At 44.8% G+C, this 288358-nt stretch overlaps 1 protein-coding gene across 1 annotated transcript; it reads left to right on the forward strand.

Annotated features, from left to right (window-relative positions):
* Positions 1–21173: 21173 nt before the first annotated feature.
* Positions 21174–230745, forward strand: NIM1K (NIM1 serine/threonine protein kinase). The gene is made up of 4 exons (XM_078677291.1): positions 21174–21203; positions 106999–108153; positions 189670–189938; positions 229024–230745. Exons 2-4 carry the CDS (start codon positions 107853–107855, stop codon positions 229771–229773), a joined length of 1320 nt encoding a protein of 439 aa, XP_078533417.1. The 5' UTR covers positions 21174–21203; positions 106999–107852; the 3' UTR covers positions 229774–230745.
* The last annotated feature ends 57613 nt before the right edge of the window (positions 230746–288358 follow it).

Genomic DNA, 288358 nt, shown 5'->3' on the forward strand with positions numbered 1-288358 from the left:
CTTTAGAAAAGATGGGGTTTCTCCAGGTCTAGGCTGTGTTAGAGCGGTTTCCAATTGGATACACAAATCCATGAGTTCTTTGGAAGTTTTCATCTTGAGGTCACTCATATTGTATAGAAAACCAAATAACCTTGCAATTTCATTTAACTGTGTGAATCGCTCTTTTACAGAACTAATTGCAGTGTCCAATATTGCAAAATAGTAATTTACTCTGAATTTCTCTTTGGGGTCAGCGATGGGTTCATCTTCTGATTCGTAAGCGTACAATTTCCTTTTCCTCCTTCTTTTCTCTGGCTGAAAAATTGGCTCAATATTGATTTCTTCAGCTAGCTCTCGAGCATCAACCAAAACTCTCTCAAATTCCATGTCACTCCTCATGTTTTTTAAAAACTCCTCTGTACTTTTAAGCACATTTACTGTTTTCTCAAGAGTAAAGTGCTTCTCCTGCATCAGTTTACTGGTCAAATTGATTTGAAATAATATACTGTGCCATGTTACAACTGCAACAACAAACTTAAATGAAGATATACTGTTTAGAAGACCTTCAGCTTCAACCTTAGTCATGGTACCAGAAGAGCCTTTGAAAGTTGAATCTTCAGTAATTGCAAACAACGCATCATATACATGCGGTAACTGGTACCTGATGGGAGTTAAGGCATCGATCCTGCTTGACCACAGAGTATCACTCAGAGGTTTTATAGTCAAAGATGGTATATGCCGTTTCAGTATATCCCATCGACGTGTTGACGCAGCAAAGAATACATACAATCGTTGTATAACATCAAAAAAGGCTGTTGCTTCAATGCAACATGAAGCAGCGTCATTTACCACAATGTTCAGTGTGTGGGAACTGCAGGGGACATAGAAGGCACACGGGTTAATATCCAGAATTTTCTTCTGCAGACCTATTTCCTTGCCCTTCATATTGCTCCCGTTATCATAACCCTGACCTCGTATGTCTTCAATTGCCAATGAGAAGCTTTTGAGCTGATCTCTCAGAACATGACTCATTGATTCACCTGTCGTTTCGGTTAGTGGTACAAATCCCAAACAGTGTTCTTTTATTTGCACGAGGCTGCTTTCTTGGAATTCTTCATCAGAAGACTGAAATGGCTCTGTTCCTGAAGATTGCACGATGTCCACAAATCTAATGATCATGGTCATTTGTTCCGTGCAGCTGATATCTGGGGTGCAATCAAGAATGATAGAAAAATACTTTGCCTTCTTAACCAATGAAATGATTTTGTCTTTGATACCGTTTGATAGCACCTGGATCAGTTCGTTTTGAATAATGTTGCCTAAATAGTGAGCATGTCTTCTACCCTTATTTTGTATTCCCCTGAGATGTTCATTCATAATAGGATCAAACATGGCGAGCAATTCCACAATTTTAAGAAAATTGCCATTGTCATGAGCATAAAGTTTATCACTGCTGCCACGGAAAGCCAAATTTTGTGCACCTAAGACTCGTACAAGACATATTACACGCTCTAAGATCTGATGCCAGTACTTTTCTTCTTCTTTAAGGTTTTTTGTCTTAACACTATCTATAGTTGCGTCTTGTTTTAGACTTGTATACAGGCCCTTCCAGTTATGGAAGTTGGTTATATGTTCAACACTCTTTTCGTGTGAAGACAGAATTGCTGATATATTATGCCAATCGTTGCATCCATTCTGAGTGAGACTTGTACTTGAATTTCCACCAAATACATTACAGCAAAACCAGAAAACTTTATTGGTTGATACAGAATACTGGAGGTATTCACGGTAAACAACTTCTCCATTTGGAAGTTTTCTTTTATAATGTACAGCTGAAAATTTCCTTTTTTTCCTCATCTAAAGGAAATTATTTGCTCACTTGTTTTGGCCCATTTTCAACTAAAAGAGTTCTCAAATTGTCTCCACTTATTGGTAAGTGTTCCCAGGAAGCAGGATCTGAATAATCTATTTTAATGCTTTCTTCTGTTACTGTCTGGCGTTTACTTTGATCACCATCTTCAGTGTCAAGGTTATCCTTTGCAGTATCCACTATAACTTCTTCTTGTTCTTGGCTGTTAACTTCTATGGCCTTGTCTGGTAGGCCTATATCGTCATCTTTTTCTGAGGTTGAAGTTGATGCCCCAACAATTTCAAGAGAACTCTTTGGAAAACGTAGACATTTTTCAATAGACCCTTCCAATTTGGATAGTTGTATTTCTCTATCGGCTTTTCTTTTTCTGTACTGAGCACCTGAGAGTTTTTTCCTGTCTGCCATTTTTGATCCTTTCTAAATTCTACCTAAAAAAATATAGGGCAATAATAAGTCGGAATATTGTATAGATTCAAAATGCATAATACACTTGTAAAAAAACAATACCTCATTTAATATCCAGAATGCTCTTTTTCCTTGTACATATGCCCTTGGTAATAAAACTCTGGAGGATAATGTATTTGTTGGAGGGATCCATGTTGTGTCTAGTCCCAGTTTTTCATTTATAGATAATGGCCAAGTTAAGGGGCCATCAGACCTCCTTTTGATCAAGTGGCCTGGAACCACACACTTAAATGTAAATGAAACGGAGGTAAACAAAAGTGCACAGCATGTTAGCTTTTCACAGGTACCTAAGAGAGTCATGCTTTTCACTTTTTTCCAGTCCCTTTATGCAAGTGCATGAACTGTAAAAACGTCAGATGTGTTTGTCTGTCACAGTATTTACGCACACTTTAATTAGCACTAGTGTATTTCTTTTACAGCACTACTCAACCCAATGCAGGGTGTCAGAGTGCTTTACATAACATACACATTGAAAATAAATTGTGCAAGTGTGTCAATCAATGTACAAGATGTGTTCAGTGAGGGCTAAAAGATGTAGCGTCACATAACCTACAATAGCTCACTGTGGTATATTAAAAGGCTTACTAATTATGAACAGCAAGTAATGGTGTTCAAAGCAGTAGCCCACTTACCTGGGCTACATTAAAAAAAAGATTCTGTCATCTGCACATTACATGATGTGCTTTGAATGAGACACTCTAACCTTCTACTACTCAGATCTGGGACTACACAAAATTGAGATCTCTCTCCAACAAATACTTTAACATAAGGGGGTAGATATGATGAGTATTACAACACGCTATGTTCCATTTCTTTTATTGAGAAGGGCAACTTAGCCAGTGTTTGTGTTTCTTTGCGCTAAACTAAAGGACAGCCAGAAAACCCCATCACTAATGAGTAAAGATGAAGCTTGCCTGCTGCAGTGCTGCAAAATGGCTGGGCCTCACTGTCCTCCATATATTGCAGTATTATACCTCTATGTTTACTTTGTACGCTTTTGCAACCTGCACACATGTCACTTTTTCCTCCTGTAATGCACCGTTTGATACCTATTGTATTTTGTTGGCTCACGATTGTCACTTTTGCCTCATGTAATGTAACGTTTGCTTTTGTAATTTGTTCACTTGTAATGTTCTCATGTATCAGTTCTGTTCCTATTGTGAAGCACTCTGACACCTTCGGGTAAAGTCCAGGCCTGGTAAAGTCCGCCCTATACAAAAACGCATACATAAAGTAAGGGGTCCTCTGCTCTTAAGTTCTGCACTGTGCACACAATTTTATGATGCATTGCATACATCTAGATGATGAAAGAAATATACAATATTATATGGTATATTCTCAGGCCGGGCCCTGTATATTCTGATAATTTAAACCCGGTGCTGACGTAGAAACCCGTACCAGCGCAGAGTACAGCACACTCTCTTCGTGCTTGTGCTTCCAGACCAGCCCCGCCCGCGCCACCACCATCCAAACCGTCCTCACTCAGAGTCTCGGGCACAGGGCGTCACGGTCACCTCACCCCTCACAGTGCTGTCTGCCTGCCTGTCCTGCTACCCTACCACCAGCTCCTGCTCAGCTCAGTGACAGTGTGTGTTTTTGCGCCACACCACTCTCCAGCCAACCGTGAGGACGGGCTCGGCCCGGAGATAACAGATAATGATGAATGAAGAATGATTCACCTGACCTCACCCGTCACCCGGGGGCCGCCCGCCTCCGCCTCATTTACAACATTAGGCCTGACACAGACAGAGGAACAGAGAGAACAAACCCAAGTCAGTGCAGCCTGAAAGAGACTGCCTTTGGTCTGTCCAGTTTGCCACGTGAAGAGGAAAGCCTCAGAGTAGTTAAGAATGTGGTGCTACGTGTTTTCCGAGGTTGTCTGGGGATTTTAAAAGCTACTACAATGGCTGCTTATTTTCAGGCCATGTCCTGATATAGACGGCAATAACGTCATTACAGCTGGAGGTCTAGAGCTCACTAACATATTATCTAACCATCCACTGAGTCTAGGTGTGAAAGCAGTGACTGGAAAAAACGTGACAGATGCTACTTTATGACACCACCAGAAGGCACCCAAAATTACATTATTGCTGCGAGAAAGGGAGCATACATGCGATAAAATGTAATTTTGCCTGCGGCCTCCGAAAGTCTTTGCACTATCTGACTGCAACTGGAGATAAATCCTGCGAATCGAGCACACTTAAAGTCACTGTTGCCCAGAAAGAACTCCAGCACTGACTATAAAAATATCCACTGTCCCTTCACCTACACATCTCCTTATTGCCACCTTGGAGCCCCTCCAGAGAAAAGATTTTTCAAAGCCAGGCCCAAATGACATCTCTCCGTTTGGTCAGTGATGAACAACATTATCATTATTACACATATTAACATGATGATTCATTAAACTCATGCAAATGCATCCGATTAGGATCCGAAATATTTATATATTTTTATATTTATTTTCGCAGCCAGGCCCAGCGGCCTTCTGACTGACTCACTCACCGGCGGTGCGTGCACTGTCTCTGATTGACTGCTCAAGTCACTCACGAGTCACAACCTCACCTGCTGCTGCCTGCTGCTGCTGTGAGGTACGTACGACGACCCTGACGACCACCGGCCAGGCCCAGGCCTCAGGCCTGACCACGGCTAAGCTGTTTTGGCTCGAGCGAGCCTCGTTGTGGTGCTGCTGTGCTGGGGAGAGCGGGCCGGCGCCGGCGGGAGACGTTGTCGGGACCGGTCCGGAGACTCCGTGTGGCACTGGTAGGTGGCAGCTTCAGACCAGGGTAATTAATTATTACAATTATTATTATGGGCAAAGGCCGGGGCCCGGGGGGAGGCGGGAGCAGCGCGCAAGGCCGACACACACAGTCCGTCCCGTCCCCCGCGCGCGCCGAGAGAGAAGGTGGCACTGTGCGCCGTGCTGGCGTCACCGTCACTGGCCTGCCCTCCCTGGCCGAAGCACTGCTCGTGGATTGGCCAAGATTTGTTCCCCAGGGCCATCATTGGTAGCGCTATCCCAGCGCTACAAGATTGACGGCCCTGGGGACCCACTGAGGACCTGCACACACCCCGCTCTTCTACACACACACGCCATAATTAATAATAATTCTTATCTAGGGGTGTGCGCCGCTCGGCCGGGCTAACTAACCTGACGCAACACAACAACAACAAGCATCAGCAAATGCAAACGTTACATCAGCAGGCCTGGTGGTGGCCAGAGGTGCGCTTTCGCTTCACTTTGCACTGAGTCCAGACAGACTCCCAACAAAATGCCGCCCTCAACATTTTGCCGCCCTAGGCGGCCGCCTAGTCCTGCCTAATGGCAGAAACGGCCCTGCTGAGGAGCAACCTCTGTGAGGGCCATACACTCTCTTTGTTCTGATAATTATTTAATTGTGGTCACTGAGATGTTGAACCTTTCCTAAAAATGGTCTGTTGGTCAAACCAAGTTGGAACCACCAGAGTAAGGAAAAGCACTGCTGGTTAGGTTAATACATGCGTACTCACAAACATTTGCCCAGGGGCCACAAAGTACAGACTGTGGTGTGACCGAGTGCCCCACTGATGCCAGCAAGGTGGTAAATGGGGGTCTGGGTGTGTCAGGGATTGTGTAAGGAAGTCTAAAAACATGTTAAATAAACGGCCAAGCATTATTTGGGGGGGATTCTTCGGTCAAGAGAGAGGATGTGCCTAATAGCTAGAGCACCCACCTGAATCTGGGGAACTAGGTTCAAGTCTCGGGAGTGACGCATGTGATTGTGGGCAAATCACTTAATCTCCCTATGCCTAACAAAATGAATGTGTCCGTCTATAATGCAACTGGTGCTCATGTAAAGCGTTCTGATACCTTCCAGTTTTGCCTTATATAAAACTCCCCAGAAATATATATATTACTTTGTTGTGTTATATGTATTTGTAAAGCACACTATCACCAGAGAGGTGTCCTGGCGCCTTCAATAAATGTCATTTAATTAAGAAATATAATCATATATATTCAACTGAAAAAAGTTTTCAAGTATGTATTGTAATGAAAGATGATGTGTAGTCTGGGTCTTGTAGTTACGCCAAGTATATTTATTCTTAAGTTATAGAAAGATAGTAAGTTCATTAAGTTCCTCTTAAGTTGTCCTTTAAGTTGCCCCACCAGGAGCAGCCTCCTGGCTGCTCAGCCCTCCAGATCAACTGACACTCCTGTGGAAAAGTAAATTTTGCCATGTTCTGTGTCCCTACGTGTTCCCCATCTTATGTTATATGTGCATGATTAATATGCATATGTATTCCCTTATGATCGATTAAAGACGCAATTCTAGTTGTGTCCAACTCTAGTATGCCAGTTTCCAGTTCTCGTGAAAGCTACGAGTATTAGGCCTATGTAAACCTATGTTGCCACGTTTCACAGTGTGCACGATTAATTCAGTAAAAGTCCCCGTTTCTAGGCCTCAAAAGGGCCCGGACTCAGATTCAGCTCCTGTCTCCTGAACCCTCGCTGAGGAGCGATACAGCCCCCACCTGTATCCCTGACTCTTCACTTACTTCCTGCCTCACAGTGCCCGGCTCGGCCTGGCTCTGCCTGCCAGTCTGCCAAGAGTATGTTATGATTCTAGTTATCAGTCCAGCCCTCCTTCTCTGCATTCCTAAGCTACTGAATCGCATCAATAGTTTCAGTCATCGTCTAGCCTTTACGTCTCCATGTAAGAGAAATACTGTATTAATGGTCATTTAATATTCCTCAACACGCACTACATGTAGAATAATGCATGCACCAGTCTTAGAGTCTGTTAGCCTTTGCCCTGATAACTTTTGGATTCTATCAACATGTTCTCTAAACATCAGATACTAGATAGTGTTTAGGTACATGTCGCTCTGACACTCCAGACTTTCGTCTCCTCTTCTAGTGCAGAAGTCATAGCCCCCAGCTTCTCCTAGTAACACGTCATTGCCAGCTTGCGCGCACCACTAGGTTAGAGGTCCCGGCTCCTTAGGTAGCCCCCTCCATGTTTCCGCCCCATTTATGACATCTTCTGTTACGTTTACATCACATGTCTATGTACACGCCTCTTGTTACACCTACTTTCTGCCTTATCTTTCGCGACTGCTACAAACTCCGCCCACTGCTACGCCTACTGTATTAACTGTAATGCAATTGTTTAACTATAAATATTGTGCACTGTTATTAAAAGTTACCCCTTATGCTCCCAGATCCTGCTCCCCGGCAGCTGCCATCCCATTCCCATGCAGGTTGTCCTGTTCCTGTCCTTTATGCCTGATTAAAACCTGCAAACTCCAGCTACCTCGAATCTTGACTCTTATTTATTGAGCTATCTGTTATTGTATATCTAGTCAAAAATAGAACAGGTATTTAATTATTTATTTACCACATAATGGCGCCCGAACAGGTACTTGCCCTTTCCCCACGCTCCGGAGAAGCCACGCAGGCCCCCTGATCCTCTGCAGCCGTGACGGAACCATACCGTGCACGTGCAGATATTTCTGCTTCAAGTATCCCTCAGGCCCACGGAGGAGACGGAGGTTGCGGTCCAGCATCCAGACGAGGCGGTGGAGGAACGCGGCGAGTCCCGACCAGAGCCCAAGCCGAGAGTCCAAGGTCCGAGGTATCCGGAGGCCCACCCGTAACAGAAGTCCGAAGTTCGTCCGTCCGTCGTCGTAGCAGTCCAGTCCAGTCCGAGGCCTTCCGTTCTTACTGCCCGGTGAGTACCGTTGCTGGGGTAGTATCTAGACAGGGTCAATTAATTTGTCTCTGGTCCGTGGGTTTGGGTACGCAGATCCAACACGAAGTGTCCACTTAGGTGGATGCGGGTCCTGACGTGTCTCTTTATGGGACCGGTAAGTTTCGTACTGTTTTAGCAGTGCATCTAGTCCTTCTAGTTTCTGTTCTAAGTCAAGTTCTGTTCTCGAGAAATTCATGTATTCTGTTTTCAGTACTCCAGGTAGTATTTTGTCCGAACTGTTATTTTAAATGTTCTTCAATGTGTTTTCAATGTCGTGGTATGAATGTGTTGTTTTTCAGTAATCATTGTGTTCATTGTGTATTGTATTGTGTCTAGACTCCAGTTCAGCCATGCCTCTGTTCTCCAAGTTACGTCAGTTAAAAACTAGAAAAGGTCTGTTAGAAGAAGCAGTTCCTGTCCCGCCTAGGGACAGTCCAGGTCATTTTATGTATCAAAAGCATGGCATAAGTGCCATATTGTATTTAGATTTATGGGTGGAGTACACCAAACAGTTAGAGGAAAAGTATAGATGGCCCGTATCAGGTACGTGGGATGCAGAGTGCATCATGCGAGTAGAAGAAGCATTATGGAAAAAGAAAGCCAGACAGTCCCAGAAAGATGCCATCGAGTTATGGCGCAAAGAATCTCATAGAAGAACAGAGAAAGAAATCAGAAAGTCAGAATTAAGTAGAGAATCCTTAGAAAGAGCCCAAGAAAGGGAATTAATCGAAGTAGGTGAACGAGTTAAAGCCGAACAGTCAGACCGACAGAGAAATGCCCTCATTAAGGGTATGTATCCTCTTCTTGCCGAGGGCTTGCCAAAAGCAACCCCGGAAGCACCATGTAATTTCCCGCCGCCATTAGTTCCGATTAAGCTACGTCACAAACCGACCGCAGCTGATATTTTTCTCTCGTCCTATTTGGACAACACAGTCCCAGAGTATGCGAATCCTGCTCCGCCAGCTCCTGTAAATAATGTAATTCCTGTTCTTCCAGCCACCGGGGCACCTGTTACAGCACCTGTTACGGTACCCCCGGTCCAGCCCGTAGTACAAGTTCCCGCTACTTCGGTCACTCTGCCAGCACGAAGAGTATCAGTCGACGATTCCAGTTTAGGAGCCGCGGGAGGAGGTCCTCCAGGTACCCCGCCGCCAATCAAACGTGTAGCGTTAGTCGAGTTATATGAACGTGCGTTACAGCGTACGCCCAAATACCAGTCCGTTGCAGATATCAGACGAGCTCTTACTGAATGCCGTTATGATCCAGTCCCAGGCGATGATAATATGGTTATATATTCATTGCGCGTAAGACGGGTGACCGAGTATTTGGACACCCTACCGAATATGAAAGAAGATCTAGACAGAATATATCGTTTTATCCGTACAGGAGACGATCCAGAAAGTATTGGCGAAATCATGTCTCTAAGGAAAGCTGAGACCCAGCTCATGCTATTAAAATTTCTAATCAATTGTTTAGTAAGGGAACAAGATTGTCCGACTAAAGATCCGACCGAAATGAAAGTCCTGACAAGGTGGAGTGATAATATAGCTGAGGGTAGACACAGGACACTCAGTAGTATAGAAAGTATGTACAAGAAAATTCGTAAGGAAATAATAAGGTTACACGACAATCGTAAAGCAGCACAAGTAAGTGAGAAAGAAGACAACTCTTCTACTGAAGAGGTAGACGACGAGAATCCCACTAGAATAGCGTATGTAGGTAGAATTAGACTTCCCGACCGACATTCACGTCTAGAACACAAGAAAACTGTTCCTCTTCCAGCACCAGAACAAGGTTCTCTAGAGCAAGTATTTCAAGCTACCGATCACATTCTGAAATCACGAATCGGTTATAGTGAACTTAGTACCATGCATGAACAAGAACTAGCCCGATCAGCAGTCCGATGGGCTACTGATTCTACCACTTTTTCAGACGAAATAGTGGCACAAATGTTTCTGAAACTGCCCCCAGCCGAGCAGCGACTGGTGGGTATGTATATGATCCAGCACCTCATTACATTGTATGAGGGTCAGCATTCCGATCCAGGTCCGTTACATGATGTCCTGAACGAGTTACTCCAGTATAAATGGAAAGGTTTAGGTACAGATTTAATTAGTACCATTCTAGAACAGCGCCACAAATATCGAACGTTTCTGAATCCGCATTTTGTTCACGTCTCACCCCCAGAAAGTAAACCATTTTACATAGATAGACAGCATCCGTTACGAGAAGTACACCCAGTTAGGACAGCGGGTGGTGAAATGCAACGAGTATTTGTTTACACCCCGATTACCAAGATGGAACTCTTAGAGATGAAGAAGTTAATTCCCTGTCACGACAAAGATCCAGCAGGGTTCCATCGAGAATTAAAAGACATGCTCCGTATGGGAGAATACACGTATCCAGATATTATTAAAATGCTAAAGGTCCTGTTGCCCGCAGGGGTATATGAGAAACTCAAGGAAAAAGAATGGGAGGTGGGAGAGAAAAAGATCGATTGGGCAGTTCTAGAAGCTGAAGATAAGATACGAGTACCAGGTACCGGTCTTGGAGATAAATGTAAAGAATTACCAGAGTTATTGATTCAGGTTTTGCCTAGGTTATTAGCCACGAAAAAGGAAGACTGGGATGCAATCTCAGCATGCAAACAGAAACAGGATGAAGATACTAGTGATTTTTATTCTAGATTCGAGAAATGCTTTATCATCAACAGTGGTTTGAAGACAGGTAGTGAGTCATACCCTCATCTTTTTGTTACTAAACTAGTCGAGAATTCAAGCCCACAAGTTAAGAATCGAGTTTTGAAAGTCGAAAGTACTTGGCAAGCTAGTACCCCGTCACAGATGCTCCAGATGCTCCAGTATCACCAGAATAGAATAAGGGAAGAACAAGAACACGAAAGGAGACGTATGAAAGACACGAAAATGAAAGTACTAGTTGCCCAATCTGTTCCACAAGACAGTCAGAAGAGGGGTCCGAATCAAGCCAGTCATCCTGCAGCTCCCGTTAAAGGGACATGCAATTATTGTAAACAGCCAGGTCATTTTATAAACGAGTGTGCAGTTCTGAAACATAACATAGCAACTGGTAAAACTAAAGAAAGACCACGCCCGCCTAGACCAGAGCAAGTCTCACAGACTTCTCAGTCACCACAGAATGCACAACAGACAGTTCCAGCACCGCAGCCTATCGCTGCAACACAGCATGTTACACAGCAGATGTACCAGTATGCCCAGTCAGAGTATCCAGAGTATCAACCGTATTCATGAAACAGCCTAGAGAGGGAGGTAGGCTTGCCTCTCATCGAGATACCTGTAGATCAAGAGGGTCCCTATGTTCATAGTCAAGTATTAGGGAAAGACAGAAAGTTTCTGATTGATACAGGGGCAAGTAGGACTACTATCAGTCATGACGAGGTTCCAGGGGCTCCGCTCTCAGGCTCTAGAAATGTTTCCCTTGGATTTTCAGGAAATGCCTATTGTAAACGAGATATCAAAGCCAGTTACTCTAGAAGTCGGTCCATTGTCCCGAACTACTGATTTATTACTTACGAAATCATGTCCAGAAAATTTGTTAGGTATTAAGACATTGAAGGAATTAGGTGCAGTAATATGTTGCTCCCCAGAGGGAGTTCGTTTGTTTTTGCGTGACTTCAAAGGTCACTATGTATTACGTGATTTTGATCCAAGATTGTCTAATGTACCGCAGCATTTATGGGCGCAAGGTCCAACTGATGTAGGTTTCATGCAAATCACACCCCATCGTGTGACCCTCAAGCAAGGTGTAGTCTTGCCACGAATCAGACAGTACAGATTGCCACCTGAGGCTGTAGCAGCCTTATCCAAAATTATTGACGAACTCATTGCTCAAGGAGTGGTTGTAGAAACTGACTCCAATGTATGTAATTCTCCTATCATTCCAGTCATGAAACGTACTGATCCAAATGCACCTCCAGTATATCGATTAGTGATTGACCTTCGAGAACTTAATAAATGTATCATACCCCAGTATCCAGTAGTCCCAGATATTTCATCCCTATTGACAGCTATTGATTCTGAAGCTACATTTTTTACTGTAATAGACCTCAAGAATGCATTTTTCAGTGTTCCCATTCATCCAGACAGCCAGTACCTTTTCGGTTTTTGTTTAAATGGAAGGAGCTATAAATTCACACGAGCTCCTCAAGGTTTCACAGAAAGTCCTAGTATTTACAGTCAAGCACTTAAAAGACAACTAGACAATATTCACATGCCCACTGACACTGCCCTGCTCCAGTATGTCGATGATCTACTGATCACAGCCCGTTCTGAACGTGACTGCGAGCGTGCGTCACTTACAGTCCTGTATTTCCTAGCCGAGATGGGGCACAAGGTGTCCCCTTCGAAGCTACAATTCTGTGTCCAGCAAGTGATCTACTTAGGCCACTTACTGTCCAAGTGGGGTAGGCAGTTGACACCAGACCGTATCCAGTTAATAGCGAGTCTTCCACAACCCAAGACACAGAAGGAGGTACGTGCTTTTATTGGCCTCACTTCTTACTGCAGACAATGGATTCCTCAGTATGCATTTCTAGCTAAGCCACTGATACAGTTAACGACACAGGAGGCAGCCGTATCGACTGTCCTCCCTTGGACATCTGAACATACAGTTAGTTTTAATGAGTTAAAGAAAGCTTTATGCCAAGCACCTGTTCTAGCTACACCGAACTACAGTAAGCCTTTTACACTTTTTGTCACAGAACGTAATGGTACTGCATTATCTGTTCTCACACAAGATCAAGCCGGACAATACAAGCCTTGTGCTTATTTTTCAAGCACGTTAGATCCAGTAGCCCAGGCTCTGCCTGCGTGCCTCAAGTCAGTTGCAGCCACAGCACTAGCTATCAGACAAAGTGATTCCATAGTATTAGGACACTCCCTGACAGTACAAGTTCCACACTCCGTGGAAGTTCTTTTAAACCGAACACAGACTCAGCACTTGACAATTGCACGTTTAACAGGTTATGAATTGACACTGTTCCAGCCACACATAGAAATCAGACGCTGCAACGTTCTAAATCCTGCTACACTGTTACCGTCAGTTACTTCAAATCCTGCCACACATGACTGTGTGGAAGTAGTTAACACCATGACAAAGCCAAGACAAGACCTGACAGATATTCCATTACCAGATCCCGACCTGACACTTTATGTGGATGGTTCATGTATGAGAACAAGTACAGGAGAACTAGTAGCCGCGTATGCAGTGACTACTGAGACTGAAGTTATAGAGACACACCGTATTGACACTCTGTCCGCTCAAGCAGCAGAGCTAGTTGCTCTGACCCGAGCCTGCATACGTGCCAAAAACCTGAAAGTTAACATTTACACAGATTCACGTTATGCATTCGGAGTCGTACACGACTTTGGAGTGCTCTGGCAGGAGAGAGGTTTCATGACTTCTCATGGAACCAAGATTCAGCATGGTCTCCTTATTCAAGCTCTGTTAGATGCAATACATTTACCGACATCTATCGCTATTATGAAGTGCAAGGCACATACGAAAGTTACTGATATCATTTCTCAAGGTAACGATCTAGCAGATCGAACAGCCAAGTTTACAGCCCAGACTCCAGACATTCCAGTTAACGCAACACTGACACACACTCCAGATCCGACTACATGTATGACAGTTAAGGACCCCACTCAAGATGTCATAGATATCCAGTCACATGCTACTCCCGAGGAAATCAAGAAATGGTCCGAACAGGGAGGGGTCCAGACAGATCAGGGATGGTTGACGAAGGGAAAAGCCACATGGTTTCTCCCCGACTCTATGGTTCAAGTCATTATTAATACCGCACATAGTCCTGCACATTTAGGAGAAAAAGCCATGTTAGACAGTATCCAGAACATTTGGTTCAACAAGCATTTACGAGCTGCAGCCAAGCAGAAAGTCCGTACTTGTATGATATGTTGTCAATTCAATCCAGGTAAAAGTGTCCCGGTGGAACAAGGTGGATTCCAACCTCCTGACCACCCTTTTGAAGTCCTCCAGATGGATTATATTCAGATGGAGCGATGTCGAGGTTTCAAGTATGTCCTCGTAGTTGTATGCGCTTTGTCCAGGTGGACAGAAGCATATCCAGTCCCAGATTATACAGCCGCGACCACTGCCAAGCAGTTGGTTCGTGAATTCTTCCCCCGCTATGGACTCCCTAGGGTCGTGTATTCTGATAACGGCCAGCCATTTTCATCCGAACTCATGAAGCACGTTTCCCTTTTGTTAGGGTACCAGTGGAAGTTCCATTGTGTACGCCATCCAGAAGCAGCCGGTCTCGTAGAGAGACATAATCAAACCTTGAAAACCCGTATTGCCAAGATCTGTCAAGAAAAAGGTGTAGACTGGTTAGTTGCCCTGCCAGTTGCTTTGTTTTATATGCGCATGGTCGCACACTCCAGATCAGGTCTGTCCCCTTATGAGGTCGTATTCGGCCGCCCCCCGAATATGTGGGGTACACCTAGACCCCGAAGTATTACAGATGTTTCCAGTAATATGCTGACAGATTACCTAGCTTCCTTGATGTCTGCCCTACACTCTTGTCGTTCACAGGTCGCCGCTGCATTTCCAGACAATACCGAGGTGAAACCGCATGAAATCGTTCCAGGATGTTTTGTCCTTGTGAGGAATTTTGATCGTTCAAGTCTGCTGGAGCCCCGCTGGAAGCAACCTCAACTAGTCCTTCTGACCACCCGTACGGCCGTGAAGTTGGAGGGCCGTAAGGGTTGGGTCCATCTGTCTCATGTCAAGAAATTTCACGGACTCAGAAACAAGACTTTTAATGACATTTCTACAGACATTTCCATTTCAAAGGACTACCTGAAACCAGACTCTAAATTAGACATTCATTCAAATCCAGAACTAAAAGTTCCTCTGTTAGAGAAAACTCCGCAGCAGGAGTATAAATCGAAACTCCGGTCTAGTAAAATAAGTCAGCCAGTTTAATTGTCTAAGTCCCCCTCGGGTGAAACGGTTAGACAGGTATCTGACATGTATGAGATAGACCCCCATAGTGAGAGAGTTAGTCAAAACTCTATCCGATGTATCGTTTTTCTAAGTTTTCTATTGTTTCTAAGTTTGATGATTACCTGCACAAGTTATGCATTGCATTTATGTTTTCCAAGTTCACATGTAAATAAGTTTTCTAATGCTACAGTAGAGCACACGTTTAGTGATCTGCCTCCTCACGAGTTATCCTATCGTCTTGCTATGCGCAATAACACATTCATCAGAATGTTACATTATTCACACCAGACCAGCAATGCTACCAATTGTTGGGTGTGTGGTCGACTCCCCCCTTTCCAGACACCGAAGGGAGTTCTGCCACTCTTTCCTTATCCGTTTTCACATAATGGTTCGTGTGGAGCATGGTCCACGTTAACGTCATCTTCAAATGATATGTCCCTTCTGAATAGAACATGTTTTCCAGACAAGCAAGGTCTCCCCCATAGAACAGGGTTAGATCTAGAAAATGAAGTTTATAATTTAGGTAACTATCCTTCGAATTTCATGGTCCTGAATGTTCAGTCTGATACTACTCCAGACTTACCTGCTATTTCAGTACTACCAGTCAAAGGCGAGTTATGTGTCCGAAAGAATGGTTCCGCACATGTAGGACATAGTGATTGTACTACTACTGTCGAGTATAGTGACAGTGGGAAATCTATTTTCAAAGCCTCACGTCATTCTTATTTTGTTTGTGGTCAGACCGCATATGTTCGTCTGCCCCTCGATTGGGATGGAACCTGTTACATTGCCTTCCTACTGCCACCAGTTTTTCTAGCCCCATCTGATTATCATAGAAACACACATCTAGTACACATTAGACATAGAAGGGAGATCGAGTCCCCAATTGTCGATCAAACTGAAACTGCTCTAGAACAGTATACAGATTTCAATAAAGGTTTCTTCTTTTTTATAGGACCTATCCAGAATAGTAAGTTAATACGTAGGTTAACCAGAACCCTTGAAGCAGTAGTGAATGAGACTACTTCTGCTCTAGGTAATTTAACCGAAGAGCAATCTGCTATGAGATTTGTCGTGCTCCAAAATCGTCTCGTTCTTGACGTCATACTGGCCGATAGAGGAGGAGCATGTAGAGTCATCGGATCTAGTTGCTGCATTTTCATTCCTAATAACGCGCCGTCTGTTTATTCAGCTATAACCAGACTTCATAAAATTGCCCATCAGTTACACCAGAATCCAGGCACCTGGACATGGTCCGGTTAGCTCTGGGATATCATATCTGCCTGGGGATGGAAAGTATTGTCATTTCTAGGTATTGCAGTAATGATCATATTCAGTTGCTGCCTCTGTATACAATGTGGCCCTGCGATTTGCGGCATTTGTGCTACATCCTGTATTCCTAGTCCTAAGTCCCGTTCCAAGACAATTCGAGACGAGCAAATGATACTGTATGAAATGATAGATGGTATCATGAATATTGATGTTTCCTGATGGAAACGTAGTGACAAGGAGGGAATGTGGAAAAGTAAATTTTGCCATGTTCCGTGTCCCTACGTGTTCCCCATCTTATGTTATATGTGCATGATTAATATGCATATGTATTCCCTTATGATCGATTAAAGACGCAATTCTAGTTGTGTCCAACTCTAGTATGCCAGTTTCCAGTTCTCGTGAAAGCTACGAGTATTAGGCCTATGTAAACCTATGTTGCCACGTTTCACAGTGTGCACGATTAATTCAGTAAAAGTCCCCGTTTCTAGGCCTCAAAAGGGCCCGGACTCAGATTCAGCTCCTGTCTCCTAAACCCTCGCTGAGGAGCGATACAGCCCCCACCTGTATCCCTGACCCTTCACTTACTTCCTGCCTCACAGTGCCCGGCTCGGCCTGGCTCTGCCTGCCAGTCTGCCAAGAGTATGTAATGATTCTAGTTATCAGTCCAGCCCTCCTTCTCTGCATTCCTAAGCTACTGAATCGCATCAATAGTTTCAGTCATCGTCTAGCCTTTACGTCTCCATGTAAGAGAAATACTGTATTAATGGTCATTTAATATTCCTCAACACGCACTACATGTAGAATAATGCATGCACCAGTCTTAGTGTCTGTTAGCCTTTGCCCTGATAACTTTTGGATTCTATCAACATGTTCTCTAAACATCAGATACTAGATAGTGTTTAGGTACATGTCGCTCTGACACTCCAGACTTTCGTCTCCTCTTCTAGTGCAGAAGTCATAGCCCCCAGCTTCTCCTAGTAACACGTCATTGCCAGCTTGCGCGCACCACTAGGTTAGAGGTCCCGGCTCCTTAGGTAGCCCCCTCCATGTTTCCGCCCCATTTATGACATCTTCTGTTACGTTTACATCACATGTCTATGTACACGCCTCTTGTTACACCTACTTTCTGCCTTATCTTTCGCGACTGCTACAAACTCCGCCCACTGCTACGCCTACTGTATTAACTGTAATGCAATTGTTTAACTATAAATATTGTGCACTGTTATTAAAAGTTACCCCTTATGCTCCCAGATCCTGCTCCCCGGCAGCTGCCATCCCATTCCCATGCAGGTTGTCCTGTTCCTGTCCTTTATGCCTGATTAAAACCTGCAAACTCCAGCTACCTCGAATCTTGACTCTTATTTATTGAGCTATCTGTTATTGTATATCTAGTCAAAAATAGAACAGGTATTTAATTATTTATTTACCACACTCCACTCAAACAAACACACACCAACATTCTACATGACCTCATCACAAGCTGAGCAGGTAGGCAGAGAACTACTGAAAGGAGAGTGCAGCAGGTAAAGGAAGATTACAACACATCTCCCCCATTATAATATGAAAAATAATTAGAAAGTGTGAAGCTGTTAGACACACGTTAGAGCACAGGAGGATGCATTGAAAGCAGAGAAAAGATAAGGGACATTACCTCCGATTGTTATGAAGACCATAACAGACAAATGTAAGGAAGTAGTGTAGTGGAACAACAAAAGAGAGAGGAAAGATGCATGAAATAAAACATGCCATCTACCCCTTTTATAACACCATGAATTAAAACATACTACACATCCTACCCCTTTACTCAATATTGTATAGAGATGGTAAAACACACAATTGATAGTAAAAAAAAAACATGTAATATACCCTACTCTCTGATAAAATAAGGAAAACAAGGAATGCAAGTCAAAATTTTTCAATTAAAAAAAAATTACATACTGTGTTTCCATGAACAACACACCACACGGTGTACCTAAACGCCACATGACAGAGCCAACACCCATAAAGAAAAAACTATGGGTAACTGTAAATCCAAAACTAACCAAATAAGATTATTTAGAACTCAAGGCAAACATATGATGGGTCACCCTGCCAACTGCAAATCCAAAACACTGACCCATGAACACTTCGAAACAAAGGCAAGCACACCGCGAGCCACGCCAATCCAAAAGCAACTCACCCTGGGCACTCCTTCACCCAAAGGAAAACAAATTTTGGGTATAACTAATCCCAAAATAGACAAAAAAATTTGGGAAAACATACCCAAAGGAAAACAAATTATGGAAAACGCCATGCCCATGGCAAACATCTGATAGGTTTCTTTAAACCTAAGGTAAACAGATTTTGGGAAACTAAACCCACGGAAAACAAAATATGGATAACTATAACCCACGACAAACTAAAATTAGGGATATCTTATAACCCATGACACACACGTACAACTGTGAAAAGGAACACACCAGGCAAGAGAAATACCACACACATTTACCAACCACCACACCAGAAAACAAGAGACAAAAACTACAAATGACCAGCAAAAATAATAAAGTCTCATGTTCCGGTGAGCTGTCTCAAGTAAGGAATGTTGTAAATACGGGAAGATTCGCGACGTCTTCCATAAAAACAACACCATTCTGATAATGCCCCACATAACATAAAAACAAGCATACAACTGTTACATGCCCCTTAAACAATGTTGTGAAAACCAAAATGTAAACATCACAAGGTAGATAGTAACACAACAAACTAAAACAATAAACGTGGTCACCGTGGTCAAGATAGATGAGCGATACCTCACCCGAAAGTCCAATCCAAGTAAAAGAATGAGCGATACCTCACCGGAAAGTCCAGTCCATGTGAAGATGAGCGATACCTCATCCGAAAGTCTAAAACTTCGCCCAAAAGTCTAATTAAAGTAATCATTCATCCATAGTCCAGTTGGTGCAGGTTAAATCCAGAGTTCATGCAAGGGACATGATAGACGTCGTGAACCAAACCGGAAAACAAAAACATTGCGATCTCCATACTTCAATGCTAAACGTCATGGTTCTCAGCACAATAAAAGGATTCTTCCCAATGTGCCAAAATGGCTGCCACAACGTCGTTCAGCGTCGCTTTCTAAAGGAAATTGGGCACGCTTAGGCGCTGAAAATAACGCCGACGTGACGGAGGTAGCCTTCTCAAATCAAACGTCACAAGGGTCAAAGGAGACCTTCATTAACACCACGAAGAATTCCAAAGACGTCATCATTCCAGGCATGCAGGTGAACTGGAAAGAGCTCCAAGGACCAACCGTCACTCACAAGAAAAACGGTGAGTCAGCTAGCACAGAAAGAAACACTGGCTCGATTTTTAAAGTTAAAAGTTTCTTTAGCTGGCAAAACACGCTGCAAACGCGTCTCTTCTACAGTCAAGACACGCTTTCACTTTCACAAAACATCAGCTGTGTGTGAACCTTTCAAATCAGACTAGATCTGCTGCATATTTACTCTTTCTGTACACGATGTTGCGCTTTTCCACTCTGCCTCAAAGGTCAGCTTTTCCACACAATGAATATCAGGAAATGTCACACGCTGTTATGTAGAATTAATCTTTAGGTTAGCAGGCAAACCGATCACAAATGGGAACACTCACCCAAGTTCAACAAGCACGGGCACATCCACGTTGGGGCCGACCGGTCTATGGTCACTGGTGGGGCATGTGGACAGCCAGTTTGCTTCTCTAACGTGCACTTCTTCAGTTTCTTATGGACAGACAGTTGGCTTCTTTTGCTTGCTCTTCTTCAGTTTCGTATTGACAGTCAGTTAGCTTCTTTTTGCACTCCTTCAGTTCCATATGTATACGCCAATTCAATGTAGATCACGTAAGTTCTCCAACTCGTCGCCAGTATTGTAATGAAAGATGATGTGTAGTCTGGGTCTTGTAGTTACGCCAAGTATATTTATTCTTAAGTTATAGAAAGATAGTAAGTTCATTAAGTGCCTCTTAAGTTGTCCTTTAAGTTGCCCCTCAGCCCTCCAGATCAACTGACACTCCACTCAAACAAACACACACCAACATTCTACATGACCTCATCACAAGCTGAGCAGGTAGGCAGAGAACTACTGAAAGGAGAGTGCAGCAGGTAAAGGAAGATTACAACAGTATGTATCACATTTTTGATGACCTTTTTCGATTTACATCTTTTGGTGGCTCTGAGAGTCAAGCCAGACCCCTGGCTCACCACGTCCTACTAATTTAGTGTCTCCTGTGCCCCTGGTCGAAATCACCCCGTGCACCCTTCTTTCCTTCGTAGCTGCCAAGAGGAGGGTTTGCAAGGGCAGCTGAGGGGACGGGGTGAGGTGGGGGGGGATGTTCTCCGTGCCCGCTACTGTAGCTTCTTATTTATGGCCGGCCTGTTCCCTCCTCGGAGGCTCTTTTCTTTGACTTACAGTAGCAGATTAATTAAGCAGCTCAGCGACGCATCGTGTAATTCTCGGAAGAGCAGCTCAGGGGGCTGTGAGCCGGCCATGCATGGCAGCCCTCGCAGGGTGCGCGTAAGTGGCCGAGCTGCGCGGGCAGCGCGCGGGCACATGCACACGCGCACAGCCTGCGTACTCGCTCATTCATTAGGACGGCAGCTCTTGCCTGCAGGAGGAGAGAGGGCAGCCGCTAATTAAAACCCCCGCTCGGCTCCTCTTTTCTGCGGAAGGATTTTCTGTGACAGGTGGGTGTGCTTTATTTGTATACTGCGGAGGCAGAAGTCACGACGCGGGAAAATCCCTGCTCGCGCCTTGAACATTTATGTACCTTGCACTGCAGATATGGAGAGCTTTTTATTTTGCTGGCTGATGAAGGCACAGTAAGAAGAAGAAGGTATTTTTCCAGCATCTGCACCTTGCGAGGTAAGTGGATTGATTCTGTGTTGTTGCATTTTAGAACTATCCCCCAAATATTTACCAGAATTAGTGTCGGGTGCTCTCTGCAAAGCAGCTCTTCTGCCTGCAGGCGCGTTTCTGGCTTGAATACACTCGTCCCGCATCTTTGGTGCTGCAGGCTTGAAGCAAAACCTTTGGTGTTCGAGGGGGTGTATGGTGCACTCACAGGAGGACACTAACGCGCCACGGGTATACAAACCCACACCTCCATATGTTATAACTGTATTGTGTTACATTTATACAAACAGATATATCTGTATATATCCAGATGGGCAGAGCATAAAACGGTTTTTATTACCACTGTTGAGCGTGGGGACGTGATTCGCAAGAGATGAAGGTTTTGATTGGGTCATTTACTCCTCCCCTCCCTAAGCAATAGTAATGCATAATAATATATTGCTCTTAGCGGATCTGCGTGTATGGTTTATGCCAGGCTGTTTTTCATCTACAGTATTACAGTCATAAAGAAAGGTGTTTAAGGGGTTAGATCGATGCAGTGAGATACACTCAGAAACACTAGGCCTTGTGAGCATGGTTTCAGCTGCTTTCTTCTGTAAAGTGATTCTGGAATGAATTCTGGGAGGCATTATTCCGTGTTTTTTTCAGGTCGGTGAAACACTGTAGTGGTAATAACAATTCTGCACAGTAGTAATGTGTTTATTTGTGTTTACTATTACACTAGATCAAAATAACATATTATTAAAGCACGTTTATTTTCACCACATGTACAGCTATGCCTGTCTTCAACTACCTATAAAGCTAGACAGATAGACAGACAGATATATAGATATTTCTGGGTTCTATGTTTTTAATTCAGAGTTTTTCTACCATACCATTTCTTGATGAATGCTCTAGTTGACCAGATAACCGGGTTCCTATTGGATTCAGTTCTTTCCTAGTAGCTAGGCTGTAACTCATCGATGAGTTATCATAGATGACATTGTGGTTACAGCTCGATGATAACGTCACTAAACCTAACAGTTGGAGAAGAACAATGTCTATTGGGTTTAGTTGGTACTTGTGTATAATAGATGGACCCCAGTGTTTTTAGGTGTTTTACTTGAGCCACTAGGTTTGGTGCATGGGCTAAGTTGATGGCCATGAATCCAAGAATCTTTTGTTTTCAATACTGGCTTTGGCTCCTGAGCAAGACAAATCACATGATTTTGTTAAAATGACTTACCTTCCTGCAAATGAAATTGTATATGTGTACATGTGTAAAATAAAATTAACCCAGAACTGCATGTTGTGCTGTTTGCAATAGGTATAATTACATGCTCCCACCAGTAGCCCATTACCTTGTGGTTTCTGTTATCTTGATTTCATAGGCCAGCAAGTACAAAAGTGTACTGTATACCACACCACAGATATTCTCTGGAGCTCTGGCTGATCTAGCTCCTGTACATAAAATAAACGTGATCACTAGAAGCCCGATTTGACTGGCTAACTGCAATTTCCACCAAGGCTTCTGGCTACAACATTCTCTGTGTATTGTGGGCACTTAGGATTGAATCCTGACACCTCCATTTGATCATATTGTATGACCGTGGGCTCTCCAAATGGGCATTCTAACCTCAGCTCATTTGTCTCTTAAAATCGAGTTTAAAGTTAGTTACTGAATCGACTGACTGCATAAATTAATTGTGTGAGGACTCAAGGCAGGCCTATTCAGACCTTACAGTGCAGGGGCTGGGTAATGGCAAGGGTGGTACGCTCCAGGTACGCTTCAGGTAACCTCTGCTCTCCTCGGTCTCTTTGTGTTGCTCTTAGGTGGCCTGATGGCAAGATTATTTTGCGGCTCCTCTCTCACCAAATTTTTGGAGGGAATTGCAGTTTTGTGTTGCACCATTGTAAGCACACTATTTGTAATAATTTTAACTCTTCCAGGTAAATGTATGGAATGTGACCACTAAATTGTTTTAAAAGTGATGCAGTAGATTACAGAGGTATAAAGTTCACAGCACTCTCGATATAGTACAATTTCTCTTAAAAGTGGTTTTAAGCTTGCGCTCCCTGTTATCCAGTAATTCTGTTTTGAAGGCTTAAATAAATTGGGTGAATATAACCAACTAGTTGGGTTGTGAAGCAGGGCCAAAGGCTTAGATCTGATTTGACTTGGTGAAAATGAGATTAGAAAGATAAATTAGTTAATTATATTTGTTTGATGTAAAAGAAATGATAATAGGAACTCCTCCCTCTGTTCGTTGAATTAAGCTCATCCTTTCATCCTTGTGTCGCTTCTTTTGTTTCCCTAACAAGCCAGGTAGTTCAAAGCTATCTCCCCACACCTGCACACCTCCAGATCCAATTAGAAAATCATGTCGCAGAACATCTGCAAATTTATGCCGGGCATATATAAACCAAACTGAAATCCAGTCATTCATGTTTTGTGACGCGCTTTTGTACGACGAAAGGCTACGAATGATTGATACTCTTTCCTCGTTACATGCGTTTTTTTGGTCGCAATTATGCATGGACACAGCTGTAGAAAATGGGATGTACAAAATTAAAAAACAATATGGAAAGTGTAGACTGTACTAAAGGGGCCACTATATGTGCAGGGCCGTTTTAGAGGTTGGCGTTTTGTGAATAAATTACAATTATTTAAGTACACTTGTACAGGCATGGAATTGTAAGTCAATGGCAGCTTAAACTAAGCATTAAACATTGCCCCTGTCCTATGGTAGGATGTTCTTCTCAGAGGGCTTTTCCAAGTAGCATGCTACTCTTCTCCCTTCCCGGAAGACAAAACAGAAAGGAATGAATGATTGGCGAAAGTTAAATGTTTACAAACAAATCCACATTGAAGCAGTTTTAAACAGTTATCTACATATGGAGACTGTCAATAGGAAATGTAAATTTTTGTCAGAGCTAAGACAGAATTTGAATGAATTTTACTCATTACATTTGATAATCCTCTTTCCACAATGGGTTCTTGTGCAGTCTCCTACTTTTAAATCCATTATTACTACAACATTCTCAATTCTCTTGGAGTCTGATCATCCAAATGATCTAGCACATACTTTAGGTAGTTTCACTACCTTCTTCTGATTCCACACATTCCCATCACCCAACAGCAGAATGAATTTATCTACCCTAACCACTTTTAAAAGTTGGGAAAATTGGATAACTCCGTTTCTGTACTGTTATGTTATGTTATGTTAAATGGTTTTTTGTAGAGCGCACGGCTACTCAAAAAGAGTGTCCCAGCGCTTTTAATTGAAGAAGGCTGCAGTAAACTAACATAACACATTAAAAGAGAAAAAGACACCAAAGAAAAAAAAAGACAGCAGACAAAAAAGGCCTACTGGACAAACAGCCAGGTCTTAAGGTCCTTTCTAAAGGCTAATAAGCCAGTGGATCCCCGGAGGGACAGGGGCAAAGAATTCCATAATTGGGGCGCCAGTAATCCAAAGGAGCGACCTCCCAGACGTGCTCTCTTCACTCGTGGGACAGTAGCCAGAAATAAGGATTCTGACCTCAGAGAGCGAGCTGGTTGGTAGAAAGTCAGTCTCCTCTGGAGATACTTCGCTCCCAACGCATGAAGGGCCTTATATGCCAAAGTCAGAGCCTTGAAGGCGATCCGCTTACGGATTGGGAGCCAGTGCAGGGTCTGGAGCAAACCCGCAGCACTGGTACGCCTGTTCACTCCGTAGATCGCTCTTGCCGCAGCATTCTGTACAACCTGTAGCCGCTGTAACAGGTACTCTGGCAGGCCCAGGTATAAAATGTTCGAATAATCCAACCTGGAGCCAATCAGGGCCTGTACAGTCAGCTTCCGGTGCTCCTCCGATAACAGGGGAAGAAACCTCCGCAGCATCCTGAGGAGGCCAAAACACATGCCCGACACCCCCAAAATCTGGGCTTTCATTGTCAGCCCCGTGTCCATCTTAACACCCAAGTTTTTAGCTATTTGGGATGAACACGTAGGGGGGAACATGTCGATAGGCCACCATGCCTGCCAGTCTGGCTCCGTGTCGCACCCAAAGAAGAGTATCTCGGACTTGTCGGAATTGCACTTGAGGCTGTGCAGTTGGAACCATTGAAACACAGCCCCAAGGCAATCCCGGATACTCTCCCCCTCGAAGTCTCCTCCTCTCTTACACGAGAAGAGGAGCTGGGTATCGTCGGCATAAGATACGATCCGGGCCCCAAGCGACTCCGCCAATGCCGCCAAAGGGGTCATAAAGATATTAAAGAGGGTCGGGCTCAAAATAGAGCCCTGAGGGACCCCGACTCCCAGTGGAGGCATCACGGCGGAATCTGGTGAGGCCCAGACCGTTTGCCGGCGGCCGGCTAGAAAGGAAGAAAACCAGCTGAGCACCGTTCCCCGAAGTCCTATCTCATAGAGTCTTGTGAGAAGACCATCATGGGGAACGGTGTCAAAGGCCGCCGACAAATCCAACATCACCAGCATGGCTTTACCCCCGGAATCCAAGATCTCCTTGATTGTTTCGGAGACCTCGAGGAGCGCGGTCTCCGTGCTAAGATTAGGGCGAAAACCTGACTGGGTGGCATGCAGAATCTCGTTCGCCTCTAGAAAATTGGAAAGCACCGTCTGCACGTGCTTTTCAACAATTTTCGAAAGGGCCGGCAGCAGAGAGATTGGCCGATAGTTAACAGGGGCCTTAGGGTCCAGACCAGGCTTCTTGAGCAGCGGGATGACCATTGCCTGCTTCCAAGCCTGCGGGACCACTCCCTGGCTCAATGAAAGATTTAGCAGCGGATTGACCAAAGGATTGATCACATCAGCCAGTTTCGCCAGTATCTTAGCAGGGCAAGGATCCAGGGGCGAGCCAGACTTCAAGTTGCCCATGAGTGCTAAAGAGGCGGGCTCCGATATAGATGGAAAAACGCCCAGTATCAGACCTGGCAAGGCCGGAGGCGGTCGAATGGCCTCAGTGGCAGTTCGCTCTGCGGATGTAGCCGATGGGAAAGAGGCCTGTATAAGTTGGATCTTGCTCGTAAAAAAACCAGCAAGATCCGCCGCCCAGGAGTCGGAGGGCCTCTCCTCAACGATGTTTATCCGTGGAGATGTAAATTCCCTGACTATAGAGAAAATCTCCTTGCAGGAGTTGGAGGCAGCTTCTATCCTCCCTGCCAGGTAGGCTTTCTTACCTAGGCGAATCTCCCGGTGATACTCCTTAACCATGTTCTTAAAAGTCACCTTAGCCACCTCATCATAATTAACCCGCCAAGCTCTTTCGGCTACCTTACACTGCTGCCGCTTAGCCGACAGTGCAACGGTAAACCAGGGGGCGGAGACTCGTTTAGGAGTACGACGAGGGGCTAGTTCCGGGGCAAGATCGTTAAGCCTGTCAGTCAGCCATACCTGCAGGGACTCCAAGTCCTTCGTCAGGTCTCCCGAGAGAGGGCAAGGATGATCCAGGGCAGCCTGAGCCAGCATCTCAGGGGTCACTCGATGATATGCCCTATGGGTTTGACCATGCTGCAATGGGGCGGCCACAGTCAGTTTAACAGTGCCACAGATGGGAAATTTAGCCAGCCGATGGTCTGACCATAGAACCGGGATAATCTCTAACCCCTCAAGAGGGGAGGTCGAGAAAACCTGGTCTAAAGTGTGCCCCTTGTCGTGCGTCGGCCCATGCAAATAGGGATGCAATCCCAAAGGTGCCGTGGCCTCTATGATTTTAATAGCGGCCGCATCTAGCGGATCGTCCATCCGGAAGTTAAAATCCCGGCCAGAATGCAGTGTTCTGCTTTCAAGGCCAAACTCAGTAACACGGAATCAAGATCTTCAAAAAACATTCCGTGAGGGCCTGGAGGTCTGTAGACCAATAGCCCCTTTACTGATTGCTGCGGGGCCAGAGAGATGGAAAAAGCAAGGGCCTCCGAGCCACGAATATCCTCCACTGGCAGGATAGTACAAGCCAGATCTTTCCTCACCACCAGTGCCACTCCGCCGCCCCTTCCCACCGCTCTGTCCTTCCTGAAGACATTGTAATCAGGCGGGACAGCCATGGCAACGTCCGGATTCGACGACTCTCCCCACCATGTCTCAGTAAGCATGAGGCATAGAGGTTTGGCCGTGTCCAGTAGCTCAAAGATATCTTGAGCGTGTCTGCATGCTGATCTGGTGTTAAGTAGCATGCAGGGATATCGCACACTGGCGCTGGAATTGCCAGCTACTACTACTCTGACTTAGTAACCAATTTCAAACCTAATCTTTGACTTTTCTAAACAACCATTACCATTTACATTCAGCTTGTCTCTCCCCCATTTCTACGTTCTTTACCTTTGTCAATTCGTAAGGTAACTTGCTGGTGTTACAATGTAGTGTGATCTAATAAGACCACAATCATTTTTCATCTTTCCAATTGCTTCTTTCACAAATTACTAACTTTAATCTTTCCATGAGAACTGAGCGCTATCTTTCAACCAGCCTGTTATAGTCTGAGTAATAAACTGATGATGTAAAATGTTTAATACTCCTACATAGATACTGTAGCATACTTTGGAGACAAACCACACATCATTATCAGTTAGATGAATTTCAGGGAGACCTTTTCTGACAAACACTTAACCTGAAATTCCATCCCCTCCGAAGTGGTAACCTATTTGTATATTTATGCTCTAGCCAACAGGAAATATTATCTACGACCACAATGACATTAACCAAGGTCAGTAGCGGCCCGTATAGGGCATGCTGCCGGGCGCTTACGTGGGACGGGGGAGGGGCAGGACGGGTGGAAGTAAACACCAGAATACGGATGAATGCAGGTAAGTAGACATATAAATCAATAAAACAAATTTCATTGCGCAAGCTGCATCGCGTTTTATTGATTTAAATCTCTACTTACCTGCATTCATCCATATTCCGGTGTTCCCCCCCCACCCTGCACCTCCCCCCCACGTCACCGCCCGGCAGCATGCCCTATACAAGCCACTACTGACCAAGGTACAATATGGTCCTAAGGCTATCTTTCTCCAAGAAGCTTCTGTCTTTGACCAGAGGATAGCTCACCATTTCTTTAGACTTGTCACTCAATGCCCAAAGAATAGAGTTCTTGATTTTTTTCTTCCACCTTCTGATTCATCCCCGACCACCAGAAAAGTTCACATTCATCTTTTGATGGCACTTATACCAATATGGTCTTAATGGACCATCATCAAAAGTTTGTTCGTATGTTCATCTGGTACAACTTACAATTCCTACCTGACCACAATACCACACTCACATGGCAGTTCTCATAATTTCTAATTGCATTTTTCAATTTTTCCCTGGAGATGCTTCCCATTGTCACCTCTTATACACTTGCTTCCGCAAACCCATCCTCACCCCCCCCCCCATCCTTCTCATGAATCATTTCATTTTCCACTGGCAACCTTGATATGCAGTCTGCTAACACATTTTTTTTGCCAGGCATATATACTACTCTAAAGCAATTCTCTTTCATCATCAAAGACAACAAATAAGCTGCCCATTTATTTGCGGAACTCCCCATCTCTTTCAGAGTTTTGAAATTCCCTGAAAACCTGGCTATTGAGCTAATCAGCTGAACCGTACCAGTGCCTGGCTACCATCATGGGTGGCAAGAAGCGCTCTACAAATCTAATGATTGGTTGATTGATTGATCCTCAACATCCATCTTAAAATTAAAGCATCTTCACTGGTAACCATTAAAAACAAAGGACTATGATATTTCATGATAATATATCCTGATCCTCACAGGTATTTTCTAAACTATTTCATTCCCCACCATCAAGCTAGTGCTTCATTTTCTATGGTGGAATATTTTCTTTCTGCTTCAGTAAAATCCTTAAATGTCTTGATGCATATTCAATGGTAACGTATATCCGTTCTTAAGTTGCCACAGAACCACAGCCAGATATACATTGCTGTCATCTGTGCTCATTATGCCTGTGTTGCCTCTATGAAATAATTTCAATGCATGGATCATTAACTTTGCAAACTCACCTTTACACTCCTCTCTTCACACAAATTTAATTTTTTCATTTGATTTCTTGTGACTTTGGTTTTATCTGCAAACATGGCATTAAAATGTGAACAACATTCACCTAAACCATAAAACAAATGAAGAGGATCTTTGGGTTTTGGTGATGAAGCCTTTTCAATAGTTCTTTCCAGATTAATTATAGGAGAATTAACATTTTTATTGAGTCACTGACCAGGGCAATCCCCCCCATCAACTTCATTGTTACACTCTTTATTGTTAAATTATGTTCCTTAAAATCTCCATGACAGGATTTAAAGCTTCCTCGTGTTTATTCTTGTTTGCACTGAAAATGCCATCCTGAAAATAGATATTGGACTCCCTTCTGCAGCTGGTGTATTGCTCTTTAAAACACACCTGCTGCCAAAGCAAGTCTAAACAACATATATTTGAACCTGTAATCTCCCTCTAGTGTAATAAATGAAGTATGCGGTTTAGACTATGGATATTAAGCAATCTAAGACAGGCTGATGAGAAATTGTTGTGAAAGTTTCTTCCCCTTTGATTGTTCTCAGCCTCTTATCTGTTGTTAGGACGGAAAAGCCCCTAGCAAATAACAGACGTACACCCCTGTCCTAAGTGCCTCAGTTGCAAAGATATCTGGATCCCCGATGCTGATTTTTTTTATTTAGTCATGGTAGAACACAGATCATACTTGTGTGCCATGACATAGGCCTATCTCACAGATTGTGGTTTTAACAGGCCTTTTCACCTGTGCCACCGGAGTGAGGTGTACAGGCCAATTCATGTAAAGTTCAGCTGCTATGTTCTTAACTCTCCCTTGGCCTGCATCAAAAAGTATGTAGCTCTGTGCAACATGTGTGTGGCATGGAAAAAAATAGGAGGGCCCCTGAGTCAGGATAGTAGGGAGAGCAGGGTAAATACAATAGCTAACAAAAAGAACAGTCTCCCCAATAGCTACTTTCAAAAAGGTAGTATATGCATAAATACACATGTCCCATAGACAAGTAGTTTTAAAGGTTTGTTATATTTTCTAATACATGAACACATTAATATAAATAACATATAAGTATCACGTATAGAATGAAGTTATCATAAAAGCCACAATAGTGTACATCAATTGTTATGAAGCCCCATAACCATGATGAAAGAGACCATAAAGAATGTGCATATACATATAAAAACAACAAAGCAGAATATTGTGGCATACATAGAATATACAATACATGTAGATTACAAATACTCAAGAAAGGCACATTGCTTGTGTACTTTTAATCTACATGTATTGTATATTCTATGTATGTCACTGTTGGACTTGGGCCTTTTTGGCAGCTTCACCCCTAGACTTTTTGCCTTTAGCCTCTGGCATAGTAGTAGTGATTTTAGGCCTCTGCGCACTTTAACACTGTGGCCCAGTTTAAAGTGCGTGCGCACTCTGAGTGTGTGTGGTGAGAGTGGCCTGCCCTCCCATAGGAATGCATGGGGGATATGTGTGCCCATGGTAATTCCTGATATGAGGGCAGTGCAGGGTCAAGTTTAGTATGTGCAAACTCGTGAGAATAAATGCTGTTTAATGGTGTGCACAGATTTATTGTGTCTAATGGAGAAGTGCCACTTTTAGAAGTTGGCATTTTTGTGTTCTGTGAGATGTGAATTGCCTGTCTGGCTTGTGAGTGACAGGGGCTGGCTGGTGTGGTTGGCTCCAGTAGCCAGGGTGAGTCTGCCCGGTGGTGAATTGGGAGATCTGCATGTAGATGGGAGGGAGGAGTTGCACCCGGGACCTGAATAGGGCTGTGCCTTCCCTCCACAATGCTGGCTCCACCTCCTGTGGTGCGTCTGATGTCCCTGGCCTGTCTTGTGAAAGGGAGAGAGGAGCTGGGCAAAACAAAGTGCTCCTGAACCAGTGTATCTGGTTCTGTGCTTGCCTGCACCTTTGAGACAAAGGATTTAGCTGTATAAGAAGGGGCTGTGACCCCATGTAAAATGTCTTGCTCTTGGATCCTAATTTCTGCAGGGCGTGCTGCTACTGGGGCCCAGGAGGACTTGCCAGGAGGGCTGCCTCCCTGGGCCCAGCTATGCCCTGGAACCTTTTGCTGGACTTCTTATAGCCCTTGGCTCTGCCTTGTCCTTTCCCGCCTTGGAGGAAATTTTTGCTGGGACCCTTTTGCCCCAGTTGCTCTTGGAGACTGGGTGTTTTTTCCCTTAGCGCCTGGGAGCGCTTTATCTTAATTTGCCCCTTATATTGAGGGAGCCTACCCCTCATTGCCGCATTTATCATTGCAGCGCGGGTGCCCACCCCGCTTATTTTTAATTAAATGAACAGGTGTCCACCCTGCGCCTCCGCGTGCATTTTTAATTAGTGCTCGGGAGCCCACCCCGCGACTTTGTTTTATTAGTTGAGCGGGTGCCCACTCCTCTTCTATATTTCTACTTCTGAGGGAGCCTACCCCTCATTTACCCCGAGGAGAAATCACCGCTGCGGCCCGAGTCGCGGCGAAAATGGAAGTCATGCCACCAGGTGCCTGACGGCGGGCGGTACTTCCGGTTTTAAGGAGGAAGTCCCGCGCACGCCCGGCAGCCTGGGGAAAGTCGCCTGAAGCCGCCCGGAGGAAGAACGATGGCACCTGCCTGCGCGGGGCTCCCATGACTGAGGGAGAGCCCAGCAGGCACCACTGAGTGATGCTTAAAGGCGGAGGGGGCTCGAGGCACATTGGCAGTGCCTGCCCCCACCGCGTGTGCAGAGGAGACCTCCCCCGCAGTCGAGAGAGAGCCCGGTGAGTGGGATGGCTGAGGGGAGGTGAGAGCAAGGGCAAGGCACCAGTGCCGGTGCCTATCTTCTGAGCGGCCCCGCCTGACAGCGGGCCGCTGCAACAGGGGCATATTTGTTGAAAGGGCCCCAGTAGGGGTCCAGAAGGCACCGTGGTGCTGGGTCCATAGTTCTGTCTCCAGCTGCCCAGATGACTAGAGGGCAGCTGCCACATGGGCCCTAATGATTTACAGAGCGAGAGGGAGCCCGTGTTCTAGAGGTGGCCATTTCCTGAGGGGGCATATGATTGTTTTGAGAGCCTAGGCGGCTCCAACGTGTTGAGGGCAAGTTCTGTTGCTTTATGGGAATCATTACCCTAAAAGCCTGTGTGTGGCTCCACCAGGTGCATCTTTATTTACAGCGCCAGTGCGCTTCACAGTGTTTGAGTGCATTATTTACTTTCAGAGCCCCGTGTGGCTCCAACGTTTAGCGCATTTTTGTTAAAAGGGCCATTCAGACCACAAGCCTCATTTGACCATTTACAGCAGCCCAGCAAGTAGTGGGCAGCTGCATCGTTTAGGTTTTTCCTTCTTTAGGGGACATGGTTAAGCCAGGAGTGAGACGCACTCCTTTGCCCCCATCTTTGCCTGCATAGCTGCGCAGTACTGAGTGTCAGCTGCTACGTTTAGGCTTTCATTTAAGATTCACAGCTGCCCAGCAAGTAGTGGGCAGCTGCAACGTTTAGGTTTGCACCAAGTGCGCACCCTTGACTGTCGCTGCATTGGCAGCAGCCCTGACTTTTGGACAGAGGGCATTTGAGCCCCTTAGAGATGGCCAGTTGGCCCTGGGGACTATTAGATTTATAGGGTGCCAGGCCCTAGTGTGATTTTTGTAGGTGCTAGGAAATGTAATGTTTATGGTATGTTTTATGCACCTTGATTTATGCTTATAGATGTGCTTCTATGCTTATTAGGTTTTACCTACTGTCCTATGTTTTATTTAATTTTCTACTGTGGTCTAGGTTTGATTTATTCCCTACTTCAGGTTATGTTAATTTTACTTCCTAATGCAAGTTATGTTTAGGAGATTATGGTCTACTATATTTAGATTTATGAGGTTGGCGCAGAATAGATTCTCGCCTTATGTGACACTGTGCATGATATGATTTATGTTACAGGTTGACGCTGAGTATAGTGTTTGCCAGTGATTACTGGCTGTGTTTTAAGTACCTGATATATTCTTACTTTTACTATTCTTTACCAAGTTATGATTCTGACAGTGGCCCTGTCATGTGTAAATAATCCCCTGTAAATATTGCCCGTGCCAGTTGGCACAGTGTATATTGTATGATTACCATCTAGTGTGTTTTATGATAATACATAGGCTATTTTTATATCTAACCTTGTGTGGAGTGCCTAGTATGTTGTTACTGTGTGTTTTGTGCAAATGCTTTACTCATCGCCTCCGGGATAAGCCTAACTGCTCGTGCCAAGCTACCAAGGGGGTGAGCGGGGTTATCTTTGGCGTGTAACTCCCTTTCCCTGACTAGAGTGGTGGTCTCTGCCTGGCTTTGGCGCAAGCCTTAGCCAACCAGAGATCCTCATTTCTAGAAGTCACTATATTCTGCTTTGTTGTTTTTTATGTATTGACTCACTGTTCCATGTCTGTGTACTGTTTTGGATTTTGTATATGCAGATTTTTTATGTGCATATACAAGGAGGGCCCAGTTATTGTGAATTTTTGGGAGGGTGTAGAAATGTGGGTTGGTGTTTCTCTTCTCATGGAGTCTCCCTTTTGTTTGCTAATACACACTTTTAATTCCACTTCTTCAACCATAGAGGCAGTTTCTACCCTCAGTGCCGGAGTGGGATCTCGTTCCAGGACTATGTAATTTTGTCCATCACCTAATAGTCTTTGAAGTTCAGTTCTATGTGCAGTGGTTGTGTGTAGAACAATGACTCTACCTTTATCAGCAGGTTTTATTATGATCTCTGTGTCATTTTGTAATTCAGTAGATGGGACCCGTTCTGTATTGCTTACGTTTTGGAATTTTCTTAGTGTGTTTGGGTCAGCTTTTCTATTTCTGAGTATATTGCCTTTTTAAAAGTCAATAATTCTGCTGAGGTGGTGTGAGTAGGAGGATAGTATGTGGATTTTTTCCGTAGCCTTGTTGTGGAGGTCTCCTCTGTATGATCTTGGTCTCCGAAATAGGCTTTTAATCGCAACTTGAGAAAAAGCCCTGCTAATTCACAGTGTAAGTGAAATTTATCAAATGCTGGTATTGGCAACAAAACCCAGATCTTAATTGAGTGCGTGAATTTGGGTCGGTGTGAGAATGTGTGGCATAGTAACAAGGCAGCAGAAGAGGTTTTACAGAAATCGGGCAGAATTACAGAAGATACTCTTCACTTAGATGAGGATACTGGTTCCCAAGAAGAGCCCAACATACGGGGTCAAGAACCAGCTGAACACCTGATTGAGGGTGAAGAACTATGCTTTAATATCACACTGAAAGATACCATGAAAAAGATGAACATTTAATTGTGGAGGCCCAATAAAATCAGTGATCATACTGCATGCACATTTGTTTAAGAAGCAGGTTATATTGTATATGCAAAAAATCAACTGAATTGTTTTAAAAAAAGCAACACAATTCAGGACTTCTGGGTTGTAACCAGCGCTCATTGTGACATACTATTTATCTTCCAGAGAGAGTTCTGTATATAATATACTTGGGTTACTGCTAAGACGGACTGGCAGACCATGCAACTAGCATATATGGCTCACTGAGACAGTGGTCCAATATTCGTTCCCAGCATGGGTGCCAGCTTAAACACCGGATAAAAACCACAAGCAGAACCAGATTACAGGCATCAACTAGACAAGGTAGCCTTTTTCACCATATCAGACCCTACATCAAACATGCCCACACAAAAAAAGGTAATAGTGGGTATGGTTTGCTTTGCTGTTTTTTAAAGGCTTTGGGTTTCTTGGGTAGAGAGTAGAGATTTTCACTTGAGGTCCTTGTCTTTGCATATTTGTGTGTTAGCAGAATGAACAAACTGTATCCCGTGGATGTGCTGTGCTAATGCCGGCATTTGTATCCAGCTAATTTTATTCACGCCCATTATCACCAACAACTATGGAAGATAACTTTCCCTTATAAAAGGAAGGAGTTGCATGGACTACAATGTGCATCATAATTTGACCACAAAGCCTGTAGAACAATCACATAGGAAGTGAATTTAAGGCTAGAGGACTTGTGTGCTTAATGCTCATTAGTGTAATCCACATGCCTGAGCTGCTTATGAAGTGTTACCGCAGGCAACATGAGCAGTAGGAAAAACTATAATAGTTCAGCAAACAAGCTTTCGGATGTTCTCTTGGTTTTTTAGGTCGTGGCTAGATCGAAGAGACGTGTTGTGTTCAAACTGTGAGCTTCAGATCTCATATAAGCTTCCCATTTCTCACACCATCATCGGTCTCAAGTCCTTGTCCTACTTTGTCCATGGTATGAATGTAACACAAAACAAGCACCCAGTAATTCTAAATAATCTAACCCTTTTCTAGGAAAAAAGCATAAACCCTTACCCACCAGGGTTACCCTTTTGTGACATGCTTTATCATTGGGTACATCCCGATCTGCTGTGAAACGGGGCATGCTGCGACTTACTGATTACGCAGGACCACTTTGAGTGACTATGCAATGACTAAAGAAGATGAATTTGGATGGAGGAGTGTGCAGGGAGATGGTGAAGTCTTTTTAAAAATGCCTGGCCAGTAACTCTCCTTTGATACCCCTCCACGGTAGGATTGACCTCCCTGTCACACAAAAGGGGGGGCTGCCGCCAGCTCCTCCAGAAACTCTCCATCCAGACCTGGGGCCAGCTCTATGTCAATGGAACATTATGCACCAGTGAGGAATTCTTTGGCACCTCCCTTCCCACTCCCCTGGAGTGTTATTTCTACATTAGGCTGCAACAGGATGTAAAGGCCATCAACATGTGCTTCCCGCAGGAACCCCCCATTATGACACCGCTACATGCCCTCCTACAGCAAACCAGCCCCACACACGTTGTGTCGCTTCTATACCTCATTACTCAAAAAGACAGTACGCACAGCCCTCCCTTAGCTGAATCCTGCTGGGAAGAAGAGCTCAGCTCCCCCCTTACTGATGACCAGTGGTCCTTCTGCTGCCGTCACACTGGTAACATCTCTGCAAGTAGTAGGCTGCGCTGAATTGACTACAAATACATTCACCGCCTTTATTACACGCCTACACGGCTGAGGCACCTCCGCGACACTGACCGTTGTGACCACTGCGGCTGTGTAGGAGCAGACTTTCGACACTTAGCTTGGGACAGCCCTCCCATCCGATGCTACTGGTCGGAAGTGTTGGCGGCGCTTGATCGGATGACTGGACTACATATACCCAATGCTCCCGTGATTACGCTGCTAGGTTACACTGAGGCGCTGGCCGTTTCAGTGCGAAGATACATCTCTTTGGCGCTCCTTCTCGGTAAGAGGCGAATCGTCTGCAGATGGGGTAGAGGGAGAGCTCCCAAATTCAACGACTGGCCGCAAGATCTTATATATCACATATTCAACAGAGCCGCCACTGCCATCGCTCCCAAACTAGGATGGACCATCAACGCTTCCTTTAGGTCTGGCATCTTCCCAGACGACTGGAATCAGGCGGAGATTAAACCCCTCCTCAAGAAACAATTGGCCGACCCAACGGACCTGAAAAACTACCAGCCCATCTCTTTCCTCCCCTTCGCTGCCAAAGTCACAGAGAGACTCTTAAACAATCAACTAACTGTCTACATCGAAGGGAACTCCATCCTGGACTCCTCCCTGTCCGGATTCTGTAGCAACGACAGCACCGAGAACGCCCTCCTCACCGCCACCTTACGACATCCGCATGCTACTCGACCAGGGACACACCGCTGGTCTCATCCTCCTAGACCTCTCCGCAGCCTTAGACACAGTTTCACATCGCACTCTCACAGCCAGACTTCACGGAGCGGGGATACAAGGAACCACCATCTATTGAATACAATCATTCCTCTCCAGCCAAAGACAGAGGATCAGACTCCCTCCCTTCCTCTCCCAACCCACCGATACCATCTGCGGAGTTCCCCAAGGATCATTGCTCAGCCCCTTGCTCGTCAACATCTACATGGCCCCCCTCGCCGCCATCGCCAGACACCATGGGCTCAGCATTGTATCCTATGCTGACGACACCCAGCTCATCCTCTCACTCACGAAGAAGCCCGAAGACACCAGACTCTGTTTCCAGGAAGGAATGAAGAATGTGGCAGCCTGGATGAAAGTCAGCTGTTTGAAGCTTGACTCTGAGAAGACCGAGGTCCTCATTCTCAGACCCTGCACCTCCGCCTGGGACAACACCTGGTGGCCCACCTCCCTCTGGAGCCCGCTCACCCCCACAGACCACACACAAAACCTCAGCCTCATCTTCGACTCCTTGCTCTCCATGAACTGTCAGATCAAAGCCGTCGCCTCCACCAGTTTCAACTGCCTACGTATCCTCCGAAAGATTTTCAATTGAATCCCCCCCGACTGCAGGAAAACCGCCACCCACGCACTCATACTCAACAACATTGGACCCAAATACCTCAACAAAAGATTATCCTTCCACGCACCCAAGAGGAGCCTCTGAACCGCAGACCTTGCCCTGACAGAGGTCCCCCACATCTGCAGAAACAGAACAGGCGGAAAAGCCTTCTCCCACATCCCAGCCAAGACCTGGAATGAGCTCCTTGTGAACATCAGACGCTCTCCAACCCTGCACACGTTCAGGAAGGACCTCAAGACCTGGCTCTTCAACTGATCCGGAGCTGCCGCCTCCCAATCCCCAGCGCCTTGAGACCCTCACGGGTGAGTAGCGCGCTATATAAAACCCTGATTGATTGATTGATGTAGTGCCAAGACCAATTACACATTTATGCGGAGCTCTTGCCGCCTTCCTCCCGCCCGTGCGACATATGGTCACCCCTCCAGACATATCTCCTGGAGCAGACTGCCACCGACGACGTAGACGCCGAACCTCGGCCTGGGAACGAAGCACCTAACACATGAGATGTGACTTGTAACATGTAAGGCCTCAATCTGACTGGGGGACAAGATCTAGGGGAACAGAATAACTTGGGATTGTGTACGTTTCACTCATGGTGCTCACAGTGCTTTCTGTCTGTCTGAAAGGTCAACTTGTAATGTCAATGATACTAAGTGCAAAAAACAAGAACAATGGAGAAAGGAGGAACAAATACTACGCTCTTTAAAAATAGGAGACTACTAATTCACCCATTTTATGCCAAATGTGCATTATGAAATTAATCAAACATTCTGTACTTCATCACTCATACACGGGGATATGATTACACATTTTTATTTTTTGTAATCAGCATAAATTATTTTTCTCTTATTTCTTATTTTCTTTTTTTCTCTTACAAAACAAGAAGTGTTTAGCCAACGCTTAATACATCATACAACACTATATACATATCTATATACACACCTATGTACAACAGAAAGCAACACAAACAATTTTGACAAAAATGAAAAACAAAACAAAAAAACTAAATAGTTTTTCACCCTCAAAGAACAAATGTAGCAACAGCTAAGTGCCCTCCTATTAACTCTAGGGGGTGCACTAGGAGGTAGTCCATATAAAGCTCCTCCGTATGGAAACTGTCGACACGGTCGCGTTTCGGCCTTCCAATAGGTCTGGCCTCTTCAGGACAGGGCGATAAACAACAAGCAAGCTCAATCCGGCAGGGGCAGGAGAACAATAATTTAGGGTACAATCACTATTTCTTATGACTCCCTGGCAGGGGTGCGTCTTCATTCACATCCAAATTAGTCTCTTCTACAAGCTGTCAACTTTCCAAGGGTCACTCCGCTGTACGTGATGTTCCTTTACTCTACAACACACGGGGCCGCCATCGTGGTCGGGAAATACTGGGATATCTATATACACACCTATGTACAACAGAAAGCAACACAAACAATTTTGACAAAAATGAAAAACAAAACAAAAAAACGAAATAGTTTTTCATCCTCAAAGAACAAATGTAGCAACAGCTAAGTGCCCTCCTATTAACTCTAGGGGGTGCACTAGGAGGTAGTCCGACACCACTGGTTCAGTGCACAGATTTGCAGAACCTAAATCCAAAAGTGTGTCACAAGGCATTAATCTCCAAAATTAATTTTCATATAAAGACTCCTCTGTATGGAAACTGTCGACGCGGTCGCGTTTCGGCCTCCCAATAGGTCTGGCCTCTTCAGGACAGGGCGATAAACAACCTAAAAATACATATAATACAATATAAAGGTCTAGATTTGGAGATCCGATCATACACTCTGTGCCTTCAAGCCCACCAAAACCGATCCGTCTCCTGCACCCATTGTGCTCAGGGAATTAAACAAAAAGCGTGGTGTGTCCGGAACGAAACAAAAACACAGCAGATCAAGAAAAAAAGAGAATGTGACATTCAGAGGTTCCACCCTAGGTCAAGACCGGCTCTCACAGTAAAGCAAAAATAAAATAACCAGATAACCCAATCACCAGTTCTACATGCTTGTAGAAAGACACAGACCACACACAAGGTGAAAGGAAACACCCAAAAATAAATAAAGCAATTCATTGCTACATCAATGGCATGCAGAATCATATATACCCATGTAGTCCGGGTCCTGTCACTTACAAGCAAGTTCAATCCGGCAGCGGCAGGAGAACAATCATTTAGGGTACAATCACTATTTCTGAGGGACAAAGTAAACAGGCTCGTGAGTACTAGCACAGACACCTAATAGTCCTTATCTAACCCCCCCTTGGCTAGAGTTTCCATATGCATACACATGAACCCTGCTCGGAGTCTCCTACCTTATGACTCCCTGGCAGGTGTGCGTTTTAATTCACATCCAAATTAGTCTCTTCTACAAGCTGTCAACTTTGCAAGGGTCACTACAAACAAATAGCATAAAAACGCGCCATAAGTGCCAGTCTCGTATGGCCACCGTGGGAAAACAAGGTTACACCACATCTAGGCTGGAAATTAAAGCGTATCACCGCGCTTACTTTACCTCCGCTGTACGTGATGTTCCTTTACTCTACAACACACGGGGCCGCCATCGTGGTCGGGAAAAACTGGACACACACACACGCCCGAACTTCCTCTATAGCGAGCTGACTACGTCGCGTCCCACGTGACCGCAGCGTTAAACCAAAAACATAGAAAGCGGACAAAAGCACCAAACTGCTAGTAGTGCTCAAAACGGAATGCAGGCAACAAAAGTACCGACTCTGTCTCAGGTGTCTATGTCTGGATCCAAGGTAGGGGGTTGCAACACTAACCTATGCTAAAGTGTAGCGTCTCTACTTATTTGTGCATACATTATCAACAAAAAAAAACGCAAAAATTATATATCACAAGTTACTTTCCAAAAGAATTCCTCACCTGTGAGCATACAAAATGATACTAAGTGGTCATGTTTATCTCTTAATGCTTGTATTTTATGCTCAAAACTCAATAAAGAAATTTAAAAAAAAAGAAAATAAATACCTTGCTAGTAGGATTGGTCTTTTTCACTCTGAAGGTGCTCACTATTGAAACCGGGTGAAAATATGCATTGGAAGCTCAAAAAAGCCCACATGGGGGAATGTTGAACTCTTCCATATTTATTTCCACAGAACTTGACACATGATTGCAAGACAGGTGGTATAAGTATATACACCTTTTATCAGCATGCATTAACATTTTTGTCTACTATATGACATTAGGAGTGGAACCAGGCAATTACAATAGTAGTGATTTCCCTAGGTCCTGAAGAATAGCCAGTAGGGGTATGGCTAGAAACATGTCGACCTTTTAGGAATTAAGAACATTACCCCTTCTTTCCTAATAAATTCCCCCCTGCTTTTAACTATACTGACTAGAGGTCAGAATAAAAAAACAATCGTACTAGCCAGGTATTTTTAAAAAGACTTTCCCATCCACCCCACCACTCCTCCCTCCAAATTCATCTTCTTTTGTCATTGCATAGTCACTCAAAGAGTCCTGCGTAATCCGTAGGTCGCAGCACGCCCGGTTCTGCAGCGGAACAGATGGACCCAATGATGAAGCATGCCACCAAGTTGTAACCCTGGTGGGGGAGGGTTTTAAAAAAAATCTTATGTTTTTTCCTAGGAAAGGGTTAGAGTCTTCAGAATTGCTTGGTGCTTGTTTTGCATTATAAATCTGTTTTGGAGGATGCACTCAGCTCATTCCTCTCACTCCCTCTTTATATTTTGTTACATGACATGAATGTGTCATGCTTCTTCCTGTTTTTGGCCCTTCCCCAGAGCATAGACCAAGCACTTGTGTCCATCCACTGCGCCACTGCTCCTGTTTTAGGAGCTACTTTTTTCTTTGTATTGGTGCACTCCATAGAAATGTTTGTGTTTCATTCGCTCCGTGTCCTGTGTGTTTTTTTAACTGAAGTTTTATATAGTGCGAACACGACCTGAAGTTATTATTGGAGCGCTTTACATGACCACCAGTTACTTTACACAAGGACACATCAAAGCACCCTTCTAAGTCTATATGGACACATATGGTTATCATATCAGAGCAGGCCAAGGGATACATAGAACTTACCCTGGTTTATTGCTTGTTTTTTTAAATGCAGTTTTATATGGTGCAAACACCACCCAGAGATATTATTGAAGCGCTTTACATGAGCAGCAGTTACTTTACACAAGGACGCTTTCATTTTTGTAGGCACAGCGAGATTAAGAGATTTGCCCAGGATCACAGGGTTTGAGTCAATGCCGAGACTTGTACCTGGTTTCCCAGCTCCATAGTCAGCAGCACTGGCCATAATGCCATCCCTCTCCTCCTTTTGCTTAGAAGTGGCCTGAACCTCCGACAGCAAGTGCCTTTTATGGGTCCATTAAACACCTCTGTTCATGCTCGCAGCATTTAGAAGAAGGAGGAAACAGAAAATATTGAGATTATTAGTCCTGGCCCCTTGATATACCACCATAAAAAATGTTTGTATTTTTTATTTGTATTTTTGTATTGGTCGAGTAGTAATTTAGCTTGGGTAAACATTGCTAATTCTGGCCAAATTATTATGGATGGCATTTGTAAAAATGGGGGGGATGTGTTGCAGTGATTATGTAATATTTCAGGAAACATGAGATCCCTATATACTTCATTTTGGTGTCAAAACATAGGTTTTGGGAGTCAATTAGTCATATAAAGACAGCAGATAACTCATCAGAGCAATTCTTCTGCTATTTTCCAAAGTGGCGGCTCTATAATGATGTGTTTTAACCATCATACTGGTAACCAATTGTAATATTTATTTTTTCAGGTTTTCTGTTGATTCAAATTGGGAAACATGAGCAAAGTAGGTGGTAGCAAAGGATCTTTACCTCCTGAGTGTTGCTAACTACAAAATCTGAGTACTTCAACAAAGAAAATTTGCCTTATGCCAAACTAATCCAAAACAAAGACCTAACATCAACTGCGGCTGGGCAGAAAAGCGTTTGAGATGCTGCAGAAATATAGCAAAATAAAGTTCACAAAAGATTGAACCTGATGGGTGAAGAGGATCAAATATTTTTTTCATGTAACAACAAGTGCTACTACAAGTTGTATACAAAGGAAAAAAGCCTGAAAAAAAATCATCAAAAATAGCGGACACAGGTGAATTACAACAAGAATCCACATTTTCTGAGAAATGTCTCAAAGGGCAGACATGTTTTTATTTGAAACTCGTTTCTTCCAACATGGAGTTTTCAGCCAAGTAGCTTTTGTAAACTGCAAGGTGAATGTATTTGTAGCGGATTTGTATGCCCACCCGAACTGCATGCGTGCATACATTCGAAAAAATGAATGAACAATATAACCACCAGCCTTCAGTTAAGTTTGCACTCTTTGAAAAAGCAAATTAAGTTTTAAAGTCACTCTTGAGTTCTGGCTACGGGTTCACACTCAGTGAGATCCGAGAAATAATGGTCAACATCGATGTAACTGTATTGATCGATAATAATGAAATTAAGATTGTTCTGGTAAAATGTACAATGACAGAATTCGTTTTTATCAGTCTAACAAAAAGAATGAGCCACTTATGGTGTTCTCAGCTGATTTGACTTGTTGCCAAAATAAGATCACAGGATGCAGTAAATTTATCAAGAACCATTTTAAGAAGCGCCCTGGAAGATTCAGATTTTAGGTTTAATGACAAATTTTGTGATGCCCCGGAGCTCCACAAATCATGGGAGACAACAAGAAGGCCTGATGTTACCGTAACATTTTTACATCATTGTTTAATATCAGCAAAGCAAAACTGTTACAAACTAAAGCTCTTGAGTTCAGAACAGATGCCAACAACATTGATGATAGCTTTAAAGACATAAGCGAAGAAGTAGAGGACAATTCCATAAACCGACCGGTTTATGCTGTACAAATGTACTGTCTTTTCCAAATCATGTTTGATTAATTACATCACGGCAAAAACAAGACTCCGCTACACATGATGACTGCCCTCGCAGTCTATGGCAAGTGCAAAAGTATAGAGCTAATTACCAGCATGAATACGATCGGTGTATCAACAAGTTATAATTACATTGTACGGAGGAGTAACTTGTTAGCAGCTCCTGCTGTAAAATCTTGTGAATCCGACAGCACCCAACTTTGAAGTCACTTTACTAGGAAAGGATTTACAATTGCTTCTCTTGATTATTTTGATTTTGAAGACAGCTCTTCTTTGTATGGAACATCCAGAACACATGATACTGCCATGGTGCCTTTTCAAGACTGTACCAATGAAGTAGCTGCTGGAGAACAAGCTTTTTCAACTGTATATATAAACAAACGCAGCTGTAAAATTATTTCTCAACTGCCTTGCCAACATGTTGCAAAATCACTACAAGCCATCAACATGTCCCAGTCTACCAGAAAGTGTCAACGTGTCCTAAAGACATGGATCTTCTTCTACTGATGCTGCAGTCAGCAAAGCTGATCTAACTGAATTTATCATATTGCTTATTCGGTGCAGCCTGAAGGATGACAAAAAGCCAGGACCTCTGTGGGTTGGAATTCATGCTCTTACCGTCCCACTGAATAAGGTTGAGTTTTTGCCAGTAATACCATCTCCAGTCCCAAAATATGCAACAGTATACTCAGCTCTAAAAAAAGTTCCAACATTTGTGTTCTCAGCTTGAAGACCAGCCAATCCTGTCAATTTTCTGCGATCAAGATGTTTTCCATATTGTAGCAGAAATTTTTATGAGCAATCCATTAGAATTTGATGATCTTTATACAACGATAGGCGTTTTGCACATGACAAAAGTTGCGTTGTGGTGTGCAGGAAGTTATTTCAGTGGATGTGGCATAGACAATAAACTTATCGAGGCTGAAATCTTTGGAAGCAAAACATTCCAGTTAGTATTGAGTGGAACTCATTATGTTCATTTGTTCCAAGGTATGCTCATCATATCTGAGGCTATAGAAACATTGCGTTGGAATGCTTTCTCGAACAAGAATGGCAAATTAGGTTTTGCATATCTTATCTCAGAAGTGAACAAGGCCCAGGGTGCACTTCATTCAAAAGACATAATGCAAAGACAGGAAATGTTCAATACACTCAGTTCAAAATCAGAACACCGGAAAGCCAAGTTCGTAGAGTGTGTCAAAGAATGTGAAGAAAAATCAGAACTTTGCAAGTAGGGGAAATGTTTTACACATGTTATCTCTGGTGAAAAACTTGGTATATGGTCATTGGGAGCTGCACATAAAGACTGTGGAGTCACTGATTGCTGTGTGTTTCGCGAATTTTATTGCATATACTTCCTGAGATATGGGTCCTGGTATTTGGAAAGAGTGAAGAAGCTACAGGTGGAAAAACCATACCTTTACAGAAAATGCATCCAAAGACATTTTGTGGTGAAAGACAGAGAGGTCAGGTTCAGTGCGATGGCTCCATATATGAAACTGGAACATACGATCCTAAGATCACAGAAAAGCTCCAAGGGAATTGTTGGTTAGACACGTAAAAGTGAATATGTTGCTCAATGGCAGCTAGTTTACAACAAAGTCCTTTCTATTTGAAGTGTTTTCAGACAGATGACAAATTTCAAAATTAATAGACCATTGTGAAACTCTTCCTCACCATGAAATTGTGGGAAAGAGAGAACATTTTAATGAAAATGTGACAGCCTTCTACATTTCATGCAGCATCAAGGAAACCCCTTTGAAATGACTGAGCCTGTGCCACTACACAACTTTGTGACCAAACAATATGTGGATAATGATATAAAGACACGTCTACTAGAAGCAGGAGAGATTTTTATTGAAAGAGAAAAAGCTGTTTGACATAATCACTGAAGCTAAACTTCCACACTTGAATTGCCATAGGAAGAGTTTTGTCCAACCAGCCACTACAAAACAGTTTACAAAAAAACAACTTTCGCAAGCACATAGAGAGATGGGATGTAGCAAAAGAAAGGTGGTGAATTTATCAAGGACATTCTTTCACTTAACCTTCCAACAAAAGCATTATTTGATGGAGATGCTGCAACCAAACCAGTGAAGCACTGACTCATACAAGAGCTTGAAAAAAACTTTTAATCTGAAGAATTTCAATTCGATAATGTGTTCTCATTGAAGACTTCTGTTGTTGTGGACTATATGTCACAATTGTGAATGTTCAAGTTTTCATTCATATAAAATTTCGGAGAAGTCGTTCAGACTGTTCTACAGATGTCAAAGTCAGTGTGTACCTTTCAAGGACTGCACATTGTCTTTGACAGTTATCTTGAACTATCTGCCAAAGAATGTGAGTGAATCAGATGAATGTCTACAAGTGGAACAATTGACCTTGCCTTCATAAAAAATTCAACACCTATACCTGTGCAATTGGATACATTCTGATCATCAACGTCGAGCAAGATGAACTTAGAGATGTTTACTCACCAAAACATTGCTGATGCTTCAGTGAACACTGAATTTCCAATTAATGCAAGTGGAATGATTGCCAATGAGGAGTTGTTGCCTGCAGAGATACATTCAAAAGGTACAGGCCATATTGTTCAAGAACGTTAACAGCAAATTGGAAGAAGCTGACCTTCATATTGTGCCACATGTTGAGTGGACTATTCGAAATAGTTCCAATCGAGTCATTGTACTGTCACATTACACAGATATTGTGCTACTTAGATTCATTGCAGTGTTCATAAGTCAAGGATTGTTAGAGTTATGAATACTTTATAAAACAGACGAGGAAAGACACTTATTACCACTTCATATTCTGTTCAAGAAACTTGACCCATAGATGCCAATTCTTCTTATCAAGGCACATATTCTTACGGGTGATGACACTATGAGCAGAATTGGTACAAAGCTTGGAGCTTAAACTGCTGAACCTGTGAAGCATCTAAAAGGATTTGCTGAGACAGAAGAAGAATGTGACTTTAAAGACGTAGAAAAGTACCTTGTGCGTGTATGGAAAACGGGTTTTGACTGTCACATATTTGACGATCTTCGGTACAGTGATTTCAAGAGATCAGTTCCGCTAAGTGACCTTATACCGACGTCATATTCTGTATGTGGACACATTAAAAGTGACTTCTACTTGGTAAGAGGATGTGTAAATGTTTTGGATCATGCATATGTAGAGAAAGATCTGTGTGAATTTGGTTGGGAAGATATTGATGGGGTTCTAAAATCTTTACCCATAGAACTTACTATTACATGTGCTTGTAAAACCAGTGCTACAAAAAGATGTCCCTGTCGATATACTCTTCTCAAACGTTCAACATTCCGCAGATGTATCACAAGCGATTGCCAAAACAAATAAATGAAGTGTACTATGAAAATGTGTCTAAAACAGGAGTGATCAACATACATTTTTTTCATAATCAGATCATAAACATTGTTTGGTGCATACATAAAAGGACTAAAAACATTTTTATATGTTTCATTTCTATATTTTTCTCTTCCTCCTCTATTATAGCCGCCATTTTGGAGAAGGTTTGCTTTGAGGAGTTATTTTCTGTCTCTATAAGACCACTTGACACCCAAAACCTAAGTTTTGACACCAAAATGAAGTATATAGGTCTCATGGTTCCTGAGATACTATATTATCACTACAACACATCGGCCCTTTTTAAAAAAATGTCGTCTAGAAAAATTTGAACTGGATCATTAATGTCTACCCAAACTAAATTACTTCTCTAATAATTCAAATATACAAAATGAAAATCTCTGGACAACAATTATTTTTACGGAGGTATATCATGGGGCGGGGTTTTATGTAGTTAGGCCAGAATCATGATGTGCTTGAGGGGAGGCTCCTTATTAAAAATATCTTTGTTGCACACCCCACGTATTCAGCATTTTATTCACCCTTAAAGATATTGTGCCAAGCTGGAACAAGTAACAGAACTGTTCCCATGGCCTCCATCAGGTTACATATTTTTTTCCCCAGCAAGTGCATCAACCCGCCAGGCTATGTTGTTCCTTATGGTACGAAGGTAAAGTTGATCTGAGGCAGTAGAGCTTCGGCATTGATTGCACTTCCTGGATACCAAATACAGAATGTGCACTCATGGCAGCGTAGGGCAGGGCTGCCGTAACACAGTTTGCACAAAACAGAAAAAAAAAGAGGCAAACCCAGAAAACGAGGATAAATCATAGCTTCCCTGCTTAAATTATGTGCTCCTGGGGCTACGCGGGTAAAAGACATTAACATTAACAAAGCCATGGGATCGCTGAGACCTATTGGCTTTGCTAGTGCTTGTCTTTCTATATGGAAGCAGTTCGGGACCCCTTGCGGGTCCACAAAGGCTTCTCAGGAGGTCTGTGACTAATTAGAAAGTAAAATGTAATTAACAGATTAATAAAGTGTATATAAATAAAGAAGTAAATTGTACCACTGAAATTTTAAAACATTCAATTATTGTGAAGACTTTGAAATTGGAGGCTACAAATGAAGTTAATATCCTCTGACTGAATTTTAGGAGCAGTGCTAGTGCATCAAAGAGAATATATAATATGCACGATAAATACCATCAAATGAATTTAGAAAACCACCAACCTTCCTTTTAAAATAAAATTTGATTTTTAAAATTTGTGTGTGAATTAAAACAAATATTTAATAATTTGCGTATGTGTTTGATGAATGCTTGTTTCCGTATTTTTATGTATTGTTTTGCGGTTTAAATTATCAATAATGCATATGCCAGGATCCCTTGCTTTCAGAAATGACTCTATGGAGGTCCCTGGATTCCAATAATAATTTAGTGAAGGTCCCCATATTCCAGTGTTTATTAAGTGGAGGTCCAGAGAAGTCAAAAGGTTATGAACCGCTGATTTAGACAACTGATTTTAGGATCGATCTCACAAATTCTTATATCTGATTTCTCCTCAAGTTATTGCTCTTTTCCTCTGGTAATACGGCTTGCTATCAGTGTGCATGTTTATGCTCTCGATTAGCCTGGTTATCACTGGGTAAACATTACATACCTACTAAAGTTTGACATACTCTTTCAGAACATACTACAGATCAGCATTCATGCCCTGCCCGGTCACCCATGTGGGTCAAAAAACAATTAGAAAGCACCAGTGAGATATGAGCTGGTGAATGGAAAGGAAGAAAGGCAGAGAGTGGACATCAAAAGGGACAAGAAAAAAGTAGATGAGAGGGAGTAGGGGCACAGGAGCACCGAGTGGGAGGGAGAAGGGACAGGAACGTTCCAAACAAAATGAGCACCATGTGTGGCAGATATGACATGGCCACAGGACCAGGAGATAGGTGAAAGGGCATGGAGGTGGAATGGAGAGAGAATGAAAAGAACAGAAGGGGGAAAAGCTGACTTCCAGGAGTGAAGATAGAGGAGTGAACGTTGAAAGGAGAGTGCACTGGAGAAAGAGAGAGGAAGGATTTGGATGAAGAAGCTGGAGATAGAGGCTCAGCGTAACGTTGGCACAGGATGGAAAGACGTGAAGAGGAAAGGGTTGTCTGTTGAGAGAAACTCGAGTGGAAAGGGGGACTGGAGAGAATGAAAGGGGTAGGTCATTGGATGCGGAAACAAGATGGCTGTGCAGTTAGCAAAATAGAAATAAAGCTGACACTGGAAACAAAGCTAACAGCTAATGAGCGCTGACCTATTACCACACTTTAGCAATATACTTGAAGGCATACTCAGCCGTTATTTAACATTATATCTAGCCAATGGCAAGAGAAGGCTAAGAGCCTGAATTAGGTTTCCCAGTTTTATGGTATTTATTCTTGCTATTTCTGCCTGTATTTATCCATATTTATGTTTTGCTAAATCTATCTGTATTTATCAATATTTATTTTGGGTTATGTGAAAAAAAAAGCTGAAACCAGTTCATCTCTATTCATATTTACCGAATGAATGTACTGTCATCCTTGAATGCCTGACATGTTTCAATGATGTGAACACCCACAGATTATAAATCAATGCACTCTTGAGAAAACATGCACATATTAGTATTAGCCTATTCACATCTACAGCTATTCAAGCTTCATTGGAAATCATCTCTCTTCTATCCCCTTTACTAGTCAATCTGCACTTAAATAAAAACACTATTCAGCATCTAACAGAGCAAGCCAAGCTCAGGTCCATTGTGATAAATCATAATTACTGAGACTTGACAGACAACTGTTTTATCAAAGGTACCCAGTATAAACAAATAAGCTGAAACGTTTCCATTAACATTCGCTCAGTCAATATCTTTGATTAGAAGTTGAAAATAAAAAAAGTTTCACAAAAAATAACAATTCCAGAGCCCACAGACATGAACACATTGTCATCAGCTAATGGAACATAACCCTCATGTCCTGTCAGTCACCCTGTGCCCAGGGCCTACCAGAAGCTATCCGCAATCAGAGGAACAACTGGGTGTGCACCCCATAATACAGCATACAGTGATATCCTGTATGCCGTAATACCAATTCCAATTTCAAAGCTTTATTCGACATCAGTCATAAAAGCATTTCCACCCTAACACTGTACAATAAATACTAAGTCTAAAATACACAGAATTTAAGATAAGTAATAAACAAAAATCCGTCGAATGCAATAAGCTATTATAACATTATTAAGAACAACCTTGACACTTACTCACAAGTCAAAGCATTAAAATCATGGTAACCGAGATACCTCACGGCATTTTTCCTAGTAGAGTGCGTGTTCGAATCACCCAGGCCCAGGCCAAAAACTTTGCAACAGCAATTACGAACAGTGGAGAACAATCAGTTTCCAGAATTCTGAGTGCTGTAGCTTGACTACGCGTCCCCAAGCTTAGGCAAACGGGTCTTATCCATTTGTGCCGTGGGTTGGCATATAAAGGGCAACAAAACAGTACATGGGACACATGCTCAACTTGATCTTTACAATGGTAACAATGCTCGTCCCAGGATGTAGACCATTTCTTTTTAAACACATTTACTGGGAGTGATCCAACTCTAAATTGAAAGTACAGCTTCCTGTCGTGCGGCTTCTCAATCAAGTCCCAGTACGCTTCACACGAGGGAGACATTTTTAGGTCCAGGAAGCGTCTCGTCAGCGAAGAGTTAGTCCCATTGGTAAAAGTTCTAAAGTTCACCATCTCCCAGTACATTTGTTTCAGCCTGATCTTTGAGGGGAAACAGGACACATCAGTATTACCCCATAGGTGGTCTAGTTTTAACTGTGTCAGTACCCCCCGTAATTCTTTCAACCAGACAATTTTATGAAAGCGGTCAAGTAGAACAATGTCTGTCAATGCTGAGGCATAGTGGGCTAACTCTGGGGTCACCATTAGACGTCTCCAATACAGCAGTGGACGCAACCTCGCTAAGTCCGCAATGTTTTTCCTACCAAGGTCTAATTTCAAAGGAACAGTAGGCGTACTTTGCAGCACCCCTACCAGCCCCCGAAAAAACTTGTTTTCTGCTGTAGTCAGGTTTGCTAGGTTACAGAAACCCCATAGCTCTGAACCATATAAACTAGCACTAATAACTTTCATGTGATAGATCTCAAGAACACAATTTACTGGTTTAGTAAGAGAAGCTCTATGTTATAATGATAATGCTCCTGCTAGTTGGCTAAACTTTAATACAGCAGTATCTATGTGCGTGTTCCATTTCAAGTTCCCCTGTAGTGTTATTCCAAGGTAGGTGAAGGCATCTACCTGCTCGAGGGGGGTACCTTTAAAGGTAATAACGCCTTTAAACAACGAGCGGCGGTTCATATACATAAACTTTGTCTTACTGGTGTTCAGTTCTAAACCTCGAGAATCACAGAACTCACCAAATGCGTTGACCGCCTTTTGGAGACCGCTTGGTGTACGCGATAATATAAGCATGTCGTCCGCAAACATTAGGACGGGAACATGCGAACCGGCTATTATGGGGGCATCAGAAGGGGACCTCTTCACGAATTCTACTATACCATTTATATATATCGAGAACAGTGTTGGCGCTGGAACGCAACCTTGCCTCACCCCAAGTTCTACGGGGAAGGGCTCGGTTACTTCTCCCTGTGAGCCCCATCTAATTTTGGCGTAATTATTTTCATGCAGTCGTACAAGGAGAGTGAGAAGTTCTTGGCTTATCCCTGCATCAGCTAGGACCCTCCATAGCTTGTCCCTGGGGACCAAGTCAAAAGCTGACTTTAGGTCCACAAAGACAGCATATAGAGGGCCATTATTTAAGGTGACGTTCCTCCAGTACAGGGCAATGAAGTAAAAGACCTGGTCGATGGAACTTGTCAGGGGACGGAACCCCGCTTGGTATGGTGACAAGATGTTATTTTCCTCTATCCATACTTGGAGCTTATTCTGCACCATTCGACCCATCAGTTTCTGAGCTGAATCTATGAGACTGATGGGTCTATAGTTGCTGGGGAGGGATTTGTCACCTTTTTTGTACACTGGGATGATTTCCGCACCTTTCCAGGACAAAGGTACTTCACCACCCATCGCCACTGCGTTGGCAAGCCAAGCAAAATATGTACACCATGTATTCCGATCACTTGGGTAGACATCTGCTGGTATACCGTCCATGCCTGGCGCTCTTTCCCTCGTTACACAGTCAAGGGCAACACTTACATCTTTTTCATTAAACACATGATATTTGTAAAAAACAGTTGGTGGCAGAGTAATACAAGCTTGCGGCTGATTGCGAGCATATTGAGGTTCGAAGAATTCTATCCAGTTATTAATGGCAACATGGTTTTGAGGGGGGGCAGCCAACCCTCCCCTATCCCACTTTACCGTGGACCAGAATAACTTCGAATCTTTGGCCGCGCATGCAGTTTTAAGCTCACCCCATAATTCCTCGTCCCATAGCCTCTTCGCCTGCTTTAGCGTGCGTCTATAGGTGTCCCTGGCTTTCCTGACTGTATCGGCGTTCCCCGATTGAAGCTCTCTACTAAGGTTCTGGCGTGCCAGTCTACAGCTTTTACCGTACCATCCCTGCCTGCTTTGGTGTTTTTTGCCCTTATTGTGGCCTACTGGTTTTAGGAAAAATGTTTGCAGTCTACAAAAGAGTTTTTGGTGAGCCTCCATCAAAATGTCTCGGAAGTTAGAGTTACTTGTGAGTAGTTTTATGTTATTTACTTCCTCTCCTACTACTCTCTTGAGTTCATCTAACTTCCCCTCATCCTCTACTAGCTTCCCCCATTTTAGTTGCCGCTGATTGTTTGTACATACTAGGTCCAAGGTCACCCTCTCTTCCTCTGAGCTTACCCCCCTTTCCTCTAAATAGGACTTGAAGGCCATACACAGCGGGTTATGATCGCTTTCCATTCTTTTTACTACGGTCATATCAATCAATTTGCTCCAGACCCTGGTATCTACCAGAAAATAGTCTACTCTACTGGATGCCCGACCGTTATCAAATGTGCAGTTCCCTACACGGTCTGAGGATGTGCGACCATTTGCGGCTCTAAGGCCTCTAGCTAGACAGAGGCTCTTCACTTGAATGGCCACCGTACTCCATCTTTTAACTGCAGCTATCTCAAGCTGGGGGATTACCCATTTCCTGTCCTCTTCCTCGGCTAAGAATTTATCCTCTTGACCCAGGGGTTCAAAAGTAGTATTTAAGTCCCCCCCAACAATAATAGATTGTTCTAGGGGCAATAATTCTAGCTCCTGTTCGAGGACCGTTATTACGTCTGAGGTCTTTCCCCCTCTGACCCCCCTAGCATATATATTAAAAAGGGCTAGCTCTTCACCATTGTCCCATCTAATATTAACTGATAGTATGTCCCCGGTAGGAAGGGATCTTTGCTGGATTGTGCAATTCAGCGACTGGCGAACCCAAATCAGCAAACCTCCTGATGGGCGGCCTTTGCCATTTATCACTGCAGAAATAAAGAAGTTAAGGTACCCCACCCGATATACAGGGCTTTGCGACCATGTTTCTTGGAATAATATAATATCATGTAAGTTGATAAAAGCATGCCATTCAGGGGATGTTACTTTATTCGCTATCCCAGCAAGATTCCAAGAAATAAAGGTCAATGTTGATTTAGCTGTGGTGGGCCCTGACTGGCCAAGTCTTGAAAGGTTGCTTATATTTATGTTCTGCTGTGTAGTTTCTGTTGCTAAAAATGTTGAAGAAATGCCAAGGGCATCATCTAGGTGAGACTCGGGTAATGGCTCACTGCTATTACACCGGACTAAACTACTATACCACTCCAAGGTATCGGGCCCCCCATCCCTTTTATTACTATTGGGAGCTACCTTGCGGTTGGCTACCTGGGTCGGGGCTAATGAACCCTCCTTATTAGCGCTGCCATTATCTGTTTTCACAACATGAGAGTCTCCTATCATATTATCTTGATATTCGAGTCAATCGCACTCGTTTAGGTTAGACAATGCTGCATATCTATTTTCTAAGTTTACACCCCAGTCACAACTTTGGACACCCCCACCCCCACCCCCGCCCCTTCTGTTAGCCACTGTAGTCCATTTGGTCCTCAAAACACTTGGTTTGGCAATAAAGCCTATTCTGTTATAAAAGAAGTCAAGTGTGAGAGGGATGATTTCTGCTGTTCTGCGTTGAGGGGGCAGAAGATTAGGTAGAATATCGGGCAATACTTCTGGTCCTTTAAAGTTAAGTACCACACAGTCACCTTCAAATCTTTTAGGGCTACTGCCTATCCATTTCACTCTTCTGGCAGCTAGTAATTCCTCTGAGAGTTTATGTTTACCCCAGTGGGTGATGTACATGTTATTAGTTAGCCAGTATAGAGCTTTACTTAACCCTTTGCATGCTGATGACGGAACCGCTCCGTCATCAGCTGCGGGTGCGCTGTGCTGATGACGGAGCGGTTCCGTCATGGCCCGCTCGCCGCTCATGCGCGGCGCGAATTCCGCGCCTGCGCTGAGCATTCTATTGAGCGGGGCGGGCCATGACGGAACCGCTCCGTCACAAGCACAGCCCAACCGACGCTGATGACGGAGCGGTTCCGTCACCAGCATGCGCCCGCCGCATTTCCGCCCCGCCCCCTTAGCACTGCGGCGGAATAGCCGCCGCAGTGAAGAGGTTAAGAGTGATTGGGGGGACTCTGTCTGGCCAAGCTTCAGGGTTGGTACATTAGCTAGGACCAGGATCAGTGGGGATGCTTCTACAATTAACTCCATTGGGCATGGTTCAGGAAAAGAATCTTCTCTAGACCCGTTGATTATCAGCGGATCTGGTGTGCGATGGATATTTGCTGCTAAGCATGTGGTGGGGATAAGTGGGTGAGTCGGAATTTTGTCCACCACCTGGTTAGGTATTTCCCCCATGTTTTCATTTGTCTTCAACAGAAGGCCCTCAAGCTTGTGAACTTTGTCAGTAAGTTGGTCAATCTTAGATAACAATGGCTTGATTATACCCCTCATTTTTTGATCAAACATTCCCATGAGTTTCTTAATGTTGGCCTCATCCCATAACATACTGCCCTCATCCTCAACCCCTACATCCTCTGTACCATTTTTCCTAGGTGGAGTTGCTGGTCTTTTTCTGCTGGAGCGTAACCCGCCACGCTTAGGTTGTCCCTTTGTGGCCCCTCTAGTCACCCTAGGCGCAGGAACAGGCGCAGGTTTAGGCGAGCTATCCTCCACTATTTCTAGGTCCAGGTCTACGGCATCATGATCAACCTCATCTATTTTGCTCAATGTAGCAGGTGAGGATGCATTGTGAGCGGGGCTCTCAGTACTAATCTGGGAAAACACCCCTGTTTCACTGGAGTCTTCTAGTCCCTGTAAATTAACTCGGGTGATTCGGTTGAGATATTAGTAGGTGTTGGACTCAAACCCAGGGAAGACCTTCTATCATCGACCACTTGAAATAGATAGTTATCCATGGTGTTTGAAGGAGCAGTACATTGCTTTTGTTTAGACATACCTGTAACAACACTCAACAATCACAGTGACCCGAAATAAATACCAAGCCTATTGTCCAGAAGCCACTACTTGCATGTACTATGAGATCTCCCCTTATATCCGTTTATAAGGGCTATGGTACTTTGTAGTTATCACAAAGAGTTGAAATCACTCACAAAGATAAATGGACAGCATTCCTGGTCCAGTCTAGTCTCTGCCAGTCGCGGACTGTCGCAGACTGTCCCGCCCTTGTCCCGGGCTTCTCCCGGTCGCTCCCGCGCAGCGGGACTGGTCGAACCAATTTGTAGGTCTATGGGTAAAGGGGAGGGGCAGGCAGGGAGAGCAGCCCTGGTGCTGTTAATCCGGGCGGCGGCGCTTCTGGGAAAGGTAGTCCCAGACCCGCGCTCGCACTCTGCTCGCAGCCCTGCTTGTCCAGCGACCCACCTCCCAATTAGCAGGCAAAAGTCCGTAGATATCAGCAGGCAACCCAGCAAAGCGGGACCCGCGAAGCGGGTTCCGCGAGAAGTAGGCAAGGTTCACAGTGACACACAACCCGGCGTGCTCCAAGGATTTTCAGCAAAGCGTCCCAAAGATAGTCCAACGGCTGGGGGTTTTAAAACTGATGGGGAGGGGCAGGCAGGGAAAGCAGCCCAGGTGCTGTTAATCCGGGCGGCGGCGCTTCTGGGAAAGGTAGTCCCAGACCCGCGCTCGCACTCTGCTCGCAGCCCTGCTTGTCCAGCGACCCACCTCCCAATTAGCAGGCAAAAGTCTGTAGATATCAGCAAGCAACCCAGCGAAGCGGGACCCGCGAAGCGGGTTCCGCGAGAAGTAGGCAAGGTTCACAGTGACACACAACCCGGCGTGCTCCAAGGATTTTCAGCAAAGCGTCCCCGTAATACAGCATACAGGATATCACACACATTTGTGACAGAGTATCTTATTCTCCAAACTCTAACTCTAAATCAGGCCCTAAATCGAATCCATTTTATCTCTATCTCTAATGTAGCCTTACAGCCCGCCGTAGCGGGCTAAACCACCTATTAACGGCCCGCTCCAACGTTAAAGGTCCGAGCCGAAGGCGAGGGCCTTTATCAACGGAGCGTGACTTTAATAGCCGGTATAGCCCTGCTACGATGGGCTATAAGGCTATTAGAACATTCTGCCACTAGAGGACAGAATGTTCTAACAAATAAAACAAAGGCCTCTCTGAGCTCAATGGGATTTAAATCCCCTCCAGCTCCAAGAGGTCTTTGTAAAACATTGGAATGTTGCTCTGCGGGCCAATACCGCCCCGTAGAAGCACGGAGCACTCCGTTGTCCTCAATGGAGTGCTCCACATTTCAATGTTCTAATTATGTATTACGTTTTTTGGAAACAATATTGTTCTGGTAGTCAGCTGATGCTGTCTTTAAACCAAACCAAAAAGGTGTCTTTGATTAGTCACAAGCAGGCGATTGTGACAGCTAATGAGCTAATTAAGAAAGACCAGTGTGTGTTTATAACATACTGATCACCACCAGGGATTTCCTTTACCTTTGGTGTTGTTAGACCTGCTCTGTGACTCATGTTATTCCCTTGATCTATAGGTTTTACATTTCATGATGCGCTGAATTGCTGCCATACTTTTGAGTCGTTTTTCTCCCACCCTCACCCACATTGTAGGAGCCCATATTAGTGAGTGGGGAGCTGTGCACAGGGTATACAGATTCTTGTGACACTATTTTGGTTGAGCTTTGAGTGGTGTTTTACTATAAGGTAGGCATTGGAATAATAGTCCCTCCTCTGTTCTTTCCCTGAAGTCTAGCCGCTTGTGTTTAGTGTGGTCGGCAGGGGGAAACAAGTAGCGCAGCTGGATTGCCATGGGCTCCAATACAAATCAGCAAAATGGGACCCACCCCGGTTGTCGACTGCAGTGCCACAAATACCCCCACTGAGGCTTTGCATCTGAGCTAACATATTATCTGACTGATTGCACGATGACAACACTAACCTCACATAACTGTGGAAGCTGATCCGGTAATCTCCTCCACAGAAGTCCTGTAGCATAGAGATTGCATCTTTTCCTCTATTGTTATGTACTTTAAGAATGATGTAACGGAATTCCCTGCCCCAAACTCATCTAATATAGTTGAGAATTTACATTGAACGTACCGAATGGGGAAACTAAAAAATTATATTGGTCGTACAGTTTCATTGGTTTGTAGCGCAGCCTCTCCAGGAACTTTCCATGGTCAGACTCCTGACAGATTCTTTAGGTTACACTGTCTGATATGTTTTCCATCATATTAAAAGAATTTGTTCATGGCACAGAAGTACAACAATTGGGATGTCAAAACTACTGAAATATATTCTGAAATGTTTGTTATTAGCTTTTAAAATGTGTGTTAGAAACAACCTCATACCCTACAGCCTTTAATTTCACACTTCTACAGCAGGTCAGACAGTTAACTTTACAAAATCCTGAACCTCTGCAGTTAGAGAAGGAAAAGTAATTGTAAACTGACTTCTGACCTCTGTCCCTGTACACAGAGCAAATGTGACAAGGTAAAAACAAGATTTAAAGGCATCTTTATTGCTCCTTCACTTTCTGACTTGAACAGAACACCAGTTTCTTTGTCTGCTTACCACAATGTGCGAGTAGGTCCTAAATATAGCTCAACCTGATCAAATCTGACTCCCCATAGCCAGTGGGTGAGTAGATTTTTCAAGACCTGAAACTGGCCACAATATGTGCAGGACTCAGGCTCATTTGGCAGTCTGAAGATATGAATTTAGTAATGACTCAGCTTATCAATGAGTGAGCGGACCTGGTGAATCTTTGCTCATTGGAGGTGTCTGGGCCTACTGCTGTAACATCGAGCTTTACCTATTTAGCCTTGGCATTAAGGATATGTTTTCGAGGTCTATACAGAATAAAGCAAGACACAGTAAGTCATGGTTTGACCGGTCTGCCAATGTTAAGTTGCTCTGGGTCCTAAAGCAATCTCTCAGGGATCAGGAGGCAATTAGTGCATAAGAAAAGCTTACAACCTGGCCCTTAAAAAAGTAAATCAGAGCTTAGGGATGAGAATTGGAAAAACTTGTAGCTGCCTGCCAGTCTAAGGAAACCAAGGGCATTGTGGAAGGCAGCCCGTGTGGGTTTCGCCCCAGGAGTCTTCCCAGACAAAGTGAGTACCCATATTGGCCCCGAAAGCTGGATCCAGCACACCTACTTCTGAGGAAGGACTGCTAGATGCCCTGTTACTCCTTAGTATTAACTTTTCTGTGGATGGGGTGTCCAAAGTCATCCTTAATAGCACTTCTAAAAAGGTTCCTGGATTGGACGGGATACCCATGGATATATTCAAGGTAAACTCAGGGTTGTGGCCACCTCTACACACTAATGTCATTAACTCTGCTTGCAAGACTGGTGTCCCTCACTCTTGGTGTAAGTACATAATTGTCCCAGTCTTTAAAAAAGGGAATATGCATGACCCCAAGGGCTACCGCCCAGTCTCACTTCTTGACTCTGTTACTAAAATAATTGGGTAAATTATACTGGAGCGTTTGCTTCTGTGGACTTCTGAGAGAAATATCATCTCCCCAGCACAATCTGGATTCAGGAAAGGCCTTGGTACCATTGAACAGTGTCTAAATCTCTATCTTCTTGTTTCCAAATACAAGTTTGCCAAGGGTAGCTCTCTAGAGCCTGTGTCCATGGACCTAACAAGCGCCTTTGACTCTTCTAAATTGTGGGACATTTTAACTTCCATGGGCCTTGAGGCAGACATGGTTGCTTTTTTATGACACCTTCACTGGGATCTAATGACAATAGAGAGTGCTCTCCCATATTTTTGGTCAACCAGGGTGTGCGCCGGTGCTGCGTCCTTGCCCTGATATTATTTTTATTATACACAAATGATCTAGAGCATGGGTACTCACAAACGTTCGCTCAGGGGCCAAATTTACAGTGTGGTTTGTGGCCGAGGGCCGCACCGTTGGGGGAGGGGTCAGTGAGAGAGGGGGGCGGGGCTAGAGCAAAAAAAATAAACTGACCATAAGGTTGAACACAGGCCCCTTAAGCGGACGCCTTCGTCCACTAAGCCACCAGACCCAGCATACACACATATCTCTCTCTCTCTCTCTCTCTCTCTCTCTCTCTCCCTCTCTTTCACTCTCTCTCTCTTTCTCTGTCTCCCTCCCTCTCTCTCTCCCTCCCTCTCTCTCTCTCTCTATCTCTCCCTCCCTCTCTCCCTCTATCTCTCCCTCCCTCTCTCTCTCTCCGTCTCCTTCTGTCTCACTCACTCTGTCTCCCGCTCTCTCTCTGTCTCCCTCCCTTGATCTGTCTCCCTCCCTCTATCTCCCTCCCTCTGTCTGTCTGTCGCCCTCCTCCCTCTGTCTGTCTCCCTCCGTCTGTCTCCCTCCGTCTGTCTGTCTGTCTATCTCCCTCTGTATATCTCCCTCTGTCTATCTCCCTCTGTCTGTCTCCCTCTGTCTGTCTCCCTCTGTCTGTCTCCCTCTGTCTGTCTCCCTCTGTCTGTCTCCCTCCCTCTGTCTCCCTCTCTCTCTTTCTGTCTAGGCGAGGTGTAATCATTCTATTAGAAATGTATCAAAAAGAAAGAGCTCTTTGCTCCACACATTGAACCAACTCCATAAGAGCAGGTTGTGAAGGACAGCCCTGCCGTCAGCCAGGGGCAAGCAAACTTATGTATGTGAGCACCATAAACCTGTGTGCCAGGCCAAAGCCCTGCAGGAAATATATGTGCCACATACAGGCACGCAACGCCATTGAGTTTAAAGGGTTTCGCCCCCCACTCTTACATCACTGTGATTGCTAGAATGAGGAACCTTTGAGTTTGCATAAAGTATCTCTTTTGTGCACAAAACTCATTTTCAAAATAGGAATTACCATGCTTGAATGAAAGCCATCCGGGTAGAACCAATGTAATATGCTCAGATCTCTCAACTAATGCCCAATATTCTTACCCACCTGAAATACGCAGTGTGGATGCCACGGAGCTTACTCTCTTGTGTTACATAACATGGCTGCTCGTAATCTCACCACGCAGTTCAGTATAGTGTCAGGGTTATACTAGAGAACCAAAAGAAGCCCTGGTAAACGAGCTCAAACCAGCCGCGCTCCCTTCGTCTTCTTGCTCAACCACTCTCATCCATCCATTTTTACTCTCTCCTAAAGACTGTTCCAGAGGAGATAACTCTTAACTGTTTTTCCATGAAGCCTCTTCGTTTAGTATTACTTCCTGTCGACTTCTAATTTGACCTCAACTTCAGCAATGGCAGTTTGGGCAATGTTGGTGACACAACGGTATTTCTTATTTATCAATTTATTTCAGTAATTTAAAGGCCTCTGAATTCCCCCACTAAACATCGTGAAGTCATGGAAAGTGGTTTGAAGGACACTGCAACTCGTAATCTCTTACTCTTGTTCGCATGAACAGGCGCAAGTTGTCAATCTCAGGGCTTCAAAAATAGGTATGGTACAAGCTGATTGAATTTAACAAGATAATGTTTAATTTGTCAGCCTTGTCTCTAATTCAAGTAGAATGGCACAGGGCGGCTGAACATTTGACTGAATCTAAATATTTGGCATTGCACTACCCAGGCGCGCAACGCTCAGTGGGGTCAAAGGGCTTCACACACCCCCCCCCTTCATATGTGTCAGCCCTGCTGAGACAGCTTCCTGGGCGCACACGCAGCCGCACCTGAGACCATTTATATGCTAAACGAGGCTTTGTTGAATTTCACCTCTTCTTAGCGCCCCTGCATCTCCACTCTGAATATCGCTGCCCACAGAGCAGAGTCTCTTGGAGTCCGCACTGCTGCAACAGGCAGTGCTGGCGGACACTCTTTAGAAAAAAACTTATAGCCAAGGAAGGCTTGCCAGGCCGCTGGCGGCCCGCGGGCCGTACAATGAGTACCCCTGATCTAGAGTCTGTTCTTCTGAATGTGAGGGCAGATGTTTCCCTGGTAACTGGATAAATGCTTGCGAAGCCACCAACTGGAAGCTGCAGTGCTCGGACCAGCATCAAGGTGTGTCAGGATTTGTTGAACTGGGCTGGTTGTCACGTCGAGATGTATCACCCTGGGTCAGTGCCTGCGAGGCTGCCAAACTGGAGCTGCGATGCGCGGTACTGCATTGAAATGTGACTTGCTGTCTCATCAGAGAGGAGCCTTTTATGTCTTTTTTTTTCTTTTTTTTTATTCAAAGCAGCAAAATTAGTACACAGTACACAATAAATAAATCAATTTAGATTAAACAAACTAAATCTGATTAAAAAACATAAATAAACCATAGTAATGATATCTCATTCCTGCAAATATTCCCTAAATGTTCTCCATATGCTCAAGCCTATCCTACGCTTCTTGGCCCCTTTCAAAGAAAACAGACCCCATTCTATTTTACAATAATTGTAAATTTTTGCAAGCCACAATTCAAACACTGGTGGTTCTTTCTGAAGCCATTCTTTAGCTATACATAATCGTGCTACGGTCATTGCAAAAAAAAATAAATTTTCTATGTACATACAGTGAGTTATCCCCATTGTTCCCAATTACCATCATTGCTGGTGTAATAGTCAACCTTGCTTTAAAAACTAATGACAAGACATTTTCAAAATCTGCTATAAATCTTGAAAACTTATCACATTTAAAAAAAATATGTACAATATCTGCATTTTCCTCTTGGCATCGAAAACATCTGCCGTCAAATTTTGTCCCCTACTTAGCCATTCGCGCAGGAGTGTAATATATATCAAACATAGATTTAAAAAACTGCGCCCTGAAATTAGTACTTCCATGGATAATACAATAAGTTTCTCGATATTAACCGCTTCCGCGCTACCGCGAATTCCCGCCGTGCGCTGAAATTTGAAAAATGGCTTGATTGTGACAAAGCCAGCTCGTCATGCGCGCAGCGCAGGTAACGCCCATGACGAGCTGGCTTTGTCACCCGCGCTGAAGGGGTTAATATCAGGCTCCCCCAAATCCCTCGACCATTTTAGCCTATACTTATCCAAATCATCCAAATGATTAGCTAGTAATAATTGATATACTTCTCCAATTCTACATTGCCGCCTAATTTTTTCTACTAAGGGATGGGGCTCCTTGATAAAATGTGCCCGCTGTAGAAAGTCCCTTATCTGCAAATATTTAAAAAATTGTGTCCTGGGGATGCCAAACTGTACAGCCATTTCTTCAAAAGATTTACAAACCCCTTCCTTGGAGTAAAAGTTGCCTAAAATTCTAATGCCCTGTCTCCCCCATGCAGAAGCAATATTATCTTGACAAATACAAGGTAACAGCTTCCCAGCATGCAAGGGTGTATAATAAGAGATCTTCCAATCTTTTATAAAAGTTCGAATTCGTTTCCAGACTTTCTGAGCACTAATTAAGACCTTGAATCTCGTGCGCTTATAGTAGCTGCCGTCCACTTCAGTAAATAAACATTGCCTGGTGATGGGACCCATTAACATTTCAAAAATAGTAGGTGTATTAGCCAAACTGCTAGCCCCTTGACCCGTTAGTTTTCACCGCATTTTTAAAAGAAAGCAAGCATAAAAATACAAAGCAAAGTCCGGGACTGCTAGACCCCCTCTCTCCTGGGGTAGAGTCAAAAAACGCATCGCCCGTCTGGGCTTGCTTGGACTCCAAATAAATTTCCCACAAATTGACTGTAGAGTTTGTAGCATAGTATTTGAAACTTCTAAGGGAATAGAACGGAATAAATACAGAACCTTGGTTAGAATCTTCATCTTAATAATATTACAGCGTCCTATTATAGTGAAATTGAGCCGACCCTATCTATCCAAAGATTTTTTAACATTTCCAATCAAAGAGTTCCAATTTACCTGCATCAGCTCATTAACATCCGATCGTATTAATATACCCAAGTATGTTACTTCTTTAATTACTCGGTCATCTACAAACTGAATACTATTTGAACATAAAATTTGTGTCTTTAAAACGTTAAGCTTATACCCTGACTTCGATCCAAACTCTAACGCTAGCCTCTCAATTTTATCCATTGCGCCAGAAGGGTCCACAGTAAGCACAGCTAGATCATCAGCATATGCAAAAACAGAGAATTCATAACCATGAGCCAAAAAGGGAGGAATTCGAACATTATTCAATAATCGTTCTAAAAAAGGATTTATGTACAAAGCAAATAATAAAAGGGAGCGGGGACAGCCCTGCCGCGTACCTCGGGTAATAGAAACCACCCCTGAAAGCAAACCCATTGCAGATATCTTCGCGGTAGGCAGCTCATATAATGCCTTTATAGCTGTCAGAAATTTCTGTCCAAAACCATTTCGTTCCATTATCTGCCAGAGGTACCCCCACTCCACTCGATCAAACACTTTTTCCGCGTCCAACAATATTAATGCTAATTCCCTTTTTTCAACGCTAGCCAAATCAAACAGCGTTACAACTTTATTAATGTGTTCCGTAGTTCCCCGTTGGGGAATAAAACCATGCTGGTTCACAGACAACAAGGAGGTAATAACTGAGGAGAGGCGATTGGCCAAGATTTTAGAGTAGATCTTGTTATCACAATTTAATAAAGAAATTGGCCTATATGACCCAACCAAATCTGGAGGTTTATCTTTCTTGCAAAAAACCGCAATTGTGGCTTCTGACCATGATTTAGGTGGTTTCCCCGCCTGCGCCTGTTGGAATACCTTTAACATCTCGTCCTTGATAAGCGGAAAAAAAAGCCTGTACACCTCCACCGGTATTCTGTCGGGTCCTGCCGCTTTTCCTGCCGCTAGACTTTTTACTGCCCTTTCTAATTCTATTGAAGATATCGGGGAGTCCAGCTGTTCTACAAGCATTGGATCTAATTCTACCACTTCCTCATAACCCATACCATCGTTCCCCCATCTCCATCTCCTTGATGTGTATGCAGACCAGCATGTATGTAAGGAAGAAGGGGTATCCCCGACTAGAGTTCCTAATACGGGATAGGTACAATGTTTGAAAAAAACAATTAGGAACTAGTGTTTGAAACAATGGACAGAGACGGACTAGTGACAGCACAAACTATAATTAGACAGAAAACATGATACAAAATTATTTTATTAAGTGTTCATTATGATAAAAAGCACATTGTCATTTAGATATACATGGTTATTGTGTGCATGCCTTCATTATACATGTGACTTGTTATCTACATATATAGACTTATATTGTCGGATCCTATACATATTTCATGATAGTATAGCTTAACTTGAGATCTGTGCGAAGGCTTATTTTAAAGATATTTATACATTAAAACATGGCTGGGTATATCATCTACGCGCGTTTCGGCTGGAGGCCTTCATCAGGGAGCCATGTAGGTATCCAAGTGGACCTGTACATATTAAAAGATATAAACAATAGTGGTGCTTGTCAATGTCCGTGAGAAGTCCTAGATATATACATCTTGAAAAAAACAACAAGGCGGACTTTGTAGTGATACATTTATACAGTGGTAAGACATGAGACAATAATGTCGTGAAGAGAGCATGAACCCGGCCTGATATTTACAATCATGTACAATATGCTACCAGTTTTGGATTAATACATTTACTGGGTAGCAAAGGCAAATTTACTATGCATATAACAGAAACTATGTAACATGTTTAACGGTAAGAGGAAATGGGAATGAGGACTTGGGTGATAACTGAGATAACGCTCTGAAATAACAGTGCTAGGTGAGGATGGAGGTTAGAGATGAGGGGGGAAGGGCCCGTGAGAGGTTTAAGAGGGTATAACAGTAGGTGGAGGATATAAGACAGAGATCAAAAGTGAGATGGGGGGATAGATAAAGGTAGTACCTGAACGTATAATTGATGTTGGTTCTCACATAGGTGGAGTTGAAATAGTAATGCGGGATGGAGGATGGTCTGTCTTGAAGATTTGAACTCTGATTAAATGATAAATTAAAAAATTAGGGGGCGTAATTATGAGTGGCCCAAAAGGTAAAAGTTCAGACAATATACAAACAGGTTACCAGATTAAATGGGTACCTTTGCAGTATATCGTTAATCTGTTGTCTGAATTTCAATTTTCACATATCTTGATATTTAGGAGTTAGCCTCTGATGTTTAAGCTGTGGGTTAAGATTAACTACTTTAGAGATTAGATGAATAATACTGTTGGTATCGGGGCTGATAGGAGAAAAACTAGGTGGGAGTAATACCTGTAAGGTTGCTCTTATTTGGTAAGAGGCTACGTGCTGTTGGTATCTAGTAGCTGATGTGTTGATAACCTGTATATCAGAGTACATATATATTGGGAGGTTAATAAAAGTAGATTGATGCAGAGGCGAACAAACACGGTATTTAGGAGCCAAATAAGTACCTGGTGACTCGATGTGATAATTCTCTAGATTGGGGTCTGTTGACGGTTCTGGTTGCACTGGCAATCTAAGTATTTGAGGGGACATGGAAAGATTAAAGTATTTAGTGGGGGTTGTTCTGGTCAAGTCATCGTTCGCTACTGGGGGCTAATTGTTTATTTGTTCGTTATTACCTTGGAGGTGCGTCAACGGAGTGTCGCACGTGGGGTCTGTAGGCTTCAGAGCGTTAGCCGACAGTTGCCGTCCTGTTGTTGGCAGTACGTGGTCACACTTGCAATCTAAATATTTGAGGGGGCATGGAAAGGTTAAAGTATTTAGTGGGGGTTCTTCTTGTCAAATCATTGTTCGCTACTGGGGGCTAATTGTTCATTTGTTCGTTATTACCTTGGAGGTGCGTCAACGGAGTGTCGCACGTGGGGTCTGTAGGCTTCAGGGCGTTAGCCGACGGTTGCCGTCCTGTTGTTGGCAGTACGTGGACGCATGGAGTAACTGAAGGGGAGGGAAGAAAAACACAGAGCCAGAGGGTGGGTCTTGGGCTGTGTCATATAAGGCATGCCGGGGCGCCAAATAGTGAGTCGTAATTCTGTGCGCGTAAGGGCTTACCTGATATTTTTATATTAATCGTCTTCCAATCGTGGGGTCTGGTCGGCGTCCGTCTGCATGCGGTCAAGGGAGGGATAGACTCAATGGCGCCGACTATATTTGAGCCGAGCTGGTCACTGTGAAGAGCCAATGCGTGTTGGTGTTTAGAGTGGCATGAAGATGGAGGACGGACTATGCGTGTTAACGTCCTGAATCGTTATTGTAAACTCGCCGACATATTGGAACGGTAGAGTATATACTCATTGGCTCGATAGGTTGAATGGTAAACATACCTGTGAGTCCCAGGTACGTGACTCCAAGGGTGTTAAAATCGAGAAGGTCACTGTGGGTGTGCCTAAATATCAAGATATGTGAAAATTGAAATTCAGACAACAGATTAACGATATACTGCAAAGGTACCCATTTAATCTGGTAACTGGTAACCTGTTTGTATATTGTCTGAACTTTTACCTTTTGGGCCACTCATAATTACGCCCCCTAATTTTTTAATTTATCATTTAATCAGAGTTCAAATCTTCAAGACAGACCATCCTCCATCCCGCATTACTATTTCAACTCCACCTATGTGAGAACCAACATCAATTATACGTTCAGGTACTACCTTTATCTATCCCCCCATCTCACTTTTGATCTCTGTCTTGTATCCTCCACCTACTGTTATACCCTCTTAAACCTCTCACGGGCCCTTCCCCCCTCATCTCTAACCTCCATCCTCACCTAGCACTGTTATTTCAGAGCGTTATCTCAGTTATCACCCAAGTCCTCATTCCCATTTCCTCTTACCGTTAAACATGTTACATAGTTTCTGTTATATGCATAGTAAATTTGCCTTTGCTACCCAGTAAATGTATTAATCCAAAACTGGTAGCATATTGTACATAATTGTAAATATCAGGCCGGGTTCATGCTCTCTTCACGACATTATTGTCTCATGTCTTACCACTGTATAAATGTATCACTACAAAGTCCGCCTTGTTGTTTTTTTCAAGATGTATATATCTAGGACTTCTCACGGACATTGACAAGCACCACTATTGTTTATATCTTTTAATATGTACAGGTCCACTTGGATACCTACATGGCTCCCTGATGAAGGCCTCCAGCCGAAACGCGCGTAGATGATATACCCAGCCATGTTTTAATGTATAAATATCTTTAAAATAAGCCTTCGCACAGATCTCAAGTTAAGCTATACTATCATGAAATATGTATAGGATCCGACAATATAAGTCTATATATGTAGATAACAAGTCACATGTATAATGAAGGCATGCACACAATAACCATGTATATCTAAATGACAATGTGCTTTTTATCATAATGAACACTTAATAAAATAATTTTGTATCATGTTTTCTGTCTAATTATAGTTTGTGCTGTCACTAGTCCGTCTCTGTCCATTGTTTCAAACACTAGTTCCTAATTGTTTTATGCAGACCAGCATAAAATTCCTGAAATATAGCGAGTATCTTTTGCGGGTCCGGATGTATCATACCATTCTTATCTTTCATATTCTGAATAGCTCTCGCCGAACCCTTCATTCTCAAACGCAGTGCCAGTGCTCTGCCTACCATCTCGCCAAACTCATGTAGTTGTTGTTTTGAAATAAGATATTTCCTAGCATTCTCCTCACTCCAAAAGCCAAGAACCCTTAACCTACATTTGGCCACTGTATTTAATAACTCAGAAATATCCTGCACACCTGAAACAATACCTCTCGTTAACCCGCATTCCGCCCCCCTAAGAGCCTCATAATACCCAGCCAGCTCCTCCTTTTGCTTCTTCTGTAGATATAAACTAAGACTAAGCACTTCCCCTCGAAAACAGACTTTAAATGAATCCCAAATTGTATCAATTGGTGCGGACGTCCTGTTTTGCAAAAAGAAATCCCCAATCCAAATCCCCATATGCTCCTTGAATTTATTATTTAGACACAATTTCCTGTCAAAAGTAAAAAAAATTATGCAGCTTCCTTGCCCGAACGGCCAGAAGCTCTAGAACTACAGGGGCATGGTCCGATGATATCCTCGGAAATATCTCAATGAGTGCGCCATTTAGTAAATAAGACGGTATAAAAAAATGATCCAACCTAACTAATTTTTTATGTGGATGTGAGTAAAACGTGTATCCCAACTGCTGTCCTTTTATTTTACCCCACACGTCTACCAACCCATGGTCCTGACTTAAATCATAAAGTGCTTTGAAAACTTTGGGTTTCCACCCAACTTATTTCTGAGGGCCCTCTAATAATGCCTGGTTTGTCAAATTAATATTGAAATCCCCACACATTATATGGGGGGCTGGCCATATCGCTAGTTCTATATTTAAATCATACAAAAGCCCTGGCTCGTCCAAATTGGACCCATAAACCGTACACAGCGTGAAGTGATAACCTTCTAACTCACACGCCACAATAACCTACCTACCCAGCTTGTCCGCCAACTTTCGCCACACTTCACTAAGCCGTTTGCTGCTAAGATTGCTACCCCCCTGGTCATACCAGGTTGCCCAGAAGCTAGTAATAGCGTAAACCCTAGATCTTTCAATATCGCTCTATTGGCCAAGGAATATGTGTCTCCAGAATGCAAAGCAAGTCAGGCCGAATTTGACGAACTTCTGCTGCCACTATTTTGACGCTTAACCCAATTATTAAGGCCTGAAACATTTAACGTGCAGATCTTTATCCCTTTACCCAGCATTGTCAAAATTATACATCAATCCTCTCTCCACCATCCACACAGGTCTATGAGAAGTTAAATAAAGAAAATACAATGTCTTTGTAGCTCGTAACATGAGGCCAGCTAGCTAGACCTTGGAGACTCTCTGGTGGTTTTAGTTTCAAGTTTGTAAATTCAGACCTTCTTCTTCAGACAACAGGTCAACATATCTGGCCCATACAGAGGTGCCTGGATTTTGCCTTATTCCTGTCCTGGCCACAGACTGCCTGGGGTCACAATTAACTAGTGTGAAACCCATTTGTGAGTGTGCTGAGGCAGTGTCTCTAAAGTGCAAGTGTTCTAGGTAACAGCGCTCCCCTTCATACTGACAGAGATGGCCCATTCTGCCTACAGCTATTCCCCCTTTGTCTCACTACCTGAAAAAAATACACAAAGCCCAACTGCCAGGTGCACCTACTCATGTGATCGGCGATACAGGCTGCAGGCACCAAATGGTTAGGACAAGAAAATGCCAACTTCTCATTTTCACAATTGTGACTTAAAATCTGAATTTACTCTTAAAAAGGGCTTAAAACTACAATTAATCAGACACAAAACATAACATTCCTACCTGCTCCCAAACAAAGGTCATTACGTATTAAATGTAATAAGGTAATTCAGTGTTATCCAATGGTAGAGGTAGGCATTGCAGTAGTAAAAAACAAATGTAAGAGTTTTTCACTACCAGGACATGCAAATCCTAAATATACATGTCCAACTATGTAAATGTTCTGCACCCTCCCTATGGGCAGTTTGGGGCCTACCCTCAGGATGACTAATATGTACTAAAAAATGAAGGTTTTGGCCTGGCAAAGGGCTTTTTTTCCATGTCCAAATGGCAGTGTAAAACTACACACACAGGCTGCAGTGGCAGGCTTCAGACATGATTCAAAGGCTACTTAAGTGGGTGGCACAAATAGTGCTGCAGGCCCACTAGTAGCAATTAGTTTACAGGCCCTGGGTGTATATATTACCACTTACAAGTAAATCAGATGTGCCACTTGGGTGTAAGGCAATTTCACCGTATTTATGGGAGAGAGCACAAGCACTTTGGCACTAGGTAGTAGCAGTAATGTGCATAAAGTCCTAATAGCCAACACAAATGTGTTCAGAAAACAAGACAGTGAAGACAAAAGGTTTGTAGGAAGACCACCCAAAGGCTGATAGGTTTAACACTAGGTATAACATATGATATCATAACAAAATGATTGTATCATAGCTGGTAATGGGGAAATGTATATGTTGAATAAGCTGAGAATCTTGTGGTATGTCTCAATTGATTGAGAACGGTGTTGTCTGATAGGGTGTGGGGAACATAATTTGCTGCTTGTTTGAGAAAAAGGATTGTAACCAGTTTATTGGCAAACCACTGAACTCAAATTCCCTCAGTCTCGCTAGGACCACTGTGTGAGACACTGTGTCAAATGGTGTGCATAGATTAAGTAGGATGAGGGTGGCAGAGATGCCTGATCCAAGATGTTTTTAAGATTGTCTACTATGGCCAGATGGGCTGATTTCATGCAATAAGCTGGGTGGAATCCAGATTGAGAAGAGTAGAACATTTGGTTTATAAGTGGCAATATTACCAGGATCTAACATTGTTTTTTTAATGGAGGAGTAAGAATAGTTTTGTTTCCAATTCCCAAAAAAACGTCATGTTTCTCAATGAAAGATTGCAAAGTTTGGTCATTTCCGGACCATTCTTGTTGTCCATAAGAAGAACCCACTTCACCGACACTCGTGATAGGGTGCTCCAGATGAAAGCTTTGAATTAATAAAATTAGTTTATATATAGCAAATGCTACCTTAATGAGCCTTAGGGTGCTAATAGTCTATAAATTACGATATTGAGGTCATTAAAGGACATGGGGTCCATCGGGGAACTTTGTTTAATATTATGCAAGATCCTTTGAACTAGTTCTTCCCAAAGGGGTCAAATTCTTGAACCTCGAACTAGACTGTATAGACAGACTATTACTCTGATCGAGTACCTTAGAGTTAGCAGAGCAGAAAGAGAGATTCTTAAGTATGGTTCTAATTTTGTTTAAAGAAAAAGGTACAATCATCACATAGTGACCGAGTCGGAGGTACTGGAATTTTCTGTCTCAAGGTCACTTAGGTGTTTGTCCACAGAGAAAAGTTCTTTAGAAGGTCTGTTAGATGCTACAATCGGGGCAGTATAATATAATATAATGCTATGGCAGTGTTAATAGCTGGTTTAAAGCTTTTTATAAGCTGCCTTGACTGCTATATCATGGTTTTATCACAATTGCCTTTCTAATTTCCTGCAGTTTCTTAAGATCAACAAATTTATCTGTTTTCCGGTGGGGAAGATGTGGACTGTATTTTGGAGGTGACTGTTTTTAAAGGGGCAAAGGTGTCTAGGGCCCTAGTGATCCAATTGTTATAATCTTGTGTGGTGATTTCCATATTATTGGAGTTAGGGAAATAAGGTGGGTGGCCAAGGGCTACTACCACATCTGGTAGCTTTATTTTCGACCATCATCTATCATTGCGTATCTGCAATGATTTTCTAACGTAGCTAGCTGGTCGAGGAATTTGCATTTCAAAAGGGATGCCTGTGTGATTGGCATAGGTGTCTTTAGCTGGATTAGGTTATGATTTACAAAAATGAGGTCCAAAATTTACCCTGCCATATAGGTATTTTGAAGCAACAGTGGGTTCTGTTGGGAAGAACAATTTCTTTAAGAATACTGTCTGTGTATGCCGAATAACTTGAACAAATCAATAAATGATTGACACAAAATACGAGTCTGTAGTTGTCAGTATATATGTATTCATATACCTTAGGTATGCAATAATATGAGATAGAAAGTCTCAAACATGGTTGTTATACAAAAGGGGACATACAAGTGACTCACTGACAAAGTGACACAGTGTGATCATGTGAATCTGACAACAAAAACAACAAATGACATTAACACAATGTGTGGACAAATGATTTGACAAGATGTCCTTATTTCTTTTTCACTTCAGCTCAACAGGCAATACCTATTGTATTATTTGCAGGCATTTCAGGTATGTTGGGCTAGGATACGGAACCTTTAGGATGAAAATCGTCGACGTTTCAACCCTAATGGTATTTGTTCCTATTCAACCCTCACAACAGCCTCCATGGCAAAGGATGTACTGGGTATCAGACTGTATGTTGCGTCTACTGTGTGGAATATCACTGGGGAGCGAAGGAACAACTCACCCGGATACTGAAAGAACAGCATATTATTTGGTGTTCTGATTAAGCAAATGTAGCCCCACTCTGCCAGAATGGAGTACAGAAAATCGATCTAGCGTATCCAAATCCTAAATTAAAAACATGTGAAATGAATTAAAAAACGGAATATAAAAGGGATAGGGTTTTATATCAGTCCCAAAAGATTGCGTTAATGTGAAGCGCTCTTACCTATCTTGGACCACTGGATTGTGTAACACTATCTCTGGGTTGTAAGAGTATTGCCATAAGTGTAATACTCCTTCAAGCTCCCCTTGAGATGCTCTGTGAAAAAATTTCAAAGACTGGACTATTTTGTAAAAATTAGATTTAGATAATTGCTGATATATAAGAGCAATCACTTAAGAATGTCTCTTAAACTATTCATATTGCTGCTGACCTTCCATCTTAGCTGCCAGATTTGTCATTCACCAGGGAATGCGGCAGAGGCGATCGGATGGAAAAGGACTAGATCAGGACAGCGGCTTCTACACGAGCAAGCAGGCTGAAACGGTTGAACTGAGTGCATGCAGTAAGATGGCCTCTTGAGAGGTGACGGCCTAGTCTCAATGAAGCCATGAGAAAGTGCTACATTGTAACCGCGTATGTTATCAAAATGATCGGAGAGCATTGCAAAATCACAGCGTGAGCCGTCTGTCTACACGTACTCGGAGCACGCGACATTGCTACAATGTATTGAGATATTGTCAGCGTGTGAAAACAGCTCCTTGTATGTATCAGCGTACACCATCCAGCGATCAGCAATTCAAGAAGCTGGCCGACAAATAGCAGGATCGCCACTAAAATTAAACATTATTATATTAAAATGTGGTTTGCAAACATTAGACTGTTTCTAAATGACATCCCCCCCTACTTGTAGCAAATGCTAGGCATTACAAAAGAATGCGACTTGTCAAAACTAGCTGATGAGTAATACATGAAAAGGTGCACATACGCCATACATCTTTTTAACACTTTTTTTGCATACTGAGCAGCAAACTAGGCCGCTCAGACCAATCCTGGTGCTGCTCTCATGCTAGGGATAGCATGAGAGCAGCGTCTGGATTGGGTGGGGAGTCTGTGCTTTGAGGCCCATTCACTTCAGGCCGGACGAGAGGAGAAACGAGGCGGCCGGTAGTGTCAGCAGGAGCGAAGTGGCAGGTGAGTCTTTTTATGTTGATTTTGCGACCAGTTGGTCTATTTTCTCCCCGTTCGACCGCAGCATGTGCTGTTTGCGTGGACGGAGCCTGTTACGACCTAGTTCTCCGCTCTCCCTCACTTCCGGTGGCATACTTAGCGATAGCCATCTTGGTGGAGTGACGGACTAGTCTTTCCTAGATCCCACGCAAATCATTATAAAAATGGCAATGGCGTGGACGCGCAGCGGACGCACTGGCGGTGCGCCAAAGTCAGGCCCTACTGCGCACGTCCGTGCCAGTCCGCCAGACATGCTGCCCCTTTCACGAAGGATAGTCTAACTTACACGCGGAACGATCTGCTAAAAATTAGGAATGTTGTGAGTGGCTGCGGACAGGTCTATGGGTACGCTGTGGATGGTCCATTCTGTTGCCTACAGTGTAGCTTTGACGCAGCATATATCCTGTCGCCACACCGCTACTTCCCCGGGTCCAGGAAACATATTAGCATGCTTAGTCTTAACTGCCACTCCTTAGCTAAGCACTCTGCTGATGTTTATGACCATTTAAAGGACGCCTCTCCGGGCGCCCTCTTACTTACTGAGACGTGGCTCTCTGAAGTCATGATAGCTGAGCCAGGCCTTGCACTTCCTGCGGGCTATTGCATCCTCTCCCTTAACAGGGCGTCTAGAGGTGGGGGCATAGCGGTTATTTTTAAATCCTGCTACCCCTGTACCTTCATAAAACAGGTGGTAACCGGTTGCGAATGTGCATATTTTAAAGTTACACTGAGCCCGAACTATACGATGTCAGGGCTCCTAGTATACCGGCCTCCGGGGCCATCCTCAGATTTAAAGGAAGCCCTCGTGGAAACGGTCAGCATATTGGCAGTTAACACCACCAATTTTACAGTCATTGGGGATTTGAACCTTCATTTGGACAATCTCGATGATACTGACATGGCGAATTTTGTAACTGACCTTGCAGCATGCCAGCAGGTGCAACTGGCCTCGGGTCCAACACACATTGCTGGGCATCTGTTAGACCCAGTTTTTCCTAATATACCCTTGATTACAGTGCACGCGCCCATCCCTATGGGATGGACGGACCACTTCTTGGTCTCGATGTCACTCCAGGGCTTAATCTCCGCTCAGGCGGAGGATCAGATGACCTCCCTCAAACGACCCTGGCACAAATTGAACAGGGAGCAATTTGATGCCTTCCTCTCGGCTACCTGTCAGAGCTTACCAGAGGATCCCAACGAGGCACAAAGGTTGTTCTCTGAGTGGATCAGCCAGCCGTTAGACAGCCTAATCCCTAAGAAATGGTCTGTCAACCGTAAAGCAAAAACGCAACCATGGTACAAGAGTGAACTTGCCGATATGCGCAAGGGCTGTAAGAGGCTGGAGCGAATATGGAGAAGGGACTATAGTCCTGCGGCAAAGGATATCTATCAGGCGGAAATTAAGAGGTATCATAATGCTGTACACTTGGCATGAGCAGCATTTTACGCCAGTCAACTCCGCGAGAGTGATAAACCATCTAAGAGCATTTTCTCAATACTCTCCAGGCTGCAATCCCGGCAGACCACCGCTGGGTCGACTATTAAGTCTAATGAGCAGTATGAGGACCTCGCAAGCTCTCTTGTTAAAAAGGTGGATGACATCTACAGGTCCTTTCTGACTGCACATAGTAAAGTGCAGGCGGCAGATGCTATCAAAATGCCAATACCCTAGATACCTTTCCGCCAATCCCGGTTGATCAGTTGCTAGTCCTGTGCAGTAGGATTAAGTCAGGATCCCCTGCAGATCACCTTAAACCAGACCAAGTCAGGAAAGTACTTCCTACAATCTTACCCTCCCTGAGTCAGGTGATAAACGGGTCCCTTGCCATGGCGACCGTGCCTAGGGCATGGAAACAGGCTAAGGTAATTCCCATGCTTAAAAAACCTGTGCTTGATCCGGCCAAACCAGAGAACTACCGCCCTATTTCTTTGCCCCCTTGAGTGGCAAAGATCACGGAGGCATATGTGAACTCCCTCCTGTCGGATTTTCTGACCATGAATAAGACACTGGACCCCTCCCAGAATGGCTTTCGACCAGGTCACAGCACGGAGTCTGCCCTCCTGGCCGTGACAGAACATCTCTGGTCAGCACTGGATTCTGGGCGAACGTCGACACTGACCCTGTTGGATCTGAGTGCCGCGTTTGACACTGTGTCTCATGCCAATCTGCCGAGACGCCTGGAGGAAGTGGGAATTACTGGCTCAGTCCTGGAGAGGCTTGCCTCATTCCTCCATGAGAGGTCATTCATGGTAACACCCCCTCCTTTAGCCTCTGGCGAACACCGTATTAAACAAGGGTGCCACAGGGTTCCTCCCTTAGCCCCTTGCTATTTAATATCTATGTACAACCCCTAGCTGCAGTAGCCATGAGCAGGGGCCTGACCATGGACTCCTACGCTGACGATACACAGTTGGTGGTGGCACTCTCGAATAGCACAGAGCGGGACGCCCTTAAGTTTCAGGGCAACCTTGCAGCGGTCGCCGGGTGGATGACCGCCAACTGTCTCCAGCTGAATTCTAACAAGTCAGAGGTATTGTTAGTGGGAAAGGACCATGGTCAGTGGAGTGATCGCTGGTGACCAGCTAGCCTCGGCAGGGCCCCCTCCCCCAAGAAGGTAGTGAAAAATCATGGGATATGGCTGGACTCATCCCTCAACTTTCGAGTTAAAACCAAAAAAGATGGCTGGGACCTCTTTTGGACTTCTTCCGGGGCTCAGACCCCTGCTGGGCTTCTTTGATGCCCCTACACATCAGGTTATCATTCAGGCGTCTGTATTGTCAAGACTTGATTATGCATGATCTTTATATCTAGGGTCCAATAAGGCGGAAGTTCTGAGGCTACAAAGGGCACAAAACAAGGCAGCAAGAACCCTTTTAGGCTTGCGCAGGTCCTGTCCGGTGTCCGAGGCCATTCGCCGTTTCCACTGGTTGCCTGTGGCCAGGCGAATTTAATTCAAAGCCTTATGTATCTCCTTCAAAGCCTTGAAACTGACCACCCCTACTATTTTGACTAATCTATTCTTGCTATATGTCCCTGCCCGACATCTCCGCTCACAGGGTCAGCACCTGGTGGTGGTCCCCCAGACACGAAGAGTTTGTGCTGGAGGCCGTTCTGTTATGTTATGTTATAGCCACACTTTTTGAGCGCACGGCTACCCCAAAGGGTGTCCCGGCGCTTTAGCAAAAGAGGCCTGAAAAACCGGAAAACCCAGAGGCAAATACACTATAGACGCACTGATTATACGGAAAAGAGGACGGTCTTCAACTCCCTCCTAAAGGCCAGAAGGTTATTAGCCTTGCGTAGGGGGAAAGGGAGCTCATTCCAAAACCGAGCTGCCATATACTGAAAAGACCGACCTCCCATCCGCACACGTTTGACCGCGGGCACCTCCACTTTAGCCAAGTCAGCTGATCTTAACTTCCTCCGTGGAACATAGAAAGCAATACGCTTCCTGAGGTAATCGGGGCCAGTAGAGTGGAGGGCTTGAAACGCCAACGTGAGGATTTTAAACCTGATTCTGCTGAGCATTGGTAACCAATGCAACCTGATCCGCAGCGAAGAGGCACTGACTCTCCTCGGTAGGCCAAAGATTGCTCTGGCCGCCGAGTTTTGGACAATTTGCAATCTAGACTCCAGGTATATAGGCAGTCCTGCAAAAAGTGCGTTTGCATAGTCCAAACGAGATCCCACAAGCGCTTGAACAATGTTCTTGCGGTATTGCAGGGAGAGCAAAGGGAGGAATTTCCTGAGCATCTTGAGGATGCTGAAACATTTCCCAGCTAATCCCGTGATGTGTGGCCGAAAAGAAAGATCGTCGTCAAACACAACTCCAAGATTTTTTACCTGGGAAGATGATTTCTCAGGTGGAAACATGTCCGGGGGCCACCACGACTTCCAGCCAGGGTCAGGGGCACAACCAAAAAAAAGCACCTCGGACTTATCCGAGTTGCATTTCAGGCTCTGCTGCTGAAACCACTCAAAGACTGCACTCAGACAGTCTTTAATTCTGCCGCCGTCAAAAACCTCTCCCTTCCTGCAAGTAAACAGGAGCTGGGTGTCGTCAGCGTATGAAATGACCAGGGCTCCAAAAGCCTCCGCAACCTCCGCCAGAGGGGCCATATAGATGTTAAAAATGGTGGGGCTCAAGATAGATCCTTGAGGCACCCCCACCTCCAGCAAAGGCATTTCTGCGGAGAACGGTGGAGCCCAGATCACCTGTCGACGGTCGGCTAAAAAGGATTGAAACCAATCCAACACCGTCCCCCGCAGTCCTATCTTCCTGAGTCTTAAAAGGAGACCTGCGTGTGGGACGGTGTCGAACGCCGCCGACAGGTCCAGCAGGACCAACATAGCCTTTCCCCCCTGATCGAGCGTCTCCCTGATGGCGTCGGTCACCTCCACAAGAGCTGTCTCCGTGCTATAATTGGCACGGAAACCAGATTGGGAGTCATGCAGCAGTTTGTTGTTCTCAATGAAGGTGGTAAGAGTATGCTGAACATGTTTCTCCGCTACCTTCGCCAGAGCAGGGAGGAGGGAGATTGGTCTATAGTTGGCCAACTGCAAGGGGTCTAACAGAGGTTTTTTAATCAGCGGCAGGATAAGAGGGTGCTTCTACTCTCGAGGGACCACCCCGGAGCTCAAAGACAAGTTAAGCAAGGGGTTCAGCAAGCTGTTTACAGCTGAAGCCACCTTGCCCAAACATTTTGCCGGACAAGCATCCAAAGGAGAGCCCGATTTCAACCGGGATAGCAGCTCAAGCGAGGTTTCACAAGACAGCTCGGGAAAAGCCGACAAAGTGGGCCCGGACTCTGCTTCTGTAGATGGTAGGAGCTTCTGAACACATCCTAAGGCCACAGCATCCATCAACGGCTCCACCCCGGGAAATGAGTCTTGAATCTTTGTAATCTTAGTGAAAAAGAAATCAGCAAGCTGCCTGATCCACTCTTCCGTGTGGGAGTGTATACAGGTGCCTGCAGCAGGGTCCACAAATTCCTTCACAATTCTAAACAGTTCCCGGGTCAGATTCTCAGCTTGATCTATTCTATGCTCAAAATAAATCTTTTTGGCTTCAGCAATCTGTTTATGGTATAGTTTTATGACATCCCTGTACTTGATTTTCTCCACAGGATCGTACTTGCGCCGCCAGAGTCTTTCCGCCTTTTTACAGTCTTGGCGCGTGTTCCGTAGAGTGGAGGTAAACCAAGGAGCAGAGTCCTGGCAGGGAGCTATTCTAACTGGCTTCCGAGGGGCAAGCTCCTCAAATCTTGCCTGAAGCCAGTTCTGGACCGATGTCAGGTCGACTTCTAGATTCCCTGTCATTATACAAGGATGTTGACAGAGTGCATCAGCGAGCATGTCTGCTGTCACTAAGTGAAAGGCTCTTGATTGTCGAGACCCATCCTTGTGTGTTCTTTGGCTAGTCTTGCACTCAGATACTAGAATAAAATTTATTAAAAAGTGATCGGACCAGAGAACAGGAAGCGGGAGGGACACCTTAATAGGCACCGTAGAGAATATTAAGTCAAGCGTATGACCTTTAACATGGGTGGGACTATCAATGAAAGGGACAAGCCCCAGCATCGCGGTGATATCCCGCAGTTTAGACGCTTCGGCATCAGTTATTAAGTCCATATGCAGATTTAAATCGCCCAGCAGCAGGCAATGCGCAGAGCGCATGCAAGGTACTGACAGAGCTGACTGCAGGTCCTCAAAAAAAGAGCCGATAGGCCCTGGTGGTCTGTAAACAAGGATCCCTGTACAGGTCTGTGAAGCCGACAAGTGAAGAGTAAAACCAAGGGCTTCACATCCAGCGATATTATCCACAGGGAAAGAAGAACATCCCAAGGTCTTATCGACTATCAGGGCCACTTTTCGCAGTAGAGCAGCCATCCTTTGTAACGCACTTCCTGCGCATATCCGTGGTCTTAGTAATTACTTCGAATTCAGGAAGGCCAACAAGACTCACCTTTTCCCTGCATCATAGTCCTTGTCTGGTCCATCTGCTTATGTCAGTCTTTTCTTGGTATCAGTGCCGGGACGCCCCTTTGCCGGGGCAGCTGTAGCGCTCAATAAGTCTCAGTAACATAACATAACATTGGTCAAACCCCTCTCTCCCTCCCCCCTCTTGGCCTACCTACCACTTTAGGTAGACGGCAGCCGCCACTGTACTCCACATCAGTGCTGTTGCAGTTAGTGTGATGTTTCGATACAAACTTGTGATTGGACTTGGTGAAGTCCTTTCTTTCAATGGTGAGTTCACAGGCCTTACAGTGCCCGCATTTATAGTGTCCCTGCAATGGGAGTAAACTAAGTTGTTATCTCAAGTCAGGGGCTTATGGATTTTTAACAGAGAGCTTACCACATAGTTTCTTACATTCCTTCCTCTCTTGAAAGCATAAAGTGCTTTCCCATCCCAGTCCAATTTATCCGCTACCAAGTCCCAATATTTATTGATCACATTTTTTACCTTGTTGCTTCTTGTGGTGACACAGGCAAGCCTGCTTCTAGCGGCGTCTGTCCTCTCACGAATTTCAAAACGGGTGTCCCTGGGGCAATATCATGCTTAAAATCCAAGGCATCAAAAGCATCCATACGTTTCATTATGTCTGTATTGCCGTTGTCATCTAATTGAAAATGTAGCTCCCCTAACAGCATAAAGTTGGCAGCTTTAAAAGTACAAGGAGGTATCAAGATGCAGATCCATTTAGTGATTTACCTTCTGTAGTATCGTACTACAAGTAATGCACAGACGCAGTGGTGATCATTCAACCTCTTTATTATCGACGTCTGTTCAGTTCCCCGTCCCTACTCTAACTGCCCCTTCCTATCCTGACCCCTCCTCTTCCCCTCTGCCCACCTAGCTCCGCCCACCCCAGCTACTGGACTGCTAACTTCATTACATCTCCCCCTTTCTTAATAAAGTAACAAATGAAAGAAATAGAGATTAGTCCATCTCTGCAATCAGTCTCTTGGGAGGCCACACGTGGCGGCGGGGTCTCGCCGGTGTGGACACGACCTCTTCAGGTGAGGGCTCTTCTGTAGGTGAGGGTCCGGTGTGGGGTGCAACAGTCTCAGGGTTGGCCCTGCACACAGGTGTGGGGACCATGGGTGCACTTTCATGGACTTCAGGAGAGCACTTCTTAAAGTGAGAGGCGTTGCGGGTGACTCTTCGTGTCTCTGATTCTGCTGTCACCATGGTGCCCTTTTGTTGGGTGATTGTCAGGGGCTCATCTTTGAAACGACAATCAGTCTTTTGGCGTTGTTCTTGCTTGACAACGACTCTGTCGCCTTCTTTCAGGGAGGGGGACCTGGCCCTTCGTTTGCGGTCCGCATACTCTTTCATCTTGTCCTTGCGGTGTCGATCTGTGATGGCCATGTCTCTGTGTTGTTGATCCGACGGAGGTTTTCCCAGGGCTCCGTCCCATGTGGGGATCCGATTCCTCATTGTCCTCCCAAGCATGAGAGTCGCTGGGCATTGGCCCGTCGTAGAGTGAGGAGTGGTCCTGTAGGCACTAAGGACCTCGTTCACTGCTGACTGAAGATCTTTCTTTTCGGCCGTGGCTTGCTGGAATGTTCTCTTAATGGTGGACATGAATCTTTCCACAGTGCCGTTGGCCTGAGGCCAGAGTGGCGTGACTTTGCGATGTTGGAAGTCCATGTGCTTCGCGAAGTCGCTGAACTCATGACTATTGAATGGGGGCCCGTTGTCCGTCTTGATGACTCTGGGGACACCCCAAGTAGCAAAGACTTCCTCAAGCACCTTGAGGGTGCAGGCGGCACTGGTGGATGATATGAACTGGGCCACTGGGAACCTGGAGTATTCATCCAAGATGACGACTACATACTTCCCGGACTGCAAGGGGCCATAAAAGTCCATGGAAACTTCTTGCCATACCCCATCAGGCAACGGGGTCATCTGTAGAGGTGCGGGTGGATTACTGTGGCTGGTCAGTTGACATGGGTGGCAGTCTTTCAATGTGTCCTCGACCATCTGGTCGAGAGCTGGGAACCAGACCCGTTCTCTCAGTGCTCTTTTGGTGGAGACGACTCCTCGATGACCTTCGTGGGCCAAATCGATCACTCCTTGTCTCAGTGTCGCTGGTATAACTAGTCTGTGATCTCTGAGGAGGAGGTCGTCACCGGTTACAGAGAGTTCGTCGGAGACATGCCGGAAGGCTTGTAGTTCTTTCTTGACAGCAGGGCTTTCCTTTTCCTCCTGCGGGTGGTATCTCCATCTGTTGGTTCGGGTGCGCTTTATCACTTCTTGTAGGATGCTGTCTTGGTTGGTCGCTTCCCGAATGGCATGCATGGGGATGGCTGGTGGACGAGCATGATTGGCCACGAAGTGAATGTATTCCTCCGCAATGGAGGGTGCAGTCTCTGATGAGTCTCGGGGGTGGCGAGACATATAATCAGCTGGATTCTCATCCTTCCCCGGTTTGTGAATAATCGAGAACGTGTACTCTTGCAGCCGCAAGCCCCATCTCTCGATCCTGGGGGGCATCTTGCACTTGGGATTTCCATAGATCGTGACAAGTGCCTGATGGTCAGTTATGAGCGTGAAGTGTTTCCCGAATATGAAGATGTGGAAGTGTTCGCACGCCCACACGACAGCCAGGCTCTCCTTCTCCGGTTGGGAATATCGTTTCTCAGGGTCCGTTAGGCTCCGACTGGCATAGGCGATGATCCTCCTCTGATCCGACTCATGGTCGTACTGTGCCAGGATGGCCCCTAAGCCCACGGGGCTTGCGTCCACGGTGATTTCCGTTTTCCTCTTGGGATTGAAATAGGAGAGGCACTTGGCTGATTCCACGGCGTGTTTGATGTCTTTGAAGGCACGCTCACACTCCGGGGTCCATACAAACTGCGCGCCCGCTTTCGTGAGGAGTCTCAGAGGGTGACTTACGGTGGCGTAGTCACGAATGTAGCGGGCGCAGTAGCTCGCCATCCCCAGAAAGGAACGCAGGTCGTTGACATCAGCCGGGCTCTTGGTGTTGTTGAGCGTGGCGATTTTGTCCGGGTCTGGTTTCATGCCACTCGCTGAGAAGATGTGTCCGAAAAATTTCAGGGTCGACTGATGAAATTCACATTTGTCCTTGTTGAGGGTCAACCCAGCTTCCATCAGAGCGAGGCAGACACGATCAAGGGCGGTGTCATGCTCTTGCGTGTTCGAACCGTAGACCAAGATATCATCGCTGTAATTAAGGGCGTTAGGTATGTGGTGGATGACAAGACGTATGGCCTCCTGGAAGATCTCGGCGGCTGATGAGACGCCAAAACTGAGACGTTTGTAGCGGAAAAGACCAAGATGGGTGGCAAACGTCGTGATGGGGCGAGAGCTGTCGTCAAGCTCGAGCTGATGGTAGCCCTTGTTCAGGTCCAGTTTAGAGAACACGGTCGCCCCGTTGAGGGCCGTGATCATGTCGCTCAGGAGAGGGCCTGGGTGTCTCTCCCTCTCAATAGCTGTGTTCGGCAGACGCATGTCCACACAGAGACGGACTTTATTTTGGGATCCTTTCTTGGGGACGATAACCACCGGGGACACCCATGGAGTGGGGCCCGCAGTGCGCTCAATGATGTCGGCGTCCAGAAGTTCCTGCAGTTCACATTCAACCGCGGATTGCAGGTGAAATGGCACTCTTCGCGGGTGTTGAGCAACCGGTTTGATTTGCTCGTTGATATGCAAGTGAATTTGACGACCCTTCAGTTTCCCCAGACCTCGGAAGAGGGAAGGGAATTTTCCGGCGCAGTCCGAGATGTCATGGACGTTGAAGAGGATGTGCACCAACTGAAGACGTTCCGCCGTGGGGAGGCTCAGCAGACAGTCAGCCTCGGGACCTTTAATTACATGGATAACTGCCGGGATGGAGAGCTTGCCATGCGTGAGGGTGGTGTCAAACTTGCCCAAGCATTGGAGAGGTTTCTTCGCCATCCAGGTGTAGACACGGACAGGCGCGAAATGCAAACGTGGTTTGGGGTCCATACGGTCGTGCTCAGCAACAGATATGTAGTTGAGCGATGCTCCGCTGTCCATCATGAACTTGGCGGCATGGTTGCCCACTTTGATGTTGAGGCGTGGATAGCGTTTGAACTGATCATGGTCAGCGAAGTTGACATATTCAGTGGTGTAGGATGAATGCCTGGATGAGGACGATCTTGAGTCTCTTGAGGGGGAACGACGGTCCCATCGGGAGCGCCGAGAGTCGTGACTGGAGTGTGAAGACGTGGGAGATCTAGGAGGCTCTTCTTGAACTGCTCTGATGTGATGACGCTTGGCCTCCGATCGAGAGGGCCGCTGCGACCCATCCTGTCTGTCACCATCGTTGCGTTTTTCTTTGTGGTAGTCTCCACACATGGCCTCAAAGTGGTTGGACCGTCCACATTTTCTGCACCGTTGGCCCATGGCAGGGCAGGAGTCAATGTGAGGGTAGTCGTATCCGCACCTGAAACAACGCCTCGTGCGTTCAGGTCGGCGATCTCTCCTTCCAGATACTTTCCTTCTGTAGTCCGGGCGTCGCCTGGGCGAGTACTTGGAGCGCCGCGATCTGTCTCGCGGGTGACGTCTTCCACTGTCGCGCCGATCCTGTCGTCCCTGCCGTCTCTCAGTGATGCGGTTGGCGTGTTCACGGCTGGTACTGGGTCCTGTTTCAATTTCCGCCGCATTTTCTTCGGCTTGGTCGTACAGTCGGGAGTTTTCTTCGATCTCTGCTAGTTCCTGTGGTTTTCTCAGCAGTCGCCGTCTCAGTGACTCCGAGTGACACCCCGTGATTATTTGAGATTTGATGGCTGCATCCGGCGAGAAGTTGGTAAAGTCACAATGTTGGGACTGCCGCCGCAGCCGATGTATGAATGAGCTCAGTGGTTCTTCCTTTCCCTGGCACTGCTGGTGGAACTTGTGTCTTTCATAGTCGACGTTTCTCTTATGCAGAAAACGGTTATTTAGAACAGTTCTTACTTTATCATAGGTGTCACCATCTGTGGCTGGGATCTCTCGACCGATCTTGCTTATTTCGCGCCCCCCTAGGTTGCGAAGAGCTATGATCTTGTCTTTGTCTGGTTCAATTTTGGACCCTTCAATATAGTCCTCAAAGTCCTCTAGCCATTCTTGCCATTTTAGTCCCATGCTGCTTCCTGTTGTGACTGACAATGGCTCTGGGGCTCGCAGGTGGGTGCCTCCCTTGACGTCCTTCTGCGCAGGAGGGTTAGACATTTTGGCAACGGGTTTTGGCGCCCACGTCCGCTTCTTGCGTCAGCGGCTGGCGTGCGTTTCCAAGGTTTTGCTCTCTTGTGGCTATCAATGCTTGTTTGTCGTCCGATGCTTGTTCTTTTTGTCAGTGCTTGTTTTGTTTTCTATGGCCAGTGCTTGTTTTCTTCTGTCGTCAGTGCTTGTTCACTTTTGATTATTGCCTGACCTCAAAATGGCCGCCTCTATTTTGCCCAGGGAGGATGTCTCAGAAGTTGCCTGATTTAAAGATGGCCGCCCCTCTGCCATACACGAGGTTCTCTCCCTCTCTCCAATCACTCACACCCAGGGCTGCTGGACTCACAGGTACAGGTGGCTGCAGCTTTTGCTTCACAGGGGTGGTTTGGGGGTAATCCGACGCTCAGTGCGACCTTCTAGCTGCGTGCGCCGCCCTGATGCTAATCCTCACGCATCAGGCGGTCAGGATTCAGTCTCCGGCAATGTCGGTGCTGGCTGGGTGCTTTGCCGCTTGCTGGCGCGGCGCTTCTCTCACTAGCGCAGTGCTTTGAGGAGTGATGGGGCAATGTCGGAGTGGGCTCCCGACTCTCACTCACGGTTTTCGTTGGGTCTTCGCGCCCATTTGTCTCGCGCGTCCCGCGCGGTCGGCTCCTCTTCTTCTGGCGCTTTTCTCCGCGCTCTTTCTTTTCCTCGGCTTCACTGCGCAGCGGAGCTTGGAACGCTCCACGCTGCGGGACGGGGTTCAATCTGGTGGGTCTGCTGCTGGATCCCGCCCTCTGTCGCCAGTTGTAGTATCGTACTACAAGTAATGCACAGACGCAGTGGTGATCATTCAACCTCTTTATTATCGACGTCTGTTCAGTTCCCCGTCCCTACTCTAACTGCCCCTTCCTATCCTGACCCCTCCTCTTCCCCTCTGCCCACCTAGCTCCGCCCACCCCAGCTACTGGACTGCTAACTTCATTACACCTTCAAATAAAATTGATCCAGGTATGTTTGCAAAGGGATCTTACATTTATTAAATAGTATTTAAGATATGTAGCATCGGTAATGGAGCAGACAGATTTAGCTATGCGGGCTGCACTAAGGAGTGTTTGTCATGAAGTGTGTATTATCCACTTTAGTGTCAAGTTTAGCATAGTTAGCACATTTCGAAGCTGGGAACTGTAAAACACAGTGTGAACAGTTAACCTGGTTGTGCTTCTTAAAGTCAAATGAGTCAAAGTCAAATGAGAACGAGCCATGGTTAATCGTTTGTACATTTAGTAACTGCAGAAGTTCATCAGCAAACTGCCAGGTGTCCTGGTGGTTGTCGCTGTCCGGGTGTTGAAGGGTGCAGATGAGCTTGCCTTTGGTGCACTAGTGGCGCTCTCGATGTGCAAACTGCCTTTGATTATAAGATAGAATCCTGTCGCTGGCCACAGGGGCGTGGCCTGGATTAGGGACGTGATTGTAACGCTCCATAAAACAGGTAGGGGGGATTAAAAGCAGGAATCAAGCCTTCTGCTCCTGCCTTTCTCAAAATGCTACCTTCCTAGAGAAATTAGATAAAAAGAAAAACAATTGTGTGAACGATTAAACCATAATAAACGTAATAGACTATAAAGAGCAATCCTGATTAGTGGCGGCGAGTTGTTATTGAATGTTAAGAAGGTTTAGAAAGATATTTTCCATGCTCGTGTTTGCTGCGAGACGAACATTGGTGCAGGCCCTCGCACTTTTGCGGCTCGATTACGAAAATGCTCTATACTTGGGAGCCCTTCAGGCTACCATTAAAAGACTACATATAGTACAAAACTGTGCGGCCCGTATGTTGTTGAACATCCCCAAACGCATATCGGCGAGGCCTGCCCTAGCCACTTTGCATTGGCTTCCTGTCCAGGAAAGAGTGAAATTTAAAGCACTGTGCATCACTCATAAGTCATTGTCCGGAAAGGCTCGCCGCTGATTCGCACCTGGACTCAACCCTATGTACCCAATAGAGCCCTTAGATCGGGAAAAAAGGTCTTATTTGTGTACCTAAGATTAAATGTGCACGTAGTGGAGGCCGATTGTTCACATATAATGTATCCAGATTATGGAACAATATACCCCTCCACATACGCGCAGAACCTGACTATTTCAAATTCAGAAAATTGTTGAAAACTTTTCTCTTTCCTTAATCTCCTCGTAGCTTACTGGGCGTTTTAGCGATGGGATGCCTCGGGGCAACCACACGCTCTACAAATGCTCCTTCATTCATTCATTCAATAGTATCAGTCTTTACCGGTAAGATGGCTGCCTAAGTTACCAAAAGGAGGCAGGCACTTTGCCATTCTCAGGGCGTACCACAGTGCAAAATTTGTAAAATAATAAGTACCAGGGCCCTAGCGAGGAGGACACTACAGCTTGCACCACCCATTGCCACTGTCATTCCTGCCAATGATGGCACCAAAACAACTACTAACCATGTGTCTTTCCTGCAAGTGCAAGACTTCAGATTATTCCAGGTCCCCAAAGCTAAAGGAATGGCTGGGGAGGCGGGTATTATTTATTTTAATGTTTATTGTATTTATAATCGTTGTTCTGCTCATCTCTAAATTAAATGAGGAGCACCAACATGTGGTAGACTGTCATAAGTGCAGCGTTGACAATTAAGTGTCCCTGCACCAGAAACCAATTAAGTGCCGGTGCAGAGCACTATAAACCACCAGCTCAAATTAAGCACTGGAATGTACCAAAGCCAAAATAATTTCTGCTACAGGAAAGTGACTGCAAATAATTAAGTGTTGTAATGAAGTGAAGAAGAGAACAGTCAGGAAAAAATAGAGCAGTAATGAGCAGAGTACAACTCTCAATGCAACAAATCTTTGCGTTCTTATTTTATGAAAACATATTTTATTTTTTATTTATTTATTTAAGAAGTTTTCTATAGCGCTGTCCAGACCCGGGGGTATTGGAGCGCTTTACAGTAGGTGCATAGCATATAATCATCGGATACAAGACATAGGAGCGACATATCAACCGACGAGTGTTAAAGTAACGAGCAGGCATATTGTAATGCTGGACATTTTTGGCTTCGAGATTCTTCGGATTCTTAGGTTTGGAGCAGATCTTGATGATTGCTGTTTGTCCCAAGCTATCCACTTCCTATGGAGCAGTTGAGGAACAGGGTTTTGAGTTGTCTTTTGAATTCTACAAAGGAGGGAATGGTTCTAATATGCGGGGGAATGGAATTCCAAATTTTGGGGTCGCTTCCAGTGAAAGAACGGTCCGCTGTTCTTTTCCTTCTGGTTTTAGTGGGGTTTTGAGTAGGAGGGAGTTTGAGCTTCTCAGATTCCTGGATTGGCCAGCTTTTGTGAGTTTTTTCGCCAGGCACTCGGGTTTGCCGGTGTGAAGGGCTTCATGGGTTAGGCAGGCTATTCTGAAGCTACTTCACATTTCTACTGGAAGCCATTTAAGTGCCTTGAGTGCAGAAGAGATATGATCAAATTTCTTGATGCCAGTGATCATTCTGGCGTCCGCATGTAACGTTGTTTTGATGGGGGCCAAGTGCGATTTAGGGATTCCTGTTAGGACTGCTTTCCCATAGTCCAGTCTTGACAGTACCAGAGTATGGGTGGCCTGTTTGAGATCATTGGTTGGAATGTAGGGTTTGATTTTGTTCAGTATTCTGAGGTTAAGGAACGCACTTTTGGCCGAGTTTTTAATGTGTCTCAACATGTTCAGTAAAGAAACATACATTACCAGAATCATATGGAAGCTGTACTGTAATTACATGGCGATCATTATTACTTGCAAATGCTCTCTCATAATGTGCATACATAGTAGGAGCAGTGGTAATAGGGATATAGATCTAAATAACAGAAATTTCATTAAAAATAATCCATATAGTCCCTTGCCTAATAAACAGTACCCTCCTGCCTCCAAGAAACTATAATTTAGTATTCCCACCCTCTCCCTACCACAATCTGACTCCATAAGTAACATAGGCCAATTAATCAATGGTAAGTTCTCTGCTCACGTATGTGCTCCTAAAGGCATGGTTAGCAGGTGTATTCATCTCTGCTTTGACAGGGCTTAGAGGGATCTGTTACTGTTTACTATGTCTAATCTGGTAGATAAGTATCTTCATTATAGAGTCTCAGTGTAATGAAAGTTCTGAGAATATAAAAAGTTCTAGCATTGCATCCCATTCCAGTGAAATAGGGGTCTTTCGCAAGCCCCTAGCCTCCTCACTCCTTATTGCCACATATTCAGATCATCCCCATCGAACTACTTCCCCATGCCAGGTGAGCATAGTGCAAATTTCCATTGCAACTGTGGAAATCTGCCTTTTTAAGGGCACTCCGTTGCAGGGGTCACCCTTATCTTTGCCCACAGGTCCTTCAGACCAACAAAATAGAGATTGACACTGGAGCTGAAATTCAAATAACAAGTTTACTCATTCATGAGTGAGATCATGTCCATACAACACCCTCGAGTATTCTAGGAAGTAGTGACTTGAATGCACAGACCATGGGTCTTTTATACTTGATTTTCTGCATTGGTAAGCATGTAGTTACAAATAGTAGGTACAGGACTACACAGGAATAATGACCTACCTACATGGGCAAATGCGGAAATCACTTAGCAAAGTGGGAGGGGGAGCAGGAGTGCTTATGGCAGCACTAAGAGATTGACAGTTGAGTCTGAAACCAGGGGTTCTGGCAGCTACAAACTCTTTAGCATGCATATTGCTTTTAGCTGAGTCAGGAAGTAACTAAAATAGACAGCAAAGCCAGGTACAAAATTTCATAGCTGACTAAATGGATGCCACCAACTAGATGGTTTCAGCTTATGCTAACAGAGATCATTTGTGATTTCCACACATCGTAGCTGAACGTTTGGCCAATATCAATGCCAAGCTAGTAAATTGGGATTGTACCACCTGCTTCTTGCGTTTGCAGCGCAGTCTCAATATAAATTATTCTGCTCTGTCTCCCCCTACTATATTTGTTACTGCCCTTAGGACCTTTATCACATTTTTCCAGAAAGGCGCTAGTCGCAGACAGGCCCATAGCATGTGTAATAAATCTACATTTTGTGTAAAGCAACGGGGACATTGGTCTACCATTTCCGGATACATCTTGTTTAATCAGTGCAGTGTAAGATAGACCCTATGTAAAATCATATATTGAATAAGTTTAAATTTGGGGCTGCGGGTTACTTTCTTGGGATGTTCCAATAAAGATTCCCATTCCTTGTCAGTTATTTCTCTTCCTATATCAGTGTTCCATTTGTCCCTGAGCATCTCAAGTGGAATTGCCGCATGAAAGCGTATTCCTCTATAAAGCCATCAGGTTAGGTGTCCTACATTGCCCATACGATATAATGTATGTACTAAATTGTGTGTGGGGGTACACTATAATCTGGCCCCGAAGTAAGTTTAATGTATCTACTAATGCTCGTGTGCAGCATATAAAGGTAATTAGGTACTCATTGCTCCCTGGCAAAGTTTTCATGATCTAATTGCATGCTGTTGCAATAGCATCCCGACAGTATTCACTCCCTCGTGTGACCAACTGCCAATGCATCTAGCCGTGACTACTCTGGTCGGTTTTGGTATCCCTATTAATGGAACATTAGGGGCATAAGGGAGTAATCCATTAGTATACTGAATTGCTTTCTTCCAGTATAACAGGGCTATTTTTAGCAGAGGAGGAGCCGCTATTGGAGCCCTCCCTTTCAGCAGTAACAGAGTATGGTGGACTCCCTTGTTCAGTGTTTGTTGCGTAATCGCTATCTCCTGCAGGTTATGGCCTGCGGTCCAGTATGATAGCCACAGCAGTTGGCTTGTAAAGCAGTATGCCTTAAAGTCAGGGACACCCAATCTCCCCCCCACCCCGGTCAGTGGTCAGTTGGATTTTTTAGAGACCCATACTCTTCTGCTGCCCTTACCCCATATTAATTCTAATAGGAGCGTGTTTAAGGTTTTGAGTATTTGTGTCGGGACCACTATGGGTAGATTTGTGAAAAAAGTATAGCAGTCTCGGGAGCATAACCATATTTGAGATGGCTACTCTCCCTGCCACAGAGAGCGGTAGTGTGACCCAAAATGTGATTTGATTTTTAAGTGATTTAATAGCACGTACAAGGTTGCCGTCCAACAATTCCTGTGCTCCCCTATATATTTGTATACCAAGGTAGTTGAATGTAGTGGGGTCAGTTGAGAATACCCAGATGCCAAATTGACTCGGTTCTGTTTGTGCCATATCATTGAAATAGTAGGCTGATAAAATGCTCAATTCCATGATGTTTTAAGAGCAAGTTTATTAGTTGCAACCACCAACAGAAACAGCTCTCCAACTGACCATCAATACATTGGAATGTTACATCCCTTTCTATGATGTAATGCACTCCATGTTCTATAAAAGAGATAGCTAATAACAACACATCCCCCTTACATAGTAATTAATAAACATAACAAAGTAAAATAACATAGGTAAGAAAACAGAAAACAATAAAATAGTCAATACATGACATAATCCTGAAATTTTCGGGGCAGATGTTTACGTCTTTTCTTACCACCACAAGTGCCCAAATTCAAGCTAGGAGACGTAACCGTGGAATCACTCTTAGGATCAGTGCACTTTGCCAACCTAGACATGTTCCAGGTACAACCATTATCCAATGTTACAACATTCTTCCTTATTGCAACAATGATAAAAGGACCACAGAAATTGGAAGCACCTTTGTGACCAAGTCTAGGTTTCTTCACCAACACTCAGTCACCTACATTCCACTTCCGCACTTTGACTGCCATCCTAGCATCATACCGTTGTTTGTACTTTTGCTGATACCTGGCTAACACATCCTTCCTCAACAAACCACTTTCCACACTATCATCACTGTCCTTCTCGGGAAGCCAAGCCGGATTGAGTTTGGAACTGGCAACTCTACCCCTCAAGGCTTCAAAAGGAGACCTCTGCATGATAGCATTAGGGACAGTGCGATGCACCCACCACGTTTCTCTCAACACATTGCTAAATGACACTTTAGAATCCAAAGCTCGTGGGGCACAACTCTTCACAACCCTGTTTATACTCTCTGTAAGACCATTTGCCTGAGGAGAATACAGAGCTGTCTTTTGATGAACGATTCCAAGACTTTTAAGAAAAACACCCATCTCATTGGAGGTAAATTGCACTCCATTATCTGTAACTAAGTACTTGGGAACCTCTTCCAAAACAAACACATCTTTAAGGAATTCAATCACTGCCTTAAAATTAACCACACCCATGCACTTTGAGACCACCCATTTCGAGGTATAATCCACCAAAAGTATCACAAATCTCACATGTGACGGCATTAACTCAAAAGGAGCAGCAATGTCTAATCCCACTTTAGCCCAAACTGCTGCAGGAACTTCCGCAGGCGAAAGAGGAGACTGATTAGTGGTGCGTGACTTGTCATTGACAGCACATGAATGACAATCTTTAACAACTGACTCAACCATTCGGTCCTTCCCAGGCCACCAATATCTTTCCCTGACACGTGCTTTAGTGAGACTTCTTCCCAAATGACCCTCATGAGCCAAATTAACGACCCTTTCCCTCAAATCACCAGGTGGAACTACCCTGTCACCTCTCATTAGATTGTCTTGCCAAAAAGTAAGATCTTTCCTTACCGTCCAGTACAACTTTAATTCAGCATCAAGATCTTCATAAGCAGGCCAACCACTCGTTATAACACCCTTGAGAGATTGAAAGACCTTGTCATTTTTGACACACATCAACCATTCATCTTTAGGCACAGACGATTCAACTACCCAATTCACACACTCAACAACTTCCAAGGTATGCTCTCTTTCAATGGGTAAACACGACAAACAATCAGCAGGTTTATTGTTCTGTCCAGAAATAGATTGCACAACAAAATTAAATTCTTGTAACCCTTCGCTCCATCTCTTCAACCTGGGAGTCATATGATCATTTTGATGACAAGAAAATATCTGCACAAGAGGACGATGATCAGACTTCATAACAAACGGAATTCCCCACAGATAAAATTTAAAATGATGAATTGCCCAGAATACCCCCAAGGCTTCCCTTTCAGTACAAGAATAATTCAGCTCCGCTTCCCTAAGACCCCTAGAAGCAAAGGCCACAACTATTTCCTCCCCATTAACCACTTGGGAGAGGACTGCCCCAAGTCCCTTAAGACTGGCATCCGTTGTCAAAATGGTTTTTAATTTGGCATCAAAATGACCCAAAGTTGGCATTTTTCCAATTTCCAACTTTATAGTGTTAGAAGCCTTCTCACAATCGTTTGACCATGCAAAACGTACACCTTTTTTCAAGAGAGCTCTTATGGGTTCAACAATACTCGCAAAACCTCTGACAAACTTAGAGTAAAACTCTGCCATCCCCAAAAATGATTTAACTTGCTCCTTATCTTCTGGAGAAGGGGCTTTCACAATACTCTCAGCAAGTTCCAACTTTGGTTGCATTCCACTCCCAGATATCACATGTCCAAGATATGTAACCGATTCTAAACCAAATACGACACTTTTCCTTTTTAACTGTGAGTCCTCTATCTCCTAACTTATCCAACACAGATCTCAACACCCCTTCATGCTCACACGCATCCTTCCCATAAATCAAGATATCATCTTGGAAAAACATTACATTGCGTAGACTCCCAAGAACCAACTTCATCACCCTTTGAAAACAAGCCGCTGCCGAGGCTAACCCAAAAGGCATCCTCAAGAACTGGTAAGCCCCCAGAGGGGTAACAAAGGATGTTAGATGCCTTGAGTCTTTATGGAGCACAATTTGGTGATACGCCGAGAAAGGTCAAGCACACTAAAGATTCTTGCTCCCTTCAACACGCTGATGGATTCCGAAATGTTAGGAAGCGGCTGGCGATCAACCCAGATTCATTCATTCAATCCGCGTAGGTCCACACACATTCTCACCGACTTACCACCATCCTTGGGCGCCAAAACCACCGGAGCCAACCACTCAGAAGATTCGATCTCCTCAATCACCCTCAACTTCAATAACCTTTCAATCTCCAACTTCAAGGGTTCAACCATCATATTAGGTACTTTCCTCACCCTATGAACACGCGGTTTGGCGGATTTCTTAAGAATTATTCTGTGCTGAAACCCCTTTAAACATCCTAGTGTATCTGAAAACACATTGGGATACTCATTAAAATATCTATTTGAATCACACACCATATCAACCATAGCATAGTGAAAACCACCAACCAACTCTTCCATTAACATCACTTGATTTTGGGGATTCTTATCCCCTGGGTTGAGAACTATGCCCAAGTCATGTTGGTGTCTCAAGCCAAGGAGATTGTCACCCCTCACAGCTACATGTACTTTTCCAGTTGTCTCCTTGCCTTTAAATGTGATTCTAGCTACCACATACCCCAGGATGTCAATTTGTGACCCACCATAACTTACAGGGGCAATGTCTGGAGGTAAGAGTGGTACATTTTCCAATCCCACAACTTCATCCCAAATTTTGTTTCCTATCAGAGTAAATGGAGACCCTGAATCCGGCATGAGTTTAAATACATTGGTATTCACACCAATGTCACAGAATGGCATACTGATCTGCTCCGAGTCAATCGCTCCCTCACTCACCTTCACATTTGATACCACTACTGTACGAATAACATCCGAAGCATCATCACTCACATCTCTTTTCCTAGACTTACAGACACAAGCATAGTGCCCTTTGACACCACAATTATTACACACGCTTTCTCTTGCATAACAATTAGGGAAATTCGAATTGTGCGAAAAACTTCCCCATCTATAACATCGTATTCTTTGTTGGACGGATGAGCGTTCTTGGCGAACATCAGGTTCCTTGACCATAGGAACCTCTCTACAAGAAGAAGAGCGAGTTTGACTGTCCGAAACATTCTTCTGAGAGTTTCTCTTCACCGGTTTGTTCTTTGCACTAACAGACACTTTGGCCACTCCTTCAGGAGAGTCCTCATTAATATCACTGTCCTCCAGCATCTTGGCTTTTTTTCTTGTTGTCACTACTAATGTGGTTACCCTTCTCCTTGTTCTTCCTTATTTCCTGACCCAGGAGGAAGTATTCTCCATGCCCTCCACAATGGCCAAAGCTTCTGACAATGTTGGGTTTTTCGACAACAATTTTTCTTGAACTCTTGAGCTGTTTGTGCATCTTAGAAGTTGATCTCTCACAAGTGACTCAGACAATTCTCCAAAATCACATGTACGCACTAGGGTTTTAAGAGCAGCAACGTACGTTCCAACACGTTCAGTAGACCCTTGTGTACGCGTGAAAAACCTGTGTCGTTCAAGGACAACATTAATCCTGGGACCAAAATAGCGTTCCAACATGGTCATGGACAGTTCATATATGTCTGAAGATTCACCATCTCCTCCACCAATTGGTAAAAGGTCCATACTGTCGTAAGTATTCCTTCCTTCCACACCCAAATTGTTTAACAAAATTGCCTGTTTCCTAAACGCAGAAAACTTCTCTCCCTCAATGGCCACCAAACAGGAATCAAATAAATTCCTCCATCTCTTCCATGGAAGGATTGGTTCTCCTTCCTCAGAGCGAAATGGTGGGGGTTGCAACATGCTTGAAGTCGAGGCCATAATGTTAATAAGTGCAGACACAATCAAGCAAAAACAGACAGATATCAGTTGTCAACTGTAGTTGTCAATTGTAGTTGATTTTCCCAATCCTTTAGCCTTGACGTATATCCTTCTATGTTGCTTTAATTTATCCAAGAATGTCTCACAATGTTAAAAAATGATATGACACAAAAATGAAGATAAATGCCCAGAATACGTTAAAGTACAATACAATCGAATTCTCACCTCATGAGCACACAGCGGAAATAAATATCGGCATCAAGAAATCAGTTTGTTTCTCGTAGCATCGGACAGACGACTGGAATTAGAACGAACTTCACCAAAATGGCCGCCACGTAATTATGACATCATATGTTGTGTGCGCACACGTCAGGGTCAGAGTTGATCCTAGAGCGTAGATTCTCCACCTCACCAACACCGACACACGAAGATGGAACGTCCTTCGCGATCTCCCTTGTAATGGCAGGCACACGCGATCAAGTCAAAAGAAAACAATGCGTGTGAGAGGGCACGAGCAAAAACAAAACGGCCAACAAGTAAGTTTGAAGTAATAAAAATGCCAAAATACGAGAAAGAAATACCGATTGAGATTTCCACGCATCAGATTTAACTATCTTGCACCGCTGACTTGAATGTTTCTGAAACGTTTGTTCCTCGGAAGTTTCCACAGTCCATTTCATACAGATTCAAACTCTCCAGCAATGAAGTATGAAGCAAAGATAACAGTGATATTGGTATGGTAAATCCACTCCACTGGTGTAGTAAATCCACTTAATAAAAGTCTGTAGTCTTTTGATTCGGAAGAATCCAAAATGTAGAATCACAAAAAATTCAATATCCAAATCCAAAATTCAATCTGCAATCCACAGAGGAGTTGGTGGTTGATAGTGCTTGTCCCCAATCAAGCCTTGGTAAAATCCTCGTCGCCAATGATAAAATGCTCAATTCCATGATGTTTTAAGAGTAAGTTTATTAGTTGCAACCACCATCAGCTCTCCAACTGACCATCAATACATTGGAATGTTACGTCCTTTTCTTTGATGTAATGCACTCCATGTTCTATAAAAGAGATAGCTAATCACAACATAGGCATACGATTTAGACTTGTTGATGAATAGGCCTGAGAGGCTTTCAAATTGAGTGAATATGCTGGGATGGGCTTCAGTCACCTTGAAGGTTGTTGAGATAGAGAATTAACAGGTAGATTCATCAAAGACCCGTTTTGCGAGTCTTTAATAGCGATTCATGAGGAATCGCTATTAAGGACTTGCTAAAAGGGATTCATGTAGGAATCACTAAATAAATTGCGATTCCTACACATTCCTTATTTGCGATTAGCAATTTGCTAATCGCAAATAAGGAATTACTTCCCATTCATTCCTATGGGCCTACAGGCCCATAGGAATGAATGGGGAGTTATTCCTTATTTGCGATTAGCAATTTGCTAATCGCAAATAAGGATGCGATTTCAAGGGTGCCAGGGGTGTCCAAAGGACACCCTGTAGCACCCCTGAAATGCAAATTTACACAGGTGTTGCGCACACACATGTCCAAAGGACATGTGTGTGTGTAACATGCAACTGAAAAAATTGCTCTAAAGTGCTTTTTTCTAATTTTTTCGCTATTTACCACGAAGTCTGACTTCGTGGTAAATAGCGACCAAATATTGCGAATTCGCAATTTAAAATTGGTTAATGAATTGCATTTAAGGAATCTCAAATAGAGATTCCTTAAATGCAATTCCTCGCAAATATGCGATTTCGCTATTACCGATTTTTGCATTTGGGATGATGAATTCCAAATGCAAAAATTGCGCTCGCAAAGGGCCAGATTCTGAGAATCTGGCCCTTTGCGAGCGCAATTTCCTTTCATGAATCTACCTGAATATCATCTGCATAAGCAGAGAGGGTGTGGGTGGTATTTCCAATCGTGATACCCATACATGCTGCAACTGTTCGGAGTTTGATAGCTAATGGTTAGAGCGCTAATACAAAAAGAAGTGGGGAAAATGGACATCCCTGACGTGCGCCCCGGCCTATCGGGTAGGACTGTGAGGTGTGGGTTCCAGTGCGGGTCCGTGCCGTAGGGTCCGTATATAGTAGGCTGACCCACCGCACAAACTCTTGTGGTATACCAAATTGTGAAAGGGCTTTTAACATGTATTTCCATTTCAGCGTGCCAAATGCTTGTCTAAGGTCTAGGGAAATGCAGCCAGCTCCCGGTGGATTTACTACTACAATGTAGAGGTTAATACACTATACAGTCGTCCAATATTGATGAAGGTGCTACTTCCATGCACAAAGCCGCATTGGTCTATGTGTATCAATTTTGGTAAATGATGAAGTAATCTACGGGATAATATTTTACTTTAAAAAATCTTGTATTCAGGGTTTAGTAATGAAAGAGGCCGGTGTCCGGACATGTCTGAAGGGCTCCTTTCAGACTTCGGGTGGGATGTGAAAAGTGCCTGCTGTGTAGTTGGAGGGAGGGCATCCTGTGTCCAGTGCTGCCTGGTACAGTCACTCTAATTTGGGGACCAATGCTGATGAGAATGTCTCATAAAATTCTATCGGGAGACCCTCAAGTCCCGGGGTTTTGTTCCTTGGGAGATCTTTGATTGTTTCTTTAATTTCGTTTTTCGAAATTGATTCTGCTAGGTCTTTTTTATGTGATCCTAGTACTGGGGTAATACTTAATCTTTTAGGAATTCCTCTAATACTTTCTCCTCGAAATCTCTAGTTGGTGTGTCTAATTTTCATAGTACTTCCTGAATGCTGTGTTTATTGTCTAATTGCATGTTTGTTGTGGCTCCCTCAAGTGCAACAATCTCCTGAATAGGGGTGGAGGATGGCACATCTTTTAAAATCTTGGCTAGTAGGGTACCGGCCCTATCAGCCTCCGCCTGTTGTCTGTGCGTATAAAAACGGTAGTTTATAACCCGTAACCGTTTTAGAAGTTCAACGTGTGTAATGCGAGATTCTTTCAAAGCCAAATACTTTCTGGTATCAGCAATTGCTGCCTGTTCTAGTCACCCTAGTTTGTCTTCCAGTTCTCGTAGCTATTTATCAATCATGTGATAGACACCTACTCTTGCACTGATAGCTACCCCTCTAATGACTGTCTTAAAAGCCTCCCATTGTATTTGTCGTGAAGTTACAGTATCTGCATTTTCAGAGAAATAGTTAGAGATGGCTGTGGCTACGGTGTCGCGAAACACAAAGGGTCATATGTATAAAGCCCATTTCCCATTCGCATACAGGCCAATTCTCAGAATCGTCCCGTTTGCGAACGGGAAAAAGCCTTTTGGGATGTATCATCCCAAAAGGGCCTCGCAAAATGGGGAATCGCAAAATTTGCGATTCCCTATTTTGCATATGCATTTAAGGAATTGCAAATTGCAATTCCTTAAATGCGATGTAGAAAACACCCAAGTTGTGCGATTTCTCCTTAAGAAAAATTCACTTTTTGGCATTTTTCAAAGTGCCATGTGGAGCGCATACATGCCCTTAGGGCATGTATGTGCGCCACATGTGCACACATGCTCATTTCAGGGGTGCAACAGGGTGTCCTTATGACACCCTTGCACCCTTGAAATTGCATTTGCAATTTGCGAGTACCTAATGGGTACTCGCAAATTGCGAATGTCTTCCCATTCATTCCTATAGGCCTGTAGGCCCATAGGAATGTTTGGGAAGGTATTCCTTAATTGCGATTCACAATTTGCGAATCGCAATAAAGGAATGACAAGGAATCGCAAAATATTTGCGAATGTTTTATTACATCCCATTTTGCAATTCTCAATTAGCGATTCTCTAAAAACCGCTATTTGAGAATCGCGATAACAGTATTTGATATATATGCCCCTGAGTCCTCAAGTGTGTGGGGCTGCAGTCTCCATGTTGGTACAGGTGCAGGACTTTTCCCCCAAGAGAGTGTTACCTCCAGGGGCTTATGATCTGACGACATTTTCCCGAGATATGCGGTATGGGCAATTTTTGCAGCCAGGGGTAGAGAGCAGAATATCCTATCTATTCGTGTATGTAACATGTGGAGAATAATAAAACGACTATTCCCCACAATTCGGGTTTTTAATGTGCCACCCATCAAGTAGTGCCCAGTCCGCCACCCAACCCATTCAGAAAGGCCGCTTGTTTCTTGGTGCTAGTTCCCTGTAATGGTGAGTGGGAGCAGTCCAGATCTACATCCAATACTGTGTTGAAATCCCCTCCCATGAACCAGGGGTACTCAACCCAGTTGGCTAGCACCTTATTGTTCTGTATTAGGGGCGTATATGCTACCGAGCACTTTGTGTGTGCCATCTAATGTACCAGGGATCAATACGTATCTGCCATTTACATCTATTCTTTGGTCTAGCGCAGTAAAGGGAAAGCTTTTTCTGATCCATATAGTTGCACAATAATAGGGTAAACCCAGACACGTCACTAGGACCTGGGAGAAACTTGGTACAAAAAAAGAGGGGTGGTCCCAGTGGAAACACAATTTTACTTCTGCACATTGATGCACTAATTTCCTCCTTTCTCCCCCCTAAGGGGCACATATGAACAAAATTTTTTGATGAATATAATGTGTTTTGAACATGATGGATATATGTTCAACTTCTATGAAATAATTTCAATATGTTTAAATATTGTTTGTAATTGATTGATCAGGTGACGTTGATGTCTATGTAACATTGTGTTTCCACTGTTTCTGATCCATATGGCAGCCCCTCTCGCAAATGCAGAATATGTTGTGTGATATAACTGCCTTTTCCACAACTTGGTGGCCTCTGAGTTGGTAAAGTGTGTCTCCTGCATAAAAACAATGTGCGTTTTCCTACTATTTAGTTGGGCGTATATTCTGTGTTGCTTGTGCACAGATCCCATCCCCCTAACATTCTAGGTTGACACTGTGTACTTTCCTGATGTAACAATTCATTTTAAGTGTTTTGTTTGCGGACTTGCCGTACGTTTGGCACTTTGAGCAGCTGGTGGATTTACCTAGGAGTGAGTCAGCTTTATAATTACCCCTAACGTTTCCCAATACAAGGTCCCCCAGAAAACTACTGAGGACCAAACTATTGAAACGATTTGAATATTAAACAACTTAAAATGTGGTGCAGTTGCATTGGGGAGGGGGGTGTACCATGGTCTATTGTGGGTGAATGGGTGTAACTCTCAAAGCTCTGATACTGCTGGTCGGGCTCAGGCCTTTTATTACACTGTGCAAAACATTGCTGAGCCAAATGGGCCTATAATTCGTGTTTCATCTACCTTAAAATGCTGTCCGAGACCAGTATGACCATGAATCAGGTGTATTATCCCAGATAGTCGTTTACTGTCTGTGGGGTAATTGAAGGGAAGCGAGCCATGCTGTTCTCAGAGTCCGAATGCCGGTTAGTGTCTTCGGATGATTCAAATTGACTCAGCCTTCAAATGTATTTCTTGATCATCTAATGCTGCCGCCGCCATTATTGCTGATTTTTGGCTTTCTATTATTTGTTCCGGAGAAGGGCTTGATTTCTTGTCTATGCAGAACTTTCTCCTTTGGCCTGATCTTTCTTTACTTGACGTTTGTGATCCGCAGCGCAGGTCGTGGTCCGGTCCGGCGCACGCCTGGCGGCCCCAGGGACTGCCGCTCCGTTTAGTATTGTAGCAGCGGCTCAGTCTTGAGCGCTGGGTGTTACGCCGACTCGGCTATCATCGGGGCAAGGCTGGAGGTCTTGGGCAGGTTATGTCGCTGTCCTCTGTATGAGGACCGCGCCGCAGTCAGCGCAGGTCGTGGTCCAGTCCGGCGCATGCCTGGAGGCCCCAGGAACTGCCGTTCCGCTTAGTACTGCAGCAGCGGCTCAGTGTCGGTAAGCCCTGCTCGGGAGCCCCCAGTCTAAGGCCGGTCACGACGCCTTTCTCTGCCGCCAGAGCGGCCCGTCACAGCATCAGCAGGGGATCAGCTGGGCTCCTCGGTGGCAGGGCAGCACACAGGGTATCCTTCCTCACTCAGCGTGGTCACGGCAGGGTCCGAAGGGTCCCGGCGGCCTCCTCTACCGCAGTGTGTATTATATTGGTAACGTTACTTTGATAAATGCTGCTATACACACCGAAACCAGAGTTCTTTCTTCCTGATCTGTCTGGCCGTGGACTTCAGGTGTTCCTCAGTAGGTTTGTAGCCTCTGGATGGCGTGGCAATAGCAAGATTTCTGACAGGATTTAAGGCCTGGCCCGGAGCTCAGCTAAGTCACGTCCGCCATGTTCGACTGTAAGCCACACCCTCCCACATTGTTACATGCTTAGCCTATGATTTTTTTTTTATTTTGACCATTTTATTAAAAGTGAAATAGATTCTGTGACAATATCATGTTTTATGGTTAGTGTCAGGGATAAAGAAAGAGATTTAGAACGGGTAATTGAACGGGTAGGTTAAGGGCCACGGAAGGGTACTTCAAAGCATGGGGAATGGATGAAGTGGAGAATTTATGTTCGGGACAAGGTTTAGTTTTATAGGGTTGGAGGGTTAGGTGATAGGTTATAAGTAAGGTTAGGGGTTAGGGTTAATAGTTAGGATTGGGGTAATTTACAGTATTAGTGATAGTGATGAGACTTGACGTTTGTGATGTTATTGATTTCTGTTAGGCGGATTGTGAAGACCTTTGTGAGGAGCCAGGGGATAGTGTGACCTCCACCCATTCCGCAGCTTCTTCTGGATTGTCAAAGAAGAGAGATTTCTGTTTTTGTTTATGACTTTTAGACAGGCTGGTGGTCTCGTAGGGATTCTATGTGCTCTTTCCACCCTGAAGAATTTGGTTAGTCCCTCTGGGGCGATCGTGTCCCGCAGTCATTGTTCTATAAATTGGGCTGGGTTAGATCATTTGCTGCGTTCTGATAGGCCCACTATTCTCACATTATTTCTTCGTGAACGGCCCTCGGCGTCATCCACCCTGTCATGTGGCCCGGACACCTGGTGGGGTAGTTGTTCAATCTGTTCTGAATGGGCTTTATGCTGTGGTATCATCTCGGTGAGGAGCGATTTATCGTTTTTCACAGTCACTGCTCTTTTATCATGATCAGCTTTTAAGAATGTGAAGCACGTTGTTAATGCAATCATTTGTTGCTTAATCGCCTTCCTTGATTCACAGACTTCTTGTAGGATGAGGTCCAGTTTATCTGGAGGGTTCCCCAAAGCCGTCAGCGGAATACAGTCAGGGTCAGGTGCCTGGGCTGTATCATCCTGTTGGCTTTGCTCTGGTCCCCCTGTTGTGAGTGGGTCTGGCTGTTTCCCTCTTGTACGACACATTTCTGATTATGTTTGAGCGCAAGAGAGAACTAAATGTGGGCCCCTGACGCTATGCACAGCTGGTTGGTAGAGCCGCACTCACCGCTTGCGCTTCTAGTTGCACTCTTCTCCTATCCGCTACCACCAATGACCACAGTAAGAGATCCAATGCTCAGGGGGTAAACCTTTGCCCAGCTTCCAATGTCCCCTTCTTCTCTTCGGCTTATGGGGGACTCCAGTAGATTGGGGTCGACCGTGGGTGTGATATGGTTCCCGGTGCTACGGAGCAGGCCTCAAGCCACGTTTGTAATTGGTTAAGGCCTGGTAAAAGCTCGGCTCGGTACAGCCAGTTCAGCTGCTCAAGTTTGTCCTCAGCCCAGTTGGTTGAGGCCTAGTACGACAGGTCCCGGCTGACAACTGTGGGCCGACCTCTAGGGTTCACGCTAGTCGTCTCGTCGTGCTTCGTGGCAGATCTGCCGGGGCTCTCGCTGAGGTCGTCGCTAACCCAGTCTTAGTTCAGGACGATTTCCGTGAGTGTGACCGGAGCAACTTAGTCAAGCACTGTATGCGTATTCTGTGTCCGGTGAACCATACTCCGCAACCAAGGGCGTTATTCCCGTCCCGCTATGGCCGCTCCCACTCCACCCACCGCCAACCAGCCCTCTGAGGTGGCAACCTAGCCCAGGCACCAGGACAATGTATTTTCATCACGCACGTGACGGCACATGGATTGGTCGCTGCAGTTTCTTACTTGTTACAGCAGCCTCCACGTCTGTGGTCGCTGCAGGGCTGTGTACTTCGCCTTCATCAGTATTTCCTGAGCGCTGGGTGTTACACCGACTCGGCTGTCATCGGGGCAAGGCTGGAGGTCTTGGGCAGGTTATGTCGCAGTCCTCTGTATGAGGACCGCACCGCAGTCAGCGCAGGTCGTGGTCCGGTCCGGCGCACGCCTGGCGGCCCCAGGGACTGCCGCTCCGTTTAGTATTGTAGCAGCGGCTCAGTCCTGAGCGCTGGGTGTTACGCCGACTCGGCTATCATCGGGGCAAGGCTGGAGGTCTTGGGCAGGTTATGTCGCAGTCCTCTGTATGAGGACCGCGCCGCAGTCAGCGCAGGTCGTGGTCCAGTCCGGCGCATGCCTGGAGGCCCCAGGAACAGCCGTTCCGCTTAGTACTGCAGCAGCGGCTCAGTGTCGGTAAGCCCTGCTCGGGAGCCCCCAGTCTAAGGCCGGTCACGACTCCCTTCTCTGCCGCCAGAGCGGCCCGTCACAGCATCAGCAGGGGATCAGCTGGGCTCCTCGGTGGCAGGGCAGCACACAGGGTATCCTTCCTCACTCAGCGTGGTCACGGCAGGGTCCGAGGGGTCCCGGTGGCCTCCTCTACCGCAGTGTGTATTATATTGGTAACGTTACTTTGATAAATGCTGCTATACACACCGAAACCAGAGTTCTTTCTTCCTGATCTGTCTGGCCGTGGACTTCAGGTGTTCCTCAGTAGGTTTGTAGCCTCTGGATGGCGTGGCAATAGCAAGATTTCTGACAGGATTTAAGGCCTGGCCCGGAGCTCAGCTAAGTCACGTCCGCCATGTTCGACTGTAAGCCACGCCCCCCCCACATTGTTACATGCTTAGCCTATGATTTTTTTTTTTGACCATTTTATTAAAAGTGAAATAGATTCTGTGACAATATCATGTTTTATGGTTAGTGTCAGGGCTAAAGAAAGAGATTTAGAATGGGTAATTGAACGGGTAGGTTAAGGGCCACGGAAGGGTACATCAAAGCATGGGGAATGGATGAAGTGGAGAATTTATGTTCGGGACAAGGTTTGGATTTATAGGGTTGGAGGGTTAGGTGATAGGTTATAAGTAAGGTTAGGGGTTAGGGTTAATAGTTAGGATTGGGGTACTTCACAGTATTAGTGATAGTGATGAGATAACCGTTAAGCAGGGCCGGACTGGCCGTAGTGGGCACCGGGCATTTCCCCGGTGGGCCGTCAGGGTGGGGGCCTGGATGGTGGGTGCTTTTTGTTACCAGGGGTGGTTTTGCAGCATTATCGGCCCCCAGTAACAAAAGCAGCTGTAGTGTTTCCCATGCACGACCCCCCTCGCCCCCCCCTCCCCCACCCTCACCTGCGGCCATCCCGCCTCAATTGCCAGGGCCAGTTTGCGTTCCCAGTCCGGCCCTGCCGTTAAGGTTAGACTCGAGGGTTTAATTCATGTTGTAAATGGACAATAGTAACTACCCAAACGGAGTGAATTTTTAGCCTTTTAAATGTATGAACTCGTACTTTCAACAAAGACTCGTTTTTAATAGGTTTTATATTTCCTCACGTCCGTAAAGCATCGAAAATAGTTATTGAGATTTAGAACAGGTTGCAAAGAAAGCAAATGATTAACGCCACTTTTTTTCACCTGGTTTATACAGTTGCCCTTAAAGAGAAACGAGCCTAAAATAACCCAAGAAGAGAGAGAGATGAGTTAGCGGTTCTCGCATTTGTAAACAGCCCTCTTGCTAAAGGAGCGAAAGGAGCGGCATAAGCAGGTTTCCTCCGAGTCCACCGCACCTCTCACACAGGTCTAACCCGAAGCATGATCCCTCGTGATGCAAGCGTGCCCTTGAGAAGGAAAGGTTAAACCTATGATACATTAATAGTTGATAGGTTTGAGGAGGAATGAATTAATCATGTGTGACATAGTTAGTTACTGCCATATGCGGCCCTTACATATAATATGTGGATGGCAGTGCCGTTTGGAAGTATGTGACTTAAATGCACAACATGCTCTATTTTAGAGTGCAAAGCCTTCTCAAAAATGTGACCTTGCAGTCATAATATCTTCTACTAGTGTGCAGTGCTAGCCTGTTGTGTACTATTGTGACTGAATAAATCCCATTCAAAGGTTGGCATTTGGGCATTCTAAAGCATAGGTTTGTGTAATATTGTGAGTAAATCCCACTCAAAGGTGGCATTGGTCATTCCAAGGCATGGTTTGTGTGATATTGTGAGTGAGTGAGTGAGTGAATCTCACTCAAAGGTTGGGATTGGGCATTTTAAGGCATAATTTGCATGGAAAGCTTGTAAACGCCCACACACGTGAGTCTGTATGTATTCTGGAACACGTCTCTAGCCCCTTCCCCTTTCTAGAAATGGTTGGATATGTATTGCTGCCAGAGGCAGTAGTGAATACTTTTCCTGAATTTAAGAGGGGAAAGGAACACCTCCCAAAACCGCATGTTGTAAGGGAAGGGTTTTACACTTGGCTAGAAAAATTACCTTACTTGGAAAAATGGTATGTGCCCCTGCAAAAAAGAGATGACATTATTTGAGGCGTAAATACACACCATATACAATTCCCCTGCCCGAAATGTCCACACACAGGTGTAGCCTGTAACTTAAAAAGTATGTTAAGGAAGTCTAACTGGTGCAGTTTGCATTCCATAACCTTGAAAGGTTGTGTAAATTTCACAAGTTTGTACATTAGCACCCATGTGTGGTTGTCGACCTGCAGTTGTAAACTTACAATGTTTTGTGAATTGGGCCCCGTTGGAGAAGTTTCTATGATGCTTTATCGTGATAGGAACTATTTAGTATCTCAAATAGAACGTTTTGAAAGAAATGTTGGTAACTGCATGTCGAACTAGAACGGGCCATGTGCTATCCTGACGACAGTGCTGTAAATTGAGTACAGTATCTGTGCCCATTGAAGCACTAGCGCCTGTTTACAACTGTGCTCAAATTGTATTTGCTCGCAGTTTGGTGCACATTTACTGTTCACCTGGAGCGCAGTTTGTGAAGAATACAGAAATAATGTGTGAAACATTTGCGAAAATGCCATTTGTGTGTTTCACTCCCCAGTTTTTCCAATAAAGTAAAAACCAGAATCTCAAAGTTAATATTTGATATTCTTGGAAGTTAGATTACTTGGGTAGATTTCTAGCACACGGAGGAAGGAAGCAATATGTGAGGCATTTTCTGAAACAATATTTATTGTGAGCGTTCACACACCACTTTCTGTGCTCATTGCATTTTTTCCTGTGGGTCGTCCTTTGCCAATTCCGGTTTATGTGGGCACAAGCACACTGGGCATGAGTGTGTCAGTAGCACTCGTAGATTCACATACCTTGCCATGGTCTTCCCGCACAGCTCTGCAATTATGCAAATACGTACATGCCAATAAGCGAATGCCCTGGGCCTGGAGGTAAGCTTTTACACCAGTGGGGCGTGTGCACGGGCACCGGAGCACTAATGTGCCCTTGTGTGACCAGTGTGACTGGACTTACATTGATATATTTACACCATATATGGGCATCTTAACTACCAAAGACAGCAGCAAAATGTATACCGTTTGGCTTTGCTAGAAATACCTCTCCAATTGCGAATAGAAAATGTCTGGACAGTGTAGTATCGGTGCCTTTACTTTTGTTTGTGTACTGAGGCTGATGTAAAATGTACTTGACGTCATAGATTGCTCAAGTAACTAACATCTACTTTATTCTTGTGCCCTTTAGGTAACCTTGTCCCCCGGTCAACTTTCAAGAAGGCTGCGGCTCATAAAGACGTCTCGAGTAAATCAAGGTGAGCTGCAGTGACGTCGCGAGCGCTTGAGCCGGCCGCGCCCTGGCAGGCCGTGTGACCCGCGTCTCCTCTGCCTGCAGGGCCCGGCCTCCTCGGCAGCGGGTCTGACCTCAGAGGCGGAGGAATGAACACGGACGGCGGCGGGAAGAAGGACTACACACCGGAGCTCGAGAGCGGGGACACTGCCATCGACCCGAACCCTGCTAGCCTACAAAATGTAGGCCAGAAATAAACAACGCGCCGATTTCTGGACTGGGACTTGAACGGAAGAGGCTTTTGGAGATTCTCCCGCAAGGACAGCTGTCCAGCGCGCGGCCCTGTCCGGATGGACAGAGCGCCCGAACCTGCACACGGCCGGCGCTGTTCTCCGAAAAGAGCCATTTAAATAGGTACACAGTATGCGCCTGCGAGGCTGGTCATCCTTTAAATGTGAGTTTTTAATTGGGTTTTATGGAACTGAAAAGCACCACTACTATGTTGAATCAATTTTAAACACCAACTTTCAAAACCCTATAGAAAGAGTACGGTGCCATCTGCTCTTCCAAAGCTCCTTCTCACCTGAGAAGAGGGCCATCTTGGCACACTGACCATCTGCCAACGCCACTTGGCCACACTGACTATCTTCCAACACCACTTGGCCACACTGACCATCTTCCAACCCCACTTGGCCACACTGACCATCTTCCAACGCCACTTGGCCACACTGACCATCTTCCAACACCACTTGGCCACACTGACCATCTTCGATTACATTGACTACCGGGGCCTCAGAACCAAAGGCACCCTGATGTTGTCTATGACCGCAGTGTACATGAATGGAGGGAGCATAGGAAACCAGCGCTATGCCCGGTGGCACAAGCAGGACAGCCTGGAGGACTACGTGCGAACGGAGAGCTATGGCGAAGATGAGGAGGGCAAGCCGCGCCGGCTGACACCCTTTGAGAAGCTCAACCAGGACATGTCCCAGGATGAAAAGGTGGTAAAGGAGTTAACACTGGGAAAAAGAATTGGATTTTACAGAGTCAGAGGGGAAATAGGAAGTGGTAACTTCTCCCAAGTGAAGCTCGGAATCCATTCTTTGACCAAAGGTAGGTGTGGTGCTTGCCATTGTATCGCTCCTCGTTCTACATAAAATGTTGTACACTCTGTCGATGAGCTATGTCTAATTTAGGTGCATTGTATTTATATTGGTAAGACATTCCTCAAAATACCACCAGATATACGCATTTTAGATTTATGTTTGTCTCATTATTCTTAACAGGTGATGCATTGTTACGGCGTAGTATGAGCTGAATGGCTCAGTGGTGACTACATGAATTTTCCCTCATTGCCAATTGCTCATATCTCTTGGCAAATGTTTGCTCACTGGCATTCTCTTAATTCAGCTTTATGAAAAATCTGAGTCCAGTTTCCAGTGGAGAGGTACGGAAATTACATAAACGTGCCATTTGACTACCATACCTGCTGGTTGTCTTTTCTGAGACTCCCAGACTAGATGCATCATGGAATCCGAATTTACCCGATACCCTCCACAGTAGGCCAGTGTGATCGGTTGAAAGTACACTGGAGTTTTAACTGCTCTAGAAGACTAAAAGAACCAACAGTCTGTATCCAGATTCTCATTAACACTAACATGCACACTGAATTCATGAAATTATTTTGTGTAGATACATCTGTCGACCATTGACTCCCTTTCAAAGATTCCTAATAGCCTACTCCTTATCACTTACATTACTGGCTGATTTATTTATGGTAATCTGTTGAGTGTTCACAACTCTCCAAAGCCTTTTCTGGACGAAGAGGCGGAGAAACGGAAGGCGATGAGATCATCTCTGGCACTAATAGATGTCTACTGCCGTAGGTCATGTGGAACAGTAGTGCCTTCAGGTCCTTATGAATTTCAGATCTGGCTCTTATCTAATGTAGAGTAGAAGAAAGTTCCATAGGGAGAAGGGTTAAAAATATATTTTTCCCACAGAGTGAATGCTAACTACTCTCATGGATGGACAATATGTTTGGAAATTTAACCTCAAGTACGTGGACAGCTGTATGGCTGAAGTGCTCTAAGCCCTGTGAGTTATGCAGTGTATCTTGATTCCGGCCTGCTTCTTTATCAGCAACAAATGTATGATGAGGACTTTATTTCTGAGGAGATGAGGTCCAAATAATTTTGGTCAATGATGAGGTGGTTTTCTGATAGCTGAAATTTCTTAAACATGATAACTGTCAAACCAACCCCTATTTAGTTGCAATAATTGAGACATAATGTAACCGTATGAGCATAATGAGGGAGGTTGAAGGTTGTAGAAATTTATGTCAGAGTTGATGTGTCAGAAAGATCATCTGACATAGATATTATTTCCTAAATATTGTTTACAGAAATATTTTCCCAATATTTGTAGATTTTTTATTACCAACTGCTTCAATGCAGTGGACGACTCGTTGACGTCACCCACATTACCTTTGAAGAGCAAATTACATCTACAGGTTTTCCAAGGCATTAAAGAAGAAAATGCTGTTGGTGCTTCCTTTGATGAATTGCTGCATGGTTGGTAAAAAATGAAAAATCATTATAAGCGGCATCTCAATTGCTGGCTCTAGGTATAGCTGTTGTACAACCACCAAACACCGTATATCCTTGGTACCAGAAGGATCTGACAAACGAAACAGTATATTTTGTAGATTGGCCACTGGGCAAAAAATTACAAACGAAAACATTTCCTTCTGATTTTCATTACTTTTTATTTCAATGATTAGATGAATTTTGTCTATTTCTACATCGCTTTCTGGGTTCAGCCATTTGTTTTGCACCTCTTTCCACCTCAACCTGCAAGCAGACAGAAACAAAAAATAACAAAAATAGTAAACATGGACTACTAACTCTGCATTTTCCTGAAAACTGTGAAGATGAAGCTCTTAGCACAGCAAATCCTTGGTTGGTGCCATTTTAGGGAACTAAAAATACCCTTTCTTGCACAGCACTCTTTTCCTCCTTCTAAAAAAACTTGTATGTTTGCTATTTTTTCGGTTCCCTCCCAGGGGCGTAACGGAAGCCCCCCGCAGCCCCCACGGTGCGGGGGGGGGCCTCTGCACCTTTGAGGTCAGAGGGGGGCCCTACAGATCCAGCAGCCCAGCTGCCGAGAGTCTATTTAGTTTAAAACAATGCAACCATAAAAAGCTACAGAGGCCGGTCAGAGGCCTGGCATTAGTGAACAAATAAAAACAAATTCACTGAAGAGTGCCTTTTATTCGAGCTAGCGAGGGGCTCTTGGAATGTTACAAAATGTTTCACTCTTCTGCTGCACATCCAATTTACACATACAGTGCCTCATGAGGAAACTGGAAAGCAGTACAGAGCTGTCTTTAAGGCAGGTCAGACGACAGGGGAGAAAAAGCAGCCTGCAGAGATCTTTGTGTGCCCCAATTTTTTCAAGGGACAATAATAACAGTAGGCCAGCTTTGGTGAATAATGTACTGGCTGCAGAGAGCTGTTTTTTTGTCTAGTCATGGTTTTGACTTATGAAGTAGAAGAAAGGGTTAACGCGCCTCCTGCAAATGTGTAACCAGCAGATCACAAATTTGCATTTTATGGTCATAGCTCAGTACAGTAGGCTACTGCTTTTCTCACAGAGAATGTTTTGTTACTTGCAGTTTCTAAGCTACAATCCTCATAATATCACACAGTGAGCTATGTACCATTATTAAAGAGCTGCATGCAAACGGCAAGGCTTAAGCTTAGAACCTAATTTTTTCCTCAAACTTTTGTTATTGTAAGGTTGCTAAAAAGGATTTATTTTAGTAGTAAAAAATGTCTCATTGATATATACAACCCCAACCACTGTTAAATTTTAAATTCCGAGTTTGTGTTTCCCAGAGAAATCACTCTTAACGTATAGGGCCACATGCACCAATTTCAAATAGTGATTAGCTAATTGCGATTCTCTAAGAATTGCAATTAGGTAATTGCTATTTCACATGTCTGTGCTTTCTTTTAAATAAAGCAAAAAATTTTTTTAAAATGCAGATCGCTTTCCTTAAAGGACATCCTAAACACGCCCCTTCCTAATACCGAATCGGTATGTATTCAAAATTCCAAATCATGATTCAGTGACATGTGACCGAATCACAAATTGGAATTCATACATACCAAAAAGTATTTTACTGGTCTCAAATGGGCCGATTCCGCGAATCAGCCGTTTGCGACCGGTAAAATGAATGATGCATGTGGCCCATAATGCCGATCAGTGTGGATGACATGATTCCTACACCTTTCAGCTCACATTGTCTTATGTAACATTTCCTTACATAGATTTACACATTTGTATGATTTATTATCCCTGTGTACTATGAATGTGTGTGAAAAGCGTGCCCCAACACAATACATTGGGGTTGTGGAGCGATGATGTGCACCGATGGAGGGAGGTAGCGAGGGAATCCATGGAGAAGGAGGTCATGGGCAGTGGGGCAGAGTGCCAACAAAGATTGCAATACTGGGTGCCCCTAATGCGAAACCCAGTCCAGTCCTCTGTGTTTGTTTGATCTACCCTGGATGTAGAAAGTAAGACAGTGCCAATCACCCATCCACATTTAATTTTCAATGGTGCAGAGTCTCCTGACTTACCGCTTTACTTAGATCACTATGAACTCTCCAAACTAAGTTTTTTGTTGTTCATTTAAATGACCTGAATGGGCGAAAATAATATACAGATACCAAAAAACACATATTGAAATGGAACCCAGGCACACCCCATACAGTGAATTGGAATCATTGGTAAAATAAAAAGAAACAATCTTTAAAAATCATATTTGATCCTGAAGGTAACTCTAAAGCCTATATATTATAACTCTGAAAGCTACAAGATTAAAAAAAAATGCTTCTGTAATGCATAACCCACATGCACCTAATGGCACACTGAGGTTGTATATTTCATCACATTTTACGATTCGTGCCTGGCAAATTTGACATACTGGTGGGTACATTTTCACTTACACCTGCACTCTCCTGCCATCATATGAGAAACCTCAGCTGGTTCTAGCTTTTTATCCAAGATCACTGTGCATCCTGGAACTTGCAGTTTTGTGTTTAGCTTTTAAGCATGGGATCAGAAATTCTTGTTTGAACCGTGGATTAAACGGTTGTCACATGTGACATGTTGCCAGTTGGCACCTGGGCACACCCATCCCTTCATACTTCATCACATGTTTTGTCACATAGGCTTGCTCTGCTGTTGTGGTGTTCTACATGTTTAGACGAGAGATGCTTGCACAGCTGCTGCCACCACAGCACCTCTCTAATGAGTGTGGCTGTCGTTGCTTCGAGTTTCGCACAGTGTATCGCTCTTGTGAGGGATGTTTGCAGTACTCATGTTTTCTGTGCTGTATCTGTTTCTTAAAGGAGACCTCTACAGCTGCTGCTCACATTTTTCATGTTTAGCGTGAGAGAAGCTTGCACATCTCCTTCCCATGCTGGACCTGTTCTGCTAGGGAAGCTTAAACTGATGCTCACAGTAACGCACTGATGTGATAGTGATTTGAATACTGATGTCCATGCTGTACCTTTTCTATGTAAGGAAAGTTTGCATTGCTGTTCCTCATGGTGTCCCTGTACTTTGTATGAAGAAAGCTTGCACAGAAGTTGCCTCTACTAGGCCTATTTTGCACCAGGACAGCTTGCATTACAGCTATGTGTGCTATTTCTCTTTTGTGTGAAGAAAACTTGCACCGGTGCTGCTTGTGCATAACCTGCATGAAGACATTTTCCTCTCTTTTCAAATGCTGCTACCTGCTAAATACCTGCTGTAGGTCTGTAAATGAAGGTTGCACTGCTGCTACCTATGAACAGCGTCTTGTGAATGTGAGAAACTTGAACTGCTCCTGTTGATGCTGTACCTGTTGTTTGAGTGAGAAGTTTGCTCTATTGCAGCTTTAGCTATTGCTTAACCTCTTCAGCGCGGCGCGAATTTTCGCGCTGTGCTGAAGATTCGAAAAACGGGTGTGGTCATGACGGAACGGTTCCGTCATCAGCACAGCCCAACCGACGCTGATGACGGAACCGTTCCGTCATAAGCATCGAAGGGGTTAATATTGCAAGTTTTTTAAATAATCCTATAAACTTAGGCTTAGTGTCATATATAACCAAGTGAGGAGAAGTATGTGATAGCATAGAGGGTGTAGGAGTTAGGACTCAAGTATGGTGACATAGAAATGCTAAGAAAATAAGAGTTAAAAGAAGGAAGAGAGAAGAAAAGGAATAGTGAAGGAAAAGGAACAATGAAGTGGAGGCAAAGGGAGAGACAACGATCGGGGAAATAAAAAGTGAGGGGTAGAAAAAAGAAAAAGAATGGAAAACACCTCTATGGAAGTGAATGAAAGTAATGGTGTTAAATGAAACAGAAAGCATGTGATAAAGGAAAAGCAACAGGGATATAAGAAAGGGGGTAATAAGTAAGACATACATGATGAGTAAGAAATCTGAAAGGAAAATGAAAGTAACAAAAATGCACATAAAGAAAGGGACTGACTGGAAAAGAACAAAAGTAAGGGCAGACAGAATAGAAAGAGTAAGACCAAAGGCTGAACAATGGCACATAGCATGAGCAGGAGCCTGAGCCCACAGGGAAAGACTGTGCAAGAGTGGGTGATAAAACCAAAAGGGAGAGAAATATACATTGCAAAGTGGTAAGGAGTTTAGACTGGATATGTATGGATGTTACAGGATGAGTGAAGTTATGGAACGTGAAGGAAAGATGACACGTGTAAAATAAGGAATTAAAACGGGTAAGGAGTAAGGGAAGCTGAAGTTTAGTGAGTCTCAAAGGAAAATTTGGAGTAATAAAAGCAAGACAGAAACACGAAGCAAGTAGGTGCATGGGAATGAGAGAGGTATCTGTGAATTAAACAAGTGTGATAGGAGTTTGGAAATAAGCAAGAGGGGTAAAGATGGAGGTAGTTCAGAAACTGGGGATGCAGAAGCAAGAAGATTAGAGACAGTGCTGAGAGTAGGATTGAGAGGTGATAGTGAGAATGAGAAGAATAAAGTGGAAATTAAGAGATGAAATGAAGAGAGATAATTATTGTCAAATGTAAAATTAAATGTTAGAGGGAGGGGTGGTATAGATATTAGAGAATGTGGTGTGTGCAAGTTGAAAGTAAATATGAAAAGGTAGAGGAAAATGAGCGTCAGAGTGGCAGTAAAACTGGGAGAAATAAGGGTGAGTGTGAGAAGTTAGAGGTACAGATTTCAGAATGAGAAAATCAGAGCTGGAGGTAAGCAGCAAATTGGAAGAGATAGACTGACCTAATGAGAGACTGAGGTGCAAAGAAACCCAGGAGAAATAGACCAGAGGGAGAAATTGTCAGAACAAGAAGGGGAAGTGTGAGGGATCGTGACAGCAGCATGAGAATGAAGGACATATACTTGTGTTTCAAGAGGAACCTCAAATAAATTGATTAAACCGCTGGAAGGAAGTGGAATTAAGAGAACTGGGAGAGAGAAGAAAACAGGAAGGGGGGCTAGGGAACTGGGAATGACAGCAATATGAATGACAAAAGTAAATGACAGCAGTGCTAGTGGGAGAGAAGACAAAATATGCTGGAGAAGGGTAGCAGTGCTGGAAGAATAAGAGATTGGGTGAACTGTTCAAAGTAGAGAAAGTGATGAAAGAATGAGAGCTAAAGATGAGAGGTTGATTGGGAAAGATTGCTTGAAAAATATGAGAGATTAAAATGGCCGGTAACATGGTCTATTGGTGCATTGCAAATGGAATTTTCATTAGCTCAAAGGCATCACTTTTGCTCACTACTAACTTTGAAATGCTTGTAGCCCTATGACTGTGCCCTGGGATCCCTTCATGTCACCAAGCATCTTCCCTTTTTCCCCTTTACCTCCATTTGTAAATCAATAACGCCCCAAAACAGTTTTTATATACCCTAATGTTTCCCAGACTACACAACTTGTTGATCTCATTGAAGCCATTTGTATCAGTGAAAACCCTGCTGTTAGCTTTGAGGTGGGTTATGAGGGAGAGGTGCTTTAAATAAGCGGGTGGTAGAGTGATCAAATGAGGTACAATACTTTTTCCTTTACTATTTCCCTCTACTTCTGCCTCATCACTTTATCGTAATTTATTCTTCTCTTCAGATAGACCCAAAAGTAAATGTGAATTGGCCTGGGAAAAAGACCTTGCGGATTGCTGGAGTACTCCCTTTTGGGATAAATTATGGTTAAAGATTCATAAGACGTCCAGAACAGCCAGCACTTCTCAAACTTTATACTTCTTATACAAACGCCTTCTCTTCACTCCGATGAAACTAGCCTCCTTCTCTTTTGACCTTTCCTCCCATTGCTGGTCATGCAAACATCCCTCAGCAGATTTAAAACATATGTTGTATGAGTGCCCTTTCCTTTCCTGCTTTTGGCTTTTGATTTGGTCCCAAAGTAATAAAATCTTTCATACCCAAATTCCTTTTTCTATCTCTAACATTTTTCTAGGCTCCCTTTCACCCGTATGGCCGTTCCCTTCCTCCACTCACACACTACTAGATTTGCTTATCGCCATAGCCCTACACCTAATTACCTCTAATTGGAAGCAAGCTGAGAAACTCACTTTTAAGGCCTGGTGGAATGCTGTCTGTTTCCACCACAGATTAGACACCAGTAATGTTTACCCTATTTCGTTAGGTATTAAGAGAGATCTTTTATGGCTTCCTTTATCATCTTACTGGTCCTCCTCAGCTTTAGCTTTCACTTCTTTACTCACCTCAGAGGAGGTCAGGAAACCTCCATGACCTCTAATTTTGCCTATGCTTACATATGTTTTAATATATGCTTTCCGTTATAACTCCTTTCTCCTGATTGTGACTATCATACCATGGATGTTCATATTCAATTTATTGTTACATTTGTTACCTTTGCTAGACTTGCATTTGGGTAATATTTTGGACCCCCCTTTTCTTCGTTTCCCTCCTCTTTCTCTTCTCTACCCCCTCCCTTCTTCTCCTCTCATTTTCTTTTCTACATATTATGGTCATAATTGATTTCCAATGTAACGTTTGTATTTTATTGCATATTCTTTCCTATACTGTTTCTATTTTCTTCAATAAACTTTAAACTGAAAAAAAAGAGTGATCAAATGAGGGGGCCCCCTTGAAGTACATTGCAGGGGGGGCCCCTAAGGTTTTGTTACGCCACTGGATGTAGTGTCTAAAAATGACAGAATAGTTCTGTCACTGAGGTTTTGGCTTTAAAACTAAATATTGTCATTATTTGGAAAACGTCAGTCCCACCCGTGGCCAGGTCTTAAAAAGACACACATAGGACACCTCAGTTGCCTATCTGTCAAATTATGATGAAACCTGAATACTTCCACTTAGCCAGAGACCAATTAAACTAGTGTTGTGAAAATGATGTTCCTATATGGACAGTTTTAGGGATTAACCTGTTGTTCATGCTGTTTTATGTATGTAAAGTGTGCGATTAAGGAGGAGTGCACATGTAAAATTTTAAAAGAATGGCAACAATATATGTTTTAAAATAATGGACACAATTCCTACTAAAAGTGGCCTACTATAAGTAAAATGTGTTAAAGTAATTTATACATACATAATTAGATTGCCACAGCCTCTTGTTGGATCTGAATTGGAACACAGCTTTATTTATTATTAAAACTCTGAATAATCTATTGAACGCTTTACAAACTAATTCCGAAAGCAAGTTTTGGTGAAATAAGAAATGCTATACTTTTTCTAGGAGTTAAAATAAAATTAGGTGAGTTGACTCTCCCACCTTGAGACATAATCAGATTCATTGCAATACATTCTACAAGTTTGCATGTCGCACAGTCTTGAATTGGAGGCAGAGACTGTGTGCACTTGTCTTTTCCATCCCTGTCTAAATTCAGTAAGCCGTAGTGGAAGGCAGTCGTAAGAATTTGGTTGAGTGTCATTGTTTTTTTATTTTTTTTATTTATTTTTATTAAACATAAACAACAAAATACAAACAAACAATGACCATCGTGCCATAGGTATCTGCAAATCATAATCAGAGAATGTAGATTCCGACATTACAGAATTATTAAGGAGTGTGAAAAGTGGACTCAGGTTTCATCCAAGTCCTCACGAACTAGATCTATTTCTGGCGGCATACATATATCCCCACGGTATGCATGCCAAACATCCGATATCTTCCCCCGTTTGTGGGGTCTCCCTCTGGCCACATACACGGACCTCTCCCGAAAAATGCACCAATCAAGGTCCTCCATCCATTTCCCAAGCTGAGGAGCTCGACCAGCACCCCATAATTGTGCAATGTTTCGCTTGGCAACCATACATGCGAGAGTGACCCAGAGTTTACCATGGCTCGAGAGGTCGGAAGGCTCCCATACATTAAGTAGGCAACGGCGTGCCTCAAGTGCGTTCTGTACACCCCACACCGCACTCATTTTCTCATGAATCTTGATCCAATAGTCATGGATCTCCGGGCACTCCCACAAGATATGCAAAAATGTTCCAACCATACCACAACCTCTACGACAATCTGCGTTTGAAGCATGCCCCATCCGACACAACTCTGGACCCGTGGTGTAGGACCGGTGAAGAATCCTAAGCTGCACCAGACGGAGTCTCATAGGAACCGCCACTTCCCGAGGGGAAGACACAGCCTCCCCCCAGTCTTCGTCATCCAAGACCAAGCCATCTGCAACCCATTGTTCCCTGACTTTCACTAGGGGGTCCTCAGTATGATTGACCAATTTCTTGTAAACCAGAGAAATCGCCTTGGTTGGAAGGTACCCATCCAACAGTCGATCCTCCAGCGGAGAGGCCACCGGCGGCCTCACGTCACATGGGATAGCCGCCGTCAGTGCATGCTTAATTTGTAAATAACGATACCGCTGACTCTCATTCAGTTGGTGTCTGACTTGCAGTTCCTCAAAAGTCAGCATCCCCTTCTTACCCCACATGTCTTGGACCTGCGAGATACCAATCAGGTCCCAGCGATCGAAACCCTTCGATTTCCACAGACCACCCAATGCTTCTGAGTTCCACAATGGCGTAGCCATTGTTATCTTACCCTCCCATTTGAGAGCTCGGTTAGACTCATGCCACACCCGCGTCGAAACCGACGTCGGACCCAGCAGAGGAAACCTACCACGTCTAGCATACAGGACCCTAGTGTACTCACCCCCCGTAACTGGCCACGATCCATGGCAAACCCGGGGTCAGCCGGCGAGCCATAGATTGCATGATTAACAGGAGCTAATTGGGAAGCCCAGTAATATTTCCTGATATTGGGCAAACCAATCCCTCCATCGTACCAGGGTAACATCAATTTGCCGCCCCAGAGAAGTTCACGTTGCAACAATTCAATCTCATTGAAATATGAAGAGGGTACAGGATCGAAGGAGTTCTGCAAGACATATAAAAACCGGGGTAGCGCCATCATTTTCATTTTAAACAAAACCGCCCGACCCAGCAGGAAAGCGGCAACTCCCTCCATTTTGAAATATCACAGCGGAGTCTGGCCTAGGGGGGACCCAAATTAGCATTGAAGCGTACTTTAGGATCTTTTGATACGAGGATTCCGAGGTAGCGAAAACTTACTAATTCGACTTTTACCGGACAATTCGCTGGCACCCTAGGGGGATCACCGCTCAACACGAAAAGGACCGACTTCACCCAATTGATGGCAACGCCCGAGTATCTCCCATAGATTGCTAAGATGTCCAGGAAAACAATCAGGGACTGTCGGGGGGAGGTCAGGTACATGAGAATATCATCAGCGTAAAGCGAAATGTTATCCTCCCACTCCGGTGTCCATCGCAGCCTTTGATTGATCTGTCCCATCGTACCCAGGCCGCGAGCGGCTCCAGAGCCAGGGCAAACAAAAGTGGTGTAAGGAGACATCCCTGGCGTGTGCCCCTCCCCAGCTGAAAATCCCGGGACTTATGGTTATTCACCACCACTCGGGACAACGGAGCAGAGTACGGAAGACGGATCCAACGTATAAATTCGGGACCAAACCCTAGCTTCTCCAACACCGCAAAAAGGTAAAACCATTCCACCATGTCGAAAGCCATAGTAGCGTCTAGTGACAGAAGCACCACCGGCTCATGAATGCGGGAAGCACCCGCCACCACTCCATGGAGTCTACGGAGATTAAGAGCAGTATTTCGGCGCGGCATGAAGCCGGACTGGTCCGGATGCACCAGTGCTGCGACAACCTTCACCAACCGGTTAGCGAGTAACTTGGCCAGGACCTTAGGCTACGCATTCAGAAGGGAAATCGGTCGATAGGAGGAACACTCCAACCGGGGCTTGCCCTCCTTATATATTACAATGATATTGGCGATGCGTTGGTCACATGGCAGTACACCACAATCCCTACTCTCGAGATACATGTCTTTTAGAAACGGAGCCAGACAGTCTGCGTGCAGTTTGTACAGTTCTATAGGGATACCATTCGGGCCCGAGGCTTTTCCGGAGTGAACCCCCCGGATAGCCATCGCGACCTCGTCATTCGTGATGGCGGACTCCAGAAACTCCCTATGCTCAACTGACAGGACGGGCATTGGAATATCCCGAATGACCTCCGCATTATCTTCCACTGTGTACTGTCCCATCGAAGTATAGACCTCCTCGTAGTATCGGGCAAACTCATCCCTTATAATCTGTGGATCCGTCGTGACACCCGAGTCCGCAATCTGCAGCTCAGGCACCAGACGCGACCCCCAATCTCCCTTCTCCAACCACGCTATCAATTTTCCGGCCTTATCGCCTTGTTCGTAAATTCTACTTTGTGTGTTGGCATGTTGCTCCCTCGCCCTATCACGCGCCAGGTGTTTGTATTCGTCTCTGAGGAGACAGAGGCGGTGTACCGCCCCCGGTTCCCCATCAGTAGAGACCTCCCTTTCCAAGTCCGATAGCTCCGCCTCAATCCTGTCGATTTCCGCCCTACTCTTCTTTTTCTGTCCAGAGATTAGGGAGAGCGCCTCTCCCCTGACCTCAGTTTTATAGGCCTCCCAAAGGGAGCAGCCAGAGTCGACTGTCCCCGTGTTCTCTCGGAAGTAGCTATGAGTAACACGTACTAACTCCTTTTTGGTAGCAGGGTCTCTCAACCGCCAAGCGCTAATCGGGGCTATCCTAGCCACATCACCTTGTCCTATTTCCAGTTGAAGCCAAATCGGCGAATGATCAGACACTCCTTTAGCCAGATGACTCATTTCCCGAACAAACTTCGCCTGCGACGCAGCCACCAACACGTGATCAATCCTGGAGAAAGAGTGATGTGCCGCAGACACATGTGTGTACTCCGAGTCACCAGGGTGCCGTAGTCTCCACCCATCAACCATACCAGTTGCGGAGACAAAATCCGACAACCATCTATGAGAGGGCAACAACACACGGGAGGGGTACCAGTCCAGCTCACCATCCATCACAGCATTGAAGTCTCCTCCTAACACCATGATACCTACTGGCAATGACAAAAACACCCTGCTCAGATCGCGAAAAGTGTCTGTCTGCAGCGCGGGAGGAACGTATATTGAAAGAAACATGACAGGCCTACCTTCCAGAGCCCCGAGATGCCGACATAGCGGCCTCGGTTATCAGACCAAGTCGCCTGTATAGTGAACGGAAAGGAGTTCTTCACTAAAATCCCTACCCCTCTAGAACCTGAGGTAAAACCCGCATGGGCCACCAATTTATACCCCCCTGCTGCAGCGCCATACATCGCTTACCCATAAGATGGGTCTCCTGCAACAAAACCACATCTGGCGATCGTCGTCTGATTAGCTGCCCCACCATAGCACACTTGATCTTATCTCCCAAGCAATTCACATTCCAACTGAGGACGGATATACCCAAACCCAATCTAACCGAAGCCATACTCATCCCCCGAGAATTCTGAAGCATTCCGTGACACCCATAGCAGGCACAGGTCATAAACAAAACACAAACCAACAATCAAAAAACCCCTAAACCCAACTCTCCAACCCCCCTCCCTGCACCCCTGCATGCAACATATGCACATCCCCAACTAGCAGTGCGCCTGTCTCCCCAAGTCTAACTACAAAATCTAAACGTAGAAACCCCAATCCGCTATCAAACCCCCATCAAAAATGTTCAATAAAAATCCAAAAATGTCAAAAATATCGATGGGGGAAAGAAATCGCCCCAGTCAAACCAGCACCCCCACCACCATCATCAAATCGGCACAAACCAAAGAGAAGTCACTGTTCCTCGTTCGCCGCCCGGGTGTCTCCCTTCGTGTCTGGCACCTGAACACGGTCCAGCCAGTCCACTGCAGCCTCAGGATTGTCAAAAAACAAAGTTTTCCGCCGTGCTCGATCCGTAGGCGAGCCGGAAACAGCATGGAATACTTGATTTCCGAGGCCCGCAGCTGCCTTTTAATTGCCATAAAACCCTGCCGCTGTTTCTGGACTGTCTGGGTGAAATCAGGGAAAAAGAGCAAAGAAGCGTTCTCAAATGCCAGAGGTCCGGAGGATCTTGCCGTCTGTGGGATGGCGTCCCGATCCCGAAAATTCAATATCCGTTCGATCATGGGACGAGGGAGCACCCCAGGCTTCGGGCGTCCGCCGGGAACTCTGTAGGCTCTTTCCACCGTGAAAAAGTTACTAAGGCCCTTGGGTTTCAAATGGTTAAGGATAAGATCCTCCACAAAGAGATCCGGGGCCTGTCCCTCTGACTTCTCCGGTACACCTAAGATGCGGACGTTATTGCGCCTCGCTCGTCCCTCATATTCATCCAGCTTTCGGTCGCATTGAGACCGAGACGCCTTTAGGTCTCTCACCTCCCGCTGAAGTTCCGACACACTGTGAGGCCTTCTGTGAGGCTCGATGTTTTAATCTCAAGTGTCTTGACCTTCTCCGTGGTTTTGGTTAGGTCCGCTCTGATAATGCCCACCTCGATAGTCACCGTGTCCAATTTGGAGTCCATCCAATCTGATGGCAGCGATCACTGGGCTCCAGTCTTCCCTCGGGTCCTCTCCGGAGGGATCACTCTCCTGGCCACCCGCTTGAGCGCACTTCTCGTCCACCGGGGAGCCCTTAGAAAAACTGTACTTTTCCAGTCTATTGGACTGAACCAGTCTGGTAGTCCTCGATGTTTTCGGCGGTGGCTTTTCGGGGTCCCCTCTCGCCGCCATTCTCGCCCCCTATCCGGACACCACCTCCGCCGATCGAACAAGGCGGAGCCAATGTGTAGCCAAGTCAATCAAAGCCTGTCGATCGCGGGGTGCTCCGTCCTGGCAGGGGAGCACAGTGAGAGAAAGTCTTAGAGGGGGACCCGGAGGCACCGCAGATGCGACACGACTTCCATGGACCGGGCGCCACCGAGTACTTCCAGTCCCACTCGCCGATGTTGTTGAACTCCAGAGCGAGCAGTGCCACACGCGGTGTCCCGGTGTCGTGTCCAGAAGGCCCCAAAGTTGTAGACGACGGTGTTATGTCATCGGAGCGCCCAAATCATTCAGAATTTCACCTGGTGATTCAGGTGCTGGTCCCCCACCTGATGGTAGGGATGGGGCTCAGGATAATGTGCCGGATGGCAAGTCAGGATGTGGCGGCCGGCGGAGCCGATGCTCAAGCGGCCATCTTGGTCGCTGGCGCGGCTCCTCCGTTGAGTGTCATTGTTGAAAGCAGATTCAATCATCAGCATGAAAGGATTACCTGAGGTGGATGAATATGTATGCAAGGAAGGAGAATAGAAAATAATTTTTGAACTAGCTCAGTATATTAAGTAGAGCATCATAACATCAGGAAGAATTGTCTTAGCAGGCGTGGTTCTATTGTTAATGAGTTCTGAACACTGCTAAGTAGGGTTGGCGAGAGAGGGCTGAAAGAGAGTCTGACAGTGTTCTATCTACAGCATTTCTTTGACTGTGGTGAAGGTCAAGAAAATTAAAATGTGTACAACTTACAGAGCGAAGGCAATATTTTTCCGATTAGAAGTACCGCATGAATAACAGATTTGTAATGGAGCACTTGTGTTAGGATGGTCATCCAAAACACTGTTAAAGCACCAAAGCTCTAGTTTCCTGTCTGCAGAATGAGCAGAGCAAGTTGATTTAGGAGTGTGAATTCTAATATCAGAATGATCTTGAATATCAATGAACTCCATCACTAATTGAATCACGTTTTGTGGACATTATTGCAAGTACAACTGCGAAAATGTTAATTTGAGATCACCATTTCCAGATCATGGATCTCTTAAGGATAATTTGGAGATTTTTTGTACCAAAGGTTTGCCTTAATTACTACTGAAGAACATTAGCTGGTATGATCACCCTAGAACATGGTTCATGTGAGAGTTGTAGCATATTATGTTTGGTTCTGGATAGTCGCATACGCCAAAAACCTAAACAAATAAAGTTTCATTACTTCACTCTGGAATCAAAAAAGACATTCACATATCACTCTTGTGATTCATGGACAAGAACTATGCCTTGCATAGATCTTCCCTTTAATACTGCTTATTGGATAGCCTTCACCCAGAGTCTAATGTATGCCATTTGGTTCCAGTGTACCATGCATACAATATGATCCAGTGTAGATTGGCATAAAAAGTGCTTCCATTATTTAATTTTAATAACAAAAGGAATCCGGCCACTGTTTATGCTTGCTGCTGTTTATTAAAGCAGACTTCAGACCAATGTATATAATCAAAGGTCTTGGCTTTTTTATTTCGCCCTTATTTAGACTTTCTTTTGAGTCATTTCTCTGTTTTAGCAAGCCTGAGCATCAAAAGATACTCTCTTACAATTTGAACAAACATTAAACAATAACCTATATACATTGTGAATAAACATTGCATTAATGAAAACAGAAAGTTAATGAAACATCTTTATAGTTTTGATCTTGAAAGGGAGAATCTGGCGGGTTTAGATAATTCTGGCAAAATTAAAAAATGTCTTTTGATTTATTTGTGGATTGTAGTATTTTATTTATGAAGAAGGAGGAATTTGCATGCTTTAACAAGACTTTATAATACTTAAGTTGCTTTTTGAAAATTGCCCTTTTTTTCAGAGCATAGTCTTTAGGCCGTTTCCGCTATGCTTCACGTAATTTCTACTTGGCTAATTTCAAGTCTTCCACAAACCACCTAGCGGAATTATGGTGTCTAGCTACTTTGGATGTACGTAAGGGGACGTGAGCACTACCCTTGAGTAACCAGAGGACCATTTCCTTTTCCATAGAATGAACATCTTGGTTCAAGACCAACATGGAGGCTACAAGGGAATCATTCGCAGACATTCTCTGTCCACACAGGACTAATTACGGGTATATTTTATAAACCTTGGTTTACTAGATTGATGGTGTAACTCATCGAGAGTAAATCTGATTAAAAAAATTATCTGACCAGATACAAGGAGAACAGTTATGTTAGTCAGCTGTAAATTAATTGGACCAAACTTGGTCTATTGTGTGGCCCCTTTATGAGTAGGAGTAAACAAATGTTGTTCTAGGTTGGGATCTGTAAATAATTTGTACTGTCCCAAGACTTTTGGCAGTTGCTCTTATCATTGGGTCAGTAAATAAAATGACCTAAAACAAGTATTTTCCTGCAATCTAGGACTCATTAATTCAGAAAATTATTGAGCTGCTCCTTGCACCACTGCCGCCCAAACGCACAGACTCCCACCTTCAAACTTGTAATTTGTCTCACCTTACGTACCCTCAAACTTGCTATCACAGGCTTGAGGCCTTTAAATCCTTTGCCACATTCCTGCTACTTTGCACACTCTGTCACTCATCAGACGCTGCCCTAGCTCACATCCTTTGTCACATGTCTGAAGCACTCACACTATTTTCACAGTCCAGGGACTCTCACGTCCATACCGTGCCACATAACTAAAAAACATTGACAAAGTCAATAAACCTCGCATAGGTGAGACCTGTTGACTTTGCCAATGCTTGTCTTTTTTTTACTCTCCCACACCTCCAGGATATACTTGGTGCCCGACAGACAGTAAAACAAAGCCATCCAACCCCTCACTCTAAAGGGTGGAGGCTTACCTCCGGTGGGCCCTACTCCCTCAGGTAGTAAGAGAAAGGTTTACGCCGATAGAGTAAATTGTACTCGCTAGCATAAACTTGGCATCTGCGCTCCTCTAAATTGGGTATGCGGACCAACGGTTTGGCTGAGAGAGAGTATTCTGAGCCGTTGCGACAGAGTACCCTCTCCACCACATTATAAATCAGCGCCATAGTCTTGAGTGGGTCTTGGTGCCCCCTCTTCTCACGTCACCATGTTATATAGTATATAACATGTCTGCATCTGTGGTTCTGTGTGTATTTGCACAGGTATTCAATCATTGATAGAGCTTCTCATTAAATAGGACATCTGAAAGAGAAGCCATAAAAATCCCCCAGATGGTGCAGATTCTCATCTTGTTTTGTGGTAGTAACAAAATATCAATCCGAGTCAGCCTTTTTATGGGAAAAATATATCTATATGTAACTGTGTCTCAGTTAAGCATTAACTCTGTTTTTGATGACTGGTGTACAGTTCCCCACACAGTTGAAGGCAGTCCTATTTTGTCCTGGCTCCGTTGTCCATTCTCCCAAAATCAGTTTCATTACAGCCCACATTCCACTCATCGAAATATTTATTTCAAGTAATGCCTTCTTCCATCGCTGAAAGAGATGCCAGTAAACATATTTCTGTCAGATAAGAGAGAGCTTCAAAATCGTGAATTTAGAGCCCTAAAATCCAGAAATGACGTAAACAAGAGGAAATCATGTCCTAAATGTCTTTCATGAGCGGTAGAATCTTGAGTTATACTATCAGGCCATATAGAAGGTACAACAATGCCAGAAAAGCATGAATAAACACTGTCATACTCACAGGGCCAACTTTAGTGCTGGTGGCGCCCTGTGCGTCAATGTCTGTTGGCGCAAGATAGGTGCATGGGATATTAACAATACATTTGAAGAGAACATTATTTGAGCCTGGGAGTTGACTGAGTGGCTCGAAAATATTCGTAAATATTTTTTCACAAAAAGGGTAGTAAATGTGCAGAACATCTCACTGCAGAAACAGGTGATTGATTTCAAATCACGAATTCAATAAAAATGGGTCTAATATAGACACTTGGAAACAGTAAAGCAGAGAACTACCTAAGGTATTCACATGAAGATAAGGGGAGAGTTGGGCAAACTGAATATTTCTGAGGGATGTATGACGTTACAACGCATACTTTTACAACGACTACTATTACAACGAATTTTTTACAACGCAAACACTTTTACAACGCATACCATTACAACGCAGGATTTTACAACGCAAGTACCTTTACAACGCATACCATTACAACGTAAATATTGGTAAGTATATAATATTTTTTTTAATATAAATTATTTTAAATTATTAAAATATAATTACATTTTATGTAATTTTATTTAATTAATTTAATTTAAATATAATTTTAATTTATTTTTACAAATTAACCCTGTACCCCAAAAACCCAAAACTGACCCTGAACCCTAAAAAGTATTTTTTTTTAATTTAAATTAATTTAAATTATTAAAATATAAATAATTTTTATTTAATTACATTTAATTAATTTAATTTAAATATAATTTTATTTTATTTTTACAAATTAACCCTGTACCCCAAAAACTGAAAACTGACCCTGAACCCTAAAAATACCCCTTTACCCAAAAACTGAAAACTGACCCTGAACCCTAAAAATACCCCTTTACCCAAAAACTGAAAACTTACCCTAAACCCTAAAAATACCCCTTTACCTAAAAACTGAAAACTGACCCTGAACCCTAAAAATACCCCTTTATCCAAAAACTGAAAACTGACCCTGAACCCTAAAAATACCCCTTTACCCAAAAACTGAAAACTGACCCTGAACCCTAAAAATACCCCTTTACCCAAAAACTGAAAACTGACCCTGAACCCTAAAAATACCCCTTTACCCAAAAACTGAAAACTGACCCTGAACCCTAAAAATACTCCTTTACCCAAAAACTGAAAACTGACCCTGAACCCTAAAAATACCCCTTTACCCAAAAACTGAAAACTGACCCTGAACCCTAAAAATACCCCTTTACCCAAAAACTGAAAACTGACCCTGAACCCTAAAAATACCCCTTTACCCAAAAACTGAAAACTGACCCTGAACCCTAAAAATACCCCTTTACCCAAAAACTGAAAACTGACCCTGAACCCTAAAAATACCCCTTTACCCAAAAACCCAAACATATAATATTTTAAAAATAATTATATACTTACCAATACTTACGTTGTAATGGTATGCGTTGTAAAGGTACTTGCGTTGTAAAATCCTGCGTTGTAATGGTATGCGTTGTAAAAGTTTTTGCGTTGTAAAAGTTTCGTTGTAATGGTAGTTCGTTGTAAAAGTTGCGTTGTAAATGTTGTTTCCCATTTCTGAGTGTTAGTCAACCTTTCTCTGGGGCGATTGTGAAGAAACAGTGCAGCGGAGTTAAGTGACAGACCCTGGTGGTCTGCTGTTTAGATATATTTGTTAAAGCAAGTGTCAGGAAGGAGTCCTGAGACAATTGGGCAGAGAGCAGGTTTTCACTGTGACCAGTCCTATTTAACAATACAGTGACAGAGTCCAAGTAATGTGTGACAGTAATGTGTCATGAAGCTCCTGTATATCAGTATAGGCACAAGTGAAATAGCTTTCTAAGAACATGAAGAATTCCCCACTTCTGATACTTGACTCCAAAGTCTATGGTATGGGCATAATTCACAAAACCTTTTTCTCTGAGCAGTAGTGTCTTGTCCCTGGTACAGTGGTGGCTTATTGTGAATTTTCAGGTGTATAATATGCTTGCTCGTGGAGAAAGTATTTATCTAATATGCTAACACTTCATTCAACTCCCACTTTTTGAATGAGACTGCAAGTCAGGAATTATTAAGAGTAGAGTGTTCTAACTCCTTGCGTTTATGGACCTGAGGTATCCGGACCTCCATTTGAGTCTTCATGATTAAAGTCTACAACACTAGATTGCAGATCGAGTTTGAGTTACTGCCCATTGGGTTGGGACATTTGAGGGAGACAAAGTTTGTACTTCACACTGTTCAAGGGGACGTCCGCTGCTCAAGTGAATGAATGCTGTGGTATGTGGAGTGTATGGGTTTTGGCACTCTGAGCTGGGAATGTTTTCCCAGAGCAAACACAGGGAGATAATGGACGGAGCGCTGAATCTTTTCAGACACTCACCTCCAGTCACAGATCTAGGTTGATTCCATCATCTTTTCTTTAGCTCACTTCGCCACCTCAGTTCAGACCCAGCTTTATGCAAATGAGTCTTGACCCTGTGCCTCATGGGAACAGTCCACCCCGAAATGCCAAGCCAGGTCTTCCTGGAACCGGAAACAAGCATTCAGGGACCGGTTTCGGGGTAACACCCTCATCCGCTACGCTAGCTTGAATCCAGTGGCAAAGTGAGGAAGGGACCCACTTCTGGGCATACCCTGCCAACTTAGGGCGAACAGAACCTTGTGCTTGCTTTGTTCGCCCTAAGTTGGCAGGGTATGCCCAGAAGTGGGTCCCTAGCTCACTTTGCCACCGGATTCAAGCTAGCCTAGCTGATTAGGGTGTGACCTAGAAACCGGTCCCAGGATGCTTGTTTCCGGTTCAGGGAAGACCTGGCTTGGCATTTCGGCTTGCGCGTTGAGGTGCTGACAGACCCACTGTTTGCGGCTGGGGTGCGGGAGGCTATCACTCATTATTTCAGGGAAAACTGGGCTAGCTCAAGCAGCAGGGCCCATGACTGGGATGCAATGAAGGTAGTGCTCAGTAGGGTTTGTCTAAAAACCTCATATGGTGTCCATCAGTATCTAGTCCGAGACCTGACTAGTAGAGAATCCCAACTACTCGACATAGAACAAGCGCTTCCTTCTCATCTGCAAAGACTGGAGGACTGCTGACTCACACGTAATAAACTATTAGATGACTGGTGCAGGATGGAAAAACATTCTTACACGGAGCACCAGTAGAGGTTACATTCAGAGGGGTTTAGGGCAAGTGCCATGTTGGTGTGTCTGGTGAGACAGCAGGTGTCCTGGGAACTGATATTGGTGTTACAGGATAGGAAATGCAACTTAGTCAACTCCCAAATGGCAACAAATGAGGTGTTTAGGGCCCACCTAGAAGGGGTGTATGCGGCGGTGGCGTGGGACCGGATGACTATGAGGTGGCCTTTCTGGTTACATTAGAACACCTTAGGTTAGGTGCAGAGGAGAGGGCAGCTATTGAAAAGAACATTAAAAAAAAGAAATACTTGTGGCACTGTGGCAGCAGAAATCTTCAAAAATGCCAGAAGACGATGGCCTAACTCCTGAATTTTAAAACAAATATGCTAAGGTAGTGGTTGATAAACTTCTGGAGGTAAATCAAGAGGCATTCCAGCGCGGACGTGTTACTGACACCTTGCGTGAGTCCCTCATAGTGCTGGTACCGACACCGGGAAAGGATCCATTGGAGGTGTCGTCCTACAGGTCGCTCTCACTATTAAATGTAGATGTTAAAATTCACAGTATACTTTTAGCTAGGCGGTTGACCCATATTTGCAGACGCTGATTCATGAAGATCAGTGCGGCTTCATCCCGCAGAGAAGCTGCATGCTAAAAAAATGTCTCCCTATGTTGTCGGTGGACATTAGGAAGATCCTTGTTCAGACTTTAGTGACATCAAGATTGGACTACACTAATAGCCTGTACCTAGGCCTACCTGATTATCTCATTCAGCGTCTACAAGTAGTGCAGAACGCAGTGGCCAGAGTGATCCTTAGATCAAAGCCTATATTTCCTATAACTCCCATTCTCAAATCTCTGCACTGGCAGCGAATGAAAGTTCAAAACCATGGTGATACTTTTTTTAATCACTCCATGGCCTAGGCTCTAAGTACCTTAAGAAGCGTGTTATTCACTACATTCTAACTAGGACCTTAAAATCCTCAACTGCAGACCTTGCACACATCCGCAAAATATGCTTAACGCGCATAGGGGGAAGATCCTTTGGTTTTATGAGTGCACAAACATGGAACAGCCTACCCACCCCATTGAGACCTGGCAACATTCAGAAAACACCGTAAAACCTGGCTTTTCAAGAACTAGCCTTGGTCTAGTATCCTGCCACTATGTCCACTTTAGCATTGATGTCCATCTTAGCGCCAGGATACTCTAGCTGGAGTACCTATTTTGCGCTATATCAAATCTTTTTATTCATTCATTCCACGTTATCCGCACACCACACTTTTTTTTTGTAATATATTTTTATTTTCATAAATTCAAGAACAGTGCTGATTAAACATACCAATTTCCATTGTCATGTTACACTTATTACAGGGCAGTTCCACAGGTAATACGTTATATACTGTTGCCTTACTCCATAACATAACATACATAGGTGTCTGGGTCCCTGATCCTGGACATGTAGGTGGTTCCCTGATAGTTCATGTGGGTTAGTCTCTTAAATCTGGGTCTGATTCCTCTGTTGGAGGGGTACAAATATTGCCGCAGAACAAATTCCATTTGCCCCACACCCGCTCTCACTTGTTTGGACACCCTCTGAAGTGTGAATACTGCCTTTTCTGACACCATTGCTCTATCCAGGTCTTAACACCAGTGCTAATGTCGGGGGGCAGTAGACGTGCCCCAATGCTGTGTGATATTGCGTTTAGCTAGTGTAATCCCAAGGGTCGCCCAGGCTTGTGCTGAATGGTTGAGGTCCGTTGGCTCCCAAATATTGAGCAGGCACCTCCTCGGCTCGGGGGGGACTTCGAAGCCACAAACCTGGGTAATTGTTGCCATGACTGTCTCCCAATAGTGTGTTATGTTGGGACAACCCCGCAGACACAAAGACGTCTCAGTCCGACCAATCTTGTGGAGCATTGTTCTAGTGTATTACATCCTATGTAATATCTTGAATTGCACAAGTTGTAGTCGGGACGGAATTGCCACCTCTTGTGGGGATGCCAATGCCTCCTGCCAGTCCTGGTCGTCCATGTCACCCAGTTCAGTCTGCCATTTGTCTCGTACGGTGTGTGTGGGATCTTTCTGATTATTGATTAGTTTGCGATAAGTGAGAGAAATGGCTTTTTTTGGTGAGATAGTCTGTAAGAAGGTGATCTTCGAGTGGCGATGATTGGGGGAGATCGGCACCTCGGGGTATGGCCTTTGTAAGTGGATGCTTATTTTGTGACTAGTGAAACTGTTCTGAGTCAGCCATTTGATACGTTGTGCGCAGGTGGGCAAAGGTCACTATCTCTCCCTTCTTCCTAAGGTCCCCAACTCTAGAGATACCAATAAGGTCCCATTGAGCGAAACCTTTACTGTAGCGGAGCATACCTAGTTGTGGTGTGTCCCACAATGGTGTGAGTTGGGTGAGTATTCCCTCCCAGCCGAGCGCTCGCTGCGCCGCAAACCATGTATTTACTGGATGCCCAGAAGAGACAATCAACGTGTTTTTTGCTCTTGTTGTAGAGTGCCATCAGGAGTCCGTCTTCACCCATAGTGTGCCTGTCAAGCCGGAGGGCTGGTTCCTCCTGCGGGGCGTGAAGCCATTGGTTTACTACTATAAGTCGTGAGGCCTAGTAATATAGTTGTATATTGGGCAGGGCAATTCTACCATCATACCAGTTCTAAGTGAGTTTAGATAGGGCTATGCAGGGGGGTTTTCCGTCCCAGAGGAGCAGTCCCACCTCAGCCTCGATGGCTTTGAAATAGGTGTTGGCATGTTTTGTAGGGCATACAGGAACCGTGTGAAAGCCATCATTTTGAATAAGGCTGCTTGGCCCAGGAGGGTCAAAGGTAGTGCGTGCCAGTGTTTCACATCGTTTTGAAGTTGCAGGAGAGGCGGCAAGAGGTTGCGCTCGTAGCATTGAGCATGGTCTGGTGTAATGTGGATGTCCAGGTATTTAAAACCATCCCTCCCAAGTTGTATTGTTACTCCCCTGGGCAAGCGCAGTGGGGGGGGGACTATGGAGAACAAATAGAACCAATTTCACTCAGTTAATTGTGTAGCCTGAATGTCTGCCATAGGATGCACAGATATCTAATAGGCAATTAATTGGGCGGCTGGGGGAGGTCATGTATAATAATATATCATCTGCGTACAATGATATGCGGTCCTCCCACCCTTCCGTCCATCGCAGTCCCCGTATCACCAAGTCGCGAGGGTCTCAAGCACTAGGGCAAATAAGAGCGGGGACAAGGGACATCCCTGTCTGGTCCCTCGCCCCAGAGGGAAGTCCTCGTATATGCGCCCATTGACCACTACATGTGCCATGGGTTGTGTATACAATAACCAGACCCAAGCACAAACGTTGGGGCCAAAACTAAAATGGTTTAGCACTGGGAACATGAAGGACTACTCCACCCGATCAAAGGCCATACTGGCGTCTAAGGATAGGATGATCGCCTCTTCTTGGATGGTGGACCTTCGTGCTAGTACACCTTGGAGCCGTCGTAGGTTCATTGCGGTGTTACGGCCCGTCATAAAGGGAAACATCCTTTACAACGCAACTTTTACCACGCAGTGCTATTACAACGCAGGTTTTACAACGAAAACCATTACAACGCATTGCGCTGGGGGGCGCTCCAGGATAGGGAATAGATTTAATTTACTATCCAACACCTTCCCTAGTGTCCACGGGGACTGGAGTTGGAATAGTAAATTAAACTATTCACTATCCAGCACCCCAAAGCGCTATGCGTTGTAATGGTATGCGTTGTAAAAACTGCATTGTAACATCATGCGTGGTAAATGCATGTGTTGTAACGTCATACATCCGTCATAAAACCGGATTGATCAGGGTGTATGAGAGATGCAAGGTGTGGTTGGAGACTGGACGCCAGTACTTTCGCTAATATTTTTGCCTCTGCATTGAGGAGTGAAATAGGACAGTAGGAGGTGCAGTCCCGAGGGGGCTTGCCTGGTTTGGGGATCGTCACTAAAGTCGCTATCCTCTGATTTATCTAAACTGTCTTCGTACAGTTTTAATAAGTGAGGCCCCAGCCTAACTGCTTCTTGTTTGTAGAGTTCCACGGAAATACCGTTGGGACCTAATGCTTTGCCCGATTGCAGCTCCTTAAGTGCAGCTGTGATTTCATCCACCGTAAGTGGCTCATCCAGTGCCACTGCTTCCTGGGTTGCCAGAGTTGGCAGACGGATATCCTTCAGAAAGGCCAAATTCTCTTCTACCGTGGCGTCTGAGGTGGGTGTGTACACTGCCTCATAGTGTCACGCGAAGGCCGTAACTATGTCCTGTGGATCTGTAATGTCCTCCCCAGAAGCCAAAAGTGGGCCACCCAGCGACTAGCATGTTCTTTCTAATCTAGTCAGGCCAGCAACTTACCAGCTTTGTCTCCCACCTTATAAACAGTATTTTGCGTTTTGGTAGCTCTCGCCCTGGCGTCCTCCCATGCATAGTCCCTGTAAGCTTGTCGAGCTAAGGCTAGATTATGTGTTGTCTCATCAGTCGAGGCTCTTTTGTGTTCATCTTCGGCCAGACTAACTGCGCTTTCAAACTCTTGCACGTGCCGGGCCTTGTCCAGTTTATGCGAAGTTATTGCGGATATAGCCTGACCGCGTATCACTGTCTTGTATGCCTCCCATTGAGTGCTAGGAGAAGCCACAGAGTGTGTGTTCTCTTGAAAGTAGTGCTTCGTGGTTTTGTGGAGTTGTTTCCTAATCGTCTGAACCTTCAAGTATCCCGGGTATATTGGATAAATGCATCGCCGTCCAGTGTGTGTGGCGATGTGTAGGTTACCGATATGGGGGAGTGATCAGATATTCCCCTGGGAAGGTGCGTGATCTCCGCGACCTTTGCTAGGCTTGTCAGGGAGGTAAAGATATAATCTATCCTGGACAGACTATTGTGGGCTCCTGAGTGATATGTGTATTGGCGCATCGTGGGATGACGTGCGCGTCAAACGTCTACAAGCACAAGAGTTTTCCATGAAGTCTCGTAAGTGTGTGAAGGGGTTCCCTTGGTCTCTCGTGGCTACCTATCCCAGGAGGCATCAAGAACGGCGTTAAAGTTGCCTCCTATAACCTGTTCCCCCAGGGGTAAAGTAAGCAGGAACTTACCGAGGGGTGGGAAGGCTAGACTGTGGAGTGCAGGGGGGATATATACAGAAACCAGGTTGTAAGCTCGTCCCTCCCACTGACAGGAAAGTGCCGCAAAGCGCCCTTGGTAATCTGTCTGGTGCTCTGTATTATTAATAGGCAGCTCTTTAGTACCAGTATCCCTACCCCCTAGATCCCGTAGTGAATTCGGAGTGCACTATCATTTTGAACCCCCATCTATCCAGTGCTTTGGTGGCGGTTCCCACCAAATGAGTTTCCTGTAGGAAGACCACTGACAGAGTCTGTCTCTTAAGATATTGTAGTACCAGCCCTCTTTTAATTTTGTTACCTAGGCCATTAACATTCTAGGATATGAGGGTAAGGGGAGGGATGGGCTTGTGAGTGTCTTCCAGACGCAAATGTAAGGGGTCAGGAACTACATCTCCAGTGACGGTAAGGCGACTTTGGGACATTGGAGTTGTGCGTGTGAGTTCATGGGCTCCCCGTGGAGTAATCCTAAAGTGTACGGCATCAGCATTAAACAGCTAAACATATCCAATAAAAGGAATACAAACTTAAACAGTAACTTAATCAAAACCCCCGTTCTACCCCACTCTCTGTCTCCCTGCTAGGCGGATTCCCAACTACCCACCACTCCAACTGTGCAGAGTGCTTTAGTCCCATAAACTGCACTTGTGTGCAGGGGGAGAGGACATCCGGAGCACCCTGAACATCCTTTTGCTCAAAGACGTTGGTGAGGTCAAAGCATTACAGTAAGTATGGCATCGGAATTGGGAAGCGAAGTGCAGTAATAATTCTCTAGTGGGCCAGTTCCATATTACCATGGGTGATCCGAGTTGTGGCAGGGCATCATAGCGTGAGATGAGTGGATGTCTCAAGTGCAAGGTCTCGTCATTGCCAAGCCGGCCACCACCAACCCCAGTGGTTAATTGCTCTGTGTCCGTTTGTTGCTGGTCATCTTCTCCTCCTATGTGTCACCGGCCCTGTGATGCCGCCTCTGCAGGGTGGCGTTGTTGTTGTGCACTGTCTTTTTTAGGTCCAGTGACCCGTCACCAACCCTCTAGCCAGTTGTGGGCGTCTTCCGGTGTATCGAAGAACCATGTTTTTCCGTCTGCTACTACCCACACCTTCGCAGGAAAAAGCATAGAATATGCAAGTTCTCTGCATTTGAGTACCTTCTTGACCGCGAGGAAGCTCCTTCTTTGCTTGGTGACCGCCGCCGTGTAGTCTGGAAAGAGCAAGATTACAGAGTTTTTTGCTGTTTGGAGGATGGCGTCGCGGTCCCTGAAATTGAAAATCCTAGCCAGGATCGGTCGGGGGGGTGCTCCAGGCTTTGGTTTACCTCCCTGCATCCTGTGTGCCCGTTCCACCGAGAAGAAACTAGAGAGTCCCCTGGGTTGGAGCTGGTTCTGGATGAGGTCCTCTATGTAGAGGTCCATGGCTGGCATCCCCTTTGACTCCGGTACTCCTGTAAGACGTACATGGTTGCATCTTGACCTGTTTTCTTGGTCATCCAGTTTAGCTGCCATCTGGCGGTTTTCAGCTTCTAATTGCTGGACCTTTCGCTTGAGGCTGGCAGTGTCGTTTGTGAGGAACGCCGTCTTGCTTTCAACCTCGGTTACTCTAGAAGCCATTTTCTGGAAATACGCTCGGAGGAATGATACATCTGCGGAAATAGTCCCCACTGTTGTTTGGACGTTTGTCAAAGCGGATATTATATCCAGCAATATGACTTCTTGTTGGCCCTCGGCATGACATCGACCTCTGTGGGTGCCCGGTGGGTGGCTGTGTCCATCGCGTCTTTGGAGAACGCGCATTTGTCCAATTTAGCTTGCTGGGTCGCCCGCGGACCCCGACGCCCCCATCGGGCCCGCTCCATGAGAATTCTGGTGTTGCGAAGTACTCACCACCGCCTGCCACGTGACTGTGTGTCACTTCACGGCCTGTCAGGTTTCCTGCTTGACTATGTGGGGCCCACAATGGCCACTGTTCCTGGTTCAGGCAGAGCGATATCTTAGCACAATGGGTTGAGAGTCGTTGGTCAGCAGTGGGGCATTCAGCGCCCTAATTGATCTCCACAGGGTGTGGTGATCCCCTTGTTATCGCCAATGCTGCACATTGCCGCTAATGTCAGTGGTGGCCCGAGGCAATGGGCCCCTTGAAGTACGTAGGTCGCGCAGCCCCCTCCACATGCAGTGGGTCCCTGCCCGGTGGTCTTGGCACATTATCAGTGTGCAGCAGTTAGAAGCGTGGAATTGCAGGGGGGGGTTTGCAGCCCCTCCTACCTATGCCTTCGTGCCCCTTGTCTCTTGCAGGAACCGTGCAAATGGTGATGGCGCTGGGGTGCCAGGTGGTCTTGATTCCTAGTGGGGAGCTGCCCGTGTCACCAGGGTGGCATGGGGTCCCACAGTGCCATGGAGAATGCATGAGATCGCGTCGCCAAGGCACGGACCCACCATCTGGGAGTTGTAGCTCGTTACCCTCCGTCGTGCTCTGTCCCTGTGTGTGGGGCACTGGTCGGGTAGCAATGTAGGTCATCTGGGGCCTCCGTTGTATCGTGCCTCACTGGCACTTTTCACACACAGCACCCGGTGGCCACAGGTGTTTGATGCTCAGGCCCCCGGTAGGACCGAAAGGCTCCACAGGTGTTCGGGCTCTGCCGCCGTCTTCCCGCGCCGAGCCTAGCCGCTAGGGCCCGCCGGACTGGTACCATGGAGCGCAGCCTCTACCAGCTGCCTGTGGCTATCGCGCTGCAAGCGGGTCTTGTGGGGGTGCCTCCTCAGTGCTGGATGGCGTCGCGCTGAACAGCCGTCTGGGCACAGTCTCTGCAGCTTGGTCAGCGCTGGGCCGGGTGAGGCCGCAGGCGGTCCGAGTACGAGAGTCCGCTGCTCCGTGCGAGGCCGCAGGCCGCTCCTCGTCCCACATCTGCAGAGCGGTGATTCAGTGCCCTTTCTGCTCAAACTCAGTCGGAACGAGCCCTCAGTGCTCCAATGCCAAGAAAACGCCTTATGAGCCCATATTATCAAGGATTAGTGACCGGATTATATGGGGATGTTTGCGTTCTAGCCGGAGCTCAGTTAGGTGACTGCCATTGGGCTCGGCTGCAAGCCACTCCCCCCGCACTCAACACTTTTGCGAGGGTTCATATGCATTGGCATGACTTGATATTGAACAAGCGTTTGATTCGGTCACATGGGAATACCTTTGGCGCGTACTAGAGAAGGTGGGTCTTGAAATTATATAGCATTAATTAAACTGCTCTACGCTCGATTGAATGCCAGGTTTAAGACAGTATAGTGCCTGTAACTTTTCAACTGCGTTGCTGTTCCTGGCAGGGCTGTCCTCTGTCGCCCCTGTTGTTTGCTATGTCGGTGGAGCCTCTGGTGGTGATGTAGAGCCATTGGCTTGAACCCTGGGGAACCCTGGTGGGCAATACTGCGCATATTTTGTCTCTGTATGCAGATGATGACTTGGTCATGGTGCTTCCGTGTGCTTTGGAGGCCTTTGGTGAGGTGTTGGGTCTATGTGTGAATCCTCACGAATCCCAATTGTTGCCATTGGGTGACCTGAGTATGGCGAAACCTAGGATTCTCCCAATGATTGGACTGCCGTGGTGTAAAGAGGGGATGCAATATCTAGGCATCAGGATTGCCTATAGGAAACCGAAATTCCAGGATCTTAATATAAGCAGAGTACTGGAGGGTCTACGTGCGTTAATACGGTTGTGGAGAGACCTCTCTCTCTCTCGGATGGGCAGGGCTTCACTAGTTAAGTTGGTGGTACTGTTGCGGTGTTTAAACATTCTACAGGGTACATTGTATGAGATCCCCAGGAGATTATTAAAGGAGTTGGATAGTTTGATCATAGACCTCCAGTGGGCCACTAAAAAAAAGTGGATAGACCTCACCATGCTGAACCAGAAATGGGAGCGGGGGAGATTGTACTTCCCAAATTGGAACTTTATTATTTGGCAGCCCCCCTCCAACATGCGGTCCACTGGCTGGATAAGGGGGACAACTGGGAGAAGAGGCTACTGAAAGGCTGTCATGGAGACTGCACGCTCACTGAGCAGCTTATGTGTGGAATACGGGTACTGAAGATGGTGAAGTTCCTGATTAGGCAGGTGTGCCGAACTTGGGAGCAGATATTTACGAGGGTACCCCGTTGCATGCCTTTTCGTGTTTGATATGCTGATCTGGGCACTGAACCATTTGCTGCCATATAGGAGGTGATGTCTTTACAGAAGTGGCAGAATGGAGGCTACGACGTCCAGGGTGATCTCTTTCTAGGTGGCCAGTTTATCAGGTGCGATGATGCGACAGATTCATTTGCATTAGGATAAGGGCAATACTTGCAGTATGCGATACAAAAGGGGATGATGGACGGAGCGCTTGAGAAAATCAAACACTCACCCCCAGTCAACTGATCTGGGTTTAATCCATCACCATTCTTTAGCTCACTCGGCCACCCCAGTTCAGACATGGCTATATGCAAATCAGTCTGACCCTGTGCCTCATGGGTACAGTCCAGCCCGAACTGCCAAGCCATGTCTTCCCTGGACCGGAAACAAGCATCCAGGGACCGTTTCGGATTCATAATCCTCATCAGCCAGGCTATCTTGAATCCAGTGGCCAAGTGAGCAAGGGACTCACGTCTGAGCATACCCTGCCACACGTAGGGCGAACAAAGCGATACAAAAGGGGATGATGGACAGAGCGCTTGAGCAAATCAAACACTCACCCCCAGTCAACTGATCTGGGTTTAATCCATCACCATTCTTTAGCTCACTCGGCCACCCCAGTTCAGACATGGCTATATGCAAATCAGTCTGACCCTGTGCCTCATGGGAACAGTCCAGCCCGAACTGCCAAGCCATGTCTTCCCTGGACCGGAAACAAGCATCCTGGGACCTGTTTCGGATTCATAATCCTCATCAGCCAGGCTATTTTGAATCCAGTGGCCAAGTGAGCAAGGGACTCACGTCTGAGCATACCCTGCCACACTTAGGGCGAACAAAGCGATACAAAAGGGGATGGTGGACGGAGCGCTTGAGTAAATCAAACACTCACCCCCAGTCAACTGATCTGGGTTTAATCCATCACCATTCTTTAGCTCACTCGGCCACCCCAGTTCAGACATGGCTATATGCAAATCAGTCTGACCCTGTGCCTCATGGGAACAGTCCAGCCCGAACTGCCAAGCCAAGCGGCTTGGAGACTTGCAGTCTTGCCCTATGCTATATTCCGAGCGCTGATATATATCCTGCTTTTCTGGCACTATTGATGTTTGCTTGCATTTTTGATCAGCTCCTTAAGGTAGATTATATTCCCTAGAAGCTGCCACGGATCACCATCGTGGACTTGCCCTTCAATTCAGACAGAGCACAAGTTTTAATCTATGTGACCATTGTCCTGATAATGACCTTGAGTGATAGAGGTTGAAAAGCGGTTGACCCTGCAACGCCATTTGCAGATTTTTATTGGTCATTTACAACTAATGAAATATTTTTCTGTATTTGTAAATATTTGCCTTGACCTTCACCTATTTGCACTTGCACCGGTTCACGTTGTTCATAATCACGTGTCACTGCGCCGTTCACTCACGTATACACTGCCAGTACACGTCTGGTTGTTTTGGTCACTGCAATTGAGTTGTTTTTATGTGTCTCTATATGTAAATAATAACTTTTTGCATTATTCTTTGGTCTCCCTTGTTCTTTTTCCCCGTGCTTTTGTTTTTTTTTACCCACTGCTGAATTGACCTCTAACGTGATATTCCTGTTGAGACATTGTTTCTGCTACAAATATTACCCGGTCTCAACTGGATTAACGGGTTACTCCTGTTTGTTTATTGTTCATCAGATGGATGGGAGCACACCCTCCCATGTACACTGAGTGGTTGTGTGATATGTTCGAATGGGCAGTGGCTGAGAAAGTTAGAATGAAGCATGTGTAACGTGATGAGCACTTGGAGGATGACTTGGCAGCATGGACATGGATGTTGGTTGATCTCCACAGTGATGTGGCAGCCAAAGGTGGAATTAGCAATGAAACATAAGGGAAAACACGCTGTGTGGGTGAAGCGAATGGTCCATGTTGTAAGGGAACAGTACCATAATGCTCTTGTGGGACAGGAGGCCCACAAACAGAGATAAGGAAAGTAGAGATGCATGTGCAGAATTCCAGTGCAGGGAACGGAATCTCCACCGCATACTGGTTAATATGTTAACCATCAGCAGTAAAGGTATTTACTGCCTTATCATATGAGCAGCTAAGGGATGGGGGGAGTTGGGGATAATGCATATATGTGGTATCTCAGTATGATCCTGCGGTATGCTGTAATGCACCAGAAATTAATGTAATGTGAAACTCAATAAAAAGTATATTAAAAAAACACTAGATTGCAGATCATTTAAACATTATATATAGCATGCACTGAGTGCCATACTACTATCAGATGCTCTGAAGAATGGAATTAAAAAGATTATGTTAGGCCTATCAGCCTTAGGGTGGTCTTTACCCAAATGTTTGCATACTCACCTCCATTTTTGTGCTGAAATTCGTTTTTGGTGGCCCGAGAAGTCTGTCCACTTTACCACTGCTAACCAATGCTAAAGTGCTTGTTCTCACTCCCCTAAACATGGTCTGATTGGCTTACACCTGATTGTCATATTTAATGTATTTATAAGTCCCTTGTAGAGTGGCATACTGTTAGACCTGGCACTATTGGCGTGGGTCTCCCTTCCATTTTTTGCTGGTGCCTCCTGTGTTTTTGCTGGTCTAGATGCTTTGGACACTTTTGCCACTGCAGTTCAGTTGCAAAGTGCAAGTGCCCCCTTTGTAAATTGTTGTTATATATTAGTGATTCCATGATTGGCTGTTTTATTTACTTGTCAGACCCTAGTACAGTGCACCATGTGTGCCCAGTGTCTATAAATAAAATGCTGCTGGTGTGCCTGCAGCACTGATTGTGCCACCCACAGAAGCAGCTTGCAAAATGTGGCTCAGGCCTGCCATTGCAGAGCCTGTGTGCAGTCTATGGCTGCCATGTCGACTTGGCAAGTGCACACACTTGCCAGTTCCCAAACGTTCCCTTGTCTGCATGTTAGTCCCCCCTAAGGGAGGCCCAAGGTACCCCTGTGGGCAGGGTGCATTGTATGTGAAAGGTAGGACATGATCTGATGTGTGGCATGTTCTGATAGTGAAATAGTGCCAATTTCGTTTTTCCACTATTGCACTTATAAACATAACTGACCCTGAGAACATAATAGGAAAATAACATTTAGTATGCCTTAACTCAGAATGTTAAAGTGCATCTTTTAGTGAGGGTGATTTTTACATTTTGTGTTTGAAAATACCACTTTTAGAAAGTGGGTGTTTTCTTGCCTAACCATCCAGTGTGCCTCTGCTAGGTTTGGGTACTACATGTCTGGCTTTTGGATGACAGGGGCTGGAAAAGGGCTGTGGCCCCAGAAGTCTGATGAGTCAGGGCTAGGCTGAATGGGCCTAGGTTGCATTTAAAGTAGGGGGAGGATATTTCCTTTCACCTACCTGGACCTGCTCGGCCTTCAACAATGCTGTCTCCATCACCTGCCAGGAAGCTGCACCCGTGAAGACAGAACTGGTTTTGGCTGGGTACAGACACTCTCTGCCTTCAGAGAACAAAGGATTTGTGTGTATAAAAAGTGGGGCCCAGACCCCAGACTTTTAGATCAGTTCTGGGAAATCTAGAGGAAACCTTTGCCAAGGAGGAGAGCTGGAGAAGCTGAGGAGGAATACTGCCCCTATGCTATTTGTTGTCTGTGGTTGACCTGCAGTGGCTGCTTGCTGCCAAAGAAAGGAGAAAAAGGACTTTGCTGTTTGCTTTGTCACCTGCTTGAAGAAAAGTTCTCCAAGGGCTTACAACTGATCTTGCCTCCTGTTCTGAATTAGAAGGAACACAAAGACGTCACTCCTTCTGTCTCTCTGCATTTGAAACTGCTGTTTCAGCTGCTATAGAAGGAAATTGCAACACCGACACCGGCGAGAAACACCGCAACCTGCACCGAAGCCGTGAGCGCTGCTCTGACTTGTGACGTAGGCCCGACGCCTGCTGCCGTGCCGCATCGACTCCAAAGCCGACTTCATCATCACGGAGCAGATCCTCGACGTGGGTGATCCCTGAATCCATCTACAACAGTGGTTTCGGCACCATCGTGACATCATCTCCCCAACGCTGTAAGGAACCGTAGTCTCACCTCCCCTGTGCTGCAGTAAGGAACAGAGGCTACATCTCCCCTGGAGTAGTAAGGAGCCGACGCCGCGCAGTGCCTACGAAGCCGCACCTCCCCGACACCTTGAACTGTCTTTGCTTTCATCAATTCCATGGTACTGTTCTTTGTGGGTCTGCTTAACTCTGGGTCTGATGCCACGCACCTCGCGGTCGGCTAAATACTTTGGGATTTCCACCGGTCACGACATCGTTATAACGCCAAGAGGAGTTATTCGTTGCTTCAAGCTTTATTTTGGTGAATGTCCTTTTTTTTAGGATATCTTGATACCTGTACTGCGGATTTTTGTTGTTTTCTCTAAACTGGTGTGGTGTCCATTTGTAGTGTTTTCACTGTGTTACTGTATGTGTTCATTAATGCTTTACTCACTGCCTCTGAGATAAACCTGTCTGCTCGTCCCAAGCTACCAAGGGGGTGAGCAGGGGTTATTTTAGGAATGTATCCCCCTTACTCTGACTAGAAGCAAGGGCCTCTATTTGGACAAAGGTACCTACCTCTGCCAACTAGAGACCCCCATTTTTAACACAGAACCTGCAAAATAAATACTGCCAGTGGGTCTGCAGCACTTATTTTGCCACCCACTTATGTAGCACCCGTAAACATGTCCCAGGTCTTCCACTGCAGCCTGGATGCAGTTTTAAACTGCCATGTCGACTTGTCATTTAAACCCCCTTGCCAAGCCTTAAATCCACTTTTATTACATGTATGTCATCCCTAAGGTAGGCCCTATGTAGCCCATAGGACAGGGTGCTGTGTAATTAAAAGGATAAACATGTCCTTACTTGTTCTTGTATTAAAAAAACTCCAAAATTCATTCCTATGGGAGGGCCTATCCCTCCCATAGAATAACATTGGGGATTCCTTATTACAAAAAGATTCTATCAATGTGTGATGATTTAATTTTTATTTTTTATTTATTTATTTCTGTGGGTGGTGAAAAACTAATAAATGAACTCTCTCTTAGGGTGGTAAAGATGAGAGCACAATGTGCTTTTTAAAATACCCCTCACACACTAAAAAAATCCAATAGTGTCATGCTTCATCATTGGGGTCTTCCCGTCCCTCTACGGGGCGGGGCGTGCTACGACCTGACCGACTACGCGGGAGCACTAGTATGGTGACAGGACTATGTGACAGTGCGAAGTGGGTGATGTCAGTGAAGTGTAGGGACCTAATAATGTGTGGGAATTAAAAAAATTATTAAAAATCCTCTGGCTAGTGGAAAAAAACAATTTATTCGCTTCCCTAGCTGGGGACGTTAAGAAGGGGGTTTTGAGGTAGAGCGATTCGCTACAACCTGGTCTACATGTTTCGTAGGCATCCCCTACTGCCTACTCATCAGGACCTTCTAATGGTCCCTACTAGAACAAAGCTCAGTTGCTAAGTGTGATAAGCCTGTCGTCCTAAAAACTAGCAGTAAAAATCCACTGTTAGTTTTAGCTTCAGGGCATGAGCTGGCCCTCTGCAAGCAAAAGTTTCAAAAATGATGACCTGATTGTGGTCTCTGTAAAGCAAAAGGAAAAAAAGGGAGAGAAAAGTACAGATTTTTACAATAGTAACTGTAGTTTGTCTTTGGACACTCATTAGCGCCACAAGTCCCACTTTTTTGTTTGTTTCAATTACCCATGCCACAAAGGATACACTTAAAGCTTTATGGACAGAGTGATGGTTCAATCCGCCATCCCCTGGATGTTCGTTGTTTTTCGAACATTGTGTCGCCCCTTGTAATTAGGCTTTTTTTATGGACAGAATGATAGATCAATCTGCCATCCCCTGTATGTTCGTTGTTTGGCCGAACATAGCGATGCCCCTTGTAATTAGGGCTGTTTACATCTCAACATACACACACTCTTACAACTCAATGCACACAGCGGAACCCAGCAGGGTCGAGAGCGAGGAACCCGACTTATTTAATGCCAGTAGTGACCTTGGAATCAATCATTAAAATCCCCAAAGGGCACACCCCAATTGTTAAATAATTCGCGATACATACTGTTGTGGCCCATGAGATATGCCCCATGAGCTGACACTCGGTAGGTATTCACTGCGGCGTCCTGAAAAAAAGAGACCGCGCTCTTAGTATCACAATAAACACACACCCAAAGTCAATGCAGCCCCTGTCTCAAAAGCCAAGTGTTTTGAGACCTTTGGCGAAGTCCATAACTCACATTGTCCGCTTAATCATTTAGCCTTACTTCTACCACGAGATGCCGCTCTGAAGATTCATCGCGTCTGAGGCTCGGCGATATTTGAGCTACACTGGGCGCCGGTGTCGCGTCGGGAGTCCGTTAGCAACACTAGAGCGCTCACCCAAGATGGCCGCCCAAAAACGGAACGGGGGTTTGCTAAAACGGAAGTCTTTCTTCCGTGCCCATTAGAGTTGCAGAGGTGCCCAGCCCAGATAATGTTGTAGTCAAAGGCATATTTTGAGAAAATATAATCCCATCATAACTGCTCGTAATTACTCAAGGTTAATTTTTAAAAAAAACGAACAATTCTGTGATATTGTAGTGAAAGATGCTAATTAGTTGGAAAAGAAATCCCATCATATCGGCTCTTAATTTATCAGGGGAGATTCTCATAGCCGCACAATTCTATGGAATTAGTTTTAACAACTCATACTGGAACCCCTATGTAAGGCAGATGTGCCAGAGTGTGTTACAAGTTAATAGGAGGAGTATACAAATCCATAGGGTTGGGACCTGTGGGGCTTCTGCTCAGATTGTATTTACAGGATCGCAATATTTGCCAATATGAAAGATGAGGGGACTGCCCTCAGCCGGTGAGCACCAGGAGCTGGATAATACTTAAGGCTTAGCAGAATATTGCTCTATGGGTTATAGAGGGCTAGGCAGGAGCTGGATAATACTAAAGGCTTAACAGAATATCGCTCTGTAGGTTATAGACGGTTAGGCAAATGTTTTCATTGAGTTACTGACGGGGCGCAGGGGTTATGCAAAATGGCCATAGACGAGGTGTTTCTCAATGGGGGGTGGGGGTATATAACCTATAGCTGACCCCACGGAATTTCATCGTTCAATCCGTGTTTATTAGACTGGACACGGAAAACCCATCTCTGTTCTTTTTCCAATAGATGTTTCTCGTTATCAATCTGTTCGATAACAGTCCAAGTCATGTCTTCAGGTTTGTGCCCACTTTCCAAAAAGTGGTTTGTTAGTTTTGTGCTGGCCTTCTTACATTTGATCGTACTTTTGTGCTCGCCTATTCTCAACTTCACTGCCCTGCTCGTCATGCCGATGTATTCAAGATTGCAGGGACAGGTGATGAGATAGACGACGTTGGAACTGTTACAGTTGCTGAAGGCTCTTTGTTCCCATGTGGTCCCATTGTTAAAAGTTAGTTTCTTGCTTTTTTTAGTGAGGCAGCATACCTTACATCGGCCGCACGGGTAGTGCCCTTGTACAAAGTTGGGATTGTTTTGGGTGTTGGCCTTGTTGTCCTTAGGTCTGGTGTGTACCAGTATGTCTCTGACACTCTGTGCTCTTTTGTGTGAAAACATGGGTTTAGGGATTTCGAGACCTCCGCTGTTAAGAATCTTCCAGTTCTTATTAATGATTTTGGTTACCAGATCAGAGTTAGTGTTATATGTTGTGACACATATTGGTCTCTGAACTTCCGCTTTTTTCACTTTTTCTTCCAGGAGGCTCTCTCTGCAGTTGTTCCTCGCTCTTTTGTAAGCTTGGTCGATGATTTTCTGAGGGTAATTCCTCAGTTGTAGCTTCTTCCGTAGATCATTTGACTGTGCTTTGAAATTGGCGACTTCCGTGCAGTTCCTACGGAGTCGCAAAAACTGGCCGTAGGGTAGATTATCCCTCAGATGTCTCGGATGGAAGCTTTGGTACAACAAAAGACAATTCTTTGAGGTGCTCTTAAAATGTGTCGTTGTCATCAGTCTACCATTCTTGGGAAAGATGTTTAGATCCAGAAATACCAGGTTGGTGTTTGTGGTGACACTGGTGAATTTGAGGAACTCATCTTGGTAGTTGAGCCACGTGAGGAACTGCTGGGCGGTCTTATCATCTCCATCCCAGATGATAAGGATATCATCAATGTACCTTTTCCAGGTCAGGATCTTATGTCGAAATGGGTTGCTGGTACTCAGTATCTTTGTTTCCTCAAGATGGTGAACATAGAGACCAGCTATGCTTGGAGCAAATGTGCTTCCCATGCTGGTCCCATGTTTTTGAAGGTATAAGGTGCCATTGTGCTCAAAAAAGTTCTCCTTGAGTGCCAAGGAGCAGCACTCCATCACCACGTTCCGTGGGGTCTGGTACTCCCAGTCGTCTGTGAATAGTACGTCTTCGATTATTGCCAGGGTGTCATTGTGGGGCAAACTCGTGTACAGACTTTCCACATCACAGCTGATTAACAGCTGTGTGTTCGGGTCGAATGACACCTCCTCGAGTAGATTTAACACATCCTTTGTGTCTCTAAGGTAGGTAGATGTCCTCTGTACCATTGGTCTTAAGAATGCGTCTGCAAACCTGGAGACTGGTTCAAGGACTGACCCAATCCCTGATACGATGGGTCTACCCGGTGGGTTCTCGAGGTCCTTATGAATCTTAGGTAAGATGTATAGGTAAGGGGTTCTAGGGTTCTTCTGACATAGGAACTCCCCTTCCTTGTTGGTGATCCAATTATGGGACAGTGCCTCCTCTACCATTGTTTTAATCTTGATTGTTACTTTTTCAGTTGGATTGGTCAATAGAACTTCGTAGTTTCTTTTGTCTTGTAGCAGCCTAGAGCACTCTTTGTCATATTGTTCTCTGTTCATTAGCACAGTAGCACCCCCCTTGTCCGCTGGTTTTATGACCACCTGTTTGTTGTTACTTAATTCGCGAAGCGCTTGTCGTTCTTCATTAGAAACATTTTGGAAAACTCGTTTCTGTACTGGATCGAGGGCTTCGAGATCCTTCATGACCGCCTTTTCGAAGGTCAGGAGTTCAATAGGAAGAGTGTGGTTCATAGGAGTGAAGGTGGATTTTGGCTTCAGTCCTGTGTCTCCCTTTTCTTGGTTGTCTATCTTGTCTTTAAAGAAGACCTGCAGTTTCAGTCTCCTTATAAATTCCTGGACTTCTTTGCAGAGGTGGAATTTGTCCATGTTAGCAGTGGGGACATACCCTAAGCCTTTCTCTAGTACTTTTGTCTGTGACTCGGATAGTTCACTGCCCGTGAGATTTACAACTAGGCTTATTTCTGGGTTTTCGATGCCCCTGTCATGCTCCTGGTGGATACTCTCGGAGTTCCTTCTTCTTCGTTGCTCCAGTGTACCGAGTTGCCTCTCCGGTTCTTTCCCTTGTTCTGTCCTCGGCGTGCCCCTAAAAAAGGAGCCGAGTTATCAAAATATCCATAGTCTTGCTGGAATCCCCATGGCGGGAAAGGGGCATTTGGATGTTGGAAGGGCGGTGGGCCAAACTGTTGTGGGGGGTACATCATTGGCTGGGGGTAGCTGTTCCATCCCCGCATGCCACGGTGATTGGGTCGTCGGAAATTCCGTCGTGTGCCCTGATATCTGGGACTTTTGTTGCCACTAGAATTAGAGCTGTTAGATCCAGCGTCCGATGAACCATCATTAGAAGCATTGTCACCTGATGGTTCATAGTTATCTTTAATGTAAGGATAGATCTTTTCTTTACTCCATCTGCTCGTATCTTTCTGGAGTTTTTCATATTTGCCAGAAGTAAGCCTAGTTGTAAATCTCACGGGCAGTGAACTATCCGAGTCACAGACAAAAGTACTAGAGAAAGGCTTAGGGTATGTCCCCACTGCTAACATGGACAAATTCCACCTCTGCAAAGAAGTCCAGGAATTTATAAGGAGACTGAAACTGCAGGTCTTCTTTAAAGACAAGATAGACAACCAAGAAAAGGGAGACACAGGACTGAAGCCAAAATCCACCTTCACTCCTATGAACCACACTCTTCCTATTGAACTCCTGACCTTCGAAAAGGCGGTCATGAAGGATCTCGAAGCCCTCGATCCAGTACAGAAACGAGTTTTCCAAAATGTTTCTAATGAAGAACGACAAGCGCTTCGCGAATTAAGTAACAACAAACAGGTGGTCATAAAACAAGCGGACAAGGGGGGTGCTACTGTGCTAATGAACAGAGAACAATATGACAAAGAGTGCTCTAGGCTGCTACAAGACAAAAGAAACTACGAAGTTCTATTGACCAATCCAACTGAAAAAGTAACAATCAAGATTAAAACAATGGTAGAGGAGGCACTGTCCCATAATTGGATCACCAACAAGGAAGGGGAGTTCCTATGTCAGAAGAACCCTAGAACCCCTTACCTATACATCTTACCTAAGATTCATAAGGACCTCGAGAACCCACCGGGTAGACCCATCGTATCAGGGATTGGGTCAGTCCTTGAACCAGTCTCCAGGTTTGCAGACGCATTCTTAAGACCAATGGTACAGAGGACATCTACCTACCTTAGAGACACAAAGGATGTGTTAAATCTACTCGAGGAGGTGTCATTCGACCCGAACACACAGCTGTTAATCAGCTGTGATGTGGAAAGTCTGTACACGAGTTTGCCCCACAATGACACCCTGGCAATAATCGAAGACGTACTATTCACAGACGACTGGGAGTACCAGACCCCACGGAACGTGGTGATGGAGTGCTGCTCCTTGGTACTCCAGGAGAACTTTTTTGAGCACAATGGCACCTTATACCTTCAAAAACATGGGACCAGCATGGGAAGCACATTTGCTCCAAGCATAGCTGGTCTCTATGTTCACCATCTTGATGAAACAAAGATACTGAGTACCAGCAACCCATTTCGACATAAGATCCGGACCTGGAAAAGGTACATTGATGATATCCTTATCATCTGGGATGGAGATGATAAGACCGCCCAGCAGTTCCTCACGTGGCTCAACTACCAAGATGAGTTCCTCAAATTCACCAGTGTCACCACAAACACCAACCTGGTATTTCTGGATCTAAACATCTTTCCCAAGAATGGTAGACTGATGACAACGACACATTTTAAGAGCACCTCAAAGAATTGTCTTTTGTTGTACCAAAGCTTCCATCCGAGACATCTGAGGGATAATCTACCCTACGGCCAGTTTTTGCGACTCCGTAGGAACTGCACGGAAGTCGCCAATTTCAAAGCACAGTCAAATGATCTACGGAAGAAGCTACAACTGAGGAATTACCCTCAGAAAATCATCGACCAAGCTTACAAAAGAGCGAGGAACAACTGCAGAGAGAGCCTCCTGGAAGAAAAAGTGAAAAAAGCGGAAGTGCAGAGACCAATATGTGTCACAACATATAACACTAACTCTGATCTGGTAACCAAAATCATTAATAAGAACTGGAAGATTCTTAACAGCGGAGGTCTCGAAATCCCTAAACCCATGTTTTCACACAAAAGAGCACAGAGTGTCAGAGACATACTGGTACACACCAGACCTAAGGACAACAAGGCCAACACCCAAAACAATCCCAACTTTGTACAAGGGCACTACCCGTGCGGCGGATGTAAGGTATGCTGCCTCACTAAAAAAAGCAAGAAACTAACTTTTAACAATGGGACCACATGGGAACAAAGAGCCTTCAGCAACTGTAACAGTTCCAACGTCGTCTATCTCATCACCTGTCCCTGCAATCTTGAATACATCGGCATGACGAGCAGGGCAGTGAAGTTGAGAATAGGCGAGCACAAAAGTACGATCAAATGTAAGAAGGCCAGCACAAAACTAACAAACCACTTTTTGGAAAGTGGGCACAAACCTGAAGACATGACTTGGACTGTTATCGAACAGATTGATAACGAGAAACATCTATTGGAAAAAGAACAGAGATGGGTTTTCCGTGTCCAGTCTAATAAACACGGATTGAACGATGAAATTCCGTGGGGTCAGCTATAGGTTATATACCCCCACCCCCCATTGAGAAACACCTCGTCTATGGCCATTTTGCATAACCCCTGCGCCCCGTCAGTAACTCAATGAAAACATTTGCCTAACCGTCTATAACCTACAGAGCGATATTCTGTTAAGCCTTTAGTATTATCCAGCTCCTGCCTAGCCCTCTATAACCCATAGAGCAATATTCTGCTAAGCCTTAAGTATTATCCAGCTCCTGGTGCTCACCGGCTGAGGGCAGTCCCCTCATCTTTCATATTGGCAAATATTGCGATCCTGTAAATACAATCTGAGCAGAAGCCCCACAGGTCCCAACCCTATGGATTTGTATACTCCTCCTATTAACTTGTAACACACTCTGGCACATCTGCCTTACATAGGGGTTCCAGTATGAGTTGTTAAAACTAATTCCATAGAATTGTGCGGCTATGAGAATCTCCCCTGATAAATTAAGAGCCGATATGATGGGATTTCTTTTCCAACTAATTAGCATCTTTCACTACAATATCACAGAATTGTTCGTTTTTAAAAAAAATTAACCTTGAGTAATTACGAGCAGTTATGATGGGATTATATTTTCTCAAAATATGCCTTTGACTACAACATTATCTGGGCTGGGCACCTCTGCAACTCGAATGGGCACGGAAGAAAGACTTCCGTTTTAGCAAACCCCCGTTCCGTTTTTGGGCGGCCATCTTGGGTGAGCGCTCTAGTGTTGCTAACGGACTCCCGACGCGACACCGGCGCCCAGTGTAGCTCAAATATCGCCGAGCCTCAGACGCGATGAATCTTCAGAGCGGCATCTCGTGGTAGAAGTAAGGCTAAATGATTAAGCGGACAATGTGAGTTATGGACTTCGCCAAAGGTCTCAAAACACTTGGCTTTTGAGACAGGGGCTGCATTGACTTCGGGTGTGTATTTATTGTGATACTAAGAGCGCGGTCTCTTTTTTTCAGGACGCCGCAGTGAATACCTACCGAGTGTCAGCTCATGGGGCATATCTCATGGGCCACAACAGTATGTATCGCGAATTATTTAACAATTGGGGTGTGCCCTTTGGGGATTTTAATGATTGATTCCAAGGTCACTACTGGCATTGAATAAGTCGGGTTCCTCGCTCTCGACCCTGCTGGGTTCCGCTGTGTGCATTGAGTTGTAAGAGTGTGTGTATGTTGAGATGTAAACAGCCCTAATTACAAGGGGCATCGCTATGTTCGGCCAAACAACGAACATACAGGGGATGGCAGATTGATCTATCATTCTGTCCATAAAAAAAGCCTAATTACAAGGGGCGACACAATGTTCGAAAAACAACGAACATCCAGGGGATGGCGGATTGAACCATCACTCTGTCCACAAAGCTTTAAGTGTATCCTTTGTGGCATGGGTAATTGAAACAAACAAAAAAGTGGGACTTGTGGCGCTAATGAGTGTCCAAAGACAAACTACAGTTACTATTGTAAAAATCTGTACTTTTCTCTCCCTTTTTTTCCTTTTGCTTTACAGAGACCACAATCAGGTCATCATTTTTGAAACTTTTGCTTGCAGAGGGCCAGCTCATGCCCTGAAGCTAAAACTAACAGTGGATTTTTACTGCTAGTTTTTAGGACGACAGGCTTATCACACTTAGCAACTGAGCTTTGTTCTAGTAGGGACCATTAGAAGGTCCTGATGAGTAGGCAGTAGGGGACTGCCTACGAAACATGTAGACCAGGTTGTAGCGAATCGCTCTACCTCAAAACCCCCTTCTTAACGTCCCCAGCTAGGGAAGCGAATAAATTGTTTTTTTCCACTAGCCAGAGGATTTTTAATAATTTTTTTAATTCCCACACATTATTAGGTCCCTACACTTCACTGACATCACCCACTTCGCACTGTCACATAGTCCTGTCACCATACTAGTGCTCCCGCGTAGTCGGTCAGGTCGTAGCACGCCCCGCCCCGTAGAGGGACGGGAAGACCCCAATGATGAAGCATGACACTATTGGATTTTTTTAGTGTGTGAGGGGTATTTTAAAAAGCACATTGTGCTCTCATCTTTACCACCCTAAGAGAGAGTTCATTTATTAGTTTTTCACCACCCACAGAAATAAATAAATAAAAAATAAAAATTAAATCATCACACATTGATAGAATCTTTTTGTTTATATATATCAAATTGGAGGGTGATTCTGTCAATACCTCTTCACTTCCTCTATTGTTTTGGAATTACTGGCAGCGTGCAGCTGCGGAAGTCAACAACAAGGATTCATCTCTTCAACACCACTTTGTGATTCTGCACCCGACGTCATACTAGCAGGGGGAATAGAGGTTTCCCGTTTTTTTCTGGCATAAGAATGGCCGATCTAGGCCTCGCATTCACTGAAGATGAGATCTCCAATCTAATGGCCTCTCTAGGGACTTTCGAAGGATTGAACTCTGGTTGCCCCTCTATAAAAAACAGTGACTGGGATGAGCTGGAGGAACTAAGGAGAACTCAAATAAAAACAGCCATTCATGGGCTACGGATGTCCGAATACTTGAAGGTTAACACAGCTCCAGCGGGTCTTGTAGTTCGGAACGAACCATTTATTTTTCTTGAGGACAAAACTTTCAAGATCGATTGGTCCCAAATCTCATGGAGATGCACACGAGATTGGATCGTTTTGATCATCAAGACAGCAAGCAGACTAGCAAGTGATTTGAAGGTGGAGATACAAGCAGTAGAGATACGTCTCAAGAGCTATGAATCTCCAGCAAATCTAAAGAAGTACCTTGATGAACTAAACAAAACATTGAATGACTTTGAAATAACACTCAAGGATAGCAAATATGAAAAACTCCAGAAAGATACGAGCAGATGGAGTAAAGAAAAGATCTATCCTTACATTAAAGATAACTATAAACCATCAGGTGACAATGCTTCTAATGATGGTTCATCGGACGCTGGATCTAACAGCTCTAATTCTAGTGGCAACAAAAGTCCCAGATATCAGGGCACACGACGGAATTTCCGACGACCCAATCACCGTGGCATGCGGGGATGGAACAGCTACCCCCAGCCAATGATGTACCCCCCACAACAGTTTGGCCCACCGCCCTTCCAACATCCAAATGCCCCTTTCCCGCCATGGGGATTCCAGCAAGACTATGGATATTTTGATAACTCGGCTCCTTTTTTAGGGGCACGCCGAGGACAGAACAAGGGAAGGAACCGGAGAGGCAACTCGGTACACTGGAGCAACGAAGAAGAAGGAACTCCGAGAGTATCCACCAGGAGCATGACAGGGGCATCGAAAACCCAGAAGTAAGCCTAGTTGTAAATCTCACGGGCAGTGAACTATCCGAGTCACAGACAAAAGTACTAGAGAAAGGCTTAGGGTATGTCCCCACTGCTAACATGGACAAATTCCACCTCTGCAAAGAAGTCCAGGAATTTATAAGGAGACTGAAACTGCAGGTCTTCTTTAAAGACAAGATAGACAACCAAGAAAAGGGAGACACAGGACTGAAGCCAAAATCCACCTTCACTCCTATGAACCACACTCTTCCTATTGAACTCCTGACCTTCGAAAAGGCGGTCATGAAGGATCTCGAAGCCCTCGATCCAGTACAGCAACGAGTTTTCCAAAATGTTTCTAATGAAGAACGACAAGCGCTTCGCGAATTAAGTAACAACAAACAGGTGGTCATAAAACCAGCGGACAAGGGGGGTGCTACTGTGCTAATGAACAGAGAACAATATGACAAAGAGTGCTCTAGGCTGCTACAAGACAAAAGAAACTACGAAGTTCTATTGACCAATCCAACTGAAAAAGTAACAATCAAGATTAAAACAATGGTAGAGGAGGCACTGTCCCATAATTGGATCACCATCAAGGAAGGGGAGTTCCTATGTCAGAAGAACCCTAGAACCCCTTACCTATACATCTTACCTAAGATTCATAAGGACCTCGAGAACCCACCGGGTAGACCCATCGTATCAGGGATTGGGTCAGTCCTTGAATCAGTCTCCAGGTTTACAGACGCATTCTTAAGACCAATGGTACAGAGGACATCTACCTACCTTAGAGACACAAAGGATGTGTTAAATCTACTCGAGGAGGTGTCATTCGACCCGAACACACAGCTGTTAATCAGCTGTGATGTGGAAAGTCTGTACACGAGTTTGCCCCACAATGACACCCTGGCAATAATCGAAGACGTACTATTCTCAGACGACTGGGAGTACCAGACCCCACGGAACGTGGTGATGGAGTGCTGCTCCTTGGCACTCAAGGAGAACTTTTTTGAGCACAGTGGCACCTTATACCTTCAAAAACATGGGACCAGCATGGGAAGCACATTTGCTCCAAGCATAGCTGGTCTCTATGTTCGCCATCTTGAGGAAACAAAGATACTGAGTACCAGCAACCCATTTCGACATAAGATCCTGACCTGGAAAAGGTACATTGATGATATCCTTATCACCTGGGATGGAGATGATAAGACCGCCCAGCAGTTCCTCACGTGGCTCAACTACCAAGATGAGTTCCTCAAATTCATCAGTGTCACCACAAACACCAACCTGGTATTTCTGGATCTAAACATCTTTCCCAAGAATGGTAGACTGATGACAACGACACATTTTAAGAGCACCTCAAAGAATTGTCTTTTGTTGTACCAAAGCTTCCATCCGAGACATCTGAGGGATAATCTACCCTACGGCCAGTTTTTGCGACTCCGTAGGAACTGCACGGAAGTCGCCAATTTCAAAGCACAGTCAAATGATCTACGGAAGAAGCTACAACTGAGGAATTACCCTCAGAAAATCATCGACCAAGCTTACAAAAGAGCGAGGAACAACTGCAGAGAGAGCCTCCTGGAAGAAAAAGTGAAAAAAGCGGAAGTGCAGAGACCAATATGTGTCACAACATATAACACTAACTCTGATCTGGTAACCAAAATCATTAATAAGAACTGGAAGATTCTTAACAGCGGAGGTCTCGAAATCCCTAAACCCATGTTTTCACACAAAAGAGCACAGAGTGTCAGAGACATACTGGTACACACCAGACCTAAGGACAACAAGGCCAACACCCAAAACAATCCCAACTTTGTACAAGGGCACTACCCGTGCGGCCGATGTAAGGTATGCTGCCTCACTAAAAAAAGCAAGAAACTAACTTTTAACAATGGGACCACATGGGAACAAAGAGCCTTCAGCAACTGTAACAGTTCCAACGTCGTCTATCTCATCACCTGTCCCTGCAATCTTGAATACATCGGCATGACGAGCAGGGCAGTGAAGTTGAGAATAGGCGAGCACAAAAGTACGATCAAATGTAAGAAGGCCAGCACAAAACTAACAAACCACTTTTTGGAAAGTGGGCACAAACCTGAAGACATGACTTGGACTGTTATCGAACAGATTGATAACGAGAAACATCTATTGGAAAAAGAACAGAGATGGGTTTTCCGTGTCCAGTCTAATAAACACGGATTGAACGATGAAATTCCGTGGGGTCAGCTATAGGTTATATACCCCCACCCCCCATTGAGAAACACCTCGTCTATGGCCATTTTGCATAACCCCTGCGCCCCGTCAGTAACTCAATGAAAACATTTGCCTAACCGTCTATAACCTACAGAGCGATATTATGTTAAGCCTTTAGTATTATCCAGCTCCTGCCTAGCCCTCTATAACCCATAGAGCAATATTCTGCTAAGCCTTAAGTATTATCCAGCTCCTGGTGCTCACCGGCTGAGGGCAGTCCCCTCATCTTTCATATTGGCAAATATTGCGATCCTGTAAATACAATCTGAGCAGAAGCCCCACAGGTCCCAACCCTATGGATTTGTATACTCCTCCTATTAACTTGTAACACACTCTGGCACATCTGCCTTACATAGGGGTTCCAGTATGAGTTGTTAAAACTAATTCCATAGAATTGTGCGGCTTTGAGAATCTCCCCTGATAAATTAAGAGCCGATATGATGGGATTTCTTTTCCAACTAATTAGCATCTTTCACTACAATATCACAGAATTGTTCGTTTTTAAAAAAAATTAACCTTGAGTAATTACGAGCAGTTATGATGGGATTATATTTTCTCAAAATATGCCTTTGACTACAACATTATCTGGGCTGGGCACCTCTGCAACTCTAATGGGCACGGAAGAAAGACTTCCGTTTTAGCAAACCCCCGTTCCGTTTTTGGGCGGCCATCTTGGGTGAGCGCTCTAGTGTTGCTAACGGACTCCCGACGCGACACCGGCGCCCAGTGTAGCTCAAATATCGCCGAGCCTCAGACGCGATGAATCTTCAGAGCGGCATCTCGTGGTAGAAGTAAGGCTAAATGATTAAGCGGACAATGTGAGTTATGGACTTCGCCAAAGGTCTCAAAACACTTGGCTTTTGAGACAGGGGCTGCATTGACTTCGGGTGTGTGTTTATTGTGATACTAAGAGCGCGGTCTCTTTTTTTCAGGACGCCGCAGTGAATACCTACCGAGTGTCAGCCCATGGGGCATATCTCATGGGCCACAACAGTATGTATCGCGAATTATTTAACAATTGGGGTGTGCCCTTTGGGGATTTTAATGATTGATTCCAAGGTCACTACTGGCATTGAATAAGTCGGGTTCCTCGCTCTCGACCCTGCTGGGTTCCGCTGTGTGCATTGAGTTGTAAGAGTGTGTGTATGTTGAGATGTAAACAGCCCTAATTACAAGGGGCATCGCTATGTTCGGCCAAACAACGAACATACAGGGGATGGCAGATTGATCTATCATTCTGTCCATAAAAAAAGCCTAATTACAAGGGGCGACACAATGTTTGAAAAACAATGAACATCCAGGGGATGGCGGATTGAACCATCACTCTGTCCATAAAGCTTTAAGTGTATCCTTTGTGGCATGGGTAATTGAAACAAACAAAAAAGTGGGACTTCTAATGAGTGTCCAAAGACAAACTACAGTTACTATTGTAAAAATCTGTACTTTTCTCTCCCTTTTTTTCCTTTTGCTTTACAGAGACCACAATCAGGTCATCATTTTTGAAACTTTTGCTTGCAGAGGGCCAGCTCATGCCCTGAAGCTAAAACTAACTGTGGATTTTTACTGCTAGTTTTTAGGACGACAGGCTTATCACACTTAGCAACTGAGCTTTGTTCTAGTAGGGACCATTAGAAGGTCCTGATGAGTAGGCAGTAGGGGACTGCCTACGAAACATGTAGACCAGGTTGTAGCGAATCGCTCTACCTCAAAACCCCCTTCTTAACGTCCCCAGCTAGGGAAGCAAATAAATTGTTTTTTTCCACTAGCCAGAGGATTATTAATATTTTTTTTAATTCCCACACATTATTAGGTCCCTACACTTCACTGACATCACCCACTTCGCACTGTCACATAGTCCTGTCACCATACTAGTGCTCCCGCGTAGTTGGTCAGGTCGTAGCACGCCCCGCCCCGTAGAGGGACGGGAAGACCCCAATGATGAAGCATGACACTATTGGATTTTTTTAGTGTGTGAGGGGTATTTTAAAAAGCACATTGTGCTCTCATCTTTACCACCCTAAGAGAGAGTTCATTTATTAGTTTTTCACCACCCACAGAAATAAATAAATAAAAAATAAAAATTAAATCATCACACATTGATAGAATCTTTTTGTTTATATATATCAGATTGGAGGGTGATTCTGTCAATACCTCTTCACTTCCTCTATTGTTTTGGGATTCCTTATTACATTTAATAAGCTGAAATTTCCAATTGGGAGCAGGTTGCTATATCATGTTTGGTATATATGGAACTGTAATGATAAATCCTCTTTAATGGTAAAGTCGGGGTTTCAATTGCAATGTTGAATATGGCATTTTTAGAAAGTGGCATTTTCCTGCCTTTAGCCCTTTGTGCCTGCACCTTCTCTTTAGTCACATGACTAGGTGTAGTTGACAGTTAGACTTTGTGAGTTCATTCCAGCCAGTCACACAATCAAGGGATTAGGTGTTCCTCCATGGGCACGCTGCTGGCAGGATGGAGAGCAGAGCTGAGCATAGCCCCACTTGCAACTGAATAGGCTGTGCTCACCCTTCACACAAAGTGCCTAACAACACCACATTGTCACTGCAGCCAGCTTGGGGGCAGGGAAGTCTGGAAATTCCATGTACTTCAAAGAACCTTTCCAGAAGCTACACCCACCTTCCAGAAAAAGGGCACCAGGGTATAAAAATAGAACCTTCAGACCCCATCTTAGGTTCACTACTGACCCTGCGGAAGGACTCTGAGTACTGCTTGCTGCTGTAACCTGCTGTGCACTCTGCCAGACTGCTGCTTTACCTAGAAGGACTGCTTTGCTGGCTGAAGCTATCTTCAGCTCGCACCTGGACCCCGCCTGAGTAAGTCCTCAACCCCACCAGTTCTGGACCCTTGGTTACGGTGCTTAATGTGCCCAGATGGCCAATTTTCCAAACTGAGAACTTTTAGACCAAATTTTTACCAAAAACTGCTCTGAGTACCAGGAGAAGACCAGGCCCAACCTGATCCCCTATGAGCCCAATGTGCATCTCCGGTCATATTGACTTTTCAGCTTCTCCTGCTATGTTCTTCTCCAAAGCAGCTGTCTTTTCAGTTGTCCTTCACCAAAGGGGTATCCAGCCTTGTGGAACTGTCTTGGGCTACAGCCCTCTGCCTTGTCCTGCTGGAGATTTTCGACTTCCATTTCAGAGGCTATGTCCAAACATAGAAATCTTCACCGCAGCTTCAACTGAGGGCCATCGGATGATAACACATTCTCCTCAGACACCTCCTGCAGCCTTGCCCCTCAGTACTTTACCTTCTCAGACACTTTTTCTCAGAGTTTCTTCTAAGTCCGAAGGTAAGCACCGACGGGGCCCAATCCAATTCTTGTATCCGAACTGTGCTCTATCATGGTTGGTCATATTCTTGGACTTTAACCTGGTCTCGCGTGACTAGATGGTCTGCGTGTTAGTGCTTTTTTCTTTTAAGCTCTAGTTTTTACTAAAAACTTTAAAAATTCATAACGCCGGTTCTACTATTTGGATTTTTGCCACTGTGGTGTTTTGTGACTTTTTGTGGTATACCCTGCAAAGGATGGTGGCTCGCCCAGGGCTCGCACCCCAGTCAACCACCAATCCAGTTTCTCTCAGAGTGGTAGGAAGATGTGGTAAAGCAGTGTAGAAATTCTTTTTTCGGGATTTCAGAGAGAAATCAGACGTATAATTTAAGTATGAAGAGGGGGGCTTTCACAATTTTACAAGTTCCAATTCCTTCTGCTCTGTCTCTCCCTCCTTCCCACACACATTCAAACAGACATTACTGAAGATTGGATGTTTTCTTACACGCCAGATCCCGCACCCTTATCTTCTGAATCCGAAGTATACCAAAACTCTAACTGGTATATAAATTAACCCTACATCAAAAAAATTTATTCTTGGGGAAAAGTAAAATTATATTATTACAGCTAATTTATCAAACATTAAAACAATATTCATTCAGTATACAAATAAAAATAATATATATTTACAAAGTGTAATTGGCATCACTAGGTTTAAAGTCCATATTATTCTAGCTTTATGACATTGTACATTTTGTTTCGAAGTAGATATGAGAAGATTTCTCGTCCATCCAGCTCCATTACAATATATAGTAAGATGTTTGTTGTCCCTGTTCAGTTTCATGCAAGTACATCCAGCCAACACATGTTTCACAGTTAAGACAGCTCCTTTAGGTCTCTAAGAAAAAAGTTTAGCAAACAACAGTAGTTAGGATCGTCAGATCAGCAGGTTCAACTGTTAAGCCTACCAAGTTTCACAAAATAAGAAGCCATCTCCGTCACTGGAGACTAATGATTTTTATAATATCAGTGCATAAGCTTGTTTCATACTTAGGCGGGCCTGTCATTAAGGGATTCATTTCTCATCTCCGAAAAACAAAGCTTTTTAAAAACAACCTTACCCCACTGTTCATTTTAATGGAGATGGATGACCGATAAATCTTCTCATATCTACTTCTAAACAGAAATGTACTCACACATACCACCACCGCTCCTTTTTTCTGCAATTGTTAGAAAACACTAGTGTCCAGATTTATAACACCTTGCGTCGGGTTTGCATTGCTTTTCTAACTCAAACCTGATAGAAAGTTTTGTGGTGGGATTTACAATCCAACAGAAATGACGATTTGCTTTGCATTGTAACACAAAGCTTCGTAAAGCGCTGCCTTTACTTCAAAGGTACGGTCCATGGGGGGTGGAACCACCCAACAGTTTTGACGCAAATCCCTATCTACAAAGATATTGCAAACAGGGATTTGCACCAGAATACTACACCTCCTATAGACCGGCTTAATGAGGAGAAATGCATTCATTTCACTTGTTTTTACCACTTTGCATGTGTGCGTCGTTGTACAGACATATACAAAGTGGGAACACCATAAAGCATTGTTTGCTTACGACACAAAACCTATGCCTCCCACAATGCAGACACCCTTGCACTATGGCACAATGGTGTCTGCAATGTCACATGGCACCCAAAGTGCACCAGTGCAGGGAGAGAGCAGAACAACACCACATATTAGTACAAATGGCGCTAGTTCTGCTTTCTCCTGTTCACGCAACAGCGAAGGAGCTTTATTTGGTGCCCTGTGTTGTGAGACTTCTTGTAAACCTAGATCCCAATTTTGGTTCAGGTGCTCAAAAGAAACCAAAGATAATTATAGTGCAAGAACATTACATCCAAAATGTTATAACAACAAACATCCTGATAGCTCTTGAGTTGCACACAGGCTTACTCTGAGCTTGCTTTAGTAACCTCAGCAGAGATTAGCCTTTCCCTGCATGTACTTCCAAGGTTAACTTGACTTAGCTACTGCAAATATGAATTTTTTTCGCTGAAAGGACAGTTAGAAGAGCTGAACAAAGGTCCAGATAATGAGGCCAACGACTCACTGTGAAATGCTGTACAAAAGAACTGCCCTAACATAATGTACAAAGATCTGCCTTTGAAGTCTTGTAACAGGATTTGATGAGAAAACATATTTCCAAGTGACTTATGGATGCCTACATAAAGTATGTGACTTATGGATGCTTACATAAAGTATTTACTGAGCTAGCTAGCTATATGGTGTGCTAACAACTGCCCTGCAGGCACTTTTCATATTTAATTTGATATTATATTTTGGAAGGTATTTAAAGGACGTGAATTTTCCTTAGTGATTTTTACTGTACATTTTTTTGGATCTTGCCTTAGTGTCTCTTGCTAGGCGTTGTGCCATCTTAGGGCTTAGAGGCCACACATTACTTACCATTGTTTTGAATCATTCTCACTCATATTGTGGTTCTAGAAATCCTCAAACTCCTTCTCAGGGGTCTTACCAATAGGTAGTCCATTCAAAAGCAGCAAAGGAATTGACAGAGAATCTGAAATATGAAAAGACATCTTTATTACATACAACTGTGAGGCTACGTCGCCCAGCCACGCCTAAAAGCGACTGAATGAGATAGCCTCCCTTCATGGACTCCGCACAGTCCTTTTATACAGATTGTTATGCCTTAGGCACATATTTGAAATACATTCCCAGAACGTGCACACAGATGCAAAACCCACTTTCAAGATAAGTCCAGGCCATAAACAATGTCCACATAATGAATACATTCTTTAGCTGACAAGGCCGGATAACCCCAAAACAGTAAGATCACAGCCCATGGCATAAATAGCTCGTGGAGGCAGGAGCAGGAACAGATGGAAGTAAGATAGGCAGGGTGTGTATGCGATGAGAAGGTTTATGGCATGTTGGGCCTTGATGCTATCTTGCTCGGCCACTGGGAGAGGAACTGACCAAACAGGTTCGGCCTGGGGCAATGGTTCCAACAGGCTCAGGTCAGGGGAAAGTCGAATCTCTGGAATCGAATTTAGCTGTGTGTTATAGCCTATGGAAAGGGCAACACACAACATGGCTGCTGTACACAAAATGGAAGCCAAGGGTTCAAAACGAAAATGACAATTTCGAGGTGAAATTGTTACTGGAACATAACGAAAATGCTTGTACATAGTGTACTGGCCATTCTCGGTCTTTTGATATAAAAATCGTCATGCTATGACAAAGTTTATTACATGAGTCCAGAATTTAAAGTACCACAGACGCACCTTTTGTCCTTACATAGGCAATAACCTATACTCACGCTAGTCTGGGTCCAGATCTATGTTTTATAAAAAATCCTCAAGATGTTACTGAAGCATAATCCTATTACCTAGCGACTCTCTCGGAACAGGTCTCCCTACACACGCAGTAGCACAAAGGCCATATATGGCAGGACCAAAATAGGGAATGCCTCTATCTGTAGTATGTGGTACAAGACCACGCACCCAACAATAAGTGATGTTCAACTACTAACTGGTGTTGATGAAAACGGTACAAAAGGAATTTATCAGTAAACTCTGATCTCCTAACTATCCGTGTTCGGGTAACATCTGGAAAGATGCAAAGAAGTAGAAGTAGGAAAAGACATAGGTTTGGGAGGTGGGTGCAGATGTGAATTGGGCAGAAAAAACAATCCCACCCATAAAAGACAAGGCCATGTTTAGAAACACCAGAAAACACGTCATTAAGACCATATAAACAAAGTAGTGACCGCTATTACAAATGAATCATAATTTTCCACAACCCTAAGCAAACGTACATCCTAAAATTATCTAGTACATTTTAGGTCTTCCTAAGCATTTCTGTAATTCATTATATGCTCAAGTGAAACAGTGGTGACTCTCATTAATGCTCTGAGGTGAAAAGGGAATACTCTTTCACAGAAAATGGACGTTATTCTGCTTCTACTCAAGAGAATAGTACTTTAAAACAATGCTAGCAAAGCTGCAAAAATTAGTTTCCAAACTCCAATTCTATACAAGCTCACAGAAAATACCCAGAGTCCGTCAAAGCCTCTGCTGGTAGGCTTCTATTGTCCATCAAATCCGCTTCCAGTGTCTTCTTCGCGTTGGGCCTCTTCATGACTCAGTATCCGTTGGAGTGCCCTCCTGGCAAACACTCATAGCTCAATTACAAAGTCTCAATGTCTCAAGGCAGTGCACCAGTGTCTCTTCTTCGTGGCAGACACTACAAATGATGTGCCTTTCATTGATCAAGGGCACAAAGCATTTCATGCAGATCCAAGCACTACTGAGAAACAACCCATCAAGATCAGCAGCACTTTCAGACTCCAACACTCATCATTGAGTGTCAGAGGACGCTCAAGCTGCTCTCTCATGGGCACCGGGAATGTAGTGCCTTTTTATCCTCGGGTGCACTGCCTTTCCGCTGGAGCAAAGAAAAAGAGGTGTGTGGAGGGCCAAAAACGTAGGCCAAGGGGATCAGGGGACCGCGCGCTGTCAGAGGTTCAAGCACATGACAGTTGAACAAACTGAATAAACTGGATGACAGCCCTGCCATCAACAACAGGGATCCTTCGCATCTTTGAAACCAGCTCCTCTTTTCTTTTCTTTGTACAACGCCTTCTGAAGAAACAAAATGGCTTGCTTGGGAGGTACCATTGGGGGCACGCTGATGATCGCTGTCACGCTGATGATTGCTGTCACACTACTTTCTGGTTGCAGGAATTGTAGAGCCAAGAAGTCTGTCTTTCATCTGTCACTGATGGAGAGTGTGCTTAGTCTCGATCACAGTTCTGCAGGGTATCACTCTTCCTTTGACTCTGGAAGATCCCGCAGAACCTAGTGATATAGGAAATGTGACACAACTGTTAGTTTCCTTCAAATCAAGCACAAAAACAGTTCATGGGTTTTGACAAGGGGACTGAAAGCAAGTGGCCTGCAATCTGCAAAGGAGTGGCCACACGCCATGGGACAATGTTGGTCTAGAATGCACTGTCATTTTCAAAAAGCAATTTCAAACATAAAGGCAGTAGGCAAACGGTGTCTCTGGGCTTTTCAATTGGGTTTTCGTGTGAGAGCATATCCTTCATCATCGAAGGGTAAATAACTACATGAAAATTCTATCTAAATGGATGTTTTTACATATGGTGGCATTGTCTAATGGTGCAAATACATATATTCCTCAATGATTAAGCCTAGGTGTTCTAAATTCCTTATCTAGAACATCTCAAATAGAGAAATGACATAATACAGATTATCAAGGACATGAAGAAAAATCCCTTTAAAAATGCGCATTAAGTGCACTATGCAATACAAAGGCTAATGATCAAATGTGCAGACAACAAGACCAGAACTGGAGAGTCCCGCTATTTGCATGATTAGAACACATCTGATCCCACCACAAATTAAAGCAGCAGGAATAAAAGAGAACTGAGGAATAAAAATAGACATTGAAAATTCGTCATGTTAAAAAGGTAAACTTAAGATATCTCCTATTGAGATGGAAAACGTGTCTTACTATAACATTGGGTCAGTTAACCAGCCTGTCACTACCCCGACAATCAGTCTGAAAAAAACATTTTACATAACATGGGGGATCCCTGATACATCACTCTAGTCTAAAAGTGTGCGCATAAACAATACACCCATAGTAATAAATGGGCTGACTGGTGAAAGGAATATGAAAAAGGGAAATGGAAATAGGACACAACTAAAATCCCCAATCAGTTAATGGTCCAGTTCCTTCTGCAGGGGAAAAAATGAAAAGTTTAGGTCACCTTTAACAAGAGCCACAAATCTATAATTTCATCCTTAGGTCCAATCAAGGATACATAAATTTAGAACTACCTGGTCCATAAGGGAGAGGGCAATATCATGACTCATGTATATCTCTTTTATTTTACTTCAATACTATTATGGCCAAATTTTGACATACACTGGTGAGGTGTTGTCTATTCGTGTCCACAGCATGCAAACATCATGTCTGTGAAATTTAGTATCAACACAAATTTTACCCAATTATTGTAAAAGTGACACATATCGTCATACATGCCTCCTTACAATACAGGCAAACTTGTAATAATTTTTGTAAGCAGCAATATAAAACACAACCAACATATACCAAGCCATCAAATATACATGCAGTATAGCAAGCACAAAAAGGCATGGACAAATTACAATAGCACATGTAAGGAAACAGTGACACATGTATTCATGCAGCTCAAAACCCATCAATGCAGGCCTGCTTAATTTGTCAGGTTTAGAATCAAAAATCAAAATTGCACCAAAATTATACTTTCATTTAATCGCAAAATTTACACTTTCACTTACTCCCACCCTTTTGACAGATCATCACCAGCACTGGAGATTGAACTGTCAAATAAAACTTACAGTGTCGACCAGCCGGAACGATTCATAAAGGGGAAAATGCTAAATCATGAAAAAAACACGAACATTTCCTTGCAAAGAAGTCATAATAAAAAACCATCTCTTTTCAACATACTGCTGACTGCACATAACATACAAAATATCAACTGTAATTAACCATCTTCCGAAAACATACTAATTCCAACTTCTCAAAAAGCAGAACTCATTCACAGACACTCTACATCCCCTGCGCCAGAATGCCCTGAGGTCCGAAAGGCCCTCAGCAGAACATCTGTTTTTACTTACTCCTAACCCCACCTCACTGACCTTCAGGTCAAACTCTACTTGACATACTCCGTGCGTTCCTTGACCACCCTCCTATTCGTCCCTGGAGCTGACAAATGCAAAAACTGTCCCACTCTTTTTAACCCTCCAATAATCCACCCTATTGAAAAACATATGTTATAAATTACTTCTTTAAAGGGCTAAAAGTATTTTATTCTTAGAATTTTAAAACATTCACTGTGAAGAATTTGCTGGGCACAACAACACAACATACCAGCTTAAAACAACTGCTTGTTACCACCCTATGCAATGATACCCCTTTTCATCAACCCTAAACATGAATGTCCAAGTAGGCCCTGCCAAAGCTAGAACCTTCAATCCTGATATTAAACAAAACCCGTGCACCAGTCACATTGGCTCACTGAGGCAGCATAGCAAGCCCAAATAAGAATAACTGGCAAACTTGTATGATACCTAAATGTATGTATTTACTAAAGCCTAAGACACTGTGAAAGTTACTCTCATGGCAAGAATGCCTCTTTAAATAGTCTAATTACCCATTTTCGACTTTGGCATTAAGGGAACTTAAAAGTTAATATCCTATGATTGCTTCACATATTAATCTTCCTCAGAATGTCCTTTACACATGACAGAGGTTGAACATTGGGCATCTCTCATGTAAATCCTAGAAAAAAGTCTTTTACGCCTGCGCCAAGCGAAAACCAACATGTAAATTAACTAATTATTCAGTAACACATAACTGAAATCAAATTTTAATGCTAGGGAGTCATAGCATGAGTACTAAGCTTTATAAATATCAAAAAACGATATTAAAAAGCACTTATTTTTTTCAGATAATTTTTTCATAATTAATAATTTTTCTTTCAAAGAAACCAATTATCTTTTTATGAGAATTCCACATATAAAGATAAGTTGCATCCCTTGCCTATAATTTTAGATGAGTTCATTTATGCGCCGAAGCACAAAAACTTAACTTTAAACATGACATTTTTCCTGCGTCACATTTCTGCGCCATATTTTAAAAGGCCATCAGTATTTAGCATAAGAACCAAAAATATACTTTTAAAAATTGCTTAAAGAGAATAAAACCACATTTGGATGTTTTCCAGTGATACACAGAACCTTATTTTGTAACCCTCTAAAACACTAATCTAAAATTAAAAAGATCCAACTGTGCTAAAAACGTTCCAATGCAATTTATGGCCCTCGAAAAACAACATCTGCTGCCTTAAGGCAGGAAAGGCTGAAAACCGGAAAGAAATGCTGAAACCTGAGCACGCTTTTAGTTTTACTGAAAACAGACATTTTAAGTTTTTAAAAATGCACGTGCAAAAAGATGTATTTAAATCTGGCAAGAAAAAAATGTACTTTAGCTGAGATGTTTTCCCGTGACCATCTAATACAGTGCATCTAAGGAAAAATGCAGTAAATTATTTTATTTTTGAAAAAAATAGACAATTTCGTTTTCTCCTTTTTGGGGCCTGATTTATATCCATTGAATGTTTTTCCTAATTTTATCCTTTTCAAGCATGTAACGGCAGTTTTGTATGCGTGCATATACTAATGCATGTAGGTACAAAAAATGCTATAAATTCGTTTTTCTATAAAACACAATTTATTTTTGAGGCTTTTCATATTCCTAGTAAATGCGAATTTTAACTTTATCTAATTTCAATCCTTTAACATTTTGCACATATGCGTTTCGTTTAATGTATAAATTAAATAGCAACATATAGCGATTTTAGCATGTCGCATGGTACACAGCTTCATGTTCATGTAATTTTCGACCTCATATAAATTAATCCAACATTTCACTCAACAAACTGAAAAACATCAAAAACTCTTAATACACACATGAGCTCATTTCAAACAGAGACAGAAAGTGTTGAAACATTCAGGACACACAATACAGCGCTTTTAGGCATTTTGTTTCATAAATTGCGCCAACGCTATTCACAACAGAAGTTACAGTAACGGCAAAAACCACATTTAAACACACATGGAACCCACAGGTCACAATACATAGGACTGAAACAGAAGACAGCTACAAAGATTGTACCTAAACCAAATCATTTTGTAAATACTAAATGTAAGTCATATTTACAAGAACCGCTTCTCAATACTGGCAGAACACCAAAATTCGTTCTTCATCTCCATTCATAAAATTACACAGAACAAAGGATCCTTACATGTATTATGTCATATTTTATTTCCCTGGGGATACAAAGTCACCAGGGAAGAAATATGACTTTTAAATGTAAACCTATTTAGATATCTAGCCGGCTAATCCAAAACGCGCACAAAGTTGGCCAACACCAAGTTCCAAATTTGCTAAGATCAGGCATCTTATAGCTCACTAATCTAGCTTCCAAACTTCAAGGGCGATATCTCTATCGATACACTCGTAAATTTACAAGACCCTCGGTTATTGAAAATTGCAATGTTCAAATAAACTAAGGACCAAACAAACTAAGAACCAATCAAAATCAAAGAACAAAGGACTGGGAGCGACCCACTTATACTCCAAGTAAAGCAGATGGAGAAAAGTCTCTTCATTATCCGCCTACACAAATTGCAATTCGCATATCCAAACCTATACAAATCTATCAAAGCTATAGCAAACAAATAGTTGTCCAAATTCTAACTGCCAATTCCCAACCGTCCCAACAGTCTCTTTTAAAATACTTACGCCACAAAAAGAAAGGGTTTCTCAATCAAGAGTGGCATCTTTTGGAGATTCTGAGTCAGAAAAAAAATAAAAATATACTGAGCCGCAAAGACAGAGAATCCCCCAGAACCTCTGTGCCCAGAGTACCTTTTTTAGTAGATTTCTGTCTTGCCTTCCCCAGCAGTTTTCCATCCTCTGACACAATTACTCCTCAGATAGCCACTGGACGATTGAGCCACGAGTTGGGCGTCAACTGTGGTTCTAGAAATCCTCAAACTCCTTCTCAGGGGTCTTACCAATAGGTAGTCCATTCAAAAGCAGCAAAGGAATTGACAGAGAATCTGAAATATGAAAAGACATCTTTATTACATACAACTGTGAGGCTACGTCGCCCAGCCACGCCTAAAAGCGACTGAATGAGATAGCCTCCCTTCATGGACTCCGCACAGTCCTTTTATACAGATTGTTATGCCTTAGGCACATATTTGATATACATTCCCAGAACGTGCACACAGATGCAAAACCCACTTTCAAGATAAGTCCAGGCCATAAACAATGTCCACATAATGAATACATTCTTTAGCTGACAAGGCCGGATAACCCCAAAACAGTAAGATCACAGCCCATGGCATAAATAGCTCATGGAGGCAGGAGCAGGAACAGATGGAAGTAAGATAGGCAGGGTGTGTATGCGATGAGAAGGTTTATGGCATGTTGGGCCTTGATGCTATCTTGCTCGGCCACTGGGAGAGGAACTGACCAAACAGGTTCGGCCTGGGGCAATGGTTCCAACAGGCTCAGGTCAGGGGAAAGTCAATCAAGGTGTACGTGGCCTTTTGGAATCAAATTTATCTGTGTGTTATAGCCTATGTAAAGGGCAACACACAACATGGCTGCTGTACACAAAATGGAAGCCAAGGGTTCAAAACGAAAATGACAATTTCGAGGTGAAATTGTTACTGGAACATAACGAAAATGCTTGTACATAGTGTACTGGCCATTCTCGGTCTTTTGATATAAAAATCGTCATGCTATGACAAAGTTTATTACATGAGTCCAGAATTTAAAGTACCACAATATTTGTTTGCTTCTTATTAGTCAGATTCATTTGACTTCCTTCCTCTTCATGTGGTTGATCCACCGCCTCCCCCAGAGTATGGATGCATTACTTGTGTCCTCCCAATGCACAATTGTTCAGGAGCTACTTTTTAATGCCTAAAAGAGTGTTTTTCACCTGTCTTTCTTGTGCACTTCTTACCTGTCTTTGTTCCTCCCTGTGCGTCCCACCCTCTGACCCTCCATTATCCATTTGCTTACCCTCAGCTCCTCTTTTCACCCTCTGTTGTCTGTTTGCTTGCCACTAGCCTCTTCCTCCCAACCTCTGTTGTCTGTCTGCTTACCCCAGTCCCTTCCTACCACGTACCATTGTCCATCTATTTGCCACTGACCTTCCCTCCCACATCCAGTTGTCTGTTTGCGTGCCTTTAGCCCCTCTATCTCACCGTCTAATGTCCATCTGCTTGCCTCCAGCCACTTCTGCACACCCTATATTGTCCATGTGCTCCATCACCTGCGTCCTTGCCTCCTTGTTGTGTTCCACCATCCCTCGCTGCTAACCTTCGTGTTGCCTCTCACCTTACCTCCTCGTTCTTATCCTCCATTTTACCTCCTGCCCTCCCTTCGTGTTGCCTTGAGCAGCAATGAAAAAAGTGCTGTGTCATAACCTTGTCTTCCATGTTGCTTCCCTCCAGCCCTCTCCCTCCATATTGCCTTGGGGAGTAATAATAAAAAGTACTGTGGCGCAGCCAGCCCTGTCTGCATCATATCGCTTTTTTAATTACTGTTATCCATGCTACACAGCAGCATGGCTGTACAACATGGTTACAAAACATTGACAAAGCCAATAGCGCTCACACGCAAGACTTTGACAATGTGTGTTTAATATGTCATTGCTGAAGAAATATATTTATTTCTGTGAGTTGGGATAGCAAGGCAAGAAAACCAGTTCTATGGCAATCTTTAACCTGGGTTCTTAAGAGCTGTAGCTTTCAGTAGCGCTGCAGGTGCAGTGTGTATTGGGGATCAGGTTTCTTTGGGGGCACAAACCACAAATTTCCTTTAACTAGCCCAGGACAGACAGGGGGGCCTTTTACCCTTCTTGCTTATACTAATAGGTCACATCAATAAGGCGGAAACCAACAAGTTGCACTGAATATTTTTTTAAACAAAAGTAAGTTTTGATTGTGCATCTTATTGCAGCCAGCATCTGTTGCAGGGATTCTGCTCAGGAACAGAACTATGCTTGGGAACATAGAACTTCAGCATCTAGCGACTGAGTCACCATAACACCTCGGTACCAATGAGCCTGAGTGCGACTAGTTTACCATCTGAATTAACCCTCAGAAGCTCACTCCCTTCAACTCTTGGATTATTTTGTGCATTGTCTTCAACATTATCCTCCCACACTGTTGTACTCTTCCGTTATCATTCTTATACACATCCACCTCACCCTTCAGAATTTCAATTCTTTTAATGTTCCACACTTGCTGTCACTTAATTACACTGCATTGCTAAAACCTTAACAATTCTCATGGGTACAGAAAATTGACTCTCCCCCTTCCATACTCTCCAAGGTTTCTTGAATTTTTTTAAAAACTTTATTATTGAGTTTTATAACAATAACACAATGCAGAAAAAACAGAAAACAAGAATAAATGCACTGGGGATCGAAAGAAATACAAAATAGCAATCAGCATGTACACTTCTGAAAATAAGTCACGCTAATAAACATGGAAATAAAATAGTTGACACCAGTGAAAAGATAATATAAAAGAAGAAATATCGGGGAAAGAGAGCTTGAGGTGAAGAAGAGCAGGGAGCAAGACTACTGCCCCAACTGCAAAGACAATAGGGTCATCAGAAAGTGGAAGCATGCGTTTACAGTCATGCCTAACATGCTGGGTTGAGCATCAACCATGTCCAGGCCCCTCCCCTGCATTCAGAAAGAGCAGTAAGTAGTTTCGCAGTGGTTGCCATATGTTTTTGTGTCTGGAGGTTGGTGGTTGTAATAAAGCATATGTATCATTTGTGGTGTCGCAGTGCACTAAGTCACAGATCCACGCCTTCACTGTTGGTACGAATATGGCACCCCAATGCAAGTACACCTGACGTTTAGCCAATAATAGTGCAATGGCAGCTTAGCATCAAATTCCTGCGGGCAGTGGTTTAACAACGCCATTAATGAAGTTTGAGTGAGTTCAGACTCAATCATCCGTGATAAAATTAGAAAAACTTCCTCCCAATAGGCAAGTATAGGCGCACAGTTCCATGCTAAATGTGAGAAATCTTTTGGAAGAACAGATGCCAACCCCACCACTTTTCAAGTGCTCATAAATCCGAGCAAACAAATCGAACTAGAATCTAGATTTGTTCGGTATGTTTTATTTATACCCTTTACTTTGAAGATTTCAACATTTAAAATCAGAAACCATATGTATGAGAAAGACACTCAACATGTGACACTTAACATATAACAATACAAAAATACACTAAATGAATTATTCTAACAAACAAACAATCATATTGTACACCTTTTGTCTATTGAGTACTGGCAAACAATCAATCTTTGCACATATTCAAAAACAGTCAATATCTCAATGATAGAGGGACGTAGTAAATATTTCAACTCAATGATTGAGACGTTCAAGGAAGAAAATCGAAGAACACAGATTAATTTAACAATCAGACTCAGAAATTAATCCTGTATCTTTCATGTATTCTTTCAATACTTCCATGTGAGAAATCGGCATGTCCTGCAGTGCCTCACAGACATCATTGTGATTTAGTGGGGTCGATTTTGGCCATGAGATGAGTAGTGTATGCACATTGCAGGTATTTGAAGTGTAGTAATTTATGCCGATAGTTTTTACTAAATAGGTCTGTCTGAAGCAATGGTACTATGTCGCATCTGGTAATGGGCTCCCCCAAGTCACTCACCCATGAAAATGGAGACTGGAGACCACCACAACCCCTCCCCGGCAGGTCTCAGCAGGAGAGAGGAGTGATATAAAAGAGACATAAAATGGGAATTATCTCATCTCGAATCTCATCGCAAGAGATAGGCGAGGCACGGAACTGATGCTGTCCCACGTCCAGCCAGACCATGGCCACCTCTGCCAAGTAATCAGCCAGTGCTTCATCAGTAGCGACACCATGCGATGTGTATAGGCGAGTATAATAGGTGAGGGAAGCAGTAGAAATGTCTTCATTGTGCCTGACTGAGGAACCGGCATCTAGCCGAAGGTGCGTAATAAAGGAAGCCCGATATGAGGGGCTTAGTAGTCTGGCCAACATGTGGCTAGGTCTCTCACCCTCACCAAAAATTCGTGCTCATGCATATTTGCCCAGATATTTCGGCTCATTAGTGGCCGATGCAGTGACAGAGGGGGGTGATCAGTCAGGGTCTGCGCGTTGAGATCCTTCAAAGCCCATTAATAGTTGCTCATTCTCCACGTATGGAACGAAGTACCCCAGAGTGCTTGGCAATACACACCCCTCTGAGGCTTTAAAAGCTTTCAGAGTATTGAATATTGTGTTACGGTCCCAGTGTTGAGTTGAAAGTATTCAACAATTGCGTCCCGAAACTCTACTTGGAAAACCTCGTCCAGTTACGCGTTTGTTGGAAAGCACCATGACACGGAAGGTAACACAATGGAGAGTGATCCAACAAGGTCTGGCAAAGGTGTTTAATATCAGCAGTCGCAGGCAGCAAATCAGGAGTGAGATATCTGTGGTCCATGCGTGACGACGACGCATGAGGGGGGCAGAATAGACGGTATAGCCCTTGTTCATCGGGTACCTGGAGCACCAGGCATCAGCAAGGAGGAGGGACCAGAGGAGTGACAAGAGCACTTTTATTTTGTGGGGTTTGGTCACATGTCCGGCACCAGTCGAGTCCACAGAGGGACAGAGTGTCAGATAGACGTTTCCCCCCATTAATATGGAATCTTCATGTAACCGGGTACGTTGTGTGGAAATGTCCAAATGCTGCGCGATGGGAAGCATGTGCACGATGGCAGAGAGGGCAGCTAATCGGTCAGTTTCGTGCAGCTCCGACCAGACCTGTGCAACAGGTGAGGGACCTGCAGGCATCAGGACAGTGAAGGATTGAAGAGAGCCTTGCCCACGATTACGGGGTTAGCCTAACCGCAGCCCCACCCTTAGGCTCGCCAGTGGCCCCTGTCATTGCGGGCCCTCTGAGGGCCCCGTCGGGCCACAATTGCAGCAGGCAGCAGCACCGCACTGCCGCCTGTGAGGGGGAAGCAGGTCGGATCATCGGCTCGTGGGAATCTAGGTGTGTCTCTCACTACAGCAGCAGCACAAGCAGAGATCAAGGATCGGAGGTAGGCTGTAAAGTAGCAGCGAGACATGCCACCCAAGATTTCTTGACTTTTACCTACAAGCCAACTCTACATTGGGTTCTGCAGCACCTCTCGTGGAGTCATATATTTTCTCATACTTGGCGTGAGTGTTCACAATCCTCTTACTTACCCCTTCAATAGAAACTCCATTCCTGACAAATCTCACCAACCAATCAGGATTATTTTTAGTTCTGGCAGCTCTACCCTGCATCACTTCAAAATGAGTAATACCCAGAACATTGTTGACTGAAGTCCTGTATGTCCATACTGCTTTTTGGAGTCTCAGTTCCCAATCTTCATTATTGTTATTAGCTAACTGAATGGCACCCTTGAGATCCTTATTAAACTCTCAATCATTCCATTCTAAGATTGTAAAGCGATGTAGTACCGTGTGTTATGCCAACCCTCGTAAAATAACTTTTTGCTTTACTAGAAGTACACTTTACCCCAATGCCACTGATAACTTGGGCAGGTAACCCCTCATCCACAAATATTTTGTCCAACAAATTCAATACAGAATCGGTATCAACCATATTCTGAATATGAATATTCTTTCTTTGCATGATTTGCTAGGTCGAGTGTATAGCGTGCATGCGCTAATCTTGAAGACCTGTTGGATTAAATAAAATGATTGTATTCTCGCGTCAGCTTCCGGTAGGTTCAATCCAGCGTTGCTGAGCTTTGCTGCCTTCGTACTCATAGTGCAGTCGATAGCTCACTTCCGTTTATGGCTGAGGAGTACCAGCCAAGTACAATGTTCTTTCTCTGGCTTTTGTTATCTGTTGTTCGAAAGAACTCCTTTTCCTCTGCTGTGCTTCTTCCAGATGTGAGTGTTCAGGTTTTTTCTTTCACCCCGATGGTTTGGCAGTTTCGAATCAGCTGCCCGTTTGTCGCCATCTTTTTTCCCTGACCATGCACTAAACTGCTGTTTGTGCACCACCCCTTTTTCTATTTTTCAAACAACGCACACAATTCTCCATTTCTTTCCTGCCCGTGTTTTACTGTATCTTCCCCCACCCTTCCTTTCCTTCCTCTCTTGTTGCAACAACCCCTCCTCGCTATACCAAACATTTTTCCAGCACCAGCCGCCACTACTTCAGAAGGTCCAAACAGACCTGTTTCTCACTTAACAATTTCCATTTACTAGAGGGAGTTCCCCAGATGCTGTTACTACTTTAGTAACAAATTTAGCGCAACCTCTGTGTTTTTAGGTTTCGCCTGGCGTCCGCTGCGCAGCAGCGTTCGCGCAGGCGAAATCTTATGTTAGAACAGTAGGGACTTTGTCCCGCCTCTCTCTTCCATTGGCTAGCTCCATAAATGGAGGTTAGCCATTGGAAGCGAGATCAGTCCGTCATTGCCCGAGCAGATTTGTGGGCGTTCCGGTGATTTTGACTTTTCCCGCCCCTTTTAGAACGTCATGCGGCGGTGGGCGGTGGTTTATATATTTTTTTCTTCGAACGTTTTTTTGGGTCATTTCTCCAGGCCGACCGCTGCTGGAAGAAGTCCAGGTGAGTGCTCCCCTCCCCTCCCGCTGTCCGTGTGCCCGTTCCCGCCGCCCCCCTCCCGCTGTCCGTGTGCCCGTTCCCATCCCCCCTCCCGCTGTCCGTGTCTCCGGCCCCACTTGTAAATGCTTGTTTATTCTGAGCGCTATTCCATAGAGTGTTTGGTTTTACGGCGGTTGGATGGCGGGCAGGGGCGACGGGAAGAGCTTTCTTAGCCTGCGGTTTGATATCCGGATTTACATACTCATTACGGGACACAGCTTGGCCCAAGCCGTCGTTGGTAATGCCATGCCTCCGACGCAGATTGCAAACGGCGTTCGCCTCTGCACGCTTCCCGCCATTGGCGTCGCCTGCAATGACTTCCTCCTCGCGCGCCTCCTCTCTTCTTGGCCCGCGCGCGTTGCCTTGGAGCTGATGATCTGCCTGTTTTGTCTCCCCAACACTTGGGCGCCCTCGGCGGCATGGCGCTGCCCCGGATCACACGACCTGGTGTATATTAGGGTTGTTAGATTCAATTAGTCCCCATCTCCACCTGCCTCGCAGCTCTCGGGTTGGGGCGCTTGCTGGCTGATGAGGCGGGAACTGCTTCCCCCAGACCCTACGGGGTTTCCGAGCTGCTCGACAGTCTGCATGATCTTCATATGCAGCCCTTGTCCCTGACATGGCTGTATTTTACAAGTATTGTATTCTATGTTCCCTTTTCAGGCCCAGATAACGCATTTAGATTCATGGTAACAAATCGATGTTATCTATTTACATTTTTTGCTCATCAGTGTTTTAACAAATGGAAAAATGCCATGCACATATCCATTTGATCATGCTATCAACATGTGTCACAGACTCACTTGAAAGAGAAGACAGTATTTCTAGCCCCAGGGATCCTGTGATGCGGGAGGACCTCTTCCATCTCAGCAGCCCTGATCGTTGCATAGTGCTGTTGAAACCTGGCAGAATAACTGATCTAATCCTATCCACAGGAGTCTTCTGAATCAAGAAGTAACGGCTTGAACGTAGTTTCCGGTGGATCTTGGCCATGTTGGAAATGGCATGACACCAGCTGAGGGGTAAGGGAGAGTGATTGTGTCTCACTATTCAGGCTGGCTGCTTCTATCACCAGTTTAAAGCATAAGTCCTGGAGTTAACTGGACTGAGTATATATAAAAGTCAATAAATATACATACATAACGGTTATTTTTTATTAAGCATTTAAATTCGTTCACATCTTACTAAAAATTGGACTGGGTCTCATAATGCACCAATTCGACAATATTTTGTTATTTTCTAAAACTCAAACTCAAACACATTACATCACCAGCACTATACCAAGGTTAAAAATTCGTAATTACAAATATTACTCATAATACCAGCATTTCATATATTTCCTTAGTTCAGGGACGTTTCTTATCAAATTTAGTATATCTCATGGGTAGAAAGTTTCTTTAAGAAGGTCAAGTCCTCTTTATGCATTCTTGAATTAGAATTCTTTGAAACAGAAATTAAATAATTTTGCCTATAATCAGTGTATAAGGGGCAAAACAGTATAAAGTGGCTTGTGCTTTGTGTAGAAACTTGATCACAGTGACACGGGGCAAGTCATGTTTCTAGATACTGTGTTGAGGAAAAGCTACCCTATAGTGTATCTTACATAGCCTAAAACCCCTCGCTGTGCTTGCTTCCCTACCCCCTTGCTGTGCTTGCTTCCCTGCCCCCTGAGTGTGTGTGTGGCTCTGGGTGGGTGTGTGTGGCTCTGGGTGGGTGTGTGTGGCTCTGGGTGGGTGTGTGTGGCTCTGGGTGTGTGTGTGTGGCTCTGGGTGTGTGTGTGTGTGGCTCTGGGTGTGTATGTGTGTGTGTGGCTCTGGGTGTGTGTGTGGCTCTGGGTGTGTGTGTGTGTGTGGCTCTGGGTGTGTGTGTGTGTGTGTGTGGCTCTGGGTGTGTGTTTGTGTGTGTGTGGCTCTGTGTGTGTGTGTGGCTCTGGGTGTGTGTGAGTGTGTGGCTCTGGGTGTGTGTGTGTGGCTGGCTCTGGGTGTGTGTGGCTGGCTCTGGGTGTGTTTGTGTGGCTCTGGGTGTGTGTGTGTGGCTCTGGGTGTGTGTGTGGCTCTGGGTTTGTGTGTGTGTGTGTGGCTCTGGGTGTGTGTGTGTGTGTGTGTGGCTCTGAGTGTGTGTTTGTGTGTGTGGCTCTGGGTGTGTGTGTGTGTGTGGCTCTGGGTGTGTTTGAGTGTGTGGCTCTGGGTGTGTGTGTGTGGCTGGCTCTAGGTGTGTGTGGCAGGCTCTGGGTGTGTTTGTGTGGCTCTGGGTGTGTGTGTGTGGTAGTAATTGCTGTCTGCTGAGCTCGTCCGTAGGGTACAATAGGTCTCACATTTGCGAGAGATTAAGCTAATGGCAATGTAAATGACAATGCCATTTATTTATCTGTTTTCAAAACCAACACATAAATACAAATTTTGTCATTTACAATGCCAATAGCTCAAACTTTTCCAAAGGTGAAACCATTGCATTGTAAATGCTTGTTTACTTCGTTGTCAGCGACGTGAGTACCTCTTTCATTTGTATTACAACTCTGCATTGTACACGTTACTCCAGCATGTCCATTTTTCTGTGCCTCACATTTCCGCCAGTTCCACAGTTGCTCTGAGAATGTAGTGATTTGTATTGTGCCCGACACCGGAGAAGCGATCAGCGCCTATCACTGTCTTACTTCAGGCAACCGCAGAGACAGTGGATGCACAACGCAATCTGCTGTGGCTGCTGCATGTATCGCACTCACAGGACTGGAGTGCTTTACCTTGAGATGCCCCTTTGCCGTCCCCACCTCCTGCCCTGTTAAATCACCTCCCCGAACATGTAGGATACACTGCACCTCTGAATGAAGCAGCACAAGACTGAAATTTAAGGAATGTCCCCTCATTCACATCCTAGGTGAATTAAACAGGTCAATTAAGGCCACAGTGACACCGTCTGCAAAACGTACTGGAGGCAGTAAATGAACCGTTTGGGCAGGGCTTCATTAACTACACACATTTCACCATTTATTTTGTTTAGTTTTTTACCAGAATTCACAGGTCCTATTGTTTGGTTTGGGAAGAAAGCCCTTGATTTTACATTCACACCTAGCGTGCAGTGTATCCACGTACATTGTATTTTTCAGCTTAAAGCACACATCATGTAGCCAAACACAGGCTGAGCCATCCAAGGCACCACTGTGATCGCAACTGTGGAACTATCCCAAACATTGCACCTTCATGCCCCTCCCTGCTTTTTAATGAAGCAGCTCATTAAAAAAAAATCTGTGCGTTTTTGGCATTACTGGGGCCCTTGAAGAAAAGCACACCTTTCAATGTTCACAGCAAGTAAATTGTTTTTAAAAACTCAGGGCTTCATTTATGAGGCCCCTTGCGCCATCGGAACGTCACTTTTTGTGACGTTCCATGGCGCAGAAGCCTGCCTGATATTTATCAGGCAGTACTATCCACTTTTTTTGGCTTAATGCTGCCTGATAAATATCAGTCTCTTTAACGTAGTGTTCTGCGTTACAGGGGCGTGCAATGGGTGTTGCTGGGGGCGTTCCCAGCAACATCCATGGCCTTTTGACACTGCCCCAAATCGTAAATCTGAAGGCAGTGCCAAAAGCTTACGCCTCCCCAGGGAGGCGCAATGAGGAGAAATATCTTTATTTCTCCTCGTTTTTCCTTTTACTATGTGTGCTGCTGAATCAGCACACATAGAAAGAGGAAAAGCCTCTTGTGATTATTTTTGTACAGAAAGGTTTCCCTTCCTGTACAAAAGTAATCATCCCCGCAACACAGGCACCCTTGCACCATTGTGCAAAGGTGCCCGCGTTGGCGCAGGCAGCCCATTGTGCGCCGGCGAAAAGGACAGGAATGTGCTGTATCTTATTGATACGGCGCATTCCGGCCCTTTTCTTTTGCCGTAGGGAAGTGCGGCAGGAAGGCCTGCTGCGCTTCCCTACGGCAAAACCTCATAAATGAGGCCCTCAGTACTAAGAGCTTCTAAACAGAGGAGCCCCTGTCCATAAAAACAGATGCAAAGCTCGATTACACAAATAAAGTGAAAACATGATGTGAGCTGTGGCTCTGATATGTACCCTTTGCAGCCGTTCACACAGTATTATCAAACGGCCCTCCACAACCACTTCCTTCTTCAATGTTTTTGAATGGTTGTCTCTTGGTTCCATACAGCGTCATAAAAGCCTCAGAGGGATTTTCTGTGGTCTGTTCCCTGTGATATCTTTTACATTTTCTTGTTCTTCCTCGCCTCTGTTGCGCCATAAATAAATGTAGCATTCATGGCGCAGACTTTGCTTTTGTTAAGATCTGACTTTACTTCTGGGCAGACGCTTATAAGCAGCATGGAAAATAAGCAATAGAACTTAACAAGCATTTGCAATGCAATAGGTCTCGCATTACTGAAAGTTTGAGCTATTGGCGTTGCAAATAATAATGCAACACCAATACCTCAAACTATTAGTAATGCGACAATTATTGCATTGCAAATGCTTGTTCGCAGTGCTTTAAGGCTTAGATGGGAAAGACTTACAGTGCGATACTGACTGGTATAATGTTACATTTGATTTACGGCTAAGAACAGATCCCCTACTTACAATGGCATTAGAGTGAAGATGACATTGTGTGCACTTGTGCAGACAACTCAAATTAGTAGGTGCAGGAGCATTAAGTATAGCTTCCATCAAAATAGGTTTCAGTTTGATGCCACCTTCACATAACACATGGCCTAGATACGTAACTGACTGGACAGCAAATTTACATTTAGAACATCCTACCGTTAGGCCCTTACAAATTAAAATGCTCAAAACTTTCTGTAACACTTCATGCTCTTTGTTATCCTTCCTGTATATTGCTGTATGTAATATTAATATGTCATCTTGAAAACAATTGACATTCTTCATTTTCCATACATTTGGTGGATCAATTTTTGAAAAACAGCAGCAGCCGATGCAAGACCAATTGGCATCCTGTTATACTGAAAACACCCAAATGGTGTGATAAAGGCTGTGAACTGTTTTTAGTCATCATACAAAGCAATTTGGTGATAAGCAGCAGAGAGATCTAAGGTTGAAAACCCCTTTACACTGTTCACCAAGTCAAATAAATCGGAAATCTTGGGAAAAGGAAATTGGTCTACTAAAATGTTGTTGTACAAATAGCGAAAGTCTATTCATAACCTAATATTACTATTACTACGTGAAGCAACCACCACAGGTGAAATCCATTCAGATTACTCTAATGCCTCTATAATATCAGCCTTAATTATTTTTTCTAATTCCTTCTCAACTTCTTCTCTCAAAATAATGGGAATATTCCTGGCTTGGACTTTGGGCAACGTGTATTCCTTTAAGACTATTTTCTGTTGAAAATTTGCCAAATTGGCAACTTTGCCTTTAAAAGCATTGAGGAACTTACTTAGAATGTAGTTATGTGTACATTCACTTTCGTCCACAGTCCTAGTAGGTTCAAGGTTATTGGGGTTCAAAATAATATTTACATTATCTTGGTCAAACCATCCTAGGACCTAAGGACCCTTCTTTGCCACGTATAATTTTTCAATTGTTTTGAGATTTTTTAATCTAAAGACTAATGTTCTGTAGCCCAACAGCTCTATCTTTTCTCCATTAAAGCCCTCAGGACTATTGTCCGGTTCATTAAGTGTCTCAATTCATTTATGTATGAACGTACCAAAACAAACCTCTTCATTAACAATTGTATACAGAGACCCTGAACCCGCATACAATTATCACTTGGAGGTTCTCTCTGAATTGGATACAGTCACTCCAGGGGTCGAAAAATGTACTCGACCGCTCGCAAATGCGAGTGATTTTCCTGAAGGGCGAGTCAGTTTCAAGGCCTACTTGACCGGCCTGGCGAGTGCTATCTGGCAGGCCACGGCAGTAGCAGGTGAAGGCTCTAGGGGGCAGCATGATTGGTGGTGGTGCGGTGCGCGGGGTGAAGGCTCTAGGGGGCAGCATGCACACACCACCTAACTTAGTGGTGGTGGTGTGGTGCGCTGCCTATTGTTTCTGTGGGTCCCTGGGTCGTCAATCCTGTAGCGCGCTAAAGCTCTACCAATGACGGCCCTGGCCTGCCCCCACGCTGTGCTGCTGAAAGTGCAGCAGTGACGTAGCACGCCACCACGCTCACTCTTCGGTGGAGTCGGGACGGAGTGCAGGGTGATTTGCTTGCAGAGGTGAGTTGGTTTTTAACACTAGTATATCGTTTTGTTGCACATGAAAGAGTGCGCTGTCAGCGGGGCTCCGCTCTGGACAGCTGGGGGATGTTTGGGAACCCCTCGGGGTCTGGAAGCTTCTGTTTAACTTACCCTTCACTCGAGGGTTCAAGTTATCATAGATATGCGGCATGTCGAATGAGGCGGCGGGGAGTCGGGGCTTCAATGGAGGGACAGGGGTCTATTACAAGCTGGTTTTCCAGCATTCGCCTCCAGAACTGGACAGTAATGCGGACATAGCTCCTATAATTGGAGCCACAACGGGGATGCGTCCTCCCAGCTGTGTGCAGTGACTCCCATGAACCTGATACATGGGAGCGCTTCAGTACCTCGCTAGGTGTACCAAGCGCTATTTACATCATACAGAAGGACGACCCAGAAAGTGCTTTGGGTCTCGCAGGTGGCTGAAAAGCGCTATACAAATATCAATTCAGTACCTACTGGGGGTTCTTTCATAGGGGTTAAAATAGTGTTTTTTTAAAATTTTTATTTGTTAGGCTCTTCGATTCCCCTTTATTTTAATATGCTCCAGCACTGGTGAAACCGTGAATACAAGTGACTGAGCAGTAAGTAGCTGCCGCGAGACCTGCCGTTCCCCCTGGTTCTGGGCCCGGGATGCCTGCGGCCTGCTCCGACAGCTCCCTATTAGGAGCGCCTGCCCCAGTTCCTTAATCGTCTTCCTGCCGGAGCCTGACTGGCCTGCTGCTCCGTGAACGGCGGGAGATGCAGCGCTCATGTGACGTGTCCACTCACCCTTCCCGCGCCTAGAAGGCACAGGCTTTATTTACAGCGCCGGTTCCTGCCTTGGCTACATGTGATCCTGGGCAAAGTGTGTCTGACCCCATATTTACAGCATGAATATCCCTGCCTGAACAGCATCTGCAAACCAATTGTTGAATTGTGTTTAAGGAAACCGTTCCGACGATTGCTCTTTTTCGAAATGTTCTGTCTGTCTATTGCAACACCTCATATTCTGGACATATATCTCTAGGACCCTCTCCGCAATGGCGGCCCGGCCCCTCCCCCGCTAGCCGTTCTTGGAGTCCCTTATTTTTTCCTCCTCAAAAAAGTGCTCATTTACGCTGTCTGTCTGTCAGATACCAGGTCTCGTCTAGGTGTACAATGAATCAATTCAATATGTTATTAAATTATGTCTTGGTGTGCAGCACGTTGGAAGTGAGCCAGGGTGACTTTGTAATACCCGTCTGCTCTTCATTCACAGGCTCACCTTGCTAGCCGGCTTTACTCCTATGTAGTATGTGTTGCTCTTCTCCTGTTTCAGTCCCCGTTTTTATCTGTTACCTCTGATAGGAAGCCCCTGAATTCAATACTGTTTTCACACAAAACATTCTGATCAGAATTTGCTCCTATCCATTTAAAAATATATATGCGATCAATTTGTGGGTCGAGTGCATTGCTGTTAGGTCGAGTAGAAAACTCTACTCACTCGACCTGCAGGTCAAGTAAGATTTTTTAGATTTGTCGAGCCCTGCACTCTCTTTGATACGATGAATAGTGCTGACCTCTGGCAGCAGGTCATAGGCCCCACTCATGTGGCTGGACATACCCTGGATGGTATTTTTATGAACCATCCAGGTCTCCAGTTCACTGGGTTATTGCCTCTCATTTGGACAGACCATGGGGCTGTTCAGTTTGTGTTAGCCCTCAGGGACCAGCGCACAGGTGAGGCACATATTAAGAAGCAGATTGATTTTAGACCTTGGAATAAAATGAACAGGAATGCGCTATAGGAACTTCTCACCTCCACGGCAACCCAAATGCATTTGGATGTGGAGGTAGGGACAATCGCACATACCAAATGGGTGGAGAATGCCTGCTGTAAACTATCTCCAGCTATTAGTATTATTCCTAAAAGATCATCCCCTTCTGCTCCATGGTTTACAGAAGAATTGAAAAATGAAAAACTCAAGTGTAAATGTCTCGAGCGCACTATATAATATAAGGATACAGAAAAGAAGGCCTATAAAAATAGTCTACTAAATTATAAGCAACTTCTGATTGCCATTAAACAAAAATTCTTCGCCAGTAAAATTGAGTTGGCTAAAAACTCGGCCAAAGAACTGTTCAGAACAGTTTCAAATTTGGCATCTCCACACCCAGCTACAGTTCAGTCCAGTCAGGAACTTTGCGAAAATATTGCCAATTTCTTCTTGAACAAAGTGGTAGTTATCTTCTCGGTGCTTAATGGCTCTAGTGCAGTAGGAAGCATAAGGAAGGAGGACCAGAAGCTCCCCAAAGTATTCCCCTTCATCCTTGACAGATTTGAGGCCTTATCCACGGACCAAGCGCGCAGCCTTTTCAAAGCGGCTATATCAGGGTCACCATATGACCCTTGCCCGGTGGCCGTGGCCAAATTTGCGGTGGAACCTATCACCCTGGCACTCACGTCCATTTTCAGTGATATCATCGATACTGGACATTTTCCCAAGCTTTGGAAGGTGGCATCGATTTTACCCCTACTCAAAAAGCCTAATCTGGACCCGAACGACCCCAACAGTTTCCCCCCGATTTCACTTCTCCCTCTACCAGCAAAATTGATAGAAAAAGCATTAAACACACAATTTAGCCCCTTTCTTCAACAGACCCAAGCTCTGAATCCAACTCAATATGGCTTCAGTGGAGGTCATAGTACGGGGTCAGATCTTATAAAAACAACAGATGAGATTAGGAAAGCAGTTGACCAAGGCGGAAAGGCTGCCTTGATCCTATTAGATTTATCTGCGGCCTTTGATATGGTCCATCATGATCTTTTGATGGACCGATTAAGGTCATGCGGACTCCAGGACAAGGCATGGAAACTCTTGCAATCCTTCCTTGCGGATAGAGTGCAAGTGGTATCCCTGGGCAAATATCAATCAAAACCCTTTGCTCTGCCCCGCGGTGTTCCGCAGGGGTCGTCATTGAGCCCTACTTTGTTCAGTGTTTTTTAACTGGGCCCTATTAATAACACCTTTGGCTTTGATCTCACCTCCTATGCAGATGACACCCAACTTTCGGTGTCTCTGCTGCCAGGACAGGAGGTGGACATGGGCAATCGTTTCCACAACTGCATGGAAGCAGTGGGCGGTTGGATGGCGGAAAACTGTCTAAAGCTTAATTCAGGCAAAACAGAAGTTGTATTATTTGGAAATGGTCCTAACTTCTGGAACCTAAGCTGGTGGCCGTCAACAATGGGATCACTTCCTGTTCCCATGAAGAAAATAAAAAACCTTGGAGTATTAATAGACGACCAAGTCAATGCAATCTCATCCTCAACCGCCTTTATTCTTAAAACAGTGAAAAAAATACTGCCGTTCTTGCCAGCTGCGAGCCGGCAAACTCTGGTCAACGCACTTGTTTTGTCGAGGCTTGACTACTTCAACAGCCTTTACTTAAACATTCAAGAACGTTATATAAATAAACTCCAAAGGATACAAAACGCCAGATTACTCACTAGGACGCACAAGTTTGCGGCGATCTCCAACGAACCAAAAAAACTACATTGGCTCCCGGTGAGGAATCGAGTGCTTTTCAAATCTCTGTGTACTGTATTTAAAGCACTCCAAGGTACTGGACCTGATTACTTACAGAAACAGTTAATTGGTACATACTCGAAAGAAATCTGCGCTCGTCAGGAGCCAAAATGGTCATAGTCCTGTCCACAAAAAAAGTATAATGGGGAGGACGAAGATTTGTCTACGGAGCTGCTGAGGCCTGGAATGACCTCCCGGCCCATCTCAGAAATGCCACAGATCTTCTGGCTTTCAGAAGGGCCTTGAAAACATGGCTGTTTAATAAGTATTTTTTTCTGTTGGTGATAGCTGAAAGGACAGGTAACTCGCACCAGGACACCCTTGGGTAACCGCTGCGCCCTAGAAATAAACTTAACATAACATACATATTGACATTGATGACCCCAATCCTTATAGCACATAAAGCTTTCTTTCTCTTAATATGTTGTCCAGATATGTTCAGCACCAATGACTCCTTACCTAAAGCAGTATTATTTATCTGACTGAAATGTTGTACCTCATTAGAACTGCCATTACCCATGCATTTCATTTTGCTTCTATTTTTCTTTCTGCACACTTTAGAAAAATGTTATAACACACCACAAAAAGAAAAAGATAATTTAAGCAGGGATGAGAAATTCCTATAGCCCAACGTCCAGGACATATTGTTTGGGGACAACACGTTTTCATGTTTATTTTGTCCTTGGGACAAGTGGTCACAACCCCCATGCAGCACAGACCCTTTGGCTGCAAGATTAGAGTACTACGTTAAGGGCATTGTCTGCAGTTAAGGTAATGTTTATGTCCATAAATTAATGCTGTTTGAACTTATTTATGGTTCATTATTACAAAGCCATTATTATTAGGGTGATCGCTCTGAGGAAATGTAAGTTCCATATAAAAATCTGTACAGATGTTTTCAAAGTTTAGCAATTTGAAGCTACATATAATACTTCCAGGATACTCTCTGATTAGATGCAAGTATATTCAAAAGCATGAAAGCAGGATTGATGATTCTTTCTTTCTAAATTAAGTGTTCATAAAAAAAATGCAGCTAGGAAAACATTTTGCTAAACTACTGTGTAATTTTAGGTACCTTTCTTTGAAGCATCCTTTAATACAATGTGTTGATGTATGCTAGTATTTCCCAAAAATATTCATAATGGAAAAACAGTGAAAACCATTGTGTAACCTACATACAGCCAAAGCCTGCTATGGGAGACTCCCCTGGCCCCTGACCATGCACTCACACGGCAATTACTTTTAACATTCACATGGTCCCACCGTGGCGAGCCACCATATTGTCATGTACAGGATGCACATTTCCATACCCAATGCAATGTCTATTCCATTTGTTCTTTTTCGATGGCAGTTTCTATACTATGTTGTTAGATTTTTGCAGATTAGATAAAGTATGTCTTATTGGCACATTCCTTTATCCTCTTCTCTTTTTCTTTTGCACAATCCCCTCACTGAAGTGCTGAAACAACCATGCATTAATCTCCTGTGTGCGCTAATGCCATGTGCGCCAGGTACCAATGGATCAGTTACAACTGAATGTTTTAGCATATGGCACAGGTGATTTTGTATAAAGATTGGGAAGTGCAGTGTAGGAGTGCGAACAGAGTGTAGCACACAACGATTTACCAGTAAATACCTTCTGGAAAAACATGTATGCCTCACTGTATATTGTAAATCTACCTCTGTAACCCGTTGTTGATATACCGTGTTCCTAAATTGTAAAGCGCTCCGATATCCTTCGGGATCACGTTCGCGCTATATAAAACTTTTGAAATAAATAAATAATTTGATTATGTCTCAGATACTCCTGTATCGTTATGCAATACTAGCAGCCCGTCCCGACGTTGTCCGGGGCAGAAGGGGGCTGGGGGCAGCACCGCTGCAGGAGACGCTCAGCAGAGTGGCCAGCAGCGGGAGCAGCAGGAGCATCGAGTCTGTGTCTGTTTTCCTTAGGGAACCCTTTGCGTGGCGTCATGAAGGCTATGACGTATGTAATAGCAATAGGCGGGCCATGAATGTAGCGTTCCTACGTAACGCTTCTTGTTGATGGAAGCCGCGCCGTTGATGGAAGCCGCGCCCCTTATAAGGCGTAGTTACAGAACTGATGGGGCCGAGTGTGTCTGCCTGAAGTGAATACACATCAACTTCTACATTCATGGCATATGTGAATGTTTTTTCCGTTTACTTACACATGGCGACGTCCCTCAAACCCACGCTGTTTATGTCCCCTCCCTCAGTAAGTTACAACCGCCCACGCTCTTTATGTGCCCACCGTCACTATCGTTTACTTCTATAGATGCTTCAATGTTGCAGCGAGTTTCTGTCTTCATGCAGCGAGTTTTTGTGTTACTGAACTCGCGGTGTATTGTGTGTGCCTGCTGCGCTCTGTGTGCCTGAAGCTCGCAGCTCCTGGAAGCGAGTGACGTTGTATGGGCCATGCCCCTCTGCCAATGTTGCCGCCCACAGGTTTAGTTTGACACGCCCATGCTACTACCTAACAGCAGAAGAACGCCCACAAGGAACTACTTTACCCCGAATATTGTTTTCAATTTGTAATGTATATGTTGCCCAAATGTATAGCCTATGTCCATCTCCTGGACCTCCCCTTTCCAACGCTGTATTGGGTGTTGTGATTGGTGGTGTACTTTTCGAGTTTACCTGGCTCAAAGGACACAGTTCTCTCTTTATAATAGTAGTATAGATAAGAAAAGGGAAAATAAGCAAAGACCAATAAAGATATTTAAACCATAAAAATGGAAAAACAGTGACACCAATTGCAACAAATTATCTAAAACATAAAAATAAACAAGCATCGGCAAAGCAAATAGTTATGACATTGGTGGTCAGCCTTTTGGTTTTGTCAATGCGTGTCTTGTTTTGACATGGTTTTGGTAAAACTTTATTGCTGTGGGAGCTGCCAGGCCCTCATCATTACAACAAACATTGGCAAAAGAAAAATATATTTTGGTCTCAAAAACCCCACATTATCTTTGCACTGAACAAAACTATTTTGTATGCAGATATGCTCTTTGTGAAAGAGCAAAATGCTTTCAATCACAGTGAAACCAGCCCATAGATAGAGAGGGAGAAAGAGAGAGAATTTTAATAAAGATAAAAGGTCTTGTTTAACGCCAACCCTAAATAGGGGCCCAATTCTTCACAAAAGTGCACCCGTGACACATGTCCTTGCATTAATGTAGAGGTAAAGTTTTCATGAATTCACAAGAATTTACAGAAATAGGTAAGACAATCACATCCCTAGAAAATATTTGTGAACTGCATTTTAGTACTAGCAAATATGCATTAGTAGATTTGCTCATGCGGAAATCTTTGGAGCGGTAACAACTTCACACTCCCACGAATCACTTTTTTCCCCAGCCCTGCAAGAAGTTTTACTTCTGTCCTTGTCAGGAGTACATTTCAAACCTTTCTCTGTATGGGAAAATATTACAGACGAGCTGATAAAAACCCATAAAACATGCAAGTTAGGTTTACATAGACTCAAAAGGGCATTCCAACATTGGGGAACTATTGCTTAGGGCAACCTCGAGCCCCAGTATGTAGATCTGTGGAAATACTTATATATGTTGACCTGTTCTAGTGAAACTTTATTGAGAAACCAAACACATTTCTTCATTCACTTAGGTAAGATCAATATCTTAGTTTTCTGCACATTTACCATAAGCCTATTAGAATCACAACAGTTAACATAGTGCCTGGATGTGCAGGGAAGAGACATTAATAATAATTAAAAAATATTGTATGACTTTATTAGATGTTGGATTAGATTTGCATTTACTGTGGTTTGTATCCAGGAATCGCAAGATCAAATCCTACACTAAGCATTTGAAGTGGGTCCTGCTGAGGCATTCTACTAACAGTATAGTTAGGTATGGTAAAACGATCTTAACTTATATTGAAAAAACCTCTGATCTACTGAAAAAAACAAAGGTTAAAGTGATGTTATAGTTGAAAAAGGTAATAAGACTTTAGCTTGTGGTAAAACAAACCTAGAAATTCACTGAAAAAAACAAAATGTTAAAGTGATGTTATTAGATGTACAAATACTACAAAAACTAATGTTTAATAAACAAACACTCAAATTCACCAGTTACAGTTTACTGAGCTAACTATAACTTGCGCCCCGCCATGCACTGCTTCACATATTACATCACATTTCATGTTTTATTTTAAACAACCCAGGTAATAACCGTAGTGCCACCTCTACAGTCAGCTTATGCAATGTGGGTTTCACTCTGAAAGCCAATTGAAAATGTAAGCTCATACCCTGTTTGGGACAGGGTATGAGCTTACAGTTTGGGATTAATGCTTGATAATGTTTAATGTCCACTTCGTTAACAAAATTATTATTATGTGTGTTTTCTAACATTTGAATAATAATGTGCTGTTGTTTTTTGTTTTTGTTAGAGAAAGTAGCAATTAAAATACTGGACAAGACGAAGTTGGACTCAAAGACTCAACGGCTGCTGTCTCGTGAGATTTCTAGCATGGAGAAATTGCATCATCCAAATGTCATTAGACTCTATGAAGTTGTTGAGACACTCTCCAAACTGCACCTCGTGATGGAATATGCGGCCGGCGGGGAGCTCTTTGCCAAAATTAGCACCGATGGAAAGCTATCAGAAGCAGAAAGTAAACTTATCTTCTCACAGATCATGTCTGCTGTCAAACATATGGTATGTTTTTGTACAACTTTGGGGAAATGCCCAGTCACCCAGTTGCAAATCCCAAGCAGAATCTATGCTGCACACTGTTTTTGATAACACATACAGAAACAAATCCTTTATTAGCTGGGCTAAAGACAAAGTATTCATAAACCAGAGTTGCACATGGTACCTACTTTGCTCAAGCACCTCTCATACCACAGTGATCTGTGTAAATTATGACACTTTTTTCTGCTCCAGGCGATTATGATAGAGTAACCATTCTAGCAGTGAAAATTGTATAAATGTAAAAACTGTGCTACAGTCTCATTCCTCTCAGGCTGCCAGTGGCCTCTCAGTCCATTGTTACCCTCTTTATTAAAAGAGTACGATTCCCCTTTCTGACCAGAATTGCATTTCCCTTACTCATCTTAAGAGAGCTGTTTTTCCCGTAACTCTCCTAACAGTCCCACCTTAACAGAAGCTTCCTCCTTCTGAAAAACTCAAAATGCCTGCTTGTAGTAAGATGGATTGCATTACCTGTTTAGTTCTCTACTTCATAACAGCACTTTCCCTTGTAGGATGAGTGTTGTTGTCACTCTTTTTGTAGCACGTGGACTTGCATAAAGACCTAGGGCCAGATGTAGGTCGGTCGGTAACGGCCGAAAATCGGTATTTTCGGCCGTTACCGAGCGGTGTTTAAGAATTGGTATGTAGGGGCATTATTTTACAGAATCGGTAAATTTACCGATTCGGTAAATTTACCGATTCTGTAAAATACCGAATCGGTATTTTTACCGATTCGGTAAATCCCAGATGTAGGTGGGACTCTTCTGAGTCCCAAAGGCCCTACAAATTCGGTATTTTACCACCCAATCCAATTGGGTGTTAAAATACCGAATTCAGGTGTGCATGCACATGTGTGCATGCACACCTAGCCATGTGACAGACAGACATGCCCTCAGGGCATGTCTGTGTGCCACATGGCGCACATGCCTATTTTTGGGGTGCCAGAGGGTGTCAAAGTGACACTCCCTGCACCTTTGCAAAATTCGGTATTTACCGATTCGGTAATTACCGAATCGGTATTTCCCATTGATTCCTATGGGCTTCACAGCCCATAGGAAACAATAGGGAATACCGATTCGGTATTTACCGATTCGGTAAATACCGAATTCTAAAGATTCGGTATTTCAACATCTAGAAATACCTACATCTCCCCCCTTCATATTTACCGACTCTTAAATACCGAATCGGTAAAATTCGGCGGTATTTAAGAGTCGGTAAATATGAATTACCTACATCTGGCCCTTAATGCTTTTCTCTTACATTTCTTTTTCCTATTTATACTGTTGCTTCTGACAATTGAACAAGTACTTTACTCCTACATTGGTATTTGCTCATGCTGTCGGATAGAGCGAGTTCCATGTTTCCCTGTGTTTAATCTACCTCAAAACTTCACTAAAGTTACTTTATACTTATTATGATTCTTTTATTGCTAGCGAAATTATCGATAATAATGTTCTAAATTCTACATTTCTTTATATTCTAATAAGAGTGAATGTGATGGATTCCTGTAAATAAATGTTGTTTATTAATGCTTAAGGAGAAACCTGACACAAAACTGAACCGCCATCTTGAAATGTAACTGCTTGTGCACATATGTACGTATTTTGGAGTGTTACAGACATGCTACGTGCCCTAATTCATCACACATGCACGATCCTTAGGATTATTATGAATGTGTGATGACCTCCTTACATGAACCATGGATAATGTATGTGCCTTTATAATTGAACCTTACTTAATGGATGTTAAGATTCAATCTACTCTATGATATGACTTCTGGTGGGAGTGTGCTGTATTTCATCTTATGTTATCCTCAAAATATCTGTATCTGACAGCCCAGTACAAATAGCTCTATCATCTTAGGCATCCTATCAAGCCTCTAAATCCAGCAGATTTCCTTCTTTAATTGATCTTTTTCTAGCTATTTTCTGTTCACTTATTGTCCTTGATGTTTTTTTAGAAAACCAAGGTTGTGTACTCTAAAGACCGGTAAAATCGGGTTCGATCTGGAGTATTTTGCAATGTTCCAATATTCATTTCATGATTTTATTTCTACTAGTTGAAAATGTGGACCTAAATACCAGTCTTTCCTTCTTGTCTGTTATGTTGTTATCTTTCGAAAGTTTTGATCTTGTTTTAGTTTCTACTCTTTTTTTTTTTACTTCAATCCCTTCTTTGGGATACCCTCTCTGAATAAATCTTTGGCACATCATTATTTTGTTTGTTTAATATCTTCCAGGATTGGAAACAATGGGGCTGATTTAAATTAGTCCATCACCCTAATGGAGCTGTTGCCCACCGAATTTTAGAAAGACCCCCAAGCTGGCTGTCATTTCTACAGTATTTCCAGGAACCGCTGTAACAGAAGCTCCTGTCAGTACTTTTCATAGTTTGGCGCGGGGCTCTGTCAACATGATGTAGCCTTACACCAAACTAGGTTCCTTTTTATTTAAAAAACCCCAATTAATTTGAATTTAAGAAAGACTTTAAAAACTTGATGTAGTAGCTGTTTACCCTCTCAGTGTCAGGGCACCTCTTCAATATTTGTTTGCTTATAAGCGCTTAACATAGCTCTTAAAATAAAATCCCAAAGCAGGATTTTCTTTTTGACAATAAAAAATATAATTCCCCCTTCACCATGGGAGTCATCTCCCCTTACCGCCAGGGTTTTCTTGGCGGTGACAAGTAGTGAAAACTGACCTCTACTTCCGACCATCAAAATTAGGTGGGCGGAATTAGAGGTCTGCCTCTGACTGCACCTAATTCCGCATGGCCGTTAGAATGGTTTAATTATGGCGGAGCCAGAGCACTCTACCATGATTACACCTATGATCCACCTGCATCTAAATGAGGCAGGTGGACCTTTTTTATTGGCTGTATGTATACTCCAGTGCCATTGCAATGGAGTATACAAACCACCAAGGTAAAAATCAAGCCCAGTGTGTGTGTGTTTTTAACCTGCAAATATGGCAAGTGTTTTTAAGCACATATTGGTGAAAACTATTAGAATCGCACATTGGTGTGATAAGGTGGTTTGCTATAAATGTTTGTGTTATTAATGGCATTTTTCTTTGTTATCATTACTTCCAAATATGTTATTTTTTCAGGGTTGGTTTAATAAGTGAAACCTATTGTTTCATTTATTTTATTAAGTGGTTCTGTTTCATATCCCAGTATTTCTTTGCTGCCTTTCTAAAATAAAAATATGTCATCTATGAATCTGTGATATACTCTCAGTGCATTGATCCATGTTGCTTTATTGAGAATTGTTTTTCCGTCAAACATAGCCATAAATAAGTTAGCATAGCTTAAGGATCACAAATGTCAGGTGCCTTTGGCCATGTAGCATGTCTGTAACACACCGAAATAAGTACATGTCTACGATCGATTACCTTTGCAAGATGGCTGTTCATTTCATTTTTTTGTCCGGTTTCTCTTTAAGCACTAAAAAAACCATTATTCACAGAACACAACTTTTCCTCTTTTGAGAATATCATTATCGATTTTTTTAGAACAGTATTATCAATATTTTTACTAGCAGCGAGAGAATGATAAATATAATGTAATTCACTTAAGCTCTGTTCTAAGATAGTTTAACCACAGGACAACATGGTGCTTGCTCACAATCACAGTGATGGATCTGATTTAGCGGTACCTGAAGATTCTCATATAGTCGTGGTACGAGAGCTTCAACAGGTCATATGGAGCTTTGGTTGTCAGCGGAAAGCATTTGAAAGGAGCTAGCATTGGCAATACATTTCAATCACAGTGAAACCAATTTGGTTCCACACTAACAACTGATAAGATGGAGTCCAAATCATGAAGGTTTATTGCCAAAATGTAGTCAGTTTACAAACAACTATCATTTAGTAAAATCAATGTATTCAAAGGCAGTACACATCCATTTATTCATGCAATCTGAATGTGTATATTATAAAGAAGAGAATACAAAATATAACAAGATACAAAGCACAGAATAAAGCAGATTGGTTCCATAGAAGAACTTCCCTAAGCTAAATATAGCTCTGAAAATATCAAAGAGAATTATTTTAGAGAGGAAGGTGTCAGCATCATAGAAACCAAATTAAGATTGTCTTGGTTGGAATGGTATTCAAGTGTGAAGCTTAACACCCTAGACAAGGGGAATATGCAGAGTGAGAAAGATCTTCTCTCAGTGAAGTCCTGCCGTAATCTGCTGACTATTCTAAGAAATACACAATTAAAACACAGTAGTAATTTCTGGAAGCTCCATCCCACCGACTCCCTCTGTACAGTCCATTCAAAAGATGAAGTTCTCTGGTCCTAGATAGACTCCCCAGGTTCCCAGAGTCAAATAAAGAATAAACAGATTTGCAGACTTGAAGTTAGTCAGTCAGTCTGGCCAGATACAGGAGGCTCTTTCACATCCCTACTTGCTAAAAATCCAGAGCCAAAATTGGATTAGACATGCTAAATCTCATGGTTCTCTACAATAAACAATTACTTTATTGTTACTGACGAGCACTTGATAAGGCACCTGCAGAGGAGAGAAAAAAACATGAAAGTTGCAATTAATTTATTAAAGAAACAACTCGAAATGTTAAAATGCACTGCATCAGCAGTGTCAGTAGACATATGGCAATGCATGGCAGGCTCATTAAACCACTTGCAAGCTCATATCCGGACATTATGGATGGATTGGGGAGAGTCTCTTGTACATGGTAAGCCCAAACCATTAACTAGTTCACATTTAATCATTTACACAGTTTGTTTACTCAACATTGGTCCATGCACATTGAGTTGTTTATTACAGGCTAGGCAACACTCTGAATTAAAGTAGGACAAGTAATTCTCAAATGGTCTTATATAACCAGTATGCATGAATACTTGTTCAGCCTTAAGTTGGCTATCATGAAAAATTAGGAAGTGTCCTACAAAGGCTAGTCAAAGTCATTTCTAGCTTAGCATTGCAGCAAAATAAAGTTGTAGTCGCTTTATGCATAACTAAGATTGAACCGAGCACTTTTAGATTAATACTATACGTGCCAGGTAGTACTTTGAACCATAGTACAGCAGCCTTGGTGAATCAGAACACTTTGAAGCAAACGTACTGGTATACACCGCATTACAACTGCCGCATCCCAACTAAGGGCCTCATTACGATGGTGGTGGGACCGCCACCGTCAGGCCGTCCATCGGACCCTGCATGACTGCCCGCCGCATTATGATGGAGGGCGGGTGGAGAGACCAACCGCCATGCATCCGACGGGCTCAAAGAGCCCGTTGGTGCATCGGAGGGACTTTAATCTCTACAACAGTAGTGGGGCCTGCTCAGGTTATCGCTGTAGGATTACACTGTCCCTCTCCGCCAGCCGTTTCATGGCGGTAAACCTGCCATGAAAAAGCAGGTGGAAAGTGACTTGGGCGCCCATAGCAGGCACCCTTCCTCCTTGGCCCTCCGATATATACCCTGGGGGCTCCATATATCCCTGCACCATGTGGCAGGTACTGCATGGTGCCGGCCACAAAGTGCAGGGATATGTTATATTGTGTGTATTTTGGACTGCGGCGTGTACTACAGCCCGCAGCACACGCCGCAATACAAAATATACAGATTGTGACCACCTTGAAGGCGGTCACATCCTTATCCCAAAGGCGGGACCGCCGACAGCTAGTCGTGCGCTCCCGTTCCCGACAGGATGACGGTTGGATGCTCTTCCGACCGCCATCATAATCAGGCCCTAAGTGCAGTTTGCAATTAAACTCAGTGGCCGGGCAACGGCACACAGAGAGAATTTATGGATGATACATGTACTGGAAAGAGACTATTGTCACTTGGTCATGTTTTCCAACATTTCAATAAGCGAGGCTGCACACTGTAGAGGACATATTGATCAATATGTTATTTGAGCAGCATAAAGACTCCACAATTGGTGTTCTGACCAGGGCTTACAACAGCACTTGAAACAGTAAATATGTATATTGTTTAATGGGTCAGCAATTACGAGTTAACCTAGGGGATTGTTAGACTAGTAAATCAGTTCTAGACCCTTTGGTTTCATCATGCGATCGTATAAGTTATATGGGAATGAAAACCATTCAATTAATGTTTTCGTATTATTTAGCTATATGACTGGCAATGTGGAATTTTAAAAAAATTTGGTAACATTTGCTACCATAAACAGCCCGCTGACACATCATTGAGTGTAATCCTTACAAGGAAATTGTAGAGCATCAGTGAGTATAGTTTAGCAGAATTACTCAAGGCTTTTAATCGAGTTAGAATCATGAAGGTAAACATATATGTGTTATGGTTATGCTACTCACAAGTTATATTCACACATTGTTTTTTATTAGTTCTGTTGCTTTCCATTTGGTTGCAGAGATGAAACAATCATCCTTTCAAGAAAAGAGCTTACTTTCAGACCAAAATGTGTTGCTGATCAAAGTTAAACAGCAATATATTTGTGTGGAAGCGTCAACAACTCCCATGGAGATATTTTTTTAATGTTTTATATAAAGTAAGAATAAAACATATAAAAGTGAAGAGTGTGAGTGTTTGTTCAATTGACAGCGGCACTAGAACAAATAGGATAAAGAAATGTAAGAAGAAAACACAAGGTCTTCCGACATGTCCAAGTGGTACAAAGCTAGGGAATACACTCACCCTATAAGGGAAGTGCTGTTGAATGGTATTAAAGGAGGCCAATGATCAGTGGATCTCACCCTTAAATACACATGTAAGAATAGTTAAGGTGATGACACAGTTTAAGTAACAGAAATAGTAAACTGAAGACGTTGGCGGTGATTTGTAAGAGAGCCTGGGTGGGTACTGTTTGGTTCCCAGATGATGACACTGGGCACGATATCGTGTAGTGATGGGATACCTTAATATCCTTATATGATTCTTAGTTGTAGCCTTTTCCTTTTCTTCTTCATATACTAGTGGTGTCGCAGAGAGAATATTTATCTCTCCTTTTAGATGTACATTGGTCTTAGAGTACATTGGTGATAGTCTTCAGGATTCCGATTTGTGTAGTAGTGCCTAAGGGATGACAAAGGCCCAGGATAAATTTTCTACTTTGACACATGAAAGCGTTATTGCTCCAAAACAGTTCAAGTTATATTTAAGTGTTTTATAGAAGAAACATTCCCTTTGTTGGATGAATAATTAAGCAATAAATTCTTAAGTCAGTGCTTAACTTTATGTCAGCTTCACCCGAATCTCTTCCATCAACAAATTGTGTCTCATGCCCCCACACAACTTGTATAACCTGTCTGTTAAAATAAAGGGAGATATTTCAGTTTGTTCTAGTAACATTAGTAACATTCTCCAGTGATCCACTCTAACTGTGTGCACATTTTGCTGTCTGCTAAATGCAGCATGATGTTATTTATGTCAGGTCATTATTGACACTGAAAGAATCACGTAATTTCATAGCAACCTCCTGACATTAGGAAGCAGAGAAAAGTGTTCAAGAGACTCAATAAACCTTTGTATGTAACGCAAAATTCTACTGTAGGGTATTTCCATTTATAGTCATAAGGACTGACTAGTCGGACCCATGTGCGGGGACCCCAGAGCCATTCTTTAATATATCTTCTTAAGTGCGGGGTTTCGCCTTTCTTCAGGAAGGCCTGCAAAGACACTTAAGATAAAGGCAGATTATGCAGTCTATATACCTAGGCTACAATGGACACATTCTTCACCATGAAGACAAAAAAGGGCCAGATTAAGGTATATGAGAATAATTTGAGATGGTTTGAAAACAGCATACATATCCTTCACAAACCCTTTTTTTATTATTGAGATGAAGGTGTACAGTACAGAGTAGCCTCATAGGCTGCCATTATATGATTAAAAAAGAGACTGTGCCTTTAAGAACCCAGAGACCACCAGTATCGCATCATGCAAAGCAGGAGGCAGTTGCGTCAGTTCTTTTTTCCCGCTTCTGCTGACAGAAATGGCTAAATATCACCATTATTTAACGTTGTTCATCTCTTCCTGCCCTTTTCTATTGGTTTTTGACAGAAAAGTGTGGTGGTTTGTCAAGAAATGCCTTCATTATTTGACATGTGCCCTGAACGTGGTGGGTAAAAGGCCAAAACAGACCCTTACGAGGTCTGTATCATCTCCCTACCATCATCTCATCAACCTGATGCCTCTCATATCTGCAAGAAGTTATTGCAGCGCAATTTACGAGAAAGAGAGATTTGCCTTCAGGAACTGAAGAGAAACGCTGCCAACAAGCACAGCCTTTAATGGGACCTCAGAGTGAGGGGATGATCATTCTTCGCCCATGGCTCTTTTCTCAACTTCCTGAGGACGTGATGGACTAAGAGGCACTTTCCTGGGCAAAAATGACATTGGTCACGGTTGACATCAAGAGGATCAACGTCGATGCAAGCTATGGTGCTGACTTGATCGCCGTCAAGAGCTGGCCCGACATCGAGGAATAGGCACCGCTTGTTGTCAAGACAACCCCCGTCAGCGTTGAAGGGGGATACGCATTCAACTCACCAACTGCGTTCAGCGTCGAGAAGGTTCTCGCAGTCAGGAAGTAGTGGTGCGTCGTTGAGGGCTGCACCGACATCCAAACGTCGTAGTAGGTCAACGTCGAGGAGGGCTCAGGAGACAAGGAAAAAGAGCAGAATGATATATTCCTCTCCAGATTAACAATATTCAAGAGTTTATTCACCATCTCTTGTTGAGCTGCCATCATCTCTGTCTCTGCATCTATCTTCGATGCCTCCTCTAAAATCATTACTGCCTCCGCCGCCACTACCTCCACCAACAGAACCTCCTCCACCAGCAGTGCCTCCTCCTCCAGTGGCGCCTCCTTTGCCAGTATCACCTTCTCCTCCTCCACCTCCAAGTTCTAGATCATGCTCTCGATTGAGAAAAATGGCCCAGTCCAATAGCGTGCATATGTAGCAGTGACAACCAGGGGGGGTTAAAAAGAGTGGGTGTTCTGTGGTGTTGCCAGAGAGAACAGGTGTTTTATTGTAAGCGGAGCACAGTGCATTACCTCCTTATAATATGTATATGAGTGTAGTGGGGAGTAGGATTTAAAAAAAAAAAAAACCCTGGTTGTCACTGCTACATATGCACGCTATTGGACTGGGTCTTTATTTGAAGTATAGATTGTGAGTGGAGGGCGACCCTTTCCGTATTCCCTCTTATCTCCTTAGTGGTTGTGAATGAGAAAAATGGCCGCCATAGAACAAGGTGTTCTTCCAACTCTTCACAACATTCTCATCATCACTGTAGGTCTCACCACACCAGATCAAGCTCACAATCTCATCGACACCAAATTGATACTTCCTCCACTACTACAGGACAATATTCCCTAACTTTGAAAGACTCTCCACTGCCTCATGTCTCCCCGATGGATTGCATTACAATCTTCCATGAGGTTCTAATCCGAGGAGCGGCCAAGCTGAACATACCGATGTCGGTTCCTACTCCTTCAACATCGATCATTTTAGAAATGCTACATGAGTGTACATCCTCAAGATCTTTGCTTCAATTGGTTTGCAACCTCCTTAAACATGCCATGGAACTCTTTATGACACCAGCTATAGTAAAGTCTGCTCCAACCAGGCTTCAAAAGAAGTACCGACCTCCAAATCAAGACCCTCTATTTCCCCAATCCTCACCTCCAAACAACTCTTTGGTCATTTTGGCTGCTAAAAAATACCATTCAACCTAACCATCAACATCTTCTGCTCCAGATAAAGAAAACAGAAGACTGGATTCAGCAGGCCGCAAAGTCTGCAGCACAGCAGCCACATCTATGAAGGCAGCCAGCCCTACTGCTCTCTTGGCCAGATATGGTCGGGCCCTGTGTGATTCCATTGTGCATTTCGCTGAATATCTTCAGAGAGAGGATTTAATAGAAATTGTCAATGAGGACTCAATGGTCATTAATCAAATCATTAGCGCTGCAGTGGATTCTTTGTTACTAGCTTCTCATACCTCCTGTCACGGGGTGACTTTAAGAAGACATACTTGGCTCTGTTTGACATCTCTCAAACCAGAGGTGCAATTTCGTATTCAGAACTTGCCATTCTCAGGCTCTATGCACTTTGGAAGATAGCAAGAATGAAAACTGAAATAGACACTCTAATAGCTGTGGGTCTTGAAAAACCAAAAGATCAACAGAAATCATTTCAACCCTCCAAACATCGGTTCTATCCACAAGGGTTCAAACCCCTCACTGGGTCACATGTAAAGTTCAGTTGCAACAAAGGGGGGAAGTCAACACTTTTTTGCAGAAGAAGTCGTTCCCCACAGGCAACGGGGGAAGGGCATCTACTCCAGGTACGTCCTGGTAACAAAGAAGGACAATCAGGAATTCAGACCCATTCTCAATCTCAAAATCGGCAACAAATGAATTCGGCGGGAGAAGTTCCGGATGTTGGCTTTACATTAAATCTACCCTCATTTACACTAGGGAGATTGTCTCTGCTCCATCGACCTTCCCATTCCCATCGCCAAGAAGCATAGAAAGTTTCTAAGATTCAATGTAGTGCTTGACTATTACCAGTACACAGTACTCCCTTTTTGCTCATAGCTGGGGTGGCAGCCATTCTACTAAAGCACTGAATCTTCATCTACCTATATCTAGAAAACTGGCTCATAAAGGAGTCACCTTCTCAAAAAGGCCAACTGCATTTCAATTGGACTTGTGATCTCCTTTATCAGCTGGGTCTTCACATCAACCTCAACAAGTCCACATCCACAATAGTCCAGATTTTACATTACCTATGGGCCTCCATCAACACCTTTCAAGCAAAGTTGTATCCTTCAAAGGAGCGAGGCTTATCGATCCTTCTGAAGTCTCAGACTCTCATGAAGATCCCTCATGCAACAGTAAGATCAGTATAATCTCTTCTTGGTTCGATGGCGTCCTGCATCTTTCTCACTCCCAATGTTCACCTCCACATGCGTCCTCTGCAGGAATGTCTAGGAGACCAGTGGGATCAACTGACCGGCAACTGGGAGGACAGGATCACGCTATCCATAAATGCGATACAGTCCCTAAATTGGTGGGGTTTTCTAACAAATCTCCTACAATGCATGGCATTTCACCAACAGGTCCCCTCTCATAGCATAGTGACATATGCATCACTACTTGGATGGGGATCTCACATGGATCGCTTTCAGATTCAGGGTTCATGGTGTCAGAGAGAGATGACCATATCAATCTCCTCAAGCTTTCCGCACTGCATCTAGTGCTCAAGGCTTTTCACCCATCATTCACGACCAACACCCTACTTGTCCAGATGGAAAATATAATCACCATGTGCTGCCTAAACAAGCAGGGTGCTCCAGATCCAGAGCCTTGTCACTAGAGGTCCATATGATATGGAAATGGCTCTTGACCAGGAACCTGACGATAAGGGCAACTCACCTCCCGGTTTTCCAAAATGTTCAAGCAGACACTCTTAGCAGAGCTCTTGATGAAAACCATGAATGGATCTTTCACAACGATGACAACATTCAAAGTATCTTCCAAATCTGGGGCACCCCTTCTATCAACCTGTTGGCCACAGCAGCAAACACAGAAAAACAGAAAATGTTGTGACCTTGCCTCCAGGTACTACCATTGGAGACACTGGTGAATGCCCTATGGATCGACAGGTCCAGCAAATATTTTTGCACCTTTCCACTAATTCCCATGAGCCCGACGGTATTGATCAAACTGTCACATTCCAAAGCCAAGATGATCCTCGTAGCTTGAAAGTGGCCAAGTCAATGGTGGTTCCCAGAACCTTTTTAACTGGTCACAGCATCAACATCTCAAGCTGTCTTGCAGACCAGACCTGCTATCGAAGATCGGAGTTCAGATGATACACCCTAATCTCTACTCCTTGAATTTGGCTGCATGGCTCCTGAGCTATGGCAGTATGAACACTTGAACCTGCCACAAGACTGCATGGAGATCCTCAAGGAAGCTCCGCTTATGCCTTCATGTGGAATAGGTTTTGCTCTTGGTGTTCCTCTAAGAATATGAAGCCTACTACCTGCCACGAAGTTGTTATCCTTCCATACTATCTACACTTGACTAAATCTGGCCTGGAACCTGAAAGGTTCGCCTGGCAACCCTTACTGCCTGCAGAAAATGTTGATCATAAATATATTTTTTTCAAATACTTGTAATAAACAATTTCTTAAAAGGGCTGAAGAAGGCTTTCCCTCCCATTAGGCATCCCTCACCTCCCTGGGAACTCAATGTAGTGCTTTCTCGCCTTATGCGGATTCCTTTTGAGCCTATTCACAAAGCTTCCCTACAACACCTTTTTTGGAAGACAATTTTCCTTGCAGCGATAAAATCAGCTTGCAGGGTTAGCGTGATCCAAGCACTATGATCTCATGAACCGTACACAGTATTTCATTCTAACAAAGTGGTTATGAGAACTCACACGAAATTCCTCCCTAATGTTGTTTCAGACTTCCATGTCAACTACACCATTCATTGCCAACATTCTTTCCAAATCCCTCTACTCTAGCGGAACAGACTCTCCATTCCTTGAATGTAAGGAGAGTTAGCAAATTCTATCTAGCCAAGACACGAAACATCTGCAGATCGGACCAATTCTTCTGGTCGGTACAAGCTTAGCCACCTCCAAGCAATCCATTTCACGATGGATAGTGTCTTGCATTTTATTGCTTATCAAAAGGCTTACAAAACACTCTCAGCTAAACCTAAAGCACACTCCACTAGGGGAAAGTGGCTACTGCTGCTTTGCTACGCAATACCCCTATTGTGGAAATTTGTATAACAGGTACCTGGAAATCAGTATAAACATTCACCAAGCACGACTGTCTAGATTCTGACGCTAGAGAAGATGCCTAAGCCGGGCAGGCTTCCCTCAGAAATATGTTTGCTTAAGCTTCCCAGTTGATCCTCTGTCTCCTCCACGCGCTATATGGGGGTGGACTTACTACTCTATTCAGTGCTTATGACTATAATTGAAAATCCCCTATGAGAGAAGAAATAGTTTCATACTTGAAACTCCTCGTAGGGGAGTTCCATTATAGTTATAGGCAACCTTCCCTCCTCCCTAGTAGAATGGACAGAGGTATTCATATAATCTATATCTCTTCACACATCACCTTCAGAAAGAAATGAAGCAACTGCCACCTGCTTTGCATCATGGCATACTGGTAGTCTTTGGGTTCTTAAAGGCACAGTCTCTTTTTTAGCCATATAATGACAGCCTAAGAGGCTACTCTGTCCTGCTTTACTTCATCTCTGTCTTAAAAAAGGGTTGTTAGTCTGGCCTTTTTTTGTCTTCATGATGAAGAATTTGGCAATTGTAACCTAGGTATCTAGGCTGCATAATCTGTCTCTTTCTTAGGAGTCTTTGAATGCCTTCCTGAAGAAAGGCGAAACTACACACTTAAGAAGATGAATTCAAGAACTGCTCTGTGGTCCCCGCAGATGGGCGAGACTATTCATGCTTATGACCCTAATAGAAATTCCTTTACGAGAGAACAGGAGCTACAGGTAAGAAACTATTGCTTATCGTAATATGCGTCAGAAGTGATGTGAGAAAGCATCTCTCCATGTTCACCCGTTACAAAGCTGTACATGATATATCCCATTGACTTATTCAGTGGATTGGTAGACTAGCTTGGTCTAGAGAGGAAAAGCTGGTTATCATATTGGTTGATTTGTAATCTTATTTATATATAGCTAATTGTGGCTGATAAATCCACTAAGCACTTTTCCTACAGAGTGACATCATCCCAAACTCAACAGAACTGGTGCATTAAACTCCAAATCCTAAGTGCAGTTTTCTGTCTCTGGCATTGTAAATATGAGTTTATTTTGTCATAATGCTTTTGAAAGAAACTTCTCAATACCACACCTTATTCACAATTAACGTAAAATGTTACCAATTTATTCATGGTGGTCATTGTTATGCCAGCTCAGGGTGCCTGCAATGGTAGAAAAATGAAACATTTATTTTGCCACACTTAAGGCTGTACTGCACATTGTCACAAATGGCAACGTTTAATACTACAAACTTTCCCCTAATTCATGCTATGGATCATATGAGCTTCTGAGGTATTCCTAGTTAATTAAGAAAATGAACTAGTGGTTATAAGATAGCACATGGAATCCTTACCAGATATCCATAAATGTATGTTGTTTATTAGTCCTAATCGGGCCCCTCCTCAACCGTTCCAGTGAATCACCATTGCTATGGATGAGGGATGGAATGATGGTTGTCCCTTTTAAAATATACAGTAGCCGACTCAGTAAATCATTTAAGAGTTCGGTGAGTGGTACTACGATGCAATTTTTTACACACTCTTACACACCTCTGTGAATCTGCTCTAAAATGTCCACCTAACTATTAGAAAAAGTGCAAAGAGGGCTCAGTGCCTTCTATTTGTTTCTATTTATAAAGATTCAGAAATCTTAGTAAGATTACGTAAAAGAGTACTACTTTAGTACTACTTTATGTACCATAAAATGCCTTTGTTGGTAGCCCACAGTATATTTCTGGTGCCTTCTATTACACTCCCCAAACTCCTGCACTCCTCCCTTCCAATGAAAAACATTGGTGACTCGCCATTCACCTTTACACATTCATCTCAAGCCCCCAAGAAAGAAATCATGCCATCAATTTCATGATAAATGTATTAATTTGTTTAACAGTTATGCACACAAAACTACAGGTTCACATAAAGTACAGTGACTAATCATGGCACTAATATTTCAAAATGGAAAAAAATAAAGAACAGAGAAAATCCTTCATAATAAATTACATACACCATGTTATACACTATCAAGACACAACATTAAATTTGTTATCAAAATATTCACCCAACACTTTTTTTTACTGAGCAACAAATAAAGTTAGGATGCCACTATATTCATTTAAACCAACTCTTGTAATCTGTTATTAAAAGGCCAATAATACAACACACCATTAGAAATCGCATTTTCCTTAACATTAAAGAAACGTACTAGAGATTGACCTGCCATCATTTTGTTGTAGTTCAGAAAAACATCTCTTTGTTACAGGCACCTCAGCATCAAGAAATAGGGACAAATTATATATATGTGAGTCACAAATTGATAGATGTGATGCAAAATGTTCAAATGCCGTTAACCAAAGGAGCTTGTTGATATGCACAATTTATTAAACTTTATTACAACTAGGCATTTACTCAAAAACCCAACACCTCTTTTAAATGTCTTTGTTGTCTACCAGGAAAAATGTTCTTACTCCTGAGAGCACCCACTGGCATGCACACACTTGTCAACTCCCTCCCCCAAAGGATGCCTATTGACATTCACTGATTCATCTGCCAGGCCGAACCCTGGGACACCAAAACAGCAACTACCATTAGCATCACCAACATACCTTTCTTCTCTCCTCATGGCTTCAGAGAGGTGCCAATAACATGCATCGGCCCACTGATGCTCCATCTTTCTTGGACAGGAGACTAGTCCACTGTGATTTGTACTCTCTTGTGTTGCACCAGTCGGCCCACAATGCATTATGCAAGATACAGTTAATCACATTCCAATTATTTGTGCAGTCAAAACGTAGTCCAACTTGAAATCTCATGACCCAAGTGTTAGGAAGACTTTGCTATACTTCAGAGAGAAGAATCCCCCTATTCAGAGGTGCTTATATGCTGTTTATATATATATCTGTGGTGTAACAACTAATGAAGCGTGGTGTGTATCACCTACTGTGACAACCAATATAGAACGTATATCCTTCTCAGAAGGAACCCCCTTAAACATCTCAAAGTGTGTCTCAGAAATTAACACGTTGTTCCAGCCCTCGGTCAACACATTATGGTACATTAGTTTCGGTTACAGAATCACTCTTCCTGCATTGCAGAAAGTGGGAAAACAATAACTCCACCAGTTAAATGTTAAATGTTTTTGTACTTGTATAGCGCGCAGCTACCCGGACCGGGTCTCCCGGCGCTTGTACTCATACCGCTAAGGAACCCATCCTGGTTTACCTTGTGAAGTGTCCTCTCCTGGGCATCCCATGGTGAAACCAGGCATCCTCACGCTGTTGGGGCCGTTGTGGAGATTAAGCAAGCTATTGCCCAGAGTTGCAGCGTGGGACCCATGATTAGAATAGGCACTGAGGCGAGAATATCCGGTCAGAGGAATTTGAGCCCGAGACCCGCAGAGGCGGGAATCGAACCCTGGTCCCGGGCCAGAGCTCTGCATCAAGGTCTGCGGCTCTAACCATTGAGCCACACTTCTCCACTCTTCTGTGACTGGAAACTGGCAGCATAGCCAGATACTCACTGGAGCCCAACACTAAGTGAGAAGAGTGTCCCGGACTCATAAAGAGCACCACTGAACATCATTCTTACCGAGCCTAAGCATCTAGGGAGCACCCACGGGTAGGCACCAATCATCCTTGCCTCATGATCCCAGACTACAGGCACCAGAATGCACTAACGTGCCAATATATGACACCTTGTGGGAATTCTAGCCCTGGCAACTGAGATGCAAGCTTATCACCCTTTACTCTACTTCTCCAGTGCTCGCTCGCTGCCTCCTATCTGGTGTTTCTTCCATGGTGAAGGCACTTTGAGTGAGCTGTCAGTGGTGAGAGCATTTGTGGAGCATTTCCTCTGTGAACTGGTGCCTCTGCATATTACTAAGGCACTCAGCTTCAGTGGATTAATATTATTAACTTTAAAGGAGAAAAACATGTTTCCTTCTTTCTCTCCCTAACACACCCACAGGTAGAAGGATGGACTGTCATTGATTGGAGTTAAGTTGGGAGTTAGTTTAGCAGTGAAGTGTGAAAGGCAAATCGGCTTTTTTCAGCCAGAGATCAATTTGTTCTTGCCACCCGGTTAGTGTAAGCAAACATGATGAAGATGGTGTGGGTTGTTTCCTAACCCCCAACAAGGAAAACCTCACCACTGTTTGCTGGCAGCACAGGACCATGGGAGCCCAGCCTGGTGTTAGAAACACCGGGGCCGATTCACAGAACTAATCTGAAACAAAATCCTAAACTTACTACATCTAGAATTCACAGAAGCCACTTACAATTTTTGGTATTCACAGAAATCACTTATGACTCCTAACTTTACGTCCGCAGTCGGGCCGGAATCTCTGCACCCGGATCGTACTCTCCGAACCCGGAACGTACTCTCCGGCTAGGGCCGTAATCTCCGGCTTGAGCCGTAGTCTCTGGCTCGGCCTGTATACAGTGTATTGAATGGGCTGGAATGCAATTTTTACAAAAAGGAACATTAGGAATGTGTTATAAATGGTATAGGAGTTCATGAAAAATAGTCTGGGCAGGGAAAAGGGTATGGCCAGACACTATATCATAACTCAGAAAAGTTTGCTCCTTTGTATCATGGTACAATTTGCTCTCCCCTCAGTGTTGACGGTAGTGTTGGCACCGCAGTGTGAGGAGCGCAATTTGGGCACCGCATGTACCATGTAAATTCCAAGAAAGAGGCTACTTATAGCTTGTTCAAGAAATTGCTACAAATAAGGTCGCCAAACCAGATAGGAAATAAGTATTGAAGAAAAACTATTTTCCTCCGATTTAATTTTTTTATTTTTGTCTAAATGCTCAACATAAAGCCAAAAATTAAAACTTAATAAACAAATATTGGTTCTCGCTTCAGAATGCAATGCAATACATATATATATATATATATATATATATATATATATATATATATAGAGAGAGAGAGAGAGAGAGAGAGAGAGAGACGATTTCACTTATCCTTGCCATAGAAATACAAAAGACATGGAAAAAAGCCAGAAAAAGTACTACAACTAACTAAACAATCTGCCCTAAGTTAGGCACCTATCCATGTTACTGCTGTAATTGCAAAGCCTAACCCTATACATGGATAAATAATATTTAAGAGACTATTTCACCTGTGATACTAATAGCTGAGTAAACCTGCCAGTAGAATGATGTGCATAGGTGAAAAAGATAGGAAAGGAAAAATCTGCATTAATGAGCATAAAAGTAACATCTCATAATAAGAAAAATGCAGGTAGCCTTGCACTTCAGGGATGAATGGCAAAATATAAGCCACTTCTGATTCCAAACGTTTGAAAATATATCAAAACAAAATAAGAACAACAAGGCTTTACTGCAAAAAGGAATATATTGGATTACACTTCGAACAGTCAATCTCACCAGGGGCTAAATGACAGGACAAGATGGAGATGTCATGTTTTGGTGTAGAATAATGTCAGGGGCGGGTGATTACACACGCTCAATAACCTCTATACCCTTGGGTAGCTTGGCACTGAACAGTCAGGCTTATCACAGAGGCAATGTGTAAAGCATTGGCACAGCACTCATGATAAATACACTGAGCATCACAAAAGAGACTTCACAAGTGATGTATGTAAATATAATTTGTATTCAGCACATAAATCACACTTGGACATTTTTCTGGCAGGACTAGGCCCAACCATGTTGAAATTACATCAATAATGTGCAAACTATGTTTTTTTAAATCAATGTTTTTATTAACTTTTACATCCTATAGGTCAAAGTGCATTTTAAGCCAATACAAAGCAAGGCGATACTCCAAAGATATTCATGCGTGTAACATTTTTAAATGTGTTGTGATATTATATTTACCTCTCACACCAACGATTTAAATAAAACAGTCACATGCATCATTGTAAACCATTTCCAAACCCTGATTCTTGTCTAGTCTTCAAAATCCCATGAACTCCCTCCAGGTCCCCCAATTTTTATCCCATTTTTTCAGACAATCTCTACCCTGATACACCACATGCTCAGCTCTCTGACACCAGTCCAAGTCAGACATCCACTCCCCAATGGTCAGGAGTTCCATCTTCCCTCACGCCCGGGCTGTATTTTGCTCGGCCACTCCAGCCACTATTATCACCCAGATGTTTTGATATCTAGGCCTGGGTTCTTCCCCTGATATGTTCAGCATTAACACCTTTGCACTCAACGGGACTGAGTGGGACGTAACCTGGGACATCAACTCAGGGATCGGTGCCCAAGGTGTTTGAAACTGGGGACATGCCCATAAAATATTGAAAAAAGTAGCTTCCTGGCCACAATTACGTAAACAATGCAGGGACACTGCAATTCCGGCCCTAAGGAGGGCTGTCCTTGAATAATAGGATCTATATAAGAGCCTCAATTGGACCAGATGAAATCTGGCCCTGATAGCAATTTCCCTTGGGCTTTATATGGCCTCGGCCCATTCCTCATCATCAGTGTCACCCTTCTGGCCCTTTTTCACCTAAAAGTACCTTCCTATAGATCAGTGAGATTCCCTTGTTTGGCATGGGACCTGCCAAAAGCCAGTGTTCCAGAGGATACTATTATGGCAAGATCTCCCCCTCTTGTAAGTGACTCTTTACCGCATGACCTGCAAATAGTTGTAGCTAGCCGTTTCGTCATGTTAAATTCCTGACAGAGGTCTATAAAATATATTAGAGCCTATCCCTACCATACATCCCCAAGGTATTTTATCCCAATTAGCTCCCTTGAGAAGTCATTTAGGCCCCCCACTTCTTTTAGTAAGTCCCTATGCCATAGTGAGTTCCGGTTTGTTAACTTACAGTGCCATCCCAAGGATGGTGTCGCTTCACTCCAGGCCCTGACTATGGACTGTGTGTGAGGCGGTATTGGACTTGGTCCTTTTTGGTAGGTTCACCCCTTCACTTTTTTCCCTAGTTCTGACATGGTGTTGGTTGTTTTAGGCCTCTTGGCACTTTAGCACTGTGGTCCAGTGTAAAGTGCGTACGCTCTCTGTGTGCATTTGGTAAAGTTGGCCTGCCCTTCCATAGGAATGCATTGGGGATTCCCTGACTAAGTGTTTCTGTGGTAAATCCTGGAATGGGAGGAGCAGCGTGGTCAAGTTTAGTATGTGTGAAATTGTGAGAATACATGCTGCGCAATGGAGTGCGCAGATTTATTATGACTGTTGGAGAAATGCCACTTTAAGAAGTTGGTATTTCTGTGTGCTATGCGTCTGCCTGCCTGATGTGAATTGCATGTCTGGCTTGTGAGTGACAGGGGCTGGGAGGTGTGTGTGGCTCCAAGAGGGGCAGGGTGAGCCAGCGCTGGGCTGAATAGTACATATGGGCTGGGCGTATTGGGAGGGGTAATCCCCTGACTCTGAATAGGATGGTGCCTGCCCTAGTGAGTGCTGGCTCCGCCAACTGTGGTGTGTCTGATCACCTAGCCCCCACCTGATAAAGGGGAAGAGGAGCTTGCAAAACAAAGTGCTCCAAATCCCCCTGAACCATTTTCATCTGGTTCCCCTATGCCCTGCACTAACAGACAAAGAGAATCTGGGTATGTAGGGGCTGTGACCCCATGAAAATGTTCAGTTCCATGATGCTCTACTGATCCTGCTGGGCAAACTGCTGCTGGGACCCAGGAAGGGCTGCCATGAAGGCTTGACTCCCTGGGCCCTGCCTTGATCCTTCATCTCTGCGAGAGCGCAGGCAGCTGCAACGATTGGGCACATTGGTTTGGTGGGCACAGTGGTGCCAGGTCTTGTTTGCATCACAGCTGCGCAGCAATTAGTGCCCGTTGCAACGTTTAGGCCAACAGTTCTTTGGGGGCATGTTTTAGTAGATAGGAGTGAGAGGCACTCCTATGCCCCAGCGCAATGGCGCACTTTGGATTCCGCTGCCTTGGCAGCAGCCCTGACTTGGGACATAGGGCATTTGAGCCCCTTTGAAAAGTCCAGTTAGCCAGGGGGACGATTGGGCTTGTAGGGTGCCAGGCCCGAATGTGATTTATATGGTGCTAGGAAATGTGATTTACGCACCCTGTTTTATGCCTCTAACTGTAGTTTATGTATGAGGTTATTTGCATACTGTGGTTTATGCTAGGGAGATTATTCTCCACTGTGAGTTATGCCCCTAATCTGAGATTTATGCTGATGAGGTTACTGCATTATGTGTTTATGCTTGTCAGGGTATTGTCTAATGCGTTTAGACTCATGAGATGATTGCATAATGTAATTATGCTGGTGAGGTTGGTGCAGAATGTATTTCACGCCTAAATGTGATACTGTGCATAATATGGTTTATGTTATAGGATGATGCTGAGTAGAGAAATATCATCCCTCTTCATAAGACCTTACTAGGTGAACTGATGAACAGTGCCAATTTTGGAAATCAGTCCAGCAAGGACACTACAGAGATTGCCAACTCAACCCACACAATGAATACCAAGTGGTCTAAGAATTTATTATGTCACAGATTACATTTCAGCATGTACAAGCCCATATAGGCTATGCTCATGTGTCCACCATACAATCTAGTGATCAACGCTTTTCAGGGGAGTCATGATGTTGTAGTACAGTCTCAGGCCATAAGTCACAAGTCCCTCTAGCCCTGTTCCCAATGCGATGTGCAGGAGTGGTGAAGTGCCACGTCTTGCCTTCCTCAATGCCACTTAGCTTGGCTGGGTACAGCATCATGTATTTGATGTTCTAGTTGTAGGGCTTTCTTCACTGCCTCAAAGCTTCTTCTTTGTCTCTGTACCTGCAAATTAAAATGCAGGAAAAATCTGATTGTTGCATTGTCGATAAAGAGATCGCAGTGTGATTGTGCTGCCTGAAGAATTGCGTTACGATCTACGTCGCTAAAAATCCTGGCAATTATTATGCATGGTGGGGTGCCTAGTTTCGGTCACTGGCCCATTGGTATATTCACCTGTTCGATAGAGAAAAATGTAGACAGTCTTTTCGGGACGAGCGTGTTGAGAATCAAATCTTCAAGGATCTAGTCTACACTGGGTCCCTCAGTTCCTTCAGGGACTCCCACCACCGTGATATTGTTCTGTCGAGATCTGCATTCCTGGTCAGTTATTTTGGCAGTAAGACGGCAGGGGGGGAGGCCCCACCAGAGACTCCAAAAGGGCCCACACGCACAATCGGGCCTCACCAACTACCTGCTTCAGGCCTCCCAAGGCTGACCGCCAGTTCAGACTTCTCCGTCAACCGGGCAAGCACAGGGTTGCCCGATCACCGAATTCCCGCCATCATCATCTAAGGGGGCACTTCGTTCAGTGCTCAACCTACAATCGGCTGTGACCACCCCGAGGTGGCGTGGAGCATGTTTCTTCCACCACGTGGTCCCAGGGACAGGGGCGCCCCCTCCTCTCCACAGGGGACTGTAGTGGCTGGAACGTCACCAGTCCAGTACTAGGGATATAAATAGACAGTGTTGGTTTCTCTGCCACCGGCGCTTGACGGATTCTGTAGGATTTTGGGGGATCAAATCACTGGCTGCTGCAGAGCTAGCTCAGTGTGCGGACATCTTTGTCCGCACACTGAGGGGGTTGGCCAGACCCTCCCCATATTGTGCACACTTTGGTCAGAGCCTATTCAAACCCCCCCCCCAGCACACTTATGTGTTGTGACACGTTATTAACCCCAGGCCCACCATAGCAATTCTTATAACTCATACCAACCAGATATAGGGTGCATCGATACCCGAAATATGTACGTACAAAGAGGTGTAACAGTTTTAAGCAGCACCACAGGCTGTGGCCATGCAGCTAAAACCAATGTCAAACGTAGTGTTCTTCTGGCAAGAAATTAACGTTTAAAGCAACTCGGCTAGCCAGTGTCCGGAGACTGTCACTCCCACACACACCCTCACTCCGCATCGATACACGGTGCAAAAAATATCAGGCAGCTCTGTACGGAGCGCGCTCACACATATACGCATTCAGCACCATAATGCAGTGCAACTGATAATCAGCAGGTCAATTGATGGCACTCTGCAGACCCTGTAGCCCAAGCCTCTTTCCACCCTCCAGCTCACCCCAACTGTCCTATGCCCACAGATGAAAGATAACCAGCCCTCCCCTCATCGGATAATAGGCTGCAAGTGGCCAAAGTCACACTTAGTCAAGATCCCAGGGAAGCAGGTGGCGGTAGGTATCAGGACTAATTAGGAGGCAGTCGTCAAAGGAGGGCTTGGCAGCTACTCTGGAAGTTCACCCACAGCATGTGGAGCAGAAGCAGGCTCTTGACCCGCTTTCGATCGCTCTCGGAAGCATTCCTCCCGCCCAGTCAATCAGTCTCATTACACAATCCTGAGCCGGGAAATACTACTTGGCAACACTATGTCATCAGGGGCCAGGTGAGGATAAGGATGGATGGATGGATGGATAGGTTTTTATATAGCGCAATATCACCGTCAGGTCTCAAAGCGCTTTGCATTGGGAACCCGTCCTGGTTTTTCCCTGTGAGATAGCCCCTACTGGGTATCCCCAAGGTGAAAGCAAGCTAATGCCCAGAGTTGCAGAGTGTGAACCTGCGATTCGAGTAGGCACCGAAGCGAGAATTACCGAGTCCGTGGACATTTTGGGCTCAAGACCCTGCTGCGTCGGGAATTGAACCCTGGTCCCGGGTCTGATCTCAGCATCCGGGTCTGCCTCCTCTAACCAGTGAGCCACACTTCTCCACAGTTGATCCTCTGGATGTATGTCATTACGATGTCATAGTAATGACTTGCGTTGTGATGGCTGCGTCGTAAAGGCCCCGCAGTGTAAACACCGTGTTGTAAAGGATGTTTCCCAAATTGAGGGCCAAAAAAGGGAACAATCGAATGGAGAATGAAGCAGGGGCGCCTCTCAGAAGGAGTAGGTACCCCGTCTGGTACGCGTTCAGTTGCACCTAGGCAATCTGGGCACAACATCTGGTGCATGTTCATACTGGTTGCCCTAGACCTTTTCGGTCACACACAACAAAGAGTTGCAAATTCCGTGCCTCTTTGGCAATGAGGCACAAAGTCAGCTGCTCGTTGTTATGGTTCGCACCAGACAGTTCCAATCACACACACAGGCACAAGTTTAGCAATGTCTCACGAGGTACAATGGGGCACTACTGCAGTTACGCACAAGGCAATCTGGTCTCCAGGCACAATTCATAATTTCACGCTTATGTCGTACTACTAGTTAGGGTCCAGCAGATAATGTGAGCACTTAGGAAGGCTCCGCTCTCCAAGTGTCACAATTAGATGGAGAACAATCAGGGGGCAAGCCAACAAGCCCTTGGTGAGCACACTTCAGGGTGCTACACTGCAGCAGGGAGTCAGCCCTGGCCACTATACAGGAAAGCTGCACGTCCCTTTCAATGGCAGTAATCCTCCTTGTACACAACAGATTCCTCTGGCAGTATGGTCCACGCAGTTCCAGGCTCTCCGGTGTAAAGTCCCCACAAGTGTATCTCTGCCCTGCTGCAGTATGGCACCAGTAGTTATACTGTAGTGTGCCTTTGAAGTGGCCTTTAAAGTGGGGGTGGTTCAAAGGGTTTCCCTTTGAACCACAGACGTCTCCCCTAAATTTCAGTCATGTCTGCCATGAGGCCATGGAATGCAGATCTTAACCTTTAGTGGGGGCCATAATCTGGCTCCAGAGGCCAAGTGTCACAACCTCTTCCTCCATTCTCTGTAGCCAGGCCCTCAAATGTCAGAGGTCTGTCGTTCCAGTTGCATGCCCAGTGTTTTATAGCTGCCGTTGGGGAATGCCCAGATGTGCTCCCCCAGCATCCAGTATGGACTGGAGCAAACCAAAAAATGCACACAAGGAGTTTTAGAGCAGAGAAATTTCCACTTTTTTTAAAAAACATCAGGAAAACACCAGTGCTGACACAACCTAATGCAAGCATTGTAAAAAACTGATTACTACTCTTGGTCAACGTGATCATATCTCATTTATTTTCTTCTTCACCGGTATGAATTAGAACACGTAATTAAATCACTGTCAAAGTGCCTGTCAACCACAATACAAAAACATGACATACATCTTTAAATGTATTTTAGAACAACTTATACAGAAAAGTGCATACATAATTAACACAAACTCCAATATATACAAAACACCCTAATTTACATCAAGAATTAATAGCAGAAGAGGGAGTGGCTTGGCCATCTGCAAGATGGCGGCACTCTAGGTGGGCTCTGCCAGCCAAGCACTTTTATCCGGAAAAATCCGACTGGCATCGATTTCACCACTGCACTAAGTTGCCGATTCCTGCCTCCTAGGAGTGCCGCGCACCTACCTGTGACACCTGGGTGCTTCTACATGCCTCCCTGACAGAGATCTTCTCCCCGGGGCTGGCGCTGGTCTCCTGTGCCGGGGGGCCTCCTGTGCCTCTTTCAGAGCTGCTGTTCCCTGGGGTGCCGCCACACTGAGTTAAATACGTTGCGGACAGGACGCTGGACACCGCGGTGAGTTGTGCCCTTGCTGGGGGGTTCACTGGCGGGGTCGGCCCGGTCTGGCGGCGCTGCGGCCTTGTCGTGGCCTATTGCACCTCCTTGTCCCTGCGTGGGTGCGGCGTTGCCTGCGCTGGCCTGTGTGAGCAGCGCTCCCCCCTTGTTTCCTTTGGGTTGGTGTGGGTGCGGGGTGGTCGGGTTCCTTCCTGTTCGGGATGGTGGGGGTGGTTGGAAGGGTTCCTTCTTGTTTGTTTATTGACACTGCATTGTGCCCCCCGCGCTGCACCGTCAAACGTCCGTTTCGCTTTGCATTCTGCCTTGCTTGGGTTTTTAACACAGCACACCGTCCTATACTTTGTTCTGATTGCATTTGCTTGTCCCGTCTCACAGCCAAACATGCTATTTCCCTGGTCTCTTCTCCCCTCTATGGTTTGTGCCCCACGCGCCCTCCCCGCGCTGCTTAGGCTGCTGCTGCCCACTGATCGCTGCTGTTGCCCCAGGCCTGTGTTACTCCTCTCACCTGCTCCATTCGGCCACTGGCTATCTCCCCTACTTTATTAACAACAAGGGGGGACAAGGGGAGGACAATATTTACCGGGGTCCAATGTACGTGTCCTACGAGGCTGTAAACAACAAGATTGTACAGAGTTCCCCAAGGGCAAGGAAGGGATGGAAGGATAGTAATAATAATAATAATTATAACAACTCTCTCACTGGGAATGGTGTAGCTGGTATAGAACCATGACAGGGAGAAACGTAATCCCTTATCGGAACTTAGGATGCCTCACACAACTAAAAAGTTTGGACGACCGTTGTCATCCTACCTGATGGTTGTCTCGAGTCATCATTGGCCTCCTGCTCCAACGACAGGCTGGCGGTGCAATGCCTGACGGGTAGCACAAATGTGCTACTCTTTTGGTGGAGTTCTTTTGTTCCTGGCCAATGGGTGCATGTGTGTGAGGGACCTGCGAGATAAAGAAGTGAGCGTGAAAAAAGAGTTAAAAAAGGTCAGTGAAGTCCACTTCAATTGCTTTATTCATGTGGCTTACTGCCTTATTAAAATAGTGGAGCGAGGGGTACCGAGGCTGACAAAATTAGGTGGTTCGGCTCCGTTCAACCCTCACTTGTGATGTGGTCAACATGTTTCATGCCTCACGGCAATTCATCAGGACCTAAAGTGCTCATCGACTTGTGAAAGAAGTATTCAAATACAACCTGCGTGGTTCAAGAGCGGCTGTCCTGCGACTTGAACTCGCCGTCGTGGGAGGGTAGGTGCTACCGGCAGTTGCCTTGAGCATTCCCAGGTATTTACCTCACAGCTCAGGCCCCACGAGGACAGTCCGTGGGGACCAACCACCCAGACCAAGGGGGCGTGAACCCCCACAGGACACAGACATCTCACTGCACTGGTACTTCTACCACGCAGGTTGTATTTGAATACTTCTTTCACAAGTCGATGAGCACTTTAGGTCCTGATGAATTGCCGTGAGGCATGAAACATGTTGACCACATCACAAGTGAGGGTTGAACGGAGCCGAACCACCTAATTTTGTCAGCCTCGGTACCCCTCGCTCCACTATTTTAATAAGGCAGTAAGCCACATGAATAAAGCAATTGAAGTGAACTTCACTGACCTTTTTTAACTCTTTTTTCACGCTCACTTCTTTATCTCGCAGGTCCCTCACACACATGCACCCATTGGCCAGGAACAAAAGAACTCCACCAAAAGAGTAGCACATTTGTGCTACCCGTCAGGCATTGCACCGCCAGCCTGTCGTTGGAGCAGGAGGCCAATGATGACACGAGACAACCATCAGGTAGGATGACAACGGTCGTCCAAACTTTTTAGTTGTGTGAGGCATCCTAAGTTCCGATAAGGGATTACGTTTCTCCCTGTCATGGTTCTATACCAGCTACACCATTCCCAGTGAGAGAGTTGTTATAATTATTATTATTATTACTATCCTTCCATCCCTTCCTTGCCCTTGGGGAACTCTGTACAATCTTGTTGTTTTTATCTCCCCTACTTCCCTTGTGCGCCCCGCTGGTCTGCGCTCCCTATCTTCTGCCCTGCCTAGTGCTCTTCCCCTTCTGGCTCCCCTATGGCTGACATAGTCTGCTGGACTTGGAACGTCGTGGCCTGAATGATTTCGGCAAAGCTCGCCTTATTCATTCACACCTACAGCGCCACAAAGTAGATATATGTCTCTTACAGGAGACGCACTTGATGCCTGTCTCCGTCTCCAGACTCCAGTCCCCCTACTGGGGAGAACCCTATTCTTCCACTTACTCGTCATATGCTCGGGGGGTTTCCATTTTGCTACTCCGTGGCCTTCCTTGGCAGACCTCACAGGCTCTCATCGATCTAGAGGGTAGGTATGTCATCATCCACGGCTTGCTTCTTGCCCAGCCTGTCACGATTGCCGCAATATACGGCCCCAACTCGAATGACCCGAAATTTCTCCATCACATTTGGCATCTTATCTCCTGCTGTGGCTCAGCTGTGGTGATCTGGGGTGGTGACTTTAATGATGCCCCTTCAGCGACCTTGGACCGCTCAGGCTCTCACTCATCCCACCTGCGTGGTGCTACTGCCCTTAAGTCCATATTAACTGATAACGCTTTACGATGCTTGGCGCCATCTCCGTCCTGACGCCCTGAGGGCACTTGCGTGACGGGGGCGAGAGGTTGTTGGTCGCGAATCAACCTCTGGCTGACCTCGCCAGATGTTCTGTCTTGGCTAACTGATGCTGAGCATATGGCCCGTACCTTCTCCGATCACGCGCCGGTCCAGATTCGTCTCAGGCTTCCTTTCTCCCAGCGTTGGGCCTTTTCGTGGCGTCTCTCTTCCAATGCCCTCCGTGATACGGTGTTCTGCTCGGATATTCACATGGCAATCACCAATTATTTCGAGCTTAACGCAGGGTCTGTCGATTCTGCCTGTACCCTGTGGGAGGGTTTCAAGGTTGTCATCCGAGGTGAGTGTATAACCCGACATGCGGGCGTCCTTCACGCTATACGCTCCACACTGGCAAAGCTTGAGGGTGAAATCAGGGATCTGGATGCTGCCCAGGCAGCGTGTCCCGACCCAGAGACGCTTGCGCTCCTTCGCCAAAAGCACACCGAATTTTCAGATGAAGCCGGCCCTGAGTTGTCTTTTCTTGGCAGAGAGGGTCGGGCGCGCTGTTTCGGTGAGGGGGACCGCTTGGGACATACCCTTGCCAACCTTTTACCCCCACCACTCGCAGCCTCCTATATTACTGCCCTTAGCGATGGTGGCCTGGATAGGACAACTTCCCCGCACGATATCAAATCCCGCTTTATCGATTTCTACTCGCAAATTTACTCGGCCGGCACTCCTCTGCCGCGGCAGGAGCTCGATCAGTATTTCGAGTCCATCGCCTTGGTCTGGCTAGAAGATCATCACCGTAAATTTCTGGATGAGCCCTTTTCTAGTGAAGAAATATTAGCAGCCATAAGCAGTCTCCCTGGCGACAAGGCCCCGGGTCTAGATAGCCTGCCCGCCTCTTTTTACAAAACATTTGCTGATATTCTTGAACCGCATCTGGCGGCCATGTACAACGAGGCTTTTGACACTGGTCTCTTCCCACCGTCGATGCGCGAGGCCCTGATCACCCTGCTCCTTAAGCCTTACAAGCCGGCTGACCATCGAGATTCCTACCGCCCCCTCTCCCTTATTAATATTGATAACAAAATGTTTGCGTAACTGATCGCCTCCCGTCCCCTCCTGTTAATGCCTACCATCGCCCTTCCCGACCAATCGGCTTTATACCTGGGAAGGCTACCTCACATAATCTGCGTACCATCTTTTCCGTAATGCAACAAATTAACCCCACCCTTCCGGCAGTTGCGGCTCTTCTCGATGCCACAAAGGCGTTTGATACTCTGGAGTTGCCCTTTCTTTTTTACATCGTACCGCGTATGTGTTTTAGCAACATCTTCCTGCGCAAGATTAGACTTCTTTATACTAATCCATCAGCGTGCCTCCGTATTAATGGCCAGGTTTCCGATCCCATCTGCATCGCCTGCGGCACCCGACAGGGGTGTCCCTTATCGCCCATGCTCTTTGCCATCGCTATGGAGCCCCTGGCCGCTAGGTTACGGCAGCACCATACGCACAGGGGCATTGCTTTTTCGTCTCGTTCTCTTCTTGTCTCCATGTACGCGGATGATGTCATGCTATATGTCCGCCATCCTCAGGACAACCTAAGCCCTTTAGTCTGGGAAGTCTTACGTTTTGGTGGGTTCTCGGGCATACAGGTGAACTGGAGCAAGTCCGTTCTGTTCCCCCCGACTGATGCCACTGTCCCGTTTTTGCCTTACTTCCCGTTTGAGTGAGATTCTGGCCCCACATTCTATTTGGGCATCTGGCTTAGCAGGGATCTGGATGAGCTGTGGAGGGCTAACTTTGGGCGGGCGGTGGACTGGTTGGAATCCAAGATCCCCTCGTGGAGCCGACTACTGCTGTCCCTTACCGGCCGGATTGCTATTGCCAAAATGGTGGTTCTCCCTAACTTTCTTTACCTTTTTACGAATATACCCATTCCCCCCACCTCACACTCTTTCCGTAGACTGCGCTCTCTGATCATCTCGCTAGTATGAGCAGGTAAACAACCCAGGGAGGCGTACGATATTTTAACTCTCCCTATGTCTGCCGGCGGATTGGGCGCGCCTGAATTCCGTATCTATGCTTTATGCGCCCAGGCCAGTTTCTTACACTTTTGGATCCACCCTACTCCCTATCAGCCTCACGTCGCGGTGGAGACCGACTTGGCTTCCCGAAGGCCCCTGTCAACTGCACTGTTCGCGCCCGCTGTACGTCCCCAGGTGGAGGTTGACACGGTTGAGACGCTGCGTTGGGCTTGGTCCTACCTGCGCCGGCACTCAGGTCTTTCCCTTCTCTCTGCTAATTCCATGCCAATTGTTAATCACCCTGACTTTCCCGCGCTTCAGTCATCCAGTATGTCCCGTCATGCGATGCGCCTGGGCCTTAGAACAGTGGCGGATCTATACCCAGAGAACTCCTTTTACTCTCTCCCCGACTCCCCGGGGCTGCAAGATACTTTGCTATTTTACCAGCTGCGAGCCACTTGCCGAAAACTGCACCCTACCTTTCCCCGGCCCCCGCCTACCCTCCCAGCTTTGGACTGCATATACTCCTCTTCCTCACCTCACAAGTTAGTCACCAAGCTTTACGCTTTCTCTCTTGCATCTGCTCACATATCTTCTGATCGGGCGCGGGAGGCATGGAGTGTGGACCTGGGCGTGGATATATCGGAGGCTGACTGGCTCTATTGCTGTAATCAAACCAAAAGGCTGTCCCCGAACTATCGGCTCCGCCTGATCCACTTCAAGTACTTGCACAGGGTTTACCGAACCCCCGCGCAGCTCCAACGGCTAGGGCTCGCCCCTGAGGACAACTGCCTGCACTGCGGATTTTGCCCACTTGGTGTCCTAGGGTTTCTGTGTTCTGGCTGGCGGTATGCACCACCATCTCTGCCATTACTGGCTCTGTCATACAAGTAAGTAAGTAAGTAAAGTTTTTATTGTATATAGTTAATTAAAACCTTTACAATATGATTACATAAAAACACATGTTTTAAGAATAAAATGTACGACCTTAGAGGATTGTTAAACACAAAAAAAAAAAAAACTTTCTAAAAAGACTGTATGTTTGGTATATTTGTGGGAGGGGGTTAGGGGTCTAATCATAGCCCTTCGGGCATGCCATGTTCGAGTGTTCAGTAATCTTTCTTTTCTCAGTCTTCACTGCTAGCAGCAATGCCTTTTTTCTCAGTCTGCATTACTAGCCGCAATGCCTTTTGACAGAATCTGGCGGCCCTACAAGCTGTCTGCAGGTGGTAACTGTTCAGTGCTAGCATGACGGCAGGGCGGCATGATCTAATCTGAAAGAGGCGGAATACATGCAGTAGATAATAACGTCTCAAAATTTTCAAGGATGGGCAGATGCACAATATGTGCAACATTGATTCTTCCATTTGCCCACATAGACTGCAGACAGAGGACGGCCATGTTTGCTTCCATGGAGGTGTATGGTCTTTTAAAACGGTGGTACCCAGCCGTAATTGTAATAATGTTTTTTGGGCGGCATTGGATATATGATTAACTAAATACGGTTGGGGCTCCATTTTCACATACGTGGCCAGGACCGTCCAACTGTGTTTTTTCTGTGCTGTTTCGGCTTTGTCTGTTAGCCAAGATCTTTGCTTTGCTGCTCCGTTAGTTACTTTTTTGAAAGCCGCAAAGGTTAGATTTGTATTCCATGTCTTCTCCAACTTTAGACTTGCAAGGGCGTTCTCCCATACTGGTTTCCAAGCGTATTTCGACTTGGTCTGGTTGTTCATCTCAGTCCAACAGAGGCCCATGAGCGTGTCCTCTTGGGCTGCTCTTAGTTTCCAACATGTTTTTAGGATGGCCGCTTGTCTGATTGGATGTTGATTTGATAGACCAAATTCCAGGCGGATCAATGATTGAGATACAAACCTCGGAATCTTAAAGATGTATTTGTACAGCTCTGATTGCTGTGTGTTCAGAAAATTTGCGTCTTTGCCCCTGTACAGTTCCGAACCATAGGTGAGCGAGGGTAGAAACTTGGCGGCTATCACCTTCAGCAAGTGCGAGTTGGATGAACAGGTCAATTTCGTTTTTAATATGTTTAGGGCAAAACAAAGTTTATTTACCTGACCCTTTCTATGCAGTTGGTGATCTTTTAAAGTCCACCTGGCATCGACGACTACTCTCAGATATTTGTACGAGCCAGTCTGCTCTATTTTTTTGCCTGCGATGTGCCATTTGAAAGATTTCCTCCCTGGGCGAGAAGCAAAACAGACGATCTTCCTGATCCCCCCCCTGTGCCTTCTAGGATTTGTTAAGTTCTGCCCTGATGCCTCTCGCCGCCTCATCTCAATGCTATTGGTGCTCGCCAGGCATAGGGTGGCCATGTGTTGGGGGCGCCGTCCTGTTCCCAAGGTAGAGAGTTGGCTTGAGGACGCCTCTCGGAGCCAGACTCTCCTGTCTGAGTTCTGGGACTTAATGCCCGCCAGATCCCGTCCCGTTGACATCTGGGCTCCATTGGTTTCCTACCTCCTTTCCCGCTCCCACTCCAGCAACACTTCCTCTCCCGCGCTCCCTGCCGGCCCCGGGTCCGCGGCGGCCGCCGTTGCTGGTCGTTGACTGACCTTCACATCTCTCCTTTCCACCTGGGCCCCTGCCGCTTCAGATTCCCTGCTCTAGGTACGCTTTTTCATGTGGGCTTCCTCCTCCGGGGGCTGATACTCTGATACTGTTTGCTGTGTCTATACATGCTGGATTCACTATGATGCTTTGTTCTGTTATTTCATGGTAATCTGCCACATTGCTTGTAATACCCCCTGTCGTGACGTGCGTTGCTGCTGAACGGTGTACCATGCCTGCTGTGTCTTTATTCCTTAACCCCTTCTACGCTCATGACGAGCTCAGCTCGTCATGAGGTACACCTCTCGTACACTCATGACGAGCTGAGCTCGTCATGTAACGCGGGTTTAAAAAAACTCAGAGCACTGCGGTAAATCCTACCGCGACTAAGGTGTTAATGAAGGTTTTTGAAAACTTGAAAAAAAAAAAAAGAATTAATAGCAGAACAAATCCCAGTTCTCACATTTTTCACTATCACTAGAAGTGGCATTTCTTAGCTAGTAATGACAAAACGACCTTTACCGCTGGAAATGGTTTGTCATTTGCGAATCCAATGATAGGAAACATTATGAGGCTGCTCCACTGCAATCCACTATTGCAGCCTGAAGTAATTCTAACATTTGCCCAAGTTAGCCTATGGGAAGAGAAAACGTCATAGGTAGTGAAAACACACATAAGTATTCCTCACTACCTGGGCAGGGAATACACATGTACCTGCCCGGCCTTTCACCTACCATTTGCTTCACACCTTAAGAGGCAGGTGATAGGTCCTCTCCAGATAACTAGTGATTTAGAAACGCCAGCCTGGGTAGAAACGTAATTGTGCACAATGGCATGCTGGACACATGTTTACAAACACCATGGGCCTTATAATGGAAGTGCCCTGGGAGAGCTACAGGTGGTGCGCCCGCTTTGTGCTCCCCGGGACACTTTGGTATTACAGAAGGGGCTGCAGACGATTGTGCGACCCCCTTTTGCAATACCAATAGCTCTGGCGCAAATAAAGCTCCAGCACTATCTTCAGAGGGCATTCCCTCATTTGCATTAGGGCGGGCCCATGCATATGAGGAAATCCGTTTGCTTCTACACCCGCCGTATTATAGATTTGGGCATATAGGCAAGAAAGCTGTCGGGCGCACTGAGGGTGCCCACCTAAATGGTGGCACACTGTCAGTGTGCCCCCTGAATGCGGCCCTCTGGAGAGGGGAACACGCAGGTGTACCTACCCTGCCACTCACCTACTCTGAGCTTCACCCCTCGAGACTTTCACTAGGACCGCTCTGGTGGTAGTGAAAGGCCCCTTCAGGGTTGGCTAATGAGTGAGAAAGGCCAACCTGAGCATGATACATGTTTGACAGGCTATTCCGGTGGGGGACACAATCAGTGCTGCGTCCAAATGCTAGTCAGTGCAGTACCTGCCCTGGGTATGTGGTGTACCTTTTTACAGGGCACTCACAGGTACGACAACTAAACCAATCAAATAAGCACACTTTCCTGGCATTTGCAGGAAGGGTGCATGCACTTTGCCGCTGCAGTACAGTGGGAATGTGCCCAGAGTCCTAAGATCATGAAAAGAGAGACAGCAAAAACCAGAAGGACAAAAAGTTTTAGGGAAATCCCCCTAAGATGGGCCATGTCCAACACCCACTTTCGGTAGCATGTTCCTGTGTTGTTTTTCTTGGCTTCTAGCCAATACTGCGGCCTTATTATGACTCTCAATCCCTTTGATAAATAAAGACTTAGTCAAAATATCAGTTCGGAGTAGGAATATCCTTAGACTGCAGCCCCATTTTAACGATTGTATTTAAATGAGAGTGGTACTTTAATGAAACACAGAGTAAATAGCAGATTCAGAACTTAAAACCTGTTTTCATCATAAATAGTCACAATTAAGGATGTGCACTAGAAATCTTGTGAATTTGTTTTCTTTTAAAGTTCAAACTCTACATTATATAAACAAACAATATAACAATACAGTGGCAGCAATTGCAATTATTAAACAGAATAACAACAAAAAATGCGACATGATTCCAGATTTCAATAGGGGCTTGTGACGAACTGCTATATGCCCTCCTTCCTTGTCTTTAGCTAAATTATCTCTAGTGCGAAAAGAACAGTTGATGGACGGAATGCAGAAACAATGTCAAACATTCACCCCCAGAGATCTGGGCATAAATCCATAAATCCATCGTGTTTTTACACACCAGGCCATTACAGTTCAGACCCAGCCATATGCAAATCGGTCTTGACCCTGCTCCCCATGGGAGCAGTCCATCCTGAACTCCCAGGCCATGTCTGCGCATACCCTTTCCACTTAGGGCAACAAATGCAAAAAGAACAGTTGATAGACGTAAAGCTTAAACAATGTCAAACATTAACCGCCCATAGAGAGATCTGGACCTATAGCCATACTTTTTGCACACCATGCCATTCCAGTTTAGACCCAGCCATATGGAAATCAGCCTTGACCCTGCTCTCCATGTGAACAGTCCAGCCTGACCTGCCAGGCCAGGTCCTCCATGGACAGGAAACAAGCATCCTTGGACCGGTTTCAGGGTATCACCACTCATCAGCCAGGCTAGCTTGAATCCAGTGGCCTGGTGAGCTCGGAAACCCACATCTGAGCATACCCTTCCCACTCAGGGCGAAAAATGCATACCATGTCTTTCCAGTTTAGACCCAGCCATATGCAGATCAGTATTGACCCTGCTCCCCATGGGAACAGTCCAGCCGAACTGCCTGGCTAGGTCCTCCCTGGACCTGAATCACGCGTCCAGGGACCAGTTTCAGTGCATCAGCCAGGCTAGCTTTACTCCAGTGGCATGGGGAGCACGCGTCACGTTGTGTATAATGTGTCACTGATCACGTATTAGGGTAAGTGGGTACACTATGAGTATGGTTGTGCATGCATGGAACATGCATGACATTGTATGCATGTTACATTAACACTAATCTCTTATACCCACTCAGAACAGCTGGGTTAATGAGTATCTGTTTGTATATCTTTATGTATTTATGTTTCTTTGCCCTGTTGCTGTGTTATGATTTTGAAATAAGGAACAAGTGTATGCCTCTCCACCTGGGGCACAGGAATGTAGGCCGGACTCACCTGTTGATTTTTGTCTCATGTCCTGTGTTGTGACAATTGACGAATGACAAACCCAACATCACAGACTAAACTGTGACATTAAATAAGGAACTGGGATTCAACATCAGTCCTGATTAAAGCCTGGGGCCATGAGGAAGGGCTGAAACATGTTGATGTAGTATAAAGGTATAGGGGTAGTAACCTTCCCCTTAATTCACCTAAATAATATACTTATTTGTAATAATACCACTGGCACCCAAAATAAAGGGAAACTGGGGTGAATACTAGGTATCTGTAATTTGTATACACCCCACCAGGATTAGAATATTTTCCACAGTGCTGGAAAATGTTTGAGACCACTCTCTTTTTTTGGACCAGGGTGTGACCCAATGATCAAGCAAGACACCAATGGAGTATGTGAGGGTCCACAATTAAAAATACTTGATACTCGTTCAGGAGGGCAAGAGGACAGGGCCATTATTTCATAACCGTTTACAGGGTGGTATGCTACCCTTCATGAAGTGAGTGCTTTATAAATTACTAGCATTGCATGCTGCAGTGCTAATGTTTTCTGTTGGAATGCTGGTCTAGAATAAACTGGTCAAGCACAGTCATGCAAATAAAGAAGATTTCAGTCTTAGACTGGCAAACAGGTACAACAGCAGTTATAATGAAATTGATTGTGAGCATCATGATGATGGGTGTGATTTCAGCCGTTAAAGTTAGCATTATTGAAATTTCACCACCTGCCCTTTGGGGGAAGGAAGGAATATTTTATGGGATAACTCTACCAGTGTTAAGTGTTACTCTTCAGCTTTAAATGTAATGAATTTCATGCACAGTGATTTACCACATATGTGGTCGTGCCTTACTGATCTTCTTTCTTGTTGGCTAATATGCTCTCTGGGGACCCACAGACCAGAAAGCATTCATTTTAGAACTCAGGTTACTGCAGAGGATCACAATTACCTTTTTGTTCACACAACCATTGTGCCCTTCATTATACCCTAATTAAAGTGCTGGTTGTCCAGCATTTGAGCTTTGTAATTAACATTCTGCACACTATGCAAGCCACTGTTTGTGTATGGAAGGTTTGACTCCCAGTGGCAGTCAATGGAGCTAATGTAAGTAAAAACATCTGCGAATATGTAGGCTGTCCTGTTTTCTTTTTTGTGGATTTCAGTGGTGTCTTATCAGTGTTTTCTAAACCTTTTAAAATCAGTGTTTATCAGCATTTATTCCACTACATAACCCCCAAACAAGACAAAAAATTGCAGCGATTCTTATTAGTCAGCCGTTTCACCAATCAAAGAAGTAATTAAAAACTTCCAATAGATCAAGTATGATTTGAATATTCCCACATCCTCTACAGTGTATGAAATAATTAGTTCTGACCTAAAAACAATGATAAACCCTGCACATTTAATTCAAGCACACAAAACCTGAAGAAAAAAAAAATCAAGCAGAATAATCTTAGACCAGTCTTCCTTTTATCTACTTGTATAAAAAGCTGCATTGTGTTGGCCCCTTTAGTAAGAAATAAAAATGGTTCATTCTCTCTCTCTTTTCTTTGAATTGCATTTTACTTTGTAGTTGTGCAGGTGTTAATGATTGTTTATATGTCTTCACTGATGATGGCTGTTTCCCTTTCAGTGTGTTTTTATCAATTACAGGTTTAAACCTAAAACAGGATAACCTACAAATATTGAAACATTTACAGACGTTTGTAATGTTTCCTCAACATTCACTTTGTGTAGTACGGGTTATGCGAGTTAGTGTGTCTATCAAGTCAAGTTAAGTCAAGAATTCTTTATTCGATGATTAAAAATCACCATAAAAGCACATATATATATACATCTGATTAAAATCCAATTAAATCATTATCAGAAACCTGCTTGTTATGCTGCCTAATTCTTTAAAAAGGGAGAAAAGACAAACTGAAAAAGTACAATAGAAGTCTAGACAATCATTCCCCCCCACTGGTTACCCTTAATCGGACAGCCACTTTAATAAAATTCATAATGCAGCACAATGTCAACGGGTCAGTTGCTTGTTGTAAATAAATTAAGGCCTCTCGAGCATGTTTCATTTTACCTTGTTTTAAAATATTTACCAAGAATCTACGCCTAGGCATTGAATAAAAAGGACACAACAATACAAAATGAAGGGAATCCTGCGGAGACCTATTGTCGCAACCGCAGGTTCCCTTCTGCTCAATTGTAGTGAAAAACCCTGCTGGTGACGCTAATAAATAAGGTAAAAAATTGAGCCTAAAACGACACATTAAAAACCTGTCTTGGGCATTATACATGAGATATAAATATGGCTCCATTCCCTCGGTACTCTTAACAAGACTGTGAGCCTTCACAGTCTTTTTTGACCCTTCGGCCTCAGCTCTCTGTGTTATTTACTGGGCTAAAAAAGCTTTCTTTACGATCACTTTATGTTGAGGTACTATTGCTACCGGATCGACAAAGAGATTCTTATAGCCCAGGGCTTCTAAGGTGGCCTTTACATAATTGAGCCATGGGATTCTCATACATTTCTCTTTTCCTAGGCAATCATTTAAAATTTCCCTACTCAGGGACGCCTCGGGATTAGTCCAAATTTTCAACCAAGCCACTATGGGTCTAAGCTTCGCCAAGTCTTCGAGGTATGGCCTCCCTAATTCCCTATGGACTATTACACCAACGATACTTGGTGGAACTTTCAAGATGGATCTTAGATATTTATTTTCCTCCCGCTGTAGTGTGTCTATCAAAGAAGGAATGCCACTCTGAGAGCTTACAGCCTGCAGACCAAGAGGATTATTAATTAGTTCTGGATTTCTATGTATTAGAGGTTTTTGTGTGTGAATCATTTAAGAGCAACACATATTGATTATTTTAGTAGAATAACACTTAGCATGTTCCTAGGGCCAGCTTGAGAATCATCTAATATTTGCAGTAATGAGGACTATAAACCCCAATGCTTCACTTTGAGCTACTCCCTCCTCCCTCAGCTTGATCAAGCACATTTTTGAGATTCATGAAGTGATGGAAAACCTAATTGTTTTTGGCACCAGGACACCCTGACATTGTCAGAACATGTTTCTGACTCACGTGCACCATCCTCAGTTGTGGAACATGAACTTGCTGTCTCAGGTGCACAGGCATTAATGACTACCTCCTCTGCTACCTCACATTCTTAGCACTTTGAAATGACTTCAAAGTGTTCTATATAAAATGCTAATAAATAAACGGACACGCATTTACAGTGTACTCTCAGATAACAGAGATTTTGCTTCCATGCCATTTTGAATAATATCAATAAGCCACAACACTAGTATAGATCCTTGAGAACAAAGCCAAAGTTGTGTAATCCAGATCAACACTAATCACAACCAATTTGCCAATTTACTTTGTATTTTGGGGGTCATTTTGGTCCCTTTCTGATTGGCCATCAATTGAATTATTGAACTAACAGCCTCCATTTTTTCTGAGTGAAGGAATACAATTTGCATATGGTAACACTGTCTTTTCTTTGCTTTTTTTCCTCTTTCTCATAGCATGATAACCAAATAATTCACAGAGACCTAAAAGCAGAAAATGTCTTCTACACCAGTAACACCTGTGTGAAGGTTGGTGACTTTGGCTTCAGCACCATAAGTAAGAAAGATGAAACTCTGAACACTTTTTGTGGCTCCCCTCCGTACGCTGCTCCTGAGCTCTTCAGAGATGAGCACTATGTTGGCATTTATGTGGATTTATGGGCACTGGGCATCCTTCTCTACTTCATGATGACAGGGAGCATGCCTTTCAAGGCAGACACGGTTGCCAAACTGAAGAAGAGCATCCTTGATGGGGCTTACAACATCCCTTCATACGTTTCAGAGCCTTGTCAGAAACTGATCCGTGGGATGCTCCAGGCAATACCAACTGAACGATGCAGTATTGTCTACATAATGAAAAGCGAATGGATGAAAGGCATTGAATATCCCAAGCCCTTGGAGCCCTTTAAACTGGACCCAAAGCACTTATCTGATACAGGTTCTCTAAAAGATGAAGACATTGAAGTTAAGAGCACCTTGGAAAATCTAGGGATCACAGAGGAACATATCCGAAACAACCATGGCAAAGACTCTCGAAGCTCCATCACTGGCATCTATAGGATAGTACTACACAAAGTCCAGAGAAGGAGGGCAGTTGAGATTGTCCCAATCCTAACAAGCTCAGACAGCAAGGAAAAGCACTCAAAGAAAAATCACAGATCCTGTCGACAGATAAGGCATACCTCAAAGTTCTGCTCAATTTTATGAACTTTATTAAGGTCTTTTTTTAACTTTTGACAATATTGTTAGTGTACATTTTGTATTTTTTTAAATAAATCTTGAAGTATGCCTTTGAGTATGTCCAATTGATTATTATTCAAATGAATTCTCTTCGATGCACTGGATTCTATGTAATGTGGATGTTTTGTAAAGAGTTACTTTATATAATTGTCAGACCAGTTTTCTGATAAAAGACAGAATAGTGCTTGAAAGATGTCCTACCTCACCGCTTTAGGATTAAGGAGGTTGGTTTGTAATCCTTTTGCATGTGAGGATTGTCCGTGCAGGTTTCACTGAGTAACTGCAAAGGGAGGAGGAATAGTTTTCAAAAATGTATCCCAAGTCCTAGCAATAACTTCTCATTAAATCTATCCACACTATTAAGCAAGTACTCTGAGTGACAGGCTGAATACTAAGGTTTTCCATTTTACAGAGGCAGTTCGAGCCTAAGAAAATATTAGTCATGGCAACTATTACTACACCACTGAAGCCACTGTCTTTGTATCTGTTAAGTCATTAGATTTGGCTTAAAGCATGTCTAAGTGTAATTGCTCTTCTTCTCTTTCTTCTGGAAAAGGGATCATATGATATTATCATTCACAGATGTGTCTTGTGTCGAAACCTTATGATAATGGTATTGAAATACATTGTATAGTATTTGGTATTTATGCTTGTAGCTGTGATGCAGTATACAATGGCTCAGGAACGTTTGCTGCTTGCCATGTCATTCTACTTGTCATTCTGCTTACAGAAATGTTGAAGATGATACAATACTTTGTAGTTCAATACAGATTGTAAAAGGTTGTACTATGCACTTTATTTGTAAAAAGTATAATAGTAGCCAGCGTAATACAACATATTTTTACACAGTACCATGGTTGTTCTCTAATTTTTTTCAAATGGTGATGTATTTTATTTATAAGCATAAATAAAGGTTACAGTCTATTTTATAATCCAAATGAATTAAACTATGTTCATGTTTCTGTGTGTGTCTTTTATGTGTAGCACATACTAAAAACGGAATTATTTCTAGGCTTTGTGTGTGAATTTATTGCTTTCACGCCATGGCAGATGCTACATGAATACAATGAAAAACAAATCCACCCACAACAGAGAAATCTTGGCTAATCAACTAATACCCTCCTGGCTGTAATAATGGAGAAAGTTGTTTCTAGTAAACTGATCAGTTATCCACCTCTAGACAATTTTAACAGGTTTCAGGGGGAGATATTGAGTGACAGCATAAGTTCACACACTTTGAGAGTGCTATAATAAATGGTTGCAACAACACAGATAGGAGGGGTACCTGAATCAGGCATCAACGCCATACACCAGAATCACTCCATAAAATCCTATATATCTCTGACGTGACAAAAGCTGATGCCTATCCACATGAAATACCTCCAGAGAGTAAGACCCTATGGTGAAGCCAGCCTAATACCACCAGCCAGGACCTGTCCTCTTTAAATAACTTTCTTTCTTTCATAGCACAGAGCATATATTCCATCATGGACAAAAGCCGTACCTGATCTGATATAAACACCAGAGGCTGATATAACTTTTGGGGTGTTCATTTATGCAGGAATTGAGTGTATGAGCTTCTTTTAATTTGTCCTCTTGCTCTGCAAACTCTATTAATAAGAATCTCTCTAATTACATCAGCTCTATTAAAGGTAGCTCAATCGGTTATGTAACTTGTGCAGGAAATTTAGACTTGCCCCCCCTTAAGTATAATCTAGATTTATCAAAACCTAGAAATATTTTGGGCAGTTTCATTACTTATTGATTTCAGTAGCTAATTTGTTATTAGATTTGTTTGTGAAATAAAAATTATTGGAGATAGGAGGCTTTCCTGTCTCTATTCAGTTAGATCTATGCAGGGGTACAGAGCAACAGCTGTGAGACATGGGTCTTAATATGGGTGAATATAGGAGACTGATGGCACAATGCAGTTGAAGTTTCCAGGATTTAAAGTAATGTGAATAGTCACATGTCCTTGGTTAGATCTACATAAGATGCCAATAGACTTCTAGTCAACATAACAACAGAAGAGACGGTAAGGAGCAAGTAAGCCTCAGGAGTAAGTGTACAGCAGAAATTGTAAGATGTGGGTGTTAATAAAATATTTGAAGTGGAAATGGCATTAAAGTTGAGTGGTAACTGAAGCAGAATTATGGAGGGCATGAGTATAAAAGATAAGAGAAAAATCTATGTATATGTATATATATTAAAAAATATATATGTGCCCTCAATTGCCAAATGTAGTATTGCTCCTCTATTCTTTCTTCTATAATTAATTTAAGGGATTTAGAGACTGATAGAAATAGTATAGAACATAGATATAGAATAATTGGGTGGTAGAATGGTTTGGATACTAAATTAAATTTAGTCTAGACGAAGAGGGAATAATTAGGGTGAAAAATAGAATAAAATAAAAAGGAGAGGGAAATTTATAACAAAAATAAAAAACGTACAATCTTTTGATATAGGGCAGCACCTCAAGCCTTCCTGTTCTGCTGCCCTATGTCAAAAGAAAAGGGCAGAAATACACCGTCTCTATCAAATATGGCGCATTCCTGTCCTTTCTCCCTGCGCTGGTGTACAAATGGCTGCCATGCACCAATGGAGGCACCCTTCTGCCATGATGCAAGTGTGTCTGCGTTTTAGGGGTGCTTTTGTGCAGAAAGAAACCCCTTTCTGAACAAAAACAATCAATGATGGCAATTTCCTCTTTCTTGTAAATAAGGTCCAAAGTTTTCCCACCCCAATTTTCAGATTTTGTTTTCTTTGTCTATTCTACGCTTTTTGTATATATTTTGTAGGGATTTATTTATTAACAGAAACCATATAACAGGGATCTACTATAACTGGGTTTGTGTATTTTTATGATTAAGTACAGTAGCTGTGGTTGTTAAGTCTCGGGGAGCTCAAAGAGGCCTGAGTGAATTTTGCCTGGAGATTGGAGGCCTAGGGTATGACGAGAGAGTCCAGGCTCAGGAGGTCAGTTGAAGGAAATGAGAGAAACTCAGAATAATCAGGAAATCTAGCTGATATAGTCTCAAGGTTGTGAGATGGAAGGCATCTGTTGATCAAGTGGAATGACATTCCATATCAGAAATTATAGAAAATGAGAAACAAAGGTGTTTGTCATGCAACCATAAATTACCAGAGACAAAACAAGAGGAGAGCTAAGATTTTGTTTATAACTCTACATATCATGAGGCAGCATTTGTGCAGGAAATGCACTCAGAATTAATGGTGGCTCAAATCCTCCATTCGACTACTGAGATTCCCCTAAGGTTCAAAATGTTGCTCAAAGTCAACAGGTTGATCTGGGCATCTGAAAAGCTGACAGAGTGAATATGGATTAGGTGGCAAATGGCTCAACATATATCACATCAACAGCAAATGATGTTATTATGATGCTGACTTGTCCAGCACTTCTATTCCTCTGGGAATTTGTTTAGTTGCAAGTCTGGATCTTATTGAAGGTGGCTCTGAGTTTAACATTAGTGATAACTGGGCTTATTGAGAACCATACCATTATATGTAATTATAAGACAAAATTGATATTTAGTTTTATGTTCTTAAGTACAATGAGTTTTTGCAGGCTGTAATTTAAGTACAGGCTCTCCACATTCACAGCCTTATGGAGGAAGTTATAAGATCTTTAGATTTTGAGATCTGAATTGAGCAGAGGGGACACATTTGTCCTAATTGAGATCATATTTAGCAGTGAGAAGCACAGATTAAATAATTAAATCCTCCCTCAGCAGTCCTTTTCTCCATTTCCTTGTGTTACTCACTGAAGAACTTTCCATACAGCGAGAAAGCCAGAAGTGTCACTCCAGGTAGAGGTTCTGTGTACAACTATCAGGTTTGTATGAGGACCAAAAGTGGAATTGAAAGGTTGGTAGACAAAAACCTGGTGCGCAACAGATGTGCTCTAAAATACGCCTCTGATCCAGACTGAAAGGAGTATGATGGAGAAACTGTACACAAATGTACTGTAGTTATCTGAACAATTTTAGGTGATAAACAAATCCTTTTTTAGCGTAACCATCTCAATATATGCGTCACTTTTGCATATTTACTTGATACCGCTGGGAACAGTGAGGGTACATCTTTAGCTGGGAGTTAGGGAGATAGCAGATTGGGTAGAGTTGGATATGGTAAAAAATCATGGTTACTGAGTCAGAGTCCACTAACTAAACGTCATATTAGGGACACCAATGCAAGGCTCTAGAATGGGAATTTGCTGGGAGATGCACCTTCATAGAGGCCCAAGTATGGATCCTGAAAAGTCAACTCCTCACAGCAAGGGTTCTGTTAGAATCGGAATGAACCCTTCATGATGTACATATGTGTTTCCCTGCCCTGATTGCCTAACTACGTATATCTGGTATCATCATTTTTTTATTTGGCCCTAGCCTCACACTGATCTAGGGTGTTCCCGGAGCCCTATCCTGTCCCTTGATGTGTGAGGTCTTGGACTTGTCCTGTGACATGAAGAGGCGCACAAATCGTGCCCTATATCTTCTTGATAGTGAACAACAGCTTCCGTCATCGGTTTAGTATATATAGTGGAGGTATTATGAGCCCCAATGTACCCCAATATAGGCCTAGGTAGCTGCACAACCTTTTACCTACATTTTCCTACCTTGCTCTACATAACGACTCTGGTGCTGACCTTTTACCTAGTTAGGTGCTGAATAAATGTGTAGTTTTCTTCTAAAACTAGCCTCATTTATTATGCATGAGGATTCTTAGTATCATAACTTAATCCCCTGCCTGCAGGATAACCATCTTCTATATAATAACTATGTACAAAAGTCACCGCTACCGTCATCCTTGGATGACAGGCCCACGGTACCATTACACATCTAGGTAGAATCCCTGAGGGTATCTTTCGGGTTTAAAAGAATCACATCTTCTCTGGGAAACAAGAGGAGATGCCTCCATGCTGACACATGACGCTGAGAGTCCTGCACGCAGAAACTCCAGCTCGCAGTGCTCTGACATCCCTTGTGGGGTATCCAACTCGAGACCAAGACGGGGTCCTTTGTTCTCTCCCATCAGGTAATGGGGTTGGCTCTTTCCTGGGGGATTCCTGGCTTTACACCTACATACATGCTTGGTGCACTTAGGTACACTTAGCTAGGGGTTGCATCTTAGGAGTATGCTTGATTACTGCCATGTATCTATATGCCTGCATATATTCACTGTGTTAGCACAATGGTAGACTTCTGCCTTTATTTACTTTGTTGGTGCTCGTAATAGTATATATCTGTTTTTGTCTAATGGTTATTGCAGCACATGTATTTTATACTAGGATGACGTTGGTTCAATAAAATGGTTATTGGAAACGTCCCCATTGTTTATTATGTGTATCTCTCTGAAAAGAAGTGAGCACGAGTGACTGAGCAAAAAGTAATGTACTGTTTCCACAATCCCCGAAGGATCAAAGGTTGTCATGTTGAATAGTTGCCAAACACTATTCGCTCCTTGGTATGGTTAGGCAGTGGCGTCACGCGGGGGGTGCAGACTGCACCGGGTGACACCATCACATGGGGTGACACCGTGAAAATACTATATGAAGTTTGATGGACAAGTGCACAGCTATAGGTCAACTCTTATAAAACAAATGTTCAGATGGTAGGATAGGTGCTCCCAGGTGTCGCCCTCTGCCCAGTGGACGAGTAGTGTTCCAAGCAATAGTGCTATCAATTAAAAACTGATAGCATCCCGTAGAGCACACTGTATGGCGATTCTTGCCTCCAAAGTTTAAAAGAACCAAGATGAATAAATTTCTTTTGAACAAAACGAGTTTTAATCCATTGTACTTGATTTTAACATGTTAATCCACATGATGTATTCAACATTATTTTTCTTGCTCCAATGCATTTCGGACCATTGTCCTTCATCGGGGAGCATCTAAAAAAGAACGACATGCAAAGATTATCTGTATATATTCCTAACTAATTGAAACTGATATATACAAGTGCGGTTAATCGATTAGAAAAAACGTGTACTAGTACGAGAGTATATGACAGCTAATTCGTGAATCAGGGCTAATCTGAAACTGAGTAAAAAATAAGGGACTTTTGGTGGTAAAAATATAAGCGTGAAATCGACTTTTAAAGCGGGTGAAAAGTGAGTGATGTTATCGCGTTCGAAAACGTGAGGAAGTTAAGAGTAAAAAGTTCACCGGATCAGTGCAAAAAACCTACTCGTGACAAACTGCATTCAAACGTGTCCGAATTTTAACCCAGCGTTCCAAACGATTGAACATCAAACTGACATGCTGAATAAAAACGGGTGCTCTATAAACTTACATTTGTGAAAAAGCACGACAACTTCATGCGCGCAGGTTGAAAACGCTCCGCCGTGGGTGGCTGACACGGAAGTGTAGATGCGATCGGATACATGGGTCACGTGATCGGGGACTAGAACTAAACAAAAGACTATCGGAGAGTGAGTGAAATAAAAGTGAATGACGAGGTGTACCCGCACCGAAAGGTGCAAAACCGAATAACTAATGATAAAAGTAAAGATGATTAAATAGAGGTTCAAATATAACATAAATGCAACATATAAGGAAGGAAATATAAGGAAGGAAATATAAAAGATCCTTAATATAACAACAAGGAGAAATGTCCAGAAACTGATATCCCAACATGGGGATGTCTACAAAAAGTTTATAGGTAACATGAAAATTTGATGCGTTCGTTAAGCCCATATGGCTTCATTGATTGGAGTCTGTATATCCAGTAATTTTCTCTTTGGAGCAATTGTTTATTATTGTCTTTTCCTTCCTCTTTATTGATGACTTCCAAGATGGTATATTTCAATTGGGAAACGGAATGTTTCATTTCATTGAAATGGGTTGCTACCGTGGATTTTTGGTTCATGGTACGGATGTTGGACTTGTGTTCGTTTAGACGTATTTTAATTTTGCGCTCAGTTTTTCCAACATAAGTTTTTCCGCATGGACATTTCAAAAGGTAAACGCAATTGTTGGTATCACAAGTGGCAGTAACCTGTAAATGGATTTTATGTCCTTTCATGGGATGTGTTATTTCTGTACCAGTTATTATGTTGTGACAATTGTTGCAGTTATTGCATGGTCTGGTACCACGGGATTGGAGGTTCGATGTTTTGGTCTGTTTGAGGATTTCTCCTAAATTTTTGCCCCTGGTGTAGGCAAATAATGGTAAAGACTTGAAAATGTCATTGAAATCAGTTTCTAATTGTAGTAATGGCCAATATTTGAGTACTAAGTTTTTATAGGTAGTACTTACATTAGAAAATTTAGAAACTACAACCATCCGGTCGCTTTTAGATTTTTGTGCGGTTTTCTTTAGAATCTCGTCACGCTTCATGGGTTGGATGGACATTTTTGCAGATTCCAAAACCTGATCTGGATATCCCCTTGAACGGAATCTTTCCGTCATTTCATTGATGCGATGAGGAAGGAAAAGACAATAATAAACAATTGCTCCAAAGAGAAAATTACTGGATATACAGACTCCAATCAATGAAGCCATATGGGCTTAACGAACGCATCGAATTTTCATGTTACCTATAAACTTTTTGTAGACATCCCCATGTTGGGATATCAGTTTCTGGACATTTCTCCTTGTTGTTATATTAAGGATCTTTTATATTTCCTTCCTTATATTTCCTTCCTTATATGTTGAATTTATGTTCTATTTGAACCTCGATTTAATCATCTTTACTTTTATCATTAGTTATTCGGTCTTGCACCTTTCGGTGCGGGTACACCGCGTCATTCACTTTTATTTCACTCACTCTCCGATAGTCTTTTGTTTAGTTCTAGTCCCCGATCACGTGACACATGTATCCGATCGCATCTACACTTCCGTGTCAGCCACCCACCCATGGCGGAGCGTTTTCAACCTGCGCGCATGAAGTTGTCGTGATTTTTCACAAATGTAAGTTTATAGAGCACCCGTTTTTATTCAGCATGTCAGTTTGAAGTTCAATCGTTTGGAACGCTGGGTTAAAATTCGGACACGTTTGAATGCAGTTTGTCACGAGTAGGTTTTTTGCACTGATCCGGTGAACTTTTTACTCTTAACTTCCTCACGTTTTCGAACGCGATAATATCACTCACTTTTCACCCGCTTTAAAAGTCGATTTCACGCTTATATTTTTACCACCAAAAGTCCCTTATTTTTTACTCGGTTTCAGATTAGCCCTGATTCACGAATTAGCTGTCATATACTCTCGTACTAGTACACGTTTTTTCTAATCGATTAACCACACTTGTATATATCAGTTTCAATTAGTTAGGAATATATACAGATCATCTTTGCATGTCGTTCTTTTTTAGATGCTCCCCGATGAAGGACAATGGTCCGAAATACATTGGAGCAAGAAAAATTATGTTGAATACATCATGTGGATTAACATGTTAAAATCAAGTACAATGGATTAAAACTCGTTTTGTTCAAAAGAAATTTATTAATCTTGGTTCTTTTAAACTTTGGAGGCAAGAATCGCCATACAGTGTGCTCTAAGGGATGCTATAAGTTTTTAATTGATAGCACTATTGCTTGGAACACTACTCGTCCACTGGGCAGAGGACGACACCTGGGGGCACCTATCCTACCATTTGAACATTTGTTTGATAAGAGTTGACCTATAGCTGTGCACTTGTCCATCAAACTTCATATAGTATTTTCATTTGAGTCTACCCAACGGCCAGGTGGCACGCCAGAAATTTCAAAATGAACTATGAAGACATAGCCCGCTCTACGGAAGCTAGAGCAGACACTTTCGCCTTCGGCATTGAAGAAGCAAGTAAAATCTATGCCTTAATCCAGGACGACATCACTCAGTTTTCAACAACAAGGAGTAAAGAACAGAACACAAAACAATTACTATATTTGTCTAAACGCAAGATCAACCAGACATTACACGCTGCGACCATAATCAAATATCATAAAACCCAACGCATCCCTAGGGGCCTACGAATTGCACTCAAACCCTCATTGTGCAAGAATTCTAAACCATTTCAAGACAAATGGTATGCTATATTAAATAAATGCAGCCTCGATTTGATCCTCTTAATAGTGGAAGAACTATCAAAAATCATAATTGAAATTGAAAAGGAAATCGCTGAAACAACGGAAGAGCTCACAAAAAACATGCCTACGGAAGAATGGGATGAATTCATTGCTGACATCAAACAACAACTGGATAAACATCAAGATGAAATAAATGATCGAAAAATCAGAAAATTCAGGCGTGATACGCTAGATTATAAGTTAGATGAGGTATACACCTGGGCGGAAGTTTACGCCCAGAGAAGAAGATCTCGCCCATATACTCAAAATACAGACACGTCTTCGTCGGAAGGCGATTTCACTGAACGCCAACAGAAATCTGGACAACAGAGAGGTCGTCCACTTGGATCTCGTCAAACCGTGAGAACACAAGAATCAATTCCTAGCACCTCAATTGATACTACAACAACTTCTTTGTTAGAACAGGTTGTGGAACAAGACGACCCCAGAGGGGCAAAACAAAAAAGCATGCCACAAACAAGAAGTGTAACTTTACCAAAGGAGAAAGAGAAGAAAAGGAAATGAATGAGGACAACCAACTGGTTATCAACATATCCGACTACACATTTACCAGTCAAGATATGAAATTGTTACAGAAAGGCACTTCGTTTGTACCTGCTAGTAAATCTAATTTGTTGTAATTGGAAATAGCTACGTTCAAACTGATTAGGAAATTAAGGCTCAGACATTTTTTGATAACATCATGAATAAACAAGGAGAGAAAAAAGAGGACCCATTGATGGGTCTAAAAGCACCAAGTACTTTCCAGGCTCCAGTAAGCCATAAAACTATCGATCTTTTTGAACAATTGATTAAAAAGGATTTGACGAGCATTAATTACAAGAAAAACTCACACAAGAATATGACCCAGAAAGACCAAGATCGTTTAAAATCTATAGCTTATAATGACAAGATAGTCTGCACCAAAGCTGACAAAGGAGGTGCAATTGTTGTTATGAACGCTTCTATGTACCATCAAAAACTACACGATCATGTTTCAGATGAAATGATTTACATGAAACTACCCAACAATCCCACACAGCAATTTGCTACAGACCTGAAAACCATCATCGATAAAGCCTATTCACAAGGAATTATTGATCAAAGAACCAAAAACTTTCTCTTGCTATCTCATCCCAGAAGTCCATCAATATATGCCATGCCCAAGATACATAAAGAGTTGAAGAATCTGCCGATTCGCCCCATAGTATCTACCTGTGGGAGTATCCACGAGCCTGTGGGACAGTACTTGGATCGCAAATTACAACCCACTGTTCAATCATTGGCAAGTCATATCAGAGATACAACAGACTTCTTGTGCAAACTACAAGAGCTAGAAATTCACCCCAATGAAACATTATTGCTATGCACTGCCGACGTCAGTGCATTGTATACTTCCATCCCACACGCAGGAGGCATAGAGGGCGTTGAACAAGCTGTCTTAAATCTAGACTTGGATGAAGCTACCAACATTTTCTTAATGGAACTAATGACTTTTACGTTATACCACAGTTACTTCAAACACCAGGACAATTGGTATCTGCAACTAGTGGGCACCAGTATGGGTAATTGCGCAGCCCCAGTCTACGCTAATATTTATATGGGAGAATTCGAACACACGAACATATGGTCAAAACTAGAATGGAGCCACAATCTAAAAATGTATGTACGATACATTGATGACTTATTTATCTTGTCGAAGAACACCAAAGAAAGCTTAGAAACAGCCCTTGATACGTTGTACAATATCAATGACAGAATAAAATTTACATGGAACATTGAACCCAACTCGATCACCTTTTTGGATGTAAAAATCACACTCAAAGACAACCAGATAATCACAGACATTTTCAGAAAATCAACAGATCGTAACAATACTTTACACTATACCAGTTTTCACCAACCATCCTTAAAAAGACACCTACCAAGATCACAATTACTCAGAGTCAAACGCATAACATCAGACCCTATCATGGCAGAAGTACGCATCAATGAAATGACGGAAAGATTCCGTTCAAGGGGCTATCCAGATCAGGTTTTGGAATCTGCAAAAATGTCCATCCAACCCATGAAGCGTGAAGAGATTCTAAAGAAAACCGCACAAAAATCTAAAAGCGACCGGATGGTTGTAGTTTCTAAATTTTCTAATGTAAGTACTACCTATAAAAACTTAGTACTCAAATATTGGCCATTACTACAATTAGAACCTGATTTCAATGACATTTTCAATTCTTTACCATTATTTGCCTACACCAGGGGCAAAAATTTAGGAGAAATCCTCAAACAGTCCAAAACATCGAACCTCCAATCCCGTGGTACCAGACCATGCAATAACTGCAACAATTGTCACAACATAATAACTGGTACAGAAATAACACATCCCATGAAAGGACATAAAATCCATTTACAGGTTACTGCCACTTGTGATACCAACAATTGCGTTTACCTTTTGAAATGTCCATGCGGAAAAACTTATGTTGGAAAAACTGAGCGCAAAATTAAAATACATCTAAACGAACACAAACCAAAAATCCACGGTAGCAACCCATTTCAATGAAATGAAACATTCCGTTTCCCAATTGAAATATACCATCTTGGAAGTCATCAATAAAGAGGAAGGAAAAGGCAATAATAAACAATTGCTCCAAAGAGAAAATTACCGGATATACAGACTCCAATCAATGAAGCCATATGGGCTTAACGAACGCATCGAATTTCCATGTTACCTATAAACTTTTTGTAGACATCCCCATGTTGGGATATCAGTTTCTGGACATTTCTCCTTGTTGTTATATTAAGGATCTTTTATATTTCCTTCCTTATATTTCCTTCCTTATATGTTGCATTTATGTTATATTTGAACCTCGATTTAATCATCTTTACTTTTATCATTAGTTATTCGGTTTTGCACCTTTCGGTGCGGGTACACCGCGTCATTCACTTTTATTTCACTCACTCTCCGATAGTCTTTTGTTTAGTTCTAGTCCCCGATCACGTGACACATGTATCCGATCGCATCTACACTTCCGTGTCAGCCACCCACCCATGGCGGAGCGTTTTCAACCTGCGCGCATGAAGTTGTTGTGATTTTTCACAAATGTAAGTTTATAGAGCACCCGTTTTTATTCAGCATGTCAGTTTGAAGTTCAATCGTTTGGAACGCTAGGTTAAAATTCGGACACGTTTGAATGCAGTTTGTCACGAGTAGGTTTTTTGCACTGATCCGGTGAACTTTTTACTCTTAACTTCCTCACGTTTTCGAACGCGATAATATCACTCACTTTTCACCCGCTTTAAAAGTGGATTTCACGTTTATATTTTTACCACCAAAAGTCACGTATTTTTTGCTCGGTTTCAGATTAGCCCTGATTCACGAATTAGCTGTCATATACTCTCGTACTAGTACACGTTTTTTCTAATCGATTAACCGCACTTGTATATATCAGTTTCAATTAGTTAGGAATATATACAGATCATCTTTGCATGTCGTTCTTTTTTAGATGCTCCCCGATGAAGGACAATGGTCCGAAATGCATTGGAGCAAGAAAAAAAATGTTGAATACATCATGTGGATTAACATGTTAAAATCAAGTACAATGGATTAAAACTCGTTTTGTTCAAAAGAAATTTATTAATCTTGGTTCTTTTAAACTTTGGAGGCAAGAATCGCCATACAGTGTGCCCTAAGGGATGCTATCAGTTTTTAATTGATAGCACTATTGCTTGTGACACCGTGAAAGGCATGCCAAGTATTACCACTGTCTGACCGGGCACTCTGCCTCACAGCGTTGAGTGACTGCGCCTCTGACACCTGGCTGTGTGTGTGTGCCCATGCGGACTGGGCCGCAGCTTCACTTGTCAGACTAACAAGATTGATGTGCTGCTGGTGCTCTGAGTTATAGTGCCGTGCTCAGCTCTCTGCTACAAGAGGGGCCCGTCTCTGCACCTGCTTTTTAGAACTGCGGGTGCTCAGCGTCGCCGTCGGCACTTGGCAGGAAGACCCGGTCCACTTAAAGCTCTGTTGATTACACATCAATTTTGTGAGCTTGCTGCATGGCATTTATGACTGTTGGTCAGTGTGCATGGTTACAGGCATGTGTATTGGACTTTCGGAAAATGTGTGCTTATGGGGGTGTTGGTGTGTCTGCATGCCCTGTGGGATGATGTCTTTGCCTTCTGCGTACATGCTCTACATCAAAGCCATCATACCTGTTGACTTTTTATGGGCTTGCTGTTGGTGTGAAAGCTTGTATTTAAATTAATTTATTATATCTTGGAATTTTAATCCAGACTTGACAAGTAGAGAGAGGCCACCCATTTTACCTTGCGCCCCTGTTGATGCTAGTTTGGGAGTAAACTAAGGGCGTTGCGAGGATAATCGTCCCTTAAAACGTTTAACCTCTTGAAAGGGTGGATAATCAGGTCTTTGTGGTAATGTGCACTTCTCTGTGGGGTGCCCTGGCTCCACCCGCTGCCATAGGATTAGCTGTAGTGGTGTCACCCCCTGTTGTTTAACAGCGGCGCTCCTGAGAACTTGAACAATCACTGGTTTGAGAGCTCTTTCATTCTATGAATTACCAACACGCCACCATTATATCTCTTCCGGGGCACTTTAAGCACAATCCGCAGACTAGGCTCCATTAAGTGCAGAGTTAGTCTCACGCATTTTATCAACATTGTGGTGGTCAGAGACTGGTTTCAGGCTGGGGGCAAATGAGGGCTTGTACCTATACAATATGACAATTTTGAAATCTTCCGCATTGCGCAGCCCTGCCTGGAGAGAACTGGGCGCCGTACCTGCCTCCCAGCAGAGTCGACGTTGCCGCGTTAAAGTAACCTGCCTGGAAATGTATTGTCTTGGGCCGGGCAGTACAGCCTTAGTGCCATTACATACTTCACATCCGGGGTAGGGGGTATTTTGATTTTGTGGCTAACCTTTTTACGCTAGGGTCTCTGACGGTGAGGGGTGTGGAAGGATACGCTGAGGTTGTTAGATTAAAAGCTAGGGCTTCTGAGGGTGGAATGATGGTCTCTGGCGGCCATCTAAGTTGGTAAAGGCCTGTTAGGGGTCTCTGAACCTTTCAGATAGCACACTGGAAAGTGTGGAGTGTTAAGGAGTAGCTGGGGTATCTGTATGCAGGCTGAATGCCTCCGGCGGGCAGCTTCTTTTTGTGTGAATTAGGTGGCCTTTGTCTGGCAATTAGCCTCTCAGCTACCAAGCTTTGACCAAAGCTTAAGCTGTTTGTCACATTTGCCGCTATTCGTCTTGACCATGGCCCATTATGGCCCTGAAGCACCCACTCCCTGAACATCACCAGGAGACTTTATATAATTTGACCCATTTTCCCACTCAGGCAATGCTGAACTAAAGTGTCTCTCTTGATCTAAGGAGTATCCCATGCATTAAGAACATGGTCAACAAAACATTACTAACTTCAAAAGGAAATACAGGAACCAATTTAACCTCACCAATGTCTCCTCGTATCACTGACCTAGAATGACGCTCTCTTTGATCACCTACTATAAGTGAAGAAATGTCAGAACTTCATATTGCCCTTAACTATGCTAAAGAATGGACGTGAGGCCTTGTGAGGTGCACTTATGTTGTGATGTGGTGTATGCAATGTTAATTTCTGTGCTTCATGACGTGGAGCTCTGAATAAGTGAAAATGTGATGTACAGTGTTATTGGCGTATTATTTTGTGCACCATTTTTCAGCCAGTGCGTATGCTGTGAGGGAGGTTTGCACAGATGCAGCTTTGTGTGAGGGAGGTTTGCACAGATGCAGCTTTGTGTGAGGGAGGTTTGCACAGATGCTCTGAACTTGTTGGGCTGCACTTGTGTTATTCCTCACAGAGGCCCCTCTTAATCCTCTCATCATGCTCTCGCCAGATAATAGATTTTGCCCAGCAATTAACACAAAGTCAGCGCCAGAATTTCCTGGTGACTGGAGGCCTCGCGGGACTCCGGTTGGCACAGACCTGCGCAGAGCGGCCCTTTGCTGGGAACAGAGAGAAGTGTCACTGCCTCAGGCCACAGGCCACGCTATGAAAAGCTATTATTAATTATGCGGGAGCGTCCCTTCCATCAGCCGTTTATTGGAAGGTGCTCAGCACACGAGCCTGCCTTCTGATTTATGAGAGCAATAAAGCTCCAAACTCTCTCACACTGGTGTACTCGGAGGAGGTCAATGGGGTAAGTCGTGAGGGGGTGACACCATGAGTTACCGCACTGGGTGACACCAACCCTAGTGATGCCACTGAGGTTAGGGAGCTTATAGTGGCACTGTGAACTAGCTGGTCTAAAGGCTAACATATCCTTTGGGGGTGTCTGGAATCATTCTGGACACCAATCCCTTAATTTATGTTCTCTAAAAGCACAGATCCTATATAGATTTGTAAAAACTACACGACATGGGGCTGCTAACTTTCATTTTGGTTCTTATTTAATGGTCAAATCTGAGTAGTTCAGTCGTGCTTTCTCAGAGAACCCTACTTACATTTATCCAGAAACGTCTGGAGTGGGGAGGGAAAATCGGCCACAGCTGAGTAGGCATACTTTATGTATTAGCTGTAGGTTTATTCAAGCTTGAAAGATTATAGCTCCCCACATTGTGCAAAACCTTATATCTTTCTCTAAAATACTTCCTCCCATAATGTCTCATTATGGGAGGTACGAATGGTACTAGTGGGGAGGAAGCTGAGCAGGAGGGTGCTCTAAACATTTCAGAAAATTGTAGAAATGCACTTACTATAAAATAAGCAGATTATGGGCTCTCACCATTAGGTGGGACCATTACCTTCGTGATTGAGGCACACAAGGCATACGTGACGTAGGTGTTCTATTCTTTGGTAAAATTCCCACCTGAAGATGCATGCACACATGTATTTCATAGTTACATTCCAGATTAGATACCTGCAGAATACAGTCCACATGAGGACATAGAATTCCCATTTAATGTACCAAAAACATATAAATTGGTTTAAAGGTGCCCTCCCTATCCCACAGAAAAAGTGAGACTCGATTTGTGCCGCAGAGATGGAGCAACTTGTCTGGTCCTAGCTGCGTACGCACTGCATCCAGAGATTGATACATTGCCAGTAGCAGACTTAAGTCCATTTTACAAAGAAATAATAAAGCTATACAGAACTCCTACGCAGTTCGTAATGCGAACACTTACAATTCAACCTAAAAGGGTTACTTAAGCTGGTCAACTACAAGGGACCACAACAAAAATCACCTCACAAACACTGAACGCGATTATGGGACGAATTCCCTCTAAATGTGAGCAAATGATGTTCTATATAGAAGAGCTTGAAGTTGTTTTTCCACACACAGGCCTGCATGAAAAACACAGAATACTGACAATTCTCTTTCCATTGGGAAAAGCACCTACGATACAGGACTGTACCACTTGAGGTACATTATTTGCTGCCGTTTATACCAGGACTCAAGGTACCCCCTCAATAGGAGTCATATCAGAGGTATGGAATCAAATATAGAACGAGTACGGGGCAGAACCTGCCCTGGACTTGTGGATGAATTGATAGGTAATTTTGCCCAGGTATCAACAATTATGTTAGCCAACATAAAAGGGGAGTAACTGGGTATAGATAATTTGGGAGATAGACCTGTGAAACCACAATTAACGAGTAATCCTGAAAAGGACAAGCAGAAGTAAGCGCCCAATTCTTCCAAAAAGAAATGGGATAATAAACAAGCAGAATACATCTGGATCATGGGGTGGATCGCCTCAACAGGATCCCTCTGACAGAAAATATAAGCTTAAAAACTGATACTGTTCCTCTGGTTTCTTTCAGGCTTCATCAAAAACTCAGAGAGGGAAGGACTGTCGAAACGCAGATCCGAAGAGCGAGTCAAGCCAAGAGACACACATCCCACTCTGGACTACATTATCAAACAAGAAGATAAACCAAAATCTAAACATCAATTTAAAAAGAAGACGGTAGCTGGCTTTAAAATAAGTAATGCCCAGGCTACTGAGGACTCAACTATTGAACGGGGAATGGGCTTTTACGATGCTAGAACAGCGCAGCAGAAGTAAAAATAGCTGGCCACAATTTCAGGTGATAGCAGAGTTGAATTAACGTATCACAGTGGAAACACCTGTCCAACATCCTTTATACAAAATAACGCTTCAAATGGAGGGGGACATTCCCAGGAAAGTGAAATGTCTCTTTTGGGAGAACTTGACATATGGATACGATATCCTTTTGGCTGAAAAGATTGGCCACCTGAGTTCATTATGGACTGCCAGAAAGGAGAAGCCGTAATATTACCAGCCTTCTCCGACCTCGTTCCAGAATCACTTAAAAATTCATATGCGCAGGGGTGGGTGGTAGCACTACCTCTTGCATTATACCGCAGTCAAGCAGGGTGGGATGCTGAGTCACCTCACCATGAATTCCCAGTAAAAAAACAACTCCAACTCCACAGAGGCAGTCCCAATAAAACATGACACAAAAAAGCAGGTCAGGGAGGTCTTAGATCAACTTAAATATCAAGGTGTTATTGAGAACTGCCCAACTTCCATGAATAATCCTTTGTTTCTTTTAATGAAACCCGAAAATTCATACCCTCTAGTTTTTTACTACAGGCATTCGAACGCAGGCACAAAAACATTTGCTGTACAAAATGCATGCAGTGTTACAATAATGAATAACATTGTGCGGAAAAAATACCAAACAACACTAGATATCTCAAATGGATTTTTTTTGCCAAAATATAGATCCTGAAAGCAGAAATCTGACAGCATTTTCTGCCCTAGGCCTTTAATGCCAATTCTGTACACTGCCCCAAGTGTTTAAAAATAGCTCCGGGTTGGTCTCAGCAAGAGTATCCGAGCTATTTCAAAATTGTGATGAGGAGGCATTGTCCTACACAGATTATATTTATCTGACAGACAATCAATTAACGGATAATTTGAACATAATTCTGGGGTTCGCAGCTCAGAGCTACACATTTAACTTTAAAAAATCAAAAATTGCCCACCTCAGTGTCCTATTTTTAGGATATAAGCTCTCAAGTGAAGGGAAAAGCCTGGCAGCCAATTTCTCAGAACAATGTGCACTGCTCCAACCTCCAAAGACTGAAAAACTTACATTCCATTTTAGGATTCCAAAATTTTGGCAGAACATACATTTTGGATTACGCAGAAAAAGTAAAAGTTTTCTACTGTTTAATTAGACCTGAATTTTCAGTATGACGTTAGACACAGGAACACACAGAAATTCTCTGTTCCTTACAAGCTGACATGATAGCTTCTAAACACTTATATACACATGTAAATACTAAACATTTGGTGCTCCGTGTAGTCGCGGGTCCATCTGAGTACACTTACCTCACCTTCAATGAAGGCAAAACGGTACCCATTGCAAATAAATCTCATTTGTACACAAAAACTGAAATGCATTTTGCATCCACAGAAAAGATACTGACAGCAGTACAGACTGCAGTAGTGAGAGAAAGAGCACTAGCTCAGGGGAAACAAATCTTTTTTTAATATGTTTTTATTTTTAAGAGTTTATTACACAATTGCTTGTATACAAACATAAAGTGCTTATTATATTAAATTTAGATTGAGGAACTGTGTTATCCCTGTGCACTCAATATTTAATAGAACAATGTCTTGGTCAACGCTTGAATTCAATCAAGTTGGCGCTGCATTCATCGTACGTACTCTTGCCGTGCCTTTTCAAATGAAAGTCTATGTTGTGGGTAGAGTCACCTACCCTCCGGAATGTGCGCTAAATCCACAATGAAACATAAAAGTTTCTTCACGAAGTTCAATTTATTAATTTCAATATTCAACTTTCATCAAAAGTCACTTTTTGAAAAACCATATTTTGGTTCAACGAATGGTTGCAAGCATAATGCTAATCTTATGGTGCAATTTTCATTGTTGTTTTCGATGCTTTAATACACCCAATGTGTAAGAGGCAGGGGAAACCCAATAAACCCTTGTAGGCTTGGGCGCTGAATATTAGAAATCACAGTGTGCTACAAGGGACTTGTTAAAAAACAGAGAGTCTTAGTTATGAGTTATACATACGTAACAAACTCATGTGTATCAACAGAGTATCACACTTTGTTTTGCATTGGAATCAATCAAAGGAAGGAACAAAAGGGAACACACGGAGAAAGTTTATGTTTATGAAAAAATTATTATTATGTATTCAGGTGATGAAACAATGAATTTACATCTCGGGAGACAAGTACATAGAAATAAATCCAAGCAAAAAACTGAGAACAGAGATGTAGTTAATCACATTCCTTCAGTTCACAGCTCTAACATCAACTCCTGGTTAGTGTAAAAAACAATCAAAGATAATTAATAAACTATGAACGAATGTTGGTGACAACGCAGCACTATTAGGAGATGATGAAGGTGTCGACGTTTCGGTCTAGTGTGCAGTCGTCATGTAGACCATCATCAGGACTAAACATTTCATTGCAGAAAGAACTCCCTAAATTAAGATAGAACAAAATTACTAAAAATACATAACACGATTAAACAATTAAAAAAACTCCATGTGTCCAACTTTATATTGTCTATTAATAACCAAGAATTTTACCCCTTCCAAGTAAAACTTGGTTTTCTACAATATTAAAAACTTAATCCAGAGTCAAAAAATAATAAAAAATTGGTTATTGCGTCATAGTTATTACATTCAACTTGGTAGTAAAGAACAAAGAAATAAGCTTTGAAATCTTTCAAACAATGTTGCTGTTCAACAAATCTCTCAAATTGAACGGTTACAAACTTAAACATGATTACATGGTCAGAGTAGTCAGAAGATCACTTTGATAGACCATTAGTCGAGTCAATAATTTATTTTTCATCGTACTAATTGTGTCCTAATTTGATGACAAGAAGTCTAAAAAAGGTCCCTTGATGATAGACCGACATTGTTTCCATTAAATCACATATGAACACTGAAACAACAATAATCCATACGAGTGACTCATTGGATAATGTACAACAAACTAAGGAAACATCAACCAAAGTGTTTGTCACCTGAAATTTCAGTAGTCTGTGTATTGGTTTTGAAAGGACCACAGGTGAAGTGAAGGGGATCACTAAAAAAATAAAATCAAAAAGGATGATTTGCCAGGCGGGGGACAACGCATGATATATACAACCCCTGCGGAATAAAGCTAAAACTAGCACTTGCGATACTACTAATTGTATCTACGTCATCAAATGCCCTTGTGGCAAAATATATGTAGGACAAACTGAGCGCAAAATCAAAGTTTGCATTACTGAACATAAGAGCAACATTCGCCTCGCCAACATGAAATCCACCATAGCTTGTCACTGGAAAGAAACAGGTCACCAAATTGCGCAATTAAGATTCATGATTTTGGAGACTATTCCACAACGTCGAGACATGGATCCTATGAAACAGAGATTGAGAGCAGAGTACTATTGGATTAAAAAATTGAATTCCATGCATCCGATCGGGATGAATGACCGGATCGAACATTCATGTTTTTTGTAACTTGATAACACACAGATACCATTGACTGACGAAATGTCCTGCGTCCCCATGTAATCGATCAACTCTAAAACCTTTGAATTTCCATGTATTCATCACGCATGTTTCAGTGTGTATATATATATATATATATTGTGTTGCCTCTATCTGATCTTTTTTTCGCATCTCATGGCCAAATGCATCATTTAAGCTTATTTTTTATTTTTATCCATACAACTTTAATATCCGTTGGTCGTGTTATCCGCACTTCCTGGTATGAAGCGTACACACTCTTATCACATGGTGGAGGCTTTGGTTATATTCGCTTTTCCCATTGGCTTTTGCAAGCCGATCGCGTGATCTCTAGTTTACATACCACCTATCCCATGCAGCGAAAGGAAAACCTTCCGAACCTCGACACACGAGAGACGCGGCATTGTCCGGTCCTATGTAAGTTTCATTAAGTTGCTTTAACTTTGTTCTTGCGCATTTCACCCGCAATACGTTAAGTTTTATTTGGCACGCGGCACGTTCATAACTTTGTTGTCACCACTTTTGTAGACAGGCAACCTTCGGCACACTTTTCATTTTTTCATTTAATGCACTGTGGTCTTTCCCTTCAATCATTTTCACCAAGGTACATTGATTATATAAACATGACACTTCATTCCGCGGTCACCTATACTTCTCGACACATTTCGGTTCCTTCCTAGGTATGCATGCGGTCTTTTTTACTTCAGATGTTGACATTGAATAGTGATACTACAATGTGGAGTTTTTGATTTGGTCCTGTTTAACCTTTTTTACAGACCCCTGACGAAGGGTCCCTGTTTTGTTGACCCGAAATGCATTGGGTGTATTAAAGCATCGAAAACAACAATGAAAATTGCACCATAAGATTATCATTATGCTTGCAACCATTCGTTGAACCAAAATATGGTTTTTCAAAAAGTGACTTTTGATGAAAGTTGAATATTGAAATTAATAAATTGAACTTCGTGAAGAAACTTTTATGTTTCATTGTTGATTGAGCACACATTCCGGAGGATAGGTGACTACCCACAACATAGACTTTCATTAAATTTAGATTGACACATCATTCAATAAATATAATCATTAAAAATGTATTTAAGATGTACCGCTGAGGGTATTGCTTAAAACACATATTGCACGTTTCCCCTTGGTAACTTAAAATGGTCTCTTGGCTAACTACCTATGGACTTCCAGCACTCCTCGAATTTTTTAAACAAACCTGATCTTAAGGCATAACGGGCCCGATTCACAGAACTAACTTAAGACAAAATCCTAAACTTACTACTTTTGGTATTCACAGAAGTTAGGATTTTGTCTTAAGTTTGTCTTAAGACAGACTTAAGACAAAATCCTAACTTAAGTCTGTCTTAAGTCTGTCTTAAGTCTGTCTTAAGACAAAATCCTAACTTCTGTGAATACCAAAAGTAGTAAGTTTAGAATTTTGTCTTAAGTTAGTTCTGTGAATCGGGCCCAACGTCTCTATTTCTCTAACTTTATGCAGTTTAGTCTGCCAACTATAGAAAGTAGGTATGTTCTTGCTGCACCAATTATGAAGAATTAGGGATCTCACCACTAAGGCCTGCTTATAGACCTTCTTCTTGTATTGTATTGTAATTGCATTTATATGGCGCTTACTACCCCTGACGAGGTGTTGAAGCGCTTTTTCGGTGAGTAGCACGCTACTCCGGGACCCATAGAGGATTAGTGTTAAATTAGTATAGTGAAACATGCAAGTACATTTTAAGTGGTGGATAGGTTAGTCAGTTATTTGGATTTGGAATGATAGCAGAAGGATAGTGGAGGACAAAGGTTTGTATGTATATAGCGCTTGTTGATGCATGCTATTCAGGAAGCCTACAAAGGATTAGTGGTGAATTAATATGGTGAAATATGAAGTAATTTCAGTGGTGGATATTAGTCGGTTACTTGGAGTAAGAAGGATAGCGGAGGGATAAAAGGGGAAGAAAGATTTGCATTCATATACCCCTGATGGGTGTTGAATCGCTTTTCTGTTGAGTAGCACGCCACTCCGGAAACCATAAAGGATTACTGTTGAAAATTAGTATAGTAAAAAAATATGAATTTTTTGAGTAGTGGATATATTATTCAGTTATTTGGGTAGTATATTAGTATAGTTTAATATGGAATTTGAGAAGCGAACATGTTAGTCTGTTTATTTCGATTGAAAAGGATAGTGGAGGGATAAAAGAGTGAGGTTTTTTTTTTGTTTTTTTTTAGGTCTTAGCAATAGGAGGAGGCTTTTGGATGAGTAAAAAGGAGTTTTGGAGGGGAGGACCCAGAGGAAAGAGTTTCGAAAGGTTTGTTTTAGGGGATCGGTATAGTAAAAGAGGTGTCAGATAATACAAGAAGGGGTAGAGTAGGAGAGAGTCTAGAAAGGGTTATTTTGGCAATCATAGTAGTGGTATGGGGATTGGGATAAATGAGAGAGTGGATGTAGAGGATATATTGATAGATGTATATGATGAGAGATAGAGTAGTGCATTGGAAGGAGTAGTAGAAAGAAGTTTGAAATGAGTCAGAAGGTTGGGCTAGAAGATATATTGAGCGAAGTATAGGCTGAGAAATTGGGTAGTGCATTGGAAATGCTAAATTAGAAGAAACTGATAAATATGTAGATCCATAATTACATTGAAAGTATATGTGTTGCAAGAGTTACAAAGTGTGGTGGTGTTACTGTTATTATAGTAGAAGGGAGAGGAGGGTGTTTATTGGACAACTGATGGAAGGTCTGTTAGGTGTAAGTACAGCAGGGAGAGTGTCTGCATGGGATGTAGTTATGTATGGTGTTGATTGGTGTTGTGTTAGTGATGAGTGTATTGGTTAGTGGTATAGGATAGAGTTGTGTACTGTTGGTAGGTGATGGTGGATATGTGTGGCAGTTGGGATAGTAGGGTGTGTAGTTGTGGTTTGGTTGGGTTTGTAGTGCAGGCTGGTATATTAATCTATGCATAGTGTTGTGCGTGGTGTAACTTTGGTGTGAATGTGTTGCTCTGTTTGCGGATGTGGATGGTGTGGGCTGGGTATTACTAAATGAGAAAAAGGGCAGCATTTCTGGCCCTAGTCCCGACCAGTCTCAAGCAGGAAACTGCCCTTGTCCTCTCTGCCCTTAACAGGCTCAAACAGAAAACTGCCCTTGTCCTCTCTGCCCTTAGCCTCGACGCCCGGGCTGAGACGCCCTAAGCCTGGCCTTTTTATAGCCCTAGTAATCAAGTGACCCCTTCAGCCAATGGGAATCCTAGCCCTAACACTATCCAATCACAACACTAGCCCTAAAATCTAGGAACCAATAGGAGACCAGGACCTTACAGCCAATCTTAGCCCTAGTCCAAGCACCCAATCAGTTCAAAAACCCTGATCTCTACGTCCAATAAAGGCCCTAGCCCTACCAGTAGTCTCAAAACAAGTCCATGCAACCAATGGCACAGGTAGCCCTAGTCCCTACTTCCAATAGAAAGCCTAACCCTACTCTAAGTCCCACACGTAGTCCAGCAACCAATCACACCAGAAGCCTTAATCGTTACTTTCAAATAAAGGTCTAACCCTAGCCCTAGTCCCACCCTACTCCCAACAACCAATAACATAGGAAGCCCTAGTCCCTACTTTCAATGGAAATCCTAACCCTAGCCCTAGTCCTAACCCTACAATGATTGAATCACAGACCCAGAAACCAATCAGAACCCTCAAATGCCCAACCAATGAGGACATTAACCCTAATCCAATAGAAACACCAAATACAACCACTAATCAGTGTAGACATGTACCAACCACTATCAGACCATATAAGGTCCCAGCGACCTCAGACAAGGTTTGCTGGCCAGGGAGTTGGAAGCTGCTTCTTCTGTTCAGAATCTCCTAGGAGACAGACAGTCTCAATCCACACTTTCATTTGCCATTTATCTTGAGCTTTCATACACCTTCGAAATCTTGTGCTCATAGAGAATTTGTACCCAGCTACTTATTGATCTCCTTGTAGTTGTTTCTAATTAGACCTCACTAAGTTCTAATTTTGCACTAAGTGTGGTCGGGTCTATATCTTCTAAAAAGGGCCTAATTTGAATAAAGGACCGTTTTTAAGTATACCTTTAGAATGGCTCAGACCATACTCTATCTCTGTCCATCGTTTACAAGTGTCAATATTGAGAAATCACCCACATGTAAGGTCTTCCAATGGGTTTTAAAACAAAAAGCCCAACTGTTTAAGCATTACAATATACCTCGGATAAATGGTTCCTCATGGTTGGCCGACACTCACATCGGGGAACAACAGCTGATCCAACCCAATATATTAAGGAAATGGGAGAATGGATATAACGTGGGTGATTTTCTCAATATTGATACTTGGAAAAGAGGTAAACAAATAATTGTCGTAACTCCAGTACTAACCTTAGAGACTGTTAAGCAAGCAATGCAAATACAAAAGCACTACATCCACGATGGATGCAATGGGCTAATTCTCTCTGTTGGACTTGGCCCTTTTTCCCAGAATGTTTTCGCTCTTGTGGGAATCAACATGTCATGTGGATGTATTTCAAATGCAAATGTTAAATGTTGTGCAATGGTGTACGCACCTATATTTCCCCCATGGTAGAGGAATGTATAGGCCATGTGTGGTACGAAATGCAGTGATGCATGCTGCGCAATGGCGTGCGCAGTCATTTTCACCATTGTAGAAATGCACCTTTGTAAAATGTCACTTTTAAAATGGACGCCATTTCTGTCTGCTTGTGCCGCCTGACTGAGGTGGGTTAGCGGTCTAGTGTTTGAAGTGACAAGGTGCTCTATACTCCCCACAGTGACAGTTGAGGCTGGAACTGCCAGGGACCTTCTAGAAGCTTTCAGCCGTTTTGGTATTTGCAGAGCAGTAGAGATGCCATGTGCCCAGTCAGAGGGTGAACTTGAGAGTGAGGGGACCTGCTGCCAGGGGGTGCCACTGCATGGCCCTGTGTGCTGGCTCCCGACCCCATCTGTACCCCTCCACTGTCCACAGGGCCAGTGAGAGCCTTTTGCTGGAGTTCAGGCTGCTGTACCAGGAGTACTGCCACATTACAGGGGATGATGGTTCCGAGGAGCTGCTGTCCTGTACTGATGAGTACCCACTAACCGCTGACCTGGCCTAGCACTGCCTGCCTGCTCTCCTGCCATAGTGCCTCGGGAGGGCTATCTGTCATTGCCCTTGTAGAGGAGCGCTGCATCTGTGCTGGCCAGAAGAAGAGGACCGTGGGCACCTTTCCCTACATGGCCAGGAGGTGAGGAGCTGAGGCCTAAGCGCTGTATTAAGAGGACTGTGCCACCAAAGCGCTGTGCTGCTTGGCCTAAAGGAATTGTTTGATTGTGAAGCGCTGCGGGAGCCTACCCTGCGTCATTGCCGCCTCTGACCCCTTTGAAAGCGCCGCGGGAGCCTACCCCGCGTTTTGGCGCACTTTTGGCCAATGGATGCTGGCGGGTGCCTACCCCGCTTCAGGAATACTTTATAAGCAGGTGCCTACCCCGCGTGTGTGCCGCCACGTGGTGCTCATTTAATTTCGCGGGTGCCTACCCCGCACAAGCGCCAAGTGAAGAATCACCGCCACGGTTACGGTTGAGGCCGCGCCCGGCCTGGAGTGTGCCGGGTGGTGTTGCCCAGCAACCAGGGCGCAGGCCGCGTCATTGGCCGTGCCCCCAAGAGGCCGCGCTGTGATTGGCGCAAACGGAGCCTGCCCCGTGTGATGACGGCACCTGGGCCGATTTAGGACTAGTGGGAGCCTACCCCGCGTTGGTGTGCTGGATTAACCTAGCGGGTGCCCACCCCGCATAATTGCCGCAACCCGGGTTGAAGAGAGGAGCAGGGCCGCCTCGCTGCCCGCGGCGACCCGGAACAAATCGGGTCCTCGCCCGAGTCGCCTGGAAGTGGGCGGGGCTCTCCGTGTGCGGAGAAGAGCCCCGGGAAGGATCGGGAACGTCCCTGAAGCCCTGGGTCCCCGGGGGGGCCCGGGTGTAGTGCTGAGAGCTGTGGACAGAAGCGGGACTCCCATGGTGCGTAGGGAAGCCCAGCACCTGCCGCCGGAACCACAGAACCGACAGGAGAGGTGCTGGGAGAGCAGGGGATGGTCGGGCACATACTGGTCGGTGCCTGTCCCCTGCTCAAAGGAGTCCCCGGTGAGTGAGGGCCTCCGTGGAGGACTGCTGGCGTGTTGGGTGTGTTGGGGCACAGGGCACCTGCAACGTAGGGCTAGACTTTTTGGGGGTACCAGAGAGCTGCACCAGTGGCGGACTCCCCTCCCCAGCCCCCCAAGGAGTGGGGCTGGGCTCTGACTTTAGCCCCGCGGACCAGCTGGAGGAGGGTACACCAAGGAGCGCAAGAGCCCCTTTCTCATTACCACAAAGTTTTGCTAATTAGAGACCCAGAATAGGGGACCCCAACGCTGGGGGCAAAAGTGTCACTATATGCCCCAGGCTGGCAACTTTGTCAATAGGTTTGTGCCTAAAGATACTGCCCCACCTGTTGAGGCCTGCTCCGCCCTATACAAATGTAACTTAGGCTCATGGCCGATGCCCGGTGCTAGTGTGATTGTGCGGATATGCCGATGATGTTGCGCCTAGTGTGTTTAAGGCCCATTGCTAATGCTGTTTGCGCTAATGAGGTTTCTAGGCCCGGTGTTATGCCATGCGCTATGTGTTGTTGCGTCCCCTAATGTGCGCACAGAGGAGTTCATGCCCATGTTGTTTAGGCCATTTGTATGCACACGGTTTTTCCTGCCTAATGGTTCGTGCCCGCATGTTATGCTTACGCCTAATAAGGTTCTGAGGCCAGCACTGTTTCCTAAATGTTGCCGCAATTGCTTAATTGTGTGTTCTGCCTATACTAGTGTGCCTAATGTGGATGCCCATGGCCACTGGACTACTCATACTGAGGTTCTAGGCCTTGGGTGGGCGTCCTGCTAAGAGGTCCTACGGCAGATGTTTTTGCCTGATGTTCTATGCCAAAAGATAACGCTATATGTTTTTATTACAGCATCGCAACGGATGGACTTACCTTCTTTTTCATTTACTCTGTGAATAATCCCCATGTATATATTGCCCTGGCGCCAGTTGGCGCAGTATAGTGACTTCTGTGATTTCTGTTGCAGATTTGAGACAATACAAAAGTTATTCTTTTTCACCAAAACTGGTGTTGTGTCTCTTTTTGTGGTGTGCCTTGTGTGTCGCCTATGTGTACTGCGTGGATGCTTCACACATGTCCTCAGGAGTTTGGCCTGCCCACTCTGCTCCATGCTACTCCCGTAGAATTGGCTACCCCATTTCTAACATTGTTGGCGAGTGGTGGGATAGGACTTGTGTTTGCGCAGTACGGCAGCGGCAACAGGTCACACTGCAAACTGAGCGGTTAAAAGTAATCACAGTCTTTTTTGGGGGATTATTGTTTTTCTGAATATTGCTTCCTCCTAAAAGTGTTTTTGAAGTGTGTCCCCCTGTTGCACTGTGGGTGGTGTGTCCCGGGTGTACCTTGCCAGGATGGGGTTGGTTTATGATGAGGATTACCTCATGGAGTACACCGAGCAGGAAGTGATGTATTTCTGCCGAGAGAGAGAGGGATACCCCCAGTAGGCGACATTCACAGGAAGCTGTTTCTCTATGAGGCCCTCAAGAGGGGGGAACCCTTAGAGCCCTGTAGGGACCTGTCCAATTACCCTTCCACGTATTTAAAGGGTGGACTTGGTAGAGACCAGAGGGAGGGCTCCCAGTCCATAACCTTGGAGGGTGGTGACTCTGAAAATGAGGGGGAAGAAATGAATAGGGCGGAGATGCCAGTAGCTAATGAGGACACCGTAAATAGGGAGTCCTGCGCTGGGTCCAGTCCCGGGGGCACTGCCCCATCCCTTTGCCTGTCCCCAGAAGAGTGGGTAGATAGGAGGGAAGAAAGGGAACATCAGCTGGCGTTGGAGAAGCTCAGGTTGGAGCATGCCACGGAGTTAGTGTAGCTGAGGGTGGAGGAGAAGAGGCTAAAGACTGAGAAGGTCCTAGAGCAGGAGAGGATGGCGGAGGCGGAGAGGGCCTTTGCCAGGGAGAGACTAGCTCAGGTGGGTAGGTTGTCCCCCGAGAGTGGTTTTTGTGATCTGGATTCACCGGTGAGGGTGGGATCCAGTGGTGGCAGCGAGAGTGGTTCAAGTGCAGGGAGCCCCACTCCCAGAGCCCAGGAGACGGTACCTGATTCCCAGGAAGATGGGGACGGGTTGGAGTTCAGGGGCAGAGGAAAACTGTCCCATCGGTCCTGGGGGGAGTTTGCGGAGGAGTGTTGGACTGCATTGGAGGATTGGGTGGTGAGTAGCCCAGTGGAGGATTGGGAAGGGCTGTGCCATGTAGTTATCAAGGAGCACATGCTAAGGAGTTGTTTCCCAAGGTTGTGTCACCACCTGTTGCAGTGTGGGTTCTCAGACCACAGGGAACTCGCACGGGAGGCGGACCTTTGGGTAAGTGCCATCGAGTCTGAGAGGGCATTGGGGAGTGATCCTGAAGGGAGTGATACAGGGATCTTCCGACCCAGCGAGGCGGGAGAGGTGTGGAATAGCCCAGCTAGGTCCCAGGGAAGTGAGAGGGTTGTAGGGCCTCACATCATATCTACAGGAAGGAATGAGACTGGAAAGTGTCCCGAGCTGCCCCAACTGCAGTCTCAGGGCCTGGAGAGTTTCAGAAGGGAACCCAGGTTGGGAGCCTAGGCTGTCCTGATGTGCTGTCCAGTGAAAGGGATCCCCTTGGGTCAGGAGAACCCGGAGCATCTGTAATCGGAGCTCGAGAGGTTCGGGGGTCTGCTCAGTCATAGGGTTTAGATCCTGGGCTGGGGTGCCAGGTTCAGGGGTTGCCTGACCTGGAGGGAGGGGCACTTGTACTCAAGGTCCCTACTGGTTTGACTTCCAGGGGTACTTCTCCCAGTGGGAGGGTGCAGAACTCTAGGAGGGGGTGCAGAGGGAGGAAGGTCTCCTCTGGCACCGGCTCAGTCGCAGGGTTTAGATCCTGGGCTGGGGTCCCAGGTTCAGGGTTTGCCTGACCTGGTGGGTGGGACGTCTGTAAACAGTGTCCCACCGGAATTGTCTTACAGGGGTACTAATCCAGGTAGGAGGGTGCGGAACTCTGGGAGGGGAGGCAGGGGGAGGGAGGACTCGCCCCTGTCACCGGTTCAACCCAAGGGTTTAAACCCTAGATTGGGGAATCAGTTGCAGGGTCAAGGCCCCGGACTGGGGAGAGAGTGGTGTTCTGAGGGTGCCCTGCGTAGGAGGAGAGGGCAGAACCCCAGAAGGAGAGGTAGGGAGAGGAGAGCCTCGCCCCTGATGGCTGGTCCGCCTGAGGGTGCGGACCCCAGGTGGGACAACCAGTGGCAGTTTGGTAGAAGGAAAGTGGTCAACGGGTACTACGGGCCTGGGGCTAAAGCCCCCCACTCTGTGAGAGAGCAAGGGCCAGAGACATCTGGATGGCCATGGGGCCAGTCCTGGCCACAACCAGCTAGAGATCACCAGTTGGGTGGGTTGGATGGTCAAGGGAGTTTGGAGAGAGGGAACCATCGGGTTCCGGAGTGGAGGAGAACCTGCGGGTGCTCCTGTAGTCGCGGGCCTGCGTCCACGTTTTCTCGCGCCAAGCAGGGAAGCGATCAAGGCATTGATTGGTCTACCCTGGTTTTTGGCTGGGGGGGAGTTGTGTTGGACTTGGCCCTTTTTCCCTGAATTTTTTCGCTTTTGTGGGAATCAACATGTCATGTGGATGTATTTCAAATGCAAATGTTAAATGCTGTGAAATGGTGTACGCAACTATATCTCTCCCATGGTAGAGGAATGTATAGGCCATGTGTGGTGTGAGAAGCAGTGATGCATACTGCGCAATGGCGTGCGCAGAGTCATTTTCACCATTGTAGAAATGCACCTTTGTAAAATGTCACTTTTAAAATGGATGCCATTTCTGTCTGCTTGTGCTGCTTGACTGAGGTGGGTTAGCGGTCTAGTGTTTGAAGTGACAAGGTGCTCTATATTCCCCACAGTGACAATTGAGGCTGGAACTGCCAGGGACCTTCTAGAACAGGGGTACTCATAGTACGGCCCGCGGGCCGGTGGCGGCCCGGCAAGCCTTCCCTGGCGGCCCGCGGACTTTGCACACATCATACCAGTTTTTTTTTTGTTTTTTTTTTAAGAGTGTCTGCAAACTAAGTTACAGCAGCGCAACTCCGAGACTCTGCTGCTCTGTGGGGGCCGGCCGGGGGATTCCTGCCATAGTTGGAGTGGAGCTGCAGGGGCCTAAGAGGTGAACAACACAGCCTCATTAACATGCTAATGGTCTTTTAAAGACCTGTTAATGTGCTCAGTGCGGCTATGTGTGTGTGTGTGTGCTCCGAAGCTGTCTCAGCCCGGGCTGACACAGAGGCAGGGTGAGATGACAGAGGGAGAGGGAGCGAGAGGGAAAGAAAAGGCAACTAAGTGAGGAAGGGAAAGGGAGAACGGGTGAGGGAGTAAGAGAGGGAAGGAGGGAAAGGGAGGGTGGAAGCAGGGCTCAAGTCAAGGTACCACGCGGGTGGACGGCGTCCCCCCACTTATTTTACCGGGAGCTCGATAACTGGAGCAAATGGAGCAGCACATTCACTATTTGGCCTCTCTGGGGTGAGATTGGAGCTCATTCAGAACGCTGCTCACGCGCTGGCTTCTCTGATACAATCGCATCTAAGGGGTGAGCGAGAGGAGGCAATGAATCTGATGGTGCAAGCCACCTTTCGTGACATCACTTCCTGTTGTGACGTCAGCGTCCCCCCACTTCTTTTTTTAGGACTTGTGCCCTGGGTGGAAGGGAAAGGGAGGGTAAGGGAGGGAAAGGGAGACAGAGTGAGGGAAGGAAAGGGAGTGACAGTGAGGGAGTGAGGGAGGGAAAGGGAGATCGGGTGAGGGAGTGAGAGAGGGAAAGGGTAGGAGGGAAAGGGAGGGAGGAAGGGAAAGGGAGGAGGAGGGAGGGAAAGGGAGTGACAGTGAGGGAGTGAGGGAAGGAAAGGGAGACCGGGTGAGGGAGTGAAAGGGAGACCGGGTGAGGGAGTGAAAGGGAGACAGAGTGAGGGAGGGAAAGGGAGACAGAGTGAGGGAGGGAAAGGGAGTGACAGAGTATGGGAATAAGGGAGGGAAAGGGAGACAAAGCGACGGAGGGAAAGGGAGACAGAGCGAGGGAGGGAAAGGGAGACAGAGCGAGGGAGGGAAAGGGAGACAGAGCGAGGGAGGGAAAGGGAGACAGAGCAAGGGAGGGAAAGGGAGACAGAGTGAGGGAGAGCGAGGGAGGGTAAGGGAGACAGAGCGAGGGAGGGAAAGGGAGACAGAGCGAGGGAGGGAAAGGGAGACAGAGGGAGGGAGGGAAAGGGAGACAGAGTGAGGGAGTGAGGAAGGGAAAGGGAGACGGAGAGAGGGAGGGAAAGGGAGACAGAGTGAGGGAGGGAAAGGGAGTGACAGAGTGAGGGAGTAAGGGAGGGAAAGGGAGACAGAGCCAGGGAGGGAAAAGGAGACATAGCAAGGGAGGGAAAGGGAGACAGAGTGAGGGAGGGAAAGGGAGACAGAGTGAGGGAGGGAAAGGGAGACAGAGTGAGGGAGTGAGGGAGGGAAAGGGAGACGGAGCGAGGGAGGGAAAGGGAGACAGAGCGAGGGAGGGAAAGGGAGACAGTGAGGGAGGGAAAGGGAGACAGAGTGAGGGAGTGAGGGAGGGAAAGGGAGACAAAGTGAGGGAGGGAAAGGGAGTGACAGAGTGAGGGAGTAAGGGAGGGAAAGGGAGACAGAGCAAGGGAGGGAAAGGGAGACAGAGTGAGGGAGGGAAAGGGAGACAGAGCGAGGGAGGGAAAGGGAGACAGAGAGAGAAAGAGAGCGAGAGAGAGAGATGTGTGTATGCCGGGTCTGGTGGCTCAGTGGATGAAGGTGTCCGCTGCAGGGACCAGTGATCAACCTCATGGTCAGTTTTTTTTTGTTGCTCTAGCCCCGCCCCCTCCCCCACTGACCCCGCCCCCCTGGTGCGGCCCTCGGACACTAACCACAGTGTAAATTTGGCCCCAGAGAGAAAGTTTGTGAGTACCTATGTTCTAGAAGCTTCCAGCCTTTCTGGTATTTGTAGAGCAGTAGAGATGACATGTGCTCAGTCAGAGGGTGGACTTGAGTGTGAGGGGACCTGCTGCCAGGGGGTGCTGCCGCATGGGCCTGTGTGCTGGTCCCTGAGCCCATCTGTACACCTCCACTGTCCACAGGGCCAATGAGAGCCCACTGCTGGAGTTCAGGCTGCTGTCCCAGGAGGAGTGCCATGTTACAGGGGATGATGGTTCCGAGGAGCTGCTGTCCTGTACTGATGAGTACCCTCTGACCGCTGACCTGGCTTAGCACTGCCTGCCTGCTCTCCTGCCATAGCGCCTCGTGAGCGCTACACCTGGGCCCGGACTTCTCCCTTGCGCCTTGGGAGGGCTATCTGTCATTGCCCGTGTAGAGGAGCGCTGCATCTGTGCTGGCCAGAAGAAGAGGACTGTGGGCACCTTTCCCTACATGGCCAGGAGGTGAGGAGCTGAGGCCTAAGCGTTGTATTAAGAGGACTGTGCCCACAAAGCGCTGTGCTGCAGAAGCGCTGCTTGGCTCAAAGAAACTGTTTGATTGTGAAGGCCTGTGGGAGCCTATCCCGCCTCATTGCCACCTCTGAACCCTTTGAAAGCGCCACGGGCGCCTACCCCACGTTTTGGTGCACTTTTGGCCAATGGATGCTGGCGGGTGCCTACCCTGCTACAGGAATGATTTATAAGCGGGTGCCTACCCCACGTGTGTTCCGCGATGTGGTGCTCATTTAATTTCGCGGGTGCCTACCCTGCACTAGCGCCAAGTGAAGAATCACTGCCGTGACCCCTGAGGCCAAGGGAGGGCCGCCGCGGTTACGGTTGAGGCCTTGCCTTGCCTAGAGTGCGCCGGGAGGTGTTGCCCGGCAACCAGGGCGCCGGCCGCGTCATTGGCCGTGCCCCCGAGAAGCCGTGCTGTGATTGGCGCAACGGGAGCCTGCCCTGTGTGATGAAGGCACCTGGGCCGATTTAGGACTAGCGGAAGCCTACCCCGCATTGGTGTGCTGGATTAACCCAGCGGGTGCCCACCCCGCATAATTGCCACCAATATCACCGCCGCAACCCGGGTTGAAGAGAGGAGCAGGGCCGCCGCGCTGCCCGCGGTGACCCGGGAGAAATCGGGTCCTCGCCCGAGTCGGCCGGAAGTGGGCGGGGCTCTCCGTGTGCGGAGAAGAGCCCCGGGAAGGAGCGGGAACGTCCCTGAAGCCACGGGTCCCCAGGGGGGGCCCGGGTGAAGTGCTGAGAGCTGTGGACAGAAGCGGGACTCCTGTGGTGTGAAGGGAAGCCCCGCGCCTGCCGCCGGAACCACAGAACCGACAGGAGAGGTGCTGGGAGAGCAGGGGACAGTCGACAGCGGGGCCTGTCCCCTGCTCGAAAGAGTCTGCTCGAAGGAGTCCCCGGTGAGTGTGGGCCTCCGTGGGGGACTGCTGGCATGTTGGGGGGGGTGTCTGGGCACAGAGTCGGTGCCCACCCCGGGGACAGTGTTGCCCTTATAGGTGCCCCGTCTGGCAGCGGGCACCTGCAACGTAGGGCCAGACTATTTGGGGGTACCAGAGAGCTGCACCAGCGGTGGACTCCCCTTCCCAGCCCCCCAAGGAGTGGGGCTGGGCTCATGACTTTCCCCCCGTGGACCAGCTGGAGGAGGGTACACCAAGGCGCGCAAGAGCCCCTTTCTCATTACCACGAAGGGAGCAGTTTTCCTAATTAGAGACACAGAATAGAGGACCCCAACGCTGGGGGCAAAAGTGTCACTATATGCCCCAGGCTGGCAAATTTGTCAATAGGTGTGTGCCTAAAGATACTGCCCCCCCTGTTGAGGCCTGCTCCGCCCTATACAAATGTAACTGAGGCTCATGGCCGATGCCCGATGCCCTTCTAGTGTGATAGTGCGGCTATGCCGATGATGTTGCGCCTAGTGTGTTTAAGGCCCATTGCTAATGCTGTTTGAGCTAATGAGGTTTCTAGGCCCTGTGTTATGCCATGCGCTATGTGTTGATGCGTCTCCTATTGTGCGCACAAAAGAATTCATGCCCAAGGTGTTTAGGCCATTTGTATGCACACGGTGTTTCCTGCCTAATGTTTCATGCCCGCATGTTATGCTCACGCCTAATAAGGTTCTGAGGCCAGCACTGTTTCCTAAATGTTGCCGCAATTGCTAAGTTGTGTGTTCTGCCTATACTAGTGTGCCTAATGTGGATGCCCATGGTTACTGGACTACTCATCCTGAGGTTCTAGGCCTAGGGTGGGGGTCCTGCTAAGAGGTTCTACAGCAGATGTTTTTAGCCTGATGTTCTATGCCAAATGATAACACCTTATGTTTTTATTACAGCATCGCAACAGATGGACTTACCTTCTTTTTCACTTACTCTGTGAATAATCCCCGTGTATATATTGCCCTGGCGCCAGTTGGCGCAGTATAGTGACTACTGTGATTTCTGTTGCATAATTGAGACAATACAAAAGTTATTCTTTTTCACCAAAACTGGTGTTGTGTCTCTTTTTGTGGTGTGCCTTGTGTGTCGCCTGTGTGTACGTGGATGCTTCGCACATGTCCTCAGGAGTTTGGCCTGTCCGCTCTGCTCCATGCTACTCCCGTAGAATTGGCTACCCCATTTCTAACACTCTCGCTGCAAGAAATGTAGACTACAAATATGATTCTACATTAAAAACGTGCAGTATGAACAGGAATATCCTCTCCTGAGTGAAATGATGCCTATAGATTAGTATGAATACATTATTTACACCAGAGGTCTTCAATCTGTGGGGCGCTACCCCCAGGGGGGTCATGGAGTCATGGGAAGGGGGTCCGGCTCTTCCTTTGCTAAAAGAAAACGTTCCAGACAGGGTTGTTAAAATGCCTTCCCTGGACATTATTCAGGGACTCTCTTGTGCTGGGAAATGGAAGCCTGTCAGACAGTTAAACACACATGTCTACCAGTGTGTTGCTGGCCTGAAAGAAATGCAAATGTGCACAACGAGTTAATCTGCAAATTTAAGGGATTTGGAGATTAACTCGTTGTGCACATTTGCATTTCTTTCAGGCCAGCAGCACACTGGCAGAAAGGTGTGTGTAACTGTCTGCCTGGCTTTGATTTCTGAGGAAAGGAGAGTGCTGTTGCAGTTAATTTATTGAATCACTTGAAACTTTTTGAGTGGTAGTGCAGAGAGTTAACTGAGCTGTGAAGTGCTTGCTCTTAATTGTCATTGTATTTACATAGCTTTTATAAGCCCTGAGAATGTGTTGAAGGGACAGTTATGTAAAACAAAATGCATTACATAGGGTCTAGATATGACTAAAATCTATGTGCCTCATTTACAATAAAATGGTGTAGGGCAGCTCTGCAAGTATTTTTCCTACGCTGCCCTAACCCAATTCAAAAGGGAAGGATTAGAATGTATTTATAAGATACAGTGCATTCCTGTCCTTTCTGCCAGCACACAATTTCGTGCCTAGCACCAATGCAGGCACCCTTGCACCATGGTGCAAGGATGTCTGAATTGTTTGCAGGATTGTTTTTGTTGCCTTTCTGCGCAAAAACAACCCATGGAAGCCCTTTCGTCTTTCTATGTTTATCAGTTCTGATGCATCCTCATGTTTACAGATGCTTGTAAATCTGGGAATGTGTCAAAACCCATGGAAAAACCCACTGCACGCCCATGGAATGTCCAGCCCCCTGATGCAGTGTAAGGCTATTCATTAACTTGCGCAGCGTTGCTGTCACGCCTGCCAGTCCTCCGATCGGATCACGCTGTCCATGTAACACGCATGCGCGAGGGGAACGGGCTAGAGCCAAAAGCCTGACTTCCCCGCATCTCTCGGCTTCGCGTTCTAGTGCCTCAGTGTTTCCGTTCGAACACGTCACTTCTGTGGAAGCCGTTTCCGTTGTTTCTGAGCCGTCCATGCTACGGCATCCTCTGCTCCCTGAAGCTCTTTCCTGATCCTGTTTTGTAGCTGGCTGCCTTCTGAGCGGTCCCAGGCTGTTTGTCAGATACACATTTTTGCGTATCGTAACCGCCCTTCCCCCTCGTCATCCTGAGTCCTATAGCGGTTCGTCCTTCACTTTCCTGCAATTTGGACGGAACTGATATTTGAAGCAATCTCCCTCCTGAGCCGGCTGTCTTCTCTCCGGTCCTGAGGGGGTCCTAGGCCTGGGGTTTGCGGTTCTGCCCGTCGGCCGGACACTCTTTGTTCCGCCGGCCGGCCGGACTTGCGGAGTGTGGGCCTGGGATCGCACTGAGGGATTGTGGGAGTTGCGGTCCGCCAGGACTTTTATCCTTTTTTGTTTCTTTATTTTGGACTCACTGGTGTCTTATTGGAGGCTGGCAATCGTCACAGTGCGTGAGCATGAAGAACGGGTAAAGCGCTATTAGCGCCACATTTATTACTATTACTCTGCAGCAAGATTGTGAATTCTTACATGAGATTTATTGCATTTACAGATGAGACATAAATCATTCACATTGCCTCAATCTTGACAGTCAGAGCCCCTAATTTTGGTACAGCATGGTAAGAGAATATTGTTTACAGTTCTTGCATACTCTTTAAAGCAACCAAAAGGTATAACGTCCTTTGCTGTTGTAGATAGGCATCACGTCTGCAAACATTTGCTGGTTCAGTATTGCGACATATGTCAATTCAACCAGATACTGACGAACCCTCTCACTGTCTTTTAGGTAGGATAGAAGTATAGGGTTTCATGATTGTTTTCCTGTCTGTTGTTGATTTGCATTCACCTAACCTATTCCTTTTAGTGTCTGCCTTCACCCTGAGGGATACCAGCCCGAAGAGTCTTGTTTCCTTCCCTGCCTTTTCTTGTTTTGTTCCCTCCTTTCCCTCCATACCACCATTGCGTTCTAGTGCTCGATAGACGCTATAGGTGCAGGGGGGAAGGGCTGGTCTTGTCAGCGGTTCCTGGCACTCCTGTGGAAACGACGCTTGGATCCTTACAGTTGCTGTTGTATTTGGGGGTCTCTAGTTGGCACAGATAGGTACGGGTAAGGGTAAGGGGGTACACTACTAAAATAACCCCTACTCACCTCCTTGGCACAAGCAGACAGGCTTATCTCAGAGGCGGTGTGTAAAGCATTTGTGAACACATACAGTAATCCTGTGACAATACTACAGATGGACACCACACAAGTTTTATATTAAAAATAAGTATTCTTTATATAGATTTAACACAAGACCACAAATAACAAAAATCCAAAATACTGTAATTAAAATGGTAGAATTAGCTTAGTTCTCTTCAGATCTTAAAATGCGACACTTTGAGTCAATGTACCATAAGATGCGTAACGCTTTTACAACGGAAGTGTTGCAGGGTTGGTGATGCGGTAGTTCCTTACACGCAAAGACGGTGATGCATTGAAGATCCGGTGCAAAGAAACAAAGATGGTGTCTTCTTCTTGATGCAACACGCTCCTCCGAGGTTGCGAGATGTCTCGACTCGATGCATCAGCTGCAGCGGCAACACCCTTGTTCAGTGATGCGACGACAGCGGCTTTGGCGGAGACACTCTTCTCCGATGATGCGAGACGCTTCGGCTTGATGCGACAGCTGCAGCGGCGACACCCTTGTTCAGTGATGCGACGGCTGCGGCAGCGACAGGCTTCTTCAATGTTGCGAGAAGTATCTTGTGATACGGTGCAATGCGACAGCTACAGTGGCGACACCCTTGTTTAGTGATGCGGCGGCAGCGACGGCGACACGCTTGTTCGTGAGTCGTGCTTCCAGCTCCTTGCGACACGCAGTCTCTCAGAGGGCCCAAAACAGCTACAGGCACTTCCAAAGGACTCTTGGGGAGAAGGTGGTTGAAGTCTGTTGTCCCTGAGACTTCAGCAGGAGGCAAGCTCTTCTCTGAACCCCTTGGAGATGCTTAAATGTTGATGAAAGTGCACAAAGTTCCTCTCTCCTTTCTTTGGCATTCAGGCAACCACTGTAAGCCAATCCCCCAAGCAGCACTTCAGCTTAGAGAGAGTCTCTCCTCAGTCTCTATGGTTCCACTCCTCAGCAAAGGTTTCTTTTTGTTGTCCAAAAGTGATCTAAAGGTCTGGGCTTGGGTCCCCTCTTTTATACACAGTTTCTCCTTGTTCTCTGAGGGAAGAGAGGCCTTCGTCTAGTCTAAACCAGTTCTGGTCAGTCCTGGAGCACTCTGTGTACATGATTCCTTCTTTCCTTTCGCAGGGCAGGGACATCAGGCGCACCACAGAAGGTGGAGCCAGCATTGTGGAGGGAAGGCACAGCCCTATTCAGGTCCTGGGTGCAACTCCTCCCTCCCATCCAGATCTCTCTATTCACCACTGGGCTGACTCACCCTGTCTCCTGAAATCCCCCAGCCCCTGTCACTCAAACTCCAGACAAGGAATACACAACCTAGCAGAGCCAGGCTTGGATAGTTAGACAAGAAAATACCTACTTTCTAAAAGTGGTATTTTCAAACACAGAATGTTAAAACCAACTTCACCAAAAGATGTATTTTATCATTCTGAGTTGACGTATACTAAACTCGAATTTCTACCTAGTTCCCCGAGTCAGTTAGGATTATAAAATGTAATAATCTAACTGCCCATTCTGGCCTATGGGGAATAGGTAGCCTTGCAATAATGAAAAACGAAAAGCACTGTAATCCACTATTAGGACATGCCACACACATCAGGGCATGTCCTACCTTATACTTACAATGCACCCTGCCCTTGGGCCTACCATAGGGGTCATCAATGCAATAGGAGTCAGGGGGAAAAAAACAAACACGCCGGTGAGACTCGGCACGGGGGGCTAGATATTGGATAGTCTTTCCGCGGACACGTGATCAAAGGACACGGTATCCATATCGGTGACGGATGCAGGTATGCAGTGACTTCGTAATTCTCAGGTTTTGGGAGAATTTTAAAGTGAAGATTGAGAGTTTGAACCCCTATCAGCCCTGATGAAGTTGCGAGAAGTTGTAGCAACGAAACATGTTGACAATGTTGAATTGACTATGGTTTAATGGTAACCATTTTTAATTGGGAGGGCTTGCAGCTTGGAATAAAATTGGTTGGCCAGCAAGCCCTACCGGGTTTTAAAGGTGAGAATTACGTTCACTGATTCTCACAGGGGTTCAATGAGCACATAGAATGAATAGCAAGCACGGTTGCTGCACTCACTTTTACTTTTTCACTATATTCTGTTTAAGGGAGAATATACACTTTTCTATCTTCTTTCCCACACATAAAGAGAGAGAGTGGCCGATGATGATGAGTGGGTAAACTGTTGAGTACCAGCCAGCTACCCCTTTGGTGTCTCTACCGTGAGGTACTCTCTCTTTCCCTTCACAATTTGTTGTTGGTGGGAGGTTGAACTTAGCCTGGATGATGGGTTTTTTTATAAAAAAGAGTAGAGATAGATACACTGTGACAAATCAGAGTAGTGTAAGCTATCACACTCAAGGGAATTGAGAAAGTTATTGAAAACCCTTGGTTTGTCATTCCTGTTAGGAGTAGGTGTAATTAAGGTGAGGCCTTTGTTGTTTATAAAGCCTACCATAGGGGTGTCTGATATGAAGACAAGGGAAGATTAAGAGACTGGCAAGTGGGTGCACTTGCCCAGTCAGCATGGCAGTACCAGTCTGCACACAGGCTCTGCTATGGCAGACCTGAGACACACTTTAATAGGCTGCTTCTGTGGATGGCACAACCAGTGCTGCAAGCCCACCAGCAGCATTTGGATTACAAGCCCTGGACACACTCAGTGCACTTTACTAGGGTCTGACAAGTAATCCAAATCAGCCAATCATGGAGTCACTAATTCATACATCAATTTACAATAGGGAGACCATATGCACTTTAGCACTGATCATCAGTAGTAAAGTGCCCAGAGTCATAAAACCAAAAAAACAGGTCAGACAAAATACAGGAGGAAGGCAAGAAGTTCAGGGATGACCCTGCAAAAAGGGTCAAGTTGAACAGTTTCCTTAAACTATATATAGGAGGCCATGGAATGCCACACAAAGTGAATTTGCGTGGCCTCTTAGATATGGGCAACCGGAGCATCATAAAAAATGATGCAGCGCAAGGGGCTTATAAATAAGCCCCTACATTTTGAAAGCAGTCCGTATATTTTGGAAGCACCATTTTATCGTAAAATATTTTGCGCATCTTGTAGCGGTCTGTGCTATACCGTGTGTAATGCAGTATAAAATAAAGACTTATATTCGCAGTGTTGTCACAGGCTGTGAACTCATAGCACTAAAAATACACGTCACTATTTTCCACTGCACCAACCACGATTTAATTCTGTGGCTCTCTGGTTTCATACAGACCCTTGCAGTGCATTAACTAATAGAGTTTTCATAATGTATTATAGTGCATATCCCACTGAGTAACAACTTTTTAAAATGTATTTATTATTCATTGAAGTTGCCTGTTATTTTATATGTAGCTACCGGACGGTGAAAGACCTAAAAAATGTATGTATGTTTTAATTATGATGAATGATGTTTAGCTACCTCCAGTTACATGCGGCTGTAAATGCCAAGCTGTCAGCATCCCATGAAATATAATATAGTTTTCCTATAATGCCTGCAATAAAGTTGCAGCCCATGCATTACAGCTATTATACCAAGGGCCACTGGAATTGTGTGATTATGCGGCTGCAGCGATTTTAGCATAATTATAGATTTGCTGCATTTGCCACATAATCCATCATCTGCTGCATAATCTGCTGGTTTTACCCCAAAATATTTATTTATTCAAAAGGTTGAAATGTTACTAAAAAGCAGCAGCAGGTGTTGATGCTGAATAGATGGTCATTTGTAAAGCTGTGCTGGTCACCTTTTTGTTGCTTATTGCTACATTTGGGTGTTAAACTGGTACTAATGAGGTGCAACTACATATTGACCATTTTTCTGGAGAACATTTATGTTTGTAAGGATGTGGCCTTCACCTCAGCTTGAGAGACTTTTGATCTCCTGGTTGCAAGGTTTTCGGCTGGGATACAGGCACTAGTCTGAACAAACATCCCGCTCCATTTCGGAGAAATGGTACATCGTATCTTTTACATGTCTGATACGAGTGGGATAGAACACCTATTTAGGAGCATAGGTTCCGGACTATTGAGCACCTTTCAGACAATCTTCGGAGTTATTTAATCAATTATACACTCCGTATAAGGAAGCTTTTTTGGAGGACTTTACCACCCTTAGTGCGACGTTGCTGTGAACGCATAGTACTCCATCTGGGTTTACCTCAGCTTCTGGAGCTAAGTGAGCATTGGTTCCTTTCATTCAGATCAGTCTGGTTTGACTGCATCTTGACTGTGCTCCACTGCCTATTCTGCAAATTCGAATGCATGTTGGACATATGTCTGACTCTTCCATCGGTTGTGCCACCTGACGTTGATGTACTACAGGACCCCTTTAAAGCCAACGTGTTACAGTGTCTTCAGCGTATTCCAATGTTGATGACGGCATTCTAAGAGCCTCCACAGGATGTTTCAGCTCCTGTCAGAACGGACACTGGCTTTACAACCACCACACAGGCTTCAAGTGTTTCCTCAGCGGCTGCTGCGGGAACTGAAGATGATCACCTTTGCTCCATTGACCTAATACAAGAGGTGTCACAGGGACCGTTGTCTGTGAATGCGAGTGACAGTGATGTTGCATCTCCCACACAGGACACATAAATATTTGGCTTTCCATGTGATGGGAACAATTTGGCTGATTTCCCAAACAAACCAAATTGGAATTTGAAAACATATTTTTTGTTTTATTTTTCTCTCCTGCTTTCACTGGGCATCATGGCTTTTGGAGTGATCAGTTGGTTTAACAGTATATTGACTACTAATAGGACTTAGAGAGCTTTTTTAGCTTTTGCATCATTTTTTCAAATGTACCATGTTTTTAGATTTTTTTATCCTCGTTTTTATAACGATGTTTTATGCTTTTACAACAGGCATATTTTAGCACTGGTTAATGTTATTGTCCTTCGATAAGGAGTGGGTGTTGTGAGCCCCAATGTAACCCAATCAGGGGCGGTTTCTCTCTGAGGGCATCGGGGCTATGCCCCCGTTACATTCGACAATAAGCAATGGCAATGCTCATTTTGTTTTAAATAAAAAAATTATCCCCTTTATTGTAGTCTACATATTACTAGAACACAGGCACTGTCTGCCCCACATACCGACACTGCCGCCATTGTCCAGTGACCATTGTGGACACAGTCACATGACTGGTCCAAATAAGCCTGGGGTGTCATCAGCGCTTGGCAAAGACCTAGCTTCAAGTCCCAGTCTCCATCCCTTGATGGCATGGAGGTAAAGTTAGCCACGGAGTTTTAAGTCCAAGCCCTGTATAGCTAACCCTCCATGTCAAATAGAGAGCGGAGAGCTTGGCACCCTATCCTTTTCTAACTCATTACAGGGATTGGTGGGACCCATCCTGTGAAGAGTTGGGAAAGGGTGTGTCAGGCGGGAAGCCAAGGAATCAAGCCGGCGCAGACTCGACCTGAGACTGCTTCCCGCATGTGTGCCTGTCGTGGCAATCGGAGTGGATGGAAGCCATTTTACACTGTAACACAAGTTGGACTGCGTTTTTGTTGGAGCCGAGGCAGTGTATGAATCAGATTAACATTACTGCAGTGCTGGCAGCAGCTAGTCCAATGGTAGCTTGCCGCTGCGCACAGCACTGCAGGTTGCTGTCCGGAGTAGGGCACTAGGACAGGCTTGTGAACTCGGGAATCGGGCACTTCACCAGGAAATGCCCAGGCAGGCATTTTTAACTTTTATGCTCCAGTTTAGGGCCTTGTCCCATGGATGGATGTTGGGTTTGGGGGCAGACACACAGTGCATTGCTAAGGTCCGTGCTTAGTGAATTTGAGTCTGTGTGTGAAAGTAGCGTTAAATTCTGCTTTAGGATGAAGGTGGATCTGGAGCAACAGTCTAGGCGGCGTATTACCAAGCAATAGCGATAATTATAAAAGTTGCATTTGTAAAGCGCATGGTTACACTGAACCAGTGTGTACCCGCGCTACCGTGGCAAAAAAAGGAAACAGGAGCGCCAATCATTCAGACCTAACTGCAGGGAAGAGGTAGGTCGTCAAACCTTTCCGAAAGGTCATTTCAGAAAGCTCCAAACGGAGTGTCTGCGGGAGTGAGTTCCACAATTGGGCTGCCAAATAACGAAAGGAATGCCCACCCATTCTGGCTCTCTTAACTTTGGGAACCTGTACAGTGCCCTTTCCGCCGGACCTTAAGAGTCTGGTCAGTACATAGGGCGTGAGAAGACTGTGAAGATATGAACGGCCTTTCTTTGCAAAATCCTATGACTTACGCACAAGGCCTTAAACTTCACCCTCTCTCTAACGGGGAGCCAGTGGAGAGAAGCCAGTGCACCAGTCGCTGAGGCCCTTCTAGAGAGCCTGAGAACCAGCCTAGCCGCTGCATTTTGAATATACTGCAGGCGCTGCAAGCATCTTGCAGTAGCGCCCAAGTATAAAATGTTTCCATAGTCCAGGCGACATGTTACCATGGCGTGAACCAGGATCTTTCAAGATGCAGTGGGAAGGGCGTCAAGGGTTTTTCGCAGTCTCTTCAATTTCCCAAAACATGCACCTGCCACCTGCCTGGTATGGTAATCGAAGGACAGTATGTTATCAACCCAGACCCCAAGATTCTTAGCCCGCTCACTAGGTATGGGAATAGATCCCAGAGACTGGGGCCATCATGCCGAGGACCAGACAGAAGGAGCTTTCCCAATCACCAACACCTCGGTCTTGCTGCCATTTAGTCTCAAGCAGTTATTTCCCATTCAGTCAGCCAGTTTTTGGAGGCAATCTACAAAGTTGGAGGCAGCATCTACCCAGGTTTGAGTCGGGGAGACGACTAGCTGGGTGTCATCATTATAGGACAAGGCACTGATTGCATATTTATCCGAGATTTTAGCCAGGGGAGCGACATACAGATTGAACAGTGTAGGGCTCAATACAGAACCCTGAGGCACCCCCCTGGCCAGCTTGATGTTCCTAGAGTAATGGTTGCCTTGCATAACTCAAAAACTGGGCTCGGATAAAAAGGACCCCATCCATTCTAATGCTCTACCAGCTTTACCCCTTTCTCCAAATCATAGAGCAAAGTATGGTGGGCGACAGTGTCGAACGCGGCCCTTAAGTCTAAAAGAATCAAGGCCGCTGTCTGACCTTCGTCCACATACTTCCGGATGGTCTCAGTGGAGTACAGCAGGGCCGATTCCTTGGAATGCAAAGCCCGAAAGCTGGACTGGGAATGATGGAGAAGATTATTAGTACAGATGTGGGCAGTCAACTGAGCATTCACAATTTTTTCCACCACCTTTGCAAAGTACGGGAGCAGAGAGATTGGACGCAAATTGTCCAGCTGACCCGCACTGATGTGAGGCTTTTTCTGTAGGGGGAGAACCACAGCCTCCTTCCACATTTCTGGGACCACTCCTGAGATAAAAGAGAGTTCTAATAGGTGTCTCAAAAAAGGTTCGAGTACATCCATGCTGCTCCTCAACACCCTAGGAGTAGCCGGGTCACCAGGAGAACCTGATTTAATACCCATAGCAATACTCTTAAGGATGTCCCGAGATGGTACAAAAAATTCCAAAAGACCCTGAGTTTCAGCCACATCCATTCCCTTCATCACCACTCTTTTCCCATCACAAGCTGAAGTGGGAAAGGACAAGTAAATCCTCTACACCTTGTCTGCAAAATATTCCGCTACACGATTGCATGACTCCTCAGAGCCAATGTAGGTTGCAGCAGCAGACGCCAAGGAGGAAATTTCAGTAAAGATATTAAACATCTCATTAGTAGAGTTTTCTGCTGTTTGTATTCTCTCATTGAAATAGGCTGTGTTAGACCTAGGGAACCTAGACTACATAGGGTAGCTTGGCACAGAGTGGAAACAGCTAATCTCCAAGACAATTGTGTAGTGCTTACAAACTCACTCACAGTAACCCAATGTCTTACCACTAAAAATAAAGACACCACACCAATTTTAGGAAAATACGGGTTCCTTTTATAAAAGATTTTGTGAAATTGCACCTCACTCTATTTTCAATATTCAAATTCAATGTGGTTACTTTTGGATGTGCACTTATTACATTTACAGTTCATATTACAGTCTATCAATTGCGTAATCTCTTCTCCTCCTGTAAAGAAAGGAATTCATAAATACACAACTTCCTGTGACTTTCTTAACAAAAGATATCACGGTACAAATTAAGGCTTTACAGAACTACTTCACTTTTTGCTGTGTTAGAACGGTACCTTATTCCCCAGTTCACAGGGTCAACACTGGCTAGATATGACAATTTCCTTAGTTCACCTCTCCATAACTCTATACTGGCTGGTTCCATACACACAGCTGAATAAATAGAGAGAGAAAACAGGTTCAATATCACGGTTCAATCAATGAGACGGTTGGTTACCAAAAACCCTTCTTCTCGAGTTTAGCTTATTGCAGCCGATCTTCTCTGACCCCAATTAGGTTTACATAAGCACCGGCTGTCTCCCTCCCCTTCAGGAAGAACACTCGCTATAGGCCTAAATGCTCTGTCACTTCACTAGAGGGCTTTGGAGGTGTTACGGCAGTCTACACATCTCCAGGATGATTTCCACCTCCCCCAGGTATCAACTTAGAACCCCTGGCTCAGTCCGAGGCACCCAGTTCGAGGTGTTTCAGTCAACGAGGGGGTAATGTCTGCCGCTCCTTCCCTCAGTCTATGCCCTGGTTGCCGCTGGTCGTTCGTTCCCGCCCACCGCTCAACTCCCTGCTTACTTTATTCTGTTGAGCGCTGGCAGTCCGGATAAGAGTCCGCTCCGGTCGCACTACTCAGAGGAAGTCTTTACCCCTGCTCCGATATCTCAGACAGCTGGCCTTCGGGCGCTCCTCACAGCGCTTCCGCATCTCCTCCCCTGTCGACGCGTGTCGGGGAAACTCCGCCCAGGTCCGGCCTCTCTGGCAGCCCTCCTCCTCCTCGGAAGTCGTCACACCACGGGGGTCTTCGGGCACGACGCTCACCTCTGGATGATGTTGTTGGCATCGACGGGGAGCCTCCGGTCTCCTCCAATGTCCCGACCACTCTGGGACCCACTACGCCCTCCAGTCAGCTCAGGCGACTCCTCACACCACGGTAGGATATCGGCGGGCCGCCGATCTCTTCAGTACTTTCTTTGTTTCTAATGGACGAAAATTGGTATTCCTCTAGTCACAGTTACGTCGTTGGTTGGGTCAGTCGTGTTTCTCACTGTTATCCCACGACTTAAGTCGGTTAATTCTTATTCAGTATTTCGCTCCAGGCTCTAAAGTTTCCTCCAGGTGAGACGACCCAGGGCTTGGTCAACAGGCAGGGGTCACGTCAGTGCCAAACAGCTGACCCGTGGGACAGTCGCGTTCTAACCACTGCGCCTCCTCCTCAAACTCCTGCCTCACTCCTAGACGCTCCCTCTCCAACCTAACAACTTCTTCACCTCAACAACGGCCGTCCTTGAACACGCCTATTTATATGCTGGACCCTGGTCAACGGAACATGCTGGAGGGTTCCAGAACCTTCTACATTCAAACCAATGGGTCAGCATTGCTGAGATGACCGTTATGTCAGTTGCAGGCCGCCATCTTAGGTTTTAACAGCCTGTAGGATTTTCACGAGGGCGACTAGGCCTCACAAAATGAGTTTACAGGATTAAGGAACACCTAGCCCCCTACCCCCCCCCCCCACGACAACACTGGTCTGGTGGACACAAAAGAAAAATAACACATAGGTAGGCCCAAAGAGACAAAATAAATAATTAATAGTAAAGACACTCCCAGAGGCAGACAGGTCTAACACGCGTCCCCCCCAGCTGAAAGTGGGGAGAGCTACCCAACCCCTTGGGAGTTCTCATCACTAAGGCGGAAATACCTAGAGAGACCGTCTGCATTGGCGTGGTCCACTCCAGGCCTATGTTCCACCCTGAAGTCCATTCCCTGTAGGGAGATAGACCACCTCAACAACTTGGGATTTTCTCCCTTCATTTGCATCAGCCAACGAAGGGGCCGGTGGTCGGTCTGAACTAGGAAGTGTGAGCCAAACAAGTATGGACGCAGCTTCTTCAGAGCCCAAACCACCGCAAAGGCTTCCCGCTCAATTGCACTCCACCTCTGTTCCCGGGGAAGCAGTCTCCTGGACAGGAAGACAACAGGTTGATCCAAGCCCTCTTCGTTGAGTTGCGATAACACTGCCCCAATGCCATGTTCTGATGCGTCTGTTTGGACAATGAATTCTCTTGAGAAATCAGGGGCCCTCAGGACCGGTGCTGCACACATTGCCTGTTTCAACTTCTCAAAGGCTTGCTGACAAGCCTTCGTCCAGACTACCCGTCGAGGTTGCTTCTTAGAGGTGAGCTCAGTGAGGGGCGCTACAATAGTGCCATACCCCTTCACAAAGCGACGGTAGTAACCTGTGAGGCCCAGGAAAGCTCGGACCTCAGTTTGGGTCTTGGGGGGCTCCCAGGCCATGATTGCCTCAATCTTTGCCTGGAGGGGCTGCACCGCTCCCCTGCCCACCAAGTGGCCCAGGTACACAACCGACCCCTGCCCGATCTGACATTTACTGGCTTTGATTGTCAAGCCAGCCTGTTTCAGGGCCTGGAGAACAGCTTGTAAGTGACACAAATGGTCCTCCCAGCTGCTACTGAAGACGGCAATGTCATCCAGATAAGCAGCAGAGAAAGCCTCCATTCCAGAGAGGACCTGGTTCACCAGCCGCTGAAAAGTGGCAGGGACGTTCTTGAGCCCAAAGGGCATTTCACAGTACTGGTAGTGGCCCTCGGGGGTTGAGAAGGCTGACCTTTCCTTGGCTCCATCTATAAGGGAGATCTGCCAGTACCCTGAAGTGAGGTCAAAGATACTTAGATATTGGGCAGCTCCCAGCCGGTCAATAAGTTCATCCGCCCTAGGGATCGGATGTGCATCAGTCTTGGTAACTGAGTTCAGTCCCCGGTAATCCACACAGAACCTCAGTTCTGGAGTGGTGCCCGGTGGGGCAGCTTTTGGTACTAGAACCACCGGACTGGACCAGGGGCTGCTAGAAGGTTCAATGACTCCTAGCTCCAGCATCTTGGTTACCTCCCCGTGGATGCTGGCCTTCACCTTGTCTGACAGCCGGTAGGTCTTAGACTTCACTGGTGGGCTGTCTCCTGTGTCCACATCATGGGTACTCAGGTGGGTCCTTCCCGGAACAAGGGAGAACAGCGAGGAGTACTGCTCCAAGACCTGGCGGCAGTCCTCTCGCTGCACAGGAGTTAGGGATGGGGAGAGAATCACTCCCTCCACCGACCCATCCTTTTCCTGAGACGAAAAGAGATCAGGGAGAGGCTCGCTTTCCGCTTCCTCTGCTCCATCAGTCACCATCATCAAGATGACCTCGGGCCTCTCATGGTGGGGTTTGAGGCGATTGGCATGCAGCACCCGTAGGGGCTGTCGAGGGGTCTTAAGATCCACCAGATAGGTGGCCTTACCCTTCTTCTCCATCACCTCAAATGTTATGTTATGTTATGTTAAAAAAATTTGATACCGCGCACATACACCAATTGGTTTCTTGGCGCTCAAAGACCAGTGGATAAGGGCACAAGGGGGTGGGTGCAGCTAGCCATGGGCAAGGCGGAACAGATGTGTTTTCAGGGATTTGCGAAAGGAGGAGTAATCGGAGCTGAGCCGGATGGAGAGAGGGAGGGAATTCCAAGTGAACGGGGCAAGAAAGGAGAAACAGGCACCACCGTGTTTCTTGCGTTTAAACCTAGGAGTGATCAAAAGATTGTAAGCAGAGGATCTGAGGTGTCGAGAGGGAACATAGGAGTGCAAGCGGAGGGAAATAAAGACAGGAGCAGAGGCAAAAAGAGATTTGAAAATAGTACATCCCAGTTTAAAGATGCAGCGTTGCGCAACAGGGAGCCAGTGTAGGGTTTTCAACAGCGGAGTGACATGTTGGTGTCTGGGCTGCTGAAAAATTAATCTGGCTGCCTGGTTTTGCACCACTTGAAGGCGTTGGAGATGGTATGCTGGGATCCCCACGTATAGACAGTTGGCATAGTCTAAACGTGAGGTGACCAGGGCCATGATAACAAGGGTGAGAGCCTCTGGTGATAGGAACCTTCGGATCTTCCCGATTCTGCGGAGATGGTAAAAGCAGGCCGAGGTAACAGCGTTGATGTGCGGCCGCATCGAAAGGTCGCTAGAGATGGTCAAAGGGGCCTGTCCAGCAATCCTGGAGGGCACTTATCTCTCCAGGTTCCATCACCCACACTTTCTGGCCAGGCTCCAACTCCACAGGGTGAGCGTTGTGGTCATACCACTCTTTCATCACTGCTTGGCTGGCTTCCAAGTTGTCAGAAGCTTGCTTCCACAACTTAGCCATTTGGCTCCGGAAAGCCAGCATGTAGCTCACCACATCCTGGGGAAGCTTCCTGGGAGACTTTTCCCATCCATCTTTCACCAGGCTGAGAGGTCCTCGCACAGGGTGCCCATACAGAAGCTCGAAGGGGCTGAAGCCCACTCCCTTCTGTGGCACTTCCCTGTAGGAAAAAAACAAACAGGGGAGGAGGACGTCCCATTTCCTCCGCAGGCTCTCAGGCAGACTTCTTATCATGCCTTTCAAGGTCTTGTTGAACCTTTCCACCAGACCATTGGTCTGTGGGTGATAAGGAGTGGTAAACCGGTAGGTAACTCCACACTCCTTCCACATAGCCCGCATGTATGCTGACATGAAGTTGGTCCCCCTGTCGGACACAACTTTCTTGGGGAAACCCACTCGGGTAAAGATCCCCATCAGGGCCCTTGCCACTGCAGGTGTAGTAATGGTCCTCAGAGGAATCGCCTCTGGGTACCGTGTGGCATGATCCACCAGAACCAGGATAAACCTGTGACCAGCTGAAGTTGGTGGATCCAATGGCCCCACAATGTCGATGCCCACCCTCTCAAAGGGGGTGCTAACGACAGGGAGTGGTTCCAGGGGAGCTTTCAGCTTCACCCCTGTGTTCCCACTGGCTTGGCAAGATACACATGTCCGACAGTATGTGTCGGATGCCACTTTCATCTGAGGCCAGTAAAAGTGGGGGACAAGCCGGGCAAAGGTCTTGTCCTGTCCTAAGTGTCCTGCCAAGGGAATTTCATGAGCCAGTTCTAAAAGAAAGGCTCGGTAACATTGAGGGACAACCAAGGCCTGTGATGAGCCATGCACGGGTGCCTTTGGTTCACTGTAGAGGAGTCCATCCTCCCAGTAAATATGGTAACTCCCAGTAACGTTCCCTGCTGCCTGGGCTTCGGCCTGTCGCCTCAGTCCCTCAAGGGTAGGGCACTCCTTCTGGCCCTTGCAAAACTCCTCCCTGGTAGGCCCTCCTTCCACTTGCCACTCAGCAGGGATAGGTAAGTCCTCCAGGGAGACTACTTCCCCCTCCATGGACACCTGGTCCACCACCGCAGATGGCCGATCTGTCTCAGGGGGCGTGGAAGCCGAAGCAGGCTTCTCCTGTCCTCGGTTCTTTCCCTTTTTCAGCAGCTGGCTGGGCCATTGTTCCAGGCTCCAGCGTAAGCGAACTCCCCCTCCAGGTAGTCGCGGACCTTGTGCTGACACAGGCCCAGTCAGGTGTACCCAGCATCTCAGAATGAGTCCGATATTCCACCTCCCTCCAAGCATTATGCTCCATGTCATTCCCCAACAGACAATCAACTGGCACGGCAGGGCTTACGGCAACTCGAAGTAGACCTGCAACCCCTCCCCACTTAAATGGGACCTCGGCCACTGGATAGTGACCCATTCTGCCGTCAGCCATCGCGGCGGGGTGGAGTACATGTGGAAGTATCTGCTCTGGAGACACCAGATGACTCCTTACCATAGTCATACTGGCTCCTGTGTCTCTCAGAGCCTCCCCTCTTTGGCCATTGATGGTGACCCATTGCTCATACTTAGTAGTATTTTAGGGCAACTGGATCTTTGGAACCATCTCCCGATCTCCCGGGGACACTAAAGTGACACCTGCCCACTCCCCTCCCTTACCTCCTCCCCGAGCACTACACTAGCTACTCCCGGGGCTTTTCCTCCAGTGGGAGGAGGTGGTCTTTTTGGGCATCTCACGTCTCCTTTATAATGTCCAACACCACCACACTCAAAGCAATGGACAACCCTTGGCTGCTGGCTTTGGCCAGGATTAGGGTTTCGGGTGGGTTAGCCTTAGGGATGAATCCTCTTCCCCTTCCCTGGAAATTATTTTGGGGACCTTTTGAGAACTCCCTCTTGTTATCTACCCCCTCTTTCTTCTGGGGGGCGCCCTGTCCGGATCTCTGGGAATCTCCTCCAGTCCCCTTTGAGGACACCCGGGTACTAGCCCAGATGTCCCCCTCCTCAGCAAGCTTCCTGGGGCTGGTCAGCTTGCTGTCCACCAGGTGTTGTCGCAGCTCGGGAAAACATTTCTCAAGTAGGTGTTCCTTGAGTATGAGATCATACAGTCCCTCATAGTCCTCTACCTCGCTGCCTTTCACCCAACCCTCCAAGGCCTTCTTTGCGTAATCGAGAAAATCCACCCAATTTTGTGTGCCTAATTTGTGACTAACCCTAAACTTCTGCCTGTATTTCTCTGGGGTTAGTCCAAACTTCTTTATTAGCGCCACTTTCAATCAATCAATCAATCATAACACTTGTATAGCGCACTACTCACCCGGAAGGGTCTCAAGGCGCTTGGGGGGGGGGGGGGGGGTCCGTTACTGCTCGAACAGCCAGGTCTTGAGTTGTCTCCTGAAGGCGAGATGGTCCTGGGTCAGCCGAAGGTGAGTGGGGAGGGAGTTCCAGGTCTTGGCCGCCAGGTAGGAGAAGGATCTGCCTCCGGCGGTGGCTCTTCGGATGCGTGGTACGGCGGCGAGGGCGAGGCTGGTTAATCATAGCTGGCGGGTGGGCATGTAGAATGTCAGGCGGTCGTTGAGGTACTTGGGGCCCAGGTCGTGGAGAGACTTGTGTGCATGGGTGAGGAGCCTGAACGTGATCCTCTTGTTGACGGGGAGCCAGTGCAGGTCCCTCCGGTGGCCGGAGATGTGGCTGCGTCGGGGGATGTCCAGGATGAGTCGGGCGGAGGCGTTCTGGATGCGTTGGAGTCTTTTCTGTAGCTTGGCTGTGGTTCCGGCGTAGAGGGTGTTTCCGTAGTCCACTCGGCTGATGACGAGTGCCTGGGTGACCGTCTTCCTGGTTTCGGTCCGGATCCATCGGAAGATCTTGCGGAGCATGCGAAGGGTGTGGAAGCATGATGAGGAGACGGCGTTGACTTGTCTGGTCATCGAGAGGGAGGAGTCCAGGATGAAGCCCAGGTTGCGTGCGTGGTCCGTAGGTTTGGGTGCGCTGCCCAGAGCGGGGGCCCACCAGGAGTTGTCCCAGGCGGAGGGTGATGGTCCCAGGATTAGGACTTCCGTCTTGTCCGAGTTCAGTTTCAGGCGGCTGTTCTTCATCCACTCGGCGACGTCTTTCATCCCTTCATGTAGGCTGGTTCTGGCGGTGTTGGGGTCTCTGGTGAGGGAGAGGATCAGCTGGGTGTCGTCGGCGTAGGTGATGATGTTGAGGTTGTGTTGGCGTGCGATGGTTGCAAGAGGTCTCATGTAGACGTTGAAGAGGGTGGGGCTGAGTGATGATCCCTGCGGAACGCCGCAGATGACTTCGGTGGCCTCGGATCTGAACGGGGGAGGCGGACTCTCTGGGTTCTTCCGGCGAGGAAAGAGATGATCCACTCCAGTGCCTTCTCTTGGATGCCGATGTTGTTGAGGCGTTGAACTAGGGTGCGGTGGTAGACTGTGTCGAACGCTGCAGAGAGGTCCAGGAGGATGAGTGCCGCTGTTTCCCCGTTGTCGAGCAGGGCTCGGATGTCATCGGTGGCTGCGATGAGGGCGGTCTCGGTGCTGTGGTTGGCTCTGAAACCGGACTGCGAGGAGTCGAGGGATCCGTTCGTCTCGAGGAAGGGGGCAAGCTGTCTGTTGATGATCTTCTCGATGACTTTGGCAGGAAAAGGGAGAAGCGAGATGGGGCGGAAGTTCTTGAGGTCGGTGGGGTCCCCTGTTGGTTTCTTCAGTAGGGCGCTGATCTCGGCCTGCTTCCAGCTCTCCGGGAAGGTGGCGGTGTCGAAGGAGGTGTTGATGATGTTCCGGAGTTGGGGTGCGATGGTGGAGTCGGCCTTGTTGAAGACGTGGTGGGGGCAGGGGTCGGTTGGAGATCCGGAGTGGATGGTGTTCATCGTGCGGGCTGTGTCTTCGGTGGTCACTGTGGTCCAGGTGCGGAGGGTGGCGGTGGGGGGGCGTTGGTTCTCCGGTTGGGTGCGTGGATGGTGCGCCGAAGCTGTTGTGGGTGTCGGCGATCTTGCGGTGGAAGAATGAGGCGAGAGAGTTGCAGAGATCTTGAGATGGAGAGATGTCGTTGTTGCCGGTGCTGGGGTTGGAGAACTCCCTGACGATGCTGAAGAGTTCCTTGCTGTCGTGGGTGTTGTTGTCCAGTCGTTCCTTCAGTGATTTCTTCTTGGTGGTGCGGATAAGCTGGTGGTGCTTGCGGGTGGCGTGTTTGAGGGGGGTCATGTTGTCAGTGGTCTGGTCGAGGAGCCAGGCTTTCTCGAGGGTGCGGCAGGTCTTCTTGGAGTCCTTGAGTTCGTCGGTGAACCAGGAGGCCTTCTTGCTTCTGGGTCTGCTGGGAGGGTTCTTCAGTGGTGCGAGGTCGTCGGCGCAGGCGGTCAACCATTGCGTGAAGTTGCGGGCTGCTTCGTTGGGGTCCGTTGTGCTGGCGGGTGGGTTCTGGCTGAGGGAGGTGGTGAGCTGCTCGGCGGTGATCTTGCTCCGGCTCCTGTGAGGAACCTGTTGCGGGTGGTGGTGGGTCATGGTTCTTCTGAAGCTGAAGTGGACGCAGCTGTGGTCGGTCCAATGGAGTCCGGTGGAGTGGCTGAAGGTGATGTGCTTGCTGGATGAGAAGACGGGATCAAGCGTGTGGCCGGCGTAGTGGGTGGGGGTGTTGACTAGTTGCTTGAGTCCGAGGTTAGCGAGGTTGTCCAGCAGGGCGGCGGTGGGGTAGTGGGTTTGCTTATCCTGCTCTAGGGCCAACAATGTATCCCTACCAGCAGGTGGCATGTATTTGTACAATCCACCCCCCAGTGAGTTTCCAGTATCCCATGGGCTCTTAAGGAGACCTCATAGGCAGCTAGCCACTTAGCAATATCATCACCTGCGCTGTAGCTAGCAACTACATCCTTGGGTAAATAGGGTCTGGGTTCCTGGTTAATTCCTTTGTTTCGCTGCCACCGTTATTTGGATTGGGAATCCCTATTTGCAGGGCCTTGAGATCCAGCTCCTTAAGAGTTACTTCATGAGCTAGTCTCCTTTCCTCCTTTTCCAACTCCAATCTAGCTAACTCCCACCTTAGCTTCCTCTCTTCCCTCCTGTCCGCCAGTTCAGCTTCAGTTATACTCCTCACTGAGACACTGCTGCCCTCCCTTGAGAGTGTCCTGGGACCTGTCAGTAGATTTCCCCCCTCAGTTTGGTACAACAGCTCTGTTCCCACGACAGTGTCTCTATCAACTTCTTCCTTTTCCAGTTCCTCCTCCAAATGAGCTTCCACCCATGCCCTCAAGCTTGTTTGCAGCTCGCTTTTCTTAGCGCCTTTTTTGTAGAAAACCCCATTCCTTTGACAGAAATCCCTGAGTTGGGCCACAGTATAGGTCTCCATCTCCTCAAGGTTTAATTCCATTTTGGGTAATAGGGTATCAAATAGGCACTCAGGAGAGAACAAGGAAGTGTGTAACGTGAGAACAACCTCCACCCACCACCAGGAGTAAATTTGGAAAATAAAACTTAAATTTGGAAAGTTCGATTGGAGAAAACTCCAGGTGTAGGCCTGTGGTAAGCACTGCGTTACTAATAAGTAGTTGTAAGCATAAACCCGGATCCCACCGCTGAAACACCAATTATGTTAGACCTAGGGAACCTAGACTACATAGGGTAGCTTGGCACAAAGTGGAAACAGCTAATCTCCAAGACAAATGTGTAGTGCTTACAAACTCACTCACAGTAACCCAATGTCTTACCACTAAAAATAAAGACACCACACCAATTTTAGGAAAATACGGGTTCCTTTTATAAAAGATTTTGTGAAATTGCACCTCACTCTATTCGCAATATTCAAATTCAATGCGGTTACTTTTGGATGTGCACTTATTACATTTACAGTTCATATTACAGTCCATCAATTGCGTAATCTCTTCTCCTCCTGTAAAGAAAGGAATTCATAAATACACAACTTCCTGTGACTTTCTTAAAAAAAGATATCACAGTACAAATTAAGGCTTTACAGAACCACTTCACTTTTTGCTGTGTTAAAACGGTACCTTATTCCCCAGTTCACAGGGTCAACACTGGCTACATATGACAATTTCCTTAGTTCACCTCTCCATAACTCTATACTGGCTGGTTCCATACACACAGCTGTATAAATAGAGAGAGAGAACAGGTTCAATATCACGGTTCAATCAATGAGACGGTTGGTTACCAAAAACCCTTCTTCTCGAGTTTAGCTTATTGCAGCCGATCTTCTCTGACCCCAATTAGGTTTACATAAGCACCGGCTGTCTCCCTCCCCTTCAGGAAGAACACTCGCTATAGGCCTAAATGCTCTGTCACTTTACTAGAGGGCTTTGGAGGTGTTACGGCAGTCTACACATCTCCAGGATGATTTCCACCTCCCCCAGGTATCAACTTAGAACCCCCGGCTCAGTCCGAGGCACCCAGTTTGAGGTGTTTCAGTCAACGAGGGGGGAATGTCTGCCGCTCCTTCCCCCAGTCTATGCCCTGGTTGACGCTGGTCGTTCGTTCCCGCCCACCGCTCAACTCCCTGCTTACTTTATTCTGTTGAGCGCTGGCAGTCCGGATAAGAGTCCGCTCCGGTCGTGCTACTCAGAGGAAGTCTTTACCCCTGCTCCGATACCTCAGACAGCTGGCCTTCGGGCGCTCCTCACAGCGCTTCCGCATCTCCTCCCCTGTCGACGCGTGTCAGGGAAACTCCGCCCAGGTCCGGCCTCTCTGGCAGCTCTCCTCCTCCTCGGAAGTCGTAACACCGCGGGGGTCTTTGGGCACGGCGCTCACCTCTGGATGATGTTGTTGGCATCGACGGGGAACCTCCGGTCTCCTCCAATGTCCCGACCACTCTGGGACCCACTACGCCCTCCAGTCAGCTCAGGCGACTCGTCACACCACGGTAGGATATCTGCGGGCGGCCGATCTCTTCAGATCTCTTGTTTCTAATGGACGAAAATTGGTATTCCTCTAGTCACAGTTACGTCGTTGGTTGGGTCAGTACTTCGGCGTCTTTCCAGTCGTGTTTCTCACTGTTATCCCACAACTTAAGTCGGTTAATTCTTATTCAGTATTTCGCTCCAGGCTCTAAAGTTTCCTCCAGGTGAGACGACCCAGGGCTTGGTAAACAGGCAGGGGTCACGTCAGTGCCAAACAGCTGACCCGTGGGACAGTCGCGTTCTAACCACTGCGCCTCCTCCTCACACTCCTGCCTCACTCCTAGACACTCCCTCTCCAACCCAACAACTTCTTCACCTCACCAACGGCCGTCCTTGAACACGCCTATTTATATGCTGGACCCTGGTCAACGGAACATGCTGGAGGGTTCCAGAACCTTCTACATTCAAACCAATGGGTCAGCATTGCTGAGATGACCGTTATGTCAGTTGCAGGCCGCCATCTTAGGTTTTAACAGCCAGTAGGATTTTTATGAGGGCGACTAGGCCTCACAAAATGGGTTTACAGGATTAAGGAACACCTAGCCCTCCCCCCCCTATGACAACACTGGTCTGGTGGACACAAAAGAAAAATAACACATAGGTAGGCCCAAGGAGACAAAATAAATAATTAATAGTAAAGACACTCCCAGAGGCAGACAGGTCTAACAGGCTGCCTTTGCCTTTCTAATGAGGAAATGATAATGCTTGAGACTGAGTTTATAGTCGGCTTTCAGATGAACAGAGAAAGCCTTCCTCCAATGCCTCTCCAACCGTTTACAGATGGTTTTAGCGCACCGTAACTCTTCACTAAACCAAGGCGCAGTTTTACGCCTGTTCGTGGACATTTTAGAAGACCAAGGTGCAGTACAGTCAAGAGCGACAGAAATGCGTCTCTTGAGAGATTTGCAAGCCTCATTTACATCCAACCCGGAGGGAGGGCCCTCCCTCAGAAGTGCCAGGTCAAAAGCGCCTTGTGAGAAGCCAGCCCACTTTCTTATCTTTATTCCGGCCTTGGCTCCCTCCTGGGTTTTTACAATGGGAAGCTTGATCCAAAACGGGATCAGAAAGTGATCCAACCAAAGCACCGGAAGTGGAGGCTCAATTCCCAGCGCATCCCAGTTGGCAAAAATAGGGTCAAGCAAGTGCCCTAATTTATGAGTGGGGAGTTCAGAATTTAAGATAATTTGTAGAACTTCAAGTTCTTGGTGAAGCTCTTGCGCCCCAGAGCTGCGTGCATCATCAAGATGCAAATTGATATCTCCCAGAACCAGAAGTTTTTCAAAACGAATGGCCGTTTGTAGGAGATAGTCAATTAGGCTGGGGGTCAAGCGCAGATGTGGGCAAGGGGGTCTGTATATCAATAACCCCTTCACAACATAGTTAGTGGCCAACCTATAGTAAACAGGCCTGCTTCCCCATCTGTAATGTTAGCAGGTACCAATGAGCAATTAATGCCAGGCTTATAAATTATTGCAATGCCCCCCCCTTCGTCCTGCTCCTCTGTCAATTTGCACGATCCCATAGCCATTAGGGAGTGCCTCCAGAATTTCAGGCGCAGAGTCAATATCCAGCCATGTTTC

Source organism: Lissotriton helveticus, chromosome 2_1, assembly GCF_964261635.1.
Source record: "Lissotriton helveticus chromosome 2_1, aLisHel1.1, whole genome shotgun sequence".
Taxonomy (NCBI): domain Eukaryota; kingdom Metazoa; phylum Chordata; class Amphibia; order Caudata; family Salamandridae; genus Lissotriton; species Lissotriton helveticus.

Excerpts from the sequence above, each read along its gene's own strand:
- NIM1K (XM_078677291.1), top strand. The coding sequence starts at position 107,853 with ATGTTGTCTATGACCGCAGTGTACATGAATGGAGGGAGCATAGGAAAC. Across the intron at positions 108,154-189,669 it reads AATCCATTCTTTGACCAAAG|AGAAAGTAGCAATTAAAATA; the intron begins GTAGGTGTGGTG and ends TGTTTTTGTTAG. Across the intron at positions 189,939-229,023 it reads TGTCTGCTGTCAAACATATG|CATGATAACCAAATAATTCA; the intron begins GTATGTTTTTGT and ends TCTTTCTCATAG.